The sequence below is a fragment of the Notamacropus eugenii genome, chromosome 7 (genome assembly GCF_028372415.1).
Source record: "Notamacropus eugenii isolate mMacEug1 chromosome 7, mMacEug1.pri_v2, whole genome shotgun sequence".
In the NCBI taxonomy this organism is placed as follows: Eukaryota; Metazoa; Chordata; class Mammalia; order Diprotodontia; family Macropodidae; genus Notamacropus; species Notamacropus eugenii.
The window spans coordinates 119706181-119994538 of record NC_092878.1 but is presented as its reverse complement, the minus strand read 5'-3'; the positions used below and the strand labels follow the sequence as shown (position 1 = coordinate 119994538).

Sequence of the window (288358 nt, the reverse complement as noted above, 5' to 3'; positions counted from 1 at the left end):
TAATTTCTAATGAGGCATTGGTTCACAAGGGTCATGATGCCCTTCAGCTCTGTAAAGCGTATATATACTCTGAGGTGAGGTTTTGCTTTGGGGTTCAAATCATTGGAAGAGTGTTTGTGTGATTAGGTCATATGAGACTCTGGGTAGTCATTAAGGAGCCCCTCATCTTGGAAACTCAGATGTTGGTGCTTCTCTCTCTGGTAATTATGTATGTATTGTCTACGGTCAGACAATTGGATCTGTGATGTGTGTATATATTGCTTATGGTCAGACAGTTGGAAGCCCTGTCTGTTGGTCTTTATTTCCTCTGCTTGTACTTTCTCTATTGGTGAATGTAATTAAAGAAGATTGTTGACCACTCACAAGTTGCTTTTCCTTTAGAAAAGCAGATCTAAGAACCTGTGCAGTAGGCCCTTCTGTATATGCTGAGGTACTTATAATAAATTGTTCTCATCTGACTGTTCTTAGACACCTCTCTAACTCACTCAAGGTTTTGAGACCCCTCATCTGCCTTCAACAAAGTTAGCCCACCTGCCAGCCAAGGCAGTTTTACTGGTGTCTGTGGCTGTTGTGTATGTTAATACTTCTTGGAAACACAAGTGAGAGCTAGGTGAATTAGGTGAACACCAGAGGTGGAAAGCAGCCTTGAAAACGGCTTGGCAGCCCTTACATCAGAGGTAGTAGTGTTCCCTGAATAAACCCTATACACCTTAGCACAGTATTATAATGAACATGATAAGCACTTCATGAAGGCTCTTTCGTTCATTCCCTCTTTTGCATTCAAAAAGAGGTCTAATGGAAGACTCCAAGACTCCAGACTCCTGAGACTTCACATTCTGGCTTCAAATCTAACACTTGCAAATTTTTAAATCTTTATCAATCACAATACCATGTTAAGAAGCAGAATTACCAAAACTTTATGAACCCAAAGTTCTAGTTAGAATACTTCTGTAGCTGTTCAGCCATTACACTCATAGACACCAAATAAAATCAAACATCTCTGTAGAAATAGAAACAGAGAGAATTTAGGAAGATGTTACAAGTTCTTGGGAATGGGGCCAGAACCAAACTAGTGAGAAATGTATCTTTCTGGATGTCCAGGGACAGAAAAAGGAACTGAGATGGGTTATCCAATAAGGGATATTTAGAAGGAAGTGCAGCAACCAGCATCAAAAACTCAAGACACAAGGATGCATATATCAGATTGCCTATATCAGATTGCATGCCATCTTGCAGAGGTGGGAGGTAGGGAGACAGGGAAAAATTAAAGCTTATGAAAGTGAATGTTGAAAACTAGAAATAAGTAAATTAACTTAAAAAACAAAACAAAATAAACAAAAACTTCAAGACACAGAAGAGCTAGTCCTAGGAAGGAGGCAGACTTGGGTTCCCTGACAATCTATCATTCTAGTTGTTCCTGTGACCACATCTTGAGGTTGACCAGCAGTTCTTATACATAAATGATGACATCTCTGCTACTCAACATCCATGCACACACTCATGATAGCATCCATATATACTATGACCACATTTTATGAAAGAAGCAGCTTTAAGAGGAATGTTGAGGGAGTTTCTAAAATAAAAGATTGGAGGCCATTATTCTGTAAGCAATGGGTTCAGTCTAGTACAGGTTAAATTCCCATTATCAGCTGGATGCTTTGTTCTTATTACTTTTTTTTTTGGAGTGGGCAGGCAAGGCAAGGCAATTGGGGTTAAGTGACTTGTCCAAGGTCACACAGCTAGTTAGTGTCTAGTATCTGGATTTCAACTCAGGTCCTCCTGACTCCAGGGCTGGTACTCTATTTACTGCACCACCTAGAGGCCCCAGAATGCTTTGTTCTTAAAATATGAGCACCTGACAATCATGAAAGGATTTATTATTATTTGATTATTAGGCAGAATATTTTGAGGTCAGAACTAAATTGCATAGCTATGTATTCTTATAAATGTTTGACCGTTCCATAAATCTATGTTTATTATTATTTTTACAAGGAAATTGGTTTATATTTTTGATTTAAACGTGACTGGGTTTGAACAAACCCAGTTTTCTGATTGTTATATAAGCACGATAATAGACATTTTTATGATCCTAAAAAGTTTTCTATTATTTCATTTGGTATTCATAATAAGTACAATGGGCATCATTGTCCCCATTTTAATTTTTTACTTTCCTTTGGTCTGGACCTGTGATTTCATTGGATAAGCTTGCAAGGGAAGCTGTATGAAGTTCATGAGAGGCGGTGAAATGCAAAAGATAAAAGTGAAGGAGAACAGGAATAAACATTTATATCATCATACCTATTATATGCCAGATAGTATACTAAGTGCTTTTTACCAATATTATCTCATTTGATCTTCACAACACCCATGAGAGATAGGTGCTTTTATTATCCCCATTTTACAGGTAAGAAACTGGGCAAATGGCAATGAAGTCACTTGCCCAGGGTCACACAGCTAGTGAGTGCCTGAGGCTGGATTTGGACACTGGTCTTTCGCTTAGCACTTTGTTGGTCAGCATTTATTAAGTCATCATTAAGGACCAGGCACTGTGCTAAGTACTGAGGATACAAATAGAAGTTAAATATAGTCCATGCCCTCAAGAAACTCACAATCTAATGGGGGAGAGGACAAGCAAACAAATATCTATGAACATGCAATATACAAGAAAATAGGAAATAATTAACACTAGAATTAAGAGAGATCAAGAAAAATTTCCTGTTTATGGAAAGCTATATTTACTGTGTCACCTAGTTGCCTCTAGAGTAAATCTTAGAATGAAGATAGAGATACGTTCATATCTTGCCTGTAACAAATACTTGTGTAGATGTTGATGCTATGGTTCCTTCTCAGTCTCCTCCCTCTATAGGTAATGGGCACCACCCAACAACACTTGGACGCTTCCTGAAACCTCTGGTCGTCTAAGGTGAGACTCTCCATCCAGCCCCCCAACTGCTTCTCTCTGCATACTCATTGGTTGGGTCCATCAACATCCATGCCAGATGACTTCTCTTTTAGTGAAATGGAAAGATTCTCTGCAATGCACCCCAGCAAATAATAGCATCAAGGGGAGCTCTCAACTTTGGCCATCCTTCTCCTGCATTCTCACCAATATCCTCTTCCAAAAATCCTGTACAAAGCAAAACCAATGCAGCTATTATAAGAAGGGAAACAGTTAAATGGGGGAGAGGGGTAGAATTTGCAACACATTTCTCTTGTAAAGGTCTGTTTTCCAAGATATGTAAGGAACTGATGTATGTATGTAAGGGTAAGAACTGTTTCCCAGTTTCCAAGGGAGAAATCTATCAAGTCAGATGAAAAGTGGTCCGAGTCACTAATAATTAAATTAAAGCAACTCAAAGATTTTACCATGTATCTATCACATTGGCAGACATGAGGGGGAAAAAGGGAAATGGACAAGTTTTGGAGAGGCTATAGGAAAAACACTGAAATGCATTGTTGTTGGAGTTACGGTCTGCTCATTCTGGAAAGTAGTTTAGAACTATACTCCCACAGCCTCCAAAGAGCACATTTGATGCCAAAATTATACTTCTAGGCATATATACCTTTAAGAGTTGAAAGAGGACCTATGTGCACAAAAATACTTATAGCAGATCTTTCTGTTGTAGCAAAGACCTAGATATTAAGAGAGGGGGATACTCATCGATTGCAAAATAGCTGAACAAATTAGGCATATGTGGTACATAAGTGTAATGGAATATCATTTTCTAATAAATTGTGGAAGGGAAGGGATTTCACATGAAATTGATGCAGTGCTATTAGCAGAATCAAGAGAATAAATTTATACAATATAATTACATCGTAAAGACAAATAACTTCAAAAGACTGAAGAGTGCTGACCAATGCAATGATCACCCACAACTCCAGAAGACAAATGAGGAAGAATGTTACCTGCCTCCTAATAGAGAGATAAGGGGATCAAGAGGGCGTATGAAATGTTTGCATATCTGATATGGGAATTCAGTTTGTTATTCCAAGTCTGCTTTTTCTTTTTTTAAAAAAATATATGTGGAAAAAGTAAGTGGGAGAGAAAAATAAATGCTTGTTAGTTGTAATAAAATAAAATAAAAATTTTAGTCTTTTGAACAGTATCTTTACATCATATGCTTGCCCTGGAATAAAACTCTGCTCTTCCCTATGTGAAATGCCTATTGCAAATGTGTATGTGTCTCAAGAGGAGAGAGAGAAGAGTTAGAAGCAAGTCACTTCCACCAGCATAACTATTTGATCGAGGAAAAAATCATTGAACCTCTCAGTGCCTGAAGGCAACCATCTAAAACTAAAAGTAACAGAAGATTTTTGATATAAAATAATTTTTCTAAATTTTTCTAAAATAATTAACTAAACTGTTTCTAATTCTAGATAATGAAACTATGTTATTAAGCCAGAGGAAGGTGCTTGGCTTCCTTTAGGGCATGAATTAAACTTGCTACTGTGAATTCATTTATTTTTACAAAGTTTTAATTCTATTTCACTTTCCTAAAAAATTGTTACAAATTTTCTCCCTTCCTCTACCCTTCACCTCCCCTTTGAGAAGGCAAGGAATGCAATATTCCCTATACATAGTTATGCAAAACATCTTTTCACATTAGCAAAAGAAAGAAAGAAACCAAGAAACAAAAAAGAAACAAAGAAAAATACATTCTTCAATCAGCACTTTGAATCTATCAGTTCTCTCTATGGAGGTAGATCACATTTTTCATCATAAGTTCTTTGGAATTCTGGGGGATCATTGTATTCATCAGTGTTACTAAATCTTTCACGTTTGCAATATTGCTGTTACTGTGTAAATTCTCCTGATTCTGCTAACTTTACTTTGCAACAATTCATATCGATCAACGCATGTTCTCCAAAACTATGTCCTTCATAAATTTTTTTACAGGACAATAGTTTATCATCACATTCATATACCATAACTTGTTCAGCCATTCCACAGTTTATAGGCATTCCATAAGTGTCCAATTCTTTGTCTCCACAAATTATTCTCCAGAATCATTGGACTTTTCACACTCTATCAACTCTGCTCAAGTACTGAGCTATTGTAAAAGCAAGCATTCTGGCATATGCAGAAGGGCGTGCCATCACAGGTTCTTAGAACTGCTTTTCTAAAAGAAAAGGCAGCTTTTGAAAGTCGACAATCACTTTAAAGCACATATATCATTCACTTAGTTCAGGAGAAAAAGTCAGCACTCTGAACTTCAGAGAAAATACAAAGAAATCATAATCAACAGACAGAACTTCCAACTGTCTGACCATAAGCAATACATACATCACAGATCAAAGATAGATCTAGCAGTCTGACCATACATACGTAGTTACCAGAGAAAGAGAAGCACCAACATCTGGGTTTTCAAAGCTGGGGGGCTCCTTACCCTGAGACCCAGAGTCTCATCTGGTCAAACAAACACTTCCAACGAGTTCGCAAAATAAAACCTCACTTTAAAGTATTTATACATTTTTCAGAGCCAGAGGACGTCATAACCTTTGACAATCAGTACATTAGAAATTAACAAAAGGTGTGGGCTTTCCCCAATCAAGCTTTCCTTAATGGGCAGGCGCTAATGGATGGGGAATATCTTTATCTCTCTGATAAGCATTACAGCTATAAACTAAACTGATGGATTAAAACATAGCACCTTTTGTACTTTTTAGTACTAGATTTTCGTGTGTCTGGAAGAGTAATTTAATAACCGGACAGGAGAATTAGCTGCTTCCATGATGGATTAAAAAAAAGGAAAAGGGGTCAGGTGGAGAGAAGATTACAGAGAATGCAAACTATGTACCAGTGACATTTGATTTTAAAATGAATCATTAAAGGATGGTGCAAATGTCTGAAGAAGTATATGGAACAAATATAGGAAGAAAAGCAATGATTACAAAGATCCCTATCGAGAATAGAAAACACCAGACTAGTTTAATTTTCTTTTCTAACAAGATTACTGAACTAATAAGAGATGATGGAAAACTATGATTATAGTTTACCTAGATGTTAGCCAAATTTTTCATAAAGTTTCTCATATGCTTGTGGAGAAGATGATATGTGTGCATCATATGATAATATAATTACATAATATATATGATAATATAATATATGCTAATTAAATGAGATGGAATAATAACTGGACAGATTCAAAAAGTAGCTATTACTATGCCTAAATGGCAATCAAACTGTGCATAGCTTTTGATCCAGAAATACCATGACTAGGTCTGGGTCCCAAAGAGATCATAAAAAAAGGGAATAGGAACTACATGCACAACAATATTTATAGCAGTTCTTTTTGTGGTGGCAAAACATTGGAATTTGAGGGAGTGCCCATCATCTGGGATATGGCTGAACAAGTTGTGGTATATGAATATAATGGAATACTATTGTGCTATCAGAATGACAAGCAGGCAGATCTTAGAAAAACCTGGAAAGACTTACATGAACCAATGCAAAGTGAAGTGAGCAGAACCAGGAGGACATTGCACATAGTAATAGCAATGTTGTGTGATGATCAGCTATGAACGACTTAGCTCTTCTCAGCTATGGATCTCAATGATCCAAGACAATTTCAAAGGATTCATACAGAGAAAGAAATGATGAAGTCTGAGTGTAGACTGAAGTATGCTATTTCCATTTTCTTTATTGTGTGTGTGTGTGTGTGTGTGTTTCTCTTCACCTGTTTCTTCTTTCACAATATGACTAATATGGAAATATGCTTTATGTGATTGTACATATATAACACATAAAATTGCTTACAATTTTATAAAGGGAGGAGGAAAGGGAGGGAGGAAAGAAAATTTGGAACTCAAAATTTAAAAAAGTGAATATTAAAAGTTTTCTTTACATATAACTGCAAAAAGTAAGATACTTTTAAAAAGAGTAGTTATTAATGGTAAAGTATTAATGTGGCAGGGAATCTCTAGTTGGGTACCCTTGGATCAATGTTTAGCCCTGTGCTGCTTAACATTTTATCAATGACAGATAAAATCATAGATGAGATGCTAATCAGATTTGCAGATGACTAAAAGATGGAAGAGATAGCTAATATTCTGGGCAACAGAATCAGGATCCAAAAAGAACATATCAGGTTAGAGAACAGGGCTGAATCTTATTTAGATGGAATTCAGTGGAGATACATCCTCACAAACAAAATATGGAGAGATGGCAGTGACAATGAACAGTTGTTCTAAAAAAGATCTGAGGGTTTTTGTGGACTTCAAGTTCAATATGAGTCAGCAGTGTGGTATGGAAGCTCAAAAATTCAATAAAATCTTGAGTTGTATTAAAATAAGCATAACTTTCAGGAAGAGGGAGGTTACAGTCCTTCTCTACCAATCCGACATCGACTAGAATATTGTGTTCAGTTCTGGGAGTCACAATTAAAGAAAGCAAAAGAGTGTCTAGAGGACCACAAACAGGTGAAGGGTCTTGAGTTAATATTATATATATGAGAACTGGTTGGTGGAAGTGGGTATGTTTAGCCTAGAGAATAGAAGGCTTGAGGGAGGGAGTGATAGCAATCTTCAAGTATTTGAAAGATTGTACTGTGGGGGAGGAGGATTAGATTTGCTTTTTAATTTTAATCTTAGAGGAGCAGTGGGAGGAAGGTACAAAGAGGCTAATTTAAACTTGCTATTACGGTAAACTTTGTAACAATTAGAGCATTCTCAAAATGGAAGAGACTGCCTTCAGAGCTGGTGAGTCCTTTGTAGCTCTAAATCTGTGATTCTCAGATCAACCCTAACTTGATAAAGGAGTACAAAATAATATGTGTATGTGTTTAGATAGACGTATATATGTGCACATGTATGTGTATGTATACACATGCACATATGTTTGTATACTTGTACAAATAGGTTTATATACAAACACACATATACATACATGATATAAATAAAATAATTTTGTAAAGTAATTTTCTATTATGATTATCTAATCCTTGCCCTTTCTCATGGTGCTATTAGTACTAAAGATAACACTTGAGATGATAGAAAGTTTGCCCACAGAAAATAATGACTTTACATATGGGCATAGCTTGTTACACACAGTAGGAATTAAATACCTTTCTTTCCTTTATTTTTTCCTTCCTTCCTCCCTTCCTCCTTTCTTTCTTTTCTTCCTTCTTTCTTTTTCTTTCTGTTTCTTCCTTCCTTTTTTCTTTCTCTGCTTCTTTCTTTCTCTGATTATTTCTTCCTTTTTTCTTTTCTTCTTTCTTTTTGTTTTCTTCTCTGCTTCTTTCTTTCTCTTTTTCTTCTTTCCTTCCTGTTTCTTCTTTCCTTCCTTCTCCTTCATTCCTTCCTTCCTTCCTTCCTTCCTTCCTTCCTTCCTTCCTTCCTTCCTTCCTTCCTTCCTTCCTTCCTTCCTTCCTTCCTTCCTTCCTTCCTTTCTTTCTCTTCACTTTCCTAAAATATTTATTGGGTTCCTTTACTCCCTTCTTCTGTCAAATGTGATTGGTTTTATCAAAGCCATGTAATGCTTTTATTTTTCTCTCTGTGGGGTTAAGCTACATAGAACCCACTGAATAAAAGTAAATTATTTTTGTAAGCTGACCCTCCAGAAGTATTTTTACAAAGTGTTGAAAAACTTTGCTGACTCCAACGTCATTATTCTACAAGCAGCTTCCTAAATGTTTGTCAGAAGTTTTCAAGCTCTGAAGTGCAGGGGGATAGACATGTCCCATTTCTATGTACGTAAGCATTTTTGTACTTTGGACCATAAGATCATTTATATTTTCTTAAGCTGTTCTCCTAATTAGGTTGTTAGCTCCCCCTTCCTATAAAAGCTTGCTTGCAGAAGGTTAGCAAAGGGTCACTGGCTACTAACTAAGGAAACAGCTGTTGGGGAAAATAACTGCTCATCTAGGATGTTGCAGTGAAGGAAAAAAAAATCTGGAGTGAAAATGACTCAGTCATAAAAATTAATATGAAGGTCAAATTTAGATGCTTGAAAATTTCTCCAGCAACATTTCACTTCCCATGAAGATAGCTAATATTCTATAAAGTCGTTGTTAAGTATTTAAATTTATAACAATATTTTTATTCATTATTTTTGAACTCCAATTTATGTTACAAATGATAACATTCATTATTACCTTGGACTCATATCTTTTCTAAGTTAATCCTGACCATATTTGTACTTTTAGCTTCATGTGATTCTGACTCCTCTGAGGCATTCCTCTTTTAATTATACTCCTAGCTCCCTTGTTTTCATTCTTTTCCTGAACTAGTTCCTTTCTTGTGGCCTTCAAAAATTGATATTTTCCCTTCCTTGAAAAAAAAATCCACCTCACCCCTTACTCTAAACTACAATCTAATTTTTCTCCATTTCACTGCGAAACTTCTGGACCAAGTCCAGAATGTACAACTTTGTCTTCTTCAGCAAATACTGTCTCTTTAAGATACTGCAATATGACTTTCTCTCCCTCCATTCCACTCAAACAGATCATTTACAGGTCATCATCCTAAACCTCCAAATGGCATATCTAGAATTCCTTTCCTTCACAATTGTTCTTCTTCTTTGCTCCCTTTGCAGCGTTTCATATCTCTGGCTACTGCCTCACTCATGATGCTATTCTGCTGTCCACATTATTATATTATCTTGATTCTTCTCATATCCCTCTGAGAACACCTCTACTTCTTTTTCTGGCTTTTCTTGCTACCTCATTTGTCTTGGTTATTAACCCTGGGCTCTGCTCTGTAATCTTTGTCTACAAACAAACAAACAGACTATTCCTATTAACCATAGCAGGAGAAGGCTATTCAACATGCATGTACAGTGGTGCCACCTTGCATTGATTCAGATGAGGGATGCTCTCTCTTCTTTGAGTTTTCTATCATGGGTTTCCAAATAGAGAGTGGCTGAAGTTCCTTATGCACTTTGCTTAAATACCATGCTCCTTTAGTTCATAGGGGACCAAGAAGTGAGCCAATATTTTCCAGATTCAGAGTGAGCAAGTGTGCAGACAGACGGGCAGGGGATCACTGAATGCCATTAAGTGGTGTGTGACCCCAGTATTTTCTTTTCAGTGACCAGTGCACCTATGCTGGGGAAATGGCCTGGATAAAGTAGAATCAAAGAATCTTCAATGAGAGAATTAGAAGAGATCTTTGATCTTCTAATAATCATTATAATAAAAATAGCAATAATAATTGCATTTGTATAGCATTTAAAAGTTTGCAGACTCTCTCTCTGTCTCTCTCTCTGTCTCTTTGTCTCTCTCTCCGTGTGTGTGTGTGTATGTGTGTGTGTGTGTGTGTGTGTGTGTGTGTGTGTGTGTGTAAAATCTTATTTGGTCTTCACAACAACTTGGGAGCTATTGCTTTCACTATCCCTGTTTTAGAAGTCAGGAAAGTGAGCCTGAGAGCAGTTAGGTGGCTTATCCCAGGTTATGCACCTAATAAAGAATTTGAGCCAAGATTCAAACTAAAGTCTTTCTGACTCTAGGTTCACAGTTCCTGCCAGAGATCACTTAGCATCTTTTAGGCAATGTAGGGGTAGGAGAAAGAAACAACACAAGTGGAGCTTGGTAGCCAAATAACTGTGTCCAAGTCCAGGATTTGATATTTACTAGCTGTATCATCTTGGGCAAGATCCTTAATCGGATTTTTTTCTCTTCTGCTACTTCCTGATGATTAGGAAAGTGATTGGCAAACCATGAAGTACTTAAAAAAAATTAAGTTATAAAGCTGCAATTTAGTCCAACACTTTCAATTTGCAATTGGGGGAACTGTGACCCACAGAACTTAATTGACTTGCCCAAGATCACAAAAGAATTAGCTAAGAATTACCAAACCTCAGCCTCTGATTCCAACTGTAGAACCTTTTCCATTGCATCCATCAGGTTATAAGAATAAGATTATAATAAGAATAGCTTGCAGCTATTGTTGTACTCTAAGATTTGCAAAATACTTTGCAAATATGATCTCATTTCATCCTTTCAGCAACCGTAGGAGGTAGATGCTATGACTATCCCCATTTCACAAATGAGGAAACTGAGGTAGGCAGACTTGGACAGAACCACCACACAGCTAAAATTGCTGGTGGACATATTTGAACTCAAGTCCTCTTAATTCCAGGTAGAGTACTCTTATCTACTTCACAACTTGATTATTTTAGCTGGTTGAGTTAAGCTATATTTTATTTTTTTTTATTGAATTTAACTGAATTAAAAACCCATTTTCCACTCCATGTACCTTCTTTATGAGCCATCCCTGAAAACAGGAGTTGAAAATGATCTCTTCTTTTTCCAAACTTGCTGTCACCAGTCATGACAGATGTCTGTCATTTATTGGCTGATATTATTAAGGTGTGTGTGTGTGTGTGTGTGTGTGTGTGTGTGTGTGTATGTGTGTGTGTGTAAAGCTAATCTTAACTCAATAATAAGCTTTTAGATGGCAGGTAATGACTATGTTTTATATTTCTTTGTGCTTTGCACAGTGCTTGCGTATGGTAGGAACATAATATTAATGTAAAAATACTGCTCTGTCAGAGCCAAGGTTGATAGTATTGGTTCCTTTTTTTTTTTTTTAAAGTTGCTTTTCTAAAAGAAAAGTGATCAGATTATCATAGAGAGCTGATGTAAATTTTGTCTTTCTCATTTCAGGGCTTATTTTAATTTTATAACATTTATTGCTTTGTTGTCATTATAGTTAAGGCATCATAATCACTGATTTTGCCATACCTTCTTTCCCTAAACCCATTCATATATTCTGAAAATTCATGTTGTTTCCACAACACCAAGAAAAATATTTATGGTTACATTTAAATGCATCACTACTACCCAAAATTGCACTTTCAAAATGTGTCTATTCTACTATATTGAGTTAATGGGAATATATGTGATGGACAATACAGTGACCAAAAAGAAGACCAGAAACTTCAAATAAATACCTCCATAGCTCAGTTGAATTTTGCTTTTATATACTTACATATGTGCATATGTACATATGTAAACATATACACATGTTTTTATGTGAATATGTATATGAATATGTGTAGGAGGTTAGTTAGCTAGCTTTGGACAAATTGATTTCCTCCCCAGGACAGCTCATATATTTTTCTTTTTTAAAAAATTTATTTATTTTAGTTTTCAACATTCATTTCCATAAGATTTTGAGTTCCAAATTTTCTCCCAATCTCTCCCTTCCCCCCAACCAAGATACCATGTATTCTGAATACCCTTTTCCCCAATCCACCATCCCTTCTGTCATACCCCTCCCTTCCCTTATCCCCATTTTCTCTCTTTTCTTGTAGGGCAAGATAGATTTCTATACTCTATTACTTGTATTTCTTATTTCCCAGTTGCATGCAAAAACAATTCTCGACATTCATTCCTAAAACTTTGAGTTCCAACTTCTCTCCCTTCCTCCCTCCCCACACATCCCCACTTTGAAGGTAAGCAATTCAATATAAGCTATACATCTGTAGTTTTCAAAAGACTTCCATAATAATCATGTTGTGAAAGACTAACTATATCTCCCTCATTCTATCCTGCCCCCCATTTATTCTATTTTCTCTTTGGACCTTGTCTCTCCCAAAAGTGTTTACTTCTAATTACTCTCTCCTCTCATTTGCCCTCCCTTCTATCATCTCCACTATACTCCACTTATCTTCTTCTCTCCTACTTTCCTGTGGTGTAACATAGATTTCATATCAAATTGATGAGACTGTGTGTGTTATTCCCTCCTTAAGCCAAATGCATTGAGAGCAAACTTCACTTTTTCACTCTCACCTCCCCCTTTTTCCCCTCCGTTGTAAAAGCTTTTTCTTGCCTCTTTTATGAGAGATAGTTTGCCCCATTCCATTTCTTCTCCCAATATATTCCCCTCACTCCTTAATTTTATTTTTTTAGATATCATCCCTTCCTATTCAACTCACCCTATACCTTCTATCTACAGGTATATAATCCCTCCAACTACCCAAATACTGAGAAAAGTCTCCGGAGTTACAAATATTATCTTTCCATGTAGGAATGGAAACAGTTCAACTTTAGTAAGTCCTTTATGATTTCTCTTTCCTGTTTATCTTTTCATGCTTCTCTTGATTCTTGTGTTTGAAAGTCAAATTTTCTATTCAGCTCTGGTCTTTTCATCAAAAATGCTTGAAAGTCCTCTATTTCATTGAATGACCATTTTTTCCCCTGAAGTATTATACTCATTTTTGCTGGGCAGATAATTCTTGGTTTTAATCCTAGTTCCTTTGACTTCTGGAATGTCATATTCCAAGCCCTTCGGTCCCTTAAAGTAGAAGTTGCTAGATCTTGTGTTATCCTGATTGTATTTCCACAATATTTGAATTGTTTCTTTCTGATTGCTTGCAATATTTTCTCCTTGACCTAAGAATTCTGGAATCTGGCCACAATATTCCTAGGAGTTTTTGTTTTTGGATCACTTTCAGGAGATGATCAGTGGATTCTTTCAATATTTATTTTATCCTCTGGTTCTAGAATATCAGGGCAGTTTTCTTTGATAATTTCATGAAAGATGATGTCTAGGTGCTTTTTTTCCATCATGGCTTTCAGGTAGCCCCATAATTTTTAAATTGTCTCTCCTGGATCTATTTTCCAGATCAGTTGTTTTTCCACTGAGATATTTCACATTGTCTTCCATCTTTTCATTCTTATGGTTTTGTTTTGTAATTTCTTAGTTTCTCATAAAGTCATTAGCTTCCATCTGCTCTATTCTAATTTTTAAAGAACTAGTTTCTACAGTGTGCTTTTGAACCACCTTTTCCTTTTGGCTAATTCTGCTTTTTCAAGCATTTTTCTCCTCATTAGCTTTTTGGACCTCTTTTACCATTTGGGTTAGTCTATTTTTAAAGGTGTTATTTTCTTCAGCATTTTTTGGGGGGTCTCCTTTAGCAAGCTGCTGACTTGTTTTTTATAATTTTCTTGCATCTCTCTCATTTCTCTTCCCAATTTTTCCTCCACCTCCCTTACTTGATTTTCAAAATCCTTTTTGAGATCCTCCATGGCCTGAGACCATTGCAAATTTATTTTGGAGGTTTTGGATGAAGAAGCCTTGACTTTGATGGCTTCCTCTACTGGCATGCATTGTTCTTCCTCATCTAAAAGGATGGAGAAAAATACCTGTTCACTAAGAAAGTGACCTTCTATAGTCTTATTTCCCCCCCACCCCCACCCCCTTTCTGGGCATTTTTCCAGCCAGTTACTTAACTTTTGAGCCCTTTGTCAAATGGAGGGTATACTCTAGGGACCTGTAAGTTCTCAGTTCTTCCAAGGTGGCACAATCAAGGGAGAGGAATTTGTTCTTCTCCTGGCCTACACTCTCGTCTAGGAGCAACCACAGACTTTTCTGCACAGGATCTGGAAGTAAGTTTCCCTCTCCACAACTGCCTCTGTTTCCACCATGCCAGTGTTCCTCCTTACCCCAGAACTGCCACTCAGGGATGAGATTCAGATCAGCTGCTCAATTCCCCCAGGGTCTTTAGGCTAAGGGCTCCAAAAATGGCTGTTGCCAATACAGTGGCTGCTGCCTGTGGGGCCAGACTGTGATCCCTTCATTCTCTCCTCACCCAAGTGAAGAGCTTTCTCAATGACCTTTGAAGCTGTTTTTGGTGTTTGTGGGGTAAGAAATCTTGGAACTGCAGCTACTGCCTGAATATTCTGCCTGCTCCAGTCTTGCCCCCCCAGGACAGCTCATATAGTCCCTGAAAGTAAACAATGGATCCATAAAGACACATTTGACTGTAAAAATATGGCCAAGGCTTTTAGTAATATAATAAAGTTAAAACAAACTTCTGGGCTGAATTAGAAAAGAAACCTGGACATTGGGTGAGAGAAAATAAATGGCCAGCCCCTTGGAGACCTTTAAATAGCTAAGTACATGAGGCTTGGAATCAATCATTACACAGTAAGCCCTGGCCTGCCCAGTCTTGAAGCCACTTTGTAGGCTGCTATTTTTGTCACTATTTCAGAAGATGGGGCTTGGGGAGAATAGTTGAGCTGGGAAAGGGAGACTGGAAGAGAAATCCAATTCAAAAGAGGGAGGGAGGGAGGGAGGGAGGGAGAGAGAGAGAGAGAGAGAGAGAGAGAGAGAGAGAGAGAGATACACACACAGAGACACAGAGAGAGACACACACAGAGAAAGAGACAGAAAGACATACACTCACATATGCAGAAAGAGAGGAGGGGGGAGAGAGACAGAGAGAGAGAGATACACACACAGAGACACAGAGAGAGACACACACAGAAAAAGAGACAGAAAGACATACACTCACATATGCAGAAAGAGAGGAGGGGGGAGAGAGAGAGAGAGAGAGAGAGAGAGAGAGAGAGAGAGAAGAGAGAGAGAGAGAGAGAGAGAGAGAGAGAGAGAGAGAGAGAGAGAGGAGAGACAGAGAGACACACAGAGAGAGACAGAGACACAGAAAGAGACAAAGGGTTAGTCTGAGGCATAGTTGAGATTCTTCCAGCAGGAAATAGAAGTGTGCCCCTGGGCACAGGGTGACAGCAAGGAGAAAGCTTCAAGGAGAGTGACCCTGACAGCACATAAGAGAATCAGGAGTTCAGCTACAGACGAGATTGAGCATATTCAGGGTGGCATGGCTGTAGAGAGAAGGGGAAACAGATACTGGGAGCAATGCTGTGATGCCTGCGGTAATGTTAATTACAGTTAAAGATCTTTCCTGCCCATTAATAGGCCGCAGATACCTTTTGTTCATTTCGAATGAGACATTGGGTCATGAGGGTTGTGCCTTCCAGCTCTGAAAAGTCCATATAAACTCTGAGATGCGGTTTTGCTTTGGGGCTTACCCCTGAGAAGAAGGTTCATGTGCCAGATGAGACTGCGGGTAGCTGTTAAGGAGCACCCCAGCTTTAAAAACCCAGATGTTGGTACTTTCTCTGGTGACTATGTATGTATATGATGGTGAGACAGCTGGATCTGTCTGTTGATCTGTGATGTATGTATTGCTTATGATGAGACAGTTAAAAGCCTTGTCTGTTGGTCTTTATTTCTCTACTTGTATTTTCTCTGTTGATATGTGATTAAAACAGATTGTTGACCCCTCAAAAGTTGCTTTCCTTTTAGAAAAGCAGATCTAAGAGCCCGTGCTAGCCGGCCCTCCTATGTATGCCAAGGTGTTTGCTGCTATACCCACCCAACAGAGAGCTTGTTTAACATTTGCAGAACAAGAGAAAACTTTTCTTTTTTCCTGAGAAGGTTAATTTTTCTTTAGTGTACATTACAGCTAAATCAAAGTAGTGTGAACAATGAATTCTCTGATGTAGTCACATTATTCAGATTTGTACTGCATATTTCCACTGGGCTGGATTCAGCTACTATATCTTACATAATTATATTTTCATATGGTACAAATTCAAATATGTGAGAGTATTTATAAGAATTCATTATTTGCACTGATTGAGACCTAGCTGCTGTATTCTTTCTCTACTCTGTGATCCAACCAAACTGGCGTTCTTCCTGTTGCTCAAATGGATCGTTGCTCTCCCATTTCTAGGCCTTTCCACTGGCTGCCTCCTATGTCTGGAATACACCTCCCCCTCTTAGAATACCTTCTCTTCGTCAAGACTGAGCTCAGCTGCCACCTTCTTCACGGAGGATTTCCTTATTTCCATGGCACCTAGTACTCTCCCTCCCAACATTATTTTTATTTATTTTGCACTTAGTTTGTATATATTTCTTTGATGGGCAAGGTTTGTTTCCTAGAGATTCCTTGAGTCTCTAATGCTTGCAAAGCACAGTGTTTGGCATTTGTGCTTAACAAATCCTTGCTGACTAGTTGATTTTTGTCACCCTCTTGATGGGAAAGCCCTGCTATAGTTCTTCATCTGTAAATGAAAATTTGTCATGTACATACTTGCCTCTCAAAGAGGTTCTAATTTGCCAGCTCTGCAACCCAGACATCATGTGTTCTCCAAAAAGGACAAAATTAGTTCACAATACAGTGGAAGGAATGAACTGGAAAAGGGGGGAAAATGATGGAGTTGGGACATTACTGAGCATCTACCCATAAGGATCTTCAAGAAGAAAACAGACAATTGTTTCTCTGGATGATCTAGTACCAAATGTTTTTAAGCTTTCTTTTTGTGCCACATAGCCTGATAAAGCCCCTGGACCCCTTCTCTGACTGATGTTTTTAAGTGCATATTATACAATATGTGATATGACAAAGGAAACCAATTATTTTGAAATAGAGTTATCAAATAATTTTTTAAAAAAAGTTCATCGACTTGAGAATCCTTGGAGATATCTACTTGCCTGAAGTCAGAGGGCCAGACCAGGTCATCAAGGTACTTTCGGGATCACTATTATACATGATACATCATTTTTATTTGGAGCAATAACAATAAAGATATTATCTAATAGCTTAGAGAAAGCCTTGAAAACATCATTCTCAGCATAAACCTCTTATCTAAATCTAAGAGCAATTTTTTTTAACAGCTGTGAGTTGTAAAGTTCCATTTAAAGAGATAGATAGACCCAGTGCTCTTGAAATATATTTTTATTCACATTTTTTCCATTAAAGTTATTTCTGTTTTCTGCTTGAATTGAGCTATTCAGCTCCATAAAAAACTGAAGGAACAATGTTTTTTTGGGTCTTTTATATTGCAAAGAAGGAAGAGTGAGGCATCTTACTGTGTTCCAGAACTGGTCATACAAATACAAAGACAATCTATAAAGGGAACTGAAAAGCAGAAGAGAGGAGATTGAAATCCAGGAAATCAGAATCCAGGGCTATAGACAAATGATTAATTGTCCTGGGCTCTTCCCCAAAGTGGAAGCCCCTGGGAAGTCACCAGGGGGAGAAAGGAAAAAATGTAGCAAAGAGATGTTCCAGGGTGAGGAGACCCCAGACTCTGAGGGAAGTTCCAAAATGAGACCGCAGCAGATGTATAGTGCTGATGTCCAAAAAATCCAAAGTACAGCCAGGAGAAGAATGAGGGGTGGTAAGTGTGGGCTCCTCTCCAAAATGGAGGTCCCAGGAGCAACTTGGCAGGAGTGAAATATATATGATGATGACAGGAAGGGAAGCTATGTTGGTCAAGAGCAAGGGAAGATAGGTGAGTGGCCACGGTCATTAGTCATTAGAAGTCAAGGAAGGTCTCTAGCACATTGGATGGACCCAATGTGGTGAATTTTGGGGGAAGATGTCGACAAGAGACACACAGAATTGGTAAGCATAGATGGACTGAGATCTGTATCATCAGAGGGAACTCCCAAATCAATATGATCAAAGATCTATTTAAGTATATTTAATATAGTGTTCAGCTGACTTCAACAACAATTTATTCAGCACTGTTTGTATACAAGGCACTGCAGTAGGGACTAAGGATACAAAGGTGAAAAATACTCCCTTTCCTGCTTTCAGAGAAATTATAATGTAACGGGGGTGGGTGAGGGGAAAAAGGCAATGAATCATTTAAATAAATAACTCAAAGACAAGGGATTGAACTGTTATTAAAAATGATGAACTATATTAGTGAGGTCAACCAGTAGATTGAGAGATTATGGAGGAGGAGACTGGATTTTTGGCAAAATTTCCCATTGCAGCGATCACTTCTTCTAAGCTTTGTTCTGGTGTAAGACATTGCTAAAATCTATTTAGCTTTACTACTTACCATCAGAATCTGCCATACTGCAGGACTGGACTAGAAGGAAGCACTTGGACCTAGAGAGGACACAAGAGGGCATGCTGGAGAGCATTCTATCCCAGCTTGAAGGCTACCTTGTCTCACTTCTCACTAATTCTCAGCAGAACAGATACTTCTTCAAGTAGATGCTGCCTTCTATATCATTCCCAGAGTAGGATGGTTATCCACCAATATCAATCAATTAGTAAACATTTATTAAGTGCCTACCTACTACATGCCAAACATTGTGCTAAGTACTGGGGATACAAAAAGAACAAAAGACATTCCAAGTCTTTAAGGAGTTTCCATGCTAATTGTTATCAAATGATCTGGAGGTTGAACCTTTACACTTTGAGTATACAGACCCTGTTCTTGCCAACTTCTAGAGAGGAATGTTATAACAAGAAGAACTTTGGACCGAGATTTAGGAGAATTGAGTTTCACTCAGAGACATGGTCTAACTAGATATTTGGCCTTAGGCAACTCACTTAATCTCTCTGAGTCTTAATTTCCTAATTTGTAAAATGAGAGGCTTGGTCCAAATTAGGGTGTTACCTTTTCCACAGCATGTGATTCTCTGACAGTTTGGTCTCCTTATGGACTATGGATTCTTTTTTAGCATAATTGTTTGTTATTTATGCTCATTATTGAAAACAAAATGCTGAATTTCAGTGAGAGCTTATTGAAAATTAAGATGTAATTTTTTTCCCCAGTTAAGTTCAGGGACAGTCTAAAATATATCTACAAAGCATATGGGGGAGTTTATGAACCCCAGATGAAGAATTCCTGGGCTGGATGATCTGTAAAGTCCTATCTGGTTCTAAAATTGTCTTAAAGTGATCTCCTTTGGAAGCTATATTAAGCCTGGCATCATTTGAAGTCCTGGTGGCTTTAAGTGTTCTCTGCCTGTCAACTACAATATTTTATGCTCTGGAAGAAACTGGTTCTTCTCTCTCTCTCTCTCTCTCTCTCTCTCTCTCTCTCTCTCTCTCTCTCTCTCTCTCTCTCTCTCTCTCCCCCCCCACCCCCTTCTTCAGTCAGGAAGTCCTTTAAAAATGTCTCTTAGTTAATAAATATCTACTTATGATCCACCATCATAATGGCACAGTTGCCATTTATTTGACTTCTGCTTTTTTCTGACAGGTCTATCACTAGTCAGCACAGGATGTGTACTTATGGATAGTAATAAATAAACCTTTGGATCTGGAACACAAGGCATGAGTTATAACTTACTGAGTGACCTGAATGTCCTCAACTGTCAGTGTGGGACATAAGCAAGTGTTTTCTGGACTCAGCTAATTGTGGCAGGCAGCTAGGGAGATAGGCGAGCAGAAACAGGGACAAGTATATCTTAGGATAGCTTTTTTCTTTTAAATCATGGCTGATTATCTAAAGTTTTAAAATTGTAAGTAGAGAAGTAGCCAAGGAGGCCTGGGATATAAATTGAAGAAAACTAATCATGAAAGAAAAACCTTGCCATTAGGTCTTTGTTTAGTGTAGTTTCATTAAGATCTCAACTGTATTAAAAGCACTGTTTTCCCAGCAATAAATAGGTTCACAAAGAGGGCTGGGACTTGTGATTTCATTATTAGGCAAAGAGGATAGGAAAAAATATCTCTGAAACACCTACTGCGTGTCAGGCATTGTGCTAAGTCCTTTACAAATATCATCTCATTCGAGTCTCACAACAACCCTGGGAGATAAGTACTATTATCATCCTTCATTTTACAATTGAGGAAGCTGAGGCAGATTGTCTCAGACAGAGTCTTGTCCAGGGTTATACAGCTAGTAAGTGTTGGATTTGAACTCAGATCTTCCAGATTCCAAAAAGCCTTCAAGTTTACCTTAAAATGATAAGTAATAGCTATCTAAAATCATCAATAAGTATTATCTATAAGAGGGATAAGCTAGAAGCCTTTCCAATACAATCAGAGGTGAAGCAAGGATGCTCACTATCACCTATTTTATTCAATATTGTGGAATGCTAGCTATAGTAGTAAGAGAAGAAAAAGAAATTGGAGAAATTACAACAGGAAATGAGTAAACAAAACTATCAAAAACTAGTGGAAATAATTAATGACTATACAAAGTTGCAGAATACAAAATAAACCTATATAAATCATTAGCATTTCTAGATATTACCAATGATGTCTAGTGGAAAGAAATAGAAAGAGAAATTCTGCTTAAAATAGCTGCAAACAATATAAAATACTTGGGAGTCTACTTGACAAGAAAAACTCAGGAACTATATAAATACAATTACAAAACACTTTTACCAGAAATAAAATCAGATCTAAACAATTAGGAAAATAATCATTGTTCACTAGTAGGCTGAGCCAATATAATAAAAATAACAATTCTACTTAATCCACTCACTCAGTCCCATACCAATCAAACTAACAAAAATATTTTTAAAAACTAGAAAAAAATAATAGGAACATTCATCTGGAAGAACAAAATGTCAAGGATATCAAAGGAATCAATGAAAGAATAATGTGAAGGAAGGTCATCTAGCAGTACTAGATAGCAAACTATATTATAAAGTGGCAAAAATCAAAATAATCTGGTACTGGCTAAGCAGTAAAGTGGTAGCTCAGTGAAATAAATTAGGTACACAACACATTATAGTAAATGATCATAGTAATCTAGCAGATGATAAACCCAAAGATCCAAGCTTTGGGTGATAAAACCTCATTATTTGACAAAAATTGCTGGGAAAACTGGAAAACAGTATAGCAGAAACTAGGTATAAACAAACAACTCAAACCATATACCAAGATAAGGTCAAAATAGGTACACGATTTACACATAATGGGTAATACCATAAACAAATTAGAAGAGCATGGAATGATTTACCTATTAGATCTATGGATAATGGAAGAATTTAAGACCAAGCAAGATATAGAGAGCATTATGAAATATAAAATAGATAATGTTGATTAAATAAAATTTAAAAGTTCTCTTGCAAACAAAACCAGTACAGCAAAAAGCTGGGAAATTTTTTTCTTTGCAATAAGTATCTCTGATAAAGGTCTCATTTCTCAAATATATAGAGAACTGAGTCAAATTTATAAGAACACAAGTCATTTCCTAGTTGATCAAAGGGTATGAACAGGCAGTTTTTCAGTCAAAGAAATCAAAGCTGTCTATAGTCATATAAAAAATCTGCTAAATCATTATTGTTTAGAGAAATACAAATTTAAACAACTCTAAGCTACCACCTCTCACTCATCGTATTGATTAATATTACAAAAAAATGATACATGTGGGAAAACTGGGACAGTAATGCACTGTTGGTGGAATTGTGAATTGATCCAAGTATTTTGGAGAGCAATTTGGAACTATGCCCAAAGGACTATAAAAACTGTCTAATCCGATCTCTAATCAGTAAAACTAATCCCTTTGATCTAGTATTACCACTGCTAGATCTGAATCCAAAGAGATCCAAAAAAGGCGAGGGGGGAGTGATGTGGGGAGGGAGAGGTGGGAAGGACCTATTTATACAAAAATATTTATAGCAGTTCTCTTAGTAGTGGCTAAGAATTGGAAATTGACGGGCTGTCCATCAATTGGGGAATGGCTCAAGAAGCTATGGTATATGATTGTGATGGAATATTACTGTTATAAGAAATGATAAGCAAGATGATTTCAGAAAAGCCAGAAAAGACTTACATGAACTGATGCTGAGTAAAGTGAGCAGAACTAGGAGAACATTGTACATAGTAGCAGCAATGCTGTACAATGAAGAACCATGAATGACTTAGCTATTCTCCGCAGTACAGTGATCCAAGACAGTCTCAAAGGACTCATGATGAAACATGCTATCTGCCTGGAGAGAAAAACTGATATTGTCAGAATACAGACTGAAGCAAACTGTTTTCCCTTCCTTCCTTCCTTCCTTCCTTCCTTCCTTCCTTCCTTCCTTCCTTCCTTCCTTCCTTCCTTCCTTCCTTCCTTCCTTCCTTCCTTCCTTCCTTTCTTCCCTCCCTCCCTGCTTCCTGCCTTCCTGTTTTATTCCAGTCTTCTTATACTAAATGACTAATATGGAAATGTTTTACATGATTGCATATACATAACCTATATTGGGTTGCTTACCATATCAGGGAGAGGGGAGGATAGAATTTGGAACTCAGAATTTGAAAGAAAAAACGTAAAATTGTTTTAACATGTAATTGAGAGAAAAGTATTAAAAATAATATTTAAAAAGTAGAAGAAGATGAATGGTACACGATTGCAAAGAGCAACATGACTGCAAAGAAGCAGTAAGATAACATACCTCCCTCTGTGCTGTTGTAGGAATGGGAGGCCCAATGGTGCAGAAAATGGCATATGTTTTCAGACTTTTTAATGTATTGATTAGTTTTGGTGATTTTTTTCTCTTGCTATTTTTTCTTCTTGTTTTTTTAAATAAGCTGTTTCATGGGATGGTTCTCTAGAAGGGAAGGGAGGGAGAATTTCTGGAAGAAATTGAGGTGAAATAAACCCAAAAGATGTCAATAAAATTTTTCCTAAAAAGAAAGATACATATAGAATTCTACAGAGGAATCTCAGGAGACAGGTCTAAAATGAACACATAAAAGATCCTAAAGGTAAAGAAGGAGTCATTAATGGTACCTCATGAAAAGTTAAATATATATAAAAAAAACCCTGTAAATGCAGTGGACCCCGGTTGTTTTCTTCCTGTAATGCAACCCTAAATGAAATGTAAATGGAAGCACAGGAAAATGGATGTGACCAAAGCATTTCTGAGGAGCTACATGAAGCTCTCCAGTTAGTACGGAACAAAATGTGCTTTAATATTTGACTAAAGCTATTTAGAAAGACACGAGAGAATGGCAATTTCTTTTCTCTGCGTGTATTCCAAAAAATAATCACAGTAGTTCACAGATGTCAACAGAATCCTATACAAACATAGTTTTTGAAATCAAAGGGACCTTTGGAATTATATAGTCCAATCCCCCCATTATACAGATGAAGAAACTGAGGTTCAAAGAGGTTAATTTATTTGTCCAAGGTACACAGACAGTAGGTAACAGACTGGAATTTTAACCTATGTTATAGGATCATACATTTATTGCTTGAAGGGATCTTAGAGTTTCTCTAGTTTAACTCTTTTCCTTTTGTTGTTCTTGTTCAGTCATATCTGACTCTGTGACCCCATTTGGGGTTTTCTTGGCAGAGCTACCAGAGTGGTCATTTCCTTCTCTAGCTCATCTTACAGATGGGGAAACTGAGGCAAACAGAGTTAAATGACTTGCCCAGGGTCACATAGCTGGTAAGTATCTGAGGATTTGAACTCAGGAAGTTGAGTCTTCCTGACTTCAGGCCTGGCACTCTAACCACGTCTTTACCTAGCCGACTCCCTTTCCATTTAGGAAGAATAGGAAGATAGGAAGAATCAGAGAGGGGATTTGAACTCACATCTTCTAATTTCAAATACAGTGCTGCTTCTACTTTATCGTGCTGGCTCTGAGAGAAAGCTCCACGATTATTGGTGATTTGTGACTCTTTACTCAGAGTAAACAAAGAAGCTATACATTAAATAGTAGAGAAGTCTGCTATCGTCCTAAGGCATACAGTATCATGTGACTGGAAATGCCTGAGACTTATAAAATATGATGATCACTACCTACTCCTGGTGAATTACATGGGAACAAATGATTGTCCAAGAAAGAATGCAGAAAGTGTTGCTAAGGAAAGTTGATTGAGATTCTGCAAGAGACTTAAGACCTGAGGTGCATGCACAGGTGGCATATCTATCAAAGAGGTTGTTTCAAAATAAAGTCTTCAGAGGAGAGAGACAAATTTGGAATAAGAACCCAATCAATCAACAAAACCTACCAAGTACCAGGTATTATGTTAAGCACTGGGGACACAAGTACAAAGAATGAAGTGATTCCTGACTGCAAGATAATTGATATATTGAACTTAATAAACAAAAATGATGTGCTTGACCATGCTTATTCAGTAACCACAATCAAGTAGAAAATTCTCTGTTTGGCTTCTAAAAACCCTTCCTAACCTGTCTTCTTTCTACCTTGCCAGTCTTCTTACACCTTACCGCCTTCACATACTCTGCTTGCTTTTCCTCGAACATGCTCCTCCTTTGTTCCCTCCTGGCTTCTTTGATACCCTTCAAATTTCACCTTCAGTTGTGCTTTCTGTAAGAAGCCTTTTCCCTGATTACCGCAATGCTAGTGCCTTCTGTCTGACCACACCTCCACGTTCTTCTCTCTGTGTCTTGTTTGTGCATAGTTGGTTTTTGGTTTTCCTTATGAGATTTCTTTATATCCCTGGGACTCGGCATAGTGCTCAGTAAATGATAACGGGTCAGTCAGTATACCTATCAGCCTCAGTTTCCTTATTTGTAAAATGTATAATGTATAATTATAAATGTATGGTGATAATAACAGTAATAATCCCTTTCTCACAGGGTTGTGAGGACCAAGTAAGATAATACAAATGAAGTGCTTTGCAAACCTTGAAGTGCTATATAAATGTTAGCTGTCAATAATATTCAAATGATCATGAATTTAAAATTATTTTCCAACTAATTATATTCTTAAACCATAGTTAAAAAAAAAACAAACATTTTTTTCATATGAAAACAGCCTGCCTTTCACCTTAGCATTTTAAAAATTTTCTTTCCCACTAAATACTTAATATCTGAGTGGATCTATGATCTACAGTCTTGAATCAGGTCTATGTGATCTACAGTCTTAATGCAGGTATTCCCTACACAGCCCTCCCTCAATCAAAACAAAGTCAAGCGCAAGTCATGTCATCATTTCTCTGATGGCATGGTCTTCTTCAGCAACGAAGGACGAACACAATTCCCAACATCGGGACTAAGCCACACCACTCACTTTTTTCTTATTCTGTGGGATTGTTGCCCACGAGATGTGACACAGAGGAGCTAGTCAGTGTCAACGTGTTGCATACCTTCTGCTACGTCTTTTCATAGTTTGTGGGTAATTATGCACAAGAATTTGTCAATTGACTGACAGCACTCAGGTTGTCTGTTATCGCTTAGCTTTGTCACTTCCTTTCCCACTCATACCTTTCCTCAATACATTTCTTTCCCTTATGTCTTTTCCTTAGGCCACTTCCTGTTTTTAGGTAATAACTGAAAATAAGATATAGCCCAGAATTATCAAACACCAAGTCCCCCTGCCACAGAAATGTACTACACTATATGTAATGTTAATTTGTGGTTTTCTAAGTCAGTATGGGGCCACGGAGATCTGTGCCTAACATGTATAGGCTAGTCATGCTTACTGTGAATATTTCCACTGATCTTTGGGTAACTACATAGTGTTTCTGGGAAAACATCTGTACTGAAAAGATGGATCTTCCTTTCAAGGAGCAGTTTAGAATTCTTAAAATCACATCTTTAATAATCCCTCTAAATTCTAGTACTTTCCTCCTGTTGATTATTTACTATTTATCCTGCATATAACTTGTCTAGGTAGCTGAGTGGTGCAGTGGTTTGAGCCCTGGGCCTGAAGTCAGGAAGACCTGATTCAAATTTGGCTTTAGACACTTACTAGCTATGTGGCCCTGGACAAGTCATTTATCTCTGTTTGCTTCAGTTTTCTCATGTATAAAATGAGCCGGAGAAGGAAATGGCAAACCATTTCAGTATCTTTGCCAAGAAGACCCCAGAAGGGGTCATAAAAAGTTGGACATGACTGAAATGACTAAATAAATTAATGACCAAACTAAAATGACTGAACAAAACACCTACTTTTCAGGGTTATTATAGAAATTAAATGAGATAATATTTGTAAGCACATAATATGTGCTTGACAGATGTTTGTTTTTTTCCTACTTAAACATTTTGCCTGATGATAAAGGCCAAAATAGTTTGCTTGAGTAGACCAGTGTTTTAAGGCAAATATAATGAACATAATTGTATTTTGAGTTTTTTTCATACTTCTCTTAGGTATATCTCATTGAGTGAGATACCCTACAGAACAAGTTTGACTTTGGGAAACTGTTTTCCTTTTCATAAGCAAAGTAAGGGGCCATTTGGTGAATGCCAATTCTTGCTTCAGAAGCCATAGTCTGAATTAATTTATATATTTTGAGTATTTTACCAAACTCATAAGCTCTCACAGTACTAAGAGCTACCAGCATTCAGAACTAGAGACCTTGTTTGATCCAAATTCAAATGAATAAACCATCAGGTTTGTAGCACAATACAGATATGTAAAAAGTCTGATGAACTATGAAATAATGATGGAATATTTGCTTTCTCAAACACAAATTATTTTAAACATTCTTTCAAAATGATGCTTAGTTTGTGGTAATAAGTGCTAGTTAGGTGATAAATGTTAAAGAAAGAGAAGGATTTGAATTCATTAACTTTTTTCTCAGAGACCTTATTCTCTTCAAAGACCAGAATGTTTACATGTGTGACAATTCAAATAAGGGTCTAATGTATGGTGAAAATTATAACTGCAAATAGATTTTAAACTCACTGAGTCATATTATATTTTAGTTTTCCAGAATAAAACACACATCAGAAATAGCTTATTCCTTCAAGGCTAATGTGGGAAAATCCCAACAAGACAACAGATTTGTTGACATTGCCCTCCCTACCACATCCCTCTCCCCCACTGAGAATACATAGTTCTAGAATTTACTATCAAAGGGCACCAGGACAAAAAAAATGAAGGAAGAGGACTAGCTGGTGGGGCTTATAATCTCAGATTGTAATGAGAAAAACTGGGAATTCCAGAAAGAATTTGCCCCTAAAAGAAGCATCCTTCAGTTTGTACTGAGCCCCACATGCATAGGAAATTAGTGTTCTCCTTGCTCTCTCTGTGCCATATTTCTTTTTATGTAAAAGTAAATTCGTGTTTTGGAGCTGTATGTTTTTAAGTCCTAATGTTATACATGGCTTTACATTATACTTAACAACTTCACTGTACATTAGAATCTTACTGAAATTACAACTACTCAGGTGTGAGCTTGTCATGTGTCAGAAGTATCTCTGACATGATAAGGTTTCTGCAAAGATTCAAATCCAATAACTTTTTAACTCATGGAATCTGAGAGTAGGTGTTCTGGTTTCCAGAGCAAGTTGGCTCTTGAACAAGTCTGCAATTCCTTTGATTCTCTGTTTCACAGGAAGCTACTATAATGCATTTTTCTATGTTGACAAGGCTCTGGTAGAGAGTTTGAACACAGAAAGGACTGACAGATTGATAGCTCTTTATTGAGCTATCAGATTGCCTGGGGATAGGAATTTGAGGAGTTGAAAAAAGATTTACATATTCATTGCAATAATTTTACATTAAAGTTCCTTGATGCAGTTTAAAAAAAGATTATGAATGGTGGGACTTAAATTGCATGGTGTGGAATCTCCCTGTATGGTAGATACTGTACTATTACTTGTATTAATTTTTTAAATGTAATAATGGCAGCTAATACCTATATAATATTTTAAGGTTTGCAAAGCACTTTGCATTTATAATGTGATCCTCATAATAATTCCATGAGGTTGTTGTGTTCAATCAGTCAGTCATGTCCTACTCTTTGTGATCCCATAGACCAATTGCTTATGGGGTTTTCTTGATGGAGATATTGGAGTGGTTTGCCATTTCATTCTCTCATGGATTCTTTTTTTTCAGGCCATAAGTGACTTGCCCAGGGTCACACAGCTAGAAAGTATAGGAGGCTTGATTTGAATTTAGTTCTTCCTGACTCCAGACTCAGTTCTCTATCCATTGAACTACTAGTTGCCATAATTCCATGAGGTAGAAACTATTATTATACCCATTTTACAGTTAGGAAAATAAGCTAAGAGATGTTAAATGATGCCTGTGATCACATGGATAGTAAGTATATGAAGCTGAATTCAAACTTATAATTAAAGGGAAATCCTTATCTAGGGTGCCTGCTGAGTGACATGCACCTATATATTGGAAAGGCATAGAAACTCCTGACTGATCTCCAGAACACTGATTGGACACAATGAGTCAGAAGGACAACTCCAATTGGTCTGCAAAGCCTGCTTTCATTCATTTATTCATGTAAATAAAGACATGGAAACTTTTTCATTTTTATACTGTAAATTCGATTCACTTTCAGCACACTTTTCCCCCTTACTTGCATTGTGTAAGGCAACATACTAAACATCAAAGATACGAAGAAGAAAAATAATACAGTCTCTTCTCTCAAGGAGATTATAGTCTCCTTAAAGTGGAAGGGAGGGATGTGCGTAGGACATGTCGTATACATAAAAGACTTTAGTGCTAGAGGCAAAAGAGAGAGCATGACACAGGGCGCTATGAATATTTGAGGAGAGGAACACTTTCAGCAGGTGGTGAGATCGTGAGAGATTTCACAGGGAAGGCTGTACCTCAATTGAGACTTTAAAGAAGAGATAGATTTTTAGGAAATTGTTGACCTGAGCTGAGTTGGGACTCTCGAAGGAATAATAAATTCACCATCACCATAAGGTCCCTTCTTAAGGAAAGTGAACTTGGCTGTAGCCCCACCCACTGAAGCCTGTTTCCTAGAAAATAACTTACCTAAGAGAACCAATTCATCTGGGAGCAACCTCAGTGCCTGAGATTCAATGAAGAGTTACCTTTGTCCCCATTTTTGAGTCCATTGGCGGGTCTATATTCTGTATTCTCTATCATTCCTTATCAAATACCCCAAAGGCCTTTGCCCACACTTAGCAAGTTGAAATCATCTAGGGAACTCCCTTGATTAAAAAAGAGTCAAGGACACCTCTAAGGTTTCAAGCTCACGTGACTAAGAAGACAGGGTGTCTGAGCACCTGAGAGAAATAGAGACTCAGGAGTGGGAGGGCACTGAATATAAAGGGAAAAGATGATTAATTTAGTTTGGCGCATTTTGAGTTTCAAGTATTAGGGGGACATGTAGGGGCACAAAATTACCAGAGTGAAACCAGAGCTTAGAGGGAATATTTCCTGCCTTACCCTAAACTTCCTGTCATGCTTTCACCAATGTAAGAAAATTTGAGTGAAGAAACTTTTCTCTACCAATTCACATCAGCAAATTTTCTGCAGCTTTTTGACTTAGAGAGTTTTCTAGAGTGCTAAGAGGTTGCCCAGGGTCACACAATCAGTGTGAGTCAGAGGGAGGCCTGGAACCTGGGTCTTTCTGACTCCAAGAGCAGCTTTCTACAGACTATGACTGCCTCATGGCAGGCAATTTCTAAATGCATGCTGAATTAATTCTCTCAAGATCTGAAATTTGTGGATGATTGATAGATTCATATTTTTTTCTTCTTCCTGTTTAGAAAGGCTTCTGTGTAAAAAAAAAAGACCTCTGTTCTTGGGGAGATAGCTGCAGAAAGAGCCCTCTAGCTTGGGAGTCAGAGAATATGAGGTTTGAATCCTGCTTCTGATCTACCTGTATGACCTTAGATAAGTGGTTTAATCTCACTGGATGTCATTTTCCTCAGTTGTAAAATGAAGGGGTTTTGCTAGAAGGTCTCTGAGCTGCCTTTTAGCTGTACATCTAGGATCCTTGTCCGTGGAGAATCCTAGCTTCCATTCCATGAGACCTCTAGCATCTTCAAGATGGAAAATGTATTATTTTTTTAAACATCTCTATTTTTCATTAACATTTCCCAATGACATTGAAAATTTTTAAAACTCATTTTTAAAAATGTTGAGTTATAAATTCTCTCCCGCCTGCCCCTCATCCTCCACTTGATGAAGCAAGTAATATGATATCAATTATACATACGACACCATGCAAAATAAAATTCCATATAGGCATGTTGGCAAAGAAAACACAGACACACAAAAACCCTCAAGGAAAATAAAAGAAGTGAAAAAAAAGTTATTTTTTAATCTGTACTTAAGAGTTTCTCAGTTCTGTCTCTGGAGGTGCATAGCATTTTTCTTCATTCATCCTTTGGAATTATCTTAGTTAAGGTTCTGATCAGAGTAGCTAAGTCAGAAATTGTATTCTTTAAGACAATATATCAAAATAGAAATGAAGAGGAATATATTTTTAATCAGCAAATAATAAATCTATCAATATGTGTTAGGCATTGTTGGGGATCTAAAGAAGCCCAAGATAGAGTCCTTGCCTGTACTAGTAGTACTTATGATCTAGGTAGGGAAACACAACAAATAGAAAGTTGAATATCGATTTTTCTAGAATGGTATTTTAAAAGATGAGTTTTTGTTTGGGGGATCAACTTGGAATAATCAAGCATGCAGCCCAGTGGCCCATATGCCATATAGCCCAGTAATTTCTTTCTATCCAATTTTGGTCCCAGCTTATCGTTTATCTGAAGTATTTTACCAAGTTATATATACTGATGGACTAGTTCCATGGGCTGTCCATGTAGCCTCAACCCAGAACAAATTCATAATTTTTCAGCCATCTTCATGCCATCCACCACATGTGCATACCTCCTTCCTCTTTTCTACTTCAACTTTGAGAATCGAAATCACATTAACTCTCCAAAAACATTCATCCTTGACAATCACTATGCTATATGCCTTCCCCTATCAGGAGCTAAGCTTCTTGAAGGTGGGGGCTATCTTGCTTCCTTATATTTGTACCCCCAGTATTTAGCACAGTGTGGCACATAACAACTAGTCGATAAAGTCTATTCCGTCTCATATATCATATTCTAGATAACAAGAATTCATTATCCACTTGGTTTTTCCTCCATGTATTATTGCATTGTTAGATAAAACTCAACTCTTGTATGGTTGTGAATCTCCTTTAGAAGTATCTGTAGTGTTTTGGCGCTTGGTGCAATTAGTCCAGTATCACAATATAAGACAACCATAGAAATGTCACAAGCTCTCACATGATCAGTCTCCACATAGGTGGTATAAGCCACAAGTGCTATGAATTCCGAGGGGGTGAAATCAGTGGAGGCTGGCGTCGAATGAGAAAGCTTCTTGAAAGAAATGGAACTCCAATTACACTATGAAAGACGCGTAGGATTTTTGTGGAGTGGATTTTTGAGCTGTTTCCTTTTATCCAAAAGAACTTCACTGCATACTTACTTCTCAAGGACAGAAATTTCTTTTCACAAAACTCTCTTCAGAGGTAAGGCATGTTTTTGTGTTTGTTTGTTTTTACCAAATTATATATAACAATTTTCTTTAGTGCTTCCATGCCCCTATAATAACTACAAGCAACCACAACACTAGAAATAGCACAATACTGAAAGTGATGAGTCTATAAATACACCATCAGGTTGTTCTTTTTTAAAGGAGATCCCTTTCTTATACGCCTCAGCTTCTCAAGTGGGATTCTTGTCCAGCGTTTTTTCCAGATTCTCCATAGAAGTTTTACCAATGTTCTGGAGAATTCCCTCTGATTCTTTGAATATTTTTTGGTTATAATTCAGGGTGTTTGCCCATCATCCTTCGTTCTTGTATAACCAGTCCACTTCCTTTTCTAGTCATATGTGTTCATGATTGTGTCCTTAAAGCCACTTCTTATGTGTGAGTCATCACTGCTAACATTACTGAAAGCTGTCTATACCCATCATGTGTCTTTCCATAGGTTTTCAAGTCACCTGATTCTTCTGAAAGGGGAAGGACAAAGAGGAAAGAAGCATTTAGTAAGCATCTACTATGTGTAGGGACTGTGCTAAGAGCTCTATAAATATTGTCTCATTTGATACATTTTTTAATTTTGGAAATCGAGGTGTTCCTTGGTTTACAGCATGCAGCAGCCCTGAGACAATATCCATATTATGGCACACTGGAAAAACAAAGTAGGTTAAAAATATACGTTGCCCAGATTCTGATATTGAGTTGGATATATGTATCAATAGTGCTAGAAATTCTCTGGGATCTTATACATGGGATCTCTGGGATCACATACATCTTATACATGGATTTCATACGTGAAACTTAATAATGATCCAGACAAGGATCAACTCTACGTTTGGTTTATAAGGATGTCCTTTCTTGGTTGTCCATGGTCAGTCAGTTTCAGTAGACTATTTGTAAACTAGCTGAGAGTAGCTGCCAACAGAAACTAAATGAAAAGAATACAAGAGAGCTGATCTAATATAGTTAGTCAGTACAGATAGATGTATAGGCTTCCAAAGCCTTTTTCTTTTATAGCTGGAATGTAGATCTGAATGATCTGGAAAGCCATTGAAACTCTACACTTTTCACGTCACTCTTCATACCTGTTTGAGGTATCAGTTTCTAAAAAGTTTCTGAATATAGACTTGGCTGTACAGAGTGAGTTAGGATGGTATAGGAGCAAGAGAGAGAGCTGAAAGTAGCACTGGCCATATATATAAATCTGAGCAAAAAAAAAATGTTCTCTTTTAACTAAAGAATTATTCATATGTCTGTGAAATTCAGCTTTGCTTAAAAGGTTAGATGTTTTTGTCCTACCAAAAGCAAAGGAAAACAAGAGTGCTGAACATATCAAGGAAAATTTGTTTTAATAATAGTTTTTAAAAGTGAGGTGACCAAAAAAGGATCATTAAAGGATATGAAAAAGTAAGAAGAATAATTTTTCTCTTTCCAAACGAAAGACAGAGATTGCAGTTATACGCATTTCTAAAATAATAGGTGACCTTGAAACTGATTAGGGTATTCTAGATGGAAGTAGTGAAATGACAGGAATCAAAAGGGGGTTACTCTTGGAAGCTGAGTGACCAAAATAGATGAAGTTTGTCTATTCCTCTCCTTCTTCTCCATCTCATAGAATCCTGAAGTTTCCTTCAAAGCTCAGCTCAGATGCCACTTCCTGATTACTCAGCTGATAGTGCCTCCTCTATCCCCCCAAATTTTGCTTTATTTATTTGTGATGTATTTATTTTTGGTATACACTTTTTGTGAACTTGCCTCTTTGAATAGAATGTAACTTCTTTGAGGGCAGGGACTGGTTTGGTTTGGTTTTGAAATTCTAGTACATATCACAATGCCTGGCATGAAGTAGCTACTAAATAAATTCTTGTTTGATTAGTTGACGAATTGGCACATTGTTTTCTCTAGAGAAGATTCTGCCTTGACCTTAGCCCTCTTCTACATAATTATTCTCTTTTGTGGTGACCAGTGGGGAGACATGGTTTGGTAAGGCTGTCTGAAAAAAGATTAGGTCTTACAATCTTGATATGAGTCAGCACTGAGATGAGGCTCCGAATGAGCTCATGTGACCTTTGACTGCACTAACAAAGGCAGTGTTTCTTGGAATTAGGAACAAAATGATTGCAATGTATGTTGCCCTGGTCAGAATTCATCTGAAGTTTGTGCTTAGTTCTGGGTACCACAGTGAACCAGGATAGTTAAAGAGACTTAGTAAGCTCAGGTCATATGAACGCTAGTTCTAGGACTTAGTGATGTTTCATCCAGAGGAGAGAAGGCTCAGAGGAGGCACGATCATGGTGTTCAAATATCTGAAAGGCTTTTACATGGAAGAACTGAATTTGTTCTGCTTGGTTCCAAAGAGCACAACCATCAGTCATGTATAGAAGCTACAGAGATGTTTGGTCTCAGGAAAAGTATCCTCATAGTTTGAGCTTTCCCAGAGTAGAATGAATGGGACATTCATTCGGAGATAGTGGGTTTCCCCTCTTTTGAGCTCTTCAAGCAGAGCAAATCTGGCCTCAGGCACTTACTAGCTGTGTTGCCCTGGGCAAGTCACATAACCCTGTTTGCCTCAGTTTCTTCAGCTGTAAAATGATCTGGAGAAGGAAATGGTAAACCCCTCCAGAATCTTTGCCAAGAAAACCCCAAATGGGGTCATGAAGAGTAAGACATGACTAAATAACAACAACAAATACCAGAAAGAAAAAAGATGGTTCTTACAAGAGGCTTGCATATCCAGATGAGAGTACTGAATGATGTTCTTTACAGACAGCAGACATGTTAGAAGCCATGAATGGAGTGGTTGCCAGTAGGGGGACAGAGGGAGGGGACATGCAATTCTTCTACTCCTTATCTGTAGTTCTACACTATCAAATAGGGCAGGTGCCTATGATCTCAGATCAATTCATGGGGGGAGGGGGGAGGACAGCACCAAAAATGTTGCTCCAACTTTCCCATTTATATGTATTTATCCACACCTCTGATGTTTATAAAATAGTGTTTCCTCAATTTCCTAGTTCCTAGAGATTCTAGGACTATGATTAGTGGGGAAGTAAGGAACTATTATCTCTGTTCCCAGATACATGCTTTGGGCATTTTAATTCATCAAGAGAGAAAATGAGGAAGTAAAATAGAGTGAAGGGATAGAGGTGGTGAGGGAGAATTTGACTCACATGTCATACTTGGAAAATGTATTGTGTCTACCTTCACTAGAGGTTAAGAAACTTTCCAGAGCAGTAGAGCTCACTCCTTCATGTGAATAACTATAGATCTTTGGGAATTTGGATGAGGGATTTTATGGTTCAGGAAAAGCAAGATTAACAAAAATCATTAGAAAAAAAAAAGCAAATTTAAACAAAATGAGCACAAAAATAAAAAAGCGAAAGATGACATCATTTTCCGAGGCCTTAATTTCTAACTTAACTCAACTCTCCTAAGCATGGATTTCATCTTCTAAAGTATTCTGTCAATACTTAAGGTTAAATTTATTCAGGAAATTTGCGTCATTTTTCGTATATTAGAGTGTCCTGTGTCTCTGAGATGGACCAACAAATGTGTATAATTGGATAAAAAAAAGACCACTATCATGCAACAACTCTGATAGAAGGGGCTGTATTTCTCGTGATTATCCAGTCTTCAAAGATGGTTCTCAGATTCTCAGAACTGAAATTTATACATAACTCACCATCAAGTCGCCCTTGCATACAAAGGTATAACATATGTACTTGCTATACTTTAGCATTCTCAAGGCTCATTGTTTTGTTGTTTGTTCTTAATTTTGGAAGATTGATGTCTGATGACCTCACAAGGTGATATGCTGATTCTAGCATGAAGTGGATGTAAGTGAGGCAGTGTTGCATAAAGTTGTTGGCATCACTCTCTCTTCCAGAATCACTGAAGTCCAGTGGCAAGACAAAAAGTTAGAATGACTGGTGATGGCCTAGGATGCAGTGGAGGACCTTGGCTTCTTTGATGGCTAACCAAGCTCTAAGTTCTCCACAATACCTGCTTCAGTTGCCTTCGTGGTCATTGGAACATACTGTTTTCGTCTACCCATTCTACCAGGGGAAGTCTTCACATGCCTGGTGTAGACATCCCCCTAACTCACTAACAGGTCTGAGGCCCATCAGTTACCCTTATCCTGGTTTAACCCACCTGCAGAGACAGTTTTACCAGGATGAGGCCTCTGTGAGTGCTACTGCTTCTTGGAGTCGTAGGTGAGAGTTTAGTACAAGGTGAATACCAAAGGTGGATGAGCAGCCCTGAAAGAGCTCAGCAGACCTCACACCAGAGGTACTAGTGTTCCTTGAACACCTTGTATCTAGGTACTTTATGAATGAATCTATAAATGGGAGATTGGCCAATCCTTAGAACAGCCTCAGATTTGTCCTTCCTGGGGGGTTATATAGAACATGCTCAATATTACCTTTCCAGTTCCAGTCTGGCTCATGGAGTCTTGGGGAGCCTATCTCTTGCCATGGATAACTAAGGAGTTGTTTCTAAGTGTTGATGTAATGTCTTCTAGTTGGCTAAAGAACCACAAAGATTTATAATTTAGATAAGGACACGCCAGAACACATTGTGCTTATAAAAGGTTCTAACAAATAATCTCTTATTCTCTCTCCCTTGGTGGCTTTTGAGAAAAAAAAGAGGACTGTGGTAGTCAGTCAATAAACTCAATAAACTTCATTAATGTTTATTAACTGACTGACTTATGTGCTGTTGGTGGGGGAAGAAAAGTCTCTCACCTGGCGTCCATGTGTCTGTGATCATATCACCTTTGTTTCTTTCCTGGGTTGAGGTGACAGCATATGCTGAGATGGGAATGCTCAAGCTATTGATGAGACTAGAAGAACTGTTGGAGACATCCCACACTAGCAATTGGAGCTGACTAGAAACTGCCTCCCTTTCCAGCTTCCTTTTGTGTCTTGTCTTCTGCCATTATACTGTAAGCTCTTTGGGGGTAGAAACCATCTTTCTTTTTTCTAGTTTGTAACCTCAGTGCTTAATACAGCACCTGGCATATGATAGACACTTAACAAATGTTTATTGGATTGAACTGAGTAATATTGGTCACCACAATCTCTATAGTAAGAACAGAGCTTTCCAAGAGCAAAGAGATGAGGAACAGTTGTCACTGGAGAGAAGACAGTCACTGATGATGGTTTGCTCTAGGAGGAGCTCATGCATTTGAGAGAGGATACAATTTATCCATTATCAATGCCATTCTCAAAAGCAAATTTCTTGGGAACTCTTCTGGATCCAGTAGTAGGAAGACACCATTCAACCACATGGGTTCTCTGAATATGTCCGTCCCTCTTATGGTACCTTCAATTTCTAACCACTCTTCCCAGAAACTATGGTGTGTGTGCATGTGTGTGTGTGTGTGTATGTGTGTGCATGTGTGTGCGTGTGTGTACAAGAGAAGAGTGTGCCCACTAGATGCGGGGATGAATAATTTGTAAGTACTACTTTTTTTTTTTTTTGCTATACATTTCCAATAACTACTTACCTTTTCTAGAAGCTAATAGAGTTCTGCTAGTTGGTTGATATTGGGGGTACACTCTGGATGGGGACTCATAAGCAACCATATTAGAAGCCACAATCCATAGTAGTAACCATTGGAAACCTGAAGGGAGGAGTAGTATTCTCCACCCTTAGAAAGTGACATGGGAGGAGGATACTAAAGATGAATGAATGAAAAAGCATTTATGAAGGGCTTACAATTGTATAGTATAGTACCCACTTCTAGGAGCTTATATTCTAATGAGGAAAGATAATATAAATGGGAGAGTGGTGACTAAGGAGGGGAATTAGAGTCAGGAATAGCAAAGACATATTAAGTTATTGACATAAAGCTTTTTCCAGAAAGAGTAGTGTGGATTTAATTAGTATCTCAGACCTTAAGGTATAAATGTATATATGGTGGGGGGCGGGGGGGGGGGGAGGTAGTGAAAAGAATGGAAGAGAGAGAGAAGAAAGACAGGCAATTGAGAGATAGCTGGAGAACAACAAGATGAGTCTGGGTCAGACTAGTTTGGTGAGTGCTCACCAATCAGAAGCCCAGGATGGCACTGGCCAGATTTGGAGGTGGAAACTAGAGCACATGGCATAGCATTAAAATGGCATTACCATGACTACTTATGTTTAAAGGCTATACATTTTCCTAAGTGCTTAAATACATGTCATTTCTTCTTTGCCTAACTGCAGCAGAGCTCAATGGTCTTTGATGATTTTTTCTTTTATCTTTCATAGTTATCAACTTCAGCTTATAAATATAGATGACTTTAATCATCTCTGTTGAACTCAGCTTCTTATACACCTCCATACTTTTTCTGTTGTCAGCTCCCATAATTCCACTTTACTCTTCTTAATACCATTGTTGATCCAAGGTCAATTCCACTGAAGCTCACCTTGATACATATTAGATTCGTAGTGCCTGCTCCTTTTGAACTACCTTAGGTCTGCAATGCATTCAAATACTCAACAAATATAGTCATGTAAACTCCAAATATGAGCTCTATTAGAGATGATTCATAAAATCAGGTATTCTCAAGGAACAAATAATGGTGATCCAGACATGCTAGATCTCAAACTGTATTATAAAGTGGCAATTATCAAAACAATCTGATACTGGCTAAGAAACAGAGTGGTGGATCAGTGGAATAGATTAGGTATATAATACATGTAGTAAATGACCATGGTAAGCTAATGTTTGACACTCACAAAGATCTCAAGCTTTTGGGACAAAACCTTATTATTTGACAAAAACTTCTGGGAAAACTGGAAAATAGTATGTCAGAAGCTAGGTATAGAACATCTCACACTGTATACCAAGATAAGGTCAAAATGGGTATGTGACTTACACATAACAGGAGATATAGATACTGTAAGTAAAATAGCAGAGCATGAAATAGTTTAGCTGTCAGATTAAAGGATAAGGGAAGAATTTAGGACCAAACAAAATGTAATGAGCATTTTGAAATGTAAAATGGATAATTTTAATTATATAAAATTTAAAAGTTTTTGCACAAACAATGCAACCCAAATTAAAAGGAAAGCAGAAAACTGGGGGAAATTTTGCAATAAGTATCTCTGATAAAGTCCTCATTTCTCAGATATATAGACAACAGAGTCAAATTCATAAGACTACAAGTCATTCCCCAGTTGATAGTCAAACCATACGAACAGGCAGTTTTCAGACAAAGAAGTCAAAGCTACCTATATTCACATGAAAAAATGTTCTAAATCACTCTTGATCAGAAAAATGCAGATCAAAACAACTCTGAGTTACCACCAGTCTGAGTCACTCTAGTCTTACTCAGGGGTGGAAGAGTAGTGCCAGAACTGCTTGTCTCAATTGACCATTTATGATTAAAATGCATTGTAAAAACTTCAGGAGGAAAGGAATGTTTTTATAGACCATTTGCTTCTTGTCAGTTTTAATTTATTAGCTTTGAAAATCAGTAATTTTTAAACGGAAATAGCTTGACTAAAAATCCATCACAGAATTTTTGAGAGCATTAAAACAGTTTAAGGCATCTTTTTTTTCCCAATTGGGAAATTTATTTAGACTGATCAAATAAAACATGTGCCTCCTTGTCTTTGCACTTAGAAGAAAGTGTTGGGTCCAGTTGCTGTACTCTCTGTGCATGTTGTGGAACTCCTGGAATCATACCACAGTCAGATGCCAAAGTTTTTCACCCTAAAAGAGAACTTTTCAAACATCTCTCTGCAGTATACAATTTGTCCAGAAGACTTCTTCATCTTTTTCAGCTGGAAAATGAATAACTAGAATTGGGACTTTGCTACAACACAATTGGGAGCCACAATCTGTATCCAATAAAGAGGTGACTCTGGGCTTACATGCACTCTCTCGGGGTGCCCAAAACCTTCATGGTGCTGCCACCTATCAGATTGTATTGTATTGTTTGTCCTTCATTCTTGAAGAGGACCATTACATCTGCGAGGTGATGCCATGACATGCAAATGAATTGTATTGAAGTGAGGGAGGACTGTGAAAAGTCACCAGCCTCACTTTCTCCTCCAGAGTCACCTGGATCCAGTGACCAGATGTGGATCAGGACAACTGGAGATGGCCCAGGACGCAGTGGGAGACCTTGGCCTTTTAAAGCTAAGGTCTTTAACATGTTTCAGTTTGACTGAGGCAAGGCCCATTCAGTAATTAAGGCCAGGTAAGAAATGAGGCAGAGAATGGCCTCTTAAACCTAGTAAAAAAAAAATCATTTTGGGAGGGGAAGACCCTCAAGGTTCCTGTCCAAAAATAGATTGGTTAATATGGCAAAAAAAAGGAAAGGGATAAATGTTGGAGGGCCCTGTCATTGGGATGTGTTGAGAGCTCTTTAACCTCTTTCACTCTCCGGGGAAAGCTGGCTAGAGTCAGGATGATAACAGACTATGCTGGGGCAGCTGGGGCTTCTTAGCTCTGGAGGCTGTACTCTGGAGCTTGGGGATTCCCCTCAGATTATGCAAGAAGTACCACCATCAGATTTCATTGTATGGGAATGATCTATGAAAATATCAACCATGCCACTATATATTATACCAGCCAGGTGTATCATGCAAGGGAATATGGAGCAAATTGCATATATGTTGAACAGATTGGTGTACTAGGTTAAAAAAAAATTTCAAATCAGTTGTTCAGAAAATGTGGGATCAAGAAAAGTCTCATTTGAAAAAATTTAATGAGTTGATAATTATATTTAGAGTCTGACCAACTATTCTGATGCCCTTTAGGAATGTAGTGGGATTTGTATTGGGAAGGAAGGGGCAATGGCTTACTCTGTGGCTCCAGAAGTCAATAGCACACCATTATAATAAGCAGATTAAGACATTAATGGAAAGAAGAGCAATAAAAGCATGAAGAACTTTAGATAACTAAAAAATTTTGGAATGAGGAGATAGAATACTATGACACTTGACCATGATATAGAATTGGTACCAGCATATGCAATCTTGAAAGGTGCTATTCAGATTGGATGCAGAGCTGCAATGTATTTATCAGAAGGAATTTAAAAGAATTCTTTAAGACATTATATAAAAGATGATAGTAACTGGAGTTATATTTGCAATATGAATTTTATAATTATTGTGAATTTTATTAATAAATTGAATAATTCTAGAAAACCCTGGAAAATGGGGACACTAATGCCTTGGTGGTGGAGTTGTGAATTGATTCCACCATTCTGGAGAACAATTTGGAAGTATGACCAAAGGACTATAAAATCATGCAGACCTTTTCATCCAGCAATATCACTGCTAGGTTTGTATCCCAAAGAGATAACAAATACAAAATAAGGAGAAAGAACTTATTTGTACCAAAATATTTATAGCTGCTTTTGTTTTAGTGGTGGCTAAGAATTGGAAACTGATGGGACACCCATCAATTGGAGAATGATTGAACAAGTTGTATTATATGAATGTAATGGAATGTTATTGTAGTATAATAAATGACAAGCAGGATGATTTCAGAAAAACCTGGAAAGACTTACATGAACTGATACAAAATGAAGTGAATAGAACCAGGAGAACACTTCACACAGTAATAACAATATTGTATGATGAACTATGAATGACTTAGCTATTCTCAGCTATATTATGATCCAAGCCAATCCTAAATGATTCATGATGAAACATGCTATCTGCCAGAGAAAGAACTGATATTATCTGAATACAAACTGAAACATACCATTTTTCACTCTTTCCTTCCTTCCTTCCTTCCTTCCTTCCTTCCTTCCTTCCTTCCTTCCTTCCTTCCTTCCTTCCTTCCTTCCTTCCTTCCTCCCTTCCTCCCTCCCTCCCTCCTTCCCTCTCTCTCTCTGTCTCTCACTGTCCCTGTCTCTCTCTCTTGACTCGTCTTGTACAGAATGACTAATATGGAAATGTTTTACATGACTGAACCTCTATCAGATTGCTTACCATCTCAGAATCGGGGGAGGCAAGGGAAGAGGAAGGGATAGAATTTAGAACTCAAAACTTTTTTTTTAAAAGCAACAAATATAATTTTTTTTAACAATTAACTATGGGAAATAACCTAAAAATTACTAATTCAATGTGTAACATTTTAAGAAATGAAATTTATCTGCTGAAGTCTGATTCTAATGGCTCATCATGGCATGGAAGTGACGTTGGCACCGTGGAGGTCGTACCAGCAGAGATAAACACTAGTAAATCCTATCAAACTAGAGTGGTTAGCAGGCAATAGGTCATGCAGATTGACCACCAAGGTGATGGTATTTTCTGGTTGCAGCTATTCTCAAAGACCATCAGCCAAGTGGTAGAGTTGATATCATCTTTACTGCAAGAAGGATGCACACCAATAAAAATTCAAGTATTAAAGCATGACATGAAATTGGTTATCCTATAAAGACCAAAAGACCCTTAGGTTCTTGGAAATTGTTAGCACCAAAGCATTCACCTTGTAACTTCCCTTTTTAATGTTTAAAAACAATATTATTTATTGTATTCTTAAGAAATCAAACTAGCATTTCTATAGTAGAATAAAAAAAGATGATTGCACATGCACCTGCAATTGTATCATATAACTTCCAATAGAATTCCTTTGGTTAACTCTGTTCTACCTGTTACCTCCAGTTTTTTTTTCTGCCTGAAACAACTTCCTGATGACTTCCTGTCTTATCAGTTCCACCCCTTCTCCCAAGAAGTACATTTTTTTCCAGTGGCATTTTCCTTAGGAGAGAGACCTTCAGGTTATTTTTCTATGTAGCAGTGCTAAATTGTTACTTTTGTGGTTTTCCTACCGTTAAAATGTTTTAAATCAAATTACATTGGAAAAACAGGTGTTGGTGATTAAGGCAAGTAAATGATTATTTATTTCCTAATCATTCCCCTCTTTCTTCGAAGATCTGCTAAAGAACTCATTGCATATGAAGTTACATTAGAACTGGAACTATGTCATTCTAGTATGAATTTTAGAAGAGAATTTCTATTTGCTTTTAATAAGACTTGAAGTTACAGCTCACTGAGACATCTGTGATGACAAGGTACCATATTGCTTTGGGTGGCATAAGGCCTTGTATGTGGCTAAGTTCTTCAAGACATAAACAGATTCATCTTAGAAATTACAAAACATGATTAATTTCCACTTCAAATCCACACCAAATTCCATGGTTCCCAAAGACTTTTAAATTACTTGTTGCCCAAGAAAGGGACATTCTTTTTACATCATATTTGGGACCTTATTGGGATGCAAAGTTCCTGGTGAGGAACTTTTTGCCCAATGAAGATAGGCACTTTCTTATTATGGTCTTTGAGAGTAGCCTGGAACGCTGAATTTTTAAGTACTTGCCCAGGGTCACACAACAAACGAGTACAACTTGAATCCAGATCTTCCTTCCTCCAAGTCTAGCTCTCTGTTCTTTCTGCCATACTGTCACTCAAATTTAAGAAACTTGAAGGTCATCTATGTGGTGTTTAAAAATTTAGGAGACATAATCTCTGAGTAATTAGTCATTTTATAACTAATGCTAGCCTTTTTAAGAAGAGGTACATGACATTCTTGAATGCCAAAGACCCTCATGGTGGTCTTTGTACCCTTGGAAGAAGGGTGTTCCTGAGAGTGGCAATCATCTCTGATTGGTTAACAATTAATGAGAGGTGGATTTTATAAAGGAGAAGGGAACTTACTCCACTGAGGGGCTGAGAGTGACATCATGTCACTCTGAGCCAGAGAGACTATCCCTGTATCCAGATAACTTTCCGCCTTGGGCAATCCAGACAAGTCTACATCCCCTGCCTAAGCCTGAGCTAGTTGGATGGAGGAGCAATATCCAGAATGGAGAGGTTAATCCTATCTTCCATTAGCCCTGTCAGAGATTAAATAAAGAAACAGGACAGGCAAAAAACTGGGGTCTCCCCATTTTTAATAATTGTCTGTTAATATGAGAGAGAAATAATCATTTCTCTCATCTAGACCATCTTTCTAATTTTCCAGATAAAAGAACTGAGAGCTTAAACAAGTTAAGTGATGTACTAAATTCATACAAATAGGGAATGGCAGAGTTAAAATTTTGATCCCAAGCCTTCTCGTTCCAAATCCAGTGCTCTTTCTACCTAGAACTAACAAAAGAGAGTGTGATTTTTCTCACATGTAGTGGGAAGAGTACTGATCATGGAGTAAGGAGACCTGGGTTCTAATCCTATCTGTGCCTAGTCATGCTTGTTTTGGAAAATCATTTCTTCTCTCAGGATTCTGTTTTTTCCATCTAGATGACAGGCTTGAAGTACCTGATGGAATCTTATGGATTGACTCAAACCCGTTAGTTTACGGATGAGAACTCCAATGTTCAAAGAAATTAAGGACTTTGCCAAGTAACACTGTTTCTCCCGGGTCAGTGCTCTCTCCATAATATTTGAGATTTAAATGCAGATCTCTTGCCTACAACATAGTAAACACTTAAAAGAAATGTCTGTTGATTGACCTACTGATTCATTCCAATTCAACACTCACCTTACTGTTCTTCACTGTAAGAGAAATTCCGGATTTAGATTAAATAATCTCTAAGGTCTCTTCTCTCTCTAACATTCTGTAAAGTAGAGACTGTTTTTTCTTTTTTTTAAGTTAATATTTTATTTTCTCCAAAATTACATGTAAAAACAGTTTTTAATATTCATTTAAAATTTTTTTTGGAGTTCCAAATTATCTCCTACCCTCCATTCCCTCCTCCCCAATTGAGAAAGCAATCAATTTGATATAGATTATACAAGTGCAGCCATGTAAAACATATTTCCAAGTTAGTCATTGTGAAAGAAAATTCAGACCAAAAAAACACCAAGAAAAATAAAGAAAACATATGCTTTGATCTGCTTTGAGACTCTGTCAATTCTTTCTCTGAAGATGGAAAGCATTTTTTATCATAAATCCTTCAGAACTGTCTCGGATTATTGTATTGCTGAGAATAGCTAAGTCATTCACAATTGATCATCATACAATATTGCAGTTGCTGTATATAGTGTTCTCCTGGTTCTGCTTATTTCATTTTCTCATCAGTTCGTGTAAGTTTTTCCAAGATTTTCTTAGGACATCTAGTTCATCATTTCTTATAGGACCATAGTATTCCATCACAATCAGATACCACAACTTGTTCAGCCATTCCCCAATTGATGGACATCTCCGGAATTTCCAATTCTCCACTTTCACTAAAAAAGTTTCTATAAATATTTTTATAACATATAGATCCTTTTGGGGGTACAGATCTAGTAGTGATATTACTTGGCCAAAGGCTATATACACATGGTTTTATAGTCCTTTGGGCATCGTTCCAAATATTCTCCAGAATGGTTGGATCAGTTCACAACTTCACCTGATGGGGCTGGAAATGGGGATGGGATGGATGAAATTCTGAAATCCTCCAAAGACCAGAGTATAGGGGCAGGTTATGGGCTGCCTGGAATGAATTTGCAGACTCAAGTATTCTTGAAGTCAAGGTAAAGAGCTATTATGCTTTTTAGCAGGTTCTTAGGGAAACTGCAACCTTAGAGGGGTACAAGTAAAGTTTATATAGAATGTTCTACAGCAAGACATGTGTCAAATATGCTGCCTAGGTGATTCAGGGCAGGATTAGAGAGTGTTTAAGGATAGTTCTGGCTCAGATTCAATCCAACTCAGACTCTGTCTAGCTGAGATTCTATCTGGCCCGCTTGTGAATACAAGCGTTACAAATGCTTAGGCTCTTTAAGAGTCAACCCAATATGGCAAATCTTTAATAAACTTTGTTTTCCTTTAGCAAAAAAAACAACAAAAACAAAGGAGTGGTTAGTTCTTAAAGGAATATGCAGTTTTGGTATCTACTGTGCAGCTATTTTACCCAATTCATTGGGAAAGAGCCTGAGGTGGGGCTACCTGGAGGTGTGGTTTTAGGCCATCACTAAGTCAACCCATGGTCATGGCTGACTAAGTAATAACAGGCTGCTCTCATCAATGTCTTGTTAGACAAGATAAATGCAAGGGAGTATATACATGTTTTAGGTCTAGGATACATATGATTGATCAGTGAGTAACAAATGTCATTATGACCCAGTACACAGCTAATTCAGACTAATAAATTGTATAGGTGCAGCTGGCTAATGTATCAGGAAGAGATACAGAAGTTTTTCTAGGGCAGGCTGCCCTCAGACTGGGGAGAAAGTGTTTTGATGCTAGGAAGAAATGTGATTTTGAGAGACAAATGTGATTTTAGAATTGGGGTCCAAGCACAGGCACTCAAGCATCCCATCACACCAAGGCAGCGTTAGTATCTCAATTTTCCCACATCCCTTCCAACATTTGTCATTTTCCTTTTCTGTCATATTAGCCAATCTGACAAAGTTGTTTTAATTTGCATTTTTCTAATCAAGGGTGATTTAGAGAATTTTTTCACGACTATAAATAGCTTTGATTACTTTGTCTGAAAACTGACTGTTCATACCCTTTGACCATTTAAAAATTTGACTTAGTTCTCTATATATTTGATAAATTAAATCATTATCAGAGAAAATTGCTGTAAATTTTTTTTCAGTTATGATTACTATGTATTTCCCTCCATCCCCTTTGCCCCTTGTTTATCCTACTCTCTTTCATCCCATCTGTTCTCAAAAGTGTTTTGCTTCTGACTTTTACATCCCCCAATCTGTCCTCTCTTCCATCAGTAGCCCACCCCCCTCCTCTTATCCCCTTCCCTTCCTATTTTCCTGTGTGGTATATCCAGCTGAGTATGTATGTTATTCCCTCTTTGAGCCAATTCCAATCAGCATAAGGTTCACATGCTCATTCCCTGCCCCCCCCCATCTTCCCCTCCACATTAAAAGCTCTTTCATGCCTCTTTTATGTCAGACAATTGATTGTGACCAGGGTCCCAGCTCCCCTGCAGCTGCAACCTCTTGTGTGCTGGTACTCTTCCTTACCCTTGGACTGAGACCCAGGAATGTGACCCAGATCCAAGTATGGGTAATTCAGTGGAGTCCTGATCCTGATGCCAAAAAAAAGGCCCCTGTGATCTCCTTCTGACCAGTCGTCTGACCCTGTTACATCTGTGGGCTGAGAGGTCTGGCAACTGCTGGTACTGCCTCTGATTCAGTCACCTTCAATGCCTACTGTTTGTTTTCTGGGGCATGGCCAAAGCTAGATCGCAGGCCACTCTCATTCTGATGCAACAGACCTTTCCTGCCAACCTTCACTTCACTCTGTCTTTTTGTGGGTTCTATCACTCCAGAATTTTTTTGGAGGCATTATTTAAAGTTGTTCCTGCCTTTTTTCTGTCATCTCAGCTTCACCTCCTAATTATTTTTTATTTTTTATGTCAATTTCCATTCAGGTACTAGTTTAAAAATTGCTTTCTCTATAAATACCCATTTATTTATTTTATAATTATGTACTGTAATTATTTAAAAATAATACTGTGAATTACAATGCTGAGCAACCTGCCTGCGTCTGATTAGGGCACAGTGCTCACGACAGCATGATCCCCATCTGGACACATCAGCCTTGCCTGACTCCACGATCACAGACTAACCCTTCACTCCAGTCAGCAGCCTCACAGATGCTGTTGAGAAGAGGGTCAGGGGAGAGAGCCTGGGTGACTCTCTGTGCTTTTGCTCACAACTTGTGCCCTCTGCCTGCTGTAAACTTGCTCTGTCTTGCAAAGCTTTAATGATCTTTCAGACAAGCTCCCCAAACCTCTGCTTCAAGAAGTCTTCCAGACCCTTTCCCTAGTTGAAAATACTAATATTTTCTGCAGGTTAATATAGTGCCTGTCCAAGATATGCATGAGTACAAACTCATATGACTCCTTGAATTTTTTGTGTGTCTATTTTATTTCCCTCACTAGATTGTGAACTCCTGGAGGAAGGGAGAAAAGTGTTAAATATGTGACAGGCACTGTGTGAAACACTTTATAAATATGATCTCATTTTAGCTGCATAACAATACTGGGAGGCAGGATGAAAAAACTGAGGGAGAGAGGTAAGAGACTTGCCCAGAGTCATACAACTTATAACTATCTGAGGCTAGATTTGAATTCAGGTCTTCCTGACCTGAGGCTCAGCACTCTATCTACTGCAATCTGCCTATCTGCCTAGGAGATAGAGACTTCAGAAACACATTAATATTTTATTTCCCTGACTAGACTGTATCTGAGTTTAGATTTGAACTCTGGTCCTCCTGACTCCAGGGATGGCACTCTCTCCATTTTGATACCTAGCTGCCCAAGTAGGCTCTTAATAAATGTTTATTGAATGAATAAGTAAATAGATCCATGCATTCATGAAGTGGGCATCTGTCAGCACCACTGGTATAAACGTCTCAATGCACGTGCTCTTTTCATCTTTTCATATAAAGCCAGGATGGAGATTCATTGATTTGTGTGAGTCTGTCTTCTAGCAGAGAAAAGGTAGGTAATTAAGAAACTTCTTATGGATTGAGGAGGAGAAAAGTGGTGTAGGATTTTTGTTTCTTTTCTTGTTTGTGGGACTAGAAAGTCCACAGATAGCTTAAGGATGAGGAAGAAGAAAATCTGGGAGGAAGTATAAAGAAAAGCATATCTCCTCTCAGTGTTTTATCATTCGTTATGTTTGCCCTCCATTTTCAGGTGTGCCCTGGATAGATTGCCTAACCATTATTGAGCAGTTATAGAGAATCAGCTAGGAAGACCTGGGGCCTTTTACACATACTGTTGATATAGCTCAATGCTTGAGGCTGCTTTCCAAGACTCTAAGTGGCAGATAATATATCCCCCTGCATTGGGAGAGGAAATTCTCTATACCAATGAAACATCAGGTCTATTCCTCAGCCCTAGCCCTTTCCCTATTGAGTACAAGAGACCAAGCACTGTGTGATACCTAAAACAAGTGGCATTTGTGTTCCCACAGTGAACAACACAGGTTTTGAAATCTATGTTCTCACTGGCATGAATAATCCCTCCCTTAGTGCAGATTGCACTCCATTCATATTATCTTGGCTTCCGGGATTTTCGTCCACATCTTTCCATTGCCCCTCCCCCCTGGCCAGAGGATGATATCCAATTCCCTAGAGGCTTTCCTCTGGTTCTTTTTATATATCAAAGACACCCAAACAGATCTCTGGTCCTTGTCTTGTCCTTCATTTTTGGCATATGGCCAGCCTATTTTTAATTCATATTGAGGTCCTTGACCATGTCTTTCACTTGGAATCCCACATACTCACAGTCAAGTCATGTAGCAGCCTACTCACATCTGACTGAATATCTTTGCATTATTCTTTGAGTTATGTTTATCTGGATGCTTGTGGGGTTGTGATGCTCCATGATTCATAGGCATACAGCAGCACAGGGAAAATATTGAGTTACTGAGAAAATAGACTTTTGTGGGAGTAAGCAGTTTGGGATATGGAAAATGTAACACATTTTCCCAAACGTAATCCAGCTGGATCTTTTCCTCCTATTAAATTCTGGGCCCACTTCATCATCCATCTGCAGTGCCTGTCCAAGATATACATATAGATGAACTAAGGCAGCACGTACTCATCAAACGACATGTCATAATCTGGGAAACGTGCATTCTTAATTCCTTTTTTGTTTTTCCATTTTGTTGACTATTTCAGTCTATTTTGAGTGAATGTGGATGTGGTTAAGGAGGTCTCATAGTCTTCCTACGCTTGGTACAATCAGCATGGCATCATGCATATCCAGGAACATTTGAAAAGCTTTTTCATTCATAAGATACCTTTTCTATTTGGAACTTGGTGCAGAATATTCTTTGTGATACCAGTGACTTTTGGGATGCATTTACCCTCTGAATTAGGAAGGAAAAACTGCCAAATGTAGCAAACATTCCTAAAATTTCATCCAGATGTATAAATATGACCTTGTGTTTAATTAAATATGAATTTCAGAAGCAGAAAATACTTGAAAATAGGAAACATTTTAAAACTGTAGACTATGTATATCCTTCTAAATGTCAAATATTTGCACTGGTTTAGTGCTAGACCCTTGGCTATTGAAGGGATCACAGGGTCATAGATTTAGAACTTCACTGCATCTAAGAAGACATCTAATACAAACCTTTCATGTTATCAATATGGAAGTGAAGAGTTAAAAAATAATGAGGAACATAGATCTAGAGTTGGACAGGACCCCAAAAGTCATCTAATCTAACCTCTTTATAGATGAGAACGTGACCCAGGTCACACAAGTAATAAGTGGCAAGTTGAGGAGTTGAACACAGATCTGGTGAACCCAAATCTAACATTCTTATTCAGATAGTAATTATGAGAGTTGGAAATTTGAGCGCAGCTCCTTTGCCTTCTAACGTAGTGCTATTTCTGAGAAATTACAACGTCATATCTTTATTCTGTGCACTAAAACTTAAGAGAAAACTGATACCAAGACCTAGGGAAGATTTATGTGTAGAAAGGCTTCCTCAGCAAAAATGCAAAATGGAGTCAAAGATCTAAAAGAGAATTTATTGGAAGTTATTTTTTTAAACTTGTGGTCACGTTGAGAGGGCAGGCTTTGTTTTTTTAAAAAGCAAATAAAGGAACAAGAGATTTTCAAAAACTTAAAGACTTGCTGAAAAGAGATCTCATTATTTTTGTCTTTCATTTTTGTTTCTCTTTTCTCTTCCAAAGAGAATACCCTTTGGGACTTAAGACCTTCCATTATTCCAGAAGACAGATGAAAAAGTCTGCTACTTTTCTATTGACAGAGAGGGGATAAATTCAAGATGGAGAATGAGATAAATTTTTGGACATGCTCAAATTCAGTTGGTCAATTACTGAGAATTTATTATGGATCTACTATTTACCAGACACTTTACTAAGTGCTAAGGATACAAAGAAAGTCAAGACTAGTACCTGCTCTCCAAGAGCTCTCAGTCTAATGGAAGAGACAACAATGCAAACAGCTATGTATACACAGGCTATATAGAGGATGAAGAGGAGATCACCACATGGGGAAGGCTCTAGACTGAAGGGGGATCAGGAAAGGCTTCTCAAACGAGGTGCGATTTTAGATGGAACTTGAAAGAAGCTAAGGAGGTCAGTAGATAGGGAATGCAATTTGTTTTGCCTGGCTGGGCTTATGAAATACAAATGATTTCCTTTTCTTTGTAAATGGGGAGAGAAAACAAATACTTGTTTACTGAAAAAAGCAATATAGGTGTGTGTGCATGTGAAGAAAAGAATGGTCTTTGGACTGGAAAGGACAGAATAGAAACCTTAAATAGGAAGCTGATTTCCAAGATAATCGAGGGTATGAGATAAGGATAAGAGTAAGAGAGTGCTTAGATGACTTCAGAGTTCTAGTCACCATTTCTTGGTCACCACAAAAAGAGCTATGATAAATATTTTTGTTCATGTAGGTCCCTTTCCCATTTTTATGATCTCTTTGGTATACAGCCCTAGATGCAGTATTGTTGGGTTAAAGGGTATGCACATTTTTATTGCCCTTTGGGCATAGTTCTAAATTTCTTTCCAAAACGATTGGATCAGCTCCTGTCTCCACCAAAAATGAATTAATAATGTTCCAACTCTCCCACATCTTCTCCAACATTTATCACTTTCCTGTTTTGTCATGTTAGCCAATCTGATGAATGTGATGTGGTACCTCAAAGTTGCTTTGATTTGCACCTGTCTAATTAATAGTGATTTAGAGTATTTTTAACTTGTTCCTTTTCAAACAGGGTTTATTAAGCTGGCAAATTAAGGGAATGTTATAGTTCCAGTTTCACTTGGTTTTAGTGAAGCATTTAGGAGATTGTCTCTAGATATATTTCTATAAAATATGGAAAAATGTAGACTGTTAATAATTAACATTAATAGTGTAAATACACTATTAAATGTATTCAGAATAGATTGAAGAACCACCTATATCAAAACCGTTAATGATACAATAAATGAAAATAAGAGCTCTCTTTCTTGTATAAAAGAGACAAACTTTTAATGGAGAGAACGCTCAAATTATATTCTTCCCCCCAAGTTAGAGAAAGATGAATCCCAATGAATGGAGAAGAAGAAAAACTATTTTAAAGCATTATATGTTATCAATATTAAGCATTTAAAAGAAATGCAAAGAAACTATATTTCAACTCTATCACACATGTAAAGAGCAATGCTACAGAAACTGATTATAATACTTGAGAAAGAAGATACCTTTGTAAAATCATCCCACAAGATAAATATGATCCTATTACCAAATCTGAAAGAAATAAGTCAGAGAAATAAAATTATAGAATACTTACTAATGAATATTAATACTAAAGTGCCAAATGAAATATTAGCAAAGAGGTTATTATAATATACTGAAAAATATGTCCAAAAGTTATTCCTTATTGCCAAGTCGAATGTATACCAGGAATGCAAGAATGTTTCAATATTAGAACTACAAATATGATAAATCATTTTAATGACAAAAATAATTAAAACCACAAAAAATGCTCTTGACAAAATGCTGTAATCATTTATATTAAAACACTAAAAATCTAATTACCTTTACATAATATTACCAAAATTATCTATCCACATGGTCAAAAGCATTACTGTAGTCAATGAAGCAGAAGTTTTTCTGGAATGCCATATCCATAGTCCAGCCAATGTTGGCACTTTGGGAGTCAGGAAGACCTGAGTTTAAATCCAGTCTTAAACACTTACTAGCTGTGTGTCCCTGGGCAAGTCACTTAATTCTGTTTGCCTCAGTTTCCTCATCTATAAAATGATCTGGAGAAAGAAATGGCCAAACCACTCCAGTATCTTTGACAAGAAAACCTGAAATGAGGTCACAAAGAGTAGGATATGACTGAACAAACAACACAATAACAACTTAAGCTTTAGGGATCAACGAAATAATTTTTTGACCATAGGAGTGACTTAGACAGATTTGTGCCTTAAGAAAGATTATTTTGACCTCTTTTGAATGAAGTCACTCCTCTCATTAAAAATATTTAATAGCTCCCTATTTAAGACTGACACAAAAAGTAGTCTTCTTCACCCCTTTCTTAGGCCATGTGTCCCCAAGAAATTGTACCTTTGGGTACAGGCCTCCCAGAGAGCAGTGCCCAGTGGAAACAGGCTCAAGAAAATGTCACCAGAAGATATTAGTGTCTCTGTAGCATTGGAGTGTGAATCATCCCTATTCCCTGGCTATGAAGGCATTCTCTATGCATGCCCCTACACATGTGTATTCTGTTCACATGTATTACTCACATGTGTGCTTCTTTCTGTATGTGCTTGGGTATGTGTCTCCTTTCATGTGTATATACTGACTACATATTTGCTACATGTGTTGTTAACAGGAATGATATTTATGTATGTCCCTTCTCACTGACAGTATGTACATCTGTGGGAGAGTATCTTCTAGCTTACGTGAGAAATATTCCAATGCTGCTTTTCTTACTTTGCTCTTTATTTTTGGATATTGAATACCATCTTTAAAAGATGAAGTGTGTATCCTTGCTGACTTAAGAGAGTAGAAAACCTGATGCATGAATGTTAGCTATGGATTTGAGTGACTATGAACCCAAAGAGTATCTTGAACCTGAAGCAATGTTTTGGGTTAGGGCCACATGGAAATAAGGGTGCTCTCGGAAACTGTAATCACGTCATCATGTACCAATACTACACCAACTGGTACCAATGATTCAACAAGGATTGAGAGAATATACTTATATTGGTATTTTACAATACCATCATTCATTTCAATGACTCAATTGTATTTTTTTCAGCATCCTAGAAACTTAATTTATTTCCAGGGACAAAGAGACCAGAATTCTATTCTGCTGTATCATCTATTCAACAACAGAAAGCATGCAGAAGCATTGAAAAATTACTCCATACACATGGTTCCGACCCTAAAAATAGGGACTTTACATAACAATAGAACTTGAGTTGTAAGGAAAATATTAAAATAGACTTTCTAGTTAAAATAAAATAGGTAATATTTGCACAAAATAGATGATATTTATGCGGTACTTTTAGGTTTCCAAAGTGATCTTACAAAATCTCATTTGACTCAAAGCAAGCTGAGGTAGGTATAACATTATTCTCCCTATTTCACAGATGAGAAAATTGAGGATGAGAAATATTGTGATGGATATAAGTGACTGATACAAGGCTACATGACTAATGTGTTAAAGGCAGAATTCAAACTCACATCTTTTTAATTCAGCTTACCATTGCTGAGTTTTTCATCAGCTCATGTCTAATTCATTTAAAGCATGCCCCTTATACGCAACTGGAAAAAATAAAAATGAAAATGTATGCCTTTTCTCTCATTTCTTTGCTTATGTTAGAAAGTTAAGGTGAAAATAATTTCTGTTCACCAAGCATCACCTTAACAATGGGCTAAGGCATGATAGATCTGCTAAAAGAATCCTTTCCTCATTCCCTTTAATGCTATTGCCTTCCTTTTGAGACTACTCCCCATTAATTATGCATGTAACTTGTGTGTAAATAGTTGCTCATCTTGTCTCCCCCATTAGACTGTAGGAACCTTGAAATCAGGCCCTATATTTGACTTTCTTTGTATCTTCAGTCCTTAAGACAGTGCCTAGCATATAGTAGGCACTTAATAAATGTTTGTTGAGTTTACTTGTAATGCCAGATTAAACTTTCAAAATGCTGGACAGAAAATATACAAAACTGGTAGTCCCTAGGTACTGAACTCTTCTTTCAGTCATTTTCATACATAGCGTCAGAGTTAACTTCTCCAAGCTCATTCTGCCAAGAATCTTTTCTTTGGGGCTTGAAAAACATAAAAGAAAAAGAAATAACTTTCATTCTCTCTCAGTCCTTGACCTCCCTTCCAAGACTCCCCAAAAGAGTACCTTATGATGCTTATTTTGTGACATTGATGTTGATTCACTAGGGATTAGGATCTCTGTCTTATGCCCTATATCCTCTCTGGCTGCCTTTTAAAAAGCTCATGGTAGATCTCCCTTTCGCTCAGACTTCTTCCATCTCCAATTTCAGATCACTGCCAAGATCTATTCCAGACCTGACATTTTCTGAACCATATTACTCAATACTTGTTTTTCTTTATTGCTTCCTAGGGATTAGAGCTCCTTCTAATCTATAGTCTTGACTTGTGAGGTGCTCTGAATAGTTTTGGGGGGCAGCCATGAATTCCATTGTCTTTGTGATATCCTACCAATGACCTCCTTGACTGAACAGTCTATCAATCAGTAAGGATTTATCAAGTACTTACTATGTGCCAGACACTTTGTTAAGCACCAAGGGTATATAAAAAAGCATTAAACAAAAATCCCCACAGCCACGTCTTTAAGGAAGTCATATTCTAATAGGCAAGACAACATGTACAAAACTAGTTATGTACAAGATTAATACAGAGTAGATAGAAGGTAACTTAAAAGAGGAAGATCGTTCAGTTATAGTTTGTCCTTCATTCTTGAAGAGGACCATGACATCAGGAAGGTGATGTCATGACTTGCAAGTGAATTGGATTTAACTGAGACAGGGTGGTGCAACATCACCAGCCTCACATTCTCTTCCAGAGCCATCTGAGTCCAGTGGCAAGATACTTATGATCAGTATTGACAGCAAAAATAATGGAGTCAAAGTCAAATTTACCAAAAAAAATGGCAAAAGACACTGACAAATCATTCCAATAGCATTTAAGGATGAAATTGAAAGACTGAGAAGAATAATAACCTAACCAAATTGAAAAAGATCTATAAAAACTATTTTAAAAAATGATTCTCTCCCTTGGAGTGTCTTGGTTACACAGGATAAAGTGCTGAGTCTGAAGTCAGGAAGGTTTATCTTCCTGAATTCAAATCTGGCCTCAGACACTTACTAGCTCTGGGTCATTTAAACCTGTTTGCTTCAGTTCCCTCATCTGTAAAATGAACTGGAGAAGGAAATGGCAAACCAATCTGATATCTCTGCCAAGATAAACCCATATAGGGTCACAAAGAATCAGATGTGACTAAAAAACAAATGAACAAGAAAAAACAGTTCTCTCCATAGGTGATGATTTATTTTAATGATCTAATATAACAGATTTTGACATGCTGTGTGAGGAAATAGAAAATATATTCTCAATTGAAAAAGCTTTCTTTGCTCTAAGATGACTTTATTTTTAAAATAATTTTATTTTAAAAATTATATTTTTCTCCAATTATGTGTTAAAACCCTTTTTAACATCTTAAAAAAAGTTTTGATTTTCATATGCTATCCCTTCCTCCCCTCCTCCCTCTCCGAGATGGTGAACAATCTGATACAGGTCATACATATTTAATCATGTAAAACATTTCCATATTACTCATTTTGTATAACAAGATTCAAACAAACAAAAAAAGAGAAAGAATGAAAGAGCAAAGAATTAATGAAGAAAAGTAAAAAATAGTATGCTTTAGTTTGTATTTAAACAGTGTCAATTCTGTCTCTGGTGGCAGATAGCATGCCTCATCATGTCCTTTGGGATTGTCTTGGATTGCTGCATTACTGAGAAGAACTAAGTCATTCATGACTTATCATATAATATTTGGTTACTGTGCCTAACATTCTCCTGATTCTGCCCATTTTTCCATCAGCTTATGTAAGTCATGTCAAGTTTTTTCTGAAATCTTCCTGCTTGCCATTTCTTATAGCACAATAATATTCTATCACAATCATATACTGCAACTTGTTTGGTCACTCCCCAATTGATGGGCACCCCTCAGTTTTCAATTCTTAACCACCACTAAAAGAGTTGCTATAAATATTTTTGTACAAATAGGTTCTTTTGCCTTTTAAAAAATCTCTTTGGGATACAGACCTAGCACTGGTATTGATGGATCAAAAGATAAACATAGTTTTATTGTCCATTGGGCATAGTTCCAAATTGCTCTCCAGAATAGTTGGATCCTTTCACAACTCCACCAACAGTGCATTAGTGTCCCAGTTTTCCCATATCCCCTTCAATATTTATAATCATCATTTATTGTCATATTAGTCAATCCAATAGGTATGAGTTGGTAGCCCAGTTGTTCTAATTTGCATTTCTCTAATCAACAGTGATTTAGAGCATTTTTTCCCTTTAACTATTGATAATGTTTAATATAAAGTTTTGGAATAATCTCTTTGTTCTCTCTGAAGCAAACTCAGGGAGTGCCTCTTCCTATGTCTGCGGAGGCCAGCCAAGGCTGACTCTGCATTCCTTGGGAGACCTTTGACCTGGGACGCTGTCTTGAGTGATGGGACTTTCCTTTGTGTCTTGTTATGTATAGGCACATACTGTGTTATGGCATATTGATGGTAAAGAAAATATAGACATCTTGGGTCATAGTTTCTATTGAACTTTGTTTACCCTTTCCTATGTCAGTTATCTGTTTAGGGCCGGAAGCCTGCCACTCACTAGTGGGGGGATTTCCTTCCTTATCACCGAGACATATATTTACCCAGCCTGGAGTCCTGGGGCTTGACTGACTTTGCTTTGTTGGTTGTCCTGTCTTGCTGGATTTGTGATTTGCTCAATTAGGAGTTTCCTTCTCATGGCAAAATATACTTAAGACAGATGATTTCTGTACTAAGTAGTCAGAGTCACCTCTGACTCCATAGCAATATGTAACTGTTTTCTTTATGGGGAATTGATTAATTAATTAAATCATAAAATGTATGCATTTAGCCTGTTGCCTTTTTTTTAACCAAGTTTTCAGGTCAACACTATACAGATATCTTTGATTTCTTTGTCTGAAAACTGCCATTCATATGCTTTGACCATTTATCAATTGGAGAATGACTTGTATTCTTATAAATTTGACTCAGTTCTCTATATATTTGTGAAATGAGGCCTTTATCAGAAATACTTATTGCAAAAAATTTCCTCCAGTTTGTTGTTGGTTGCATTGGTTTTGTTTGTGCCAAAACTTTTTAATTTCATGTAATTTAAATTATCTGCTTTACATTTCATAATGTTCTCTATCTGTTTGGTTTTAACTTCTTCCCTTATTCATAGATTTGACAGCTAAACTATTCCATACTCTCCTAATTTTCTTATGGTATCACCTGTTACATTTAAATCATATTCTCATTTTAACCTTTATATATGACGTGTTAGCCTACACCTAGTTTTTACTATACTGTTCTCCAAGTTTTCCCAGAAGTTTTTTGTCAAATAATGAGTTTTTGTCTCCAAAGCAGATGGCCTGCATCCCTACACAGCTGGGTGATGAAGTGAAGAAGAAAGACATGGAAGGTGGAAGAAGAAAGACCAACTCTGTTTATTGATCTGATGGTCCGGGTATTTATAGACAGAAACTGTAAGCCTAGGTGACATTCTACTAGTCTCCTGCCCTAGTGATTTAATCAGTCTTATCTTAAAGACTGTGAGCCTAGAGGGCATCTATTTTACATATCCTTTGTTTTCTGTAATTCTCTTGTTTGTCTCACTAAGGCAGCAACATCTGGGGGGCATGGAGAGCCATTCCGGGTGATAATGAGCACAGTCTCAAAGAACAGTTTCCCCAAAGGTCTATCCTGATCTTGTCAACTGCACTCCACCCTGGCCTTCAACAATTCCCTCTTTCTTTTGTTGTAACCCGAGATAAGGTACTTGGGTTTGAAAAGCTTACCCCAGAGAGAGAAGGCACCCATGAATAAGTGGCTATACAGAGAAACAAAGGGATAGAGGTAATATAGATATGAGCCAATAGAACAGGGATGCAAAGGGATTTGTATTAGCAACATAATCCCAAATCGTGCTTGCAGCTTCCTGGGCGTCAAGATTTCCCTTGGAGGCCTGATCTATAAATCATGTATGGTGGTATTATAACGGACAGGAGTAACACAAATAGAAATGAACCTATGATCACATCTTATGAACAATCTTGTTTCAAAAACATCAACTTTGTTTCCCACCACCACAATTGTTTCCCTTAAAGTATCCATTAAATTGTATGTACGGATAAACCAATTGACACAAAGGAAGCCAATGCTGCCACAAAGCTTATAATGCCTAAAATAATGCAACTTATACATCTTTTCTGTCTTACTATCAACATTAACTGATTAAAAGTTTGATCAGATAAAGACAGATACCAGCCTTCACTTTTGACAGGCGTTAAAGCAGACCTAGGACACATGATTACAGATATAATGCTAGTGTTAGCTGTATGAAAACCAATGTATTCAGTGATAGTACAATTAAAGCATGCTATTTCCCAATCATTCTATCTATATCAATTTGTTTCCCAAAAACCTTAAACCCATGTGCTATCATAATTACCTCCTCTATTTTCCCCATTTCACCACCCGTAACCCAAGGCACGGATTATGAACAACAAGTCCATCTATCTTCCTCTCAATCGGTTCCTTCTGCTGTAGTCATCAGCTGGAGGGTGCCCAGAAGCAGAACAAGTGTCTTCATAGTCCTGTCAGTCCAACGACCGGTTCATTGTAGTCTTGGCTTTTTTTTCTTTCCTCTTTTCCTCAGTCCTTATCTTCTCCAATGCATGGCAGAGGTCAGATGTTTCTTTCTGGATTCCAGATAGTTTCTTTACCATTTCCTGTGGAAATACAAGCATACCCTTGCCCCCACGTTAACCCAGGGCCTGTCTTTGTGTTGTTCTGTTTCACTTTCACTTTTTTCCAATCAGTGAGGTGTGTTTTGCCTTTTTGAAATTTTTGAGCAGGCATAAGCCCCTCTCTATCTGGTGTCAGGTACACAGCACCATGTCAACTCTTCTCCTTATTCTTTTGCCTTCTTCTCCCCCTTTCTTTTGTTTTTGGAGGAGAGTTTTTATGTCATGATTGAGACATTCTACAATGGCCTGACCAGTAGGATTATATGGGATGCCAGTTCTATGCTGTATTCTGCATGACAGACAGAACTTAGTAAAGGCTTGACTAATTTAGGCTGGACCATTATCTGTTTTTATAATTTATGGAATACCTAGAGTTGCAAAACACCTAAACAGATGATCGATAACAAATTTTGTTGATTCCCCAGTCAGGGGGTGGCAATAGTATGACCTGAATATGTGTCTAGTCACATGAAGGTATTTATTCCTTCCAAATTCTGGGATGTGTGTGACATCCATTTGCCATATTTCAAGAGGATTGCATCCTCTAAGATTGATGGAGGTATTTGATGGAGCTGGCAAAAACGGAATGCAGTGTGGACAAGACATTACTACAATGCTTCTTGCTTGCTCTCTAGTAATATGACATTGCCTGCGAAGCATGGAAGCTGACTGATGAAATTGGTTGTGGGAATGCTGTGCTTCTAAAACTGTCAGTGTGAGCAAGCTGTCTGCTTGTCCATTTCCTTCTGAAATAGGCCCTGGCAGTTGTGTATGGGATGGGACCCAAGATCTTTTGGGGTAAGGGATGAAGGTCTCAGCTTCTGAAATAGATTCCTGCTGAGATTGGATGTAGAGCTGTCCCTGCCTTGATAGGTCTTATTCAAGGGATACATAGCCTGAGTAGTTATCTGGAAGTTGCTGGCTTGCACTCTGGAAAAGACAAACCTGGCATGGAGGTTAGACAAAGACCAAACAGGCACAAAAGGAATATAAATAAAGGACCATTTCCCTGGCATAACAGACAAAGGAAGGCCAGGCTAGGCCAAGGGCAACAGATTTGAATACGAAAGGCCAAATAAGGGAAGATTCAGGAAGACCTGGCTACAAATGTTGAGTATGAAAAGCCAAGTTAGTGGCAAGATTACCATACACAAGATAGCTCACAAGTTATCATTCTTCACTAGCATAACTGTATTGTCTTAAACAAAAGAGATTTCAGACTTGAACCTTACAACTGAATAGATGTACATCATTGTTTCACAGGCTAGTTTCTCCTTCTTTGATTACATTTACTCTGGAAGAAAAACTTTTAAAAATTAAGTTGTTAATAAGTTCAAACACTAATTTTAACTTTTGCTTAGGCCATGGAATGACTACAAATTCAGATGAAAAGAGAAAGATCTTTTCTGCTTTATACATCATTACGTATTAATTTATCAATACATTGCCTTGAAAATGAGAATTTAGTAGGCTTTACAAGAGATTGTTTTAAAAATATCTCTTCTAAAAGTGTTTTGTTTCAAAACAGTTTAAAATTTGTCCTGATGTTAACAGTCACTATACTTTTATAAAGCAAATAGTTGAAAACCTTTAAAATGATAGTTCTCTTTTTACTTTGAAACAAAAATAAACCTTTAAAATTAAAATCCATTAAAGCTTAGTTGGTATGAAAATGTCCTTAAGTGATATGAATGCCCAAAGTATAAGAACAAACCAAATTCTTAATTATCACAGAATGCCTAGATAACAAAATGCTCTAGTCAGAAAGGTGCAATATATACTCTCACATTGATAACAGTAAGAGACTGATTACACAAAAACACTACTGCTTAAAAAATTCTTTTAAAGAATGGGGACATCTTAGGTAAGTTTACTTAGATTGCTGAACATGTTCTAATTTCAGATAAAAATAATATTAGATTCCCTAGTAAAATTACACAAAAGGGGCTCACATGTTTTGTTGGTCACTTGTCATTGATCATAGAAATTTGCTATAGAAAACAGGAACATGTGACATAGCAAATATGACAGAATAAGACATCCTTGACTTTGTTTGAATTCAGATAAGAGTAAAATTCTCCAATTATGTACTATCTGTTTCATAGCCAGACTCAGGAATAGTCAAAAATATTCCCTTTGAGTAGCTTGTGGTATTTCTTTCAGATATTGATTTAATGCAAACAACTATACTCAAATTCAAACTTAAAACAAAAATATTTATGGTCTCAAATGTCTTTTGCCTTAAACAGCAAAATTCACTCATCAGCTCAGAGCCAGATAGTCATTCCTATTCTCATGGAGTTACAGTAAGCAATAAAGATTTACCAGGACTCATATGCATAAGGGAATTCCATTAAGATCTTTCCTTTTCAAGTTTAAAACTTGTCCAGATGTAAAAACCAATTGCCAAAATCCTCCCAACTTCTGTGCCTATTCATATCCTTTGACCATTTATCAATTGGAGAATGACTTGTATTCTTATAAATTTGACTCAGTTCTCTATATATTTGTGAAATGAGGCCTTTATCAGAAATACTTATTGCAAAAAATTTCCTCCAGTTTGTTGTTGGTTGCATTGGTTTTGTTTGTGCCAAAACTTTTTAATTTCATGTAATTTAAATTATCTGCTTTACATTTCATAATGTTCTCTGTTTGGTTTTAACTTCTTCCCTTATTCATAGATTTGACAGCTAAACTATTCCATACTCTCCTAATTTTCTTATGGTATCACCTGTTACATTTAAATCATATGCCCATTTTAATCTTTACATATGACGTTTTAGTCTATACTTAGTTTTTATTATACTGTTCTCCAAGTTTTCCCAGAAGTTTTTGTCAAATAATGAGTTTTTGTCTCCAAAACTTGGATTTTTGGGTTTATCAAACACTAGGTCACCATGAAAATGTACCGCAATGTATTGTGTATCTAATCTATTCCACTGATCCACTAAGCTATTTCTTAGCCAGTACCAGCTTATTTTGATAATTTCTTCTTCATTTTATAGTTTGAGATCTGGTATTGTTAGGTTACCTCCCTCCACATTTTTTCCACTGAATCCCTTGATATTCCTAACCTTTTGTTCTTCCAGATGAATTTTGTTATTATTTTTTCTAGCTCCATAAAATAATTTTTTCGGTAGTTTGATTGGAATAGCACTGAATAAATAGATTAATTTAGGTAGGATTGTCATTTTTACCATGTTGATTTGGTCTACACATGAGCATACAATCCATAACATTTATCCAATTGTGTAGATCTGACTTTATTTACGTGAAAAATATTTTGTAATCATTCTCATATAGTTCCTAAGTCTGAATTGGCAGGTAGACTCCCAAATATTTTATATTGTCTACAGTTATTTTAAATGGAATTTCTCCTTCTATCACTTGCTGCTGGACTTTAACAACATCTTTTTTAAGAAAACAAAAATTGTAAGAGCAGCTGGACAAACTCAAGTATGTGTAGAGAAAATCAATGTTGGAAACAAGATAATTTTGAGAATATTGATGGATCAAATCTCAAGACATCTGAAATACCAGAGAATGCCAAATACTTGTGGGGAAAAAGCAGCCAAAAAAAGCAGTCAAGAGAATGTCAATGACTCCCAACTCCTAGGTTACTATTCCCTTCTTTTTGAGAACAAGCTATGCCTATTATAAGTGTAAACATGATAGTGAGCTTTCACAAATGACACAGTCTACACTAGATCACATCTTTATAGTTTACCTAATTCACTGAAGGGCAAAGAGAACACAGAACCCCATTACTCTTATTGATTATTGGCTATATAAAAAAAGGAATTTATTTGGCAGAGCAAAAATGCCACCTCCCAAAATGTCACCCCAATGTATACGTTAAAATAATATGAGATTCTTTAGAGAAGCAATAACATACAACTGGGTTCAATGATTCTCTGTCAGTTATAAGTGAGGCATAAGACAGAATTTAGTGTATTTCCACCCAAGATGGACTCAGTAGCCTCAGAATGATGTTGCTTCTAGCACTGACTCTTTCTATGCATATCAAATCGGCTCCCTCTGTTCTTTCTTCCCATTTTATTTGTTTTTCAATGAACTATTTAATTTTTTAAAAAAATTCAAATTTTCCCAATTCTTTATTCTCTCTCCCACCTCTTTCTCCCTTACTCACTGAGAAAGAAAGAAAAACAAAACCCATTACACATATGTACAGTCAAACAAAACAAATTATTTCATGTAAAAATTGCTTCAATTAAACATTTATTTTCCATTTCTTCTCATAGCATGTTAGTGCCTTTTATAAAAGAGATTCATAATCATTCAAAAGACTTGAATCTTCATCTACAAATTTCAGTTTCTGTAATTCCCTACTTCCAATCTTCTCACATGAATCAGTGTTGCTTAGGTAGAACCTAGTTATGCTTGTCTGTATCCTGGGAGCAATTCCCCATTTCTGGGATCTCTGAGATCTCTGGGACAACACTGACTTTGGATGACAGCGATGTCATCCATGTTTATCCCTGTCCTTTCAGAAGAAACTTGGGAGCTGACTTTAGTTGATCACATTAGGAAGGGAATCTGTCATTGATCAACAATAACCCTGGATTAGGCTAGTTTGCTTGTAATGTATGCATGTAGCCTTTTCTAGCTATAATTACACCTCTCAGGGAAGAAGTAGTCTTACACTGATTTCTGGGAAGTCATTTTTCATATTAGCTCCCCTGCACACATGCTAACTTTCAGTCAAACTGACCTGCTCATTTTTCCCTTTAGTAGCCACTCTATTCCCTAGGTCTGTGCCTAGGAGGCACTCTCTTCTCATCTCTCCTTTGTAGAGTTCCATTTTCCTTCAAGCTTTCAGCTTAGGTGCCTTTTTTTTAAGGAAGCTTGTCTTGATTCCCTTAGTTATTAATGCTCTCTCCCTCCTTCCTGCATTATCATGTATAGATAGCCTTGTTTGCATGTTGTAACCATGTCTAGAAGTATCTGGGTGGCACAGTGGATAAAAGTGTTGGACATTGAGTCAGGAAGACCTGCATTTGAATCCTACCTCAGACACCTATCAATTGGGCAAGCCACCTAACATCTCTTTGCCTCAGTTTCCTCACCTGTCAAATGGAGACGATAACATCACCCATCTCTCAGGGTTGTTGTGAGCTTCAAGTGAGGTAACACATGCTTGGCACTTTGCCAATCTTGAAGTACTACATATGAGTTATTTATCATCATCATCATCATCATCCCAGGAGAAGGTAATCTTCTTCAAGCAATGGATTATTGTTTGTTTTGGTTTTACATTCCCCGATATTTAGGGTGGGGCTTTGAATGTAGTCAGTATTTAATAAATGCTCACTGGATTGAATTGGATTGTCCTGGACTTGATTGAATTGGCTTGAATTAGTCTGGCCTGGATTGGATTCAATTGGATGGGACTGGTTGCTATACTTCCTAAATCGTACATCAGTGACCCAGTTTCTAGATCTTCATAGCTCCTGCTTTTAAAACCCTTCTTGTGTTGATGATCCCTTGCCTTTCAACAAATTCTCTATCTTTACCACAATCACTTTTTTTTTAGGTGTGTGAATGTGAGGTATTTTTCTATCTGGAAAAGCTGGAGAAGGAAATGATATGAAGGACAGCTAGGGAGGACTAAATGTGCTGCACAGTTATGGTCAACATGGTGTAGAGCTAGTGTTCTTGAGAAGATCGAGAAATTTAGGAAGAAAAGATCCTGTTGTAAGTTTAGACTCTGGCAGCAGGAGTCATCTGATTCATAACATAAAATTATCAAGAGGCTTAGTCAAATTGGTGAAGTGAAACCCTTTACTAGATTCCAGGTCCCAAAGCAGGTCTTAAGAGAAGCATTTTAGGAATAGGCATTTGTCCTCTTAGGCACAGACATGAAAGGTCCTATGAGCTAAGAGTTGTTGTATTTGTCCTTCGTTTTCGAAGAGGACCATGACATCAGAGAAATGATGGCATGAGTTGCACCTGACTTTGTTTTGAGTGAGGGAGGGCTGGGTAAGGTCATCAGCCTCCCTTTCTCCTCCTGAGTCATTTGGATCCAGAGACCAGATATTCATCAGGAAGACTGGAGACAGCCCAGGGTGCCATGGGAGACCTTGGTCTTAGGTTAAGGCCTTTTCAGGTACTCACTTACAGAGAGGTAATGCCCATTCAGTGAATAGGTCTCTTTAAGAAGTAGTCAGGGGATGGCCCCTTTAATTACAAAAGAAAAAATTTAAATCATGCTGGGAGGAGCAGGAGACTCAGCACCCTCAGAGTTGTTGTTTCAAAGAGAAACAGTTACTATTGACATTTACTCTAAGCTAGGAGGGTCCAAAAAATCATTCAAGGAGTGGAGCTTGGGCAGGTGCCCATTGTTGTTCAATCTATGCACTTCAGAATGCACTAGGTTTTAGGAAAGACAAGAAATGAAAGAATTAATTGTATACCCTTCCAAAGTGAGCTCTGATTGTTGAATAATACAAGTCCCATGACAGAGATGAGTATTTAAAACAAAGATATTAAATACATAGAAAGTTCCCTGACATATATGTTCATTGATGAACACATCATAAATGAAGTGACCCAAGTTTCAGAAAATGGGAAAAAAAACCAACTCCATCTTTTCCAGAAATAGCCTCATGCTGCTTAGAGTTATACTATTTATCAACTATAAACCGATTAAAATTATGGTCTTTAAATCAGAAATAAATGCAAAACTTGAAGTGGTAAATGTAGGGAATGGCTCTGTTGAAAGCATGAGGAGTCATTTCATATCTGAGATCACTGAAGAAATCATGTAGCATAGAGGTGTTGCCATGGATTGTCTAGTGGGGTAATAATTCTGGGTAATAATAGTTTTATATATATCTATGCTCTAAAGAATACAACTAGGGTCCTTAACTGCACACTCAGAGAAACGCAACTGGGTAGAAAAGAAGGAATATCATCACCTCAACCATCACTGCCAACACCACCACCACCACCACCACCATAATCATCATCGTCGTCTTCTTCATCACCATCATCGTCTTCTTCATCATCATTAGAAACTAAAGCTGAGAGAGGTTAAGTGATTTGCTCAAGGTCACATAACTAGAGTTTGGGGTCAAATTTGACTTCAGATCTTCATGGCTCTGATGGGTTTCAGACTCTGGGAGCCTCCTTAAATTCCCCTTGAATCTTCCCACTTAATCTGGCCTTTCTTACTCAAATCTAATCTTCCCATTTGTTCCGGCAGTCTCTGGAAGCCCATGGGTTTTTCATTACCCTTGATCCCAGCAAAACCTCATGCCCCAGGCTGCCAACCATTCCCATCAAGATCTGTATCCATTTCCATACTGCCCCTATCAAGATCTCTGGATTGCCCCACTTGCTTCCCACCTAGGCGCCCCCTAGTCTGCCTCCTAGTCTGTCTTGTGATAGCCTCCAGGTGTTTCCAGCCTTTGACCCTCCTTAGACTTATCCTCAAGACCCTTCGTAAACCCCTCCTCCCATCACCCAGGACTACCAGACCCCCCCCCCCCCCCCCCCCCCCCAGATCCCTCCTATACTCTTTTCTGTATTTAAGTTCCATCTTGCCTCCATGTAGGTGCTCAGATTCAATCCAGCTCAGACTCTGTCTGGCCTGCTTGTGAATACAAGCATCACAAATGCTTAGGCTCCTTAAGAGGCAACCCAATTAGGTGAATCCTTAATGAACTTTGTTTTCTTTGGCTTTAAGAAGGCTTGAGTAGAATTCATTCAAGCACGACCCAGACTGTCGGTATTTTGGGGTCCCCGATCACCCCTCAACCTCACCAACTCCAGGGTCAGAACTTTATCTTTTGTACCATCTAGATGCCTTTCATTTTCCTACAGGGTTAGGATTCTATTTTTCCTCATTTCACAGATTCTGTCCTTTTGCTGAATTTGTAAATGTCATTGAGAAAGAAGTAGGGCATAGTGGATAAGAAGGCAGCCTGGGTACCCGAAAGACCTGTGACATCATGAGGTATCATCTGACACATACTAGTTGAACAACCCTTGATAATTGCTCCATGCTCCAACCCTCTAAGGCAAGAAGGTGGGGAGGAAGGGAGGAAGAAGTACTCCACTGAGACAACGCAAAGGAAAAAAACAATACCCAGTAACACAGAAATGTGAAAGACCACAAGCAGGAAACCCAATTGAGTGAAAGATTTGGTACATTTTAATACAGTCAAAAACTACATGCTTCTAAGAAACACAGATCCAAGACAACTTAATTTATTATAGTAAATGTAATAAAGGAAAATTAAACCAAATAGATTGAACTCACAAATTGCAATTAGGGAAATCTAAGCCATTTCTTTAAAAGAACTGATCATTTCAGAATATTAATGGCCTGAGGTGGTGACAAGGCTTGTCATAAATTCTATGGGTAATGAAATTCAAAACCACAATACTCTGATAAATTCCATATGCACTGTGTGGAGGAAAAGTGCATCAAGGTTTAATATTTTCCCCAGTTATCCCTTCAGACAAAACAGAATAGGAAGTTAGAAGTACATATTACTAAGAATCCTGAGGATATCAAGTAAATTATTTCAATGACTTCATCCAACAAACCCTCATTAAGCACTTTTGTAAAGTTATTTTTATTTTCTCAGTATACAAATACATGATTTAGTGCTAGAAATGAATTTAGAAAAAAAAAGTTAGAATACATTATAATTATTCATTTTCCATTCTTTTTAGCAATGTAAAACTTCTAGTTCATAAATTGTTCTTTAAGGGAACTTAGTATAGAGGTAGGGGAAAAATAACTTGTAAAAAAAAAGAAAAATTAATCCTTTGTTATTTTCTCTTTTGTGATTTTTTTCTATAGCCTAAGACCCCAAGAGTGGGTTTGCATTTATATTCTTGAATGGTTTCACTTCATTTTAATTCCCAAGTCTTACAAGTGTGGGTCTAGCACCCCAGTCCACATGGCCCTGCATAGGTGACCCCAATTGTTCTGGGGTCTACTCAAGCAACTTCTATCAAAGACATCTGGGGTAAAGGCAGCGATTTTGCCCAGCAGCCATAAGCTAATAGTACAGGAAGGTAATGCTGGTGGTCACCCCCTGTGTCCCAGCAAAACTCTCAAGTATTGTCAAATTGTCCAGAAAAGGAGTAAAAAGTTAGTGAAATCCCGCGTTTCATTTTGGCTTCATTGATTTTCATTGTTCATTGAGCCATCCTTGGGTGTTTGAGTCATTTCAGGGGGGTAGAGGTGGAGGGAGGGGTGTTCTCCGTGGTGCTGATCATTTCAGCCTGATCATATCTACCATACTACCTTGGTCCCCAGAGACCAGGAAATTTAGTTACTTATCCTGTCTCTATGGCATCTAGCTCTGTTGACATTGGGCAGATCACTTTACTTCTCTGGGATTAATTTTCTTTTTCATTGAAATAAGATGGTTGAACTGGATTCATTTCAACAAACATGCATTAACCACTGTGCTAGGTGTTATGGGAGCTGTGGAGTTTTGATAAGATACAGTTCCTGTCTTTATGGAGATTACAGTCTAAAAAAGGCATATGACACAATGACAATTGTAAAACATAGAAATACACAATACACATGTAAAAGAGGTACAAAACTAAGCACTGTGCGAAGTCCAAGGATATATACACTGCTATTAACAAGGGGGATCAAAGATGGATTCAAGAACTAAGTGGTATCTGAATTGGACTTTAAAGGATGGGAGAAACCACATGGGTGGAGAAGGGGAGAAAGAACATTCCTGACATAGGAAAGAATGTGAGTGGAAGGCTTTGGGGTGGGGAAACATAGGGTGTGGGAAGGGGAAAGATAACAGTCCAGTTCATAATAGGAGATAAGGGTTAATAAGATAGATTGGATTACAGAGTCTTAATAATGCCAGGTAAGGGAGTTTGAACTTTATTGGGTAGGCAATAGGGAACCGTTGAAGATCTTTGAACAGATAAGGGACATCACTAGACCTTAGTGGGAAGGACAGTAGTCTGGCAATGGTGTAAAATATGAATTGAACAGGAGAAGATTTGTTAAAAAACAAAAAAAAAAGAAAAAGCAATTGCAATAGCCTAGGCACCTGGTAGATAGCTAGGTGGCTCAGTGGATAGGCACATTGGGCCGGGAGTGAGGAAGGTTTAAATCCAGTCTTAGATACTTACTAGCTCTGTGACCCTGGGCAAATCACTTAACCTCTGCCTTAGAAGTCGACTGGAGAAGGAAATGGAAAACCACTCCAATATCTTTGCCAAGAAAACTCCATGGACTGAACAACAAGGTACAAAGTAGTGAGGTTCTGGAATAGAGTAGTGGCAGTGGAAATCAGAGAGGTATCAGAGATATAGTGGGGGTATAATCAACAAGTCTTCAAAATGGTAGTGAGAGAAAAAGAGAAGTAGATTTGGGGATCATAGCAACATATATATATACATCTATATATATATCTATATGCAAATGTATATATGACTTACTTAAGGTCACACAGGTAGTGATATCTGCAGTAAGGTCAGGATTTTTGAATTTTGTCCTCTGATTCCACAAATCCAACTCCCTTTGCATTGTCTCTATGACATTTTTCTGCTAGAGATCTTTAAGATTTCTGTAAATCTTTTAATTCCTTTCAGAGTGTCACATAGAGCAAAGACCTATTTCTATTTTTCTGGCTTCTTTCTCCCTTTCCCTCTCTTCTTTTTCTTTCCATTTCCCTTTCCCTATGTCCCGCACTCAGGGATCTGGCCTTTCCCCTTGATATCTCTCATTGATCCTGTTTTGACTGATCTGAAATATGATTATGACAGTCAACAAACATTTATTAAAAGGGCCTACTATGTATAATTGCTGGGGAAAGACAAAAGTACAGTCCCTACTCTCAAGGAACTTATAGTCTAAGGCTTAGGTTGGTAAGGTAAGTCATAGGTATAAGTTGGTGATACCACCCCCTCGGGGTGCTGGAATGATGGGGGTGGTAGAAACCCCAGGTGCAATTGGGGGGTGGAGTCGAATAAAAATATGGATTTGGTGGAAGCATAAGGAAAGAAGAAAAGATAAGAAAATTTTGAAAAGCCATTCATACACATTTAGAACTGTGTAACAGGGTTAAAGTCATAGCAATTACATTATTTTCCAAATAAACACGCAGCATGCAAGTTATAACTGATCAGTGGTCAAGTCCAATACCAGGTCTTAACAAGTAAGTGTGGGCAGGTGAGCGCGAGGCTCATTGTGGGCAAGTACAGCATGCATCAGCAGGAATATGTGCATATAATGACTTGTTTACAATATGATACTATGCAGTTGTATACCACAGCGCTGCATCATCAAAATTTCAAGAGGACATAACCCACAAACTTACAATAAATCATTTACATTTAAGACATGTCATTTAAAAATTACATTTTTTAAAATGATGCACATTTCAAAAAAACATTAAAGGGTTAAAGAAAGTAGATTAGGGGAGGGACTGAGTAATTTTTTTTTTTGAAAAGGGGGTTGTAAGCCAAATAAGTTTGGCACCTCTGGTCTAAGGCGTGAGGGGAAGTCAACATTCAGACAACTCTGTACAAACAAGCTGTAGACAGAATAAATTTCAGGGGGGAAAAGTCAACAGGCTAAGGCAGAAATAAGAAGACTGAGTTGTTATTACCTGGAAGGTCTTGTGGACAGAAACAGTTAATAAATCTCCCCAAGGCAAATGATTTCCGACAAGTAACTTGCAAGATCCTAGAATCATCGCTCTAGAACTGGAAGGGATCTTAGAGGCTACTCATATTATGGGTGAGGAAACTAAGGTCACATAGATAGTAATCATGGGATGTTAGAACCCTAGCTATAGACCTGGGAAGGACCACAGAACCCCAGGCCAACCCCACATTTTACAGATAAGAGGCCTAAGAAATTAAGTGACTTGTCTAATGTCACACAAGGGTCAAGGTGGAATTTGGATCCAAGTCCTTTGAGTTCCGCAATATTTCCACAATATGATTGTCAGCAGAATATGAGTGATTCTATGATATGAAAAAAAAAAGGAAACTATTGTTTTCCTTTCAAAGCTTTTGGAAAAAAAATGCTATTTGTTCCACTTTCTGAAATACGCATTTAAGAGAATTTTTCCTGATGAAAAGCAAAACAGGGGGAAAATGGAATACTTTTAGAGGAACAAGTTGAATTTTTCTAAGGCACTTTTTTGTAGGAACTCTCTCTCTTTCTTTCCCCCTCCTCCCTCTGCTTCTCTCTGTCTCTGCTTCTTTTTTGTGCTTCCATCTTTCTGTCTTTGTTTGTTCTTTCTGTTTCTCTCTCTTTTCCTCTCTGTTTCTCTGTCTCTGTTTTTCTGTCTTTGTCTCTCTCTGCTTCTTTCTCTTCTGTATCTCTCTGTCTCTGCTTCTCTCTATATCTTTCTATTTCTCTCTCTTTTCTTTCTCTTTTGCTCTGTTTTTTTCTCCTCTCTCTCTCTGTCTTTCTCTCTCCCCCCTCCCTTTTTCTCTGAGTTTCTGACAGTCTTGGCAGGCAACTATCCTCCAGTTTCTGATAAGTCCAGCGTGGGTTTAACTTTAACTCACTCCACGGCAGTGGCAAGCATGCAGATCTGCTTTTTCTAAGGGCAGTCCTAACAATAGTTTTCTTTCTCAGACTTTAATGTCTTCCTCCACCAACTGAGTGCCTCTTTTTCAATCACTTTTTTCCACTGGTTTACGAGCTCGTCTCTCTTGGGGGGTGTGTTTGCCTACATGTTATTATTCATTAACTGAGTGGCCAATAGCAACGTGAGGGGAGAGGAAAATGGGCGGGACAAAAAAGAGGTGTGGGAATAGAAAATAGAGACTGTAGGTCTGGAGTTCCTTTCCAGATTTGAAAAAAAAAAAGAAAGTCTGCTGCAAGTCGCGACATCTGGTATCCTTTTCATGGTTCACACTTATCCTTGGAAACCAAGATGAATTCTTTGGAGTATGAGACTCCTAAGAGGTACTGTATAAGAAAAACACATGTGGCCATTATCTGTGCAGTGGTGGTTGCTGTGGGATTAATAGTGGGACTTTCAGTGGGACTGACCAGATCTTGTCCTAACACATCTGAGGATTCTGGACAAACCCCCACAACTCGACCTTCAGTTCTCCCGCCACAGGAGGCCAGTACTTGCCCTGCCAGTACTGATGACAGCGGTCAGTGGAAGAGTTTTCGACTCCCCACATATATCAACCCTGTGCACTACGACCTGGAGCTGAAGCCTGTGATGGAAGAGGATACTTACACAGGCACGGTAACCATCCACATCAATGTGACACAACCCACCAAACACCTGTGGCTGCATCTCCGGGAGACGTGGATCACTGAGCCCTTTCCAACGCTGAAGAAATCCACAGGCGAGGAGATCCCAGTGACGCGGTGCTTTGAGTACAAGCCACAGGAGTATGTGGTGATCGAGGCTGAGGGAGAGTTGCCTCCAAATGATGGGGAGAGCACCTATCTCCTGACCATGAACTTCAAAGGCTGGCTGAATGGCTCTCTTGTTGGGTTCTATCGGACCACCTACAAAGAGAATGACGTAATCAAGTAAATGCTCATTTTAACTCTTCCTACCTAACTCTTCCTACCCACTCCAGCTTACTCCCCCTTCTCTTTCTTTGGCTTTCTGCGCTGCTTGCTGCTGATATTTTCTCACACTTGGTTGTAATTTTGCCCATTTATATAGGACACAAAAGCTTTCACACCGTCTATCCTAACAAAAACATTCCAGAGCTCTGGGAAGGCTGCACCAAGGGAGAAATGAGGGAGAACCTTTTGTTGTATTTAGGGAAAAACGTAAGAGACGAAATTTTGTTCTCAGCATTATTCCAAACTGCCTGGAGTTTGGCAGTTATTCTACATAATTGCCTAGGATGGTAATGATGCTACTTTCTAGGATGGATGAGAATGGCTTAGATTTGAAAATTTCCAAATGCTTTTTGAAACCGGGTCTTGCTAAATTTGAGAATACTTTGAGAAGTGGGGAGAAACTGAGAAATAGGTGGGTTAAATGACATCCTAGGAAGGGTCACTGTCACCATCAGGGTTACATATCAGTAGCTGAGTCATGAAGAGATGAATGACTGAATATTATACTTCATTGGATAGTGATATTAAGACCAGGGCTCTGAATCTTACCCAGCTTCTCTCCCCAACATGGGGGGAATAAAAGACATATTATAGTAGTATTATAATGAAGTCCCAAAAAAACTTCCCCACCATCCTTCTGTTAGGGGCAGAGTCGGGCTGTGGCTTTGGAGTAGGAATAGAATGAGTTTTCTTGTGCTGTGCTGGAACCTCTTGAGTTCATCCTTTCTTCCCTATCTCTTCCCCAATCCTCCTCACCAATATGTGACCTTTTAAAAATAAGACCACACTTGTGAGTCTCCACAGTTCCATTCCTTACTGCAGTTCTATAGCAACCTCTAAAGTACTGGCTCCCAAACAGATATTATTTTCCCTTTTTTAGAATTAAATTTTTTTCAATTAGCAAAATCAGTTTCTCCTCTCACATCCCTCCCCATTGATGGAAAAAAGAAAAGAAAGAATAGCAAAATCCTTTTCAAAAAATATATAGTCAAGTAAAACAGCTCCTATATCACTCATGTCTAAAAAATATCTCATTCAGCATTCTGGGTCCATCACCCCATATTCACGTATTCTTCCTTAGTCCTCTAGGAGACTAGTTGGTCATAGCTCTGATCAGAGTCAAGAACTCTTAAGAATCTTTAAAGTTGTTTGTTTTTACACTATTGTAGTTATCATATAAATTGTTCCTTTCCTGCTCACGTTATTGCATCAGTTTATATGTATCTTCTGAGCTTTCACTGAAGCTGTTGCTTTTGTCATGTCTTATAGATCAATATTATCCCATTATGCTCATTTACCATTTGCCTCTGAATAGATGGATGCTACCTTAGTTTCCAGTTCCTAGGTACTATAACAAGATCCATCAAACAGATTTATTTGCAGTAAAGAAGCACTCTAGGTGGCCCAGAGGATACAGCATGGGGCTTGGAATCGAGAAGACTCATCTTGAGTTCAAATCTGGCCTTAGGCAGAGGCTGTTCAGTTGTGTGCAACTCTTAGTCACTCCATGGGGAACAGGGTGTTTTCTTGGCAAAAGTATTAGACTGGTCTGCCATTTCCTTCTCCAGCTCATTTTACAGATGAACAACTGAAGCAAGCACTTTAAGTGACTTGCCCAGGGTTACACAGCTAGTAAGTATCTGAAGGCAGACTTGAACTCAGGAAGAGGAGTCTTACTCCAGGCAGGACATTGTCTCCACTATGCCATCTAGCTGTCTTTTTTAACGTTTAGCTTAATGGAAGACAGCTGAATTCTCATATCTTTTTCTGCATTCAAGGTGTTGTGATATATTGTTTTATTTGAAGGATATGAAAAAAAAATCAAATCTCACCCAGATATGTAGTTGAAAAGGTGAGCAGAATTTTAATAGTCGTGTCTTAATATTATTATGAAAATCATTTTAACCTCACAGAGAACTGCTGCTGTCCAGTAAGTAAATAATTAGATAGTTATCATATTACAGTGGACTTTGTTTTATTTTTTTTAAATATTTCTTTATTATATATTTTAAATAGTCTTTGCTTTTCAAATTAGAAAATATTTTACATTTTATTTATTTACATTTTAAAATTTGCATTAAAATATTTTATACACAGTACATTTTACTGAAGCAAACAGGTTAAGTGACTTGCCCAGGGTCACATAATTAATGAGTGTCTGAGGACAGATTTGAACTCAAGACCTACTGATCCAAGTGCTGGCACTGTATCCACAGTCCACCTAACTGCCCTGTAACTCACTAGCATTGGTCAAATCACTTGTGCTCTCTGAAATAGTTTCTTAATCTGAAAAATGAGGATAATAATATTCACTCTGACCATCTCAGAGAGTTACTGGAAGGATCAAATGAAATAATTCATATAAAGCATGCAATGAATCATGAAGTTCAATTCAAATGTCCCATCTTCATCATCATTATCAAAATACATCCATACTTAAGCATCTGTGTTCTCATCAATGAGGTACTCTTTTGAATATAGATGACAAACCCTTCTATCCCTTGAGAGATGACCTTCACGAATGGTCGTGGTTAAAAACAAATTATCATCTTAGAGACAACATTCTCGAGATAAGTTTCCCCAGACTTAGCTAGACTAGGCCTTCTGTGACATATAGACAACCAATTATATCAAATTCATGTTCAAAGCCATTCCAGCTTGGTGGTATGCTCCAGAGTTTGTACTTCCTCGGCATAGATTTTGAGAACCCGATATCCTCTCCATAGCATAAGGTATGAGACTCATTGGAAAAATTATCAACATAGTAATTAAAGAATCAGGAAACAATGCATAGACCCAAGCAGATTCCCTGATAGTCTATTTTTTATTATTATTTACAATGATTTTCACACTTTTTTTTCCCTCAAGATGTGAACCCAATAAATGTCTCATCGTGATGAAATCATTATAGCTTATTACAGAAACAGTGCCCTGCAGGAAGGGGAGTCAAATATAGCAAGTTCTATGGCTGACTTTACACCAGGTACTCCTGTCTGGAAGTAGACTAAAATCTATATCATTATAGCTATTTTAATTCCTTATGCTGTACTTGTTATTAAGTTGAAGTAAGTCGTCGTTCAGTTGCGTCCAATTCTTCATGACCCCATTTGGAGTTTTCTTGGCAAAGATACTGGTGTGCTTTGCCATTTCTTTCTCTAATAATTTTATAGATAAAGAAGCTGAGGCAAACAGGGTTAAGTGACTTGCTCAGGGTCACACAGCTAGAGTGTCTGAGGCCAGATTTGAACTTAGATCTTCCTGGCTTTAAGCCGGGTGCCCTATTCACTATGCCACCTAGCTGCTCTGACCTCTGAACCAGCCTTAGAAACTTACTTTGATTTTGGGAAAGTCACTTCACCTCTCTGTTTCAGTTTCATTAACTGTAAAATGAGGACAATACTAACAACTCTTTCCAAGATTACTATAAGGTATTTGATATTTGTAAAGTGCTTGGTACAAATATTAACGCATAGTAAGTAGGTTCTTAATAAATGCTTGTTTCCTTCCTCATTATTTTTTTTGTGCTGGAGAAAAACAAGGCTAGACCAAAACTCAGTTTTGCTTAATGGTGAATCTGTAAATATAAGGCACAATGGGAAGAAAGGGATTTGTAAGGAAGATGACCTAAGCTTTCTCAGGTTCCATTAAGACAGATTCCAAAGTTTACCACAGGTTTAATCAGTCATCAGGTTTAATCATTTCTCACATTACATGGTACATTGCCAGTGCTTTCCAGTACATGTAGTTTTGCAAATATCCTGGAACAAATTGTAAAACCTTCCTTGGACTGACCAGTCTTTTTTTTTTTCTTGTGGGGATTGTAAGCCCTGAGAGAGAGTGTAGATTGATTTATAAGCTTCAATAATTTCCATCTGGTGTTTGGATTGTAGGGACAAGAAAGGGGAGGAAGTACATGGGGTATGTGGAAGTAATGAGTACAGTTAGAATAAATACAATTAGAGCAGTATAATTATTTCATATAACAGAGCAGGTTTCGTTATTTACGACAGTCATAAAAGTTAAAGGTCTTACTCTCATCTTCGGATTATCATCTCTGTAGTGTAATTTCAAAGTAGAGTAGAAATTAACATGAACTCAACATAATTCTGTTTTAGGATGAGTTGATCTACAGGGATGGGTACTAATATTGGACATGCTAGACCTTGCTGTTAGATTATCAACCTGTTGGTATTAGATCTGTTTGGCCAATTGGCACTCTCTCCCACCCCAACCCTCTTTCCTTCTTTTCTCTCTCTGTCTCTCACTCCTCTTCTCTCTCTCTTGGTCTCTCTCCTCTTTCTCTCTTTGTCCCTCTCTTTGTCTCTCTTCTTCATTTCTCTCTTTCCTTCTCTCTCTCTTTTCTCTTTTTCTTTCTCTCTCCTATCTCTCTTTCTCTCTATACCCATCTCTGTTTCTGTCTGTCTGTCTTTCTCTGATTCTCTTTCTTTTGTGTCTCGGATTCTCTGTCTTTGTCTTTCTCTAGGAAAGATATTTTGCTTCTTATTGATGTATCCTATTATGGCTGTTTTTTAAAAATTTTTATTTTGAAAGTCCTATTTGCTATCCATATACTATTTGCCTCTTTCAGTAGGAAGCATGCAGGGTATAGCTACAAGTCACAGAAAAAATCTATGTGACATTCATACATGTTAAAACCATAGCATTAGCAATCACATTACCCTGAGTTTCTGCTTAAGTGTCACAAAGTTAGGGCTGACAAAATTGGACGCATTCTTCAGAAAGCCCAGCCTCTTTGACAGTGGGCCACTCAAAGCTTGAGGAGCACAAGGGAAAGGGTGACTCATGGAGGGAATGAAAGGAGCTCTCTATGTCCCAACAGAAGGGACAATTTCCCTTCCCTTTTGCTGAGCCTAGATTCAGCCTGGGGCTTGTGGAAATAATCCAAAACTATCACTTTTTCTGGGCTGCCATAGGATTACAGAATCAGATTTGGGAAGGGACCTCAGAAAATATCTAGCCCCTGTCTTCTTCATTTTACAACTGAAGAACTGATGCTCTAGAACATGCTTGGGTCACATTGATTGTATCAAAGTTGTGATTCCAGCACAGATCTTTTGATACCAAATTTACCATTCTTTCCATGGCACTCTAGTTCCCTGGGTCTATCATCAACCCTCCAAATTTCATCTCTGGAAGTCTAACCCCAAAAGATGTTATAAAATACTCTACCCCATTAGGATTCTTTACTATTGCCTGTCAGAGTTTAGAATCTCCCTTCTCCCCCACCGTCCCCCCAACTACATATACACTGATCACTTTTACAGCTGGGTAGAAAAGTGGGTAAAATATTTAACTTGAAGTCAGGAAAAATTGAGCTCAACCTTACCGTAGATATTCACTGACTGTGACTGTGGGCAAGTCTCTTAATTTCTCTCTGCCTCAGTTTCTTCATTTAAAAAAGTGAGTATAATAAGAGCACCTACTTCACTGAGTTGTTATGGGGATCAAGTGAGCTAATATATGTAAATCACCTTGTGCAAACCATAAAACATTTCATTAATGTTAGTTATTGCTATCATTGTTATTATTTCACACAATATATTCTGCTGTCTAGCTAGCCCAGAAGTGGAAATCTCTTGCCCTCAGGGTATAGTCTCCATCCTTCTTCCAGTTCAGCATCTGTAACTCTCAACTCTACCTCCCTCTCTCCTCAGGATTGAAAGCTTTTCTTTGTTTCATCCTCCTGTAGAACTCTAAAGTCTTTTCCTTTCCTTGTCAGTCTTGATTCACAATCTCCCTCCATCATATTTGGAACCCCACACCTCTCAGCTATTTCTCAAAATCTAATTACCTGAGTCTGACACTTTAATGTTTGGGAATCACACAAAGAGTATCCTCTTTGATATTTATAGTAATTTTATTACCTACCCCCAACATGTTCATTAATTTGAAAAATAGTTTCAGAGGACTTACTATGTACAAGGCACTATGGGAAAAAACAGTGATGTAAAAGTTATAATATCTGCCAATAGGATCTTAGAGGTAGTCTGCTTATTATAGTGGAATTTTTGAAGTTCTGGAACCTGAGTTCTGCCACTTATTCATTGTGGAACTATGGGTAAATTAATCAACTTGTCTGAACCCCAGGTTTCTTACATGTAATATGGGAGTTTGGAGTAGGTGACCTCTGAAGTTCCTACCAGCTCTAGAAACAAATACAATCATAAAATTCTCCTGGATCCATGATCTCATGGAATTGAACATTCCTTCAGTGATGCATCTTGCAACTAATCCATATCTTTCTGCTCTTTGTGATGTCTTATCCGTGTTTACCCATGAGTTTGCCACAGGTGATGCCTGAAACATGCTAAAGACCTTCCTCAGCCTCCCCTTTTAAAAGATCTCCCTTGATTTGTCCTGACCCACAAAGGTACAAGTGGAGTTCTCTGGCTGGTAACCTGTTGTCCCTCACCCTTGCCATGCACCTGGCCCAGATTTTGCTCTGATTCCCCATTTCACAGATGACATCTTTTACTTCTGCTTTCTTGACGATATGTTGCAGCCCACTCTGATATACCACATATCTTCCCCATTGCATTTTATAGGGTTTAAATTTTTTATTTTATTTTCATTTTTAATTCTTCAGAGATAGTTGTAGTATATGCCTCAATGCTTCACAATGACACTGGTAGAATATTGGCATTTAAAAGAGAGGTCTTGTTTCCATGAGAAACTTGAGGTCATTAAAAGAACTTGGCAATTTCCCCAAAGCAATCCAGTCTGCTTTCCTTCATTTGTCCAATTAGCTGTCCATCTTCACAATACCTATTGATGTTTGGGTTTTACGGCAAATGACTGTCCCAATCTGGATGAAGAACGTCTGTTTCCCTTAGTCTTTGCTGCGTGGATGGTCAGGTCAAATCCTTCTGAGTGATTACGGATCTCTTCCAGGAGGCTCTGTAATATTCTGTTGTTCAGGTGTTTTCAGTCATGTCTGACACTTCATGACTCCATTTAGGGTTTTCTTGGCAAAAATAATGGTTTGCCATTTCCTTCTCTAGCTCAAGGAACTGGAGCAAATAGGGTTAAGTGACTTGTCCAGAGTCACAACAGGTAGTAAGTAAGTGTCTGAAGCCAGATTTGAACTCAGGAAGATGAGTTTTTCTGACTCCAGGCCCTACACTCTAACCACTGTATCACCTACCTGCCTATCTAGATGCAATATCATCCATAAACAGAAACATTTTAAAGACCTCATCATTCACAGGAATCCCTATTTAACTGGGAATTAGTGCTGGCTTTCCTTTATCATGAGGTCAAACACCTTTGGTGAGCATACAGTTTCCTGTTTTATCTGCTGTCTGATTGGTGATGATTTACGTATTATTGCAAAGTCTTGTTTCTATTGTTGTATGTTGCAAAGAATCTTGAATAATTTTAATGTTTGAATGGTATAGACCTGTATATTACAGGCAATGAATGCTACAGGACTAGGGCTTCTAGGTGGTGAGTGCCAGGACTTTCTGAATTCAAGTCCAGCCTCAGACACTTACTACCTATGTGACTGGGGGCAAGTCAGTTAAGCCTGCTTGCTTCAATAACCTCATCTGTAAAATGAGCTTGGGAAGGAAATGGCAAACCCCTCCAAGTATCTTTGCCAAGAAAATCCTGAATGAGGTGATGAAGAGTTGGCTAGGATTGAAATGACTCAATAATAACAGTACTAGAGAAATTTAGAAAAAGGCAATTCCAGTTTGATTTTCTGTGATCTTGGAATAAGTGAGATTTGATGAGTTGCATTTTGATGGTGGAGAAAGGTAGAAAGACTTTGTTAGGGGAAAGGTATGAACAAAAACTGGGATATTGAAGAAAAGTACAATCTTTGTTTAGGGCACAACAGATAGATCAGTTTGAAGAGGGTTTAAATACATGAAACTGAGATTACTGGGCTGGAAAAGAAATATGAGAGGGACATTGTGAAGGACTTTGAGTGCAGGCTAAGATATGGCTTCATTCTTTGGGCTGTTGGGAGCACTGAAGTTTTTTAATCAAGGGTATGACATGATAGAAGTGGTGTAGTGGAAGATTAATCTTCCTAATGTATAAAATGATTTGTCATTGGGAGAAAATTAGAAATAAGAAGACAAGTCAGAAGGCATTTGCAATAGGACAGTTGTGAGACAATTAAGACCTGACTTAGAGAGAAGGCAATGAGAATTGGGAGGAAGTGATGGATTCCTAAAACGTAAATGGAGATTGACTGGGGCTGATGACTAATTGGATATGGGGATCAGGGGAGATGGCTTTGAAGTTTCAGGCCTAGGTGACTGACAGAATATCATGTTAGACATAAGTAAGATAAGAAGAGCCAGCTAGAAGGGAGCAGGGAGAGAACAGAAGATTTTTTTAGATTGTACAGAAAGACAGGCAGTGTGGTGAAGTGGATAGAGAGAAGACCTTAGAGCCAGGAGGAGCTGTGTTCAAGTTCTACCTTTTACACCTCTTGACTGTGTGACTCTAAAACAAGCCACTTCTCAATCCTCCAGGCAATTTTCTGATGTTACAGAAAGATGCTAGCCTGATTTAGCAGAGGGAGTTTTCCTTTTCCTATACTAGTAAAATCACAGGTCCAGTCCTTAACTGCCTTGTCAGCAAAATTCATGCTGAAAATAGTGGCTGTACCACACAAGTACGGTCTTCCTTTCTATTAACAACCACTAAAGTTAAAAAAAAAAATAGAATGCGAAATATATTGTCAGTTGTAATCATGTAATTTTTGGTTGCTGTTGTTTAACTATTTGGGGATAATATTTTGTCTGGTGGTATGATGTGTAGGTGGGGTTGATTGGACAAAACAATACACGTAAGTATGTAAAAGTAGAGTAATATTGTTAGAAAAAAATGATGACTTTTAAGGTAATTGAAAAATGTCCACATGCAATTCCAAAGGACTCATGTAATAGATATCACCACATTACATATATACATATAATGCATAATGTATAAAATTAAAGGTATATGTACATGTGTATATAGTGTGGACCATGGAAACAATCATAATATTTTCTAAAAGTTGTTCAACTACATAATGAGGATTGTATCATTGTACATATGCATGTATATGTATGTGTTCAAATATGTATGTATATCATATTCCAAGATGTCTCACTAGATCCTCAAACAAAATGAGTCTTCAACTGAACTCTTAATTCCTTCTCTCTTTTTGCTCCTCCTCCCAATGTCCTTATTTTTGTTGCCAAAATTGCTATACTTCTCAATCATCCTGGAAACAAACTATTTATCCATCTGTCTATCTATTTATCTATCTATCTATCATCTACCTATCTCTGTGTTCATGTATATATACATGTATTAACATACATATATACACACGAATGTAATTATATTCACATGTGCTTATGTATATGTAACCACACATGTATATACACATACAGACACACATGTGTATATAGAAGTGAATTCTTTTTAGTTGCAGAGTTTCACAAAACCTGTCTAAGAGGAAAAGGGTTTATGATTTGTGTCAATAGAGTAAATATCCATGCTGAGAAAATCACAAGTTCCTGAATAATTGAAGAATTATTAGTTTGGGGCTTGGTGCAGAAATAGGAACTTAGGAAATAGGAACTTAGAAAATTTTTCAAAAACTGAAAAGGAAAGGAAAGAACAGGATTGCTGTCAGAGTCAGCGAGCTGCCTGGGGTAGTCATGAAGAGGAGCACATTACCAGCTGGTCCCAGCTTTGACAGAGGAAGAGGACATGATTCAATTGTGATCCTGCTATCTGTGTGATCTGTGTGGGCACATCACTTAAGCTGTCTAGTCCTCAGTTTCCTCATCTGGAAAATAAGGAATTTTGTACTGGAACCTTTTCTGGCTTAAATCCTGGGTCTGATAAGTCATCCAAGTTGGAGGCCACCAAGGGAATCTTTCCAGCCTCCAAAAAGGGGGGACAGAAAAAGAACAATTTGATAAAAAGATGAGGGAAGGATATTGTTGAATGTGTGGTCTCTGATAACAAAAAGAATCATGATTATAACTCACATTTTATATAGTATTTTTAGAGGTACACAGTACTTTCCCTTCAGAAATTCCATGAGGTTAATAATATAAATAATTGAACTCAAACTTACAGAGCTTAAGTGATTTTGTTAGAGTCACACATGAAAGTACTTTACATTTTGAAAGATTCTACATGGGTGGTTACCCTGCTACCTTTCAAGTATTGAAGCAAGAACAATTGGAAATAATTAGAAGAATCCATTTAGGGAAAAAAGAGGGCTAGTTCCAGAAATGGCTGAAGAAACAGAGTCTGGGTTGAGCCCAAAGTTCCCCTGACTACAATCAATCACCAAAGGACGAGTCAGGAGAATTCAGCCCAGTGTGTCCTGGCAAGTCTTATCTGGTCCTTATCAGCAGTGGTGAGATGAGTTTGATCTCATGTTCCCATGCAAGACAGCTCTTAGATTTATGATGGAGGCGTCAAGTTAGATGGATCCTAGCTGGCTACAAGAAACACCATTTTTGGTGGGATCAAAGGTGTAGAACTAGAGTCTTGATAAAAAGAAAAATAATGCTCCCTTAGAGATCAAGGAAGCTAAGAGAAAGCCATGGCTTGGCTTGGGGGTAGAAATTAAGCTGTATCCTCAATGGCAGAGTCATTTAAGATTAATAATATTTTAAAGTATATACATACATACAGATACACAGACATATGTATATACACATGTGTGTATATACGTATGTGTATATGTGTGCATACATATACACATACACAGATACACACACATACATGAATGGTTATCTCATTTGATTCTCAGAATAGCTCTATGAGGTGCGTACTATTCTTATTCCTGTTTGGCACATACTATCTCATTTCATCACCAAGTGAACTAGGTGCTATTATTATCCCCGTTTTACAGATGGTGAAACTGACACTGAGAAAATTTACCTGACTTGTCCAGGTTCACATAGTTAGTAAATGTTTGAGGCAGGATTTGAACTCAAGTCTTACTGACTGCCTCAGATAATAGGTGGCACAGTATGTCAGAGCTGGAGTCATTTAACATCTTGGAGTCTCATTGCCTTCATTAATAAAGTGAGAATAACAATAGCACCACCTTACAGGCTGTTTGAGGATCTAATATGATAATATGTAATGCCTTTGTAAATTTTAAAGTGCTAGATGAATTTTTTCAAGTCATTTTTCAATTGTGTCCAACTCTTTGTGACCCCATTTGGGATTTTCTTGACAAAGAAAATTTGTCAAGACTACTGGACTAGTTTGCCATTTCTTTCCCCAGTTCATTTTACAGATGAGGAAACTGAGGCAAATAGAATTAAATGCCTTGCTCAGTATCACACAGGTAGTGTCTGAAGTCAGATCTAAATTCAAGAAGATGCATCTTTCTGACCCCAGTCCTACACTGTCTTCACTGTGCCACCTAGCAACCCCTTTATCATTATTATTATTTGAGAATATGAGAAAGAAATAGACATGAGAATTAGAGGGGTAGGTAGATAACAGTGACTGAGTGAGGATTCTGTTAAAGTTCATATCCTGAACTATACACTGTACAAAAGTTCTTTAAAGAGCTGACATGGTAAGTATTTATGGAGTCACAGAAGAAGGAAAGTGAAAAGTCCATGACCCTGAGGGCAGTATTCAGCAAGAAATCATTGACTATTCTGTTGAATGGCATTGTGAAATGCTCCTCTTCCTTTGGAGGGAATTATGTATACCACTGAATGTACATTAAAAGCATTCACTGTATTATCAACTATAATGGTAGAATTCTGGAACACCCTACTCCCATAGCTGGAGCATTCTGAGGGATGAATCATCAAAAAACACTTTGGGAAAGGAACAGCTATGGTAATGGGAAATGACTTGGAGTTTCAATGGGTTTAGGGTCTGCTGGTCGCTTCTCCCCTTTAAATGGACCAAGAGTTGGTCCTTTAGACAGAAAAAGGGAATCTACTAGGCTAGCAAAATGGAGCCCCTATGGCCATTGGGAAGACTGAGCCAAGAAGTAGCTAGGTGTCATGGTGGATGAAATGCAGGACTTAGAGTCAGAAAAACCCGAATTATAGTCCTGCCTCAGGCACTTACTAGCTGTGTGACCCTGGGTAAGTCCCTTTGCCTTTGTTTACCTCAGTTTCCTCATCTATAAAATCAGAGTAATAATAGCACCCACCCTCCAAGGTTGTGAGGATCAAATGAGATAAAATTTGTAAAGTGCTTAGCGTGGTGGCTGGAATATGATAAGTGCTATAAAAATGTTAGCTATGGTTGTTTATTACTGTTATTTATTTATAATTACTATCTATGTGATAGTGGGCAAGTAATACACTTTCCTCACTGGTAAAGTGAGAGAGATGGATGAAAATGGCTCTGAAATCTTTTGTTTCTCTAGATCTATGATGGTTAGTAGTAATGGTTATTATAAATGACCATTTAGTTAGTTACTATGAAATAATAGTTATAATATAATAATAGTTTTTTTATAAATAATAATAATGGTTGTTATAAATAATAAAAATGGTAAGTAGTAAATATAATTCATACAAAGTAAATAAAAGGAGAAATGAATCATGAGTGGAAGCAGGTCTTTCAGGTCCCAGGGCATTAAAGACTTCCATGCTTAGTGAAAGAGAAAGCTGAAAGGTCAGTGGAGATAAGAATTTGCTTCCCTCATGCAGTAAATAGGGAAGGACTTACAAAGACCTACACAGCAGAAGTCCAGAATGGTCTGTATCAAATGAATATGATCTGGGGGGAAATCATACCGAGAGATAAGACTCCATCAGGCATTTAATTGACTCTTAGGTTAGCCCTTTTTCTCCTTCTCAGGCTAAACTGCTTCATTCACTGTTCTCCTATAGCCCCTCAGTCCTTTGGTATCAAACCTTGACTTCTCCCCCTAAGCCAAATCAGGGTTCATTTTAAGCATCCTGAGAAAGGGTACTCGTTTCTTGACAGTGGATACCAACTCAATTGGACTTCAGGTCTTGACTGCCTTAGTTTAGTACTGAGATGAAGTCAGAAAAATAAACTCCAGTAAAGATTTTCTTTGTTTCAAACTCTACCCATTTTGCATTTCTGTATCATTTGTGAGGGAGCACTCTGTCCTTGACAGGTTGAAATGAAGTCCTGAGAGAAGAGAGAGAAAGAAAGAGAGAGGAATTGAGAGAGACAGAGTGAGACAGAGCATGGAAACCTACGAAAGACTGGAATGAAGCTATCTGTGGAAGCTTGGCCCTTTCTGCCTCCCAAGTGGTAGAACAGTAAGTCACTCAGAGCTGAAAATGATGAAGGTGTTTTCACTTAATTAATCAATCAATTAACAAGCATTTATTAAGCACCTACTGAAAAAGGGCCAGGCCCTGGGGATACAAAGACAAAAAACATTGACTTGAATTCTACTCTGAGGACTATGATGAGGACTAAATAACTTCAAAGGATCTCAAAGGTCATCTAGCCTAACCCTTTCATTTTACAGATGAGAAACTGAGGTCCAGAAAGAATAAGTGAGTCAGTTAAAGTTGCAAGTAAGTGGTGGAGACAGGATTTGAACCTAGGTCCTGAAACTATAACTTCACATTGGATTGTGAGCTCCTCGAGGGTGGGACTGTTTTTTGTTTCTTTCTGCATTCCTAGAACTTAACCCAGTGCTTGGTACCTAGTAGGTACTTAATAAATGTTTACTTGGAGTTCTAACTCCAAGTTGGGTTCTAACTCTTCCCCCTGTACCATGCCTTTCTGAGCCTCAGTTTCCTCATATGTAAAATGAGGGTGGTACTAGATGGTATCTGAGATCCCTGAAGGCTCTGATATTGTTATACAGTCTATGTGTCTGAGAGTACTATGTTATTAGTAAAGCAAGGAAAGTAGTATGGCAGAGATGTAGAGACAGGAAGTGGAGGAGGGGAGGGGAAAAGAAAGGGAATAAGCATTTATATTCATACCTACTGAGTGTTGGATATGTTTATAAATATTATTTCATATGAAACTCACAACAACCCTGTAAGGGAAGATGCTATTATTATCAGGAACTGAGACCAACTAAGTGCACTAAGTGACCTCTCCAGGGTCACACAGCTAGTAAGTGTCTGAGGTCAGATTTGAACTCACTTCTTCTTAGCTCCAGGGCCCAGCACTCTAACCACTGCACCACTTAGTTACCTAAAGGTATCAACTGATGCTGATAGCCTCAAGGAGTACACTAGCTTCTCCAACACTGAGGCTATCCGCAGCCAGCACATCAAAGAACTTCCATTTCATTTAAAAAATAACTTTCCTCCGGAACCTTTTAAAAAATACTTCGAGGAAGGAGAGAAAAAGAAACAGGTAAGACCCTGGCATGGTGAAATCTTGTAGCTGTCTTCAGTTGTTGAGTATTCAACAAGGGTGGAGGGTGAGTTTTTATTCAGTTGGGGCTGACCATTGGACTTAGGCCCGGAGAACAATAAAGAGATTTGCTTATAATAAATCTGTCTGAAAGTCAAGATTAATGAAGGCTGTATTATTTGTGTACTTTGTGCCTCATTCCCTTGGGCATGTCTGGAGGATCCTGATAGCCAGAATCCCTGGGATCCTGGCATTTGGGCTCATTTTATCACAGGATCTCACAGAGTGACCACAAAAAGAACTTCCCTGGGACATAGGAAAGATCTCTCCTGAGATAAAATCTACTGAATCCCTCCTGTCAGCTTTCAAATACACAACAATGTGTCCTCTGAAGAGACAGAAAAAAAGGGAAAGAAGAGGAAAAAAAATGAAAAATTTATCTCATAATTTTTATCCGTATCTTCTGTGTTTATATCACTGTCATATCCAGATATATCTTCCTCTCCTTTCCCTTTCCCAGTATCATCTCTTGTAATATAGATTTTTTTTAAAAAAAGTATTTCAATCTAGTGATCAAAGAAAATTCCAGAAGACTCATGATAGAAAAATGCTACCCATATTCAGAGAAAGAACTATGGAGTCTGAATGCAGATTGTAGTATTCTATTTTCTTTTTTCTCTTTCTCAGTGGTTTCTCTCATTTGCTCTGATTCTTCTTTCACAACATGACTAATGTGAAAATATGTTTAATATGATTGTACATGTATAGCCTATATCAGATTGTGTGCTTGCTGGGGAAGGGGGGAGGTGAGGTAAGGGGAAAAATTTAGAACTCAAAATCTTATAAAAGTGAATGCTGAAAAACAAAAATTAAATAAATAGATACATTTTCTTAAAAATGAAAAAAAAGAAAAAATCAAGCCAAAATAATTTTTTTATAAAAAAGCATTTCATCAAAACTAACACAATGAATAAGTCATATTGTATATACATAGTTCTACATTCATAATCCCTTGAGTCTGCAAATAGAGGTGATAAGTTTCCTTTTTTTCTCAAAATTTTCTTGGGTTTTCTTCTGGGTCAGACTAGGTTGTAATAATTACATGACATCGTATTGGTTTTCTTTTATTCTTTTCTACTTAACATTTTTATAGTCAATGGATGCATTATTTTCCTAGTTATGTTTTTTTCACTCAATTCATGTGAACCTTCTCTTGCTTATCTGTTTCTAATATTTATGTTTTACAGAGATATAATGTATCTATCATTGCATTTTTATTTCTTGATTTATTTAGACATTCTTCAATCAATGAACATCGGCATAGTTTCAGATGATTTGCTACTACAAAAAGTTCTGCTTTAAGCATTTTTATGGATATAGTACCTTCCTTTCTATCTTTAAATTACTTGAAGCACATTCTTAGCAGTGGGAACTCTGTATCAATGGATATAGATATTTTTGTCATTTTTTAGCTTATTTCCCAACTTTTAGACCATTTCCCAGATCTCCCAATAGTATATTAGAATGACTATGTTTTCATATTCCCTCTAATGTTGACCATTTTCATCTTTTTTGTCTTTACCCTTCTATTTGGAGTAAGGAGAAACCTCGTGTGATTCAATTTTGATATGTTAAAATTCTAATTGTCAGCATTAGCTTATTCACTTGTTCTTCCAAAAGATCTATTGAACTAATAATAATAAATCTGTTCTTACTAAAGAGGAATGGATTGTCTTTGTGCTTTCTTGTCACAGTAGGATTCTCTATCTTTTATCATTTCTTTTATCTTAAAAACAAGGAAAGCAATAGAAAAAAAAGAGTAGGTTTATCTGTTATCATATGCCCAGAATCTAAAGCTATATCTACAGGGAAAAAAGTGACCTGGAAACTAAGTTGAGACAGTTAATGGCTCATTGAAACCATGATAGCAAAATAAAACAAAACAAAAATTGCTGTAGATTTTTGATCTGGACAATCGAGATTGCTCAAAGATCATGGAATCCATCCCATACTTGAAAAAAATCCCTAATACAATATAGTAAGTTTAAAGACCTCTAATGAAGGAAAATGCATTACCTTCAAAAGTAGCCCATCCAACTCTTGAATTAACTCTAATTGATAGGAAGGATTTCCCCACCCTTCAGTCAAATCTAAATCTGTTTCTTCACGACTTTCACTAGTTGTTCCTACTTCTACCCCTGGGGCCAAGCAGAAAAAGCCAGATCCTAAGCATCAAAGTGACTAAGCTGTACAGGCTAACTTCCAAGTTGTCTGGCACTTCTGCAATCCTATGTCCTGTGTCCTGTACTCTTTCCCATGGTTCTTGCAGCTGAAGAGGAAGCTCTTGTTATGATGGCTTCCTTTGCCTCCTGCTGCTATTCAGCTGGCCGGATTATTGACGTCCCTCTCTGGCTGACCACAGCATGAGCCTCCTTACTGAAAACAGTGTATAAGATAATTTGCAAGATATGCTAACATTTATTTATTTTATTTTTAACAAGCTTGGACTAAGTAGCTTTGATTTGCTTCATTGGCATCTTCTCCTTTATAATACTCTCTAAAATAATTTTGTTCTGACATATTTTAGAGCAGTTAGGAGGGGTGTTTTCTCTCCTTAGCAAACTAATAAATTGCACAGGCTTGGTAAGAATCAGTGGGTTGAGAAAATGACTTATTAACATAGGGTAGAGTGACTCCTCTGCCATAGTCTGTCACCTCAGAAAATCTAGGTGGCATCAGAATTATTCAAGGCACATCTAGGAATAGGACCTAAGCACGTTGTGTTCTTAAAGGGCTATTTTCCATGACTTTGCCTTACAATGATCTGAAAATATACTTGTAAATGAGTTTTAAATCAAACAAGGCGTTTTTGAGTTTGTTTCCTGGGGGGCTATCCATTTTCATATACCACACAGCCTTGAGAGATCCTCAGTCCTGTTTCCACGGAATTCTGAATCCTCCTTCCAGAAGTTACATTAGTATTTTTGCTTTGTGATCCTGAACAATTCATCTGGCCTCTCTGTGCCTTAGATTTTTTTTCATCAAATAAAAAATTCCATCAAATAGAAAGGTATTTGGGAGTTATTGCATGAAAACTTTCACAGCAGATGATTGCCCTTGCCTAGATTTTGTACAACACTAAAATGTATCAAGTTGCATCTTTTACTCCACTTGTGGCTTACTCTTGATTTCTTAAAGGAGAGTGGTGGCCAGTATGTTTTCAAAGTGGCCATATCTTTGATAATTTCTACCTTTTTACAATGAAATCTGATATCTAATGATTACAGTTTCAGAAAGATTATGTATCAATTTACTTTCTTAAACATAAAGGTAGGCTTGTATGAAGTAAATTAAGCAGAAATAGGGGAATGAATTAAACAACGAGCACAAGAAAAGAATGTTGAATAACAACTTCGGAATTCTGTTCAATTCAGTGTCAAAATGCATTTCCAAAGGACAGAGGGTGAAGTTTGCCTTCTAGATCTCACAACAGCCGTTGTGGATTATAGGTGCAAGGAGATAAAGGCTGCCAGACATGACCAATGGTTGTTTTTTTAAGTTAATGATATCTGTTTTTTTTTTACATGACTTTCATTTCCCAATATAGTTAGTCCTCTTTCCTCTTTATATCAAAGAACATTCTCTTCTAATAAAGAATGAAAAAAGAGTTTATTAACCAGTTCTGGCATTGTATTCAGTGTTCAATACCCATAATTCCCATCTCTGCAAAGGAGCAAGGCAGATCCATTCATATTTCTCTTCCTCAAGTCCAAACTTGGTTATGACAATTCCACAGAATGCAGTTTGAATTTATTGCCTGTTGCTCATTCTGTTACACTGTAGTAAGCACAACGTAGATTGTTTTCCCTTTCTGCTTTACTCTGCTACAGTTACAATGTTGCAACCTCTCTGTTTTCTGTAGAGTTTTCATTTCTTTCAGAACAGTGATATTCCATCATATTCAGGTACTACAATTATGTCACTCATAAGTTTTTATTAAATATTCATAATATAATTAATATAATCAAAACAATAGATTATATGAAACATATAAGTATTAATAAATGTCATGCATTATAAGTATTAAGTATTAGTAATATAGGTATTGATTATTATATGTAGCATATAAGTATCAATAAATGTCATTCATAAATATTTATTATTAGTACTATAAGTATTAATAATATATAATAAATTCATAAGCATTTATGAGTATTAATGATATACTATATCTAACATATTATATATATTATATAAATAATATGTCATCCATAAATGTTTAATATTGTTAGTAACGTAAGTATTAATAATACATTATATGTAGCACATAATATATATTCTACATATGTAAGTATTAATAAATAAGTCACTCATAATTTATTTGTTGTGTCTATTCCAGGGGTGGGGAACCTATGTTCTCAAGACCACATGTGGCCTTCTAGGTCCTAGGGTGAAGCCTTTTGACTTGAGTCCAAGTTTTACAGAACAAATTCTTTTCTTAAGGGGATTTGTTCTGTGAAGTTTGGATTCAATCAAAGGACTGCACTTGAGGACCTAAAGGGCCACATGTGGCCTTGAGGCTGCAGGTTCCCCTCCCCCTGGTCTACTCTGTGCTAGGATGGGGATTAAGGTAAGTGCTGGAGAATACAAAGAAAGACAAAAGGAGGACCTCAAGTTGTAATGGGAGAGACAATAAGCAAAAAATTTTGTACAAATAAGACATATGCGAGATAAATTGGCAATAATCACAGAGGAAAAGCACTAGGGACTGGAAAATGCTTCTCGCAGTAGGAGAGAGTTTGGCTGAAATCAAAGGAAGCCAAGGGAGCCAGGAGATGCCGATGAATTGGAAGAAGAGATCCAAGCATGGGGCACAGCCAGTGAAAATGCTCATCATTTGGAGATGATGGAGTATTGTGCATGAGGAATCTAGCCAGGAGACCAGTCAGTGGGCATCTAGTTCTTTGGAACCATAGAGTACCACTATGAATGCTGCTGTCTTAGAGGTCTTCCCTCTCTCCCTCCCTTCCTTCCTTCCTTCCTTCCTTCCTTCCTTCCTTCCTTCCTTCCTTCCTTCCCTCCCTCCCTCCCTCCCTCCCTCCCTCCCTCCCTCCCTCCTTCCTTCCTTCCTTCCTTCCTTCCTTCCTTCCTTCCTTCCTTCCTTCCTTCCTTCCTTCCTTCCTTCCTTCCTTCCTTCCTTCCTTCCTTTCTCTCTCTCTCTCTTTCTTTCATCTTTGACCTCCTTGGGGTATATGCCTAGTAGTGGGTCAATGTATTGATTTGTTTTGTTTTACTATCCTTACTAGTGAGTGGTTTGGAAAGTTCCAAAATATAAAACAAAAAAGAGGCTACTAGGTGGCACAGTAGATCGAGCACTGGGCTTGAAATTAGGAAAACTCATCTTTCTGAGTTCAAATCTGGCCTGTGATACTTACTAGCTATGTGGTTCTGGGCAAGTCATTTAACTCAGTTACCTCATCTGTTTGTTTTGTTGGAAGACTAATGACATCACAAGGGTGATGTCTTGACTTGTGCATGAATTGGAATCATCTGTAAAATGATATCATATTCCAAGTCCTCCAGTTCCTTAATGTACAAACTGCTAAATCCTGTGTTATCTTGCTTGTGTTTCCAAAATACTTAAATCATTTCTTTCTGCCTGCTTATCATATTTTCTCCTTGACCTGGGAACTCTGCAATTTGGCTACAATACTCTTTGGAGTTTTCCTTTTGCAATATCTTTCAGGAGATGATTGGTGAATTTTTTCCGTTTCTGTTTTATCCTCTGGTTCTAGAATATCTGAGCAGTTTTCCTTGACAATTTCTTGAAAGATGATGTCTAGGCTCTTGTTTTGATCATGCCTTTCAGGTAGTCCAATACTAAGTTATCTCTCCTGGATCTATTTTCTAGGTCAGTTGTTTTTCTAGTGAGATACTTCATATGGTCTTCTATTTTTTCATTATTTTGGCTTTGTTTGATAATTTCTTGATTTCTCATAAAGTCATTAGCTTGCATTTGCTCCATTCTAATTTTTAAGAAATTATTTTCTTTAGCGATCTCTTGGACCTCTTTTTCCATCTGGTCTATTCTTCTTTTTAAGGCATTCTTCTCCTCAGTGACTTTTTGGATCTCTTTTTGACATTTGGGTTAGTCTAATTTTAAAGTTGTTATTTTCTTCATTATTATCTTGAGTTTCCTTTAACAAACTGTTGGCTTATTTTTCACCATTTTCTTGCATCACTCTCATTTGTCTTCCCAATTTTTCCTCTACTTTTCTTAGTTGATTTTCAAAATTCTTTTTGAGCTCTTCCATGACCTGAGACCAATTCATATTTTTCTTGGAGGCTTTGGCAGGAGCTTTGACTTTGTTGTCTTCTTCTGGTTGTATGTTTTGATCTTCCTTATCATCAATGATGAAAGAAAATACCTGTGAAGTTGTCTTTGGTTTTTGTGGGTTGAGAAGTCTGGAAACTACAGCCACTGCCAGCATTTCAGTCCCCTAAGGCCTGCTCCAGTTCTGTCTGTGACCAGCATGCTCCACACTGACCTGCATTCTGCTCCCAACCCAGTGCAATAGAACCTTCCTGTTGATCTTCCAGATTGTCTTGGGTTGGAAATTTGCTTGTCTGTCCTTTTATGACTTCTGTACTCTAGAATTTGTTGAGTCATTTTTTACAGTTTTTTTGAGAGGTTTTGGGGGAGAATTCTAGCAGGTCCCTGCTTCTATACCACGATCTTGGCTCCACCCCTGATTTGCCAGAATTACTACTTTTAAATCAAAGTAATCATACAAGATGAAGGGAGTTTTGACAAAATTAGAAGGGCTGTATTTTTCCCTTTGAGTCAGAGGAAAAAACTCTTATAAACACACATAGGGATGGCCTCTGGGACTAGATAACCTCCAGGTTCTTCTGCAGTTTGGAATCTATTTTCTGCATTAAAAATCTGGAGGCAGCCACTCTGCTGCTACATATGTGTAACCTGAGATATATAGGCTTCCTTGGGGCATCATAGGACAAGGTGTGGGCAGGATGGACTGATCATTCACATTGTCAAGCATTCTTGCTATCAGACCCTAAGGGAAAGGAATAAACACTTATCTATGTGCCAGACATTGTGTGCTAAGCACTTTACAAGTATTCTTATCTGATAATGAGATATTATCATTTGTGATATATATATAATTTCACAACATCTCTGTGAGATAGATAACGTCATTTTCTCCACTTTACAGTTGAGGAAGCTGAGACAAGAAAGAGATTGATAACTTTCCCAGGCACATACCTTGAACAAGTGCCTGAGGATAAATTTGAACTCAGATCTTCCTAACTCCAGCACACCTAGTGCCCTATTCACTGTGCCACCTTCCCTGCCTGTCAGCATCTTTCTTCTACCTCTTTCAGAGGAGAATGAAAGTAATTCTCTTCTTGAATCTATCAAGATTTCAGCTTGGAGAGTGAATGTGAGGAAGGATTGAGAATAATTCTCTTGGCTTGAGGAAAGCATATTCAGTAGCAGGTTGGAGTGTTGGTAGTGGTAGTGATTTTGGTCTGGAACTGTGTCATTAGTATTCTGGGGAGAAAACTCCCTCTACAAATACATATTGATATCTGTTCTGTGATTTATCTCTGGAAAGGGTTGCTGGGCCACTAAGATGTTCAGGGACTTACCCAAGGTAAAAGGATCCCAAATCTTTCTGATTCTTACTCTAACCCACTATGCCTGCTTCTTTTTCAGGACAGAGCTGAGAATAATTTAAGAATATCGATAACTTCTTTTCATCAGCAACCACTGTTTTGGTTTTTTAATTTTTTTTTTAATGAACAAAATTTCATTTATTTTCCTTCCCACTCTCTCCCCATTGCCAGAAAAAAAAAACAAACAACAAAATCTTTATATCAGATCTGCATAGTCAAGCAAAAGGAATTCCTCCATTGTCCATTGCCTTAACCTAGAGCCTTTTACATTCTTGTGTCTGCTTGCCCTTGGCAGCAATCTGCAGATAGTCACCTCCATTCAGGTTGCCATCACCTTCAGCCCACTAGCAGAACTGTTAGAAGTCACAAAAGAATCGGCAGATGCTGTGTCTGAAGGACAGGTCACAAAGGGACAGACAGTCCACATTTTATGAATATGCTTGTTATTTCTGGGGCACAGCTGAGAAAAGACTCTAAAACACTATTTTTATTATTGTTCAGACTTATGAATTCCTTGGCGAGGGGAGCTCTCAGTAAGGAGTCTCACTACTGATACAGAACAATGCCTGATTGGCAATTTATAGTCTTAGAGACAGGAACAGCTACATGGCGCAATAGTGCATAGAGTGCCAGGCATGTAGTCAAGACTCATCTTCCTGAGTTCAAATTCAGTCCTGGATACTTATTAACTGTGTGATCCAGGGCAAGTCACTTAATTCTAGATGCCTCAATTTCCTCATGTGTAAAAAATGAGTTAACCACTCCAGTGTCTGCCAAGAAAACGCCAAATGGGGTTGTGAAGAGTCAGACATGATTAAAAAAAAAAAGTCTTAGACAGCAGGTTCACAAACTATGTATGTGTCTGTATGTGTATATATACATACATATGTGAACATAGCAACATGTAGACCATATATACAACATATATGCTATATATCTAAGTAGACATCATATCTTCTACAAAAAGTTATAGCCTATTTGCTCATTGTCTATATTTATTTCTTCATTTTTTCTTGTCTTATTGCTATAGATATCATTTTTATATAATATTGAATAACAAAAGGGTTATTGTGCTATATTCACAAATGTGTGCATATGTACACAACATACACGTACATGTGTGTACATACATGTACACACATACTTATTATGTATGTATATCTTCCTGACTCTGAGATGGGATCATACTATAACTATATCATCCAGTCATAAACATTTATTAACAAGTACTTTGTGCTAGGAAGCATACTAAGAAAATGGGGATAAAAACAGAAGCCAAAGACAGTCCCTAGTCTCAAAGAACTCAGAATTGATCAGGGGCTGGAAATTGTTCCTGCAGAAGATGGGATTTTAGTTGGAGCGAAAGAAAGCTGGAGAAGCCAGTAGGTGGAGATGAAGAGGAAGAGCATTCCAGGCATGTAGAATACATATGTTGATATGCCACCATAACTGAATTTATCAATAGAAATAGATTTTTTTGCAGTGTAAATGTTTACTGTTCAATTCAACATGATTTTATTAAGTTTCTACTGGGCTTCCAGTGCTAATAAATGCCTTACTCTAACGTATAAGGAAATATATGGCATAACCTTTGCCCTCTAAGAATTGATTTGAAAGTTGGGAGCATTTTCTTGCTGTATGTTCCTTAGTCCTTAAGAAGGGGCTAAGTTTTCTATAAAAACAAATCATCAATATAGAGAACAGTAGCCCTTATTTCCTTTTGTTCTTCTGGTTTTTTTAAATACTCCATTTTGTTTCCCTTACATGGTGCACCATTTTGAACATTTAGTCAAGGGAAAAATACAAGATTCTTTTGTTACCATTCTATTTTGTGTGTGGTGTGGTGTGTGTGCATGTGTGTATATGTTTGGGGTGCATGTTCATGTGCATGCGTGCATGCATGCATGTGTGTGTGTGTGTGTGTGTGTGTGTCTGTATGTGTGTGTGTGTATTTTGGATTGGATCTGGGGTCTCATTAGTGTAGGCAGCTCCTGACTGGGAAATTCCCTCTGCCAAAGCAAGTGAATCAGTGCCTGCTCTGTAATGTATGATGATTCTTCAAAGACGCAGAGTTTAAGTGATTTACCCAGTGTCACTCAGCTTGAAACATTAAATACTATACTTTAATATTAATATGCCAAAGGAGGCCAAAAAAAAAAAATCTGGCATCATAATTCCGGCTTAAAAAAAAAGAAAATGGCTAACGTCCAAGCAGGACAGCTCCAAATGCTGCCTTCTTGATAGGATGGCCTCTGGTTTTTCTCCCCAGCACCATGTAAAATGGAATGTGGCATTTGGGAGAGGGATTGAGACAATGGAATGTACTCCCGCATGATGACAGCACACAGCTGGCCTGTCCAGTCCTCCTAAGGAATGTTCGAGACGGCCTCTCCTGCTTAGGCTTCTTTGTGATTCTTGTTTTTCAACCAGGTGGCATCAATTGCTGGTTTATCTTCTCATAGATTTAGAAACAGAAAGGATTTCCTGAATCAGCCAGTCTAATTCTCTCATTTAAAAGTAAGGTAAAGAACAAGGATTTTTCATTTAATTTCAGGTCTGTGAAGTTTAAAAAAAATGATCGTTGTATTTCAATATATTTTATTTTCTTTTGTTACTTTTGTATTTTATTTTATTCCCTTAAAAATGTTCTGAGAAGGGGTTCATGGGTTTCACCAGACTTTTAAAAGGGCCTTGTCCTGAACCCCTACTCTAGTCTAGAGAATACAAGGTTTGCCCAAAGTCAGAGATTTATAAATATCTGAAATGGAATTCAATCTCAGGTCTGTTAAGTCCAAATCTAATGTTCTTTCCACTAAAAAGAATTATGCTTCTCCCTTCATTCTTCTCCTACATCTTAGGATTTCCGAGTTGAAAGGCACTATAGATATCATCTCAAAGAGCCTCTTAATTTTAACAATAAGATAACTGAGGTTTAGAGAAATTATGTGATTTGCCCAATGTCACAGAAGCAAATGAAGTTGAAATTTGATGTCAAAGTGAGTGACTATAATTCCAGCGCTCCCTGCATTCGACTTTCAAAAAGCTCTTCCCAATTCACTCTTGGCAGCTGATTGGGTGTGAAACTATGTAACAAAAAAATGAGGGGTTTGATCCTGACTGACCAGGAGAATGGGAGTGCCATTAACTGAAACAGGAAAGTCAAGAGGAGAATCTATTCTGGGGGGAGGGGGATGGAGATGACAAATTCAGCTTCGACCATGTTGATTTTAGGTATCAGTAGGACATTTGAGTGGAGATGTATGTAGGCTATTAGGAGTGTGGAACTGGAATTTAGGAGAAAGTTCGGGGCTGAAAGTTTGGTAGTTCTCTGATGGGCATTTGGGCAGGATTAAGGGCACAATGATGTGGATCTTTGGTTTTATTATTGTGGGAAAGTCCCTTTCCATGGCCACATATTTACTGTGTATAAGCTATGATTCCTGACTTCCAGGCTCATCCTCTATCTAGTACACCAAGTCACCTAAGAAGAAAGCTTATGTCAGTTGTCTTCTCTAAGGAGGTGAACCATGGGGTCTTGAGATAAGTCAACATGTTTTGTTTGTTTGTTTGTTTCTTAGGAGCATAGCAGCTACAGATCATGAGCCAACAGATGCACGGAAATCATTTCCTTGTTTTGATGAGCCCAACAAAAAAGCAACTTATACAATATCTATCGTCCATCCAACAGAATATAGTGCACTTTCAAATATGCCAGTAGAGGTGAGTATGCAAACAACAAAATCAAAAACTACTGATGAAGACTGTCTGGATACAAACCAAGAGGGTTCTGTGCCCTAGGGCTTTAAAATTCTTCAACATTTCATTGTATCCATAGACTCACAAATAATCCCTCGATTAACTTAGGGAACTTATTAATGAACAAAAAGATATTTATTAAGTTCTGTTATTTGCCCAATACTCTACTAAGTGCTGGGGATGCAAATACAAAAGTGAATCCCCTGACCTCCAAAAGATTATATTCTAGTAGATGGACATGACATATACAGGGACATTTCAATGAGCATGTTTTGGTTTGGAAATTTACAGAAATGATGAGTGGAATCATAGTACAGGAGACTGACACAGTCTTTGTAGAACCAGCAGCAGTAATGATTTGATTATAATTTCAGAATCTTCAAAATTTAATATTAAAATCATTAGAATTAAATTAATTAAAATAGCAATATTTTACAAATGACAAAACATTAAAGGAATTCTTGATCTGATAGTATGATTTCAATCTGTTCTTACCAGGGTTTTAGCTTTCCTCTAGCCACAATTTTTCTGTTTTTCCTCTATGTTGGGGAGGTTTTTTGGAACCAACAGAATCTACTAAATCAATGAGTTTTTTGCTGATCTGAAAAGATGCTTTTTTACCAGCTTAACAGAAAGTTAACTGACAATTAATTATGTTGTCTGTAGAAAAAAAATAAAATCAATAACCCAGTATTCTTGTTCTAAAAGCAAATGACAATTGATGGACCTTTTAAAAAAATTACAGATTCACATGTTATACATATAGTATATTATATACACACATATATGAATTAACTCCTCATTAAATGTATAAATACATAAGATTTAGTACTGAAAGGAACCTTAAAGCTCATCTAGCATTTATGAACAATCAGCATTTATTAAAGTTTATTAAGTGCTAAGCACCATGTTAAGAACTGGAAATACAAAACAAGAAGAAAGACAGTCTCCCCCATCAAGGACCTTTCTTTCTAATATTGATTTAGTTTAGTAATATCTAGCACCCCCTGCATTTTTCACGCAGGGACACTGGGCTTTGTCCCTAGCAGGCAAGTGATTGCCTCAAGGACTGGGAAATCTGCCCAAAGGTGGGAGTCATAAAGCACCATTGACAGGGATTTTCTTCCCATAAGGCAGTGGTCTCCAAATATTTTTAATCAGAAAAAAAAAAGTGTGAGCATGCACTCCCAACATAGCCACGTTTATTTACAAATTGTGCCCACATACTTCTGTGTTGTTGACTGTCCACCACCACCACCACAAAAATGTGTAAGGGTAGGGATGGTGGTGGTGGTTTTATTCTTCATTTGTACCATCTGAGGGGCACGTATCCCAGTAATCTGGGGAGAAGGTAATTGGTAGGATAGGGGTAGCAGATCACCTGGGAAATGACTTATAAAATACTTTTTTTAGATCTAGGAATTTCATCACCTCTTAGCATTCCTTACCCCGAAATAAGGATTTGAAGGATGGACACTTTGAAAGGGGCAAAACTAGGGAAAGAGATAGGCCTAAACCACAGTTTGAGAACCATGTTTTCCTAGGAATATCTCTGCCTTCTCCTATCTCTGGGGTTTTTTGCCCCTGGAAACTTTGTCCTCCCAAGTTGCTTAAAATTTCCCTGAGTCAAAGGTAGGGTGAGTCTGGAGCCAAGGTGCACCTAGAAGGGTGGGGTGCACTCTTATTCCTGCTTAGTACTTCTCTGAAGTCATGATACCAGGATCTCCACCTCTGGAAGAGTCTCCTCAGTATTTGTGGAGTCCAAATTTCAACAGCATGGCTGAGAAAGGTCTACACTAGAAATAAGAATATACCACTCAGAACTATGGTCCTTGCTTGCTCTGACTGTAAACCCTAGTCTCTATTTCCTCCTCTGTAAATGAAGACGGTTAGACAAAGCTGTCTTCAAGTCTGGCCTTAGACACTTGCTAGTCGTGTGACCCTGGACAAGTCATTTAGCCCTATTTGCCCCAGGTCTTCATCTATGAAACGAACTGGAGAAGAAAATGCAAACTACTCCAGTATCTTTGCCAAGAATACCTAAATGGGGTCATGAAGAGTTGGACATGACCAGCTGACTAAACAACAGACAAGGCTATCTCTAAAGCTCATTGCAGCAGTAAAAGTCTGTGAATATCTGGGATTTGGATTCCATTTGACTATATACCTTAGTATCTGTAAGAGCTGAATGAGCCTTCCTTAGTAATCTTGAGCAAGTAATTTCTTTTCCTCCAGGGTCTCTATTGAAACCAAGAAGCTAATCTAAATGATCCTTAAGGGCTCTTCCAGGGCTAATGTTATACTTTCATGGATTGAGATTGAGGAATTGGTTTCAATTCTTCTGTTAGGGACAGGACTAATGCCAGCACCTGTTAGTTCAAGTTCTATGTTGGGATGAAATCAGACACTCAAAAGTTATTGAAAAGTTTGAAAAAAGGAGGTTTAATTTGCCCTACCAAATGCAGCAAGGTTATGCAATGATAAATATTTAGTGATTAGTAATTTCTATAGCCTTGGACCCCTACCCTCCTTCATCTTCATATGAAAATGAGTCTGATCAGTAGGGTAGAGTATTGTGATAGGATGGTCTTCAGACATCCATCCAGTCAACTGACTCCATGTAGGTGGGACCTTTTTATTTCCTTATATGACAAGGAAGCTTTGAGTTTAACAAGTCTGAGGATAGCTTTGCTGCTTTTTAGAGAAAACTAATCTCTTTTGAGGGAAATAAGGAACACTAACCCAATCACAAACCTTCTTTCGCTCACTCCTGTCTCCCAAAAATATCTGTTTGCAGTAGGAATGTCCCATATGCTCTAACTTCCCAGTAACGAGACTGAGGATGTCACATGTCAAAGAAATAGCTGACTTAAGTGCCTAATTTACCAAAACAAAGTAGTTTTTGAATCAAAATTAAATATTGTTAGATTATAATGACCAAAGTTGGCCCTGAATGAAACCTATGAGAATGTATCTTTGCAGAGGTGGATGACTATGGATATAGAACTCTGAATATACTTTCAGGATTAGACTGATATGTTGGTTTGTTTTACTGAATTTATTTTTCTCATTAAAAAAGGACTTTGTTACAATGGATGACTCTCTGAGAGGTGGAGGGGGGGAAATGCATTAGGAAATGAAGATAATTTAAAAACAAAAAACATCACCAACTTTTAAAGAAAGAATAATTAGTTTAATCAGGAAGTCATCCAGTACTTAAAGGTAGATAGTCTGCACCCCACCCCATCATTAGCCTCCTGGGGTCTCTATTTCCCTCTACAGTCTGATGTCCCTCCCAGTGGTCTCTCATGCCACTTGCCTTGGGTGTGATTTGTAGTATTTGCCCCAGGTAAAAAGTTTCTAGTTACATTTCTGTTAGGCAATGGTGTTTTCTCTCTGGCTCCAAAGAATCAGACAATTCTGATGACCATATCCCCAAAGGTAAGATGCTTCTCATATTCAGGAAAATGATTATTGATTACCCTTCTACTAAAATCCAGTTGAATTCACAAATATGTATCCAGGAGCTAATTTGTGTAAACCACAAGAGGAGGCATAGTCTCGCTTTTGTAGCATGGTCCTTTCTGTCTCTGTCAGTTTGTGAGTGTGTGTGTGTGTGTGGGGGGGGGGGGGGCGGGTGGGGGGTGGCATAGAAGCAGGAGTGGATCTGTAATTCCAATGACATCAGAAGCTCACAGATAAGGAAATTTTATCTACCAATGCAAGTGGTCACCTGCTCTTAGAGTCTTAGTTATTTAGTGCACAGAGAGAGAGAGATTTATAATGTCACAGTGCAAATATGGCCAGAGACAAGATTTGAATTCAGATCTTCCTAACTCCAAGGCCAACTCCCTGCACCTTATGTCATACTATCTTTCTATGGAAAGACAATGAAACATTTGACCCATTTACATTTCAGTGTTCCTCAGGAAACCATTGTCTTGGAGTAGTACAACCCTTTGGTATCAGTACTGTTCATTCTTTATATGACAAATTAAAAAAAAAAAACTTTTTCCCTAATATTTTATTTATTACATGTGTTCTTTCCTTAAACTTGGATAAAGAATTTATCACTAGAAATATAGTAAATGAGCAAACATTGGTCTGATTTAGGCATAAATGATAATGATGCTAGCAAATAAACAATGATTTTTCATTTCCCAAAGAGAGAAGAGCAAGTAGATGACAAATGGGTCAGAACCATTTTCATGAAGTCTGTCCCAATGAGCACATACTTGGTGTGCTTTGCCGTACATCAATTTACAAGTGTGGAAAGAACTTCAGCTAGAGGAATTCCCGTAAGTTATATTTTAATTTATACCATAAATTATATTTTAATATCACATGCTTGGGGGTGGAGCAGAATTTTCTAATTTTTTCCTCTTTTTCGTTCCTTTCTTTCCTTGAGAAGTGGCTTTGCATAGAGAGCCAGAAAATCTAGTCACTCATTAGTGTCTATGAGGTTGATGTCATGACAAATATGCTTCAGAGTTTAAGCCCAAGGGGCACACAGTCCATGATTCCTAAGTGTTACATGTAAATCATCAAGCCAAGCTAACAATCATTTATTAAGTGTTTACTATGCACCAGGCACTGTGATAAGTGTGGCAATACAAATACAAGCAGAGAGGAAGACAATCTCTGCACTCAAAGAGCTTATATTCTATTGGCAGAAGAAAACATCTAAAAGGATGCTGAAAAGTGGAATTGTATTGGGAGTTGGAGGATAAGAGAATCTTAGAGAAAGTCTACAGATTCAAGAGTGGAGCTGAAAGAGGAATAAAGATATGGCTGGCCTGGATGCTTTCCCTAAAATGGAGAGGATTGAAAAGAAACAGACAATCAGAGGAAGGTTCCCCCAGAGGCAGAGTACAGTACACTTTTCAGTATGAGAAGTCCAGAAATAGAATGACCATAGCACAACAACCAATAATCAGTCAATCATCAAACATTTATTACAGACTATATGTACTAGCCATTGTTCTAGTTACTGGTGACATAAGACAAAAAAGAAACAAACATAGTCATTTAGAAATGTATAGATATAGGTCATGACAGACAAACATATAATTAGAACAGATAATAGTGTTAAAAAAATCATTGAAAATCAGATATAAGCTCCAAAATACCACAGAGTTCAAATAAAATGATGCCTTTATATGAATCATTAAAATCCTTTTCCTTATTCCTCTAAAATTTTATCATACCATTTGTGCACATCTCTTTATCAGGTTCTGCTTTGCATGAGTGAAAAATTAGTTATTACATGTTTGTTATGGTTAAGGCACTGTACCACAGTTATCTGTGTACTTCCCTGATTAGATTCAAAGTTTCTCAAAGGAAGAAATTATCTTAGTATATTTCCCCAGAACCTGGTACCATGACTCATATATAAGAAATGCTTAATAAAAATGTTTGTTGAATAAGGCAGTGAGTCCTAGAGCATTTTGAAATTTGGACACAAGACAAGAGTATCTCTTGCTATCACGGTGGGGAAACAAAGAGTATTTCTCAGCTCCTTGTGAATCTGACTTAAATAGAAAACTAAGACACATAGCCATGTTATAGTTATACAAATTTCCTTAAATTTTGCCATGTGCTCCTTACTGTTTGTATTTGGAACCCACTGTAGAGGGATCTATCCACTGTCCCCATAGCATGCACTAAGCACAGTCCAATGAGGGTATTAGCCATGAGCCACTGACCCTGCTCAGGTTGCTGTTCAGTCATGTCTGACTTTTTGTGACCCAATGGACTACACTGTCCATGAAATATTCTCAGCTAAGATACTGGAGTGATTTGCCATTTCCTTCTTCAGTGGATTAAAGCAAACAGTGGTTAAGTTACTTGCCCAGGGTCACACAGCTAGTCTGTATTTGTTGTTGCTTTTCTGACTCTTTTTTTGACCCTATTTAGGGTTTTCTTGGCAAAGAGACCAGATCTGCTTGCCGTTTCCTTCTGTAGCTCATTTACAGATGAGGGAACTGAGGTAAACAGGGTCACACAGCTCGTAAGTGTCTGAGGACAGTTTTGAACTCAGGAAGGTGAGTCTTCTTGAATTCATGCCCAGCTCTCTATGCACTATGGCAACACCAGCTGGTGAGGCTGGATTTAAATTCAGGTCTTGCCAATCAAACTACCAAGAAACATTTTGTGGAGCTAGAAGAAATGATAACATAAATCATCTGGAAGAACAAAAGTTCCAGAATATCAAGAGAATTAATGAAAAGAAATGCAAGGGAAGGTGACCTAGCCACACCAGACCTTAAATTGATTATAGAGTAGCAATCATCAAAACTACTTGACTGAGAAATAGAGCAGTGGATCAGTGCAATAGGTTAGGTACACAAGACACAATAGTCAATGACTATAGTAATCTACTGTTTGATAAACCCAGAGACTCCAGCTTCTGGGATAAGAATTCTCTATTTAACACAAATTTCTGGGAAAACTGGAAAATGGTATGCAGAAACTAGGCATAGACAACATCTTACACTGTATACCAAGATAAAGTCAAAATGGACACACAGTTTAGACATAAAGATTGATACTGTAAGCAAACTAGGAGAGCAAAGAATAGTCTACCTGTCAGATGTATGAAGAAAGGAAGAATTTATGACCAAACGAGATAGAGAACATTATGAAATGCAAAATGGATGATTTTTGACTATATTAAATAGAAAAGTTTTTGCACAAAGTCAATGCAACCATGATTAGAAGGGAAGGAGAAAGTTGGGAAACAATTTTTATAGCCAGTATCTCTGATGAAGACCTCGTTTCTAAAATACATAGAGAATTGATTCCAGTTTAAAAGAAAACAAGTCATTCAACTGATAATTGGTCAAAGGATATGAACAGGCAGTTTTCAGATGAAGACCTTAAAGTTATCTATTGTCATATGAAAAAATGCTCTAAATCACTATTGATTAGAGAAATGCAAATCTAAACAACTCCGAGGTACCACATCACATCAATCAGATTGGCTAACACGACAAAACAGGAAGATGATAAATATTGGAGAAGATGTGGGAAAGCTGAGACACTAAGGCACTGTTGGTATAGTTGTGAGCTGATCCAACTATTCTGAAGAGTAATTTGGAACCATGCTCAAAGGGCTATAAAAATGTGCATATCCTTTGATGCACCAAAACCACTTCTAGGTCTGTTATGTCAAAGAGATCATACAAAAAGGAAAAGTATAAAAATATTTATAACAACTCTTTTTGTGGTGGCCAAAAACTGGAAATTGTAGGGATGCCTATCAATTGGGGAATGACTAAACAAGTAGTGACATATGAATGTAAGAGAATACTATTGTGCTATAAGAAATGATGAGCAAGCGGGTGGACTTCAGAAAAACCTGGAAAGACTTATATGAACTAATGCTGAGTGAAGTGAGTAGAACCAGGAGGACTGTGTACACAGTAAGAGCCACATTTTGTGATGACTAACTTTGATAGACTTAGCTCTTCTCAGCAATGCAAGGATCTAAGACAACTTATGATGGAAAATGCTGTCCACATCTAGGGAAAGAACTTTGGAGTCTGAATGCAGATTGAAACATACTATTTGCTCTCTCCTTTTTGTTGTTGTTGCTTTGATTCCTCTTTCTCATGGTCCTTCTCATTGGTTCTAATTTTTCTTTACAACATGACTAATGTAAAAATATGTTTAATATGAATGCATATGTAGCACCTATATCAGATTGCATGCTGTCTTCGAGGAGGGGGAGGGGAGGAAAGGGGAGAAAATTTAAAACTCAAAATCTTGTAGAAGTGAATGTCAAAAACTAAAAATAAGTAAATAAGTAAGTAAGCAAATAAACAAACAAACAAATAAATAAAATCAGGTCTTTCTGACTCCAGGCCCAGGGCTCTATCCACTGAGCCACCTAGCTGCCTTCTTCAGAGTTGGTTTTCCTACACGCATATTTCCCATGAGCAAATGTCCCCACTCAAGTTACAGTATTTATTCTGGTGGTAAGTGCTACTTTGATATGACCTCCAGCCCCAGTAAAGGGCACTTCTAGTAAATATCAATGTGAGGTGTGAAAATGAAACACCACAGGGAAAAGCAAGAGCTTTTCTACCTTGCGTGGGTCATGCAGATTATTGCCAATGACCTTTTCCTTGCTTAATATAGCAACAAGAACTTTATTTAAGATTGTTCTTGGCTTTCATTACACAACAGATGTGTATTCTTTGCTAGCTAGAGCTCTTTTTCTTCTCTAATTCCATTGCATCTACCTCCATTACCCTATTGGATTTATGGTGAAATGGACTCTTTATAAATTGCTTTCAGTTTGCCATTGAAGACTTTCCTTATTTTGGGAATCTAGGCAAAATTAAATAGAAGGTTTAGAAATCATAAGAAATAATTATGGTGATATATACCATATGAGAGGGCAATTAGGTGACAACAGCGATTAGATAACCAGGCTTGAAATCAGGAAGACCAGAGTTCAAATCCAACCTCAGACACTTCCCAGTTACATGATCCTGGGTAAATCACATGACCCCTGCCAGCATAAAACTGGAGAAAGAAATGTTAAACCACTCAAGTACTTTTGCCAAGAAAACCCCATGGATAATATGTTTCACGGAGTTGAACTGAGCCACAACAAATATCATATGAAAATCACATTCCAAATACCTGCTATGAACAAAGAAAAGAATGTTACCAACATGAATGTTTATAATAGGAACAAATATGGTTTAAGGGTGATGGTGGAAGTTATAAATCAAAATGGATGGATATTAGGTGAAATTACATCTCCTCACTTAATATCAATCATGGGTATTTTTTAAAAAATTAAATTATTTTTTTGTTTCATTTCAAGTTCTAAATTATCTCCCTCCCTCTTTTTCCCACCCTGCACTAGAGAAAGCCACCATTTGATACACACACACACACACACACACACACACACACTCACACACACATATACATGTAAAACCATACTATACACACTTCTATTTATCACTTCTTTCTCTGGAGGAAGATAATATCTTCCTTCATAGGTCCTTTGTAGTTCAATTGAATATTTGTAATACTCAGAATAACTTAGTTGCTTACAGTTATTCCCTGACCAGCATCACTATTATTGTATAAAACATTCTCTTGGTTCTGTCAATTTCATTCTTCCTTATTTCTTGTGGGTCATGGGGAAATATTCTTTGTTTTCTGATAGTGGTTCATGAGTTGATGTTGATTCATCCTGGCTTTCTCACCTGGTGACCTACAATAGATGCCTCCTCATTCTCTCCTCTCACTATCTTATGAACCCTTACAATCCTGTTTCTGACCTCATCATTCCACCAGAATTGCTCCCTCCAAAGTTATCAGAGTTCTCTTAGCTGCCAAATCCAATGGCCTCTTTCAATCTTCATTCTCCTTGACCTCTCTACATTGTAGATCACCCTCTCCTCCTCAATGGTCTATTCCCTCTAGGTTTTTAGGATGCCATTCTCTCTTGGTTCTTCTCCCGTCTATCTGACCATTCCTTCTAGCCTTCTTGATTAGATTATCATCCAGATCATGTGTTCTCACCATAGATGTCCTGCAGGGTTCTCTCTTGTGCTTTTTTCTCTTCTCCCTAACTCATCAGTTCCCATGGATTTAATTATTGTTTCTATGATTCTCAGATCTATCTATCTTGCCCTACTCTCTGCTGACCTCCATTCTTGCATCTCTAAGAATCTTTCAGACATCTGAAATTGGATTTCAGTAGATATCTTAAACAACACATTCAAAGTCAAACTCATTATCATTATCTTTCTTTATTACTATTATATTTCTCTATTACTGAAGAGGGCAACACGATACTCCCAGTCCTTTAGGCTCACTTTACTCCTCACTATCTCTCACTCCCATATCCACTCTGTTGCCAAGACCTCTCAATTTCATCTCTGTGACATCTTTCAAATTCACCCCCTTCTCTCTTCTGACACTGCCCCCCACACCAGTCCAGGCTGTCATCATCTCATGCCTGAATTATTGCAAGAGTCTGCTGGTGGGTCTGCCTACCTCAAGTCTATCCCCATACCAATTCATTCTCTATCCAGACAAAGTGATTTTCCTAAAGTGAAAGTCTAGTTCCCTACTCAATAAAATGATGTCACTCTCCTACTCTATAAACTCCAGTGACTCCCTATTGCCTCCAGCATCAAATACAAAATCCTTTGGCACTCAAAGACCTATATAACCCAGTGTTGTCCTGCTTTTCTAGTCTTCTTAAACCTTACTCCTCACTACAGACTTGGAAAATGGAGAAATTGAGAGGAGAAATTCATCTTGGGGCAAATATAAAGAGTTTTGACATATTGAGTTTTGAGGTAACAATAGGCTACCCAAGTGAAGATACCCAGCAGGAAAATGGGATATATTATAGAAGGGGGTAAAATTGTGGAAAAAGCATAGATGTATGCGCACAATTGTAAAGTAGGATCAGTTCACTAAAGAAGGGGGAGAGAGAAAGAGAAAGAGGGAGGGAGGGAGGGATGGGAAGGAGGAGAAGGAGGAGAAGGAGGAGCAGGAGGGAAGGAGAGAAGAGGAGAGGGGGGGAGAGAAAAGAAAGATGCATTGTCCAAATGGAACTGGTCGATTGCATCCCCAGTAGGGCAGCCCATACTACTCACACATTGTTGTTTGTCCTTTATTCTTAAAGAGGAACATGGCGTCAGGAAGGTGATATCTTGACTTGCAATAGAATTGGTTTAAGTGAGGTAGGGCTGTGCAAAGTCACCAGCCTCACTTTCTCCTTAGGAGCCATCTGGGTCCCATGGCAAGATATAAATCATGACAACTAGAGATGACCCCATTAATGAAGGGTATAAAAAGAGAAAAGAGGATGTCCAAGACCTGAACTTAGAGAAATTACTAAAGCTACTGCAGGATGTAAGAGGAAGAGGAGGAGTCAAAAATATTTACTAACATGGTAAATAGGAGGAACACAAAAAACAATCACAAAAATTCTTTGTCACTCAAGCCAAGACAGTAGTAATTTTGAGAAAGATATGTTCTAACCTGTCCCAAATAGCTCAGGGGAAAAGGTAGCTGTAGATGATATAGTGTTTTAGAGACACATCAAGACAAGTGAGCAGGTTTTCAGGGGAATATTTTCAAGTAGAAAGTAAAGGAGGTGGTGAAGCCAAGATGATGGACAAGAGGAAGGGACTCACCTGAACTCTCCCCAAATCCCCTCTGAACACCTTTAGGTAAGGCCTAAGACCAATTCTGGAGTAACAGAACCCACAAAAGGATGGGGTGAAACAGTTTTCCAACTTGTAAAGTTGGCAGCAAAGGTCTGTTGTACCAGGGTAAGAGTAAAGCACAGTACAGTGAAGGCTGTGCCAGTGTAGCCTGGGCCTGAGCAAAGCAGGAGCAGGCCTTGGGAGTAACTGAATCAACAGTGGTAGTGTTGCTTCCAGAGCTCTCAGACCACAAAAGATAACAACTAGTCAGAAGGAGACTACATGGGTCTCTTTGCTGGCACTGGGGGCAGGACTCTGTTGCTTTGCCCATATTCAGATATGGTTCACAGTCCTGGGTGGAAGTCCCAGGGCAAGGAGGAGCGCTAGCTTAGCAGAGCTTGCAGCCAAAGGGAAGTGGGAATCCTCATCCTAGTTCCAAGACAAGAAAGAGTGCTTGTGGTTGCTCACAGACCATAGCACAAGCCACAAGAGTAGTAAACACACCTCTCCCTAGATCATACCACTTTGGAAGAACTGAAAATACCTCAAAGTATCTCTGAAAACAACTGCAAACCCCTCAAGCTTGGGATAGTGAGCCCTTCATCCTGGAAATGGGGCCCCACTTTTGCAAAGAATTAAAAGTTAAGAAATAGGCTAGAAAATGAAAAAAAAAACAGAAAAAATTATGATTACAGAAAATTACTCTGGTGACAAGGAAGATCAAAGCATAAACTCAAAAGAAGACAATAGAGTCAAAACTCCTACAATCCAAAACCTCAAAGAAAAATATGAATTGGTCTCAGACCATGGAGGAGCTCAAAAAAGATTTTAAAAATCAAGTAAGAGAGATGGAGGAAAAATTGGGAAAAGAAATGAGAGCAATGCAAGACAATCATGACAAAAAGAGTCAATAGCTTGGTAGAGGAGGCACCAAAAAAAAAATATTGAAGAAAATAGCATCTTAAAAAACAGAATAAGCCAAATGGTAAAAAGAGGTACAAAAATTCAGTGAGGAGAAGAATGCCTTGAAAAGCAGAGGTGGCTAAATGAATAAAAGATATACAAACATTCATTGAAGAGAACTCCTCTAAAAGCAGAACTGGTCAAATGGAAAAAGAGGCACAAAACTTAACTGAAAAAGAGAATACTTTAAAAAGTAGAATTGGTCAAATGGGAAAAGGTGTAAAAGTTCACTGAAGATCATAATTGCTCAAATATTAGAATTGAAGAAGTGTAAGTTAATGATCCCATGAAGCATCAAGAAACAATAAAAACAAAACAAGAAACAAAAAAGATAGAACACAATGTGAAATAGCTCATTGGAAAAAAAAACTGACCTGGAAAATAGGTTCAGAAAAGTTAACTTAAGAATTATTGGACTTCCAAAAGCCATGATAAAAAAGAGCCTAGTTATTATATTTCAAGACATTATCAAGGAAAACTGCCTTGATGTTCTAGAACCAGAGGGTAAGAAAGAAATTGAAAGTATCTACTGATCACCTCCTGAAAGAGATTTCAAAATCAAAACTCCCGGGAATATTTTTTTTAATTTTTTTAATTAATTTATTTAACTTTTAACATTCATTTTCACAAAATTTTGGGTTCCAAATTTTCTCCCCATTTGTCCCCTACCCCTACCCCAAAACAATGAGCATTCTAATTGCCCCATTACCAATCTGCCCTCTCTTCTATCATCCCTCCCTTCCCTTGTCCCCATCTATTCTTTTGTCCTGTAGGGCCAGATAACTTTCTCTACCCCATTACCTGTATTTATTTCCTAGTAGCAAGAACAGTATTTGACAGTTGTTCCTAAAACTTTGAGATCCAACTTCTCTTCATTCCTCCCTCCCCACCCATTCCCTTTGGGAAGGCAAGCAATTCAATATAGGCCATATCTGTGTAGTCTTGCAAATGACTTCCATAATAGTCATGTTGTGTAAGACTAACTGTATTTCCCTCCATCCTATCCTGCCCCCCCCCCATTGCTTCTATTCTCTCTTTTGATGCTGTCCCTCCCCAAGAGTGTTGACTTCAAATCGCTCCCTCCTCCCATTGCCCTCCCTTCCATCCTCCTCCCCACCCTGCTTATCCCCTTGTTCCCCACTTTCCTGTATTGTAAGGTAGGTTTTCATACCAAAATGAGTGTGCATTTTATTCCTTCTTTTAGTGGAATGTGATGAGTGAACCTCATACTTTTCTCTCACCTCCCCTCTTTTTCCCTCCGTTAAAAAGTCTTTTGCCTGCCTCTTTTATGAGAGATAATTTGCCCCATTCCATTTCTCCCTTTCTCCTCCCAATATATTTCTCTCTTACCGCTTAATTTCATTTTTTTAGGATATGATCCCATCCTATTCAATTCACTCTGTGCTCTCTGTCTCTGTGTGTGCGTGTGTGTGTGTGTGTGTGTGTGTAATCCCACCCACTACCCAGATACTGAAAAGTTTCAAGAGTTACAAATATTGTCTTTCCATGTACGAATGTAAACAGTTCAACTTTAGTAAGTCCCTTATGACTTCTCTTTGCTGTTTACCTTTTCATGCTTCTCTTCATTCTTGTGTTTGAAAGTCAAATTTTCTTTTCAGCTCTGGTCTTTTCATCAAGAATGCTTGAAAGTCCTCTATTCCATTGAAAGACCAATTTTTCCTCTGAAGTATTATACTCAGTTTTGCTGGGTAGGTGATTCTTGGTTTTAGTCCTAGTTCCTTTGACTTCTGGAATATCCTATTCCACGCCCTTCAATCCCTTAATGTAGAAGCTGCTAGATCTTGTGTTATCCTGATTGTGTTTCCACAGTACTTGAATTGTTTCTTTCTAGCTGCTTGCAATATTTTCTCCTTGACCAAGGAACTCTGGAATTTGGCCACAATGTTCCTAGGAGTTTCTCTTTTTGGATCTCTTTCAGGTGTTGATCAGTGCATTCCTTGAATACTTCTTTTGCCATCTGGTTTGAAAATCTCAGGGCAGTTTTCCTTGATAATTTCATGAAAGATGATGTCTAGGCTCTGTTTTTGATCATGGCTTTCAGGTAGTCCCATAATTTTTAAATTGTCTCTCTTAGATCTATTTTCCAGGTCAGTTGTTTTTCCAATGAGATATTTCACATTCTCTTCCATTTTTTCATTCTTTTGGTTTTGTTTTGTGATTTCTTGGTTTCTCATAAAGTCATTAGGCTCCATCTGTTCCATTCTAATTTTGAAAGAACTATTTTCTTCAGTGAGCTTTTGAATCTCCTTTTCCATTTGTCTAACTCTGCTTTTGAAAGCATTCTTCTCCTCATTGGCTTTTTGAACCTCTTTTGCCAATTGAGTTAGCCTATTTTTCAAGGTGTTATTTTCTTCAGCATTTTTTTGGGTCTCCTTTAGCAGGGTATTTACCTGCTTTTCATGCTTTTCTTGCATCTCTCTCATTTCTCTTCCCAGTTTTTCCTTCACCTCTCTAACTTGATTTTAAAAATCCTTTTTGAGCTCTTCCATGGCCTTAGCCCATTGAATATTAATTATGGATGTTTGGGATACAGAAGCCTTGGCGTTTATGTCTTTTCCCTGATAGTAAACATTGTTCTTCCTCGTCAAAAAGGATGGGAGGAGCTATCTGTTCACCAAGAAAGTAGCCTTCTATGGTCTTATTTCCCCCCCTTTTCTTGGCATTTTCCCAGTCAATTACTTGACTTCTGAGTGTCCTCTCCATACCCACCTCACTTCCAGATCCACCCAGCTAGCGCTTAGGGGCTGATTCAAATGCTGCTTCCCAGCCTCAGGGCTTTCGGTGGGGTCAGGGCTGTTATTCAGTGTGAGATTAAGTTCAAGTGCTCAGGTAGGGGCAGGGCCACCACACGGGGGGGGGGGGGGGGGGGGGGGGGGGGCGGGGGGGGGGCGGGGCTCAGTTCCCTCGGGATTTATGCAGAAGCCTTCAACAATGGATCCTGCTTTGGGAGCCCCTGTCTGCTGCTGCCTCGGCTGTTGCCTCCCGAGGGGACCTGAGTTATGGGGACACCCCACTCCCTCTCCCCAAGCCAAAAAGACTCTCTCACTGACCTTTGGTTCCTGTGGGTGGAGGGACCTGCATGCCCACTGGAGAGTCTGTCCCTGAAGCCTGCTCTGATCTGCTCCCCTCGGTGCTGCAGCCAAGGCAGGGCTGGGCTCTGCTCCAGGTCTGGGGCATGACAGACCTTTCGCATCAGTTTTTCAGGTCTCTCTGGAACAGAAATCTCCTTCTTTCCATTATTCTGTGGCTTCTGCTGCTCCAGAATTTGTTGGAAATTGAAGGGATGCCCATAAACTGGGGAATGACTGAACAAATTGAAGTATATGATCATGATGGAATACTATTATCGTATAAGAAATGATGAGCTAGATGCTCTAAGAAAAATCTGGAACAACTTAAATGAATTGATGCAAAGTGAAATGAGTAGAGCCAGGAGAACATTGTATGCAGCAGCAATATTATGAGATGATCAGCTATGAATGACTTAGCTATTCTTAGCAGTACAATGATCTAAGTCAACTTTGAAGGACTTATGAAGAAAAATGCGTTCCATCCCCAGAGAAAGAAATTATGAAGTCTGAATACAGATCAAAGCATACTTTTGAAAACTGTTTATTTTTCTTGGGTGTTTATTTTGGTCTATGTTTTCTTTTAAAACATGCTTTGCATGACTACACATTTATAACCTATATCAAATTGCTTGCCTTCTCAATGAGGGTGGCCCTTAGAGAGGAAAAGAATTTGGAACTCAGTTTTAAAAATGAATGTTGAAAATTGTTTTTGCCTGTAATTTGGGAAAAATAAAATGTTAAATTAAAAAAAAGTAATCAGAGCAAATCCTGATTTGCCAAGACTAAGACACAGGCAGAAGCTGAGACTGTTTTATTCCAAACATCATTAGCTGTGTAACCTTGAAGAAATCCACTCCCCTCTCTGAGCCTAGATTTTCTCAATGGTAAAATGATAAGTTTGGACTAGTCACCAGATGATCTGCTCTATACATTCTTCTCTTCACTGGATTTTTGTGTCCCTTTTACCATTTGGCCCATTCTGTTTTTTTAATGTATTACATTTTTCAGTATTTTTTGTGCCTCCTTTACCAAGTTGTCGACTTTTTTTGTGATTTTCTTGCATCACTCTCATTTCTCTTTCCATTTTTTCTTTTACCTCTCTTACTTGATTTTTAAAATCCTTTTTGAGCTCTTCTGTGGCCTGAGACAAATTCCTATTTTTCTTTGAGGCTTTGAATGTAGGAATTTTGTCTTTGTTGTGTTCTTCTGGTTGTGTTTTTTGATCTTTCTAGTCACAATAATAACTTTCTACAGTCATATTTTCTCCTGTTGTTTGCTTATTTTCCAGCCTACTTCTAGGGTCCAGGGCACACTATCTCAAGAAGGTGGGTTTATGGAGAAAGATTACAAATTCCATGTTGAGTTTGAGTACCTCTGGGAATACAGGTAGAGCTGTCCAACAGGCATTGGGGATGAAGACAGTACATGTAGTATTTCTATGTGATAAGGCTTGACAGCTGAGACAGTTGCAGGTAATGGAGGATCTTAGTTGTTGATCTATTTAAATGTTATTGAGTAGATAGCAGGGAATCTCTGGAGGTCATGAAAGGAAATGAGTTAGATCTTAAAAGATGAGAAATAGGAATCCCAGCACATCATAGAAGAGAAGTTGAACAGAAGTCTATCCAGAAGTCTAGCACATCATGTCTAGGAGGTTTGCCCAGACAAAGGACATTATAATTTAAGTCAATCGGTATAAACATGAATACATTTGTTCTCTGGTATTTTAATGTTGAAAGCTTGGGATTCCAAATGTTCTATAGCTAAATGAATATAGGCAGAACATGGATTCCCAAATGAAAGATATTGTGATGAATATTTGGCTGCTAAAAAGTATGCAGATAGCCAGTAGTATACAAAGATATGGCTTGGCTAGAGATATTATATATTTAATAGGTTGTAATCACATAGCCTGCGGGAGGTTGGCTCAACCAAATTACAGCGATGGTCAATAAAATCAATCAGAAGGTGGTCCATAATGCAGGGGAAGAATGGGCTTGTGTCTGGAGAAAGCTCCAAGTCAAAAGAGAGTAAAACATGAGATGGGAGATAATTTTACTCTGAGTGGATCTGCTGATAGTAACTCACCAGTTATCCTATGAATACTGCCATAATACAGTGTTACTGCTATATAATGATAATCATAGCTAGCATGGATATAGCACTTGAAGGTTTGTAAAGTGCCTTGCAAATATTTTTTTCAGTTGATCCTCACAACAACTCCAGGATATAGAGGATATTATTATCCCCATTTTACAGATGAGGAAACTAAAGCAGGCAGCAGTTGCACAACTGATAAGCATCTGAGGAAGGATTTAAAGTCTTCCTGACTCCAGGCTCAGTGCTCTATCCACTGTATCACTTAACTGCCTAAGAAATGAAATGACTAAATCCCACCATCCTGAGAAGAGACTGGCATAAAAAGGACCACTTGCATCCAAGGGGAGAGAGAAAATAGTAGTAAGAAAGGCAGTAGGAGTAAGGCTGGTAGAAGTCTACTTTTGATAGTAGCAACACAATGATAATAAAAGCTAGCATTCCTATGACACTTCAAGGTTTGCAAAGAGCTTTACATGCATTTTCTTTGTTCTTTACAATGAAACTCCAGCTCCAGTTAGTTACCAACTGATATTGACATACTTTCTTTATTTTGACCCCACTGCCACTCTGACTCTGTTTTATATTTCCCATATCATTAAAACAAATAGCCTCTCCCTTGGCTACTTTGTATCCTCCTACAAATCCTACCCATTCAGTCACAAGCCTTTCAAAGCAAAGATGTGAAATGTTTATCTGAGCTGGACCTTTAAGAGAACTTCCAGGAGGATTATAAAGAAAATGAGAGGAAGAAAACGGATGAGGTGGTCTGCACCCATGCAAGTGGTCTATTGGTGGAAAAAATTAGCATGCCTGTTTCGCATATGAGGTCATGGAAGTAAACCCCTATAGTGCAGTTATCTTTGCTTTTTTCGCAAAACACAAAGTGCTGCTCTAATTCTGCCAAGTCATTGGGACATCTCATGCCCTCATTCACAAGGAGACCTGAGTGAGAGAGCATGTAGGGATCAGCAGAAAGCTGTATCACCACTATGGGAAAAATAACTCACAGAATGATGCTCTGATGATGTCTACAGTGTTCTCTTTAAATATGAAGAACATTCCCCAGTTGATAAATGGTCAAAGGATATGAACAGGCAATTTTCAGAAGAAGAAATTAAAGATATCTATAATCATATGAAAAAATGCTCTAAATCACTTTTGATTAGAGAGATGCAAATCAAAACAACTCTGAGGTACCACATCACACCTATAAGATTGGCAAACATGACAGAACAAGAAAATGATAAATGCTGGATAGGATGTGGGAGAGTTGGAACACTAATTCATTGTTGGTGGAGCTGTGAGCTCATCCAACCATTCTGGAGAGCAATTTGGAACTATGCCCAAAGGGCTACAAAAATGTGCATACCCTTTGACCCAGCAATATCACTACTAGGACTGTATCCCCAAGAGATCATAAAAATGGGAAAGGGTCCCACATGTACAAAAATATTTATAGCAGCACTCTTTGTAGTTGCCAAAAACTGGAAGTCAAGGGGATGCCCATCAATTGGGGAATGGCTGAATAAATTATGGTATATGAATGTAATGGAGTACTATTGTGCCATAAGAAATAATGAAGAAGAAGGCTTCAGAGAGGCCTGGAAGGACTTATATGATCTGATGCTGAGTGAAAGGAGCAGAACCAGGAGAACTTTGGGCACAGCAAAGACCACAGTATGTGAGAGTTTTTTCTGGTAGACTTGGAATTTTGTAATAATGCAAGAACTTATTAAAAAAAAAAACCCCAGTGGTGGATTTCTAAGGCAAAATGCCTTCCACACTCAGAGAAAGAAATATGGAAGTCATTCGCAGAATGTAGCAGATCATGCTTGTGTGTGTGTGTGTGTTTGTGTATCATGTTTTGATTTGTTATATGATTTCTTCCATTTATTTTAGTTCGACTACATAGCATGACTATAGTGAAAATGTACTCAATAGGAAAGTATATGTAGAACCTATACAGAATTGTATGCGGTCATGGGGGGGGAGGGGAGTAGTGGGGGGTAGGTGTGGGGGAGATAAAATCTTAATTTTATAGCAGTGATTGTAAAATATTAAAAATAATAATAAAAAATTAGCACAGGCAAAAAAAACCAAAAAAAATAAAAAAAATAAAAATGAAGAACAGTAAATTTTCACACACACAGTTAAGGAAGAATGGAGAAAAATATTCAGTTTCCTGGCGGTTTAGGAATGGAAAACCAATTAAGATAATTTAAGGGGAGCTATTTTTAGCAGTGCTAAAAAGTTAATGGAGCATCCCAGGATACTTCACTTATTTCCAGAAAGGGTGATGCTGAGGGAAAGCAGCTTAGGATACATACCTAGTATGACAACTAAATTTAACAATGCACACTTGTGAGCAAAATAAGGAAAATTCCCTGGTTTAATAAGTGTGATGTCAAAGGCCTGACTATGACCACTGTTTGAAGAATGACTAAGAAATTTGTGGTACATGAATTATTATAATATTACTATGCTCTGAGAAATAAAGGATATAATGAATGTCGTGAATCACAGGAAGATCTACGTGAATGGATGAAGAGTGAAAGAATTAGGTCAAGGAAAATAATATATGAGATGACCAGACCCATATAAACAAAAACAGCAGTGATGATGAAAACAACAGCAAAACCCAAACAAAATTTAATGCTGTATAATTATAATAACCAATGTTGGTCCCAAGGAGGAGAAATGAGAAGGAACTTCTCATTGCTTTGGAGAGATGGAGGACTCTGGGTGTGGAAATCTGTATATATTATCAGGCATTTTCTATGTTTTGATTTGTTTCAATGAATTATCTTTTGTTCTCACTTGTTTTTTCCTTTATTATAAGGATGGGAATGGGGGAAGAATAATGGGGAAAATGCAGGTGATGTACAAATGGGATAGCTATAAAACATGCTGTAAGGTCTGCTTCCTTAGCCAATGCAAAGCAAAATATACTTTTTTTTTTCTATTTTTTGCCTGATTTGTGTGAGCCAGTTATCTAAATGGACTTTTAACCAACAGATCACTGTATAGTCTTCTTGGATCATAGATCTGGAAGCAATGCTATATTTTCTAAGATTTTCAAAATGCTTTATATAAGGATATCATAACATACCTGTGAGGTAGAGGCTATTATTACCCTCATTTTACAGATGAGGGAACTGAGGCAGGTAGAAGTTAAATGACTTGCTCAGGATCACACAATTTTTAAGTGTCGAGGCTGGATTTGAACTCAGGTCTTCTGATTCTGAACAGGGCTCTGTGTACTATATCACTTTAGAGCTGGCAAGGGACCTTAGAAGACATCTTGTCCATCCTACTCATTTTACAGATGAGGAAGCTGAAGCTCATGGAGATGAAACAACTTGTCTAACATGATATTGCCAGTGTATGGCCAAGGCAGGCTCTTAACCTATATCCTCATTCCAAATCTGGCACTATGCTGTTAATGGAAATTGAAGCATTATGATGTTCATGGCATGTAGATTTTAATGCTACCAAATTAGTAAATTGAGTTACTTTCAGCTGTCTACCACGTTATCCACCAAATGGAAGACAGGTTACTTGAAGGGTTTTATTCTTATATTTGCATACTCTGTAACATCTAAATCCCCTGTGAGATGCTATGTTCCCGGAGTGCCTACATGCAGCCTATTCAGCTTGGGTTCCAATAGAATCCAATAGGGCGCTTTGGCAAAGTGTGTGGCTTCATCCTTTGGATGAAGGAGTAGTCTGAAGGGTGTGGTCTAAAGTGTGAATAATTAAGGGTGCCATTTAGTTAATCAGGGTCATAAGTACTACCTCATAAGGCTTACTCCCAAAGAGAAATTATTGTTGCTCAGTCATATCCAACTATTCATGACCCCATTTGGGATTTTCTTGACAAAGATACTGGAGTGGTTTGCCATTTCCTTTTCCAGCTAATTTTACTGATGAAGAAACTGTGGCAAACAGGGGTAAGTGACTTGCCCAAGGTCGCACAGCCAGTATATGTCTGAGGCCAGATTTTTAACTCAGGAAGTTGAGTCTTCCTGACTCCAGGTCCAGCACTCTATCCATTGTGCAACCTAGCTTCCCTACTACTCCACCTAGGAATTAGAACTAGGCCCTGGGAAAACCTGGTTCATTGCCTTACTCATTTTGAGAATGTACTAATTAAATATATTATCAATATATTATATTTGGATAGGACAGTATTCACTAAAACTGCCAAAGGCCATCACCTGGAGAGCTGAAAATAAAACAGCATAAAAAAATAGTGATCATGAGACTATGCAACTCTCTCGTTTTTCACCATCACCATCACTAATATCATCACCTCTATCACTGTCACCATCACAGTTATATGTGTGTTGTGCCTTTCAGAACAGAAAAAAAGGGAAACCTATCATTCTCATAATTTCAAAATAAATCATGTGATGATACATGATTACATGCATGGTTTAAGAACACCCAAGAGAATAGAAAAATCATGAGGAATCTGAAAGGCCCCTTAAAGATTATCTCATCCAGGTCCTTCATTTTATAAATAGGAAAACTTCATATGTACTTCTTTTATGTTTTGTTTTTTCAATAATAACCTTAATATATTCATTTTTTTATTAGCTCAAAATCTATGTCCAGCCACTTGAAAGTCATACTGCTGAATATGCTGCAAACATCACCAAAATTATATTTGACTATTATGAAGAATATTTTGCAATGAATTATTCCCTTCCAAAATTAGGTGAGTTCAATTTCATATTTCCTTGTTTTAAAAGTTTCCTATCATTGAAAATTAACTTCCTTTAATTAGTATAATCATTAATCATCAATTAACTGACTATCAAGCATTTGTTCTAGGCGCTGGGATATTTTACTAATGGATGATGGTCTTATCCAGAACATATTGTGTCTCTACATAATTCTTACATCGCTCTGCTTTTCTTTTCTTTTTCCTTAACAGTATTTTATTCCCCCCCCATTGCATCTAAAGATAATTTTCAACATTCATTTTTGTAAAATTTTGAGTTCCAAAGTTTCTTTCTCCCTTCTTTCCCTCCCTCTTCTCCAAGACAGCAAGCAATCTGACATCGGTTATACATGTACAATCACATTAAACATTTATCCATATTAGTAATGTTGTAAAAGAAGAATAGAACACGAAAGAAAAATCACCAAAAAACTCCCAAATAAACAAAATATGAAAATAGCATGCTTCAATTTGCGTTCAGATTCCATAGTTCTTTCTCTGGATCATGACTTTTTTGGAATTGTCTTAGAATATTGTATTGCTGAGAAGAGCTGTTTATAAAAGTTGATCACTGCCAAATATTACTGTTACTGTGTACAACGTTCTCCTAGTTCTGCTGATTTCACTCAGCATCAGTTCATGTAAGTCTTTTCAGGTTTTTCTGAAATCTACTTGCTCGTCATTTCTTATAGCACAATACTACTCCATTACATTCATATACCACAACTTGTTCAAGCCATTCCCTAAGTGATGGGCCTCCCCTCAAAGATAATTTCTTTAAGTATTAGAGTAGATAACCTACAAGGCCCCTTTCCAGCTCTAAATCCATGATTATATGATCTCATGGTAGAGAGAGTGTGATGCAATAAGAAAAAAGACACATTTAAAGTCATTTGACCTCTTAGGTCCTCAGTTTCCTCTTCTGTAAAATGGATGAGGTGACCTCTGAGGTCTCTTCTCTCTCAAAATCAATGATGTTCTTAATTTCTTTCTATCACTAATGAGGACTAAATTCTAGTTACTCCAAATCTGAAGTCAAAATATCATTGTTTCCACAAATATTTTATCCATGCTCCTCAGCATTACACAAGCCGAGCCATGTGAACCCAAGAAAGTGCTATGGGAGAATGAGACCCGAATGATATTTAGGAAAAGCCTGAGATCCCCAGCATCGACACAGATGTCTAAAATAAGGACAGCAAGAAAAAACAACAGCTTTCTGTTTTTACACTTACAGTAATAGATTCCCTCTGTAGAGTCAAACTCGGTGCAGGTGAGCCACACCTGGCTCAATCTGGCTTCCAAGTGCCAAGTTTCTCTTTGCCAGTGACATTTCTAGGTTGACTAGCAGTTGTTGTGAGAGGAAGAAGGAACAGACACAGCTGTCACCAGAATCTGTAAACGATTAAGCCAAACTGTGACAGAACAACTTTCCAGTCTCACTTTTGCCCCAGTATCCAATTTTCACTCCCCAGTAAAACCTTACAAATGAAAAGTCTGCATGGACTTCTCTGTTGTTTCGTTGTTTCCGTCACATCTGACTCTCTGTGACCCTTTTTGGAGTCTTCTTGGCAAAGAGACTAGAATGCTTTGACATTTTCTTCTTCAGCTCATTTTACAGATGAGGAAACTGATAGTTACAGATGAGGTTTAAGGGAGTTGCCCAGGGTCACACAGCTAGAAAGTGTCTGAGGCCAAATATGAACTCGGGTCTTCCTGACTCCAAGCTGGAGCTCTGTCCACTGCACCATCTATGTACCCTAACAGTGGACCTTATTTTAAGGTAAATACCATTTCTCTCTATCCTCTGGACAAGCATCTAGGAGAGACTATAATAGAAACAATCTTTGAGAAGAAATTGTGTGTTTATCACACTCTAAAAATAAAGATGTTGGAAATAATTATGATAATAAACACAAGAGATCTGAAGTTAGAGGAAGAGAGGAAATAAGCAGAGTTAGGTGGTGCAGTGAATAGAATGACAGGCCTGGGGTCAGGAAGCCCTGTCGAATCTGGCCTCAGATACTTACAACTGTGTGACCTTGGGCAAATCACGTAACACTTTGCCTCAGTTTCCTCCTCTGTAAAATAAGCAGATGAAGCAAGTGGCAAGTCACTTGAGTACCTGTGCCAAGAAAACCCCAGTCAAACATAACTGACAACGACTAAACTACATACACCAGGCACTATGCTATGTTCTTTACAAATATTATGTCATTGGATCCTCCTAAGAATCTTGGGAGGTAGGTACTATTATCTCCCTCCTTTTACAGTTAAAGAAACTGAGGCAAACAGAGGTTAAGTGACTTGCTCAGGGTCACACAGCTAGTAAGTGTCTGAGGCCAGATTTGAACTCAAGTCTCTTCCTGACTCCAGACCCAGAACTCTATCCACTGCACCACCATGCTAAAGATCATATATGAAATGAGATTTAAAGGCATTATATACCATAGCGGTCACTTAGGGCTTTCTCCTTTCTAGAGGCAGCATGGTATGGTGGATAAGTCCTGGGTTCAAGTCCTGACTCTGCCACATACTGGCTGTGTGACCCTGGGTAAGTTGCTCTAGGCACCTCTTGAAAGACTAGACCTTGCCCTAAAGGTGTTGACTTGCTATGGGAGAGGGAGTATTTAACTTAAAGCAAAGTCCATTTGCAGGGTTCCTACAGGACACAGTGAATAGAGCTCTAGGCTTGAATTTCGATGAAATTAATGACCTAGGCCCTTTGCTAATACACATATTTGTCACTAATTGTAAGCATAAAGAAAACAAGAAAAGGAAATTTCCTGCAATCTGGGAGATTTGTTAGAGACAATTGACTTTTATTTATTTTTAACCCCTTTGCTTCTTTGTTTTAACCGGAAGGAAAATTAGGCTATGACTCACAGGGAATGAAAATTCATTAGATTCCATGCATCTTCTTTGAGCAGCAAACTGACTAAAGACAAAGAAATGAGTTCATTAAATGGGAAAGCTGCCCTGGGTCAACTAATCTTTGTCTCAGAGCTTTCATGGATGGCAGAGGTAGAGATAAAAGTCAGTCAGAGATGAGCCTTCACTCTGACCACTGAATAACCTTGTCTCCCATTGACCAATTTAATCAACAAGGGTTTAGTGTGGAGAAAAGATTGAAATTAGAATTACAGAAGGTTAAAACTAGCACTCATCTGAGTGATCTTCTGATCCAACTCCTTATTTTTCTAAAGATATTGGCAATCTATTGAGAGGAAGTGTTCCATCCTGGATAAAAGACTTCCTCTATAATCAGGAAAAGCCCTGCATCTATTCTATAGCAGGTGTATGACACTGGGGAAGTCACAACCCTTTCATGCTTTAGGTAACTCTCCATAAACGTAAATTAAAGATTTTTCTCAAAATGAAGGGCAAACCTATTGGTAGAACTGTGGAGTAGAGCCATTCTGGAGGACTGTTTGCAACTATCCCCACAAAGCTATAAAACTGTGCACGCCCTTGGACTCAGCAATACCTGTATTGGATCTCTACCCCAATAAGATTAAAGAAAAGGAAAAAGGAGTCATATGTGCAAAAATGTTTATAACAGCACTTTTTGTGGTGGGAAAGAGTTGGAAATTGAGGGGATACCCAATGGTTGAACAAGTTATGGTATATAAATGTGGTGCAATATTATTGTGCTATAAGAAATGAACAAGGGAGTGATTTTTGAAAAACATTGGAAGACTCATATGAACCAATCCAAAGTGAAATGAGCAGAACCAGGAGAAAAATTTACAAAGTAACAACAATATTGTAAAATCAACTGTGAAAGATTTAGTTACCTGGTTGATACAACAATCCACCACAACATTAAAGGATGCATGATGTAAAATGCTGTCCACATCTAAAGACAGGACTGATTGTCTCATAGTGCATAATGAAGCATATTAACTTTCTTTTCTTTTCCTTGCTTTAATTTTTATATCATATGGAAATATATCTTGCATGATGTCATATGTATAATGAGTATCATATTTCTTGCATATGTACAATGGGGTATCATATTTCTTGCCTTCTCAATGGGTGAGGGAGGGGTGGTGGGAAAGAGAAAATTGAATATGAAAATAAAAATAAAATTTTAAATGGAGGGCAGAAAAACACCAAAACAAAACCATTCTGTTCCAGAGATTTTTAACTGCCCACTGTCTATGGCATTCCTCTCAAACATGCATTAATATCTCTGTAGCCAGTGTGAAGAATCCTATGGAAATCTTGAATGTAAGGAAACTGAGATGATTGAGAATTATTGGAGGGACAGATGAATTTTGTCCCACAAATTTAGGAGAATAATTTTATAATTTTCTCTAAGGTTAATCAGAGAAGAAATACTATGCCCAGTCAAAAAGAATATGCTTTTCATGTGAAAACAAAACAAAACAAAACATTATGTTCTTTTTTTTTTTTTTACATCCTAGATAAAATAGCCATTCCAGATTTTGGCACTGGTGCTATGGAAAACTGGGGTCTTATCACATACAGAGAAACCAATTTACTTTATGATCCTGAGGAGTCAGCCTCTTCAAACAAACAGAGGGTGGCTGCTGTGATCGCTCATGAACTTGTTCATCAGGTAATGAATCCCCAAAATGGGCAGTAGAGAGATGGAAGTGGTTAAAAATCCTAGGGACAATGGGAATAAATAATAAATAACACAACAAATCTTGTCTTCAGATTTTTTTTCTGTGCTCTACAAAAATCTCATCAATGTTAAAGAAGATTTTTTTTTAATCAATCCTATGATTTAATGAGTAGAAAGAACTACTGGTAAGGATCTCCCTCTACCAATCAAGGCAAATACAATCTTTGCAATTTATAATCTCAGCAAGTTGTCTGAGAGTAAGTGACTTGCCTGAGGTCCCAGAGCCAGAAGGTATCAGAAGCTGGACTTGAATCCAGGTCTCCTTTACCATAAAACTAACTCTTTGTCTGCTATGTACACCATCTCTGATAAAGAGAGTAAGATGAGTTGTCACTGCAAAGACAAAAGTTCAGGACTTGAAGCCAGGAAGGCCCAACTTCAATCCTGCCTCAGACACTTAATAGCTGCGTGACCCTGGGCAAGTCACTAAACCTCTCTCAGTCTGAGTTTTCTTATGGTAATAATAGTAACTACTACTTTACAGGATTGTTGTGAAGATCCAATTGGATAATATGTGTAACGTATTCTCTAATCAGTAAAGTGCTAAATAAATTATTTATATAAATAATAAAAAATGACTTTATTACTATTGTAAGAAATTTGCTTTACCTAGATCTTCAAGGATGCTCACCTGTAGTTTTAGGAACTCACTTATTGTATGAATAAAGGCTTTAAAAAGAGGGGTCTTTGAGGCAATTACAAAATTAAGACAAAAACAGAATACCCATGAAATATTTGTAATTGAAGTTCTGGTCACCTCCTCAGTGTTTTGGATGGTAAAAAATCGTATCTGATTTGACAGAATTATGTAGAAACGTATAAAAATTTGCTAACCTATAGTATGATTTTTACCACTATCCTGAGATCTTTTCTCTTCTTCCTCATCATGTCAGTGGTTTGGCAATATTGTGACCATGGATTGGTGGGATGACTTGTGGCTAAATGAAGGATTTGCCTCTTTCTTTGAGTTCCTGGGAGTAAATCATGCAGAACAAGATTGGCAAATGGTAAGTGTCTTTCCGTGCTCTAATCTATCCTGGTGGTTGAGAAGTGAAACCCAATTCTAGTGGTCGTATGCAACCCATGTATGGCTGAGTGTCTGAAAGTTCATTTAGAACTCAACATTGAATGTTTCTGAAGCACTTTTTTCATTTCAATTTAATTCACATACACATTCATATTTATATGGTGCCTTTGGCCACACTCACAGAAAGCAGAGAGACTTGGGGGAGGGGACTGAGCTGCCAGACAGTTTACTTAGATTTCCAGATTTCAGGGTCTGCCTTGACTTTGATATTTGAAGGGGCTTGTGGGAAGGAAAAGATGGAACCATGAAAGAGAAAGATGCCCTAGTCTCTTTGTTCCCTATAAAGATGGCCAAAACCAGGTTATATTGATCAAGAACCTACTCTGTGCTAACCACTAGGGATTTGTTGTTATTCTTGGGTTATTCCAGTCATGTCTGACTCTCTGTAACCCTGTTTGGGGTTTTCTTGGCAAAGACACTGGAATGGTTTGCATTTTGTTCACCAGCTCATTTTACAGATGAGGAAACTGAGGCAAAGAGGTTTAACTGACTTGCTGAGGGTCACACAGCTACTAAGTGTCTGATGCCAGATTTGAACTCAGGTCCTCTCCACTCAGGGCTTTTGCTCTGTTCACCACACCACCTAATCGCCCTTTGCCACTAGGGATACAGAGACAACAATGAAACAGTCCCTATCATCAAGGGACTTAGGGCATGTTCACTTTACTCATTCATTTAGCAAACATCAGTTGTCTCCTATGTGCAAAGGAATGCCCTAGGCACTGGGATGCAAACTGGTACAAGACAAGGACATTTTTTTCTTAAAGTGTACAAATATGTACAACAACATACAATTGGGAAAATCACTCAGATGGTGGAATAGGCAGTAGGTTACTCATCAGAACTAGACTGGAGGCAAGAAGACCAATTATTCTCCAGCAAGACTTCAGATAACTCTCGAGCTAACCATCTGAAAATAAAGAGAAATCAGAGAAGGACTTTTCACAGCAATCCTGTGGAATAGTTAGTGGACTATTACCCCTATTTTACAGATGAGGAAATTGAAGGTCAGTGATATGAACTGACTTTTCTATGGTCCCAGAGCCAATACAGATTGAAATCCAGGTCTCTTGACTTCAAGTCAATTCTGCCTTATTTTCCATTCTGCCGCAATCTATTGTGCTCCAGTACCTCATGGGCAATGATTAGGTAACGTGGAAAATGCCATGAGTTTGAGAGAAGGAAAAAAAGAGTGAAAAGAGATCGGAAGTAGTAAAGGAAAGATGGGGAAAATGAGAGGAAGCTTTAGTCTTGAATGTTCCCCCTAAATATATATTTTTGATTCAAAGAAACTTTGACTCTATATCCCAGAAAAGGAATCTGGAAAAGGAAATCGAGAACTAGCTATTAAGGGTTATTTTGTGGGTGACCCTATCATCAAATTACATTAGATATGGTATTTGACAGGTTTTTTTTTTTTTCCCCTAGGGCTGAGAGGCAGGAAGGGAGTATATGAGAAGCTGTGGTTTTTCTATTCCAAATATCATTAGTTGAGTAACACTGAAAAAATCTACTCCCCGATCTAAGCCTAGATTTTCTCAAACGTAAAATGACGATGTTGGACCAGTTATTAGATGTTACAGTCCCTGCTAGCTCTGAAGTCCAGGATTCTTCACATTTCTCATTAGTGTCGATTAAGACAACAGTAATAGTAATAATAAACAATAACTGTAAAACATTCTGTGTCCCTATTTATATGTAATATGAGCAGTAGCAAAAGGAAAAAGGGAGGGCAACCATGGAGAATTGCCGTAGTTTGTGTAACTAACTTTGTGAACCATTGCCCTCTAATGGACAAAACCCAACGATGAATTGAGCTGGGAAATTTCTCCTAGTGTTTAGAGTTTCTGTAATCTATTATTTTTCAAGGGTTAAAAAAAAAGGTTTGGGAAAGAAGGTACATTGTTGGTAAAAATAAAATCCTTTACCAAATATTGATCCACATTCAAACATTTCCAGTAAAACATAAGTAAGATGGGTAAACTTCATGTGAAAAATTACTTGGCCCTTTATTCCTTTGCTGGCTAATAAGAGTTTTAAAAAGTATTAATATCCCCCAAGATAAAGGAATATCCCACTTATACCAAGAGTAATCCACTTCCAGCAACCAAAACATAATGCCCATTAACACTACTTCTACATATTGGGGTGTAGAGTGAGGAACTCAGATTATATTCTCTTATGTATAACATTTAGAATTCCTTTTGGAATTGTTCTTTTTAAAAAAAATTAGGAACATAACAGTCATTAGCAAATACAAAAATTCTAATGGAAAAAGAAAAAGAGGATGGTCTATAAAACTGAACTTTTTTTGCATGTTTTTTTTATTAATAAAGGTATACTAAGGTAGTGACAAAATTGTCCTTATTGTGTCTTTCTGGACTTTCTTTTTCAGTGTATGTTTAAAAAGTTTTATTAATGCCATTTTCTTCCTTTCTTTTTTTATCTGGTGTGTTTTATCATTTCCCACTTATTCCCATCCACTTCCTCAAGCCCTGTCTTATAAGAAATTAAGCATAGTCAATCAACACAATTTAATATAGTGGCCTTGTCAGAAAATGAGTGGTTCTTTTTGCATCTTTAATCCATTACCTTTCTTCCAAGAAGCGGGTATACATCATCATTGGTCTTCTGAAGCCATGCTAGAACTCAATATATTTGCTGTTGGTAAATTCTTGTGTCTCCTAATCTAGTCATATGGGGTAAAGCAGAAGACACATATAGCTAAGAAGGAAGGATTAATTGACTTATTAATGTATGAGGCAAATTTTTCATCTAAATGAAATTAACTTGTGGGCCTAAATTTTGCCCTTCCCTCCCCCTAAAGAAAGAGTTATTTGAAAGGATGAAAAAGATGTGATTTTGTTTATATGTATAATTTAGATGTGTATGATGAGTATGTATATCATGCCTCAAGTTTTGTAGACATGAATCTTAAAGTATGAATTTTAAATGTTAAATGACTCCCAAATTTTCTGTTCCATGAAGTCAGCATTCAATCTCCTTCCTTTATACCTTTGGATAGGCCATTCTGCTTGCCTGAAATACCCTCCTTCCTTCCTTCCACCTCCTAGAACCCTAGCTTCCATCAAGGCTTGACTCAGGTGTCACCTTTGATGAGATAGCTTTCCCGATTCCCCTAAATGTTCATGTTGTCCGCTTCTCTAAATGAAGTTTTATTTATCTGTTTAATGGTGCATCTCCATCTAGTAGCTTCCTTTTGTAGGCTCACAAGATTCTGGTTTTAGAGGTAAAAGAGATCTCAGAGGTCATCCGGTCCATTTTACAGATGAGGAAACTGAGGCCCAGGGAAGTTAAAACATTTGTTCAGAGTCATATAGATAGGAAGAAGCAGTCGCAGGATCTGACCTTCAGTAGCAGACCCTCAGTTCATTACTCTTTCCACTGCTGGAGGATGGAGACTGTATCTCTTGTGCCTAGAATAGTGTCTTGGACATCTCACGTTAGGAAATTCTTGTTTTAGGAACTGACTCTACCCAGGCAGATCCTAAATAATTGAGCTCTGACTTAAAGAGAAGTCCTAAGGAGTTGCCTAAAGTATGTATGTGCCTTAAATGACTTTTCCAAGGTCACACAGCTTGATGATTGCATCCACCCTCCTAGCATCTTGTTTAATAAATAACAGGTGCTTGGTAAATGCTTGATGAATTAACTGATTGTAAAAACAATGATATCACATTTGCTTTATTTTGCTTTCCAGATTGACCAGATGTTACTTGATGATGTTTTGCCAGTGCAAGAAGATGACTCCTTGATATCTTCTCATCCAATTGTGGTCAATGTGACAACCCCTGCTGAAATAACATCTGTATTTGATGGGATATCCTATAGTAAGGTATAAGAAACATCATATGTCTTTGAAGCATTCTCTGTTTGGTTACTTGACATTGTCTAGTTAGTGATCTAGTGATGCAGTTAGTGAACTGTGTAAAAAACACGACATGCTCATCTCACTGGACTTGGGATCAAAGGTTATTTTTTTTTTTAATTTTGGTAAATGCCATTCATTGTTTTTTGTTAGATTCAGATATTACTGAGTATATCTATGTACATATAGATGTATGGATATCTATAGATACACTCATATATCTATAGATATAGATATACACACATATATAATGCACAAATATAAATATAGATAGGTTAGCCTCAAATAAGAATTATCTCTGCTATATTGCAAAGCTTATTTTTAAAAAAATGTTTTGTTTTTACTTTTCCTGATTTTTGATTCTATGGGTTTAAAAGTGTTTTCTCTGATTTGTTTAAAGGTAGAAAACAATTGCCTTCTCTGGCGTATGGCCAATAACAAACCGTGAATGGGGATGGATCTCATCAATGGGTGCTTCCAATTGGCCTTTAAACCTCTTGTAACTAGAAAGAACAGACGCAGAATTGTTAGGGAAACTGAGGGATCAGTGTCTATCATTGCCATACGCGTTCCATAGATGGGGAAATTTTTCATCCTTTTTAAGTCCATGTGGGAAATGCTCAATCATTCAGAGCTCCATTTTTTCTCTCCTATTTCAGCACCGTCAGCGTGTGACATGATTAGGAGCTTCATTTCCTTCTGTCTTAGCCACTGGCTGATTCAGTTGTTACATTGACGTATGATGGACTCTTTCAAAAACTGAGGCTAACACAAATGTTCCCACATGGCTGAGCCCAGTGATTTTATTTGGGTCTAAAATATGATTTTTGTGTAAAGGAAAAGCTTTCCTTATAGTACAGAATTAGAAATACGTAGATCTGACTTTACTCATTCTCTCTGTTTTCATCTAGTGAGCCAATCTCCACGTTTTAAAGGTTCTCGTTTGTCTTTGCTATCAAACGTTTTCTACTCCTAGCCTTTCACTTATGGCAAATGTAATATCCTGGAAAAGAAAGGCTGACCTAGGTACTCCATGCTTGTGAAACACTAAGTCATAATCTAATTCCACCTGTAATAAGGATCATGCTGTAGTGCAGTCATATCTCACTCTTCATGACCCCCATTTGGGGTTTTCTTGGCAGAGATACTGGACCAGTTTGCCATTTCCTTCTCCAGATCATTTTACACATGAGGAAACTGAGGCGATCAGGGCTAAGTGACTTGCCTAGGGTTACATATCTATTAAGTGTCTGAGGTCATAATTAAACTTAGGAAGATAATTCTTCCTGACTCCAGGTCTGATACTATCCACTGAGCCACCTGGCTGCCCCTGTAAATGTTAGCTCTCACTATAATTAAACACCAATTCAGCACTCATTACAAAAAAAGAGAAGGAAAATAGAGCCACTAATTACATAATTTAAACAAAATAATGATCTAAAAGGAATTGCCAGTGAGGAGCAAAGGAGTTTGGGTTTGAATTCTCCAAAATGGCTAGCTACAAATTACATTTGTCAGAGAATTCCTTAGCTTTCTACTTACTTATCATCAACATAGTCTTTTTATAGTGATAAAAAAAAAATGTTTATTTGTTGACCAGTGTTGACTTGGATCTACTTTATTTTATTATACATAATAGAAATGGTAGTCCTAAACACACACACACACACACACACACACACTCACACACACACACAGTCACACACTCACACACACACACACACACACACACACACACACGCATGCCAATCCATTTTTTTTTCCATTAAGAGGGCTCCATCTTCTGGTTTGTTGGAAGAAATGCATTAACTTTCTATGTAAAGTACCCAAAAAGTCTAAAAGCAGCAATTTCAGCAATTTGTTTATGGCATTGATCAAACAACTTCTGTTTGTTCTTGAAATTTCCATGCAAGTTGTGTTAAGTAAGTAATCCACAATTGTGTTCAGTAACTAATGCACGAATAAGAGTGTTTTGTGAGCTGCTACTTGGTGAACTTATTTCCTGACATCTTGGAAGCAACAAATGTCCCTTAAAAGAAACAAAATCTCTAAGTTTTGGTCACAACAAATCGTCTTTTATTTTTTGCTCTAATACTATATAATATTAAACTGTAGTTGTTCCTTCACATAGTGACTTTTCTTTCTCCCTTTTTTTCCCCCTTAGGGTGCCTCCATTCTTAGAATGCTTGAAGACTGGATAACCCCAGAGAAATTTCAACTTGGATGTCAAGTATGACTTGTTATTTCTTAACAGTATAAGCACTGATGTGAGACTGATCATGAATGGGGGCAAATTTCAATGGAGTAGAAAAAGACCTTATAAGTCATGGAATTGAAGCTTTGCCTAATAATGCATGAAGCTTTTCTCCTACATTTCTGACATGATGAGATCATTGAGTTTCTATCTGGCTGACTGTTTAGTGGAGGGAAGTTTAGTGCTCCCATGAAGCCATGTATTTTATTTTCAAATATCTTTTGTTGTTAGGCAAGTTCTATCCTATATTGAGTAAAAGTCTGTCTCCCTATTTATTTGTACCAGTTAGTAGGAGATCTTCCCTCTGTAATCAAATATAATAAATTAAACAGTTTCCCAAATAATCTTGCAGGTCTGACCACATTTCTGCCTCATTCACTAACCTTCTATAGCTTCCTAGTATCTTGAGGACAGGATTTCTCAACCTGAGGAGTATGAACTTCTTTTTAAAAAATGGTTTGAAAATAATATATCAACATAATTGGTTTCCTTTGCAATCCTGTATGTTTTATGTATACAAAAGTATTATTCTGAGAAAGGGTCCATAACCTTCACCAGAATGCCAAAATGATCCATGATACAAAAAAGGTTAAGAAATTCTGCCTAAGATAAAATGTGGACTCCTCAGTGTGACATTTAAAGTCTTTCACACTTTGTTTCAGTTTCATTTCACATTATTCCCTTTCATAAATTTCATGTTCTATTCAGGCCATATTAGTCAGACCATTCCACTGAACTTCATATTCTATTTCCTTCCTGTATTCATTCCCAAAGACAATCCCCCCAAACCCAGAATATACCCCATCTTCATTTCAGTATGTTGAAATACTTCTCTTCTTTCTCAGATTCATTTCCCCAAACTGAAAATGACTTCTTTCTTTGAGTTTTCCTAAAGCATTTTTGTCTCTTTTCCTTTGCCCCAAATACTCTTTTTTTCTTATTTGTGTATGCACCAATTCAATGCAACTCAACAAATATTTATTTGTTGTTGTTTAGTCATTTTTTATTTGGATCAACTCTTTGTGATACATGATGAGGGGGTCTGAATGATCAGAATCTGTGATTTGACTGGTATAGGTAGTTTCCTATGTCCCAATGCAGATGGACACTTCCACAGTCTTAGAGAATTACCTGGGAGCCTGGAAACATTAAATGACGTGCCTAAGGTTTCACAGACAATATGCTCCAGCGGCAGGATTTCAAGCAGTCCTCAAGATTGGGAGGGCAGCTAAAATCCACTAATGGGATACAAATACAAAAGCAAGACAGTGTTTGCCCTGAGGGACAGAGGTTAAGGGAAAGATAAGTACATACAGTCAGATAAAGAACATACAAAGTATATAGCAAGTAGGTCAAAATAATTTCAAGAAGGAAAGAGTATTGGGGATTAGATCCTCTTGTAGGAGATGGTACCTCAACTGGGCTTGAAAGAAAGCAAGGAATTCTACAAGAGGAGACAGGAATGAGGGAAGGAGGAAGATGGGTACTTTAAACTTGGGAGACATACCTGTTCAAAGGCAGCAACGCAGGAGGTGGAACATCAGGCACAGGAACAGCTAATGGGTCAGTTCTTTTTTTTTTTTTTGAATAGACAAATGTGTGATGGAGAACCATATAAAATGAATGAGAAGGTAAATAAGTAACTAGACTGGAAGACTTTAACTGATGAGATGATCATTTTGTACTTAATTCTAAAGGCTTAAGGAGTTACTCAAGATTTTTTTTTTTTATGTTGGGAAATGGTCACATCTGTCTTTTGAGAACATCCATTTAGCAGCTATGTAGAGAGTGGATGAAAGAAGAAAGAGACTGAAAGCTGGGAGACCCATTAGAAGGCTATTTTAGTAATCAAGTTAAGAGACAAGGCTAAAGACCTAAACTGGTGTAGAGGCTATGTAAGAGGAGAGAAGGGATATAGGCGAGAGGTGGTGTCAAGGTGGAATGGAAAGGCACTGGAAATGTATTAGCTATGTGGTAGAAGGGAAGAGAAATGGGAAAGGGGAAAAGATAACTGAGGTTGGGAAGCTATGAGACTGTAGACACTTCATTCTCCTCCCTGCAACTTTGTGATAAGTGATAATGTCCTTCATGGAAGGATTTTTGTCATTTTTCACCTTTTTCTTCAATGGTTTGAACATAGTACATAATATATATTTGTGTATTAGACTGAATTCCACATGCCAGTTCTTTGAATATTTTAAGACTTTAGGTCTTATTTTTTGAGTCCTATTTATAGAAGGGTAATCTCTTTTTTCTTTCTTATTTTGGGACAGATAATCAAGAGAACCAGGAGGAAGGATCCTCTACTAATTAGTATCAACATGCATTATGTTTCTCCATTAATATTGCAGTGTCCTGTTATACAAAATCCTAGGATCATAGATTTTGACCTCAAATCAATCAATCAACATGCACAGTAATAAATTTATTGTCATTCTAAGTGGTGGAGAACCTTAGAAGTCACCTCATTTAGCCACTGAGGTGACTCAGAGTGACTTGTCGAAGAATACACAGTGGTCAAGTCAAAATTCAAACCCAGGCCCTCTGACATAATCCATTCATTTTTTACTGTAGCATACATCCTCCCTCGCAAAATAATATAGTCCATAGGCCCTACTCTTTTGTTATTACTGATGACATTTATAATTTAACAATGTTTGCTATCCAATTAATGAATGCAAAATTTATTAAATACTTAACTTTATGCCAAATACTGCACCAAATCTGGGGTACAGATATAAAGGGAAAGCAGTTTCTACCTTTAGGGATCTTACATTCTAACAAGGAAGGACTTCTTGCTCTGGGTACATGGATAGTTTTAGGTAGTTCATGAACAAAAATGGGGGAAAAAATACATTTCACTGACTGCAAAATGAAATGTACATTTCCTTCAATTATGGATTTAAGCAACAAGTAATATTTTGAAAATGAATTTTATTAGACAGCCAAAGGAGTCCTTGAAAAGATCCACAAAGAAGGGTTGGAATCCCTGGAAATAGCATCTATAAGGGAGTAATGGGCAGGGGAAAGTGGGTCCAGGTCTTGGTCTCAGATATCTATCTATCTATCTATCTATCTATCTATCTATCTATCTATCTATCTATCTATCTATCTATTTATCTATCTATGTATCTATCTATATCTGTATCATCTACATTTATATCTATTTCCATCTACATATAGATATAGATAGATACATAGATAGATAGATAGATAGATAGATATAGCGAGTGAAATCATAGGGGAGTTGATTGATGTGTCCATTCTGGTTAAAGCTGCATTATTGATTGTATTGCAAATTTCTAAGCAAGATGCAGAAAGGGTGGAGAATGAGCTGCCAAGAGAGCAGGGGCAGATGACACGATAATGGCCCAGGTGGAATGTTAAACGTGGCTGAGGGTCTCTCCTAATGTTGAATCCAAGAATCCTTTCTGTCATTATAGACTTAAACTATTTGTGAAGCGATTAGGATACATACGTAGCATAAGGGAAGCAGAGAATAAACGAGGCCTGCTTCCTTTCTGAGCAGACACGACTGGAAACTCTGAAAAGAAATTTAGCACACACAGATTCTGCCTAATGGGTGTCTCAGGTTCTCTTGCTGGCCCCAGGCCAAGTGTCTTAGGGCCTTCCATTTGCCGTGTATCCTACAAAGTGTCTGTACAGCTCCCCAACCTGCAGGCTGGCCTCATTCCAACTGTAAATGGAATATTCCTCTTCTCTCCCTTCTACCCTAGACTTCCTAATTGTGATACCCCAGGTATCTAAGACAGAACTCTTCTGATGGCATTTTAGCCCATAGGGTATGAAACATGTCCCAGCATTCCCCTACTCTCCCACCCAGTCATGTAGGATTTTTTTTTGATATGATTCTCCAAGGGCACTGCATGCCAGCACTGGAATGTACGTGTTGCTGCTGCCAGCATTTTGATCCCTGTCTAACTGTCCTTTTCTCTGTCCTCTGAGCCACAGTTAGCACTGGTGACATTTTTAATATTTTTAGCAATGTCCTTTCTCCTTCTACTTTACGCTAAGATTGGATGGTGGTGGATGGCAAATGGGGCTAGCTCTCACCTTTCTGTAACTTTATGTGAGGATGGTTTCATCAGTGTCACAGGAAAAAGTTCTGTGGATCTCTGTGTGATATGTGAAAACATAAATTTTAGGTAATATTTAAGAGGTTTTCCATATACCTTCTCATTACTCAACATCAAAGTAAAAACGAATCTTGCTTTGTAGTAAGTCAAACGTACCTTTGTCTATGTCATGGATTGTCAGGTTTTTAATGGTTGGAACCTCAGAAGCTAATACTCTCCATACTTGACTACAGGTACACTCTACATCTTTTTCAGTAAGTGATCACCCAGTCTTCCTGGAAGGACTCAAATGAGGGAAGATCTACCTTGTGTGATAACTCATTCCATTCTCAGGCAGGTCTAGTTGGTAGGAAATGTCTCATATTACGCCCAAATCTTCCTCTTTTCAACTTCTAGTTATAGCTTCTATTTTTTCTTACATGACAATTTACTATCTCAATGGTAAAGTTTGTTCCACATTCTACTGACTAGCAATGTCACTTGAGGTATGACCCAGGAAAACAGGCTATTTGGTGGTATTAAAAAGGATAGCCTGCACAGAGTCTAGGTAGAATGTAGCTGCATTATATTTTTCAGTTGTTTTCAGTCATGTGACCCCATTTGGAGTTTTCTTGGAAAAGATACTGGAGCTATTTGCTATTTTCTTCTCTAGCTCATTTTATAGATGAGGAAACTGAGACATGCAAGGTTAAGTGACTTGCCCAGAGTCATGCAGCTAGCAAGTTTATTCAAAGCAAATTTGCTTAAACCAAATACATGTTTTGTAACTTTCTCTTGCATTTAGATTCATGGAGGAAAAAAACTATCTATCCCTTGCATGAGCTTGTAATGAGCAGCTCACTATTGTTGCCAAAACTTCTTTTACATCTCTTACTATATAGTTCAGGACCTTTAATAGTAGAGTCTTCTGAGGAAACAGACCCTCTGTGGAAATAGGTGTTTTATTCCCAAATGGACTAGTTGGTTTGGCTGTGTTTCTTCCTTTCATTCTGTTCTGCTAACAATCCTAATGCCAGTCAGCACACCAACAGATGAATACTTTTTGTCCCAAAAGGGACAGAGTAAGAGCATTCAGATGAACCATGAGCACTCCTGAGAAAGTATTTTAAAAGCATCTGTGAGTTAGTATTGTCACGTTCACTTACAAGGGGCCATATGTTACTATTAGAAGGTATAATACTTTATTTTTTCCTCTTAGGTTGTATGTATATGTGTGTTAGACAGAGGCATCCATATAATAATGATGATAAGAATAACCTTATATTTGTGTTTTAGGATTTACAAAATGATGTCTCCGAAATACCCTGAGTTAGAAAGTGAAAATATTGTTCTTCCAATTTTAGAGATGAGCAAAATAGCCTCAAAAAGATTAGACCACTTGGCTAAAGGTCATGCAGATAGCAAGTGTTCTCCTGGTTCTGCTCACTTCACTCTAGCTTCAGTTCATACAAATCTTCCCTGGTTTCCCTGAATCCATACGTTTCCTTATTTCTTTTAGCACAATAGTATTTCATCATTTTTGTTCAATCCTTCTCTAATTGATAGGTGGGTGCCCCTTAGTTTCCAATTCTTTGCCCCAATAAAAAGACCTCTTCTGAATATTTTTCTACGTATGTGTCCAAACAGGACATTACTAACTCTAAGTGCTTTAATTGTGACCAAGACAAACTGTTCTATTTTTTAAATTGTCTTCTCCCTTCCTTTGCCTGCCCTCTGGTGGTACTGCTAAGAAGTAAACTGGAAAAAAGAAGTCTGGAGGGAGGATGGTAGGAGATCTGACAGTCCCGGATGTTCCTTCCAGTCTGTATTAAACACCTTCTACTTTTTTATTTCTCAGTCCCCAGAAAGAACAGGGAGCAAGGCTATTTTGTGACCTGGGAAGGGGCACTTGAAAGTATAGCAGGTTAGGGAAAGAGTCTATCTAAAGGTAAACACATAGCTCAGTTTTTTTGAGACTACCTGATTTGATTTGGCTTTAATCCAGGGATTCTTAATCTGGGGTCCATGGATCCCTAAGGTATGGAACTTGGATGTAGAAAAAAAAACTGCATTTTTATTTTAATAGAATTAGTTTTCCTTCATGTTTGTTTCCTACATATTTTATGCATTTCATAACAGTATTCTAGCAAAAGGTCCATAGGTTTTACCAGACTGCCAAAGGGGTCCATGACACATAAAAAGTGTAAGAACCCTTACCTGTACCTAAGGAGATGATCACATTGTATCTTGGGCTACTGTGGATAGCAAAGGATATGCAATTAGTGATGTAGATGGTCTCCATGGAAACTGGCAGGATCTTGATGATAAAGGAGTGGGTTTAGAGTTAGAAAAATGCCTGTAATTTTCTGTAGAGGTGATTTTCATTTTCTATAATTGACATGTTCCAGAAAAAGATGTACACAAACAGAAGTTTGTAAATAGGATTATATTTTAAATCTACCGAGAGGACCTGCTATTTAAAAGAATTACAAGGTAAATCCTTTTGTATAGGGAAAAATCTTTTTATAATTATCATCTCCACCAGTGTTGTAATTTTTCTAACTACTTTTAAATATTCAGTTTGGTTAAGGTCCATTACTTTCATTTTATTTGTGTAAACCACAACCCTGTTTAACCTGCCCTGCTGATGTGTGGCCTGGCATTTCAAACAGAAAAGCACATGGGTTAATAAAGAAAAAAGAGAGGAAGCCATGGGGTAGAGATGACTGCCAATCTGTAAAAATCAGAGACTCACAACACCCCATTCAGAGCTCTTCAGTTAACAATCCTTTATTGGCCACTCACTATATCCTGAGCCTCTGCTGTCTGTAAAGAATGCGTACTCTAGTTTTCAAAGCTACCAGTACTTAGAAAATCTTCAGATATCTCTCTCTTTTGGTCACAGTTCCACAAGACTCATATAACCACCAAATAAAGAACAAGAAGAGATTTTTTAAAAAAATAACTATTTCTTGTGGTTTAGAACTATCTGTTTTAGGTAAAATGCATGTTGACCTACTTAAGTATTCCTTTAAAATGAAAGATGAGGGATGGTTCAGAGGAACAAGACCTGAGGCTCTCTGGATAGATTTCAGATGATATGACTAGGTAAGTGATACAGTGGATAGAGTGCCAGGCCTGAAGTCAGGAAGACTAATCTTCATGAGTTCATGAGTTCAAATTTGGCCTTAGGCGATTACTAACTGTATGACCCTAGGCAAATCACTTAACCCACTTGCCTCAGTTTCCTTATGGGTAAAATGATCTGGAGAAGGAAATGGCAAACCATTCCAGTATCTTTGCCAAGAAAATCCTAAATGGGGTCACAAGGAATCGAACATGACTGAAATGACTCAACAACAACAATGAAGTTGGATAGAAAAAAATTATATCTTTATTTTTGCTAACCTCCAATTGAAAGTTATCCTTTCCTTCAACTATTTAAAAACATGATTCTGAGAAGGAGTCCACTGGCTTTGCCAAAGAGAGGTCCATTAGAGAAAAAGATAATAATGATCACTGTGGAGCTATGATTCTAAAACCTTTTTTTCATACTAAAATGAGTGTGCATTTTATTCCTTCCTTTAGTTGAATGTGATGAGAGTAAACTTCATGTTTTTCTCTCATCTCCCCTCTTTTTCCCTCCACTAAAAAGTCTTTTGCTTGCCTCTTTTATGAGAGATAATTTGCCCCATTCCATTTCTCCCTTTCTTCTCCCAATATATTTCTCTCTCACCCCTTAATTTCATTTTTTTAAGATATGATCCCATCCTATTCAATTCACTCTGTGCTCTGTGTGTGTGTGTGTGTGTGTGTGTGTGTATGTGTGTGTGTAATCCCACCTACTACCCAGATACTGAAAAGTTTCAAGAGTTACAAATATTGTCTTTCCATGTAGGAATGTAAACAGTTCAACTTTAGTAAGTCCCTTATGACTTCTCTTTGCTGTTTACCTTTTCATGCTTCTCTTCATTCTTGTGTTTGAAAGTCAAATTTTCTTTTCAGCTCTGGTCTTTTCATCAAGAATGCTTGAAAGTCCTTGATTTCATTGAAAGACCATTTTTTCCCCTGAAGTATTATACTCAGTTTTGCTGAGTAGGTGATTCTTGGTTTTAGTCCTAGTTCCTTTGACTTCTGGAATATCACATTCCATGCCCTTCTATCCCTTAATGTAGAAGCTGCTAGATCTTGTGTTATCCTGATTGTATTTCCACAGTACTTGAATTGTTTCTTTCTAGCTGCTTGCAATATTTTCTCCTTCACCTGGGAATTCTGGAATTTGGCCACAATGTTCCTAGGAGTTTCTCTTTTTGGATCTCTTTCAGGCGGTGTTCTTTGGATTCCTTGAATATTTATTTTGCCCTCTGGTTCTAGAATCTCAGGGCAGTTTTCCTTGATAATTTCATGAAAGATGATGTCTAGGCTCTGTTTTTGATCATGGCTTTCAGGTAGTCCCATAATTTTTAAATTTTCTCTCCTGGATCTGTTTTCCAGGTCAGTTGTTTTTCCAATGAGATATTTCACATTCTCTTCCATTTTTTCATTCTTTTGGTTTTGTTTTGTGATTTCTTGGTTTCTCATAAAGTCACTAGGCTCCATCTGTTCCATTCTAATTTTGAAAGAACTATTTTCTTCAGTGAGCTTTTGAATCTCCTTTTCCATTTGTCTAACTCTGCTTTTGAAAGCATTCTTCTCCTCATTGGCTTTTTGAACCTCTTTTGCCAATTGAGTTAGCCTATTTTTCAAGGTGTTATTTTCTTCAGCATTTTTTTGGGTCTCCTTTAGCAAGGTGTTGACCTGCTTTTGATCCTTTTCTTGCGTCTCTCTCATTTCTCTTCCCAGTTTTTCCTTCACCTCTCTAACTTGATTTTCAAAATCCTTTTTGAGCTCTTCCATGGCCTGAACCCATTGAATATTTATTCTGGATGTTTGGGATACAGAAACCTTGACTTCTGTGTCTTTCCCTGATGGTAAGCTTTGTTCTTCTTCCTCCGAAAAGGAAGGGAGGAGATATCTGTTCACCAAGAAAGTAGCCTTCTGTGGTCTTATTTTTTTTCCCTTTTCTGAGCATTTTTCCAGCCAGTGACCTGACTTCTGAGTGTCCTCTCCACACCCACCTCGCCTCCAGATCCTGATTCTAAAACCTTTAAAGTCCTCTACTCTAAATCTTTGCATAAGACCACCTAGAGAAGAGAAAAGAAGAATGTTTTTTTAAATAATTCTTCTCTTTTATACACAGCAATACTTGAAGAAATATCATTTCAAAAATGCAAGAACAGATGATTTTTGGAAAGCCCTGGAAGAGGTATGAAAAAGAATGGCCTATCCAGTTGTTAACTACTTTTCTTTAGCATTTCTTTGGCTCTAAGTATTTGTTAAAAAAAAAAAGAATCAAATTTTTTTTGGTTAATCTTTACTTTTCATCTTTAGGCAAGTAATCAACCAGTGAAAAAAGTCATGGACACATGGACCAGGCAGATGGGATACCCTGTTTTGAATGTACACGGTAATAAGCACGTGGAACAGAGTCGTTTCCTCTTGGACCCCAACGCAGATCCTTCACAGCCAGCTTCTGTTTTTGGGTAAGCATGATCATACAGGATGAGAGTCACTCGGATGATATTAGGCTCACTCAAGAAATTCATAGTTTGCTGTCTGTGACAGCCAGATCACAAAGTGATGATGAGTTAATGCCTATTTTGGACCCATGCTTTATGGTACTTTATGGGGATGACATAAAAGTCAGGTATTACTTTTATGGAACATGTAATTTCAGAATGTATCACTCAATTCAATAAATCTTCAACACTTTCTGTAGGCAGAGATCTGTGCTAGGCAATATAGCATTTCTACTGGGAATTATAAGAGGAGTCAGAAGATTTGTCTTTTGGAACATATTAAGTTGAGAATCTCTGAGGTGGGGAACAATTACATAAACTTTTATGAGCCTTTGTAAATAATGACATTTGTAACCATTGAATTCCATAGGAATGAATTGGACAAGTCCATCAGGAGAGTTTATTAACATGCATTGTCATAGCTAGTGGTGCAGGGGCAACCTGGAGGTCCAGAGCGTCCTGGAGTCAGAAAGACCCGAGTTCAAATTTGCTCTCAGATATGTACTAGCTGTGTGATTCTGAGCAAGTCATTTAGCATTGCTTGCCTCAGTTTCCTCATCTGTAAAATGAGCTCAAGAAGGAAATGGCAAACCACGTCAGTATCTTTGAAATGAAAACCCCCAAGTGAAGTAGATATAACTGAACAACAAACTATTACTTTGGGAAATGGCCCAGTGGGGAACCCCACGACTCATGGATATATTTTATTAGGGAAGCCTGAGCAGGACTGTCTCAAAGATCAACCCTTTGGGGGGCTACTCACAATATTAGTTCCCCTACTACGTCCCTGGCTAGCTGGGACCTCAAAGCTCAGAATCTTTGCTCTGTCTTTAAACATTTATGTAGGAGCCCAGAAACAAAAAGGAATGTTATTGACTGAACAAGGTTTTAGTGCCAAAATTAAAGACATCGTCAGCTCCAAAATAAGATTTCTAGTTTTGTCTAAAAAGTCCACATGTATTCTGTTTGCATCGAGGAAGAACAAGAAATTGGCAGCGTCTCCATTTCTTTGATGTTTGCTTACTCTCCTGAGCAGTCAACAAGCTAAGTAAGATTATAGATTTAGAGCAGGAAGCAATCTTAGAATGCATCTAGTTCAGCTCACTTATTTTAACAGCTGAGGAAACTGAGGCCAGGTGAAGTTAAGTGAGTAGCTCACATTTATGCAGAAAAGTGGCAAAGTCATATTTGATCTTATGTCCTCCAAATCCAGAACTATTCTTTAGATGTTTAAAGAAAAGCGTCTGGATTCCTCAGAAAAGTTGATGAAATAAACTGAAGTCCTTTCAAAACAAATACATTAGTATTACAGAAAAGTCATTGGACTTCTAAAATTTCATAGACCTTCTTGCTTACATAAGCTTAACTAAATCCTGCTGGGGTGGTGAGAGTGTGAAGGGGAGCTGAAGCCCTGTAATTTCACAGCATAACATAGTTCTGATGAAATACATAGTTTAGTTTTTCCATTCATGTTAAAGAAAGGGAAAAGAAAAATAACTTAGATGGCAATAAACAGAATTATCTGATCTTCTTCAAACCCACATAAATAGGAAGTTATTTCAGTGATGTTGCATTTTGTCAAGTTTTCTTGATTTAATGTTTGCTAGTCTTTGGCTTCGTCCATCTTCAGAATCAGCACAAAGTATTTGGATGACAGCCTCGTGCATGTGATGATTACTTAATCATGTCCACTCGACTCATATTTTTCACGGATTATTATTGTGTCCTAATAGTCAACTGGAGCATAAACAATTCCTAGGGAATTTGAAGAGACAGAATCCTAGAGAATAATTTCACTTGAAAAATTCTCAGTCTGACTGGAAGAGAGGCACCGACAGTTCCTCTTTCCAAAAATCTCAAGTTTCTTTATGGGGATTATTAAGATGCCTAAAATGGGAGAGGGAGGAGAAAAGTAAAGTCATCATATTTCCAATGTCCAATTGATTGTTCTAGAGATTAAATCACATGAGCAGTGGAGAACCCAACTACAGTGTATTGAAACCATAATTATTAGCATGGTTCATGGCTCTGTAGTTTTAAGATGGCAAGAAAAACAAATGCAGTATTATGAAATACACTATTCCCAGAGGCATCCAATCAGTATCTTTCTATGGGACTGGAATTACTAGATATTAGCTCTTTGAGGGCACAGTTTTATTTGCATCTGCAGTTGCTAGCACATAGTAGACATTTCATAAAAACTTGACTAGAGCCAATTGGGCTCGTTAGTGTGGTAATGGACTGGCTGCTTAACCCCCACTCTCCACTCCATCCCAGTAATGGGAGATGGTGTGGTGTCTCCAGTTAGAGGGTTAGACTCACAGCCAGGATGACCTAGATTCAAGTCCTGCTTCTGACATATGCTGTGTGACCCTGGGCAAATCACTTAACTTCTCTGAGCCTCAGGTTCCTTCTCTGTAAAATGATGAGGTTGGACAAGACTGGCTAAAGATTCCTCATTTTGCTTTAAATCTACGATCATACAATGCAGGAAAATCGCATACTAACAACTTGCCGAAGTGCAACTGACACAGTATTATTTTACCCTTCAATTTTAGAAAATTGGCAGTTCACTCTAATATAATGAAGGGAACATATAACTCAAGGGCTACTAATGTATAATTATGCCCAATCTTATTTTTTTCCCCTGTTGGGAAAGGGTGGGTGAGGCAGGAAAGTTACTTTTTTTCCCCTTCTATTCATACATACACTGTAACATTAACATGGATCTGACTTGTTTTTAAGTGATAATTCTACTTTCTATTCACATATCTATCAACAGTAAAATCAGCATAACTATGTCAGTGATTTATATGATTCCCCTGTCAACAGCATAGTTTAGACCTATTTATAATTCCCGTTTCATGCTCACTCAAATTAGCTTGGCCATATTATGGATTTGGGATCGTTAGTTCCTAGCAACATTTTCCTTTTTTTTTCTCCTCACAAGTCATCATCATAGGACCAAAGTTTTTTGTTATTTTTCATTGCTTCCATTTCATTAATGTTAAACCTTTTCCTAATCTGGATGTAATACAGAGATCATTCAGTCCTTTAGCCAGCATTATTCTCCTTCTAAAAATATAAAAGCTGGAAAGGACTTTTGATAATAAATAACAAATAATAATACCACCATTAATAGCAAAAATATCGATGATGATAAAATATCTATTACTCCCAGAGGAATCTAATTGGTGCCTTTTGATTGGATAATAATGATGACAGCATTTGTGTAGTGCCCCAAGGTTTGGAAAGTGCTTACAAACATTATCTCATTTGATCCTTACAATAATCATGGGAAGTGTTACTATTACCCGAGAAAACTGAGGCAGACAGTGGCTAAGTGACCTGTCCAAGATCACTCAGCTTACTTAATGTCTGAGGCAGGATCTGAATTCTGGTCCTCCTAATTCCAGTTCTAGTGCTCTATGTATCAGGCTGTCTATTTGCCTCCTTTGAAATCATCTGCTTAAATTTCTTCATATGGCAGATGAGGAAACTAAGATTCAGAGAAGTTACCTGGTTTGCTTTTGTCCAAGATCACAGAACCGGTTATTAGCCTGGTCTGGACTTTCCTACTGGAGCAATTCACGTTTTAATCACAGCTACTTTCCCCCTTCTGCCTTTCCCTGGTCCTAGATAGTCCCGGAACCAGAACTAGCGACTACATTCAGTTCTCTCCCTCTTCCCCCAACCTGAATCCCAAGGACTCACACACACTCACACAGAAGGGGAGTCCATGCACATTCCATGGATATCTACTTGCTTCTGAGTTCTGAATTTTCATTATTCGCTGAATTCAATTTTATACCATCACATCTATAACTAATCTTTCCTTCAAAGGACTCTCTAATCAATTTTTGTTTTATCAAGGCTTAGGATATGGAACCATGTCAACATTTACATTTTTCTCTAACATCTGCCTTTAATTGCTAACATTCATACACTGTTTTCATTTTCTTTAGACTGTTTCAGGGGCGTATGTCACTTCAATCAGCACTTATCGGCAAAGTCAATACTTGCCATGCCTACAAGTCTGATGAGAAACATCACCACTATTTTCCAGTCCAATTTTCTCACTGGAGAATACATTAGCATTGGTTTCCAACCAAAATCAGCAAGATCCCTCATAGTTTAGGAAGTTAAGCTTTTCAGCATGTCCATTTTCCTCCATTCGGAAGGTCAATTGCAGACCTTCAACAAAGGGTTCTTTCCTTTCCTAATTTCATCAAATACACTAGAGCAATTGGTGCTTGTCTGTTTCATTACATATACTTCACTACAACAAAAAGTCCTCTTGTTATCCTTGTCTTTCAGCTCTAGAATGATTTTTGTGTAGTACTTTTGAGCAAGGATGTTATATATGGAAAGTTCTTTCAAGATTATCTTTTTGTAAAAAGAGAAAGTGAGGTTGCATGGCTTACCTTAACAGTTATTAACTTTAAAAATTATGATATAGACATTATTTGATGAAAATAAATGACATTTGAATGGATAAATGGTTCTCATTGAATATAAGTTCTTTAAGAACTTTTTTTAAAAAATGTCTTTATTCTCAGGGCCTAGCACAGTGCTTGGCACAGAATAGGCACTTAATAAATACTTATTGATCGATTGAATGACATTTAAACTTCCACTAAAGTGATATTCCTATACTTATGCATGACATTTCCCCTCCCTGCTAACTTAGTAGTATTTTATTTTTTTCCAATTATATGTAAAGGTAGTATCCTTTGGATTTATACCTTTGATAAAGTTTTTTTTCTTTAAAAGTTCATTTATGTGGTCAAAAGATATGAACAGGCAGTTTTCAGATGAAGAAATCAAAGCTGTCTATAGTCATACGAAAAAACACTACAAATCACTACTGATTAGAGAAATGCAAATTAAAAGAACTCTGGGGTTCCACCACATACCTGTCAGATCAGCTAATATGACAAAAAAGAAAAATTATTAATGTTGGAGAAAATGTGGGAAAATTGGAACACCAACATTGTTGGTGGAATTGTGAACTGATCCAACCATTCTGGAGAGGAATGTGGAACTATGCTCAAAGGATTATGAGATTGTTCATATCCTTTGATCCAGTAATACCACCACTAAATCTGTATCCCAAAGAGATCATAAAAAAAGGGAAAGGACCCACATGTACTATAATATTTATAGTGACCCTGTATTCTTAAAGGTCATCCCAATGAAATGAAAATTCTGAATGGCCCTACCACGCTGGAAAAAGCTTTGAGCATCCTATAATAGACTGAATGTTGTCTGGGGACCATACTAGGAAGTTCAAAGAGTTAGGCATGGGGAGTTGAATTTTTCAGTCACAGCAATTTCCAAAGGCCATCTACTAAGTTATACAACAGAGAGACTCCAAAAGACACACATAGAGACCATACAGGGAAGCTACAAATTACAGATCCTGTGAACCAGTGAAGTGTAGTGTGAAAAGATCTTAACTTTGATTATGCATTTTAGTTAGTGGTTCCATAAAAAAGGACAAAAAGATTGCTGTGTCAGTGAGATCTATGGACATTCATAGTGGATAATGAACAACACTGATCAACAAATTAATATATTATGTCTGTGTTGACATTTTGGCCTTAATCTAACAGTTTAACTGATGACTTCTGTCCATCAGAAGTTACTAGTATACTCATAGGTGGTGGAACCTAGAAAAGTGATCAGCTATGTTCTAGTTTTGGGCGCTAGGTAGCGCCATAGTGGATAGAGTGCTGGGCCTGGAGTCAGTCAGGGAAGACTGACTCATCTTCTTGAGTTCAATCTGGCCTTTGACACTTATTGGCTGTGTCACTCTGGGCAAGTCACTTAATCCTGTTTGCCTTAGTTTCCTCATCTGTAAAATGATCTTGAGAAGAAAATGGCAAATCACTCCTGTGTGGTCCCATATGGGGTTATGGAGAGTTGGGCAAGACTGAAATAACTTAACAGCAACATGTTCAAATTTGTTCCCTGTTGAGTTGTTTTCATATATTCTCAATGAAATATCTGCTTATTTAATTGTCATCACTGATATAGTATTAGCAAAGAAACATATGTGACATAAACATAACAAATAAATGGTAACGTAATAAACCCATTAATAAATCCATAATAAATCCATTAATTATTTTTTGTTAACACTTCATAGAAGCAGGTTAATTGTGTTTGTAAAGGTCATCATTCTAACAATAGACAGTTTTATGCGTTCCAATTTGTGATTTCATTGGCAAGAAACTCCAGGTGAGGAAACTCCTTTCCCAAATGCTCTGCAACACAGATTTATTGATTTGAAGCTGTAAGGAATCTTGGAGACTTCCTTCAAGACTCAGCTAAAATTTCACCTTCTATAGGAAGCCTTTCCTGAGTCCTCTTAAATCTTATTCCTACTCTCTGTTCATTATTTTCTATTTGACCAGGATATAGTTTGTTTGTACATAATTGATCTCATGTTATCTCCTCCATTAGTTATATTGTGAGCTCCTTGAGAGCCGGGACTGTCTTTGGCCTGTCTTTGTATCCCCAGCATTTAGGACAGTGTCTGATACATAGTAGATATGTAATATATTCTTCTTGAATGACTGACCATCAGGTCCAATCATCTTATTTTATAGAAACTCAGGCTGAGAGAGATTTTCCTAGAGTCACCCAGTTAATACACAGGTGTCTCAGGCAGGATTTAAATTCACTTATTCATCCATCCACTGGGTCACATAGCTACCTCTTATGCTTTTAGAGATAGTTACCTGAGACCATGAGAGATTAAAGTAGCCTGGCTACTATGGAGAGAGCAGGTCTTGGAGACAGGAAGACCTCAGTTCAAATCCACTCTCTGACATGTAGAGGCTATGTTACCCTAGACAAATATCTTACCCTCTCAATGTTCTAAGCCCCGCTCTAAGGTAATAATTCACAGGGAAGCTGCTGATTTGCATTGGTGAAGGGAGCTTCCTCAATCAGCAGTCTCTTAACGTTGATGAAGTCACAGCCTTGGGGCAGAATCCTTTTGACCATATCTCAAAACCAGAATATACAAGTAGATAGCTATTGCTGTAGATTTTGGTTGCACACACTGGCACAATCAATACTTTTATAGCATGTTATCATTTAAATTTTGCCAATGGAAATCCATGAATGTACCTCATTGTTCCCCCCCCTCCCGTATTGAGAATATTTACCAACATTTATCCATACTACATTAATGCATACATATATTCATTTTGCAGTTGTTAGGGGAAAAGAAAAACCATTATACCAAAAGTCACAAATCTTTTCCCACCTTGTGCTCGTCATTAAGCTCCTGCATTGATTTCTAGTGCCTTCTCTTTGAGTTTAGATTGTAAGTATCTTGAGGACAGAAACTATATTTTGACTCTCTTTGTTTCCCCAGTGCTTAGCACAGTGCCTGGCACATAGCAGGTACTTAATAAATGTTATTTGATTGACTAATTGAGATTACTTCTCTTTAACACTGTATGTAGCTATTTGAGTGTTATTTCCCCCACTAGAATGTAAGTCCTCTAAGGGCTCTGACAATGTTCTTGCTTTTCATTGTATCCCATCTACTTAGCACGGTGCTTCTCTTGTAGTAAAGGCTTAATAGATGTTTGTTAATTGACTGATCTGTGCGTAATTTTTTTTTTTCAAATAGAGCCACCATGTATACTTTTCTGATATGTGAAGAGTAGTCTTCCATCTATGGCTCCCATCACTAATTAATCTATTCGATCTAGTGTAATCCTAGATAACAGAGAGAAAGTGTTCAAACATGGGGCTGACTCAAGAAGTGTGAATGAGCAGACAAGAGAGCACTTCATCACACCTATCTTGCCCCCCTTCTTGAGAATGCCAAGAATTTCTGCTGCAATTTTGGAAACCCTAGCCATTTTAGGAGTGATCCAGCCAATTCTTATGTGGAGCACTGGTGATCAAATAAGCTATCTACCCTGTTGTATTGGGAGGAAGGATTTTTTTCCATGAAAGGAACTATGTGAATGTTTAGGTAATGCTTGTTCACCCATGGAGCCAGAAAAGCAGCGGGCCAAGTTTATGCTCCAGAATTTTGTCCCCTCTCCCAAAATCCCCTCCCCAACACCAGGAAAGATAATTATCTTGGAAATGTGTTTGTGTTTCAACTAGATAGCAGATTATACAATCACAGAAAGATTGTTTGAAATTTTCTTTTAAATTTACATCATTTTTCTCAATGTCAACATTAAAAAGAAATCAAATGATTATATTTACATTATGGGACCAGTTCTCATGCTATGACTGTCAGAAACAAGGGGAAAAAAAGGAAATATCTAATCTTTCTACTCAAAAAGGGTAAAACCCATTTCTCCTATTTCCAAAAATGAAATGGAGGATCATAGGTTTAGGGCTGGAAGTTACCTTAGTCTAAGACTCTCATTTCAGCAAGAAAGAAGCTGAGGCTGGGAAGTTTTGATTTGCCCATAGTTACGCAAGCTTATAAATGTGAGGAATAAAACTTGAATCCAGAGCTTCCAGACTCCAAGTCCAGCACTCCATCTATGATTCTAGTAATGGGCGCTTAGCAGCTTCATAGTTCTCAGTTGGGAAAGTCACACACACCACTAAAGCATACATCAAGCCTTTATCAAGCACCTACTATGTGTAAAGCATTGTGCTGGGCACTGAGGATACAAATACAAAAGTGAGTCAGCCCATGTTATTAAGGAGTTTATATCCAGCGGTGCCTGTGCCATTCAATTAACCCAGAAGATAATGTCTGTCTTTTCCTTTATATTACTCAGCTTGCCCAATTAATGTCTACAGTTCTGAAGATATAAAACTGAATGAAACACCTCTTAGATAATTTTAGCCTCATCATCTTCCTAAAAGCCACGAGGCAATGTAATAGAGAAAAAAGAAGAGTCGTGGCTCTGAATCCAGCCTCCGCCACTTACTAGCTACATGACAATGGGCAAGTTATTTAATGTTTCTGAGCATCATCCGTTCATAATCAGTTTAATAATGCTTGCTCACAAAACGTTTTTGAAGATCTAATGATTTTGATACTGCGGACAAAGCACTTTGCAGTCTTTTGTTTTTCAGTTGTTTCTGACTCTTTGGGACCCCATTTGAGGTTTTCCTGCAAAAGGTACTGAATTGGTTTGCCATTTTCTTCTCATTTTACAGATTAGGAAACTAAGGCAAACAGGATTAAGTGATTTACCAAAGGTCACACAGTTAATAAGTGTCTGAGGCTGGATTTGAACATGTGAAGATGAGTTCCTGATTCCAAACCCAGTGCTCTATCCATTGCACCAATCTACCTGCCCCCTTTGTAGTCTTTAAGGTACCATAAAAAGTTAGTTATTATGCAATTGCTAGCAGTTGGTGTTATCGTGACCTTTGGATTTAATACACAGATGGCTCCTTCTTTAAGACTCAATGTTGTTCCACAGACTGTTATCGTAAAGCAGCTTTTCCTAAAGAGAACTGACTGTAGATGTCCTAGAGCCAGAAGTCACTAAAGGAGTTGGTGATAACTGTTGGTACTAACTCAGTACTTCAGTTCCAGCCACATTAACATAACATCAAGTGGATAGGAGCAGTGGAAAGGCTAAATTCAAGGCTAAAAGATGGTTAAAAAGTCATTATTGGCTTTCGCTGGAGAAATTGAAAGGGGAATAAAAGACCTAACTGTGAATTGGTTGTGTGGGATTTCTGGTCCATCAATAAGTTCTCCAAAAGAATCTTAGAATCTGGGGAGGGAGGAAGGGAGAAAATTTGGAAATCAAAGTTTTAAAAATGAATGTTAAAAATTACATTAACTGGGAAAATAAAATACTAAATAAATTTTAAAAAGAATTGTAGAATCTCAAAGAGGGGTATATGGTGGCGATTTAGGATAAGATTATCACCCCTAGAAATGACATCCGTGATCAGTATAGATTATATAAAGAAATTTCAGAAATCATGTAATACTTTAACAGGTTATAAAAAATTTAAGTAGCAAGTCATGTCTTGGTATATGAAGGTAGAAGTATATGTCAGAAGCTATCTCTCTTTGTTGGATGATGTGAGAAATACACATACTAGTCAGTATCTTTAGACTTCAGAGTATGTCAGACAACTCAGCCAAGAGAATCTGTTGGTACTAGATGATTAGTATAGACTGAGAAACTGATCATAGCATCCAGATACAAAACTAATCCATAAAAATTTAAGGGTGGATGGAGAGAACAAGTATTTTGAACATTTTTTTAATTTTAATATTTTATTTTTTCCAATTACATGTAAAATTTTTTTTGTTTTTTTACCATTTTGAGTTTCACATTCTTTATCAACCTCCCTTCCCTCATCCATTATTGAGAGAGCAAACATTTTTAAGCACCTACTATATGCCAGGTATTGTGCTAAGTGATTTCCAAATATCATTTCATCTGCCTCTTGCAGCATCCTTAGGAGGTAAGTGATATTTAACAGTTGATAAAACTGAGGCAGATTTGCCCAGGCTCCCACAGTGAGTAGCATTTAAAACCTGATTCAAACTCAGGTCTTCCTGATTCCAGGTCCAATGTTATCCACTGCTGTACCTAGTTGTCCTTTAGAGGAGCATTTTTAATAGATGGTCCTATACCAAATCTCCAAGCTATATTGGATAAAAAGATTTCAAAACGTGGACCCTAATAGAGATCAGAATCACATGGGAACAGAATGAGATACCTGCCCTTCCAGTTATCCTGTCTGCAATTGAAATTTGCTGAGGATGCTCTCAGTGAAAATACTAAAGATGAGCTCCAAGGACCAAAAAAGCAGCAAAAGCAAGTGAACCCAGGGTTAAGAAAATCTGAGTCCAAATCCAACCTCGGACACTTTACCAGCTGCGTGACCCTGGACAAGTCACTTAACCTCTGTCTGATTCAGTTTCCTCATCTGTAAAATGAAGATAATAACAGCATCCGCCTCATGGAATTGTTGGAAGGATGAGATGAGGTATTTGCAGAGTGCTTAGCATAGTACTCCACACCTAGTAGTTAGTCTCCATACATATGTTCATTCCTTCCCCCTCAGTCCACAGTTTGAATATATATTGAAGCATCATTTCTTCACTTCCTTAGTTTGTCTTGTTTTTTTGTCTGCAATAGTATGGAAATATATTTTGCAAGATTTCACATGTATCATTGATTTCACATTTCTTGCCTTCTTAAAGGGTAAGGAAGGGGTGGGCAGGAGGGAGACAATTTGGAACTCAAAAATTTTTAAAAAGTGAATGTTATACAGAAGTAATAAATTTATTTTAAGAAAATAAACACAAATAATGGCAAGATCCCAATCAAGGCCATTTTTATTTGAATTCTACCAAATAAGGGAATAATTTTCTTTAATTAATACAACAATAACCAAAACTATGTTGACCAGTTAAATGATTGGCTAAATTAAGAACTGTTTACAGAAATGGAAGGGTTCATAAGAGCAATATAGGGTCATGTCCTTGCTACCAGAAACTATAGAAAATCCATTTTTAAAGAACCTAGATGTAACAATTAATGCGAACTTGTCAAGGAAATATTGAAAACATGCAACATATCACTGAAAGGTTGCAGAAATTCAGCATACCTAGAGTGACACAATCAAGCAGTAAGATTAATACACTAGAAGATTGTTTTCCCCCCTAGATTAATGATAGGATAAATCTCTGTGCCACAAATGCAAACCTCAAAAGATCCTTGAGAATTCAACAAAAAAGTTGTAGCAGAACTGAAACATTGCCACAGATAAAAATGATTGTTCATCATCCCTGGGACAGAGAGCTTCCAAAAACGTATGAATAAATGAATGCTGTCACACTGTACTCTTATAACATTCAGGCATGGGTAATAAAAAGCTTTAAAAATATGGACAAAATAAAAAAATTCCAAGTTATATGGGACCAGAAAAGTGCATCTCATCCCCTTTTCCTCTCTGCTACTGGGGCCATACTGATGAGATTTTCAGTGAATGTGAAAGATTCAGAAGATGAGCCTGTTCCCCCAATACATAAATCAATCATTTTATGCATCTGCACAGTCGTTCACTGAACACTATTCATAAAAGAAGAGTGTTCATAGAAGAATCGTCCAGGGAACTTTTTCATTGAATTTCTACCAAATGTAAAGATGGGGAGAGTGATATAAGATGAAAATGACAATCAGAATGATGGTAACTGACATAAGGCATGTTTATAATTATAAAGTGCTTCATGTTCATTGGGCTAATAAAAACTGCCCATAGATAAATCCTTTGGAAATGTCTTCACAAATTAAAAAAAAAGATGGCTTTCTAACAGAAGATAGCAAAATGGCATTGCTCCCTTAATTGACGAATTTTTTTAATGCTTGGATTTTCCTGCTAGCTAAGTAAGAATGAAAGTGAATGCCACTCCCTACTCTTTTAGAAAGTGCACTAAAATTATATATTTCAAAAACACAAATAGAAAACAAAGTCAGATTTTGGTTAAAGTTTAACCAGTCTAAGAATCCTTCTTGAATAGTTATTTTTGACTTTGTTTCAGAAATGCAGAGAATGAGGGAAACTGGTAGCACCAAATGGTAAATACCTTAAAATAGACAATTTTATACTCTCTAAAATGACCTCATTAATTCATTAGACAAGTAAATGACACAGTGGATAGAGCTCGAGGCACAGAATCAGGAAGATCTGAATTCATATCCAGATACTCAGTTACTAGCCATATGATTCTGGGCAAATCACTTAACTTGTCTGCCTCAGTTTCCTTAAAACTGTGAAATGGATGCAATAATAGCACCTATCTGCTAGGGTTGTTGTTAGGATCAAATGAGATAATATTTATAAAGAACAAATTTCATGATGAAGAGACAGGAAATGTCATGGATTGAGCATCTCAGACTTTTCATTTTTATTTTTTCAAATATAAAATATATATAAGATAAAAATATATATAAGCTGTTTTTTTTTTTAAAATAAACTCTATCTAATGAGAGCTTCAGTCTATTCACTCAGGCTAAGTAAGGCAAGCTGGGATGATTGTAATTTCACTAAAAACAAGCAAATAATTGCACAGTTCATGGTACATAGTACTCACTTAATAAACATTTGTTCTCTCATTATTTTTTTAAATTTCTGTTCCATGCACTAGTTTCACATGATTTGTAATCACAAGATATATTTTAAAATTATGTTTGTCTATTGGAAAATTTTTCTTTTCTAACATGAACTTTTAGTCATCAATGAACAAACATTTCAATATGAAAGGGAAAAAAGTTGATTATATATGAAAATATGACCTGATCATGTATACTTGAAGTTTTTGAAGTGTATATTAAATTTAATAAGCTAGTCACAAAATTGCTCAGTCTGTGTCTCCCTTTAAACTTCTTTTTTGTTTTTCTTCTGTGTATTTTTGGTTGTCTTATTGTTAGTTTCTTCTTTGCCTATTTCCTGGAGTGTGAAATTTGAGGCTTTAATATCGGTGTTTGTAGAATGTTTTCATTTCCTCACAGGATACCACAAGGGCAACGTATAGATTTTTCTAAAGCATCTTGAACTCCTTGAATGATGTAGTAACTTTAAAGAAATGTGTGTTTGTATGTAAACATATCTAGTTAATCTAAAAGAGTACCCTTCTCTCCAAAGTACAAAGTATTTTCTTGATAACATCTTTGTAATCTTCACTTCCATTTTTTGTTTTCTGTGGGAATTACTATTCTCTCCTTCTAGATGGAGATAATGAAACAATGAAATGACTTGTTCTCAGTCAGATATCACATACAACAAAACAGAATGAAATATATAATTTTGTATTCAGGCTTTATGATCTATCTTTTCCAAAGATATTAACTATGAGGCAAATAAGCTCTGAATGTTGATTTTTTTTAAAAAAGTTTTTCATCTTAATTTCTAAAACTTCTAATTCTTTGAAATGACAACTCAAGATTTTTTTCCCCAATGTTTAGTTACAAATGGAATATCCCAGTTAAATGGCATGAAGGAGACGACAGTAATGTTACAATCTACAATATGTCGGAAAGTGGAGGTAAATGTTATCTAATTTCATTGTATGAAAGTGGGAAGAATATGGATAAATGAATTAATTATTTCTGGTGCTTTAAGCAAATATGTATAATGACCCTATGTGATTTGGTGATTGTTTTAAATATTTGCTTGAATAAAAGGAAGGTTTTCATCTTTGGATCCTCCATTCTGACATTGTAATAAACACTGTCAGCCAAATGTGTTGACCCACAGACAGTAGAGCAATAAATCCAAAGCATTTTCTGAATAAACTTCCTTAGTTGTCATTTCTGATAACAAACAACTAAAATAATTTAATGTCACATAATAGCTATTGGTGGATTTTTTTGTCACTAAGGTAGACAGATATTAATTGCTTTTTGTCTAAATTTGTAAATTGCATCTTGTTCCAAGTTTTATAATCTATGCAGCAGGAAGAAATGAGTTCTAAAATCTTTGATTAATATTTGAAATTATCACCAAATCATATAACCCAGATGAAATGTATTAGTGCTATTTGTTAGTAGCTGAAATTTTCATCTTTTGATCCAGAGTATACCTATGAAAAACTTGCAATTATCCAAGGCTTCTCATCCAAGCACCTTGTTTTTCTTTCTTCTTCATAGAAATATAGAAATTGCCCTACTGGGGTTAGATCCTTTCCTGGTTCTTCCAGTCCAATGTTCTGCTGCCCACATGACATCCATATACGTACCACTTCAGGGTGTAATTGTTCTCTCTGATATGAACTTTAAAGACCAGATATATACCAGTTTCCCTAAGTAGTCATTTGGGTCTGTACCATTTATAAATTTGTGGAAGTGTTTTAGGAATCTCTTTATATTTCAGACTATAATCATGCTTTGGAGTAATTCATTCTTTAAGTGATAAAGTAAAATAATGTTTCTTCTAAGTCCTACATGTAAAATTGTGTAATCCTAGAACTACAAAGGCCTTTAGAGACCACTGACCTTATACCCTATTCAATGCATGAATCTCTCCCACAATCCCTTAAAAAACTGGTCCTCCCTTCTTTACTTCATGCCTTTCAGAGATGCTTCCCCCAAGTATATATTTATTCCCTTAACTGATCTTGACTGAGTTGAGAAATAGAGAGGGATTAAAGTTAGGGGATTAAATCCAAGTGCGTTTTTTTTAATAAAAAATAAGGGTGAGGAACTCTGAAGGATATAAAAATGGGCATATTTATAGTGTACAAGTTACAGAGAATTGGTCTGGATACTAAATGAAATCACTCAAACTTACAGAGATGATTTGAGTTGGGACTGCTTGTAAGACTCATAAATCTGTCATCTATTCAAGATTCTTCTTTGTACTCCAGGGATTCCTAACCTGGGGTTCACAGATCCTCAAGGAATCTATGGATAGATTTGAGGAGACCAAGCAATGTGAGCAGGGAAAAGATTGCATTTTTATTTTGACTAATAACTAAAATTTATCATTTCCTCCAATTGTTCAAAACCATGGTTCTGAAAAGACAAGGAAAGAGAGTAAGGACTGATGTGATATCTACTACATCCCAGGCAATGTGTTCAGTGCTATAGTGATAGGATCTCATTGATCCTCATAACAACCTCCCATAAGGTTTATGCTATTATTATTACTATTTCCATTTTATATTTGAGGAAACTGAGGCAAACAGAAGTCAAGTCCCTTGCCCTCCATCTAATTTATTGTCTACACAAATCTAAATGCTTGGGGGTGTCAAATAACCAGGCTCTTTACACCACTGGGATTTTTTTTAAACATACAATTTGAAAGTCAGGGACTCTGGGTGAAGGTCTGTGGATGTCTTTAAATCTCTCTTTTATATAATATAGTTTCTTGTGGTAGTTATTTTCCTTAACTCTCACAGTGCTTTTTGCTCTTACTCCTGAGTTTGAGACTATGCTACAGATGGGGATTTGACTACCAGATAAGCAGGTTTCTACTTTATTGGGTATTAGAACAATTGATGCAGTTGATAGGGAACTGGGTTTAGAGTCAGGAAGATGAAGTCTGGCTTCAGATATTTACTAGCTCTGTGGCCCTTAATCACTTAATTCTGTTGGCCTTCATTTCCTCATCTGTTAAATGAGCTGGAGAAGGAAATGGCAAACCACTCGAGTCTCTTTGCCAAGAAAACCCCAAAGGGGGGAGGGGGTCATGAAGAGTCAGACATAACTGAACAACAAAATTTTTTACTAGACTGATGATTTCAATGGTGTTGGTTCCTGAGTGAAGAACTCTTTCTACCACTACGCTACTAGTATACAACTTTTAGTCTTGGAGCATTGCCTAGGGGCACTGAGAGGTTACGTCAGTCATTCACTAAGCATTTATTAAGGATCTCCTGTATATCAGGAGCTATGTTAAGGCTTAAGATACAAAGAAAGGTAAAAGACAGTCCCTGTCCTCAAGGAGTTCAGAATCGAACGGAGGAGACAGCCACTCTGTACAAATAAGTTATGTACAAGATAAATAGAAAGCAATCCAAAAAGGAATGGGTTAGAATTAAGAAGGATTGGAAAAGGCTTCCTGTGGAAGGTGGGATTTTAGCTGGGAATTGAAGGAAGCTAGCAGAGCCAGGAGGTAGAGAATTCCAGGTATGGGATATAGGCAGAGAAAATGACTGGAACAGGGAGATAGAGTATTTTGTTCAAGGAACAGTGAAGAGGCCAATGTCATTGGATCATAGAGCATGATAAGGGGTTGGGGTGGTGGTGTAAAAGCCTGGAAAGGAAGAGGGAAGGTTTAGGTTTTGAATAGCTTTGACAGCTAAATAAAGGACCTTCTCTCCTTGTCCCTCTACACCTTTTCTCTTGATGATCTCATATACTCCTCATTATCATGACTATGTAGGTGACTCCCACATTAACGTATCCCTCTGCTCCAATTGCCTACTAGAAATCTCTGCCTGGATGTCCCATAGGCATCTCAAACTCACCCTCTCTAGAATGAAACATATTACTTACCTAACCATGAAACTTCTCCTCATCCTCTTAACTTTCTTATTTTTTTGTGGAAGGCACCACGATTCTATTGGCTACTTATTGGAAGGACAAATACTAAAGCTGAAGCTTTAATACTTTGGACACATAATGAGAAGACAGGACTCATTGGAAAAGACCCTGATGTTGGGAATGACTGAAAGCAAAGGGAAAAGGGGATGACCGAGGAGAAGACAGATAGTGTCATAGAATATGAGCTTGGACAGACTTTAGGAGACAGTGGAGGATAGAAGGACCTGGCATGCTGTGGTCCATAGGGTCATGAAGAGTTGGACAAAACTGAACAACAACAAAAACAGTTTTTTAAGTCTTATGACCAAAAATATGCTACAATCAGCTCATACAAACTCATAAGAACTGCTTGATAAATTTTCAGTGTAAGCATTTACAGCTCTGAAATCAGCACATGCTACAAATGAATTATTATCTTGTTGATTGTTTAGACTTAAGAAAGTGATGGAAACAATGTTCATAATGGAGGTTAAAGTTAAAGAGTTTCATAAGCACATTTATTTGTTCTAGAGAGTTGATTATTGAACATTTAGCAGAATGCCTGTGCTGATAGCTACAGTTCTTCCACAGATTTACAACCTGGAGGTCATCATCAATAATTAACTCTCATTCATTCCTTCATATCTAATCAGTTGCCAAATCTTAGTCATTCACCCTCCTCAACATCCACTGCCTTCACTCTACTCCTACCTCAGCCCCTCTAGTGAGGGGTGTCCTGGAGCTAGGCAACTGTTAAAGTTTTGGTGTGAGCATTTGCCCCTTGAAAGCTGCACAGATCAGGGCTTGATTTATCATTCTGTCAATTTCCTAGATTTCAAAAAGTAATGGAGAAAATGTTAATAAGGCAGATTAAACTTCAAAGTGTGTCATGAAAGCATTTGTACCTGATTGTTAAACATTTACCAGTACACTCCTGTCCCTTGTTCAGGTCTGCATTATATCTCAGACTATTGCAAAAGCCTCCTAATTTGTTTCCTAGCATCCAATCTTTTCCCCCATCCAATCTATCTCCCACCTGATTGGCAAATTAATGCTCCTAAAATACAATTTTGACCATGTCACTCCCCTACTCAAGAAACTTCAATGAGTACCTATTACCATTAAGATGAAATCTAAACCTCTCTGCTTGGGATTGAAAATCTTTTATTTCTGACTCCATTCTATTACACACTCTATGATAAATGTACAAGTTGTTGACAGGAAACCAGTCCATTTTCAGTTTCATAATCTGAATCTGGCATTAGCAGAGGTGTTTTTTTTCTTACAAATTATGTTTGGCTAAAGGTAGCCATGTTACCTTTTCTGGAAAAAAGCCATATAATTAACAGTATTTCGGAGTTACCTGATAGTCCACTGAAACAATAGTATATTGTATTATAAACTCTAATAGTATGATATTCCAGGGTGCTCTATACTTATTGAATTAAGCCCTGCTAAGGTTACTATTGAGGGCAGCTAGGTAGTGCAGTGGATAGGGCACCAGTGTAGGAGTCAGGAGGACCTGTGTTCAAATCTCACCTCAGACACTTGATACTCACTAACTGTGTGACATTGGGCAAGTTACTTATCCCCAATTGACTCATCCTGGGTCATCTCCAGTCATCCTGATGAATATCTGGTCATTGGATTGAAATGGCTCTGGAGGAAAAGTGCGGCTGAAAAGTCAAGTGCAAGTCATGTCATTATTTCTCTGATGGCATGGTCTTCTTCGGCAACAAAGGACGAACACACATGCTAAGGTTACTGTAGTTTTTCTCATTTTATAGATGAAGTCAGGAAATCAATAGTTAAAGCCTTACTACCTGTTCTTACTAACTTTCAACATGGTTGTCTATGATAGAATGCTTTAAGTAGTTTAGCAAAATCATGTAACAAAGGATTTACATATCCTTAGCAAAAACTCAAGATGATCTTAAATTCCTTCCTCCTCCAAGTTTTTCTTGTTATGATAGAAAAATACATAACAGTTCAAGACTTGGAACCCTTTACGATGGTGCCCCTCATTTTTAGGTGTCATTATTTTCATTTTGTTTCCTAACTTAGACATAGAAATAGTGAAATGTTCTATTGTCAACTGGAGGTAGTTCTATAACCTCCCTTTTTTTTTCTCCTGAAAGATGTAAATTTAACTGGGAAATCCCTGAAAAGAATCTAAAATTTTCACTTGGAAAAGGTGCTGATAGGGCAAAGGCACTGATAAGCAAAAGAGCAGGGAGGTAATTTGTGAATAGCGTTAGAATCTCATGGATACAGATCAAGCCCTCACAAAGTCTGATCAAGGTTATTTTTAATAATGCCAAAGCATGAACCATTTTCTTTTATTTAGGCCAAATCTTGTATTTCTAAATTGTGTATATTAGAAAAACTGGAACACTCAAGAATGAAACCTAATTTGGTAATTTAATAAAGAAATTCTATAGTATTGCCAACTGAAGTTAAAAACTTATTTTTAAGGAATTTAATGCAATAAACAAATAAACATGAATTACTCAAATCAGAATCACTGTATGTATTTGTATGTGAGTATGGTTTCAGGCCTCCTTGAGAAATTTTAGATGTAATACTAATTCTCAAATACTTATTCTCCCTGATAGAAACTCCTTTCCATTAATCTGAAAGTTGATTTTAATAAATGCAATATTCTTTTAAGTTTTTACATGTCTACTCTCTCTAAACTGTTCCAGTAAATATTTTTTATTTGGCTAATCCACTATAACTAGAACTAGGTGGATTGCTCCCAGAAGGCATAGGCTCCACCCTCACCTCCCTTTAAAAGCATTATCAACTGCTAGCATGAGGTTGAAGTCATATATTACAGAGCACCTATGCACATTAAGTATTTCTTTTTTGACTTACACACTCTAATGGCATTCTCCAGTTAGGCAACTAAATAAGAATTAGGCTTTGGAGCTTTGGATGAAAACCAGAATTGACTCCTTGATTTAAAGTTAGTTTGTATACTCACTTCTTTTTTCTTCTCCTCCTTCCTTGTCTCCTTCCTTCCATCTCATTGTTCTTTTTCTTATATTTTCCCTGTCTACTTCCTTCCTTCCTTCCTTCCTTCCTTCCTTCCTTCCTTCCTTCCTTCCTTCCTTCCTTCCTTCCTTCCTTCCTTCCTTCCTTCCTTCCTTCCTTCCTTCCTTCCTTTCTTCCCCTCTGCACTAGATCTAGGTGTTTACAATATATGCGAACATTTTCCTCATTAGTTTTTATTTACTATTCCAGGAATCTCTCTGAACTCTAATTCTGGTGGAAATACTTTTCTGAAAATAAACCCAGATCATATTGGATTTTATCGTGTAAATTATGAAGCGTCAACTTGGGACACGATAACCACACGGCTTCTCCAAAACCACACGGTGAGATATAGAAGTCAATGAACCGTTTTAGCTTTGTGCGGAGAGCACGGGCACTTCTCATTCTTCGTTTAGGCGCGCGCACTTACTTTTTCTTCTTTTCCTCCCAGGAATTTTCTTCTGCTGATCGGGCAAGTTTTATTGATGATGCCTTTGCTCTGTCAAGGTAGGCTTGGTTATTTAAAAAAAACCCAAACATCTAGATGATTTAAGGTATTTCATAATAGTGATCATTTTTTCCAATGATTTCCGTGAAAGGACCTAAAAATACTATGTAGTAGTTACTCAATAAATTCCATCTATTTTAGCTTAAATCAACCAAAGCCTGATTGTAATTTATTATTTTCCCCCCAAACTCCAAATTCCTTGCCTTCTCTGAGTTCATATGACTATAATGATCTGTGCAGGTTCATTTCAAATAATTTAGAACTGGAGCAGACCTTCAAGGTCGTCTCATCTAATTCCTTCATTGCATAGATAAAAAGGTTTTTTACCTGTGGTCTACTCCAATGTCCCCACAATCTAATGAAGTAAGCATGTTATAGTAGGGTCAAAAGCCTAAAGTAAAGGATAAATACCTGCACAATGTCTTATTTGGGACTTCTCACCTCTTACCTTGGTGGGTGTGAAACACTTCACGACTGTCTATATTTTGCTTACTCTTGCATCCTGTTCTCACACTAGCAGGGCTAAGCTCCTAGCAACAGATGGCCATTGCATGCTTACATACAAATTTTCCCAGAATCCCAAGGGTAAGCCTATCAAGAGGAAATATGCTTTACCTTCCCTCCACAATACTTTTTGAGCCCCCATCAGATATATAGCATGTCCCAAAGATCTTGAAAAGATCTTAAGCTATTAAACCATAAACACGTGCTAAGACCTTTGGGATACCTTTTATCTTTCTATCCACCCAGTTACTCATAATAAAGACCCTTTTAGATCTTAAATATTACCATTCTTATAATAAGGCAAAAAAATGATAGATACAAATATATTAAAGCAAATACGTAAGTAATAAACTATATCACAACATGCGTAGAGAACTCTAGATCACTATTCCAACACTCAATAGCAATGCACCCGATAGCAATGGTGAAGAGTGGGCATATATTTATAGGAACGTGAGGAAGGAAAACTTGTGCATTTGGGGCAACTCAGCTCTAAATTCAGGCTTCAACATTACTCTCCCATTCAGAAATGTTTGTACCACATGAACTACTTCTCTTGATTGTTGCTTCTCACCGCTGTGAAAATTATCTTCCCTTTTCTATGCAAGAGAATTGTAAAGAGCATTTACAGTCTCTTTCAGTTAACTATCACCTTTAAAAGGACATATAGAAAATATTAATTCTTAACGTAGAGAGCAAGTCTACTTAAGTCAAACAACAGCCAACCTCAACAAATGACATCAGGCTGGATCTACACAACACCCCAGGCAATCCTTCACACACCCTGGATATTGTGCTGTTGTTTCATCAGAACAGAGCTCACGGCAGCACAGTTCCATTCATTAAAGCATCAAGGAAGCAGCAAAGCCCTTCTGCCTGTCCTCCTCAAGCCACAGGTTGAAGCAGAGTAATACGCCCTTATGAGAAGCTCTGCCTTTCCTCCAGCTCTAGATGGTGCTGATGAACCACAGCTGTCAAGGGAGAGCTTAGCTAATGATGCCAATTCTCTCTGTCTAATCAGAAATCACTGATCTGAAGCCATCTTTCCTCTGACTGCTTCTAATGCTACAGCTCCAATGGATCAGTTTTTCAGTCCCCTTTCTGTGTCTCCCTTTCTTTTTTGGTTCACTTTCCACTGCTTGTCTCTTTGAACTATCACTTCAGTGTTTGATGGTTTTCATGAAAACCTCCTGAGTTTCAGTGACTTACCTTGTACGTAAAAAATCATAACTTCTTACCTTTCTCCTATCAAATCAATAATCTTGTTTCAATCATATCTTGGTCTCCAAATGTTTATATGATTTCTCATTTTCTTATTTTTAATCCCTCTAGTCATAAAACATGTATATACAAATAAGGGGAGGTGCCGTTCATTCTTCCTCTTATATCCCTCCAAGGCATCCTGTCTCTTTGGTGCCCTTGAAATGATGTTTTTTTACATTGACATTTCTCTAGATTTTAATAAATAAAAGATTTCAAAAATTTCTTTACAATCTTAAACTATTTCCACATAAGTGAGGGTTCCTTCCATATGCTTAACAAAGAAATCAGCCCTCAAAATTTTTCCACAAATTTATTTCTTCTCCAAAGTTGCTCAAAATTCCATCTAAAGATGTTTCTTTATACACATATGTTAACAGTTTATATTAAAACACAATTCTTTTCCTGCTCACATTAGGTATCAAAATATTCTCTTTGAATATGTAGTGAATATTGTCACTACATAATAGTGACAATAATTTTTATCCTTTAACAATTAATCTAAATCTCTTACTTTACAGAAAAACATTTCTCAGTCCTTTTCAACATTAACTGCTCTACATGAAAAGGACCTTAAAGAAACAGTGTACCTAATACTTTCATGTGTGGTATGGAGCAACTCATATGCAGAGAGATAAAGTCCAAGGTATTATAGTTAGCTAATGACAGAACCAGAACCGTAACACAGATCTCCTGATTTCTGCTTTATTCCATGTTCTTTTTGTAATACTAACTTTGCAAGGTATTATGAATGTTTCCTACCCCACTGATTTTGAATGAAGCCTAAGAGATCCAAATCAAAAATTCATATTAAAAAATTAAGAGTGACATGTATCAGAGCTCTCATTTCAAATCCAAAACTTGCTGGTGATTAGAGCAGTCACTACACCTTAAGAAAATTTTTTTCCCCCCAAAATATCTTTTTTCCTTAGATCCAAATCCACATTCAAATGAGAACATAATCTAGAGGCTAGGATGGGTCAGGAACAAGAGTTTCTTGAGACTGTCAAAGTTCAAGGGGTAAAGAAAAGATAGGGAGCTGGAATTAAAGGCAAGAGTTTCCAGCCAGTTAGATCTGTAGGAAAATCAGATGGCATGCAACCAAGGGTGTTGACCAAATGATTGTCTGACACATCGGGCCTCCCTGAGGCTTCTGTTTAAGGCAGTGCCATGAATTTCTTGCCCCCACCTTGCTTTGACACGTTGTGGCAGTTGTGGACCAGCAGATGTTGGTGTGTTCCCTCTTGACTCCCAGGCATGCAGTTGAGACCTTTGGCAGCAATAGTACAAAAATGAGCATCTTAATAGTTTAATAAAATGGGAATGCAATGAATTTCATTCCTATTCTTATTGTGTTCAGGCAGTACTTAAGTCTTCCAACTTCCTTCATTCAATGGATGGGAGAACTGGCTCCTTGGTGGGGCAGCTAACCAACTTGAGCTACCTTAGAGATTAAGGCATTTTCTTCATCATCTATATTGTAATCTTCATTCCTTTTCATAATTAGAGGGGAACATGAGTGACCTGTTACCCCTTGGCAATTTTGTCTAGGGATATAACATCATGATGATATAACCTAACTTTAGAATTCTGAATGTGAACTGTTAGTCTCAGGACACTTCTTAGTGCAACTTGCTCAAGATTACTTCCCAAATAACATTTCCTTATGGTAACTTCCTGTCTGGTCCAAGTCTCTTCCAAAGATTTCTGGCTTATGGCTTATAGTCAATCTAGCAAATGACTTCCAAACACTTATTAAGCATGCCATATATACCAGATTCTGTGCTGGGAGTGGAGATGCTAAGACAAAAAGTGAAGTAGTTTCTGCCTTATCGAACATATTCTATTAGGGGAGGGAGCATAGACAAATAGGACTATTTTTAAAAATTTTATAGAAAATAAATACAAGGTAATTTAAGGGAGGAGGCATGGTATGGTATGGTGGGGGAAATGGATCAAGAAAGGTAGAGGTGTGGAGCTTGAACTCCAGGAAACTAGGGACTGTAAGAGGTAGAGATGAGGAATGACTTCATTCCAGTCAGAGGAGGGTCATGTGTGAGGACCAACTAGGAATAAGACACACTGATATGGTAATATGGAAGGGCCTGTGTTATGATCATAGACTTGGGAAATAATTATCCAGTTTCACTGGGCAACTAATAGTGCTGTGAATAGCGTGCCTGTCCTGGAGTCAGGAAAACTCATTTTTCTGAGTTCAAATCTAGCCTTAGACACTTCCTAGCTGTGTGACTCTGGGCAAGTCACCTAAGCTGTTTGCCTCAGTTTCCTCCTCCATAAAATGAGTTGGGAGAAAAAAATGGCAAGCTGCTCTAGTATCTCTGTCAAGAAAACCCCAAAAAGTGGTTATGGAGAGTCAGACAAGACTTAAATGACTGAACAACTTGTATATCCAGTACTGAGATAGAGTTCTATTTAGAAAAGTTCTTTTGACTGATTTAGATCCAGCAGATAGTTAATGGGAAAACTCCTCTGCATCTTTCATCCTTCAGCACATATTTTAAGCATGCAGTAAAACCTCTTCAGAACTTTCTTTGGAAAGCATCCCCTGGGTTTCCATGATAACCTTTTTGAAAGTTTGTTATCTTGGCTGTTTGAAATTACAAGATACTATAATAACCTCAGCACTTTAATTCCCATTTATAACACATTTCAGACAACTCTTTTTGCTTCAGGATGAAACTGAAGGGCCCTTGTGAATCTCTCAGTAAGTTACTATGTATAAAAAAGATGACTCAGACAACTGGAAAGACTTCCCTTCCATTTATGCAGTTTCTTGGCAGTAGTCTCATGAATGCTGAGAAGTTGGGGAGGTAAAGGGAATTCAGCAAAACTGATAAAACATAGAATCACTGAAATGTGGAACTTATAGAAACCATAGGCATTATGTAGTCTAAACCGTTCATGTTACTGATGAGGGAACAGGTTTACAGGAGTTCAGTGACTTGCTCAAGGTCATATAGAAAGTGAAAATAATAAACAGAACTAGGGTCCTCAACTGTCCTGCTTTTCAGACCAGCATCCTTTCTTCTACACTATTCTAAATTCAGAGATTAAAGATGGCGCCAGATTAAAAATGTATCCATAAGATACAATGGAAAACAATACCCTGTAATAATAACTCTGATATCTAATTCATAAAGCTGTTGTAAGCATCAAAGAGATAATGGAGGGAAAGCAAACTTTGTAAATGTTATATAAATAGTCATTATTTATTAATTCCTCCAAACTTGTCAGTCCAGTTGACCTCCAGTCTGCTGTTTAAGCTGTTCTGACGTGTGCAGTCTCCACACTACCAGTCACTCTTAACAGTTCATCAGAGACGTAAAGCTTATGAAATAGTATCTTTGATTTTATTTTTTTTTTAATAAATGTAGCCTGTGTTTCATGATACTGAACTGCTGAGCAGGCAAGTAGACCTATTTAAAGTCTACTTTGTTTCATTGGCCATAGTTTTTCTTTTTAATGTAGTATTTGAGGGAATGTAGTAATAGGGAATAGATGGGGAGTGTTTAAAAAAAACTTGTTACATATGGTAGAGTGAGATTTCTGGCTGGAGGCTCATAGGCAAAGGAGAAAGTTATTGATTTATTTTAAATTTCCAGAAGAAAGAGAATAAATTTGTTTGGGTTGCTTTGAATATGACAATGACTTGAGAACACAGTGGGCAACTAACTTGCTGGCACTGTCAGAAATTCATTTTTATCCATCCTGGTTCAAAAGAAAACAGTTTCCTCAAGAGGAGGGGGATGAGGAGCTGCCTAGAGTGAGAAAGTCCAGCCTGATGGGACCAATAACTTTGACTCCACACAGATGGGAAGGGGATATAATAGGGAAAGTAATAAGCATTGCAAATTTTATCTCATTTAACCTTCACAACAAACGTGTAAGACAGATACCATTATTTTACTCAGTTTTAGGAAAATTAGGCAGACAGAGGTTAAATGACTTGGCTGGGGTCACATAGCTAGTGTCCGAGGGAAGATTTGAACTGAGGAAGATGAGTTTTCCTTGCTCCAAGTCTAAGACTATACACTGTACCCCTCAAAAGGGTCGTGAAGAGTCAGACAAGACAGAAATGACTGAACAATTTGTATATCCAGCCTATCCCATCTCGATACTGAGACAGAGTCCTATTTAGAAAAGTTCTTCTGGCTCTGATTTAGATCCAGCAGATAGGTAATGGGAAAACTCCTCTTTATTTTTCATCCTCCAGCACATATTTTAAGCATACAGTAAAACCCCTTCAGATTTTTTTTGGGGAAGGAGTTCTGCCCTTCTATCCTTTGTAACACGTAGCTGCCTCTGAGAGAAAAGAACCACAAGGTTACCTTCTTATTCAATCTGTCAAAATAGCCTGATCCATGAGACAAATAAGGCTTATATTCACTACTACAAAATGCTGTCCCACAATTTCCTCTTACATCCAGATGTAGGTGCACCCTACCTAGGATGCAGATGTGTGAAACTTGCTTTGGAAACTTGGAGGCAGAATTGAAGGCAAATGTTGCTTTGATAGATAATGTAAATATTAAGGTCACTTTAAGTCTGAACCAGCTTTTGGATAGTAGACTGAGTAAATGGGCACAGACCATGCCCCAGTCTCATTGTTGCCTTCCTTGTTACCACAGTTAGTCATTTTCATGTTAGTAAGATTCTGCGATAGACCTGTGATCCATCAAAATATGGACCCCTCCCTGACTCTGCCACGGCTTGAAGTTTTACTATGACTTCTTAATCTTTGCGGTTTTTGAATATGTTCTTTCAGAAATTCATAATGGTGAATAAATAAAACTAGCCAGTTACTCAATAAGCATAGTCCCTGCTATTTGCCAGATACTGTACTAAGTGTTGAGAATACAAATATGAGAAAGAAAACTCAGTTAAGACAAGATAAACTATTAGCTAATTTGATTAAAAAGAAAATTAAGTTACCAGTATAAATTTTAAAGGAAAATTCATAATAAATGAAGAAGAAATAAAGCTATTATTGAAAACATTTTATCCAATTATATGCCAGTAAAATTGACATATTAAAAAAAGATGAATATTTACAAAAGTATAAAATGTTGAAATGAACAGAACACAAAATAGAGAATTTAACCTAGTTTCAGAGGAAGAAATTGAACAAGCCACAAATGAACTTTCTTTTTTTTCTTTTAAATAGTACTTTATTTTTTCCAGTTACACTTAAAGAAAATTTTTAATATTAATTTTTCAAATAAAGTTTTGAGTTCCAAATTTTCTCCTTCCCTCTCTCTTCCTCTTTTTCAAAATGGCCAACAATTTAAGAGGTTATATATGTGCAAATCATAGAATACATATTTCCATATTAGTCATGTTATATAAGAAGAAACAGAGCAAAAAGAAAAAAAGAAAGCAAAAATTAGTATGCTTCAATATGCAATGAGACAATTCAGTTCTTTCTCTGGATGTGGATAGTATTTTCCATTACAAGTCTTGGAATTGTCTTGGATCATTGTATTGCTGAGAAGAACTCAATCATAGTTGATCTTTGCACAATGTTGCTGTTACTGTATACAATATTCTTCTGGCTTTGCTCACTTCACTTTGCATCAGTTCGTGTGTTTCCAGGTTTTTCATGAAATCTGCCTGTTCATCATTTCTTATAGCACAATAGTATTCCATTATATTCGTATACCACAGCTTATTCAAATCATTTCCCAACTGATAGGCATCCACTCAATTTCCAATTCTTTGTCACCACAAAAGCAACTGCTGCAAATATTTTTGTACACATCAGTCCTTTTCCCTTTTTTATGATCTCTTTGAGATATAAGCCTAATAGTGGTATTGCAGGATCAAATAATATGCACAGTTTGATTGCCCTTTGGGCATAGTGCCAAGTTACTCTCCAGAATGGCTGAATCAGTTTATGACATCACCAACTATACATTAATGTTCCAAGTTTTCCACATCTTCTCCACTATTTATCATTTTCCTTTTCTGTCATGTTAGCTAATCTGACAGGTGTAAGAGAGTACCTCAGAATTGTTTTAATTTGCATTTCTTTAATTAAAAATGATGTATAGACTTTTTTGACTATATGACTACAGATAGCTTTGATTTCTTCATCTGAAAACTGCCTGTTTTTATCCTTTGACTACCTAAGTGAAATTTCAAAGGAAAATAAAACTTTATTAAAGATATGAATCCAAAGGATTCCTAAGTTAATTCCACAAAATATTCAAAGAAAACTAATCCCAATACTACATAAACTGTAAAAATAGCAAAAGAGATCCTATTAAGTTTTTATGACAAAGATATGTTCTTGATACACAAACCAGGGAGAATCAAAACAGAGAAAGTAAACTGTAGACTAATGTGCTGAGTGAATATGAATGCAAAAATTTTAAATAGAATATTAGCAAACAACATATAACAAAGATTATATGCTATGATCAGGCTGGATTTATACCAAAAATGCAGAGCTGGTTTAATATTAAAACTATAAACTTAAGGACATTAATGACAAAGTTTTAAAAATCATACAATTATGACAGTAGGTTCAGAAAAAGACAACACCAATGCAATACAACACCAATTTCTTTAAAAACAAAGAACACTAGAAAACATAGATACATTAACCTTACCTTAAAATAATAAATAGCATATGTCTAAAACAAAGGGGTACCATTATATATAATAGAGATAAGCTAGAATCCTTTCCAATAAAATCATGGATAAAATGAATAAATTCATTTTCACCACTTTTATTTGACGTATTACTAGAAATACTGGCTTTAGTTATAAGACAAGAAAAATAAATTGAGGGAATACATCTAGGTAAAGAAGAATCATAATGATCATTTTTATAGATGAGGTAGTATATGTGAATAGCCACAGTCAAATAAAAGTTCATTGAAACAGTTACTTCAGCAAGATTACAAGATACAAGATAAATCCACATGAATCATGAATATTTCTGTTAATACCACTAAAACCCAAGAGTAGGGGACAGAAAGGAAAATTCTCTTTAAAAAAGCTACAGAATACATAAAAAACTTGAGTTTCTGGTTAACTACCAAGATACACATTAGAACTACATTAATATAGTTATAAAACACTGTTTATAGAAATAAGGACAGATCTAAATAAATGGAGAAACATTAATTATACAAGGGCAGGATGAACTGACATAATAAAAATGGAAATACTGCTTAATCAATCAATAGCATACAGATCAAGGCACCAGAGGATTACTTTATCAAAGTAGAAAAAAAAAGAAAATGTATACAGAGACACAGAAGGTGAAGTATCCCAAGGGAAATATATATATATATGTATGTATACACATATACATATACATATATATATATTTTAAATGTCAATGAATGGTGTGTAGCTGTACCAGATCTCAAGCTATAATTCAAAGTGATAATTTTCAAAACAATGTGGTATTGTTCAAAAAATAGAAAACTCATCAAAGGTACAGATTTGGTATATAACATATATCACCAAGACCCCATCTATTGGGATAAAAAATAATGATTGAACAAAAACTATTAGGAAAATTAGACAACTATGAAAGAAATTACATGTAGACCAATACCTCACATCTTATATAAAGATAAACTCTAAATGAATGTAAGCTCTAAATGGACATGGGATAAAAGGTCACATCATAAATTAGAAAAACATGAAGTTATGGACATATGAAGACACTGACATCCGGAGAAAGAACTGTTAAATATAAATATGTATAGAATAATTTTACTTAAATACACACACATATATCTGTGTATATTTGTGTCTAATGGTAGCCATGGGGGGGCCGGTAAGAGAAAAAATTTACATGACATTTTTGTTGATTTTTTAATGGAATAGCAAATTGTGCATAGTTGATTTGCAGTTCCACATACAATCTTTTTTTTTATTGTATTATATTATGGAAATGCTTGTTTTATTTGACAAATTAAAAAGAAAAGAAAAAAACAGAAAAAATACCTATCAGGTCTGTGGACAGGAGAAAAATCCATGACCAAACAAGGGATAGAGAGGCTCACAGAAGAGAAAATGCATAATTTTAATTAATAGAAAAAGTTTTGGACTTAAAATAAGGAGAGGCATGGGATCAAATCCCTCCTTTGACACTTACTAGCTGTACAAATATTGGCAAGTCCTTTAATTCTCTGGGACTCAGTTTCTTCACTTGTAAAATGAGGACATTAATACCTCTAGGATCATGGTATGGTGGAAACAAGATTGGGTGTGGAGTTAGAGGAGCTTTATTCATATTCTTCCAGTATGACCTCCATGAATCAATCACCAACCAATAAGCATACATTAAGTATATGCCAGCTTGGCACTAGGACTTAATGTTCCTGGGGCCTCTGTTTCCTCCCCTGTAAAGTAAGACACTAACACTAGATGGCTTTTTAAACTCTTTCTAGCTCTACACCTATGACCATGTGAGCTAACACTTTGGGACACTTTATAAATCTTAAAGCTCTTGTTACAATGTCAATTATTATTATTAAAATGCTGTTTTAGCTCGAGAGAGTTATATGTCATGGCTAGAAAACAAGATCGTTGATGCTATTAGTATAACCAAAGGTAAATCAAGATCAAATAGCCCCCAGTGACCCAATCTATGAATTTTCCCAATTGCCTCTTTATCTTATTATTTGCTTTACCTAGTGTCTTTAAAGTAGTCTCCTTCCTACAAGCTGGTTCTGTTTGACCATGATAAGGAGCAACCATAACAAAAATACCAGCTGCTGTGTTTGAATTGGCATCCTAAAGTCATGTGGGTCACCTGCTAACTGAGCAGTCAGTGTACAGATAAAGACTGGGGAGTGCTACCTACAGGAGGGAGCTTGTCCCAGTTTATATTGAATTGAGGATTTTTCTTCATTAAAGTCTTCTATAATTATAATTATAATTATAACTATATATAATTATAAGTATAATTTGAAAAATCCAATTCAGAAAATTACCTGTTAAAATATAGGCTCTCTAAATGAGTACATTTTATTCTTATGTACATTTAGTCTTAGAGCATCCCTTCCAAGAAATATTCAGCTTCAGTATCATTTACCTTTCATATGGAAATGAATTAAATTCAAAATTCCTGCGTTGCAAAATTTGTTCGCCAAAAATTAGGTTCTGTTGCTAGATATTTGTTGTTGACTTTAGAATCTAAAGTGGATATTTGACATCTATTCTATGAATCTGATCAATCAGCAGATGGATTGGCTATCGAAAGTCATAGAATTAGAGAATTAGGTTTCAGATGTCCATTTCAAGTAGCATATTGATTTCACTGGCATTACCTGTAAAGTGGATCCTCAGTTATATAATCAATAAGTCATTTTCTTTTTTAAAATAAATTGTATAGATGACTTTTGTTCTCAAGTGAATTTTTCCCTGTGTCCCTCTGTGTCCCTTTTCTAATTAATCAGTTTTAAAAAAAAAAGAGCAAGCACACACAAGAAAATCAGCAAAACTTATCAATATATAAAAAATCTGAAAATATGTGGAATGCTCCAAGCCCATACACTTCCTATCTCTGCAAAGAGGGAGAAGGTATATTCTCACACCTTTTCTTTGTAGCCATGCTAATTCTTTGTAATTTCCAACGTTTGTTTTTCGTTGTTTCCTAGCTCTTGTTCTTTCCATTTGCCTTGCTGTGGGTATTGTGTATATTGTTCTCTTGGCTCTGTTACTTCACTTTGGATTAGTTCATTTGTTTCCATGTTCTCTGTATTCATCATATTCTTAATGTCTTGTAGCACAGTAATATTGTGTTCCATTTGCATTCTTCCATTTGTTTAGTCATTCCCTAATTGATGAACATTTGCTTTGTTTCCAACTCTTTATTATCACAAAAAAGTGTTGCTATAAATATTATGATACATATAAGGACTTTCTTCTTAATAACATTCTTAGGGCATATGTTCAGTCCACCAAACATTTTCAGGTCTTAAGTGGTTTAGTCACTAAAATGACTCAGTAGATTTCAAGTGATACACCTTCAAGTTCACACATATATATTACATGTATACTTATATTTTTAAAAATTTTTGAAAGTATATTTCATTTTCATCTAGAATTCTTTGAAAAATTGTCTAAAATTTAGATTGTTCCTGGTTGAAGAGGAGGAGGGGAGAACGAAGAAACATCCAAAAAAATTTTTCAGTCATTTACCAGGGACAATCATTATTGTTTCCCAAGGTTCCATATTCTGGAAGTACCTAAACAATATCCAGAGGAAATTTTTGTTTTAAATCCAAGAAGATCATTGGGAAATGTACAGATAGAGCAAATTTCCATAGGAGAAAGCTTAAGAAAGATAAGTTGGCAGAATAGTGTAAGTGGTTTTCCATTCAATATTTATTGAACACATAGAAAACAAAGGACTTGAAGTCATTAATGTTTCCCCTTTAAAAAAATACAAATGAAAGCTATTTCAATAAACTATTTTTATGGCAGATTCATTGTCACTATAGCAGCAATGTTATGTCTAATTCTGAACATATTTTAATTTTTATGTTCTTCGGTGCTAAACATACAACATGGTGATTTCTGTTTATTTGTCTTTAATTTTGGCTCTAGGGTCTTTTAAAATGCATATACTGCTGTTACTGTCTTGTTCCTTATTGCTGACTCCATGATCAGGCTAATGGATCATTGCTAACATAAAAGCTCTTGACAGGTTCCCAACCTGCTAGGCAGAAGGTTTCCAAATGTTCTCAATTAGTACATTTTTCTAAACAATTTCATGGAAACATTATTGATGAAAAAGAAGCCTAATGGGTGTTGAATGGTATGTTGCTTTCCATTAGTGCTTTCAGACAAAAGAGAACTGAAATTTGAATTAAGTATTGAATTTCCTTTCTTAGGGCCCATCTCCTGCATTATAGTGTCGCTCTGAACCTGACTTTGTATCTGAAAAATGAAGGTGATTACTTAACATGGCAGAGAGTTGTATCAGCACTATCTTATATAACCAGTATGCTTGAAGATGACACAGAATTGTATCCTCTGCTTAAGGTAATGCTGATAATATAATTGGGGAAATAATATAACTATTGGTGGAGTAAGCTGTCAGTGACAGAACAGAAGCCCACATCTCCACTGCTAAAATGAAGTGGAGATGAACGTGTAATAAGAATAACTCTTGTAAACAAACTATTTCTTTTCTAGTTATGACCTGCAGAAAAAACTTGCAGATTAGCAGTTATGATATCAGAAGGAGGATTCATTAAGGAAAAGAAACAGCAGCAACTATATAGTCTGTTAAGGCAAATTCTAGGAACTTAAGGTCTCATAGTAAGGATTAAGTAGTTAGTAATATTGAGATGTTCCTAGTCTCAGTTTCCTCTTCTTAAGAAATGGTAATAATGATAGCATGGTAATTTTAAGGATGAAATAAGGTAATAAAGGTAAAGCAATTTGAAAACCTTAAAGTGTGTGCCTTAAAAAAAGGAAGAAAACCATAATGTATCCATTGAATGGGCTTATTGATATTCAAGCACAATTTCACAAAGATTCTATCAGTATCAAAATCTAACGATCATCTGTCTTTAGTTATTCTCACGATTACCCATTTCACTCTAATAATGAATGATGTCTTAAGAGATGTATCTTCAATTGTTGTCTTACACCAAGAAGAATTCCATTATGAATGTAGCAGTTTTCTCATGAGGAATATAATGTGTATAGACCAATTGCATCGGTGGTTACATCATATTTATATGGGCCAAACTAGGTGCTAACTATTATTCCCATTTTTAAAAAAGAGGAAATTATAACCAGGAACATCACAATACACCTAAATATGAGGAACAGGATAATATACAGAGAGGAACATTGATGTACCCACTATATAACAAGAGGTTAGTGGCAAAACAAGGCTGGGTCAAGATGGATCCAAATTTATAGTGTTAATGATGCCAGATCTATTCTCTAAGCAAAAGTTTGGGATCTCAGAGGTTAACAGAAAAGAGTCTTAGTTCAGTGGTATTCACTAGATCCTCTGATTTCTGTAGGCTATTCATGAAATGAGTGAGACTTGACCAAACAGTGAAGGATACTCATTTTTTAATGGTTCTTTCATTTTAGGAATACTTCCGCAGTCAGGTGAAGCCTCTGGCAGATGATCTGAGCTGGAAAGATGAAGGAGGACATATTAAAAAGTTATTCATTATTTATCTTTTAATGACATGAACATTTGCTGATTTAATTTTTTGTAAACTAGTTACAACAGTTAAACAATGACGTTTGGTTTTTTCTCTTCTTTTCAAAGGTTACTTCGTGCCTCTGTTCTAGGGTTAGCATGCCAAATGGGAGATACAGATGCACTCAACAATGCTACTGATTTATTTAAGAAGTGGCAAGAAGGACAGAGGTGACTATTTATAATGTTTAATTTGCCTTATCTGTTGCTTCATTTTACATGAATAAATCACCTACTGCATCCAATGGATGTATTGTGCATTGGAGTAGATAAAAAGACATAGTTAATGACCTTAAGAAGCAGCTGACATGTTTGCACAGTGGTAAAGATTATGGAGCTGGGAGCCAGAAAGACTTGAGTTCAAATCTGGCCTCAGACACTTACTAGGTATGTCTGGGAGGGTATTACTGGGAAGTGATATGCTAAATGGAGGTAATAACAGCGCCTTCCTCCCAGGGTTGTTGTAAGGATCAAATAAGGGAATAATCACAAAGTGCTTATTATAGTTCCTGGCACCTAGTAGGAGCTACATAAATGTTAGCTATTATTATTACAGTCTAATGGGGGAGATGAAGCATGTGCAAGAATAAATGTAGTGCAAATCAATTAATTTATCAAGCAATAAGAATTTATTAAGCCCCTGTTATAACTAAGCACCATGATAGATAGACACAGAGTATACAGAGAAAAAACTGAAATAACTATTGTTTTTGAGGACTTTGGAATCTGTAAGTTGGAATACAATTGCAGAAAAATATAGATTAGGGAAAAATCATTTTTATCTGTGGAAATCAAAGAGGGCTTCATGGAAGGGGTGCTGTCTGAGCTGGGCCTTAAGGGAGAGGTAGAGCACAGGAGATGCTGAGAGAGACTACCTCAGGCATAGGGAACAGAATGAGCAAAGGCATGGGCGTGGGAGATGGCAGGATAAGAACTGATAGAGAAGGTAGTGATCAGTCCAGTTTGGCCAAAACAAGGTATACAAAGAAGACTTGAGGTGAATCTGGGGAGCCTAAAGTGTCAGACTAAGGAGCCTGGTGTTTATTTAGTGAGCAGTGGTAAGTCATTGATGATTTGGTGAGGAAGATGGGTCTTCAATGGTGGAAGTGGAATGAAAAGAGAAGAACTAGAAGTGGGAAGAATTGTTATGAGGCTACTATGGTAAAAATGGTAAATTGGAAGCTGGGATTAAATGGCTTGCCCAGGGTCACACAAGTAATAAATGTCTGAGGTAGGATTTGAGTTTAGATTCCCTGAATCCCAGCCCAGCACTCTATGTAGTGCATCCATTGACTAATAGATAGATAGATGTGCTAAAAGAGAGGAAAGAGCCAGAGATGTTGCTGAGGTTATAAGCATGAATAACTAGAATGGGTATGATGACATTTATATGGTGCTTACTATACCTCAGGGTTTGTATTCATGCTTTACAAATATCTCATATGATGCTCTCTCTGGGAGGTAAGTACTACTATCATCTTCATTTTACAGTTGAGAAAACTGAGGCAATCAGAAGTACTTGTTCAGGATCACATCCCAGTAAGTGTATGAAACCCAATTTGAACTTGGGTCTTCTTGAGTCCAGGTCCAGCTCTCTATACACTGTGCCACCTAACTGCCTTTAGAAAGAAGTCAGTTTTTAAAAAAGGTTAAAAAAATAGCACTCTTCATGGAATAAAATGAACTCATTCATTTTACAAATGTTGAGTATAAGGTGTGTATTAACAGACCATCCAAGTGGAAATTTCCAATACATCACTGGAAATGGTAGGCTGCCATTCAAGAAAGAGCTCACGACTAGAGAAGTAGATTGGAGAGTCATTTTTATTGGGATGACAGTCATGAAATTGAATGAGATGATCAAAGGGAAAGGTGAAAAGGCACAGAGAAAGAGAAAGAAAGAGACAGAGAGAGCAGACACTTTGGAAACAGCTATGATTAAAAAATGAGAGAAACCAGTGAAGGAGACTTTGTAAGAGTAGTTAGAGATTTTAGGAGGAGAACCAAGAGAATGCAATGAAGTCTTATGATGAAGAAAAAACCCAACCAAACAAAAAGAAACTGTACAAATGAAATACTGTGTCTCTTCTAGTCAGCCTGTGAATCTCCGACTTCTGGTGTATCGATATGGAATGCAGAACTCAGGTGACGAAGCCTCATGGAACCACATGTTCTCAGAGTACCAGAGAACCACTCTAGCTCAAGAAAAAGAAAAATTACTTTATGGATTAGCATCTGTGAACAATGTTGATCTTTTATCAAGGTTATTTATGACTCTTTCTTAATTTCCTAAAAGGATTATTTCTTTCTTAATTAAGATATATACTTAATTTTTTTTTACTGGAAACATATGATTTACGTGTTATATTTTCCACAGAAACCAAATAATACTATGTAGCTAGTATCAACAGGACATGGATAATTTAATGACTTTCCCAGTGGTGGTGGGGGGAAATGTCCCATTCTGTCCACATTCTCTTGCCGGCATTTCCTCCCACCCACCCTGCCTTGTGACCAACATGCATTCCTGAGATGGTTAGCTAGGATCATTGGGGTTATAGTCTGTGACCATGAAAGAGAGTAAATTTAATTGGTTCTTGGGGATACTCAGTTCAAGACATTGGACTCATTTTTACTCCCACAGACAAATGAGCTAAACAATGTTGCATTAGCATATTATTAAGTGCAATCCAGAAATAAATCAAATGCATTTAACTGTAAATCTGCATGAGATAATATGAATATTCCTTTCATTCCTTCTCCAGAAAATATTGGCTTCATAGCTGGTTTTTTTATAGAATCCTGTCCAATTGATGAGGGCAGGAAAACATGAGTAGGTGTTGTTAAAAGCCATTTCCAAACAAACAAAAACTCCTGACAATGTGCATTGAGCTCCAAGGTTCATATCTTATAAACAAAGTATAATTTATTGTTTATTTCATGTCTCTGAATAACCTCAAAAAGGAATTCTCAAAGCTTTTGATAGCTTAATTTTTGGGGTTTTTTTTAGAATCATTGATTGACTTTTTATAGTAGTATAAGAGACAAAAGAATTAAACATGTTTTTCATTATTTGTCCCATCCAATTAATTATGTTACTTGGTGCCCCAATAATTGGATTGCTGGTATATTACTGGGTTTAATTAAATAATTTAAATAAATATTTTAAATAATTTAAATAAAGGTGAACCTTAAAAGTTCCTTTTGTGCTGTTTTTGCTTTTGACTTCTCTTAGGTATCTGGACCTTCTCAAGAACACCAGCCTTATTAAATCCCAAGATGTGTTTACTATTATACGATATATTTCATATAATACCTATGGCAAGTACATGGCCTGGGACTGGATACGACTCAACTGGGAATATTTAATCGACAGGTGTGTTGTTTCTTTTTTTTAATTTTGTTTTCTTTGCTTATGATTACCTAGGGACATTTTATTCCTGAGGTAACTATATCTAGTTTCAATAATTGCCATTAGTTCAAGGGGTAGTGATCAAGGAAAATGCAATTTTCCATTAAAGGAAAAAGACAAGGCGACTTCATGTCACCTCTTTTTGAAAGAATTACTTCTAAAAGATTGGTGGCAAATTTTAGTCTGAAAGGACAATGATGCCTGTTGTGATTAAGTATGAGTACATATAAACATATACATAATTGTTTATAATACGTAATAACATGTGTCCTTATCCATTGGGATGTTTGAATTCCTAGAATTAACTTCAAAATGCAATGAAAATATTGGGGTGATAAAGTCCTAATTTTGGAGTGATAATATTGGGGTGATAAGGTTCTAATTTTGGGGGGGATGTTGTTCAGCCATTTCAGTTGTGTCCAATTCTTTAGATCTCATTTGGGATTTTCTTGGCAAAGATACTGGAGTGGCTTTCCAGTTCCTTCTCTAGCTCATTTTGCAAATGAGGAAACCGAGGCAAACAGTTAAGTGATTTGCCCAGGTTACACAGCTAGTAAATGTCAGAGTGCCATACTGAGATCAGGTCTTGACTCAGGATTTGACTCCAGGCTTGGTGGTCCATCCACTAAAAACACCTAACTACCCTAGGTTTCAAATTAGAAGGGACCTTAGAGGTCACTAAGTCAATGCCTTCATTTTACAGATGAGGAAACTGAGAGCCAGAGAAATTAAGTGTTTGCTGCTGTTTGAAGGAATTAAACAAGATGATACTTGTAAAGTACTTAACACAGTGCCTGGCATACAATAGGCACTTAATAAGTGTTTGATACTTCTCCCTTCCTTTGCCAAGGATCACAAAGCTAGTAAGTATCTGAGGCAGACTTTGAACCTAGATCTTCCAAACCCCAGTTCTAGTGCTCTCTTCACTACACCAGGCTATTCAAATCTCAGGTCTGTAATTCACTCCTTATGTAAATGGACCTCAGGTTCCTCATCTCTGAAATAAGGTGTAAAACCAGGCAGCAACTACAGTGCTTTGCAATTCTACATCTGCGATCTCTGATCTCCCTGGGACTCATTTGTAAAGTAATGGGTTGGACTAGAGAGCAGCAAGAGTCTTTTTCAATTCTATCCATGATTCAAGTGGTCCTATGACTAATCTCTCTGAACTTCAGTTTCCTCAGATGTAAAATGATCAATTGGACTAAATGGCTTCTAAGATCCTTTCCAGATCTAAATGCTAATTTCATGGTATTGGCACTCAATCTTTTCCTTTACTAATATGAGCCACATCTCTCTGTACTCCATTTTGACCTAATAATAGAAGCAGTAGTAGCAGCAGCAGTAGTAGTAGCGGCAGCAGTAGTAACAGTAGCAGTCGAAGCGGTAGTAGCCATAGTAGTAATAGTAGTAGTAGCAGTAATAGCAGTAGTAGTTGCAGTAGTAGTAATATTCTTTTGACCTCATAATTATTTTCTGTTTGGACAGTACATGACAAACGAGTTGTGTATCCTATTCTATAACACTTTTTATAAAGAAGGAAACATTGAAGCAGAAAGGCTTAGTAAGAAAGAAAAAAGAAAGGCTTTTTTTAGCCTTCCTTTCTTTTACTTCTCCTACATGTAGAAGAACCATTCCCTTACCCTTGAGCTAAGACTTTTATAATTTTAGGCTTATTCAACAAAAGCATAGAAGTTGGTTATGAGTATCAATATCTATCTATCTATCTGTCTGTCTGTCTGTCTGTCTGTCTATCTACCTATCTATATATCTGTCTTGTCTATTTGTCTGTCTCTCTGTCTATCTGTCTTTCTGTCTGTGTATCTTTATCTATCTATCTATCTATCTATCTATCTATCTATCTATCTGTCTGTCTGTCTGTCTATCTACCTATCTATATATCTGTCTTGTCTATTTGTCTGTCTGTCTGTCTATCTGTCTTTCTGTCTGTGTATCTTTATCTATCTATCTATCTATCTATCTATCTATCTATCTATCTATCTGTCTGTCTGTCTATCTCCATCTATTTGTCTGTCTATTTTGTCTGTATGTCTATCTCCATCTGTCTGTCTGTCTATCTGCCTTTCTGTATATCTATCTCCATCTGTCTTTCTGTCTATCTATCTGTCTGTCTGTCTGTCTATCTACCTATCTATATATCTGTCTTGTCTATTTGTCTGTCTGTCTGTCTATCTGTCTTTCTGTCTGTGTATCTTTATCTATCTATCTATCTATCTATCTATCTATCTATCTATCTATCTGTCTGTCTGTCTATCTCCATCTATTTGTCTGTCTATTTTGTCTGTATATCTATCTCCATCTGTCTTTCTGTCTATCTATCTGTCTGTCTGTCTCTCTCTCTATCTCCTGTCTATCTATCTATCTCCATCTATTTGTCTATCTATCTGTTTGTATGTCTATCTATCTATCTCCATCTGTCTGTCCAATTATCTATCTCTCTATCTCCATCTGTCTATCTGCCTTTCTGTATGTCTGTCTATCTGTCTGTCTGTCTCTCTATCTATCTCCATCGGTTTGTCTGTCTATCGATCTGTCTTTCTGACTATCTATCTCTGTCATCTATCTATTTATTTATCAAAATTGCTCTTCCATCCTCAACTTGAGAAATCAGCTTGGCTTCATGGGGAAAACACAAGACTGGGAACTGGGAGGCCTAGATTAAAATGTAACTGCTACTATGGCTGAGCAGGTCACTTAAATTTTCTGGGCCTCAGTTTTTCTCATCTGTATTTTGGAGGTGATAACTAGTTGTATTGCCCATTTCCTGTTGTAAGGAAAGTATTTTGTAAACATTGAAGTTTAATACCATTGAGAGTGATTGTGATAGACAACATCAAAGGCATTTACTTCTATCACTACCTCCATTTCCCAGCACCCTAGCTAAACGACAGTTAATAATACCAGTAATACAAGGAACATAGACCACGCCAGTGATATGTTATTTTTTCCCTTTCTTTTTTCTACCTTTCAGTTCATCAGGGCAAAATTCTTTATCACTTTTTCCCCCATGACCCAAATTATGTTTCTAACTTGACCATATTGGCCCAGGGCTTTTAACATTTCTTCACAGTCTAACAGCCTAATTTTCTTGTGATATTTGAAATGGTCCAATATGTGAAATTATATGACAGCCATATGTCCATTACAAAAAACAAATGAACAAAAAAAAAGCCCAGAAGGGGAAAGCAACCTAATTTCAACTAGCTTGAATTAATATTAATTTCTCCATGAGAATTGAAATAGGCTTGAATAAAAATTGAGCCAGGCTTCATCCAAACTTTTTTCCTCAGGCCTCTGTGCTTTTTCTCAGACTTCAAAATGGCTATTTTTAGCAGCTTCTATCTAGACACAAGTTATCATCTGCTTCTTTGGCTTTTGTGATGCACCCTGAAATAAATCTGATGATCATGTTAGCAACATCCTTGCTAGCTTGAGACTCAGCCATAGAAACCCAGATTGCTAGAGGATTATTACTTCCTTTTTGTTTTTCCCATTAAAATTCTGGGATGAAACTGAGGTTTCAGCGAACTCACTGATAACAACAGTACAAAGGGATAAAACCTGATGTTTCCCTTTTAATTTTATTTTATGAGTCTGAATAAGAAACTCATTCAAAGAGGCATAAACTAAAACAATTTTAACAGTGTCTTCTAAGACAACAACAGCCTTTACACTCTACTCCTAGAAACTTTTTTCTTGGCATAGTCTTTGTAATATTGTAATGGTAAGGACCTTGGAGAACTACTATCTTCACCTTTAAAAATGCCTACAGTATGTGTAAAATAATAGTAACCTTATCCAGCACATATAGTTCTTTAAGACTGACAAAATGCTTTACAAATATTATTGTGTTTTATCCTAACTACACCCCTGAGTGGTAGGTGCTACTTTTATCCCATTTTACTGTTACTGTTCAGTTGTCCTGTCCAACTCTTCATGACCCCATTTGAAATTTTCTTGGTAAAGATGCTACAGTGGGTTTGCCATTTTCTTCTCCAGCTCACTTTATAGATGAGGAAACTGAAATAAACAAGAGTTAAGTGACTTGCCCAAGGTCACAGAGCTGGTAAGTGTCTGAGGCTGAATTTGAACTCAGGTTCTCCTAACTCCATGACTAGCCCTCTATCCACTATACCACCTGGCTTCCCCACCCCCATTTTACACATGAGGAAACACAGAGGTTAAATGACTTCCCCATTGTCACATAGCTGGTGTATGAGGTTGGATTGGAAGCCAGATCTTCTAGACCCTGGGTCTAGAACTCTATCCAACTCTAGCAGTCTCAGAAGTAAAGATAAAAGACTCCATGACAAAATCTCTTTTATAATCTTTAAGATCTCATTGTGTCCCCCTGTTAAACTTTATAAATGATAATGATAATGATGAGGAGGAGCAGAAGGAGGAGGAAATTATATCTTGTTCTCTACTATTCCTGCCAATGAAGATCCAGTCCAGCATCATACCCTTTTTGATGTTAATGCTGCACATTTTAAAAAATTTCTCCTTCACTTTTTGGTTCTAAGTGATTGGAATTTTCCTTCCGTCTTATTGGTAAGCATGAAGACTGTTGTTTTAGTTTAGCCATGTTAGTTCATAGAACGCTGACTTAATCTTGCCCCTAAGGTTAGGCACAGGAAAGAAAAATTCAGCTTAAAGTCACAGGTAGCCATGAAAGAGAATTTGAAATTAGCCAACATTCCTTCAATTTTTTTTTTAAAAATGAGAAATTTAGACTTTAAAACTAATCTCTTCCTCCCATCCCACCCCAACTCTATTGCTTACTAAGGCTCAGGATGCTTTTGTCACTGTTTAACAAATATTGAGCTGTATGTTGTACCAAAGATGGGATCTTCACTCCCCAAGAGTGACTGAGGCCAAAAAACTCATCAACCGGTAGCCAGTCTGATTGAAGTATTCCTCTTTTTGCTAGGCTTTGCCACTGACTTTGTGATCTTGGGCAAGCCTTGGTTTTCCCTACTGTAAAATCAGAGCGTTGGATTATGTGGCCTCTAAGGTCCTTTCCAACTCTCAACTAGCATCCCATGTCTGCATGTGATCTCCACTGACATCTCCCTCTACTGCCTCATTAAGGCATGGAGATGACCCTTGTTTTCCCAAAGTCTGTGTTACAGCAACAGTATCCCTTTGACAGTATGATGAACCCTTTCTCAGTATGTTTTTAAATGCATAAAATAAATAGGATAACAAAGGAAATTAATTATTATTGAAATATGGTAATAAGAAAGTTCATAGATTACAATTTAAGAATACCTGTTTTAGAAGGAAAAATCAGATGGGGTACCTTTCTGCCTGTCATCATAGAAACTGGCCTGGTTTACCTTGGAAAAGGCATTCCCTAAGTGCAGTATTCTTTTTCTCATAGTAATTCTTGGTGTAAAAATGTCTTATTCCCATAACTGCTCCCTGACTCCATCCTGCCCAGTGGAATATAAGTTCCTTGAGGGAAAGGAAGATTTCATTTTTATCTTTGTTCCTGACACATGGTAGAAGCTTAATCCACATGAAACTGAATTGCATGAAAGTAGACATGAGGCATGTTATAAGCATTCAGTAATTGTAGGCTGAATGGACTGCTTACAATAAAGTTTTTCCCAAGTTGGAGAATGTTCTTGGAGAGCTTTTTGGAAATTTTATCATCCTTCCCGTTCCCAGCTCTCTGATCTATAAAAGAATTGTCACAACTGGCTTGAATTTTCCCCTAGGAAAGAGGAATTATCAAATGACACAAAAGAAGTATAACTTTTTAATAATTTCCCTAACTTTTTCCTGAGGTCACTGGATTGAGAGTCAGGAGTCCCAGGTTTTCATCCTTGCTCTGCCAACAATTAAATATGCTATCTTAGGCTTTGTAGGACTTTTTCTTCACTGTGTAATAAGGAGCATGCAACCAGTAGAATGGAAGTGTCTTCCTCAGCTAAGAGGACCTAGAGTCAGGAAGACCTGAATTCAAATCCAGCTTCAGACACTTATTAGCTATGTGACCCTGGACAAGTCACTTCAGCTTGATTTGTTCCTTTTTTCTCAACTGCAAAATGAGGTTAATATAGCACTTAGCTCATAGAATTGTTGGGAAGATTTAAGGAGATAATATATGTAAAATGCTTAGCACAGTCTGGGTACATGGTCGTTTGTTTCTTAGGTGTGTCTGACTCTTTGTGACCCTGTTTAGGTTTTCTTGGCAAAGATATTGGAGTGGTTTTCCATTTCCTTCTCCAGCTCATTTTACAGATGAGGAAACTGAGGCAGATTGGGTTAAGTTACTTGCTCAGGGTCACACAGCTAGTGTCTGAAGCCAGATCTGAACTCAGGAAGATGAGTTCCTGACTTCAGGCTGGCACTTTCTCCAGTACACCGCCTAGCTATTTCTAGTAGGTCCTTCATAAATGCATTTCCCTTCCCTCCCCTTGGAGGGCAGGACTATTTTCACATAGTACGGGGCCTTGCACATAGTAGGCACTCAATAAATACTTGTTGGATTGGACTAGATTATACTAGTTGGTTTCTAAAGCCCTATATGGTTCTAATTAGCATCTGCTTTCCAGGGTTGTAGGGAGGATTAAATGAGATAAGAATTGTAAAGTGTTTAGCAGTGGCATTAGAGATAGCTTAGAGAGCTGTCTCCAAGACAGGATGATTTTATGACTTCCTAGGAATCTGACAATTACTTTAAGAACAAACTCTATCCTTCCCCAATGGTGGGAATACCTTCTGAATCTAAATAAATAATTCAGAATTCAATGCCCTTAATGCTACCTTTTGTTCTCACAAATTTCCTTTCAGGTTCACTCTCAATGACCGAAACTTTGGCCGAATTGTGACAATAGCAGAGCCGTTTAACACCGAATTCCGGCTCTGGCAGGTATGAATCTAAAATAATTAATCCAACATTCCTCTTTTTTCCAAAGATAGCCTGGACTATTCTTCTACTGAATTTCCTTCATGCAATGCCATAGAGTTAGATATGGTTAGGGCAAGAGATAGTGAGATCTAAGAAAATATAGATTTTTTTATTTCTATTTGGAAATACCACAAGGCAATAATACCACACAGTATTTGGCAAACCATAAGGCAAAAATCTAGGGTCTCAGGGACCTGAAGGCAACTCAATGGGACTATTTAGGTTGCTAAGAAACCAAGGTTACTCCTTTTGCTCTGGGAGATATGACCCTTTTGCTCTGGGGTGATTTGCCTAAGATTAGATTTCATTCAGACTTCATGTGTTTAGTATTTCAAAAACCAAAGGTCTAAATCTCTTTATTCCTCATAGCTAAAGATTCTCTCCTTCCCTCCCTCCGTCTCTGTCTTCTCTCTCTCTGTGTCTGTCTCCATCTGTCTCTATCTCTCTCTCTCTCTGATAGAAGGGAGAAGACTTTGGTACCTATTTACTCTGAGAAACAAAATTTGGAAGTTTTATATAATTATTGGAATTAGAATCATATGTTTTATTATTGGGTTGAGGAATATAGTCACTGTGGTTCCAGGGATAAACTCTCTGTGTGTTTGGGGAACAAATAAGACATGCCTAAAAGAGGTTTATGGTTTTGGAATCCTTGAAAGATCATTTTAAAAATGATCTTAGCCCCTGAAGTAAGAAATCCTCAAAACAGAGAGTTAAGCACTGGACAGTGACATAATAGAAAGAACATTGACTATGAAATTAAAGGCTCTAGGTTCAAATCCTGCCTCTGATAGTTACTATTTTAGTGACCTTAGGCAGGTCAGTTAACATCAGTGGATCTCACCTTCCCCATCTGTAAAATGTGTGAGTGTGTGTGGGTATGTGAGGTGTTGCATGACCCTGAAAGTCTTAACCATGTAAGATGACCATAAAAGTAGATGAACATGAAGGTCTCTTTGCATCTATGATCCTTTGAAATCTAAACCCCATTTTTTTATGACCTGGTTTTGAATTATGAATGCTACTTACTATTTTTGTGATTTGGGAACAAGTCATTTAATCTCCACGGAGCTCATTTTCCCTATGTAAAATGCAGGGATGGACTAAATGGTTTCTGACATTTCATCCAATTCTAGATTTATGTACTATCCTAGAGATAAAATTTTTCAGGAAAACTACACTATGGAGAAGTTGCCTTAGGATAGAAGTGAAGGACATGATACAGTCAAATTTCAGCAGCCAATAGAAACCAGAGAAGGGTATGTTGACCTGTGAGGTGCAAGGTGCCATCATGCATACCATAGAGTTGTTCAGTGGTCAAAGACTTGGAAAGTATTGCCTTAAAAGGATGAATCTCAACTGGGAAACTGGACTAGGAGGTCTATATATGGTGGGACTAGATTCTAGGGCAAAAGGGATCCAGAGTCACCATCTCTTGATGGTCATTGAAAAGCTAGAAAATTAATTAGAAGTCTCAGGATGAGTCTTTGATTTAAAAAAAAATTTCCTCTCACTTTTCCAGATAAAGAGCTTTTTTGATAAATACCCTGAATCTGGAGCAGGAGCAGCTTCTCGAGAGATTGTTCTGGAGACAGTGAAGAATAACATTGAATGGTTAAAACTTCATAGAGAAGACATCAAAAACTGGCTGAATTATGCTACCTCTAGAGATGGCTATGGAATTTAAAATACATTTTAATCTTAAGAATTCACTTTTTCTTCCATTAAGCTCTTACTTAGAAGGTTGATTTCAGGAACAGTATGAATATAGACTAAAAGTGCAAATACTACCACTTGCTAGAAGAGGGTGTGTGTGTGTGTGTGTGTGTGTGTGTGTGTGTGTGTGTGTGTGTGTGTGTGTGTGTGTGTGTGTGTTTCTTTTGCAAAAATTTTTTAAAATCTCCCTTTGTTTATGAGGAAGACGCTAGCAGAGTATTGTATAAACTCAGGGATTCCTTCTGAGTGTACTTTAAAAGAGATCCTTTACACACTGAAGAGAATTTAATAGCCGTTTAAAGTCTTTAAGGATCATTCTTTACATCTTAAACCTGTGGGGGAAAAGGAACATTTTAGTCTTAGCTTTTACATTCTTAGGACCAAAGAAACATCACTTAATCTTCTCTCCTGATAGATTTTTTAAAGTTTAAATACCGGCACTTGAGGGACCAATATCACCGTCTTAATCTTTATTTTATTATTCAGAATCCTACAGACCTAATTTCATTTTATTCACATTTGTCTTACTACTTTAAATCCTGTCAAAGTAACTAGAGCTTAAGTCAGATTCCACGAGTGCATGAATTAGCCAGAGCTGTAAGATGACAGTTGCCTTCACTTTTTGCAAAATCAACAAGAGAACTCTACCTTCCTTTTTCAAATAAAGATGAAAATTTACCTAGAAAAACTTACTATTTTCAAATGTCATTTTTATTCTTGGCCATTTAGATGGTTGTTCAGACATCTACAAATTTAGCACATGGAAAATAGACTGCAAAGTCAAAGACTACCCCTTTCACAAACAAGAAAACGTTTCATTCACTTAGTGAACATAGATAAAGAGTTGGAAGGAGAACTCCAAATCCAAGGTCTTGTGCTTCAACCTCTTTATTTTACAGTTAAACCACTGTAAGGCCTTACCCAAGATCATTCAGGTAGTGAAGAAATCAGTATCTGAACCCAGATTCCCTGGCTCCAGAATGAATGTTCTCCCTGAACTCTCCTTTAGGAATAATGTGAAGTTAAAAGGAATTTTACAATGTCTTGCAATGAGTAACTCGATAGTAAGGTCCTATCGCAAATCTGCTTCTCAAAACTTCAGATGGTATTTGTTCGTGCCTTCATAAAATTGTTGTTATTATTTATTCTTTTTTTCCAGTCATGTCTGACTCCTCATGATCCCATTTGGGGTTTTCTTGGCAAAGACACTGTAGTGGTTTGCCATTTCCTACTCCAGCTTATTTCACAGATGAGGAAATGGAGGCGAGCAGGGCTATAAGTGACTTGTCCAGGGTCACACAACTGTAGTGTTTGAGGTGGTATTTGAAATTAGGTCCTACTAACTCCAGGCATTATGCTCTATCCACCGTCATCTAGCTGTTATAAAACTGCACATATACAATTTCATTTGAATCTCACAACCCAGTGAGGGAAGTGAGATAGATATTATTTTCACTTTAAAGATGAGAAAAATGAGAGGGTAAGTGATTTGTCTATTCTCATATAGCCAATAAGCAGTAGAGGCAGAATATGAATCCAGATTTTCCTATCCTAAAGTCCTGGTTCATCACACCCCCTTTCTAGGAATATGTGATGAAAAAGAACCAGGCATGTTTCTATCATTTAAATAGGTTTCAATATCAAGAATGCATTTGAAATGGCCTCTGACTGATGGGATCACATTTCAAAATCAGCACAAAGGAAAGCAGAATCACAGTATAGCGTTGCAGTCCCAAAGTACTGCAGATGGACTGCAAAGTTAACCCATGCAACCACCATCCAAAGCACAAGCTCCCTCTGCCACATACCTATCAAATACATACATGGTTATCTAGTTTCTGCTTGAATACCTTCCATGACAAGGAGCTCACTACCTACTGAGGCAACCTATTTCACATTTGGACAGTTCTAGTTGCATTCTACGATCAGCCAGGTGGTACACTGGATAAAGCACTGGGTCTGGAGTCAGGAAGACCTGAGTTCAAATTTGCTCTCAGACACTTACTGTGTGACCCTGGGCAAGTCACTTAATCTCTGTGAATCAGTTTCTTCATTTGTAAAATAGGGCTAATAAAAGCAAATACCTCCCAGGGTTGTGGGGAAGATCACATAAGAAACATATAAAGCGCTTTGCAAACCTTAAGGTAAAAGCTAAATAAATGCTATTCTATTATCATTAATAACTATTGGTATTGATGAAAGGTAATAATCACATTGTAGGCACTTTCCTTAGGCATACCCCAGTTAAGCAATATCTTCCTTAAAATGTGGTGTGTGATGCCTAAGGCTGTCTAGCACTGGTCTCCTGGGGTTTCTCCTTCCCCTCCTCATTCTCCTTATATGCCCTAGGATCATATATTCTATATCATTGCCCTCTTGCAAACTCCATTTCCTAACAGAGATGACTTGACTCAAAGACAGGCAAAATACCAAAAATATTTTCAGCTTGTATTTTAAATCAAGACTAGAGAAAGAATGAAAAACAGGCAAATTTGGCAGAAGAATTTTTAATTTTTTAAAATTATTCTTAATTGTTTTTTTAAAAAGAAAACTCGTGAGGAATCATAAAATGCTAGCTGATGTACAGAGTTAGCAGACTGAGCCTGACCATTAATGAGGATTAGAGCCCAACTTCAGATCTAAACCACAAGAGAACCAGCACTACACGTTCTTATTTGGACAAATAAAGAAGTACGATGGTTTATCGTAGCTTTTTATCATGCGGTGGAGGGAGAGGAAAGGGAAGGCAGAAGCAGTGAGCCTTCCTAAAATGAAATGGGAGGAAACTTTGTCTCAGTCCTCTTCAGGGCATACTGAAACTGAAAAAGCATTCTTTGGGGTCACTGTGGTCCTCGTTAATCAGCATGACAAAAAACTGTGCATACTTTGACAGAAATCAACTGCCACTCCCTGGGTGAGCAGAATCTACTAAGAAAAAAAACATTGTGAGGGACCAGTAGCCAGAGCTATGGCCAGCACATGCATTAGAAGCTCTGGTTTTGTGATGATTCTCAGGGAAAAAAATACCCTGCAATGTTTCATTTCCAAAAGCAATAAATTTATTCACAAATTAAAACTATGAACTTCCAAGATTAAAATGGATGGAGATCTCAGTGACATAATGAATGGGTTGCCTTTCAAAATGGAGTCTATGTTCTTGTAGCAAGAAAGTTCTCCCTCCTTCCAGAGAATTAACTCCAGAATTCCAAATCACTGCCATGATGTCAAGCTGACATTGAGCAGGGGGTGTGAAGTAAACAAAATAGAGCCTTAGAGACAGGAGCAGATGTCATGAATATAATGGAGTGCATGCATGCAGCATCTGGGGTACCCCTTCTCACATGTAGCATCCCTCAGAAAAATTGTCTTAACTTCAAAATATTACGTAGATCTGCATTTGCTCAAAACCACAGCTCATAAGCCCCCATGGAAGCATTTACTTATACTAATCAGACAAAGGACACAATGAGTTCAAAACAAGACATTTAATAATACTGTATAAGGAGCAGGAAAACAGCATTTTGCCCTTGAGTCAGGGTTATATTCTTCCAGTATAGCCCCCAGTAGTACAAACGGACATACCTTGAGAATCTCCCTGGTGGGGCACATACGTAGGGAACATCTATAGTCAGGTAGGTCCTATGCATGAAGGGCCAACTCGATGTCTTTGAATTATTCAATTGCTCTACTTCTACTGGGCCTGCTCTCTGGTGGTCCTACATGGCTTATCTTCACTGCCAGGCAGGTAGTCCCAACCAGGAATGACTCAGCTGGTCTCTGCTATTCATTTCTAAAGGGTGATCTCATGATTATTGCTTAGGTAATCCATTAGTCACATAGTTATAGTTCTGCTATCTCCTTCCAGCTTCTGACTTCAGTTAGAGAGTTGGTTTTCTTTTGTTTTAGGCTGCCACTTTTTCCTCATAGGGTGAGGAATGATCTCTACCATTTCTCTTTACCTTAGAGTCCAGAGACTTAAACTTCATCTTTTTTTTTTTTAGGATGAAAGCAGAATGCATCATGCACAGACATTGTCAGACTAGGGAAAAATTCTTAGCTGCTTTTATCCCCATATGGAGGGTGTGTCACTTCCCAGAGTCCTAGCCATCTGGGACATTTCTCTGTAGAAGGAGAATTTCTACCTCTAAGAGCCAAGTTCTTTTGAAATACTCAACTTGTCATTCATTCATTCCCAGGTATTTATTAAGCATTATCTTTGTACAAGATACTGTACTAGTCACTAGAAACAGACAAAAATAAAAGATTCCTTGTCCTCATGGAACTAATATTCAGTAAAACAACTGGGGGAGAGGACAAGCAGTCCTAGGTGAGGGGAAGATCATGATAGGAGATAAAGAAATTATCTGGATGAGTCATGAAGGAAGTCAGAGACTCTTAGAGGCAGAGGCGAAGAAGGAGTATATACTTGGCATTAGGTAACAGCCTGTACAAAGACAAGAAAGTGGGAAATGGAATATCATGTATAAAGAAAAAGGGAACCATTTTGGTTGCAACTGGGATTGTCAGCTAGCTAGAGTCCATGAGCATTTATTTGTTTGTTTCTTAATTCCTTATGTCTTGGCTGAATCTCCATCCTTTGTGTCAGACAAACATCTGACTTATGGCTAGATATTCCCAAGAACCTTTGGTTTCCCAGGAAAATGAAAAGGGGAGGGAAGTAGCAAGAACAAAAGTCCCTTAGGTGGATCTGTACCAAAACATTATTCTTCACATGATAAAACACTAGCTATGTTGCAGTACTGTGTTAAGTGCTTTACAAATATCTCATTTGAGTCTTACAACCACCATGGGAGGTAGATCTATTATTATCCCCATTTTATAATTGAGAAAACTGAGGAAAATAAAGATTACATGACTTGCTTGGAGCCACACAAAATATTTGAGACTGGATTTGAACTCAGGTCTTCTTAATTCTGGACCTATCGTAAAGGCTCAAAAATAATTAGGCAGCCTTTGATACAGATACTCCACAGTGACCATATTTTAGCACTAGGTGGTGCTTCTAGCAATAACCTGATCTTATTCAACAGAAAGAATCAGCAAATAGTCTTATAATTCACTTACCCTGCAGATTACAACTATGTGCCTTGCTGAAGGGGATGTTGGAAAAGTATAAACTTCTTTACGGTTTTCCAAGGGTATAAAGTTCTTTATTGCTCAGCTCCATTTCTATCTAGGTGACCACTGTTTCACTTTTTCCTTTGTATTCCTGAGCATTTTACATACTGCATACCAAATAGCAGGTATTTAATGTATGGTTCTTGTCTGATTAATTGATTGATTTGCCCCCATTATCTTCTTTACTCCAAGGCTAGGCACCTGGCCATTATTCTATGTTGTCATCTCTTACCCTGATAAAAATTAGAGGGATTTGAAATGCCACTTTGACTCACCAAGAAATAAATTGTCAATTGGCTAAAAGGTTGTTTGATTAATTTAAAGAAAAACATATATTGTATTTATTAGTTTATAACATACAGCCACCCCAAGTTGTACGTAAGCTTCCTTTTTCCATTGCCCCAGAAAGAGAGTGATAACATGTGTAATGACCTTAAAGAAAACAGGTAGGTAACAAGGGAATATCTTAGACCATGGGGGAAGGGGGAACCTGGGGTCTTAAGGTCACATAGCTCCTGACAACTCTTCTCATCAATGCAACGAACTAGACAATTTCCAAAGGACTCATGATGAAAAATGCTATCCACTTGCATAGAAAAAACTGATGGAGTCTGTATGCAGATCAAAGCATTTTTTTCCATGGTTTAATTTTCTCCATTGGATCTGTGTCTTCTTTCACAATATGACTAACATAATACTATGTTTTGCATGATTGAACATGTATAATGTACAACAAATTGCTTACTGTCTGGGGTAGGAGGGAAGGAGAGAGAAAATTTGGAACTCAAAAATTTTTTTAAATGAATGTTTAAAATTGCCTTTACATGTAACTGGGGGGAAAATAAAAATATTATTTTTTAAGAAGACCTGCATTCAAGTCTTTCCTCTAAACCTAATCTCAAAAATTAGGGTAATGATGCCTTTTCACTATTTTACCTCACAACAGTAGCATAAGGAAAGTACTTTGTAAATTGTAAAGGACTTTATAAATGTGAGCTAATGATTATTCTTTTACTGCAGCATCCCAACTCAAAAATATTCAGTGGTTTCCTGATGCCTACTGAATAAAATCCAGGCTAGTATTTGTGACCTCAGTTTTTATTTCCACCGTTTCCCTTCCTGTGAAAACAAGTCTTGTCTCAATTGTGTGGAAGTTAGTAGATGAAGTTGGGGTTTGAGATAATGAGTTCTGCATCAGACATGTTTAGTCTGAGATGTCTAATAGGTGGTAGAGATGTGATACTGGAGGTCAACATAAAGGTAAGAGCCAAAAAACAAATCTGAGAGTCATCAGTATAGAGGAGATAATTAAATCTGTAGAAACTAATGAAATCACCAGGAGAAGCAGTATAAAGGGACAAGAGAAGAGAGCTCAGGACAGAGCCTTGGGAAACATCCACAGTTAGTGAGTATGACCTGGATGAAAACTCAACAAAAAGAGTGAGGGGTGGTCAAACAGGAAAGACAACCAGGAAGAGAGTGTCCAAGGCTGCTGAGAGGTCAAGGATTGAGAAAAAGCCATTTGATTTATCAATTTAAGAGATCATTGGCAACTTTGGAGAGAGCAGTTTCAGTTGAATGATGAAGTCAGAAGTCAGACTGCAAATGCTTTGGAAAGGAGTGAAGACAGGAAATGGAATTACCATTTGGAGATGGCTTTCTCATGGAATTTAGTCATGAAATGGAGGAGAAATATAAGATAATCACTAACAGGGATAGATAGATCAAGAAATAGTGTTTTAAGGATGCAGTACATATGGGTATGTTTGTAGGCATTATCTATCTCAAAAAAAAAACCCCTACAAACAAACCCAAAAACCTGTCCCTCTTTTGAACTTCCCTGTTATTGTCAAATGGGCAGTTAGGTGGCCCAGTGGACAGAGTGCTGGGCCTAAAGTCAGGAAGACCTGAGTTCAAATCAGGCCTCAGATACTTAACTAGCTATGTGACCTTGGGCAAGTCACTTAACCCTGTTTGCCTCAGTTTTCTTATCTGTGAAATGAGTTTGAGAAGGAAATGGCAAACCTCTCCAGTATCTTTATCAAGAAAACCCCAAACAGGGTCATGAATAGTTGGACAAGACTGAAATAACAACAACACCAAATTATTGTCCAGGGCATGACTTATTCAGTCACTCTCAGCATCAGTGTCGTGCTCAACTCCTCATTTGTACTTGGCCCCCATATAGAATCTATTATTACCAAGTCTGATGATTTCCCCTTTCACAGTATCTCTCATATACATCCTCTTCTTTTTGGCTCACATAGTTACCACCCTGATGCAGGCTTTCATCACCTTATTCCTGGACTATTGCAATGCCTTCTGGTCTCAAGTTTCTCCACAGTCCAGTCCATCTGTCAGAAAAGGAACCAATGGACAAGGAGAGACTGAAAATTAGTGAGACAATGGGGATAATAAAGGAAGAGTCTCCTGGAGAAGAAGGGATGGGACTACGTTTTGTCATGAAAAAGGTCTACTTCTTCATGTGAGATAGGGGTGAAGGAGTAAGCAGTAGTGTAGGGCATTTGAATGATGTGAAATAAGGAAAAGAGAAGAGAGGGTTCTTGATAAATGGCCTTAGTTTCTTTTGCTGAGGTAAAAGCAAGATCTTCAGCTGGGAGGGTGTTTGAGAGAAAAAGTTTGGAGTAGCTATTGTAGTGAATGAATTAGAGAGATGTAGAAGAATAGCCTTGCAATGGGGAGGGCCCAACTGAGATTGTTATGGACTCAATCAGCATGGTCTTTTGATACAGTGGCAAAGTGAATTTCTTAGCAATCTAGGAGAAGTTATGTAGAAGCTAGAATTTTATACCATATTCAAAGGTAAGCTCAAAATGAATATATGACAGATTTAAAAAATAGAATTACAAACAAATTAAAGAAGTAAGGAAGAAAATACTTTTTGTACCAACGGATAGGCAAAGAGTTTATTTTCAAGGAAAAGGATAAAAGGGTTTATAAAATATGAAATGCATGATTCTAATTATATAAAATTAAAAAAGGCTTTGCACAAAAAATTCCAGTGCCACTAAATTAGAAGGGAAAGAGTTAAGTGGAAAAAATCTTTGCAGAGTTTCTCTGATAAATTTCTAACATTCAAGATTCATAAGGAGCAAGTAAAAATTTATAAGAACAAGAAATACCTTCCCAATAGAAAATGGCCAACTGATATCAATAGAGAGTTTTCAAAGGAAGAAATCCAAGTTATAGTCCTATAAAAAATGCTCTAAATCATGAATAGATGAATGCAAATTGAAACAGTTCTGAAGTTCCCCCTCACACACCAGATCAGCAATGAGGAGAAAAAAGGGAAAAAATGACAATTGTTAAAGTTGCTATAGGATGTAAACAGTATGAACAGATTGGAAAAGGTGTGAATTGCCCCAGTCATTCTGAAAAGCAGTTGGAACTATACCCCCAAGGTCATTAAACTATGTGAGCCTTTTAACCTAGCAAAGCCTGTTTAGGCTTGTATCTCAAAAAAGAGAAAAGAAAGAAAAAAGAGACCTATACATACAATATATGTATTTGGAGACTACTATTCTGGAATAATCAAAGATTGCCTATATCCAATTCTAAAAGAAAAATTGGACACAAACATCTCCTGAAATATTCCCAAAATTTAAAAAATGCTATAAATAGATGCAAGAAAAATACCATTCAATGTTCCAAAATTCTTTTGGATACCAGTAGATTATGTCAGATATTGTCATTTTATACTGTTGGACTTGGAGTTAGGAAGACCTGCATTTAAATCTGGCCTCAGACACTTATTAAGTATGTGACCCTGGAAAAGACACTTAATCCCTGTCTGCCTCAGTTTCTTCATTTGTAAAATTGGCATAATAATAGCACCTACCTTCTGGGGTTTTTGCAAGGATAAAAAGCAATTATATTTGTAAAATATGTTGCAAATCTTAAAACACCATATAAATACTAACATTAATTTATATAGCTTCCTCGTCTTATTTATAATCAAGCTCTGGTATAAATCTACTTGCTATTTTTCCCATCCTACTTGTAAAGGCTTAAATATAATATTATTTTCATATCACAAGTAAGAAGAGCTATAAGAATGGCAATGCTCACAATGATAGAGGTCATAGGAATGGCCACAGTAAGCATTTTTTAAAATTACAATTGACTGTAACTCCCTTTATATTCCCTAATAGAAGATGTGTATATAGTTTTGGTGAATCATACTTGGTCCTATTGTATTAAAGCAGTCAGTACAGTTTGCTTTGGTCTTTCTCAAAGCTCTGAAGGTCAAGTAGTAAAACCAGTGTTTCTAGTTCCATTGTGTTAACTCTTGACGTAACAATGAGTCAACCATGTTTTTCAGTTCTGGCCAGCTTTCTCTGGTCAAAAAGAACCAGAAATACTCTAAAGCAACATTGCTGTGGACATGCACTACCAAACACCAACAGGAAAGAGGAAATAGATGAGGAGTTCGGGAAACAAAAAGATCTAAGAATCATTAAGATAAAAAAGTCAGAAGCCTAACATTAAGTCATGATATAGATAGAATACAGGACTTCAGTTATTTAGTTATTTGTTGGATCTGCTTCTCACCTCTGCCAAAAGCAGATAAGCTTCTAAAGTATTAATTTCTCTTGGTGATCAATTCTTTGTCATCAATGGAGGGGCTCGAAGGATGAACTAACTCAAATCAGATGACTATTATAGACACAAATGAAAAGTCTGACACGGGTTCTAAATGTCAATTGCATAAGCACAGGGTGGGGGAAGGATGATTAGATAACTCATGTGCAAAATGATCCTGAGGCTTTAATGGAGTAGTATCAAAATAGACATCAACTATGACCTGAGAGCCAAGAAAGGCTGGCGAGGATCTTAGGCTTATCTAAAAGCAGCACAATAAATTGCAAAATAAAACAACTCTGAGTTTCTACCTCATGCCCTTCACGTTAGCAAACAGGACATAAAAGGGGAAAATTACCTTTTTGAAGGGCTTTCAGGAAAATAGGTATACTAATAAACTGCTCATGGGGCTGTGAATTGGTCTAGTCTTTCTAGAAATCAATTTTGAGAACTATATACCAAAGGTCATTAAACTGTGCAGGCTTTTAAACTCAATGATACCATTGCTAGCATTATTCTCTCAGAAGATTAAAGAAATAAGAGAGACAAAATGTAAAAAACTATTTACAGCAGCAGAGAACTGAAAACTCACTAGATGGAACTCAAAGGGACACCCATCTCTTGAGAGAATGAATAAGAAATGCTAAATAAATGTAATTACTGCATCATAAAAAAATGCTGAAATGTAGGGTTTCTGAGAAGCCTGGAAAGATTTCTATGAATTGATGCAGATTGAAATGACCAGAAAGAACCAAGAGAAAAAATTATACAATAACATTATAAAGAAAAACAACTTTGAAAGACTTCAGAACTTGAATCAGCTATGCTTCTAGAGGATTCACAATGAAGTATGCTACTAACTTCTTTATAGGGAATATGTTGAATAAAAAATGTCATTTGGAATGTTTTTCTTGACTGCACATACTTGTTAAAAGAGTTTTATTTTGTTTTCCTTTTTTCTTTTGCAAAGGAGAGGGGGAGAGGAGAAGAGGATAGTGTGATTCAGAAAAAGGAAAAAAAAAAGAAAAGAAAAAAAGAAAGGAAAGGAAAGGGAAAGGAAAGAAAAAAGCATAGGGTAAATGAGGAATTGATTTTGGAAGTTGCTTTCCAACTTTCTGTGAACACAAGCACATAAAATATTTAGAAATACCTCAGACACTTTGTTTCCAGGTAAAATCTTTAGTGTGTGTGTGTGTGTGTGTGTGTGTGTGTGTGTGTGTGTGTGTGCATGTGTGAAGATTTTAAGTAATATCCCACAAAATGCTTCATGTCAAAGTCTGGATTTTCAAAAGATGGCATCTTGAACAGAAGCAGGTTCAGATTTGGGAGACCAAACATAAGGCTTAGGGAAATTTGTTTAACTGAGCAGCATCATGCATAACACATTATTATAATATAGTTACTTGACCTTTGAGTACAAATTTTGTTGTCCAAAATTTTTTTTCCTTTATTTAACATCTATGTATAACCTTATCATGTTGCACACAATCTTGTCACTAAATTCTATCTTTATACTTATTGCTTTCATAGCATGCTCCCTCCTTACCTCTTAGAATTCCCTTAGAATTGGCTATTATCATTCTTTCAAAATTCTGCTCATGCTCTATCTTCTACAGATCCCCCTGGCTTCTAGTTCTCTCTTGCCTACCTCACAAATGCATATTTTGCTATTTCAAATATATTTCGTATATACTTATTATGTGGTTATTACCTCTGCCAATATCATGCATGCTTCTTGAAGCCAGATATATTTCATTTTTGTCAATGTCTTCCAGCACAACACCACTTAATAAATGTTACTTAATTGGTTTTTATCCATAACATTGCAGATTACAAATAGACAATATTTTTAAATGCTTATTTAACATGTGGATATGGAATATTGATAGTCCTATGCATCAAAAGTCTCCATAGGTTCTTTTGAAACTTGCTATCAATTACTTTTCAGACTTATGAAGTTTTCTAAATGCAATGGTTACACATGGTACCATGGTTCCATAGTACAATGATAAATCATCCTACCTACCTCCTGACAGAGAAGCAATGAATTCAAGATGGATTCAAGATGACACATACATTTCAGATACAGTCAATGAATGGATTTATTTTGCTGGACCATGCATATTTGTAACTAGAGTTTTCTTTTCTTTTCCTTATTTTTTTCAATTTAATTTCAATTGAATTCAATTGAATTGAATTTTTCCATTCAATTTTTTGTAGAACAGAAAAAAGGAGGACCAGGTGTTTTCACACCCCCCTCCCCAAAAGAGAAGAAGTAAAAAAATGTCATTGAAGTATGTTTTTGAAATGCACAGAAGAAAGGCCAGAAGGAAACACAGATAAGTAAGAAAGCTTTGAAAGTCACAGGTTGAATTCATTAGGTACCTAAAAGAAAAAATGAGCTATATGTAATAGAGATATACAATTTTGTGTATAATGTTGTTTTCTATACTACTTTGTAAATAGAAATGCTTGTTTTATATCATGTTTGGTAAGTTCAGGATAAAAACAAATCAAAAAATAATTTAAAATAGTTAAAAACTTTTGAACATCTGATATACCTGTATCCCAATGTTTCAGCATGAGGCTCCATGGAAAACAAAGTTGAAACTGAATGAAGAGCCTCTAAAAAACAGCTCTAAATAGTGTTAATGGTTAGAAATGTTACTTAGTATTATGTATGGAGGTCTGGCAATGGAGCTAGGTGGTGCCATCCATAAAGTACGAACATGGAGTCAGGAAGACCTTACTTACTAGCTGTATGACTAGGCAAGTCAATGTGTCTGCTTCACTTTCCTCATCTGTAAAATGGGACAATGATAACCCCTAGCTCCTAGGTTTTTATAAGGACAAAATGAGATAATGTTTACAAAGAGTTTTATAGACTTTAAAAAGCTATATACATCCTAGCTATTACTTTTTATTAGCATTGTTACTATTCTATCTCTTGTAGGGATTTCTTTTGTTATTTCTGATAAATCACTTAATATTATTGTTATTCAGCTATCTACTCAAAGTAAAATGGTCTCTATCCACCGTACCATTAATAATTTATATGTAATCTTTTCATGATTGAACTCCTTGTATTCCACTTTTCTAACCTTTCCAAATCATTTAAGAAAAAAAAATTATCTCAAAAGGCTAAAAATTATTCTTTTCAAAGTAATTTGATGTGCATTTGGGTTGAACTTGGAGATCTTTAGATAATATATAGTTAGAAATAAGGAAATAGGGATTAAACCAGTGATTTTGGCAATTTAGGGAATTCCCAGATGAGGAAACTGCCACTACTAATATTAATTGGTAATATTTTCCCTCTGAATTAATGGGAAGCTGTCATTACTGTGTTGTGTAGATTATTTGCTTCCATTGTTGTAATGGGATACCAAGTCAAAAAACCAGTGATACATGGTCAAGGTTTTATTTATCTTCCCCAAAATGATGGTACATTCCTGTAATTTCTACTAGTGAGGAAGCTAAGACTGGTAGATCACTTGAGTTTAGGAGTTCTGAAAGGCAGAAAGGGTAAAATCAATTAGGTGTCCAACAAAGTCTGGAGCCAATATAGTGGGCCCTGAGGAGCAAGGGACAACCAGGTCGCCTAAGAAAGAACAAACCAACCCATGTCAGAAGGAGAGCAAACTAAAGCTTCTGCACTGATGAGCATTGAATTTGGGCCATGAGTAGCTGCTGCATTTCCAGATACGAAGATCTAGTCTCTGTCTCTCTGTCTCTGTCTCTGTCTCTCTCTCTCTCTCTCACACACACACACACACACATATAAATGTTTGTGTATGTATGTATGTATATATATACATATATGTATATACATACCCATCTATATCTATATATGTATATATACACACATACATGTGATATATCTTATATTTCTTTTGATAACCTTGAAATGCTAAATGATTGAGGATATCCTGCCTAATATTTTTTTAGCGTATACACTGAATATAAAACTATTTAGATTTCCTTTTCTGAATATGTATTTAGTATTGTGACAAGTGCCATGTGCCTACTCAGATGTGACAGTGAGTCAGACATAGGTGAAAGACACTGCTCTGCAAATATTCGTTTTGTTGACTAAATTTGGGTACATATAACAGGATTCTTGCCTTAACCATATGTGTATATAAGTATTGGCATATGTTTATGTGTTTTTTCTGGTGGTATACATAGCAGTTATTATAGCAGAAAGTTTACTAGCTAAGAATTAGTGGGTAGGAAGCATGGGGAGAAACATTTCAATTCAGTTTACTGCTAAAATAAATTCAGGGACACAATATAAGTAATATTAAATTTATGTAATTCAGCTTGATTCTCCCACACAGCCAGGAGAGTAATAGGTAAATGACTTCCTGATCCAAAAGGAAGAAGACTTCTCTGCCAAATAGTGGAGAGAGGTTCTGTAATTCAGATCATGGGTTCAATGAAAACCTGGGTTCAAATCCCACCACAATCACTTACTACCATTGTGGTCTTGGTCAAATCGCTTAAACTCTTTTAAGCTTCAATTGTAAATGTTCATATGAACTATTTGTGCCCAATCCGTGGTAGAGCCTTTTGAGCTCATATGGATCTGATCAGCCACAACTGGACGCACTGCACGTTGACCCCAACATAGTGATGTCATTATGGTTCTCTTCTAGAATGAAGGACATCAACCACCAGGTTCAAATCCCACCACGATCACTTACTTACCAATGTGGTCTTGGCAAATCACTTGAACTCTTTAAACCTCAATTTCTTCATTTACAAAAGGAGGGGGTTGGACTAAATGACTTCAGCAGTCCTTTCTAGCCGTAGATTCATAATCCTGTGATATTAAGTATAGGTTACATTACAGCTGCCAAATTAAATTGGAAGCAGAGCCAGCTATGCACAGTTTGAGCATGCACACTTCAAAGCTCTCAATACGAGAGGTGAGGGTACCCTGTAGATTTCTTTTAGAGGCTTACTCTCTGGTTCTGCTCCAGTGTCAAGGACAATGCCTAGTGCATAGTAGGTGTTTAAGAAACATCTGCTAAATTGAATTGGCTTTCTCTTTCCCAAACACACCCTAAATGACATGACTTTCCAAGTTGCCCTGAAGGTGCTATGGATACAATAGGTTAGTCATCTCATGGCACTGAGTCTGTGAGTCATATACACTTGAATTTGCTCTTCCTTCTGCAAGAAAGAGAAATATAGTAGAAAAAAAATACTCTACTGTTTGTAGTAAAAAAAATACTGTTTTATAGCAACCTGACCTAAGTAATCATTATCTATTTTATCAACACTGAGCATGATTTATCCTTCTCCTCAGGCAAGAAGGGATTATTTGAACAGCTATAACACTGACCACCCTGACCACCACTGCTTGAAGGTTAGCTAGATTACATTTTACCCCAACATCAGCATTCTCCAGTACCTGTGAGGGGGTCTGTGGTATCTACGCTCTCTGCACATGGCTCAAGCCCCAAATGATGATACTCCCCTGTACTCCACTTCCATTTGATCATTGAGTTGGATTAGCTTTTGTGAAGAAATATTTAATTCAAAAGGTATAATCACAAACTTATTCCCCAACATATGAGAAGCATAATGTTCCTTACTCTTTGTACCACTCCAGGTTCTGGGGAGGGAATGGGATTGGGTTCATAGCTTAACTCTTATAGAGCATAACTGTCCCAGATCCAAGTCAAACACTCAACTAGATCTCAAGTTCTAGACACTGGCTTCTCAAGGCTTCCTACCCGGCTGGCTGGCTAAAACATCCTGCTTTCAATCTTGCCTCCAATGTCATCATGGTTTGAACTCGTGGATCTGGTGGAAGATCACCGCCACCTAAAACTGAGAAAGATAAATGAAACAGAACAAAAACAAAGACTCTCAGGCCAATTTTTCAGAAGTAAAGTGAAAGAGGGGGAAAGAAGGTATCTCCTGTCCTGGATCAGTTCATGACAACAATGTATGGTTGAACGGTGTACTTCACCCTTAGGACACAGCAGGACAGAGCTTGTAGTAAAAGGAAACTCTTAGTCTGGCCAGCTTTAAAGTAAAAATCTATTCCTTCTATGTAGCCAATGAAAGGAGGCTATACTTACCCATGATAGGGAAACAGAGGATGCAGGGTGCCTCCATGTTAGGCAATCTGGGCATGCCTTTACACCAAAATCAATATTTTAAAATGCTTCTGCAGCTTGACCCCCACAAAAGAAACCAATATAAAAGAGCCCCCTTTCTTTTTAGAAATAAAAATTAGTAATTATATTCAGATCACATAGTTTGATAATCAAGTTATTCATTAACATTTTTCTATATCATAGGCTAAACAAATCTATGTCTCTACGATAGATGAAGACAACGGAGACCAAAGATGGTTAATGAGCCCCCTTTCATGGATGCAAAACGTGATCACACTTGAATGATATTTTGATTTGTTTTGCTGAACTTTTTTTGTAGTTATTATCAAGGATGGCTTTCTGAGTGAGAAAGGGGGAAGAGTTATGCTGGGAAATGAAGTAATATGGAAACAAAATACATGGACTTAAAAACATTTATAAGGGAGGGAAAAACAAAATGAAAGAAAAAATGAGTATTTGTTACTTGTGCATTCTTCAGGAGGTCAGAAACTCTCTCTCTCTCTCTTCCCTCTGTCTCTCTGTCTGTCTCTCTGTCTCTCTCTTTTTCCTGCCATTCCTCCCCATGTGGAGTAGGTCTATAGAACCTTAAAACTGGTATGTCAGGAGTCTGCCCAGGTAAGGATGACATTTTGACATCTAAAAAAATTTCAATTTTGGAACCCAAGGAAGATTCATCTGTTTCTGTACCACCTGTTGGGTGCTATAGAAAATGAACTTTTAGGAAAGGTAGGAGGTTTTAGGTGTGGAACAGTGCTTATACTGTCCAACTCAATGTGTCAGACAGTTTTTCTGAATTTCTTTTTTCCTTTCTTTTTGAAATTTTCTTAAATAGAATGAATCACTGGGTTTGAGTAGGAAAGAGAAAAATTTAGAAATGAAAGCATTCTATAAACAAAACATGCAAAGAAAAGTACAAAAAGAAGAAACATAACTGCTAGAAAGGTTGAAGTGGGACAAGGAGGACATATTTTGTTACTATGAGATCAGCCCTGAGTGTCAAAAGAGAAAATAGTTCTCACTATCCAATTCATTTTTTACCACATTCTTATGGGTAAAGCAAAAGACATACCATTGCATCTCCATTCGCAATAGGAAAACAAGAGTGGGGGTAAAAATTAATAATTATATTCAGGTCGCACAGTTTGATAATCAAGTTATTCATTAACATTTTTCTATATTACAGGCTAAACAAATCTATATCTCTACAATAGATGAAGACAATGGAGACCAAGGATGGTTAACTAACTTGTGTAACATGATACAGGTTGTATGAGAAGTGGGATTTGAACCCAGGTCTCCTGATGCAGGGCCAAAACTCTTTCCAGTGCAAAACAATGCCATCCCTAGAAAGTGAAGTCAACTCTCATCATTTGGGAAACGGCTCAGTAAGCTGTGGAAATAATAAAGAGGAGAGTAAACGTGAAATTACTTGACTGAACAGATATAAAGAGAACCAGGAAAACAATTTTTATAAGTAACAACAATATGGTAAAGACAAAGAGCTTTGAAAAATTTAGAAACTCTGATTAACACAATGACTAATCACAACTCCAAAAGACCCAGGATGAAACTTGTTATGTCCCTCCTGAAAGGGAAGTGATAGATTCAGAGGGTTGATTGAGATATTTTTTTAAATGTGGTCAATGTAGGAATTTATTTTGCTTGACCATACAAGTTAGTAACAGAAATTTAGTTTTGCTTTTTTTTTCTCAGTTGAATGAAAAAGATAGGAAAGAAAGATGGCATGTTTTCATTTACTGGAAAAAAATGTTTAAAACAGAAAATAGGTTCAACTAATTAATGTAACTTTTGAGATGGCTTAGTTTTATACATACATACATACATACATATATATAACTTAAATACAAAATAAAGGGAAAAAAACTTTGCCATGTATACAACAGACCATAAGAGAGGATTTAATATAAAACAAATTTCCTTTTCAACAAAATCTATATAATTTTAAATACTAGACATTGCTTTCAAAGCTGTTGCACTTTTCTTTGTTTCCTTGTTCGTTTTCTTTTGTTCTCTGCTGTGCACTTTTTATGTTATTTTTCCCCCTCTTCTCCCCTCCCACCTTGAAGAAGGATACCACTAAGTGTGGATGTCTATACATGGATATCTATAAATACACACATATACACTCATACACATATATGTAAGACTGTATTATGCTTATTTCTTCCTCCTATCTGCTTCTCTGAAGGTAGAGAGCATCTTCCTTCATAAGTCCAAGTCTTTCCATATTTTTCTAACTCAACCAGCTCATCATTTCCTACACCACAGCAACATTTCAACACAATTATATCCTATTTGCGACATTGTCCATGAAAAATCCCTTCCCCCCAAATTTTCTGCATTCCTTCTACTCTTGGCTACGTAGGTTTTATTTATACAAGAAAATTTTAATTTAAAATAATGAAAATTATCCTTTTTAATACTTCAATAATGTTCTTATCTCATAGTTTAAGACCTTATATTGCTGAATCTACTTCCTTTACATCTTTTTTCCCTTTGAAGTTTCCTTTTCCCATCTTTTTTCTTTGAAGTCTCTGACCTCTTGTTCTTCCAAATAAACTTTATATTTTTTCTAACTCAGCAAAATAATTTGTTAGTGATTAATTGGGATGACATTGAATAAATAGATTAGTTAGGTAAAATTATCTTAAAATCATATTGACTTTACCTACACGAGTGATAAATATTACCTCCGTTATTAATATCTGAGTTAATTTGTATTTATGTTCATATAGTTCTTATGTCTGTTTCGGCAGGTATACATTCAATTATTTTATGCTGTCTAGGTATTTTAAATAGTTTGAAACAATATTGAATAACATTGCTGGCACATAGTGTTGTTTCTCTATTTTTCACTTTTGAGTAAATATATTTTAACATTAACATTATCTGAGATCATAATTACTATCCTTGCTCTTTTTATGTACCAAATTGTACTCCTGTCCTTTATTTTATCTTTGTGTATATTTCTCATTTCTATAATGTTTCCTGAGAGTAAATTCAAAATTTTAATCTGCTATTCATTTCCATTTTATAGGTTAATTCATCCCATTCACATCTTAAGCTACATTTACTTGTGTATTTTCCTCCTTTCTATTTTTCCTCACTACCCTTCTCATTCTTTTTACCCTATCCCTCCTTACTCCTCTGCTACCTTGCCCTCCTATTCCTTAACCTATCCATTACTCTGAGTATCTCAAGATTTCTTTGTTATATATGAAGTTTATAACACTTCACAAGTTAAAATTGACACAAAGTTAGAAAATGTAACAATATTTTTTCCATGATTCTTTTCCACCCTATCCCCTTGCTGTCTTATTTCTCTCTGGATTTAGAAGACTTTTATGCCTTTCTAGATAATACATTTTTCCCTCTTTAACCCATTCCTGTTGACAGTAAGTTTCCAGCCTTATCTGCCTTCCCCCGCTAGCTTCTTCTGCTTCAGATTTTCCTTTTATGTCTCATTTGTATGAGATAATTACTCTTTTTCTTCTTCCTACACAGTTTTATGTTTTTTAGAATCACCCCATCAATACTCAGTTCAGCCCAAGTCTTTTTTCCAAACCACCCAAATAATGATGACAATCATAAGAGTATTGCTAATATTTTCACATATATGAAGTAAACAATTTGACTTTATTGAGCCCCTTCTAATTGGTTTTTAATGTTTACTTTATATTCCTACTGGATGTGATCTGTTGAGATGGCTTATTTTAAAACAAACAAAAAAAGATCCCTTAAAGCAAGTGGTCTAGGAATGGGTGTGGAGAGGGAAAGCTGAGATATATAAAAGGAAAAAGAGAACAGGTAATGAACATAGCCTAAAGGAAATTGGTTTGATCATTTAGCCATGTGTCATATTAAATTATGTATCAAGAAAATGTATATGCCTAAGGTGGATTTTAATTTATATGACAAGTGCTTTTTGCATTTATGATACTTCATTTTTCTTTGAGAACCAAAATACTTGTGAGCTGCAAAGTCTGGCACTCTATCCTCGCCCTTTCCTGGAATGTACATTCTGGACTAGGTAAGAGAACAGACTAATACAATATTCCAAGAGAGGAACTAGTAAGGGATAGAAAGGGATCGATATGAACTTTATGGAAATCTGTTACATAGCTTTCTTGTTTTGTTTACCTGAACCTCGAAAACCTGGTGTACCACCCAACAGAAGAGTATTCAAAATTTGAACTTAGTTTCCCAGTAGCACATTCCATGCTTTTACTCAGTTTAACAGAAAAGAGAACTATATAAAGAAATTTTGATTTTGACAAAAATTTTCCATCTCTTCACCTAATTGAAGTTTCATTCTATTTCTGTATTACATCTGTAATTAGTATAAGGGAATGCCGATCAAGATTTCTTTGTTGTATATGAAGTTTATAACACTTCACATATTAAAATTGACATGAAATTAGAAAATGTAACAATATTTTTTCCATGATTCTTTTCAGAGTTGAGTGATGCTCTGATCATGAATAATTAAATAGATTCTAATGACTTCTTTTGTTTGTACACTGCCTAGATTTTCTCATTGTCCTTTCCCTATCCTCTTCCCAGAGTGCAATCCCTTATAACAAAAATTTTAAAAAAAAATAGGAGAAGAGAAATTGAGCAAACATTGAAAAAAATCTGACATTACATGCAACGTTCCATACCTGTGGCTAATGGGGTAGGGGGAATGGGAGGTATGTTCTCATATTTTTTTCTTTAGGGTCATGTTTGTTCTTTATAATTTCACAATATTGACTTTCATTTTTGTTTTTGTTGTTTCCACTTACATTACTGGAGTCATTGTGTACAGTGTTTTGGGCTCTGCTTACTTTTTTTTGCATCAGTTCATATAAATTATCCCATGCTTCTCTGTATCCATTATATTTGTTGTTTCTTATAGAACAATAAAATGTCCTTATATTCAAGTACCACAATTTGTTCAGCCATTCCCCAAATGATAGAAATTTACTTTGTTTCAAGTTCTTTGCTACCACAAAAAGTAATAGCACAGATGTTTTTGTATATATGGAACCTTCCTTTTTGATCAGTGAAATCCTTGGAGCACATGCTTAGCAATGGAATCTCTGGGCCAAAGCATATAGACATTTTAGTCATTTTATTTACATAATTCCAAATTATTCTCTAGAAAGGTTTGACTAATTCATAGCTCCACCAACAATGCTTTAGTATAACTGTCTTTGTAACTATGAATATTAATGACATTTTCTGACAGCCATAGATTTGGTTTTCTTGTTTTTCATGGATTTATCATTAAAATGTTAATTCCATGGAACAATTATTTTTCAATATAAATGGTAGATGTCAAAAATTATGACTCAGCAGGGGCTGAGTACTTCATTAGGATGTAAATCATAGAAATCTGTTATAGAAAAACTTACTTTACAACAGAGTCCTCTTGGTATGACAGCAAATTAACAAATCTGATGACTGACCATTCTATGAGCAATTTTGCTCTATAATAAACAGTCAATTTCCAATGTCTAGTTCTCAAGGCTCCTTTTTATATCTGACTCACTCATAAAAATTGTCTCCTTCACAAAAGAAATTTAATGTCACTTAAAATTTGATAAAATACAAAAAGATGAATCTGATGTTTCCCTTATAGAGGATTAAGATACCATATTCATACAATGAGTTGATGACTTAGGTTAACATATGCTATAGAAAATTCGTTTTTATTCATTATACTAGGCAATAATTAATTTAATGGTTGTAGATAGGAAATTGCTTATTTAAAATCACAGAGCAGTTCAAGCTACAAATATATTACAGACAGTTATTATACATTATTCAAAGCAATTGGATAGTCAGAGACTTTCTCATAACTGTAAAACAAATAAACAAATTCAAATAGTGTGTATCTACCCATACAAAAATGAAGAATGTGACACCTTTGTATGTACATTCCCAATTTTTGTATCTACCCATACAAAAATGAAGAATGTGACACCTTTGTATGTACATTCCCAAATTTTAATCTCTCTCTGAACATTAGGATTAATAAGCATTTTAAATATTTAACTCAAAAGTAGTATCCAGACACCAAGCAAACTGGAAAATTAAATCAATTATCCATTGTATTCGGGGGTTATATGTTATGCAAAATATCTACATAATCTTTTGCAATACTAGGATTTTGATAGGATTTTTACATTATTATTACACATTATTATTGGTAGGATCATTACACTTGAGTAATATTGGCATTTGCCTCAATTCTCCACTTTATTTGCATGCCTAAAACAAAATTTCAATTGTAGAAAGAAATAAATAGATTAGAGGATATGAATTTTTGAGTCATTTTTCAGTTTTGTCTGACTCTTTATGACTATATTTGGGATTTTCTTGGCAAAGATACTGGAGTAGTTTGCCATTCCTTCTCCAGCTCATTTTGCAGATGAGGAAACTGAGGCAAATAGGATTAAGTGACCTGTCCAAGGTCACACAGCTAGTATGTGTCTGAGGTCAGATTTAAATTCAAAAAGATGAGTTTTTCTGACTCCAGTTCCAGTAGGCTATCCACTGTACCACCTAGCTGCCCCTGACAAAATGAATGATTAATAACCAATTGATATTTCAAAAGAAGGGGTCTTAGATGCCATGTAGTTCAATCCTCTCTTTTTGGAGATGAGGAACTGAGGCTCACCTAGTTTAAATTATTTGCTTGTGATCATTTAATTGTCCAGGGTGATATTTGAACTTTGTTTTAAATTTTAACTCTAAAGTCGTCATTCCACCTACTACACCATCCATTTTGTTATGAATTTAAGGATTCTATTCAGAAATATCAGTACTTCCATCCCCTATCCTTGCCCCTATCTGTGATTACTACATAACTGTTTCATTTGTGTGTCTTGTCTCCTAGTTATCTCTCATATCCTTAGCCTCCTTAAATCCTATGACCCACTCCTTCATTCCACCTCCACCCTATTTAGGGATGGTCATACACAGCATCTCACCACAACCCATATGTTGCAGTTTCCTAATTAGAATATCTGACATTCTCTCATCTATCTATAACCCAGCTCCCAACTAAGTAGCCAAATAATCTTGCATATAGGCATGCCTATCTTACGTGCTCATAATCTCCTATCATTCCGTCTCTCCCCCACCCCCAACTCTCTCCTTTTTCTTATGAAGACCTGCAACTCCTCCACCTCTCAGAATTTTCTCAGAGCCCTGCTCTAATTTTACTTTCTTCCCTCTTCAACCTTGACCTTGTTGTCTACCAATTAAATTCTGTATTGTCCTCTATCCTCAAATTTCTTGCCCTCTTGTCCTATCTTCCCTCATCCTTTAACAAAATTTAGTCTTAGATCGCTCCAACCATCTATCTCCTTTACTATAACTCATCTGCTATGAGTAGAATTAGAAGAAGTCATACAGTCATGCTGATTGGAAACATTACAAATTCATATTATCCAATATCAACTGGACCCTTAAAGCGACAGAGCAATCCTTATATTTCTCCCTAATTAATTCTCTATCTCATTCCTCCCCAAAGCTTTGCCAAATCCTTTTAACTCTTCAAACCTCCCACACTTCCCTCTTCTTCCTCTCTCAAAGCTGAGGAACTCCTCTCTTGCTTTACTGAGAAAACTGAGGCCTTTTTATACAAGGTCCTTTTTTCTTCCTCTTTATTTGATAATACTTTGACATCATCCTTTACTCTCTTTTCTTTTCCTCTAATCTCTGACAATTTGGCAAGTCTTTTCTTGTCAAGGCCAACTTCTTTACATGGGCCCTTACTGTCTTTTCTCCCAGATTAAATCCTTTATCATCCCCTGTCTCTTCTCTCTAAGCTTCTGCATCTCCCTGCTTTGATAATCCAATTTGTTGCCTTATATTGCTGCTGCGCAGGCATCCACACAACTTCCTACAGTTTCTCCCCCTGACTGTGAACAAGTATTATCCTTCTTCTCTACTAGAATGGTAATCTCCTTGAGGGGAGGGTGTATCTTGTTTTCTAATATTTATATCCCCAACACAATGCCTGGCACATAGTAATCACTAAATAAATTCTCTCTCATCTCTCTCTCTCTCTCTTAATTCCTTCCCTATTGACTTCAAACATGTCCAAGACTTCCCATCCTTAAGTTAAAAAAAACCCTTCCACAGATCTTACCATTCCATCAGTATATTGACCTAATATGTCTTCTCCTTCCCTCAAACTTTTGCTTCACTTACCGTGGGCAGCTAGGTGGTGCAGTGGATAAAGAACCAGTGCAGGAGCCAGGAGGACCTGAGTTCAAATCTCACCTCAGACACTTGATGCTCACTAGCTGTGTGACCTTGAGCAAGTCACAACTCCAGCTGGGTCATCTCCTGTCATCCTGATATCTGGTCACTGGATTCAGATGGCTTTGGAGGAGAAGTGAGACTGGTGACCTGTTCAGCCCTCCCTCACTCAAAACAAAGTCAAGTGCAAGTCATGTCATTATTTCTCTGATGGCATGGTCTTCTTTGGCAATGAAGGACAAACACACACATTTCACTTACTAACTCATGCTTTCTCTCCCCTCACTCATTCTTCAAACCTTTGTATTCCTATTGCTCAACTGGAACTGCTCCCTTGGCAGTTCCCAGTGATCACTTAATTGCCTAATTAAATGGTCTTTTTTCCGACTTCATCCTTCTCAAACTCTCTGATGTATTTGATACTGTTAGCTAGTCTTTCCTCCTAGTTATTGTCTCCTCTCGGGACTATTGTGACTCTACAGTCTTCTGATCCTGGTCCTACTCCCTGCCTAACAGTTCCTTTTCTGTCTCATTTGCTGGCTCATCATCCATATCATGCCCAAGGCTCTGTCTGGGGTCCCTTACTTTTCTTTCTCATGATGTTTCTCATCATCTCTAATGAACCCATTATCATGTCTGTGCAAATGATTCACAGTTCCACATATCCACCACTAGTTTGTTTGCTGACCTTCAGTTCCACAATTGCCTATTGGATATTTTAAGTTGGCTATCCAAGAGATGTTTTCAACTCAATATGACCAAAACAAAATTCATCTTTCCCCCCAAACCCATCCTGTTGTGAGAATTTGCCATTTCTTTAGAAGCCACAATCTTTCTTCCCAGACTTTCAGTTTCCTACCTGGAGTTATCCTTAACTCCTCATTCTCTTTTACCCCAATATCCAATCAGATGCCAAATCTTGCTGTTTCTTCCTCCACAGCATCTCTTGTATATAACCTCTACTTTTTGTTCACAGGGGAAAACAAGAGAACAAGCATTTATTAAGCACTTACTAAATGAGAAGCACTGTGCTAAGATATTAAGCTATTAGCAATGACATTATTATTACAGATTATTATCTCGTTTGAACTTTACAACAACCCTGGGAGGTAGGTGATATTATTATCATTCTAACAGTTAAAAACTGAGGCAGATAGAGGTTAAGTGATTTTACTAGGGTAACACAGATTGTAAGGATCTGAAGCTGGATTTGAACTCAAGTCTTCCTGATTCCAGGTCCAGTGCTACCACCATACTATCACAGCCTCCCCACCTCTAACGTAGATCATTGCAACAGCCTGCTAACTGGTCTCCCTGCTCCAACTTTATCCCCATACCAGTCCATCCTCCAGTTACCAAAGTGATTTTCTTTAATCAAAGATTTGAACAAGTCATTCCTCTACTCAACTCCAGTTGTTCTCTTCCCTCTAAAATCACAATTAAGCTTCTCTGTTTAACTTGTAAAGGCCTTCAGGACTGTGCCCCAGCCTATCCTCATTTCATTGAACATTGATTAGGGGCCATTTCCAATCATCCTGATCTATAGTTTGCCACTGGACCCAGGTGACTCTGGAGGAAAAAGTGAAGCTGGTGATATTGCACAGCGCTGCCTCACTTAAATCCAATTCATCATCCTCTTCAAGAATGAAGGACAAACAACAACTGCTTATCCTCCTAAACTGGGAAATTCAACTGAACTGGTTTAGAAAGATACAAAACATTCCACCTCCAGTCTCAGTGTCACTCTGGTTGTGCCCTGTGCCAAGAATGCCCTTCCTCATTACCTCTACCTAAAAGAATCCTCTCTTCCTTCAAGACACAACTCAAGCAACATTTTTTGCCATGAAGCCTTTCCTGATTCCTGTAAATATTTAGCACCATCCCTCCCTGTCTTGTAATTACTTTACATTTATTTGTGTTTATTCTCTTTATTTTTGTTCTGTTTATACTTATATATGCATTTCACTCATTAAAACGTAGACTCCTTGTGAGCAGGAATTGTTTCATTCATTGTATTTCTATCTCTCCTACCTAGCCCAGTACCCAGTACACAGTAAATGCTTAATAAATACTTATTGATTAATTATGACATCAATTTCATGAGGGGAAGGATTCCATATCCATTGCTTTTGATATACGCTGATGTACTGTGCTATGTGCACAACAGAATTGATAAATGAGTTGAATGATTATCTGCATGAATGAGATGTCCCACTGATACTTCCAGATGTCTGTAAAAATATTTAAAACACAAGATTCCTAAATTTGTGATACTTTTCATAAGTTTAAAGTGGGTTTTACTTAATATATTTTCCTATATACTGTATTCCTTTACAGAGGCAAACTTAAGTTTATTTTGGGGTGGCAGAGATTCGGCCAACATGATTGATTATCTGCCAAAAGTGAATGAAAAAATATTGGCTGGAGTTCTAGAATTTCACAGTATGTAAACTGTGAATATCTCTGAAACACTTCTGCTTTTTAGTCAGATGTGATTATGTCTGACTCTTCATGACCCCATTTGGTTGTTTTGGTTTTTTTTGGCAAGGATGCTGGAGTAGTTTACCATTTCTGTCTCCAGTTCATTGTGCAGATGAGGATACTGAGGCTAATAAGGTTAAATGACTTGCCCAGGGTCACACAGCTAGTGTCTGAAGCTAGATTTGAACTCAGGAGGATGAATCTTCCTGACTTCAGGCCTGACTCTTTATCCACTTTGCCACCTAGGTGCCTCTGCACTTTACAGATTTGAAAATGGAGAATACAAAGAATGTAAACCGCTTGTTTAAGGTTACATGAAGTGACAGTCTTTCGAAAAAAGTATTTTTTAACATAGAAAGGAAATAGCCATCAGACAGATAAATCTTATTGTTCTTAAATCATAGGCAGCACTGAAAAATCTTTGGGTTCTTCTGACAATACAATGTTGAATTGTGGTTATAGAGGACGGATGATAAAGAATGTTACACACCTCTCATCAAAAAGGGTGAACAATCATTTTGAATATGGCCAATTCAGGAATTGATTTTACTTATTATTATCATTATTATATCATATAATATATTATTAATAAATATAACAAGAACAACAGCAAGGGTTTTATTTTTCTTTTTTCCATTGAGGGAAAGAAGAAGGGGAATATTTTTGTTAATTGAAAAAAATTTTTTAAAAATCTACTTGTTCATTAAGTTACCCTAAATGATACAGTGTGTGTAAAAGCATACACATATGAGGATCATTCTGAAGGTAAGAGAAACTTTATTTTCAATTAAGATATTCACAAAGGTCATACAATACTAATATCTCATACTTTGATGTATTGGAGTGTTTACTGGTATGGTTACTGCACCAACAGGTGTGTATCCAGTGCATTCACATACTTTCTCACCTTCTGAGATTCTTGTCCAAGAATCTTCTGTAAGGGATCTACCTAAAAACACCAAAGACTTTCTCCTGGCTCTTTTCATATTTTATAATACCAGAATAGCATTCAGGTCCTCTTTTACCTAAGAATGAAAAGAATCCACGAGAGGAGAGATATCAAAACGTGTCATCCACCAAAATCCAAACTGTTTTTTGTAAACCTGACAATTGTGGTTGGACCCATCGTTAGGGGTGACAAGAGACTGGCTTTTTTTTTTTTTTTTTTTTTTTAACTTGGGTTGGTAAAATATGTCAAGAGCAGCCTCTAGTGGCAGGTCAAAGCCTTTACATGACACTGCAGGGTCAATTTGAGAAGCAAGCAGACAAAGTCTTCATTTGTCCTGTGCTCTGAACTAAAACTGCTTTTTTCAGTGTATACTTCATACTCTAAAAAGATGTCCTAGTAAACTGAGAATGACTTCTCTGAATCCTGGAATTATTTTATTTTAATATGGAAACCTGAAGCTTCTATTTAACATTAATTTTAAGTCCCCATTAAGCACTTTTGACAAAAAGTAAATAGAGTTTTAGAGCGAAATCTAAAAGCATTCCTTCCATTTGAGAAACAAAGAACATGCCTAAAAGCCCAACCCAAGCTTTCACCAAGGTAAAAAAGGAAGTGTGAACTAACAGAAGGTACTGTGATTTCGGAGGTCTACTTCTTGGTATACTGTATAGTTTTAATTTTCCTCCCTGCCAGAATATTCAGATGTAATGTGAAAACAATTATGTTGCATATGGTAAGAACTTGTTCATAGACCATAATTTCAGAGCTGGGAGGAAGCTCAGGGTCATCTAGACTAGAAGTGAGGAACTTGCAGCCTCAAGGCCACTGTGGTCCTCTAGGTCCTCAAGTATAGATAGCGCATTGACTGAATCCAAAGCTGCAGGTTTCCTATCCCTGATCCAGGCATCTCCACCCGTTTTGCATGAATAAACCGAAGTCCAGAGTGTGTAAGTGATTTTCCTAAGGTCATAAGTAGAAGAGTTAGAATTTGAACTCTAGTCTGCTTATTAAATGGGTGGATTAAATAAAGCATTTGGTCACTCAGTAGTCTGGTTTAGTGGAAAGAACACTGATTTTGGAGTGAACAGAAACTGTTCAAATGTTGGCCAACACAATTGTTACTTAAGTGATCATAATATACCTTCTCTGAGTTTCAGCCGTTCATGTGTAAAATAAGGGAGTTAAAGTACTCTGATGTCCTTTCCAGTTTTAAATGTATGATTCCATGAGCCCCCTGTTCCCAGCACAATGCCCTGCACTTCGTGGGTGCTCAATTAATATTTCTTAAATTGAATATAACTTAGGAAGAGAGTGAACATATATCTCCTCCTATATGCCAGTCATTACACTACAGGTTTTTACAAATATCTTATTTAGTCTTACAATATCTTACAGTTACAATAACTCACAATCTTAAAGTGCCCCCAAATCCTTGTTATCTTGTTATGTTCTTAGGATCATCATAAGGACACTACAAGGTAAGTGCTATTATTATCCTCATTTTATAGTTAAGAAATGCAGGCAAATACATTTAAGTGGAGGGTCACCAAGCTATTAAACTGTGGATGAGAAAATATTATGTGTCCAAGGCTACATTTGAACACAGGTCTTCTTGATTTCAGGCCTACTCATTGTGCACCCAGCTCCCTCTAAAGGAAAAGGGGAATCCCATAATACACTTGCCACACAGCTGTTTTCCCAATGGAGGTAAGCCTTTCTAAATGATCTTGAGTTATAAGGATGTTCTGCCTAGGTGGCCCAACCATGATAGCACCACACACATACCACTTAGTCTATAGGAGCTTCACAAGAGACTGAAAAGTTATCTTTGGCCCCTGGAAAACTGGCATAGATCCGTGGAGCAAATCCAGGACACAGGCTCTCTCCCACTCTCCACTCTCTCCACTCTCTCTCCCATTCACTCTCCCAGAGGAAACAGGCCTACCCTACTCGGCCTTGACAACCGTCTGCTTTTTCATTTAACCTTATGCCCAGTAGCTTTCTTATTACCAGGAAAAAGTAAAGAATTTCCCAAAATCCTGCAGATTGTCGGTGCAGACTGCATCAAGCCACCCTTTTCTAGACAGATCTCTGGGAATTCTTCTTTGTCCCCATTTTAGCATAACCTTCTTTCTTAGCAGCAGCCCGACAGGTGCAGGCTGAAGCCTGGGAGGGGGTAGTGGAGAGGAAAGAGGTGACCGCTGCCTCCCAGCTGCAAGCAAGCAAGGGTTCGAATAGCCCCTTCCCAGAGCTAGCATCAGCAGGGCCACCGCCAAGGCACATCTGGACGCGCCGACTACGGGCGTTCCCGAGAGCAGGACAATTCAGGGGCAAAGGCCAGTGTGAGCTCAAGTAGCTGCAGAGCAGAGGGCTCCGGGGAAAGGACAGGTGGCCTCCAGGCCCAGACCGAGCGTCTGTCCGTGGCCTCCTTCCCACTCCGTGATAACCTGGGTCAGTCTCCCTGGGAGAGAAGGGCCTTAGCTTACCCGGGCGCCCAGGGCTCAGAGAACCTGCACCGCGGATGCAGGCCAGACCCCTGAAGCTTCTCCACCCGTGACCCTCGGCCGTCTCATCTTGCCACGCCGCGCCCTGTCCAGTCCTGAATCCCCGTAGCTCAGCTGCGCCCGCCGGGCAGCCCTGGCTTTCCTTCGCGTACTCAATCCCTCGATCCCTCAGTCCTTCCCCGGACTTCGCTCACGCATTGTTCCTTGTCTGTACTACTTCTCTGAGCCTTACCTCTCCTCTTAGTGGCCCCCCTGGAATTGCCTTCTTATTCTCCAAGGGCTTCTTCTCCAGCCCCGGGAGAAGGGCAGTGGCGGGAGGAAGTTCCCAAAGTGGGGAATGCTTTGGAGTTACACGGAATGATGGATTATTAATTGGAGATGGTGGGGAAGGGCATTTTGGTGGAGGTAGAAACCAACTGCAGCAAACACAGAGGACACAATTGGGCCATGCTGACGTCGACCTCGGAGCGCTCTGCCTTTGACCATAGTTCCTTGTTCAAGGATGTTCTTCTCCCTTAGAGGAGCAGGGAGTCACTCCCAGGCGGCTTCCTTGTCAGTAACGTGGAAGACTTGGCTCAAGTCTTTCTTCAAGCCAGGGTGACATTCACTGCAGTCCCAGAGGCATTTGGGGCCCCTTTGCTGCTAGTGCTCGTCTAGGGAAGGAAAAGGCGGATCGCGGATGTTCTGGGGCTAGGACTGTGCCTCGCAAGAACTGTCTTACATCTTGTGAAAAAAGAAGAGTTTAAACACACACGCACACAAACACGCACACACACGAGTTTGGCAGGTTTTTAAATTGGAGAGCTCCTGGGCTTTTCCATACTGGAGGTTTTACTTCAAAGGAAAATGAAACCATAAAAATGATATTCGCTTCTTTCCTATAATTAATAAAATCATTTAATTTTTTTTATTATTTCTCTCTGTGTCTTCCTCCTGTGCTTTCAAGTAAATTATTCAAGATTAGATTTTTTTATTATATTTTATTTGTTAATAATGCCTGCCTCCTCGCAGGGTTGTTTCAAGGATGAATTAATATTTGCAAAGCAATTGGAAGATGAAAATCTTATATAAGACTTAATGGAATTACTATTACTATTATTATTATCGTTAGAAAGGAAACAATAAATGAATGGAGTCCTTACTCTCACTGCCATCTGCTCTGTTAACAGCAACTTTGGAAAACAAAACAAAGAGACTGCAGAGCATGGAGGATTTCAACCGAGTTGAAAAGGGTCTTATTCACCATCTAATCCACCCCCCTCGCGTTACAAATAAGGAAACTGAGGCCAAGAGGGGCTAATTGGTTTGTCCAACCTCTCAATTAGCTAATTAGATAGGATTTGAACCCAAATCTCCTGAATCCTACTATCTGAGGTGAATAGCTGTAACAATTCATCATAGAATTCTTATTCTCACTAAAAGGACATTCTACTTTAAAAGAAAGCTGGAGGGCAAGAGGAAGCACAAACTATCTTAATAGATATGGAGTTGGCCCCATCTCAACAGTTTGTTATTATGAGAGCTGCCTAGAGCACTGAGAAGTTTACAGATGTGGAAACTGACTTAACCAACATCAAACAACTGGCACATGTCAGAGGTGCCTTGAGCTCACTTGTCCCTCGGTTCCTAGATCAGCTCTTTAATACTAGGCTGTCTCTCCTTAACTAAATTTTATGGAAAATGACTTCATTTTCATTGTACATTTACAGAGCCTTGAATGACTTCTAAGAGTAGTTTTTCCTTTTCCAGAAACCCCGTTGTTTAATTTGAATAGCTAGGTAATTGATGTTTTAAACAGAATTTTTCTCCCCCAAAACCAAAAACAAAATATACCCCCTTCACAGTAGCTTTGAAAAGTAAAAAGAGATAAGTATGCTTATACCTACTTTACAGATGAATTTTACCATAGCCTTCACTCTGTGCTTCAAAATAAAATTTCTGGAAGTTTGTGAGTCAAGCTACCCAAGATTTTTTTTTTTCCATAATGAAGCTCTTACCTTTACTAATCTCAATAGTGCAGAGAGAAAATTGCAATAATTTTAATAAAATTTCTCTGTTATGAGGCACAGAAAGAGTTTAATATGCCACAAATGATATCATGAAATGAGACCACACTATTATTTAAAAAATACAACTCCTTAGTATATAGATCTGCCAAGGCATTCAAGTTCAAATCCTCTAGGTGACAATACTACTCTGACTTCACTAGGGGGCACAATTCATTTTGAAATATTAGTATTACTTTAAAAATTAGAGGTTTAGGTAGCCCAGCAATAGGACTGGGAATCTAATAAAAGTTAGATGTAAAAATATACACAATACAAAAGAAAGGTCTAAATTAAAATTTATCACTAGATGATTTGAAAGTTAGCATTTTGAATAGAAAAAAAGCTACAAAATGCAGGCTATTTCTAAATACAAAGTCATTCTCCTCTAAGTGAACATCAAAAAAAGTATTCCATTATAAGCTTTCATTTTCATGTTCCTTACTGTTAGGAAGTAATTACTGCCCACTGAAATTTGCCGCAGAAACCAATCTCCTAAATCTCCAACACCAACCAGGGTAACAACAACTAGTTTCTGATTGTCTATCAAAAATGTAAATAAATGCCAACATATCACTATAATAAACACTGTCCTTGGTAACAGACTCCCAGGCTTGTCTGTCAGCTTTTCCACTGTAAATGTTGATTTTTCAGCTGTTCATCAATCAACTTTGAATATGCATTCATTTCACCTTACATATCTTGTATAACTATGCTTCAGAATTTTAGAACAAATGGTGCTTCATTTTTCACAAATGAAAATCCTTCTAAGAGTGAGTAAATTAAAATTTTGTGTGCTTATTTTTAAAAAATTTTCTGAGCTCTGAGTATTCAAAAGTTTTTTCCATTATAGTTTAAAGCAGATACTTTATCCCTAAAAATAATGGAAAGTTTGAGTCATTAATACATAATGTTCTTTGACCTATTAACCCAAACCATGATTACAGATAATGCTAAACAGAAATGATTATTTTTATTACATTTTTAATATAGCAGAAAATGCATAGCCATTAGAATAATTTCAAGGGGTTTACAATAGCTCTCTTTAAAATGTGATGCATTTAAACCCTTTTTATTACTAGGATACCATGAGATAAGGGCTCTGAGAAACAAATTTCAGGGAGATGTTTCAGTCTTCTAGTGTCGAAAAAGGAATGGATTTTTTTTTATTCTGGCAGCTCAACTATTATTCAAGTATGTCCTACCATTATGTGACTCATATACTCATAGGCCAGAAGATTCCCAAAAATACTTGCTAACCCCATTTATACCAAGCTCATCAAACTCCAAGTGCCTACTTTTTTTTACATACTTTACCTGCAAAACTATGAACAGTGTGTGGCTCATCATTTGTATCATCACTTTACACTGAGGGAACTGAGGGAGACATGACACATCCAAGAGTTTCACAGGAGCCAAACTCAAAGGTGCACTTTAAAGTTTCCCACACAATCCATTAACCCATTCTTCTCTCTGTAATTCAGGGCATTTAGCCTAAACCATAGACCTTGTTCTAGAGTTGATAATAACACCAAGTAACTTCGAGATTTCATGAGTAACTAGGTATGACTTCACAGATCACAAGTTAGTGTGGTATAGTGAAAATGGTGTTGGTTTTAGAATCTGGAAACATGGGTTCATATCCATGTTTATGTCATTGTTGTTGTTTCTGCTGTTCAGTCATTTCAGTCTCTTCATGACCCTATTTGGAGTTTTTTTGGTAAGGGTTCTGGAGTGGTTGCCATTTCCTTCTCCACATCATTTTGCAGATGAGGAAACTGAGGCAAATGTAATTAAGTGACTTGCCCAGGGTGACACAGCTAATAGGTGTCTGAAGCTAGATTTGATCTCATGAAGGTAAGTCTTCCTGACTCCAGGTCCGGTACTCTATTCACCAAGTTACCTAGCTGCGCTTGGTTTTGTCATATTTGACATTTATTATGTAACTTCAGACAACTCATTTAACCTCTTTGTTTCTTCCTTGGTAAAAAAACAAAAAAACAAAAAAGCACCAGGAGTCTAGATTATATGGTCTTCAAAAGTTCCTTCTGCTTCTAAATCTATGCCATTTCAGAAATTTGGGGTGTTTGGCTTTTTGTCTTCTAGCTCTATCATTATACAAACATATCTTTGATTACCCATACCATTAGCAATTAAAATGGAAGTAAGTGTCTAAGCCAAAATGAGAAAATAGAGCTGATTAGCAGAGGGCTAATTAGACACTGGGGGGAGGAAATGTTTAACTTAGTTGTACAAAGTTGTTTAATTAAGCTTAATATATGAAAATTCCACTTTAGCTATTTGACCTAGGGAGGAAGAGAAGTTGGACTTTTACCTTTCACTGTTATATGTGCCTATGTACCAGTGGAAAGAGTTCTTGCAGAACTATTCTTTGAATTTGCAGAAAATCAGTCAAGCAAACTGCATAATTTAATATTTACTTCCCCTTAAAAGTTTTAGAGTTAGTTTCTACAATGCAAAGTTTATAATTACATAAAAATCAAGAACTACCTTCCGTATTTAAAGAACACAGGGGATGATGGTGTTTCCTACATTTTGATTTAGCCCTAAGTAGTTCTATTTCACCCCCTAAAAGCTGAATGTAGCCCTCAAATTGATCCATTCAACAGAGGATTTTTTTTAAAAAAACCTTTTATTTAAAAAAATTAAATTTTTTTTTTAAACCTTGCCCTGCCTAGAGAGTAGGTTGAAATTTGCTTCATTCATTTCTTTTTTCAATACTTTGGAAAATTTGATGCTCTGCATAAGACACCCAGTGAAAAAAACTGAACAAAGAATCATCTAATCAGAAACAAATAGGTATTTATCAAATATTTATTAAGGATATACTTTCCTTCAAACCTTTCAGATTCCAATCTCAAACCAACTTTGTTGAATTACTTGAAGCATATGTTAAGCTTGAGTACTAGCTCCTCTTTTGGGTAAACATTAAGGAAAGGGAGGAAGGAAGAAGGTAGGGAAGAATGGAAGGAAAGAAAGAAAGAAAGAAGGAAAGAAAGAAAAAAGAAAGGAAGGGAGGAAGGAGAGAAGGGAGGGAGGGAAGGAGGAAGGGAATGAGGGAGGGAGGGAGGGAGGAAGGGAGGAAGGAGGAAAAGAAGGAAGAAAAAGAAAGGAAAGAAAGAATCTATACCTGATTTGAAAGCCCTTGGCCCTTGGCTCTTGGTGTGTTTGCAGTTTACAAATGTTAATCCTAGTCGATCCCAGAGACTGGGGAAAGAACCACAGCCCAGGAATATGTTTTCCAAGGAGTTCAGGAACAGACATTCCTCTTCAGTTATAAAGCAAAGAGCTTAAGAATTTTGTTTGAACAACTGTCTAAAATCTTTGCATGCTGCCTACGTTTTGCTCATGTTAATATGCTGAAGTCCTTCTAAATACATCCTCATATATCCTTCTATTTAACCAGTACTGGCAATAGCAAATGCGCACAATAACAAGAGAAAACAACATATTAGAATGGCTAAAAAGATAATGGAAACAAGCAAAGATTCTGAATATATATGCATATATATATACACATATATTTTCTCAGGTAGAAATGATAGAATGATCTTTTATATGACTATATTGGCTTGGAAAGGTGCTTAGTAAATTTAGAACATTAATATTGTGTGAAAATGAATATTTGTTCTTCTGAAACAGAATTTTTTTAAAAAAAATATATTTTGCTCCTAATGGGAGAAAAAAAGATGAATACATATTAACAATTGTAAAAAATAAACATGTGTTTTCTTCAGTGTGCTCACATCTCCACATTTTTTTATTTTCAAAACTTACCATACAAATATGAATTTGTTGCTTGCTGTAACATTCTTCTGTGAGCTAGAAAAAATATTAATTGTTTACAGATAGGGAACCTGAGAAAGGATAGCTTACTTAATCTTAAAAGAAAATGTGGTAAAATATTGTGACTTTATCTTTTACATCTCTTACACTTATGTTTCAAAGTCAGTTTTGTCATTGTAAATGTGATCTTAGGGGTCATTCATAAATTTGAATATTTGTTATAGAAAGCTTAGAGATAATTTAGTCTTTTGAAATTACATTATGAAGGAAAATTTACTAGACATCTCCTAAAACAGCCTGAAACTGTGACTGTTGTATTCGAGAAAGAGTCATTAGGCTTCAGTTTGGTGCTTGGTTCTGCCAGGAATCCATGGTATGACCTTGGTTCAATCATTTAATTTCTATATATTGCAGCAAAATTGCATAATGGCAATGAGGTGTGTGTGTGCGTGTGTGTGTGCATGTGTGTGTGTGTGTGTGTGTGTGTGTGTGTGTGTGGTGGGCGGAAAGCCTTCAGAACTTGGACATATGGCTTTTAATGGATTTTTAAGACAAACTTCACAAGCAGATACTAAGAAGATGCCCTGCACAGAACTGTTTGTGACACCAGAGAAAATGATTTACACACCTCTACTTTGTACTTTGTGGTATGCATAGTTAATTTTAAACCTTATAAATCATACTGATCCACTTTCCTTCAGACTTTAAAAGGAAACTCCATTTGTAGATCTTAGCTTTAGAAAAGAAATATCAACCCTCCCAGAGAGGCCATTTCGAACCTTAAACCAAATAAGAGGTTCAGTGGTGCTGAAAAGGAAAGTGTTCTAAAAAGCATCATTGATGGTGCAATCTCAAATACTAGTGCAACTAAAAACAAAAACAAAAATTGCTTGTAACAGCGAAGAATTCCAACAAATCTATTAGTATACCAAGGTGGCCTTCTTTTCCCAGAAAAGAAAGACACCAAGCTTGCTATGAACATAGTAAATCTTAAATGGGCACATGAGGACAGAGAGCTCAGAGATATCAGAAGACCTAAATTCAAGTCCCACCTCAGGCACATACTCACTGTGTGAACCTGGGCAAGTCACTTAACTTCTCTTTGTCCCTAGGCAGCTCTCTAGAATACTAAGTAGTCAATTATGTGCCAGTAGCTGGAGGAACTTCCCTATTGGGTATCTATCATAACAAAAGCATGCATATTTGTATATAAATACACATATATGTATAGAATGTATGATGTACATAAATAATGAGTGTAAAAAGTAATTGACATACATTTGATGAGCCTACTTCTAGGACTGAGCCCTCACTGGCTAATCTCCCATTGCAGATGGGGAACACACATATATTTAACTCATGCCAAATGCCAGATGTTGGACCATACAGTGTAGTGCATAGAGAACTCTTCAGGAAGACCTGGTCTCAAGAATCACCTTTGACCCATATTGACTGTGTGACCCTGGGCTAAGTTATGTCAAGTCCCAGTTCTCTTTTCACTATAAGCTATGGAGAAGATACCGAAGTAAAGGGATTTTCAGGTTCAATCAATCCCTGTTTGTAATACAAATATAATCCACTACCAATCCGTTGTGAGTCCATGTTTTGTTGTTAGCATGGGGGCACCTGTACTTTCCCACAGGAAATTACAGTATTCTGTAAGCTTTAATTGATCTACCCAATACTCTTGCAGAACCACTAATAAAGATTTTAAAATTGTCTTCATTTTTTTACTTGGGAACTTAAAAGAATATCCTAATCAGAATTGGAATTATAGTGGAATATAAACCCTTTGAGGGGAGAGATTATTTTTGCTTTTCTTTGTATCTCTAGCAATTAGTCCAGAATCTAGCATATACTAAACTCTTGATAATGCTTGTTAATTGCCTGATGAAAAACTTGCTTGCCAAGATAGCACATAGAACCAGGCCTGGGTAAGATTGGAAAGCAGATAAAACTTGTCTTTGCTGCTGTCTTCCCTCCCTTTTCAGTTTCTCTCAACCTTGTAAACTTGAGAGTAGAGGCTTATCTTCTGTGTCACTGTTTTTTCTCTACACAGCTCTATGTACCTACCAAGCACTCGATAAGTATTTGTTGCCTGATTGACTAATAATAACAGCAGCTAACATTTATATAGCACTTACTATGTGCCAGGCATTGTACTAAGTGCTGTCTAATGATCATCTCTTTTGACCTTGACATTGACCCTGGGATGCTGGCCTTATTGTTATCTGATTTTACAGATAAGGAAACTGAGGCACAATAGAGGTTAAGTGACTTCCCATGGTCATACAACTAGAAAGTGTCTAAGATCAGATTTGAACTCAGGTCATTCTGACTTTAGGACCAGCCCTCTAGTCTCTCATGTCTCTTAGGTTCCCAATGCCCTCATGCTATCCCACTCCCCACCATTTTTCTTTCCAGGACCCTATACTATGAAATCATACCTTTGTTTGCTCATCCAAAACAGCTTCCCATTCTTTGCTTAATTCTCTGAGCCCTCTCATGAAGAGGCAGTATAGTATGTATATGTGTGTATTATTAGGTGATAGATAATATAAAGGAATCAAGGAAATTTATATATATAATATGTACACACACACGTATGTATATGTAGAGAGGCAGTAGAACCAGAGAGATAGAGGCAGAGAGAGTGAGAGAGAGAGAGAGAGAGAGAGAAAGAAAGAGAGAGAGAGCACTTGTCCATCTAAATACAAATCTGTACCCAAAGTCTTCTGTGAGATATGAAAGCTTTTTATTTCTGAAGGAGTGTCTTCCTAAAGAAAACTCTAGAACCCACTTTTGGGTTCCCCTCAAAAGGTTACTAGCCACTTTAACTATAGTCAAGCATGTTAATAGTAGAATTTCAAAATAGTAACATAGACTCCCCGATTATAAGACTCATGGACCACATGTCTAATGTGACTGATGTTCACAATGCTCTTAGATCATCATCTCATATATCCAGTAAAATGAAAGATGAGAGAGAGAGAGAGAGAGAGAGAGAGAGAGAGAGAGAGAGAGAGAGAGAGAGAGAGAGAAAGAAAGAGAGAGAGGGAGAGAGGGGGAGAGAGAAAGAGAGAGAGAGAAAGAGAGAGAGAGAGAGGATAACAAGATCAGGCACCTTTCACAAATACGATGACCAAGGGAAGAAATCTTAATGAAATAAGAGGTAGAGAAGATTATAAAAGGCAAAATTGAACATTCTGACTATGCAAAAATTTTAAATCTTTTCTACAAAAAGAAGACAGCATTAGAAAAGAAATGGAAAATGTTTAATTATTTGCCCTAAACCCCACCAATAGAAATATAACATTCAAAATTTGGAGGTAATTAATATAAACATAAAATTAATAACTATTTCCCAGATTATGAAAAAAAGTTTTCTAAAGCTTTGTGAACTAAGAATCACCACAGAAAAATATGCTCCAAATAATTAATATTTTAAAAATTGCAAATGAAACCAGCTTCAAGGTTTTATATGACTGTGCAAAAATTGGCAAAGATGAAAAAAGATAGGGTAAACAATGTTGGAAAAGTTGTGGTAAGGTAGAAACACATATGTCCTAGTGGTGGAGCTATGACGTAATCCCACAGTTCTCACTACAAATCTGAAATTTAGCATGTGTAACAGAATGCCAGAGACCATTGCCCCCTAGTATATAGAAAATCCCCAGTTCTCTCTCTTTGACATGCTGAAGGGGGATGCCATGACAATGTGATTGTCCAAGATCAGACTTTGACGAACTCTATCTCCTTTCCCAATGGAGAGAAAGGGCAGCTCTGAGAGAGCCTATGGACAAAAATGAAATCAAGAAATAACCACAGAGAAGGTATCCTGGTAAGGAGCCCAAGAAGCAGAGTAGTAGCACATCAGAAGAGTAAAAGTGACATATGTTAATGGGTATAGAAGCAGGAGTAAAACTGAAACAATGAGGTTGCTAGCACAGGATACTCTGACCACAAGGGGTATTTTGGTGGATCCTATTTTGTTGAACTCATTCATAGAGCCAGACCAAGGCTACTGATTTCTCCTTTCTCTTCTTAGAATAGTGTATGTGTGCTCTAGAAACCTATTACTGTTTCTTTAAAGTTTATTTTGCTTTCCTATTCACCTTGCCTTTAAAGTCTTTTTTTTAAAGGAAAAGTGTGGTTAACCATTACATTTCTGATCTATGCGTTTCATTACTCGAATGTAACTGAGAGAGAAAATAAATGGTTGAGGAATGCCTAGGAGAAAGAAAAAGAAATAGATTGTATTCAGCTGTGATACATCATCACTGGGACAAATTTTCCTGCTGGGGGCTCAGAGCTACACATGATAGAATTATTGATTCATTTTTACTACTCTCCAGGACAAAGAAAGGACACTAAATCTTGGATATTACTAGACAAACAAGTCAGCGGCTTCAGTTAGGAAGGCTCTTATGATCTGGTACATGTAGTTGGGGCCCTGGTGATTTTATCTTCCCCTTGTTTATTTCCATTGGCTAACTTGCAAGGAAACTAAGTCATGTCAGAGGGGTGGCACTAAGAGAGTGACTATAGAAAAAAGTCATGTCTAGTAAGGAAAAGCACTGGTCACAAAAGGTGAGGCCAAGAAGGAGAACAACAATCCCTGTTTACATCATAGCACCACACTGCCAACCATAGATTACTAAAATGCTGCTAAATTTTCCATATCTATTGACCCAGAAATTTCATCACTGAGCATATCATTCAGGGAAGTCAAACACAGAAAGAAAGATCTATTAAGTACTTAAATATTCATAGTATAGAAGTATTCTTTGTGGTGGCAAAGTTGGAGAATGGCTGAAAAAAACAACATCCTATTGGCATATGGAGGTAATGTAATGTTCATGCATAATAAAAATGATGAATATGAGTAATTTTCAGAAGTATGGGGAAATACTTATGAAATTGGTAACAGTACAACAGACAGAACCAAGAGAAAAATATAACAAAAAGATATAAATCAAAAAAATCACTTTTAAAAAGTTGAATTTTGAGTAATAGTAAAACCAGTAGAGATCCTGGAAAAGAGTTTAATAAAGCACAGCTCCTTCCTCACAGCCAAGAACTGAGGGACTACTAAAATAAAATATTTTGTTTTTAATTCATTGTTTTTCCTTGTCATAAGGGAGGATCCTCTCCAGAGGGTAATAGGAAATATGATTACAAACAAAGCTATTGTTAATAAAACACATTTTTAAAATAAAGAAATATGTCATGTTTTTGTATTTCCCAATCTGACTCTCCCAAATATAGACTTTCCTATCATTGTAGATGACAACAAGTTCTCCCTTTATTTAAGATCAAAACCTTGGGATGACATTCAGCTTTTCTCCCTTCTTTACCCTTCACGAAGTCCAACTGTATCTGACTTTAAATTCTTTTGAATCTATCATTCCCTTTCCATTTCCATTGTCAATATTCTAGGTCATGCATCTCCCTCTCACCTGAAGAACCTCCTAATTGCATTCCTAGTTTCCAATCACACACTACTACAATCCACTTCATATGCTGCCAGATTTATCTTCTTAAAGCGCAACTCTGATAGCAATGATATCTGACCTTTGTATTGCGATGTGTTTTACAGTTACAGAGTGCTTTACATATGCTGTGTAAGCCCCAGCATATTAAGTGAATTCTTTATGGAAGTTCTATGGGAGGATATGGACAAGAAAAACTCATAATGAGAAAGCATGAATAAATGGTGATTTGTATCCCTGGAGAGAGTACCAACATACTATTTCCATTTTGCAGATGATTAAACTGATACTCAGGGAATTGAAATACGTTAACTACAGTAACAGCATTTAGTAAATAGCAAAACCACGGCTGAAATTAAGGTCTTCTAAGTCTTCTACTTCTACTTTTTCATTTCTACTGCATTATGCTATTGCCTCAAATGCATTGTTCTCTGTTTTTAAGACCTTCCGTGACTGCTCAGTGCCTAAAGAATAAAGTCTAAACTTTTTTCCTGACAATTTAGGCAGCTGGTTACATAGTGATTAGAATGTTAGACTTAGAATCAGGAAGATCTGAGTTCAAATCCTGCCTGAGACACTTACCAGATGAATTAACCCTGTGCAAGTCATTCAGTATCTCTCAGCCTTAGCTGCTTCATTTTCAAAATGGATGGCAATAAAGCACTTCAGAAATCTTATTATGGAAATACTTCTTCTCCTCCTTCTCCCCTCCCCCTCCTTGTTCTCCCTTTCTTCCCCCCCACCCCTTTTCCTTTCTCCTTCTTCTTCTCCTTCTCCCTCTGCAATCTGGCCCCAACCTATCTGTTCAGTCTTGACTCCTCTTACTGTCCTCTTCTCCTTTCCTTGTCCTTAGTGGAACAGATCAAATACCTTTTACATTTCAATGCCTTTTATTCCCTCTGTCTGGAATACTTCTATTTTTACCTATGGAAATTCTACTCATTTTTCTAGGTCATGCTCAAATGCCATCTCTTCTATTTTTTTCTCCAATAGTACCTTGTTCTTCCTTTATGGAGCTGATTATATTTTGCCCTGTATCTAATTGTTCACATCTCATTACTTTTCTTTTCTACTACATTTTAAGTTCTTCAAAGACAAGGACAGCATTATTCCTTTAATTTTTGTCCTCCACAGCACATACAATGCTATATTACACTGGTATATGCTCAGTAAATAGTAAAGGAAATAAATGAATGTGCACAAAACCAACTTCTAAAGTACATTTTAAATGTTTATGTAGATTTAGAAATTAAGAGTGTAGCAAGGATTGGGGATAAAAGGAAGAAAAAAAAGACTAAATAATGAGAGGTCAAGGAAAGTAGAATTGCTAATAATATAGTCAATAAAAAATTAGGATTTTTTTCACATAAATAGAAAAAAGTTCAAATTTTAATCTGTAGAGTTTTCTGGGAATTCCTTCAAATTTTCTAATAGGAGAACTGTAAAGATACTTATTGTTAAATATGAGTCTATATTTCCCCTGAATACATCTTAAATTACACATAAGAAAATCTTTTAAACACTTCAGCTTAAGGGAGGCCCAGGCAGGCTCTATAACCTCATCCACTGGGGAATTCTGTGCTGGACCACCCACTGGGAAAGTAAAAAGTTGGTACCTATACTACAGCAAAACTTTTTTTATCCTTTTTCAGAGAAGAACTCCCAATAACTATAACTGTTCCCCACCCAGGAAGACCCAAAGCCATGTGAAAATCAGTGGCCAACATATTTTGACCAAGTGTTGAAATATAAATCGGTTCTTAACACCCCCACTTTATTCTGTTTACATTCATGTGGACTGACTGTCTAGTTTCATTTATGCTTTTCTGGGGGACACAGTCATTAAATTGACACGAATAAATCTAGAATTTCAAGGCAAGTCATGCTATTCATCTACAGTTTCACATAATGAGGGAACGATTCTGTTTACATAGCATGTGTCTCAAAGTTTGATTAAATATATATGCATATATGTATCTTCAGTAAGGTATGTTGAAAAAGCATTTAAACTGGAAAGCTTTCTGTTATGCCATTTTAAACAAGATTTTATTTTTGAGGTGAAAATTAAAGAAAAAATTGCTCAAAGGCTAAGGGGGACACAAGGGTAAGTGGATGTGTGTGGGAAAACTTCTAATCAAAGTGCAATCATAATGATTGGTCTTGGTTGCAGTGAACAGGCAATAAAATATATCTCCTTCTCCATAGAGAAGTGGGGGGCTATGGGTAAGGATTGCCAGATATGATGTCAGGGAAAGTTATTTTGTTCAATTTTACTCAACAGTTTCTTTGTGATAAAGGAGACTTCAGTGGTGAGGGAGGAAATGTGGGAATGAATGTGGTGTAAAAATGGAAGATATCAATATATTTTTTTCAAAGCTCTTGAAGAATGCCCACACAAGGACTGCTATCGTAATTTTCTTATATTTTGTAAAATTACAATTTTTAGTATATGGAAAGAGAGTTGTTTCCAGAATCAAAGGCCCTGGCTTCAAATTTCTCCTCTGATACTACATGTGTGATCTTAAGTAATCTCTTCAAGTCTCAGTTTCCTCATCTGTAAAATGAGGTTTTAATTGGACTAGTTGACTGTGAGATTCCTTCTACATCTGGAGTTATGATCTTATAATTATTTATCTAAATTATTGATTCCTAATAACAGCTAGTATTTATATAGAATTTTACATATATTCACTCATTTTCTCCTCACTACAACCCTGTGATGGAGGTGCTATCAGTACCCCCATTTTACAGATGAGGAGACTGCATCAGAGAGAGATTAAGTGATTTGTTCAAGGTTACACAGCTAGGGAATGTCTGAGGCATGGTTTAAACTCTTCCTGGTTTCAAGTCCCATACTTTATTTATTCACTGTAACAGCTAGCTGCCTGGAGTAACTGGGCCAGTCCTAGGGTCCCAGACAAGAAGCGTATAGGGGAGGTGTGATAAGTGAATGTTCAGAGATTTCAAGCCTCCTCCTTTCCCTCCTAGTAGTCCTCTATCAGTGTTGCCATATGATTAGTAGGCCAGATTCTCCCCTCACTACTGTGTGCCTCAGAGACACCAAATGGACATCTCATGTTGTGCTCATCATACTGGTTACCTGGGGCGAGGTGTCTCTCTCTCTCAATGGGCTAAGTTTAATGTTCTTAAGGAGACAGTGCTACTGCATTGTGAGGACTTTCTTTGCTAATGCCTACCTGATTCAGGACAAGTCACTCCATGTCTATTGCTCCAGACACCTCCCTAAAACTGATCTACTGAGGCATAAAATAGTTTCCATTTGTACTGGTACTGAGAGTTCCTACACTCTCATATTGGTTAATAATGCTATAGGCCAAAAAGAAAACAGGAAATAAGATGTCCTATGTGTGAAATACAAGAATGTTTCATCTATTTGTTATTCTCTGAAAGACGTGGAGTCATGGGCTATTAAATCTAGAAGGGACTTTAAAAGAGCATTGAGTCTAACTTCTTGTTTCTAGAAATAAAGTCTTCAAGGCAATTAACTTCTGAGTCTTTTTTCTTCCTCTCTGACATACTTTTCCCATTCTGCTGATCTTTAGGCTAACTTCACCCACGAAAAATTCCCTCCCGCTCCAATAAACACATTCCCTGCCCCGAATCACTCCATTTAATCCAACATCTCAATCAATCAATCAATCAATAAGCATTTATAAAGCACTGACTATGAGCCAAGCATTGTGTGGGGCTCTGAGGATACAAAGACAAGAAAAGGAAAAAATGCCTATTGTCAAGGAATTTACAGTTTAGAAAATTTCTATTCTGTATCATTTTTTTAATAAAAATACTCTCCTTAATACAGCAATCTTCAACATTTTCCCTGCTGTGAAATTACCATATCTAACAGATAGTAAGATCTTAGCCACTAATCTTCCTTTTATGGGGTCCAAGATGGATTAGCCATTTAATGAATTCTTCTCATTAGCAAACAATGTTAAGGTAAGGGCTTTTTGGGGGGAGGGGGAATTATACATCTGTAGGAAAGGATTGGCCAATAAAGGTTCAGTCCTTAGAGTATGCACAAATATTTTTTTCTCAGTAACAACTCATGTGGCAGCTTAATGAACCTACTTCTAGTCATTCAAAAGTCCCTTTCCTCTATCAGAGGATATGCAGGTATTCTCAGAGTTTGAGGTAACGAAAAAAGCCTTTTCATTTGCTGCTGAGCCGTATAAATAAGGGTCAACCAAATGAAAGAACTCTCTTTCCCTGGTAGCCTTGCAAGAAACATGAAAAAAATACTGTGGACCTCTAGACTAGGAGAGAGGCAACAGCAAAAGCAATGACAGCCATTGTCACAGCTACCTTTTCTTCCTACAAGGGACCATCCTATGGCCACAAATTCATCTTTCTTAAGTCTCATCTTTCTTAATCTTAGATGAGTGAATATGAGAGACAGATCAGATGGTCACTTTGCAATGAATAGTAGCTTAAAACAATACTGTTGGAATACTAGTAAATAAACAAAAGAGAAAATAACCAAATTGAAAAATGATATTTAAAAAATTTATTTTCAATCCTGTTCTTTATGGAAAGGTGAATTTAATTAGAGAATGAAGAAGCAGATGAACACTTGTGGAAATTCTGAAGGGAACTCTTGGGCACTTTCAAGAACTGTGGAAATTGATGGAACTAGTTCTTGTTAATGATCAAATGAGTGCTTTTCCATTCTCTTGAAATACTCTATATCATTAACACTTTATATATTAGCTATGATAAAAATAATATTTTAGGGGAAAAATTTACTAAAGAGATGGAACAAGAAAAAGGAAGACAGACAAAGAGAAAAGAAAAAGATAAGAAGAAAGATTGTGTTGAGTTAATTAAGAAATATATGAGTGAGAATGAAGAAGAAATAAAATAAAAAATAAAAGAAATGTGTATATATGAGAAAGGACACTCAAGAGTTGAGTTAATTTTGAAATGTCATACAAAGAGAAAGGAAGAGACTATTATAAGAGAAAAATATTTCTGCTTTGCAGACAGTAGTTGTCTAATTTTTGTTTACTTAATTCAATTGCATTGTCTGATGGGAAAAAAAAGAGATGTCAGAGAAGTGATTTTTTGACCAGACAGTACCTCTTGTCAAACAATAGGTGACACAAGACCAAAATGCCCACCCTCTCCCTTTTTGTCTTTTGAATTCCTACCCAGTCTTTAAAGATCAAATCAAAAGCATCCTCCCAACACACATAAATCATGCAACCTACACACACACACACACACACACACACACACATTTACACACACAAATCACAAAGTCTTAGAGATGAAAAGCACTTCAGAATTCAACAACCTGTAACTGAATAGGAGTCCTCTATATGACATTACCAGTAAATATTCATCATACCTTTATCCAAAGACCTTTTCTGAAGAGTGGTATAGCTTCTCCTGAGGCAGGTCATTCTCCTTTGCATGGCTTTAATTCTTAGAAAATTTTTTCCTTACGTTGAGCCCAAATCTTCCTTTCTGTAGCTTTTGTCCATTATCCATTGTTCTATTTTCCTGGACTAAACAGAAATCCATTTCCACTTCTACAAGACAATTCTTCAAATGCTTGGAGACAATCTTCATTCCTTTTCTTTTACAGGTTAAACTATCAGTTCCTTCAACCAATCCTTATATATAGTATTGTGGGCAGCCAGGTGGTGCAATGAGTGGATAGAGCACCAGTGCAGGAGTCAGGAGGACCTGAGTTCAAATCTCACTTCAGACACTTGACACTCACTAGCTGTGTGACCTTAGGCAAGTCACTTAACCCCAGTTGCCTCATCCTGGGTCATCTCTAGTCATCCTGATGAATATCTCGTCACTGGATTCAGATAACTCTGGAGGAGAAGTGAGGCTGGTGACCTGCACAACCCTCCCTCTCTCAAAACAAAGTCAAATGCAAGTTATGTCATTATTTCTCTGATGGCGTGGTCTTCTTCAGCAATGAAGGATGAACACACACATATATAGCATTGTATCCCATCCCTTTAACTACTGCAGCTATCTTTTCCTCCAAATTGTGAACATCCAGAGCTGAATATACTATTCCAGATATGTTTTAATCAGGAAAAAGTAGATCAGGATAAGCATCTATTTCGTTCTAGACATAATACCTCTCAATAAAGGCTAAAACCTTATTAGCTTTTTGAATTGACAAGTCCCATTACAGGTCTTACCTGACCAACATTTCAAATGTGGCTTCTTCCAAAGCCCACACCATATTGAATTTGTAGTCCACTAAGACTCCAAGATATTGCTTTTTTTTTTTTTTTACTGAGTGTTATGTAGTCATGCCTTCCCCATCCTGTACTTATATAGCTTATTTTTTAAGCCAAATATACAGTAGGTCACTGCATTTGTCCCTATTAAGCTTCATCTTATTAGACATGATCCATAATTCTAGCTTGGAAAGGTCCTATTCAGTCTGGACTTTATCATGTAAAATAGTCCTTAGCCTGCCCAGCTTTGTACCAGCTGCTTGTCTGAAAAGCATACTATCTAGGGCTTCATTAGTGCTGAAGAGCAAAGGGTCTAGGAGAGATCCTAGAGGTATTTCAGTAGAAGTTTCCTTATTTGTTTATATCAGTACACCGATGATGGGATTCTGAACAAGTTGTTTAACCTCTCAGTAACCCAGGAAATTCTCTAAGACTATAAATTATGAAAGCAGGGAGGGGAAGAAACAAGCATTTATTACGCATGTAAGATACACCAGATACTTTAATAATATATCATTTAGTCCTTACAACAACCTTGTGGGAGATGCTATTACTACCTTAATTCTGCAGATGAGGAAACTGAAGCAGAAAAAGGTTAAGCAACTTGTCCAGGGTCCTAAAACTAGTGGGTGTTGAATGAGAGGCTAGATTTAAATTTAGGTCTTTCTGAAGGTACTGTTCTGCAATGACAGATGAAGTCCTTTACAGGGAGCTTCCTATGTCAATGTTAAATCACAGGTCTTGTCAAAACAAACAAACAAAACCAATAAAACAAAAACAAAAAACCCATCAGTAGCTTTGCTTTGGGTCCGGGTATTAAATCACAACAGAATCCACCTAACTGGACTATCCTCCAGCCTACATGTTTCTATCTTCTCCACTGGAATATTGACAAATACTTTGCTGAAATTCAGGTAAATCATACCTACATCATTTCCCTAATCTAGTTGTTTAGTGACTCTGCCAAGAAAAGGCATGGAGATTAGCTTGGCATGACCTGTTTTGGGTGAAACCATGCTCATTCATTATGAGCAAAATTTTCCTTGCAAACCATCACTTTTAAAATACATTATGAATTCCTGCCCCTCTCCCCTCCAGGAATGGAAGTAAAATTCAATTACCTGTTGATTACAGACTCTGAACTCTTCTTCTTTTTGAAAACCAAGACATTTACCCATATGCAGTCTTGTAAAATCTCCTCCATTCTCCACTGCTTTTTTCCTAATTTGGGGGGCAAGATAGAGTTTGGGATATATATGTCTTGGGATATAGTTTGCCTGATAAACTCAACTCATTAGGGGCAGATAGGTCTTTTATAATTTCACTTATCTTGTTTTCAAATCTTTCTTAGAGATTTTTTTGTTCTATCCTTTCAATTACAAGTGTTTTTCTCCTAGGTAGAAAAAATACTGAAGCAAAATAAAAATTAAATAGCTTTCATCCATTTAGAATAATCACACTGATTCTGAATCCAGATTCTCTCCCTTCTTTTATCTTCCATTGCCCTAAACACAGTTTTGTACAAAAGTGTTTTGGTTGTTGTTTTATTAGAATTAACTACTAACTTCATTTTTTTCTGAGCTTTAATGCTTTATACTGGGCAGCTAGGTAGTGAAGTAAATACACTGCTGCCGTGAGGTTAGGAAAACTCATCTTCCTAAGTTCAAATCTGTCTTCACATCTTACTAGCTGTGTGACCCTGGACAAGTCACTTAACCCCATTTGCCTTAGTTTGCTCAACTGTAAAATAAAATAATTCAGGAAATTTGTACCCATATACCTTGGACAAATAATTTAATCTCCTTGAACCTCAGTTTTCTCATCCACAAAGTGAAGGACTTGAATTAGATACTTATAAGGGCACTTCCAGTTTTATATCTATAATTCTTTTAAAGATTAAATTGGTTGATAAATTATTTGCACACCCCTGTCAATTTTTTTAGATAGCTCTCACTTTCATCATCATAGGCATAATTTGTTCTTGTGGCTTGAAATTCAGTATTAAAAACTATCTTCCTTGGGCTAATTTTCTATAGAGAATTTTAGGCCATGAGATACTACTGATCCTTGTTTCATACTCTTCTACATTCCATATCCCTTAATCATGGATTAGAGTATTCCCAACTTTTCTACTCTATCATGAGTTCTAACATGGAGTGGTTACTTCTTTCAAAGAGTCTCAATAATTTGTACTTCAATCAACTCAAAGATAGCAGGTAAGAATTTAATTGTTATCCTGCTTTTGTCAGAGAGAGAGAGAACACTTGCTCAAGGCTAGGTAATTGAGCTCCCACATCACTAACATATTGGGTGCTAAGTTTGTGTTCTCCTTTCCCAACTTCTCATCTCTTTCTCTCACTTCTGTCCCAATGGTCTATAGTACGATGTTAATTATTGTTTTTCCTCTACTGATCCTTACTCACACGTACCCTTCCCTTTTTCCCAAGGCATGTGAACAATCATCTTTCTGGCACTTTAGGTAGAATTTTGTTTTGTCATATTCTACTTCAGTTGCTGTACAATATTGCATATTATAGTTACTTCTATTTTTTCCCTTGGCGGCTAGGTGGTGCAGTGGTCAGAGCACCAGGCTTGGAATCAGGAAGACTCATCTTCCTCAGTTCAGATCTCACCTCGGACACTTACTAGCTTGGTATCCCCAAGCAAGTCACTTTACTCTGCCTCAGTTTCCTCATCTGTAAAGTGATCTGGAGAAGGAAATGTCAAAGCACTCTAGTATCTTTGCAACGAAAACCCCAAATGGGGTCATGAAGAGTCAGACACAATTGAACAACAATTTTTTACAGCCTTCCTAGACCTGAAGCTCTAAGATAGCAAAGACAGTATATTATCTGATTGTTAAAACTCTCCCAATTCCTATCAGAGTGCATGCAAACACATACTCACTGTTTACTGTTTAATAATAATAAACATTGTTTCACTGCTTAATAATGTTAATTTATTTTATAGCTAATTTTAATTAAATACCAGCAGAGAACAGTTTGCTATTTTGAGAAGTGGGACCAGCTAGGAAGGAGAGAGGAGGAGATAGTGCACAATAACTGATCATTTGAGTTTATGGGATATTCATATGCAGTGTTTTGCAAAAGTCTTAGAGATATTTGAAGCTATTAAAGCTTAATTTATTTAAAGAGGCTTTGAAGTGTTGGAGGGTTTGATGCATGCAGTCCTATGGCATCAACAACTAGAAACAATTTGAAGGAAGAAAAGAAGCACGCTCTTTTTATTAGATCTTATATGATCAAATTGTCCATGGAGACAAAACTGAGTTTAAGGTCTTGTCTTGTTTTTCTCTCTTTTTTTGTAATTAAATTTATTTATTTTTAGTTTTCAACATTCACTTCCATAAGTTTTAAATTTTCTCCACCTCTCTCTCTCCACCCCCCCTCCCCCCCCCCCCGCCAAGATGGCATGCAACCTGATATAGGCTCTACATATACATTCTTACAAAACATATTTTCACATTAGTCATGTTGTACAGAAGAATTGTTGCCTTGTTTTTCTCAAGCACAAATTTCAATGAGAAAGAAGGGAAATAAGTATTTATTAAGTACCTACTCTGTGCTGAGTCCTATATACAAATATCATTTCATTTAACAAGAAAAAACTCCCTGTCAATTTGAAGATTGTACTAATCTATGTATCTTTCCCCCCCACCCTCCCCCGCCACTGTTGTTTTATGTGTAGCATCTTCTGACTGGAGAAACATAAAATAAGAGTTCAGCATTTCTTTAGCAGAAGCATCACAGCAATCTGCCCTTCCAACCTCCTACTTTCCTAATTGTCTAGAATTTCCATTAATGAAATCACTCTATAATCCAGCTGTCGTAATATCTACAAAGAAGTCCTGCCTAAACCAATGGGATGAACTGGTGCAATGTTTTTCAAAGTGTAACCTTTTGACCACTAAGTATCATCTCAGTGGATGCCCTTCAGAGTTGTCTCATCAAAAGCAGGGCTATTTTCCCCCTCCTTCCTATCCATTTTGATGCAGTGTTTATGGTGTGAGAAGACAAATGGAAGAATATAGGGTAGGTGGCTTATAAGGACTTTATACTGCAACTCAGTGTTCTTTGGACCAGAAAAGTCTGATAACTATTGAATTAGAGCAGTTGGTAAAAGAGTAAGTAATTGGGGAAATGTTAGAATATTTTAAATGAATGGATGGATAAATTATTTATTAAGCACTTAGTATGAGTAAAACACTGTGCCTTTAAGTGCTAAGGATACAAGTAGAAAAGTAGGCCTCTGGTCTCAAAGAGCTCAAACTCTAATGGTGAGATAACACATTTGCAAGGTTTCAGTTGAAAGACAAATGGAAAGGTCCCATGTGCATATAAAAGCAGATGTCAATGTCTCTTCTTTAATGTCATTTCCAGTGATAAAACTGTATCAGGTTACATGTAGACCAATTTTTGATACTGGTCTAGAAGCATTGTTACTCCTAAGATTCTTGGGTTCGTGACTATCTCCATCAGGGATGATGATCAAAGTAGGAGTTGGACCTGCCTGAGATACACTGCATTCTACACGTCTCTCCTTCAGGATGCCTTGCAGCTTCAGGTAGGCTGGCTTGTCTGCCCTGGGGGTGGAAGTTAGTGGAGATGACTAGCCCCTAGGTCCATAGTAGTTTCTTTCTTCAACAACAGCTGTGAGAGTCAATGGTTTGGGGAGAGCTGTGAACCCCCAAGGATCCTCTACTTTTCCTCTCATTGGTGGCATTTGAGAACATGCCTACATGATGGTAGATAAATTACTGATGCACGTAAAGTTCAAATTTTGGTAAATTATACTTGAAGGGAGTAATAATTATAAACTTAAGGCAAGATGGATTTTATTTTTCTAAAAAGTAAATAGGCAAAATTTCTTTATTTGATAATGCCACCAAAGTGGTTTAGTTTCCTACTATGCTTAATAATGTTTCTGTAAAATCTTGTCATAATTACATAATTATTAAAGTACACTTTAATGCATGTAGATTTTCAATGTATTTCACAAAGAATAAAATTAGAAGTTTTAAATAAAAATGAAAACTGTACTTAAAACCTGACATTTTTTTTACTAATCCTAGACGCTGAGAATTATAGAACTGGAATGTTTAATTAAACTCATTCAGTTATTCTCATGCTTTAAACCTATCCCAGAAAGATAATTTTCTTCCATTTATAGATTATTTCTTTCTAAAGAAAGAGTGGTACCATATTTGATGCCTTACAATGTTGCTGAATGTCCCAGTAACGCCTTGGTGGTGGTCAAGGTGATAAGGAAGAGGAAGGAGGAGGAGGAAAGGAAAATGAGCAGGAGCAACTTGGTATTTCCATTTGATTTCTGGTTTTTCTCTTTATGTATTCAGAAGCAGGGGAAAGAGAGAAAAAAAGGAAGAAAGGAAGGAGGGCAAGAAGGAAGGAAAGAAAAAAGAAAAAATTCTGGTGAGGAAGGGATCAACAACAGAAATTGGGCAGATAGAAATTCTGTCCTTAAACCAACTTCTTTTAGAAATATTTCATTTTTTTCCAGTTACATGTAGAGAAATTTTTCATTTATTAAAATTTTTTTGAGTTCCAATTTTTCTCCCTTCCTCTCCTTCCCCTTCCTAAAAAGATAAGAATTTCAAATAGGTTATGTGTATATATATATATATATATATATATATATATATATATATATATATATATATAATATATATATATGCACAATCATGTAAAGCATATTTCCATATTAGCTATGTTGTGTAAGAAGAAACAGACCAAAAAGGAAAAAAAAACACCAAAAAAGAGCGAGAAAGTGAAAATAATATGCTTCATTCATTCTGCATTCAGACCCTATCAGTTCTTTCTCTGGTTCTGGATAGCATTTTACTTCATTAGTCTTTTGGAATTGTCTTGGATCATTGTATTGCTGAGAAGAACTAAGTCATTGACAAGTGGTCATCGAACAATGTTGCTGTTACTGGTGTTCTACTTGTTCTGCTCACTTCACTTTGCATCAGTTGATGTAAGTCTGTCCAGCTTAAATCAAGTTCAACTCAGAACTGTGACTAATAGGACTTTCCAAAAGATCAAGAGAGTTGAAAGTGAAGGAATGCAGGAAACATGTCCTATAAAGGACTTTTCTTGACTATATTTTCCTTGAAATATATCAGGGAAAAATATTCATAGATCCAAGGTCTTGGAAAGGTAGGAGGAACTAGTGAGTTGCATAAAACTTCAGTTGGAATGTGATACCTTGAAATAAATGTATTACCTCTGTCCTTTGAAATTGATGTGATCAATAAATTTTGCGTTCCACCTTCAATCTTTTGTCTCAGAACTTAGCATAAGTTTGTTTCTTAGACAACAGACATCCATTACAAGGTCAATACTTAGAAGCTTCTCCAAATTGATAAGAGCAGTCAAAACTTGTATTCTGCTGACATAACTTTAGAGCAGGAGTTCTTCACCTTTTTGTGTCATGGATCTCTCTGGTAGTCTGGTGAAGCCTACAGACTTTTTCTTAGAGTAATTTTTTAAGTGCATAAAATAAAATGCATAAGATTACAAAGGAGAGCAATTATACTGAAATATAATTTTCAAAATATTTTAAAAAGTATTACAAACCCTAAGTTGAGAATTTCCTACTTTAAAGAAATTGGGGTCATCTATATAACAGGAAGAGGTTTCTGGTGAGTACTTTCAGGGAACACTCCATTAAAGTGCTTTCCACTAGGTATACTCATTTGTTCTAACCTCTTTATAATGAATGACTGAGCTCCATCCATAGATAAGATTAATTTTCCTATGTAGCTTTCTCTAAGTATTGGAATTGACATGACATCTGTTTTTAATACCAACTGAATAATTAAAGTATGAATGATTCACAGGTAACTAACCTTTGCCTCCTGAATGGATGACAAAGACACCATGTATGGAAAATTACATGCATAAAATGAATCTGAGATCTTAATTCTCAAGGAAGATTAAAAATCAGGGAGATGTTGGGTTAAGACTTTTAAAAGAGGATAAAAGCATACACTGGGGCAAAGTGTTGAAGAAGGAAATAAGCAAGATGGAAAGAAATTTAAAAAAAAAATGAAACGGGAAAAATAGAGAAAGGAAGTGGAGATGTAAAGAGACAGTTGTTACAGTCCATGAAGCTATATTTACATCTAATCTCAGTACCCAGATCTTTTGAATTGGAAGTTGAGTGGATGGCACAGTGTTTGGTGCAAATTCTGGAGAAATCTGGGGCCCCTGAGAGCCTTCCACAGTAAGGCTATGCCAGCTGGCTCCCCCTCCCACTCTTTGAGCCCTGATAGCACCCACCCAGATTCCTTTCTTGTCAAACTTGTTTCCAGTCACCAGAGGACTCCTGAGCTCTTGAGTCTGTGACCTCTTTGTTGAATTGTCAGTTACCCTGGACACAAATAGATGGAGGGTGTTGGATAACATGGTAATTTGCCTGAAAGAGGACTTCTTAAGTCAACTCTGTTGTACCACCCCCTGCCCCCAACACCCACTCTACCCCTTGTAGCCCATGCCCTTTATTCTTCAAAATTTCACTGGCCCAATTATGGAACTGGAGGGATATAGTCTGGGTGAGTCACACCTCCTGCTTATCTCTCTGTTCTGATGTTCGAATTATCCCTCTGGAGCCAGACTGCTATAATGATATTTGAGTGAATTCACTTTGGGGGGAGGAGGGTTAATACGGGAGGTAGGAGTGGAGAATATCCTTTCCATACTTAAAGGAGCTTCAGAAAGAATCTCTCTGTCTCTCTCTGTCTCTGTCTCTGTCTCTCTCTCTCTCTCTCTCTCTCTCTCTCTCTCTCTCTCTCTCTCCCACCTTGTGTGCTGAACTCATAATCAAAGAATTAAGAAGTTAGAATATTGATGTCAGATGAAGCAGTGCTCACCAAGAAACCCTATCTTAAAATCAAAACCATTTTCTATTGAGAGTGGTGACCAAATCTATTTCTGTTACTTACCACACACTTAAGAATTCTCCAAAATGCAGTACTTAGTTGGTGCCTCTCTCTTGCTCACCCCCAGTCTGCCCCCCACTATGTCCTGTAAACTATGAAGGCAAGGATACACAATACATGGGCATATTGCCTCAGAAACAGATGCCTGTTGGGAAATCTCAAGTCATTTAACTATCTTGAAAAATGATCTTCACCATTTATGGATAGTATAGACAAATATGGAGTTGTAGACATAGGGCAGATCCAAGATCAGGCCAGAGCACACACCCAAGAAAGAGATAGTAGCATACTTATGCCTATTACACACAAAACTACAGACTCAAAGTTCTGGTTCCTAATCCCTCTGGCCCCTATCTCTTGGACACTGTCAGTCAACAATCATTTATTAAGTGTTTAACATGCCAAGCATTGTGCTAAGTATTGAGGATATAAAGAAAGGTAATAATATAGTTCCTTCCCTCAAGGAGCTCAATTCTAATAGTTTCTACCTGTTTCTGATAATGAGAGACTGATCAGTCCATAATGGTCAAATCTTTGGAGAGAGGAGTGATAGTTCTTAAATATAAAACTTTTATCAGCAGAACCAAAATTCTGCTCTCTAATGGAAGCACCTTGACTCAGTCAGAGGACCTGAGTTCAGATCCTATCTCTCACACTTCCTTGGGGAAGTCACTTACCCTCTCTGAGATCTAATTTCCTTATTGGTGAAATTAAGGGGCTGGGCTATATGGTTTCTGAGGCTCCTACCAGTTCCAAACTATTGATCCTATGCTTGAAGGTGGGTTTGCTGTGTCTGGATGCTGGATGAACTTGTTGGAGATCTAATGGCAAACACTGCTTTCTGGGTCTTAGTACCCTCATTTCTCAAATGAAGATGTTGAACCAGATGACCTCTAAGACCCCTTTCAGCTCCAGTGTGTATGAGATGTAAAAATGAAGTACTATGGAGAGACACATCTTTGGCATGTACCCACAGCATCTCCACAAAATTAACTTGAAAAGAAAAAGGAGACCTCACCTTCAAGGGAAGATATTTTTATTAGCTTCAGAAAGAAATGGATCAAAATGAGAGGTATGCTTTTCTTTAACAAGACATCCAGAGTTTATTCCAGAAAGTTCTGTCTTTCTTAATTTTAATCCAAAAGATAAAGTGTCTTGCATTTTCTCTTTTCTGTTCTTTCATGTATACATGGTTGTGTATGCTCTTGATGACATACACATTAAAGCAGAATTATCCCCACTCCGTTTCCTTTTTAAAAATTATTATTTCTTGTTAAAGAACAATAAGTTTTTTAATTCTCTGATAACAAATCAGAGTTCAAATGTTAAAACCAGAGAACTGCTCAGGTTTGAGGGACCTATATTAATAAAGGCCTTGGCACAAAACTTTGGAACCCAAAATGGGGTGGTCAAAAACCAGATGTGGAATTAACTCTGTTCCCACCCTAGGAAAAATGATTTTCCTTGGTCAAACCCACTGACTTCCCAAAGTCTCACCAAGACTGATACAACACAACTCTCATCTCATCTCATCTCATCTCATCTCATCTCATCTCATCTCATCTCATCTCATCTCATCTCATCTCATCTCATCTCATCTCATCTCATCTCATCTCATCTCATCTCATCTCATCTCATCTCATCTCATCTCATCTCTCTCTCTCTCTCTCTCTCTCTCTCTCTCTCTCTCTCTCTCTCTCTCTCTCTCTCTCTCTCTCTCTCTCTCTCTCTCTCTCCCCCTCTCTCTCCCCCTTCCCCAAAAGGCATTTCACACACACACACACACACACACACACACACACACACACACACACACACTTTTGTTCTCTATCTCAGTCTCAGCAGTTGCTTCTTTCCTAGATATCTCGCATCTGCGATGCCCTTCTCCTTTTATTCTGTCTCTGATTCCCAGGAGGGACAGCTCACCAATGTGTCTTCATCTCCCTGCTTTTCCCTGTCTGGTTACTGTTGCAAGTATGATTCCTGTTGCAAGCCTGCACTTTCTTCTGGTTTTCTCATTTTCAGTCCTTCAAAGAATGTCTTCTAATAACACTTACCCCCTCCAACACACATATACAAAGACACAGAAACATAGAAACACACACACGCACACACACACACACACACACATTCTTCTGCTCTCACTGTCCTTTCCTCCTCTCCTCCTCCACCCCCTATCAAGTGAAAGGCAGTTACAAGTTCACTACTCAGAAGATCCTTCAAATCAAACCCTCACAGAGAAGAAACTTCAGAATCGAGTGATTGGTTACTTGATCCTACGTCTCTTTAGGGTCCTTAACTTTTATTTGCTAAAGGGACAAGAGATTAATAGCCACATGTTGGGGGTGGGGGTGTAAAATTAGGTGGACCTGGGTTCAGAACATCCCTACATTATAGATCCATTTCACAAGATTCTGATAGATGATTCATTTTTATATGTAACGTTTTACCCTACACTATAGCTCTGAGAGGTTAATGTTCAACAGAGCGGACGCTTGGGAGCAAGGCAGGCAGAGGAGGCTGAGGGGAGTGACATTCAAGGTATATGCATTTATGTGTGTCGGCAGGGCGGCCGTGGGGGGAGGGAGAAGGCAGGAGGGTGAATGAAGATAAATGGGGACACAATTGCCCCGTGAAACAGATTTGAAGATCGTCTCCAGCGTTTCTCTTTGATCCTCTGGGACACTCTTCTGCCTTTTCTGACCCGGGCTGGACTTGCCAGGAACCAGAGGGAAGGAAGAGCTCTGTTAGAGTGCGGCTGGTGCGTTCAGGACTTCGAGGTTGGAAGCTCCCGCTGGAGCCGCGCAGCGCGCTCAGGAAGCGGGAGACTGCGGAGCAGCAGCCCCGGGAACCCGAGGCCAAGCTCTCCCGGGGCCCTGAAAGGCGGCTGTGGCGGCCGCAGCAGCCGCGGCGCATCCGGAGGAGGAGGAGCGCAGACCGCCCACGAAGCGCCAAGCCTCTCTGCGCGGGCAAGCGACCGTGCTCCGCGGCCAGAGCCAGCCAGGCAAGCGGGGCTAGCCTCTGCCCAGTGGCCCGGGGTCAGGGAGCCCAGCACGTGCACTCAGGGCAGAAGGCGTGGCTGGGAAAGCGAGTGCGAGGAGGGCGCTTTGCCCAAGGGGACGCCAAAAACCTGCTCAAGGGCAAGCTGGGAGGTGATGAGAGGCAGGACTGCCAGGCTGTGCACTAAGGCTTGGGGGAAAGGAGAAGAAGCGGGGGAGGCAAGACAGTGGCTCAGAGGTGTCCCCCTCCGTATCATATTGCATTTTCCCCTATATCAATACACATATCAATAAGTGGGCGGACACAGGATTTTTCTGGGCTCTAGTTCTTAAAAACATAGACACTGGGCTCTAGGGGCTCCTTTCTGGTTCTTCCATTGAAAGTACAGTCTGGGGAAAAGGACTCTCGGGTTCAGCCCCACCCTCCCTCGACAACACAACTAATTACTCCTCTAGAAAAGGTGGACGGGAGAGAAAGTCCTATACAAGGAAAATCGGGCTCAGGCTTCCTTGTCTTTGTGGAGAGGACACTGGATTTGGAGTCAGGACAACCTGAATTCAAATCCTACCTCATGCACTTACTCGCCGCGTGACTGTGGGCAAGTTCCCTAACTTGGTCTATGCACCAATTTCTTCAGCTATATGAAGAGGGGGCTAGATTCCATGTCCTCCAAGGTCCCTTCCAGCTCCAACGGTTAGCAGTGAAATGAGATGTTTGGGCTGGTTGTCAGGTAAAAAAGCCTTCTGCTTGTGGACTTTTAACGCTGCGGGATCTGAGTCCGAAGCGTTTCTAGTTCCCTGTTCACTCCTTCCCCGAAAAGAAGCCGGGGGTTGGGTATGGAGAGGGAGCTCCCTGACTCAGAGAGTCAGGCCAAACATTTACAAGGGGTTTGTTTCTGGAGAAGTAGATAAACCAGACTCTGCCTTATCAGATCAAAGCGTCTCTCTTGATTTAACTCTGATGCTACTCATCTCCCAGCCTCCTCCCCAGTTCTAGTCCGCTCCTGACTCCCCCCACCCCACCACTCCCGCGACTTTCCCAAGTCAGCAGCTAAAAATATTTAGGGTAGTCTACACTGCGAGCGACCGTACATAAAGAGCCAAGAGACTGGAGTCGGGCTCTATTGAAGGAGTCAACCTTTCCACGAAGGAGGTCGTTTTTCTGGGAGGGAATGGAAGTTTGAAACTATGAAAAACCAGTGTCGAAAGGACAGGCCCGAGACTTGGGGATTCAAATGCCAGGACAACATAAAGAAAACATTAGGGATAAATTTAAAAAAGATCTTGCTCCCTTTCTCCTCTGTGTGACTAATTTGGAGAGCTCTGAAAAGAGTCCAGTCCTGGTTGTGGACAGAGAATGAGCAGTGCATTGAGGAGACACATGCTTTATTTAAGTAGGACCACAATATCTGGGAGATCGGCAGGCCCTTCTTTTCAGTTTCCCAGAGCTAGGTGGAAATAGAAGGATTTTATTCTAAGGAGTTTTGAGGAGGGAAAAACAACAGAGTGGAGTATAATGGAAAGGATTAGGAACCTCTACTGCTCTTTACTACCTCTGTGACCTTAGAAAAATCACTTAAACTCTCTGCTTCTTGGCTATCCTGTTGGAGAAAGAGCTGTGGGAGAGTAGTTGTACTTTACTTTCCCTGGGCCTCAGTTTCCTTTTCTATAAGATGATGGATTGGACCAAACAACTTCTGGCTTCTCTTCTAGCCTCAAATTTTTTGAACCTCTGTCTAGGAAATCGTCCTTTCATGATGAAAATCCTACATATTTATGATCCTCACCCCACCCCCCCAAATTGATCAGCATTAATGTATGTCCATTACATGTTTAAAAGAGCACACAAAACTTCTTTTGGACTCTACCATAAAGAGCTGCAACATCAGTTAACCCTTCTTTAACTACAGCTGCCATTTTGTAAGGCCAGATGCCCAAACAAATTATCATGGCAGGAGTCACAGTGTAGGGATAAACAACGACAAAAAACCACAACAAAGAAGTAATAGACAACTATCTCCTCCCACAGAAGACTTCTTTCTTCCTTGCTTTCTGAAATCTTCTAACTGGATCTAAAATAAATATTTAAATAAAACACGTAATATACTCAGAACAAAGGTGACTTGAAGTTAGGCATCTCAAACACAATACCTTCTGAATTCTATCTTATAGAGATTGGAGGCCAACAATGAGTGAACTGTGTTTATTTGGGGGAGGGCATTTAAAAGAAGGTGGGGGAGGATAAATAAACCTTTACGATTTTCAGATACTTTCTTACCGAAGTCACTGGATACTTGCCCTACTCTCCACCCCCATCTTTTAATCTGAAAAAGGTAAATTCATTATGTGCTTACAAACGTGTTTCTACTTAAACTGCTCTTTAAAATCCCATCTTGAATTACGGTTTAGTCTACTTAAGTTAAACTATAATTGCCAGACCTGAAATTGTGGGGGAAAACAGAATTTTAAAAAAGATTTCATACGGAACCACTACTAGAAATCTTCCCCCCCTCCCCCAATCTATCCTATTGTCAACCTCTTACAGTTGTGTATTTAGATTAGATGAAGCTTCTTGGTTTTTTGTTTTTTTTTAAGAAGCCAGTCAATAGGACCTTATATTCATAAAGCCTCTGATGTAATTACAGGCATAATTTTTCTGATCCCCTAAAAAAAAAATCTGAATGCTCCAGAAAGCCTGAGCAATCCTACCTGCAACTGCATAGTGAATCCCCAGATCTCCTCTCCCGGAGAGAGAGCAGGGGGACTGCCAAGGTGCCTGTGGATTGGGATGTGTATTGGCAGCCAGACACCAGTGTTTATTCGCACTCTGGGGACCCTTTGGGGCCAGTCACTGAGATTGCATTGTTTTCAATAGACCCACCTCAAAAAAGGGTCAGCCGAACTTCAGGGCGTTAAATTGATGAGGGTTTTGTTAAGAACTGAGACTTAAAACACTTTCTTTTTCACCATTAGCTTTTTCTTCACCCCTACCCTTTCATACTTCTTGAAGGGTTCCCAGATTTAACTGCGAGGCTGAGCTGGAGGAGGGGGTGAGTGGCTGAAGGCTAGAGAGACTGAATCAGTGGATTAGACTCGTAATCTAAAAGCATCTTGGATCCAGAGGCTCTTTAAAAAAAACACAACAACAACAAAACGTGACCTAGCAGGCTTTCTAACGTGGGTTTCACTTCTCTACCCCCACGTCGGGGGTGGAGGGGGGGGGGGGTTTAATCAGCCCACAAGCAAGCTGAGTTCTGTACTATTTTGGGAAGCAATTCAGTCACAAAAGTGGGTAATATTCCACCTCTAATTTGGTGTATTCAACTAAAGTAAATTTAAGGGATTTTGTTTTGTTTGTGTTTTAAAGCAAAAGACGACAAAGACCTGGACCAAAGACATCTCGGGGAAACGTGATCCTTTGACAGGTGAGAAGAGACTGAGCACCACTCTCTTCTTTTCGAAAAGTTGTAAAGAGAAGGGACTGTCCAGCCTACAGAGTAGAGGTGGAGAGGGTTGGAAAGGCCAGGGTGAATAAGAACTTAGCTATCTGGTGCGTGGACTTTCCTGCCATCTTTGAACCCAGGTAGAGGAGGCTGACTTTCATGCTATAGATCATTTAAGCACTTTAATACACAACTAGCTCAGAAATCATTAAGAGACCTAGAGAAGGAGAGAAAATACCCTTACACTCACCGGTAATAAGTGTTGACATGCAGCAAAAAATCGATTGAGTGGAACCGAGATGGTGGCAGTGGTGATGGCTGGAGAGAGGACCAGAGGTGTGTGGAAGGGGGTGAGGGAGGGTGGTGGGGAGAGGGAGAAGAAACCGGAACCCCACAACACCGGAACCCAACTTTTTTTTGGTCTTTCTCTCCTCGGGTCACAGAAGTGGACTTGAGGGCAGGGAAGGAGGAGAGGATAGGGGCTTTCTCAGGGTCGCGATAAAAAAAGAGTACTGATGTGAGGAAAGGAGATTCCAAGCTTCAGATAGTCCCCACCCTCAAGCCACGCCACTCTAGGCGAGGACCTTACAACTTTCCATCAGCTCCATTTTCCATTGTATATGATCATCTTGTAGATCGGTGGCTGTGTGTTTGTTAAATAAGCAAGTGAAACGTGAACTCCTCTGATGAAACTACCATATTCCATTCTCTTACCTTCTTTCCAAGTTACTAAGACTAGCTTCCGCTCCTTCAGCCCCACGCGCCCCCCAGTAATTACTTCCCATCCCTTTAACACGCCTTCCCCTTCGAACTATTCCCTGCCATCAAAAAGGTATAGAGATCTCCCTGGTCTCTTTACCATTTCTGTTTCATTTCCTTTTCTCTCTCCCTCCCTCCCTCCCCTCCCCTCCCCCTCCCCTCCCCCCTTGACCATTGATACCAAAGCAGTCTCTCTCAGGGAGGCCCAGATGGATAGGCTAGAGGCCGTAGATGCCAAAGTCCGCCCGTGTGGACCCTTTTCCTCTCCACTGCTCTCAAGAGAACAACAAGGAGGGAGGTGACCCCTTGTCCAAAGGGCCTCTACCTGCCCCCACCACCGCGTGATCCCGGCTGTAGATTGGCAGCAGCTCCGAGAGAGAGAGAGAGAGAGAGAGAGAGAGAGAGAGAGAGAGAGAGAGAGAGAGAGAGAGAGAGAGAGAGAGAGAGAGAGAGAGAGAGAGAGTTAATGTGCATCGAGCGCCGATCTCTAAACAGGGACATTTATCTGTGACCTTTTTCTTTAAGTGGCAGCGAGATTCGACGCAGAACAAAGCCTCAGTGTCAGCCATCTAAGGAGCCAATAGGTACTTTCAACAGATAAAAAGCAATTCAAGTACAAAAAACACAGATTTTCCCTGATACAGAAAAACAGGCAGCAACTGGGACTTTTTTTTGCCTCACTTCCCAGCCATAGTATTGATCTTCAAACTACTTACTCCTTTGGAGGAGAGAAGGTAACAAGAAAAACAAAAACCCAGCGGAGCTTCTCCCCCTCTCCCCTGCCCCCTGCAACCTCTCCCACCCCCCAAATCAGGATGACCTTCAGTGGACCAATGACGAATTCTTCGAGATGAATAGTATTTGTTGCGAAATTACACTTCACACTGGGGGCAAAAAGCGCCTGAGTTCCTTCTAAATTCTTTGAAACATCAGGCCGACCTCATTCCTCTGTTCAGATGTCAGAAGATGGGAGGGCCGCGGCTGTAATTCATCTTGATTTGCCTCATTGTCTTGGAGCTTGCAAACTATAATCCTGTATAATTTCACGAACAAGCAGGTTTAGAATTAATGGGTCAATATTATTTAAAACAAAACACAGGGAGCGTGACCTTTCTCTCGACGACATATTGCTCTACAAGACTCAGGAAACTTCAATCTAACCTCTCAACCTCCTGGCTCTTTGAGACACTGAAGGGCTGCGGTTATTTGAAATGGTCTTTGTTTCTTTTAATGTCTCCAAAGGATTTGGAAATCGTAATGCAATATTACATGAAGGATCTCTCTACTTAAGCCTGAAACATAAACTTAGGGAACTAAATATTTTGAACAGGAGGTGTTTCTTTGTAAATGTGTTTCATATAATATATCTATACACACATATATAAAGTCAAGAAGGATATACATATTATATATATATATATACACACACACTATCTATATATTGTATATATGTATACACACAATATTTCTCCAGAGAATTTTTCCCTTCTTACAATTTTTTTCCTTAAGAATTGAACATGGTAGTCACACAGAATTACATCTGGCTCCTTCCTTCTTCCCTTCCCTCTCTCCCTCCCTCCTTCCTTCCTTCCCTTCTTCCTTCCTTTCTTCTTCTATCACTTTACCTTCTTTCATTTTCCTTCAACATTTATTATAAATAATGAGATTCTATGGGTCTAAACCAAAGCAGAATGGAGAGGGCTCAAGAGAAGACTGAGGTAATTGGTTTGTTCACTGTGTCACTGATGCTTAGATTTCTCTTTTTCCCTTCTTAGGTAAATAATCAAGATTTGTTTGTATCCTGTCAAGAAAAGAAAATACTGCGGTCTCTATGGAACCAAGCAAAGGGACGAAATTAGTTAGAAGTCATTCTCTGTGAAGCACTTGCCGATGTGAAGATTAACAGAAAAATAATCCAGACAAATATGTATGCGTTATATTTTACTCCCATGAAATAAAACACATTTTTCATGTTTGCTGAAAAGTAAAACAATAATATAGTACGAAATGTTATACACAGGGCAGGTTTTACATCGCAATTTTCAGAAACATCATTGCATCCACCAGAGGAACTATTCTAAAACTGATATTCACACAATGTTTTTTTATAATAATAATATGTTAGAAACAATACAGTGTCGCATTTAGTATATACATTCCCTTGCTCGCAAGCGAAAATCCTAATCGCTTCTGTATAACATGCTTTATTTTAAAGCCTAACCTTTAAAAACACTGTTTTGATATTACTAACAACTGTTTTTATAAAATTAATTTGACATTTCCATATATATACATCCTTTCAGTCATATTTAATGTTAACAATGCTAAACTTAAAAAATAACAAGCTTATAGTAACATTAAAATGTCATATCCAGTCAAACATTTGTCCATATATATTTATATATATATGTCCTTGTTACTGTTGGAAATACTTTTAGTGAAAGATGTCAGAAACTGAGGAAATTCCTTTGAAAACAAAAGAGCGTTCTTTATTTCAGTGGTTTCCTTCTCTCTCTTTCTCTTTCGCTCCCTCTTTCTTTCGTGCCCATTACTTACTAGTAGAATTCTCAGTCTTTCCAGGAAGGGATTTTCCCATTCGGTATTTAAAAATCGGTTCCCCCCCCGCCCGCCCTCCCGCTTTCTGAATTGGCGCTGTGGAGGCCCGGGGATTCACACTGGTCGGTCGACCGCGTACTGGCAGGCGCTAAGATTGGACGCCGGGTTCTGCACGCTGGCGTACCCGAAGCTGGAGTGTTGCTTCGCTTTCAGTCTCAGACTGGCCAGGCTAGAGTTACACGTGTCCCTGTAAACGTACGGAGGGGTCGGCGGCGCATAAGGGCAAGCGGGCGTCGGCACCGCCGAGTTCAGCGAGGGACTGCTCAGGTTGTTCAAGTTATTCAGACTGTTGAGGCTGGAGCCCGGGACGCCAGTCACCGCCGAGGGCACCATGCTGGACGACATGCTCATGGATGAGATGGAGTTGGGCGGGGAGAACATGCTCTGCGAGGAAAGGGGGTTGACGTTCATCGAGTTGAAGAAGGGGAAGCTCTTAGTAGAGAGGGAGGCCGAGGTGAGGCCCTTGGCAGCCCAGTTGTTGTAGGAATAGCCTGGGTACATGTCGTCGTAGGGCTGCATGAGGCCGTTGAACTGGGGCCCGAAACCGTTCTTGCATAGCTCGGCCTGCTGATTCCGCTCCCGCTTTCTCCACTTGGCCCGGCGATTTTTGAACCAAACCTGAAAGGGAATGGGGTGGGAAGCAGAATGGAGAGAGGAGAGAGACAAGGGTGCAGATTAGTAAGGCTCCTGAAAGCACAGTCGACCGAAAGCAGGTCGTTTTTTCTGTCTCTCCTCGCCTGTCACTAGCCCCCGGCTGTCTTTACTTAGCAGCTACCTCCCTACCCTCCACCCCAACTGTAGACCGCCTCTGCAAAGCGCTCTCCTTTCTCTCTCTCTCTCTCTCTCTCTCTCTCTCTCTCTCTCTCTCTCTCTCTCTCTCTCTCTCTCTCTCTCTCTCTCTCCCTCTTTCTCTCCCCCCTCCCCCCCTCGGCACCCTTCTTTCCCCCCCCCTCACCCCCCCGTTGGAGGGTGCACTGGAGGAGCAAAAATCCTTGCCGGGAGGTCGGCCAGGCTACAGACAATTCTAAGGCTAAATTTCCTGCAATCTAGGACCCTAATTCAGCCCTTCTTCTGACTGTAGAAACACTGACTAAATAAATGCATGGGCAGCTGTCTTTCTAGAGCTTCCTCTCCCCACCCCCCCGTACTTTGAAAACTCAATCTTCTTTAGCTACTAAGAATCTCTCTCTCTCTCTCTCTCTCTCTCTCTCTCTCTCTCTCTCTCTCTCTCTCTCTCTCTCTCTCTCTCTCTCTCTCTCTCTCCCCGTACTCTCCAGGTTCCCTATTCCTCTCCCTTTCCCATTCAAGAGCCAAGAAAAAAGGGGAGGGGTACAAAGCTCAAGGAGTGCTTGTCTTCCTCTTCACCCTAACTCTCCACTCACTCTCCGAGCACTCCCTAACCCGGAGGCAGGAGCTCAACCTGGTTCAGTAGCAGCTTAAGCAATACAGGTCACCTTAAGCAGACCCACAAAACAAGCATATAAAAGGCCAAGGCCCGCTGCTGCGACAGCTCGTTAAATTCCGAGATCTTTGAACGCAGATATTCTGTAACCCAGAACGCGTAGCTCCTCAACACACTCCCCCACCCCCGCCCTCCGCCTTTTCCCCCTTTTCAGCTCTTTCTCCACCCCTCCCCCCTTCTCACAACAGACGCTATCCTAATTCTGGGATTCAAACTCCCGACCCTCCACAGCCTAGTTGCGTTGGCACTCGGGCAGACAAGGGGCCCTCGCAGACGGCGCCCCCCACCCATGGCCCCGGCACAACCCCGCTCCCAATCCACATCTGGCTAGCCAGTCCACCAGCCACCCGCCAGCCACTTTTGTGTATTGCAGGCCTAGTCCCTGGGAACTCATTCCTGACACCAGTGATGTTTTACATTACAGATCTCCACTGGGCTAGCCACTTAATCCTCTTTTTCTTTCTTTCTTTCTTTCTTTCTTTCTTTCTAGTATCCTCGGTTTTCTTTTCATTCCCTTTCCTCTTTGCTCCCGACTGCTATAAAAAGCTCTTTCTGCTCTCTCTAGGCTCAGCGAAAAGCTGGCCTGGGGAAGCAGGGAGGTATTTGCAGAAGGCGTTGCAGAAGACAGCCAGGGACTCCAGACTAATGCAGGCACGAGTTTGTACTCATACCCGAAGGATGCCGAGATGGGGGTGGAGGAAACAAAAGATAAAAAGTTTTTAGAATTTCACTGAAACCCCAAGGCCGCATTAGACTTTCCCACTCCAGGCCGCCTAAACTTTGCCCAGGCAGAGAAGTGCTAGTCAGATGGCTCTTTGCAAACGCGGGCTAATGAAAGACTGACCTTCCTCGAAACAATGGGGCAATAACTAGAGTTCTCGGCTCCGCACAGTTAAACTACAACAGTTTTCAACCTCATCCAGGCTATTTCACTGAGAAACACATACACGCATATTTAAGCAGGAACACAACGCATAGAGATCGAGTCTTATTTTCCAGCTGGGGGTTCTGGGTTGTTGGGTCATTCCCGCTCACCTCCTTTGTACAGCTATTAATAGTTCAATTCCTATTAATAGCTAATGGTTCATCTTTTCTTCAATTTACTGGAGCCTATATTGCATACATTTTTTAAAAAAATTTTCAGCTCTTTGTAGGTCCGTGTACATGTTTTAATATTTATTTTGGACACTTTTTTTCTGATCAGTTTAAAAATGAACTTTTCGGATTGGAAACGTGTGTTTGAATTCACTCTTTTTAAGTCCTTAAAAGGCTGGTCCTGCTACACATTTAAGGTAAGTCCTATAATTTATAATAATTATTACTTTGGGAGGGTTTAGGATTATATTCCAAAAGGCGCCTCCTATTTAAAGAAAATTAAATAAATCAAAGTCTAAAAAATTGGCAGGACGTTTCTTCTCTGACTTTTAAAAAAGAGAACAAGCAGGATGTAATTGTGTATTTAAATTTTGTTAGCAGAAATCATTAAACACAGGGAGTGGAAATGGAGAGAGGCTTGAGCGGCTGTTAAAAAAACCCCTCAAGTGAGAGGAGAACCGAGGAAAGAAAAAAGGGGAAGTGTTTGAGAGGGAGAGAGAAAAATTGAGCAAGACAGGAGAAAGAAAAAGGAGAGAGAGAATAATACAGGGTAGGGCAGCAGCGAATGCTTCCGAAGGAGTACATGTTCTTGTGTATTTTACAGCTTTTTCTAGTTAAAGGCAGCACAGGTTTGAGCCTGTTCTGAACTCTTTTCCTGGTTATAGTGCTTTTATTAGCGTTAACATTTCGTTTCACGTCAGAGAAACACAATGTAAAGCGGAAAAAAGAAATGGGGACGCAGCCCTCCCATAAAGCAGGGGAAGGGTACTAACTGCGTGTGTTGCACACGCTCATACACGCTGAAGTTAAAGGGGAAAAGGCAAAGCACGAAAGTTTCCCGAGTTTCCCTCCATATCCTTTTGTACGGTTCCATCTCCTAGACCCATGCCTACCCCATTCCCCTTCTCTCCATTCCTACCCTCAGTCTCTCTCAAACTAATGGTTGTGCCTACCCGCACTCTGGCTTCCGTGAGGTTGGTCCACACGGCGATCTCTTCTCGGGTGGACATGTCCGGGTAGCGGTTCCTCTGGAAGGTGGCCTCCAGCTCCTGCAGCTGTTGGCTGGTGAAGTGGGTCCGCTGCCTCCGCTGCCGCTTCTTTTTGGATGGGTCCTCAGCCCCGGCGTCCTCATTCTTACTCTGCTGGCTTTTATCTTTTTCTGAAAAGACAAGGTAGAAAGGAAGCCTGTCATGGTCACCCTTAACTACCTAAAAGAGCAACCATAAATCCCCAACCGAGAAATTTCGCTTCTGTGGAAGCTGGCGTGGAAGAAGGAGCTGGACTATTCTTCTGGGAGGCTGTTCTCTGAAGATGACTGTAGCTTCTCTCTGTGTGTGTATGCGTGTGCGCGCGAGTGTGTGTGTTTCTCTCCTTCCCCTCCCCCCTCGTAAGGCGCGCTATTTACATGTTTGTCCTAGTTCATTTTTTAGAGCACGTGCCTGCATATTTATATGTTTACACACCAAAGTCACACACATACATGCCTGGAAACAAACATGGGTCGTTCAGACCCCCGGATGAAAAAAGAAAGAAAACAGGTTTCAACAAGTTTCCCGTAGGTACGCAGGGCTAGACAAATCTGGGCTTTCGCTTGCACTGAAGTCCCCTGGCCCCAGAGCTAATCCTGTCACCTTTCCAAGGAGTTTTGAGGAGAGGTGAGGAACTGCCTGACTGCCTTTCTACCCACAACCCCTCGAGCTTCTGGAGGGCTGAAATCGGAAGGAGAGGACACAGGAAGCTCAGGGCAAACGCCTTCATCGCCCTTTGCTAAACTGCAGGGTGGGATTTTGCACCCCAGGATTCAGAAGGGGAAACAAGAGTTTAGGCACGGGCCGGTAGCAATTTAATAAGCTCTCTAAAGTAGGCAGAGGGCAACAGAGCTACTTCCCCATACCAAACCAGCCAGTTCTATTCGGGGGAAGAAGGAAGAGGAGGTAGGGAACAGGGCCGGGGCAGATAGGAAAGCGTCCCGGGACAGGTTGGAAGGAGTCCCTGGGACTAGCTGCAGGAATCCCTGATCAAGGGTCCTGATGCAAGGCAGATAGACTTCCCTGGAAGCTATAGGGGGCGACGTAGGACTGGGCCTTGGGGGAGCTGGGCAGAGGCAGGGCTGTTTCATTCCCTTACCTGCGGCTTCGGGACTGGAAGTGTCTGAGATCGTGTGCACCTCCAGCCGGTGCTTGGAGGAGTCCAGCGAGCGTGGCTGCCCTGGAGCCAGAACCGAAGCCATGGCCAGTGGTGGTTGGTGATGGTGACAGAAGGAGGAAGAGGAGGAAGAGGAGAAGGAGGAAGACAGCTTAGTCCCTGCGGCTCGATGCTCCAAGTGGAACGGGGTTTTCATGCAGTTCATTGACCAAAGGAAGCGCAACGCCAAGCGTCTTGCTGCAAATCTTCGGAAAGCTCCCTTACGCCCCCCACCCCCCACCCCCCAAGTCCAGTGACCGCAGCCGCTAGCTCCGAACTGCCCTCCAGGCTCGCCGTCCCGGGCCACCGCCGCTGCCGCCGCTGCCTGCCAAGCGCTCGGAAACCCAAACAGCAGAGGCAGTGACAAGAGCCTGGTCCAAGAAACCACTAGTCAGTTACCCTGTCTACCGAGAACTCTTCTGAATGTCTCAGTGGGAGAACTCTGCCAGACCCAGAAGGCGTCCCAGTCCCAAAGAAAAGAGAGGCATGGGCTTGGAGGGGCGTGGGGGTGGGGTGGGGTGGGGAGTAGAGCACAGCTTAGCGGGATCCTTCTGGAGACTGCACCCCAAAGGAAGAGAGTAGGGGGAGAAAAGGAGCTCTCGGAGGAGTAAGCCTAACAATAATATCACCCGAAAAAGCACGACTTCTGCCCGCCCTCTTTGCCAGCAGCACTGACAGAGAAATGTCAAGAGTGACAGGGACAGGTAGATGAAATCATATCCAAAGAGGCGGCGGCGGCGACAGCAGCAGTGGAGAGAATCCTCCCCCCAAAACACACGGGCACGCGCGCGCACACACGCACACACACTCACAGACAAGCGCACTTACACACACACAAGTCCATACAATCCCCTTTCTCTAGCCCTGCCTCACACCCAGGTTCGCTCACAGCACCCAAGCAGGCAGCGGACCCGAGCAGCGGCTCAGCCCCTTCCCTGTTGGCCTAACATCTTAAAACCAGAGGCGGTCTTCCTTGGGTACAAACGTCATTCTGCCCCTTCCCTCCTCAGCCCTCCTTCTCCTCCCCAGATCCTCCTCTCACGGCAGGAATGACGTCGCTGCCCACCAATCAGGGAGCTCCGATGTTGAGGAAGGGAGACTATTAAGACCAGCACCTATCAGGGGAGTCGGGCTGGGCTAAATAATTCACTTTTTAGATCAGATCTGTTAGGGACCCTGTCCGGTGAAAATGCCTCTGTCTTGTTCTATCCGAACGTCAGGAGATTTACCTTCTAGGAAGGGAGGGCATATGGGAACCTCAGAAGGCAGCGGGAGCGGGGAGAGGGGAGGTCGATGAACACAGGAGACAGGCTTGGTACATTTCATTTTCCTTTTTCTATGCCTCTCCAAAATCAGTGACAATCTAGACAATTTGCTTTATTAAAGGGTGACTCGTTGCTTCCCACCAGAAAAAAAAATCTCTTCCCCCATCTTAAAATTTCCTATTCCAAATTTCAACTCTTAGGCAAACACTACCCTAATCTTCATACGCTTTACTTTAATTTCAAGAAAGACAAAACCCCAAGAAGACTACTAAGTCACTGTCATAAAACGACAATTATCTTGCCCAGAAATGAAAAAATATTATTCGCACTAGATTTTTTAGTGAAATATGCCATCGGATCACTTTCTCAGAAAGTATTCCCTTTAGACATTCCCCCACCCCCCCCGCAAATCTTACAATAGGATGGAAAGTCCAAACTAGCGCTTGCCAAATGACGGAAGGCTTATCCTTTCTACTTAACATTGATTAAGATACATATCCTAGATCTTTTAAATTCCTTGTACGCTGTATTAAGCTTGTCCTCACTGAAACCCTGCTTTAAATCTGACTCGCTTGTTTACTTTATTATCAATCAGTTTCAAGCCCACAAAACCCAAAGAATCAACAACGTTGGGCTAATTACATATGAGATATACTTTAATGAAGCTTCCACAACTAAAAAACACTCCCAAGTTTCTTATTTCAATGTCAATTTAAAAACTCTTAATTATATTTTCTGGTTATAATTCGCCCCATTTTTCTCTCTTTTTAATCCTGTGAACTGCTATCTATAAGCCTCAAAATCCAGGGGGTAAGGGGTATCATGGAGGGTGGAAAGTTTGGAGTAAGATCTGAGCTAGGTAATGTAAAACCTTACAGATTTATAAAGCCAAGAGGAAACAAAACCCTTTGGGACACAGAACATTCACAGCGCTACTGCTCTAAGTCAATAACCTATCCCATTTATAAATATATATTTTTTTTCTAAAGGGAATCCAAGTAATTGATTAGAAAAAGAATAAAACAGAAAACAACTTTGTCCTTTCGTAGGTCACTCAGAGATCGCAAACTAATCTCTCCTCGGGTTTCTGCATTTGTGATTGTTTTATTGTGGAGTTAGTGTTATCATCACCGAATGTGTATTTGTTTGACGTTACTGTCAATGATTTGCAGCATCAATACTGGATATCTTCAGAAATTCTACCTCTTTGGCCTTGTTTGCATCATTTGGAAACTTATTTCAACCTGGAAAAGGCCAGAACTATCAGACTGCAAATATATTTGAAATCTGTGTCTTTCCTTTGTACTGCCGAAAACAAGTTCTTTCTACCTCCTCCCCATCCCCCACTTTTAAACAACCCTGAAGGAATTAGTCTAGAAAAGCAAATGAATGTTTTTCTTTCCCACAATTATATTCAAACTTTTTTATATTCAAATGAGAATTTAGGTGCTTTAGGGGCTTTCTTTATACTTGACACATCATAAGCTAAAATATATTTTCTCATTTGAGTTGTCTTCTTCTCCACTGGCTATACCCCATATCCTCCTCACATCACACACCTGATAGGATCCACTATGCTCTTTCTTAAGATAGGACCCCATTAGCTGATACTCATACAAGCCTCTATATTATGTCTTGCAGTCTTATCACTAAATTATACATATTACGTCGGCAGCCTGTTGGTAAAGAAGGTTAAATTAATTTACATTTTCCTCATTATCTGGTGCTTAAATGACGTGTTTTATCCCTCAGATTTGGAAAAGAATCTCCTTCTCAGACCCCACAGCGTTTTCATGAAGACAATGCTCTTACATTTGTAGTGGTTTTTAATCTGATAAGACTCTAATTTGCTTAAGTCTTTTAAATAAGGGTTTTAAATGATTCTGGACGTTTTCTTATTGAATTTCCTCTAATTCCCCCAAGATCATAAAGTATATGTGTAAAGTAAATATTTCCTCCCATTGCACCGCCAGCCGATGACCTATAACTAAGTCAATATGAATCCAGCTCCATTCTGCACAATGTATTTACTAATCATATTCCCATCTCTTTAAACCTCTGCATAACTGCGGTCCCCCCAAACCTCACTTCCCCCAAAGCTCTCTTTAAGGAATGGATTCCATCAAGGGATGAAAAAATATACTGCCCCAGTTGCCTCCTTTCCCTTCTTCTTTAAGGCTGAAACCCCAGGGCTGTCAAGTTTGCTTTGGTTAGGGATAAGGAGTAAGGGGAGGCATAAGAAAGAAATGTATTAAGTTGGAAAGTTAAGACCCTCAACTGTTTCCTTTAGGTCACAGAGCAACCCTCAACCTCAAGCCCCCATTAAAGAGGAGAATTGGTTTACCTATCGGCAGTAGGTCTATATGGACAATAGCTTTTTCATCAAGATAAATAGAGGCCTGATATGATTAGCTGCTTCATCTTTAAAATGTCTGTATTGGGCTGGAGAAGATCGCTAGTTTTTCTTTTAAGCTCCAGCATTCTATAGTGATTCTACGTAATCTTCTCAGGCAGAAGGAAGGGAAGAGGAAAAAAAATGGAAAGGCGCGAAAATTTTAGTTTATTATGGAAGAAGTCAATTCATTTAGAATGATTCAATTCAATTGAAAGATAAATAGCATATTGATTTATTTCATAGTTAATGCCAGAAGTAGTGATAGACTGGCAATACAAAAACAAAAGCCGTAAACAATACCTACCCTCAAGAAACTTAGGCTGGACAGTCCTTTGATTAAAACAGGGCAAAGGGAAATCGAGTTTACCTATTTCTCTACTACCTAAAAAAAGGAGAAAGCTTTCAAATTGTTCTACACACGCAGAAATATATAGGGAAAGAGGTACAAATGATCAGGAGGCTACGGATTAGAAGACAATTCCCTGAATTATCCAGATAACTGAGGCTAGATATGTACTTTCTTTGCATTACGTTTCTTTTACATTATTTAGGCAATCGCTTCCATTCTCACTTTCCATCCAGATACTTCTACTTTACTGAACATTACTAACGGATTCAACAGTACAGACATGGCTACTGAATTTCCACTTGGAGGAAGACACTTAGAAAAGTAGATCCAGGATGGTGATAAAAAGCCTTCCTCATTAAAAAAAAAGCTGGGACGAGGGAAGGAGGAAGAAGTTATTAATTTCGAACTGCCATCTGTGACTGTTTCTGGGTCCTCAAATTTAAAATTCAGGAAGGGCCTAGAAACAGAGGTATGCTTGTGTGTGTGTGTGTGTGCGCGCGCGCGTGAGTGTGTGTGTGTGTGTGTGTGTGTGTGTGTGTGTGAGAGAGAGAGAGAGAGAGAGAGAGAGAGAGAGAGAGAGAGAGAGAGAGAGAGAGAGAGAGAGAGAGAGAGAGAGTTCTAGTCCTAGGGACAACAGAAAGTCGTCTCTGTTGGGTTTCTCTTAATTCTTCCAAAGAAATACTGTTAGAGAGGTGGAATATCTGACATGAGGTCAGGCATGTTTTGAGCTTGTATTTGACTAACGATGATTAGTCCTGAAGTCTTATTTAATTTCTCACTAGTTAATATCTGTTGCTCCTACCCTACCCTTGCGTTGTCAGTAATGAGCTCAGATAGGCAGGGTACAAACGTTGATTAAAAGCTGTCAAGAGGTGAGCTTTGCTCTCCCAAACTCCAGACTTCATGGAGTTCTCTGAATCCTGTGGTAGAATAGGAAATGGGACAGACAGACTCATAGGGCTAGCGGAACGAAGAGTGGTCCTCACTCTAGATGAAGATACCTGTCAACTGTTCGACTTTGGGGCACCTTCCCTGAGAGTTTATGAGGTTTAGAGATGGCAGGATGGAATCTTAAAGGGGAAATATCAGATTTATATTTTGGACGTCGAGAATTTCTGGATTTTGGACCCCACAGTCATGTGGCCCAGAGGGAATGTCGAGATTGTGTAAAGCACCAAGAGGTCATACTTAGTGCTTGCTCGCTCTCTCTTTGCCTAAGCTTTGGCAGCTTCATCGCTTTGCTAGGGTGCGAACAAGGTCGCAGAGCAGAGTGAAAAGTATCGGGTCCTGGAGAAGGAATTTCTATTGCGATCACAGTCAGCCTAGCCTCTAGATATGCACTGAAGTGACTTTTCTCTCCTACATGAACAGTAAAGGCCGAGCAATATGTGTGTGTACGTGAGTCTTTCTTTCCTAAAACACCGAAAAAGTAGGAGCGTGACAATTATTACCTACCATGTTTAAAAAAAGAAGAAAAAAAATCAAGGGATGTATTGTACAATGTATCTTAGGAAGTACATTTAGGGGGACCTTTCAGATGCGTAGGTCCGTTTTTGCCTAACAGTCAAAGAGTTTTATTGCACCCTTCCAAAACAAGCTAGGGAGACTACATATTTCGGGAAATCCTCTTGCTTCCCACCAAAAGCGTCTCAGAAAGAGGCAGAAGAAAGAGGCAGAAGACAAAATCCGAGGGAACCGAAACATATTTAGTAAATATGTTAGAAATGCGTTACATTCTCTCCCGATCAGGTCAGATTAGGCTCCTTGTTCAGGTAGGGGTTAAGTCCTCCAAATGGGGGACAGAGAAGAAGGGGGGGAGAGAGAGAGAAAGAGAGAGAGAGAGAGAGAGAGAGAGAGAGAGAGAGAGAGAGAGAGAGAGAGAGAGAGAGAGAGGCAGGGAGGGAGGGAAGGAGGGAGGGAGAGAGAAGGAGAGGGAGAGAGGGAGAAGGAGAGGGAGAGGGAGAGGGAAGGAGGGAGAGAGAGAGAGAGAGAGATATCTTTTAAAAAGAGAAATTTGCACTCAGGGATAGGGAGATAAAACATATTTATTTACAACACTGATTAATACTCCTCTATGTCTGTTTTCCTCTTTTCTTCCACCTCTCCCTCTTTCTTCCTTACCCTTATCATTTGTTGACTCTCTTTTTCTCTTTTTCTCCCTCTTTCCCTGTGCCAGACATGAGGATAGCTAACATTCAGCATTAGTTGTCATGGTGACCATAAATCACATAAATCCAAAAATACCCACCTATAATCTGAGATGAAGCTTTTATTTCCCTAGTGAAATAATATTTTAAAAGCTGTCAGCTGACAAAAAAGCAACCTCATTGTAGTAACCCAAGTAATATATTACTTCTAAGGTTTAAATTAAAATGTCAACGTGTTAAAAAAAAAAAAAACCATGCTGGTAGAATCTCTGGCACTCTAGGGTTTAGATCCTCACAATAAAGTTACTCCATTACTGCTGATCTCTCTTTAACACACACACACACACACACACACAAACACACACACACACACACACACACACACACACGCTTGAGCAGTAGCACACATATGTAATTTGTATTTTTACCTTCCCCTCAACAATGGACTTAGAATACAGTGTTTATGGGTATACTAGGTTGGCAAAGAAAATCACCTTTCTTGTAAATTACACCCCACACTCTAGGTTATTTGGCAGATAGTTTTATGAGGAAATGGTCTTGGTTTAGTGGGGTTGTTGGCCCTGGTAACCTCCTTCTTAGGCTAAGGAACCTCAAGTTGATGCTTTGTAGCAAAAATGTTGATTATATATCCCCACACTTGAAAGATTAACAATTTCCTTGGTGTGGGTTCTCCTTCCCAAAAAAGCAGGTTGCAACCTTTCCAAGTTCTCATGAATTGCTTAGGGCAAAAAAAAAAAAAAAAAAAAAAAATCATCACCTGGTGGCCAACGTTTTGGTTTTGATGAACCTTTACATTTAGCTTGATTGATCCTCAAACAACAGATGCATAGTAGGCCACACTGTTCTTCACCCAAAGCCCTTTTAGCTTGGCAGGTCTTCTGCCAAAGATTTATGATTGGTAGAAGAACTTTTGAGAACCCAGGGTCACCCATATCGCAAAACTGAGATGTCAGAAGAAGGTCTATAGTAAAGATGTATCACTAAAGTACTATCAGAGAAGAAAAGGGAGAAAATGAATGAAGAAGGAAGGTATACAAGAAGAGAGGAGAGAGAGAGAGAGAGAGAGAGAGAGAGAGAGAGAGAGAGAGAGAGAGAGAGAGAGAGAGAGAGAGAGAGAGAAATTCTACAGCTGACTTGTTTGGCCAGGTACTGCTGTAGAAATGTAGGTATGCAGTTTCCCACTTTTGACTTTATCTACTATAACATCATTGTTTCCAGGCATAATACTTTCCTAAACGGATAAATTGGTGCTTATGTGAAGCTAGTCCTGTTGTCTTTTACCTTTGCCTTGTTTTCTTTCGCCTATCTTGGATTACCGGGTATTCTCCTAGATGAAGAGCCATTAATTACCCATTCAGTCAATATTAGGAAGAAGACAAAGCTTTTTACATAGGATTAAGAAGACATCAGATTGTTCCATTAGTATATTCCTGCTCACGAATAAGCTTTCGTTATACATTTAGTTTTCCCTGGAGTCAGTCTGACAACTCCTGAATATATTAACAGTAGGTTACACAAAATAATAACCCAACAATAAGAAACTTTTAATTTGCATCCTTTTTCTCCGTTGATGGAAAAACAACATTTGGAATGGTGGTCCTCTTAATCATTTAGTATTGTTAGAGACAACCTACAATTGCACCAGTCAGTAAAAAAACCATTGAATTGCACAGAATTCCAATAAAACAAAGATTTTCTGAAAAAGGAAAAACAAAATCTCTTTTGCCTCTACAACCACATAAATTAATTAGTCTGGTCCCAGGTACCCATTTCCCCTCCATCTCTTTTTCTTCCTTTTCTCCCTATGTATCTTTCTTTTAGACACTCCTCTCCTGTCTTCTCTTCTCTTGGTAGGGATAAAAACCTTTTCATTCTATAGGCCCTCTCCTGCCATTCACAGTTTTCCCAGTCTCCACATTAGCAAGACTCAGGGTAGTTTTTTTCAGGCTTAGATAAGAAAAGCATCTATGTTCAGTTTCCACTTATTTTTATCATTAGAATTTTCTTAATAGTTAGAAACCTGAAACTATGAAAAATGGCTAAATAATTACCAACTTCAATGATGGAAATTAAAATATTTTCACATTTTTGAGACTAAGGGATATTAAAGAGACTTAGATCATGGATCTGAACTTAAAAATGAAAGGGGAGGACATCAAATATATTTTGAAAACTTTGGTGGAAGGTCACTTTCTGTTTAAAGTTTATAGAAATTGATAGAACTATATGGGAGGTCTCTTTGCTAATGGATTCAGTGATTCCTTAAGGTGCAACAGGGAGAGAAGAGAGGAGAAAAGATGCTGAGTTGAAAGTTCAGAATACATTGTTGGTTAGATCTTATTTCAAAATGAACTATGAGTGATAACACTTTTTGGGCTACCAATAAACAGACGACTTTTTTTGTTTGTTTTTTGGTGGATTCTGGCGGTGATATTGCTGCTGCTCAAGTCTACTGTACTAATTTCCTGGATAAATCACTGCTCCCAGGCTAGATAAAGGCCCAAAGGCATGAGAAGACTATTGGCCTTGGAGTTTAAAAGGTAGGATGCCTAAACAGTTCTCTGGTTTTCTCAGGAGTCCCCAGGGCCATTCAGGGTTGTTAGAAAATTTGATTCTAGCTGAAGTCCATGCTAGTGGTACTTTGTCTGGTGATGATGAATGAGGGTTGGAATTTTGCACTGGAAATATTTTAAAGTCATAGAGTCTTAAAGATGGAAGGGATGACAGAGATGATCAAGTCCATGAGTTTATTTTAAAAATGAGCAAACAGAAGTGATGTGATTTGCCCAAGGTCACTCAGGTGGAAGAGCTAGGATAGGAGAAATCAGTACACCTGATCTAAATTTCCAGTGCTCTTTCCACAACCTTACATGCTTTTTTCAACTCTCCCTTTGAATCTTACTGCTTCCTTTTCTTTAGTAACCTCTCAAAAAGGACATTCTAGGCTATGTGATTTTATAACCACACTCATATAACTCCTGTTTTCTGTAAAAATTTTGGATAGATGGATATAGACAACAGAAGCAGTTCATTCATACCTTCATAATGTCTCAATATTTTACTGAGCCTGAAAATAAGAGAGAGAGAGAGAGAGAGAAAGAGAGAGAGTTTTAATTTTGACCTGTCCTTCAGCACAAATTACGGAGGGAGGTAATTACTCTGTGTGGAGTAATCAGGATATTTGACAATATGCTGACTTTGAATTTTTGATGCTTAGTTGCCTGAGGACAATTTTCAAAAACCCCTAATAGAAGTACAAACTTTGTTAAAAAGTGGAACATTTCATTTCATTACAAGCTCTAGCAAATGAGCTAAAGTGAGCTAATGATTTCTGTTCCTTTTCTTTTAAAAATAAGGAGTACGAACCCATGAAGACACTTGAAAGTTATTTATTCTCAATAAAGAGCCTGTGGGAAAATTCTTTCAGGGATACTATAGTTGAAACTATGGCATTTAGTCAGTCAATAAACATTTATTAAGCACCTACTATGTGGCAGGCATTCTGTTAACTGCTGAAGATACAAAGAAATAATCTTCCAGAAACCAATTTAAAAAGAAACAGTTCAAGGTTTTCAGATGCTTCCAATAATATGCCTTTTAAAATTAGTGATATTAAGTAAGTTTGGTTAACAATTTCCCACCTCCAGAGTGAGACCTAAACTTGTCATATATATTATAATATCCTAGCCTCTTAATTAATGGCTACCTTCCACTCCCATTTGTTTCTTTACAAGGAAAGTAAACGTCAGCGTGTCAGGTGTTATGTATGGGTATTAATTTTATGAATCCCTACCAGAATACTTTAGGTTTGGAAGAGCTCACAAAATGTGTCCTGGGGAGGGGTGGGTCTCACTTAGCAGGGTTCCTATTTTCTCTAGGCTCTGATGAAGCCCACCTGTTCTTAGAAACCATTTGGCTAAAATTGGAAGGTGGTGATAGCAGGGAGAGGGAGAATTTGTTGCCCTCTAATCACAAAGAGAGGGAGAAATGTAATTCAGTATCCCCTCTCCCAATATTCCTAGGGTAATTTTTTTTTTTGTAGGTGTTTCCCTCTACAAACGCGTTACTGAAAACACAGTCGGAGCTGTGACACTCTTCTTATCGGGTAGGAACTGAAGCAGTTCAACCTAGAAACACAAGCACACAAACGCGCGCATACACACACACACACACACACACACACACACACTTTCATGGAGAGTGATCTCTGCTCTTGATTTTTAACCATATCCCAAACACACTCTGGTCTAATAATTTATTTTTATGACCGATTATCAAACAGAGGAAGAATTTAACACAATCTTAATGACAGAAATCACTCAGTGTTATCTTTGCATTGGCCCTATCTAAACCTATAGGGTTAATCCTATACACTTTACAAGTCAGTGTTTAACTGGTCGAGTGGAGATACCTGCTACATTGTTTCAGCTTAAAGCCCCTTCTCCTTCATTCCATGAGGTTCCCTCTTGCTTATAATGAGCAGTATTTTAAAATTAAACTTGCCCTGGATCAAATGGAACGCTGGAAAATGTGACGTTTGCTTTCTTTGGAAGAACATTGTTTATTTTCACTATTTATTCCCCACCCCCTAGAATATTCATAGATTTAAACTTCAATCCGGAAAAAGGGAATTAGGGGAACCGAGGCCGTACGGCTGGTATCTCCCCACACTATCGAAGCAGCACAGTTTCATGTTTTAAATTTAGGGTGGCGCCTGGAAAATCCAAAGACTAGAACACAACTAACTAGGTTTGGATTTTTAACCTTCACGTCGAAGGAGAGGATTTTCCTTCCCTCAGGACAAATTTCAATTTAGAAAATGCTTGTTTGATGGGTGGAGACGGTTTTCTTTTTCTTTTGCACACACGCCTGACTGTTCTTCAAGTGAAATACACCTTCGACCCCCCAGAATACAGGCGGGGGAGAGATTCCACCCAGCCTCTACGAAAAAAGTACTAAGCACTTGTAGGATTGGCCAAATCACACACATAGTTTTTTTCTGCTTCCCAGGATGGGATTCCACACTAAGACCTGGTAACAGCATTCGCCGCCTTTCTAGCTAGAGCGCACGCATCATCGACGTCGCTATCATTCTAAGGACCGGAAAAATAGTGACGCATTTTAAGCATGCAGCCTTAGTATATTCGACCACCATAAAAATCAGACGAAAGTTCACAACTGACTCGGCCTTCCAGGCTTTTACAGAGCTGCCTGTTCGGGCTCTTGTGGATGGGTTGATGTAGTGAAGTCTAGTGAGCAGCAGAGGTCGCTATTGGATCACTTTTCACCCCCTTGCTCTTCAAGGTAACCAAGAAAGGTGGGGATGTTCACGGTCAAGAGAGAAAATAGGGGGAAGAGGGTGAAGAAAAGAGAGGAAGGAGAGAGAGCGAGAACAAGAGCGAGAGCGAGAGAGGGAGGGAGGGAGGGAGGGAGAGAGAGAGAGAGAGAGAGAGAGATGAGAGAGAGAGAGAGAGGAGAGAGAGAGAGAAGAGAGAGAGAGGAGAGAGAAAGATTAGAGGAAAAATCCCCCCCCTCCCCCATGTAACCGTATATCGGTTAATCTAAAGTTTAACAAAGAAAGCGAAGCGTTTTGTCTAACACGTTCTGGGACACGGGAATCGAGTGGCCCGTGCTGCATCCTCGCCTAGTCTCCTGGTCTTGGAGGCGGACGCCCCCGGCGATGGGCAGATGGGGAGGGCGCGCAGGAGGCCTGGCCAGCCCTGGCTTTGCCTGCTCCCAGGGCTTACCGTTGCACTGGGATGCTGCCTGGCGAAGAGCTTGCTGGTTGCCACCTCTTTTCGACTCTCGGGGGAATCACTTGAACTCGACCTTTTTGATTTTCTGAGTCTTTGGAGAAAAGGCATTCAACGGCTGACGGCTGCACGCCCTGGGGGCACACACACACGTACGAGTGGGGACACACACACGAGTAGGGGCACACACACAAGGACGCATGGAAATGCAGGACAAACAGGGCAGTAGGGAAGGAAGAGGCAAGGTGAAATGAGTAGAGAGGATAGAGACAGGGACAGAAAGCAGAGATCTAGTTAGAGAAGGCAGCCGCCAGCACCTTGCTTTCTTCAGGGTGAGGGAGAAACTTAGACCCTCGAGCTGCTGTGGCGCAATCCCTATTTCCTTATCCAAGACGTTATACATCCATTTCTAGGCCCATTCATCCCATATCGAGGGCCATGGTATTCTGAAAAGAGACAAGACGTTCCTCCTATTCTTGCCCATGGTATTCTGAAAAGAGACAAGACGTTCCTCCTATTCTTGCCTCCCCATTCAACCCCTTGAAAGGAGGCAGAGGGAGATCACCAAGTTTCTCATTGCCCTTTGCTGCTCTCTAGAAAGTGAAACTCGAAGAGGGTCCTCCTTTAATCACTTTTCAACTCCTTTCCCCACTGTCCCCCGCATTTCAGATCTAGTGACCCCCTCTTACCTAATTGCACACAAGCCGAAACAAGCTTACGGCAGTTGGTCTCCATCACCCGTTATCTGAAAACAAGAATAAAAGGAAAGGTGATGAGTGGTCTGCGACCCAGATCTGCCAAAGAAGAGACAACTAAGGAGATTCGAGGCCTAGCTCCTACAGAAGAGCTGGCGTCGAACAGGCTTCTCGCTTTCGGGAGATCGGGTTAAGCTCTTTGGAGTTCAAGGTCCCACAACTTCCTTGGGGACTCAGTAGGCACAATCGTCCTCCCTCCTAATAGGGACTCCCACCATCCAGGTGAGCAGAATGAAAGGCCTACGAACTCAGGGTCACTGCAAGGGCTGACTACCGTCTAAAAATGGTCACTCATTTGCGGGAACAAGCTAACCATACAGCCCGAAAAAAGTCACCCTAAGGGGACCGGCTGAGAGACGAGTAAGAGGTCTAGCCTACCCCGGAAAGGGACATTTATTTACAAAAATGAAAAACATGGAGGGGCTTGATTTTCAGTTTCCTCTGAACAGTCTCCTCCTTCCCCTCTTCCTTCCATTTCTTTACACATAAAGAAATCCTGGTAGTAACACCAAGAGCTTTGGATGCTCAAGTAACTTGGGCTCTGGCTTCTTAATCCATCGGTATTAACTTTTCCATATTTAGCCATGCCTTACTTAGAAGATATTCACCCGGTCATTCATTTACCTTATAGCATAATTTAAGAGCTTAGAGGAGGGAGAAGGCGGCTCGAGATGGGAGTGGAGTGAAAGAGCGGCGCTTGGAGCTGGAGTAAATTTCTTGGGCGTGTTTACTGCTTTCGAAGTACTTGAAAAGAACCTCCTTAGAGATCCTCCTTCTACTCCCCCCACCCCACCCCCCAGCCGGAAATTCAGGTCGTCCCTAAATCTCCAGCCACCCTGTAGAGCCACCAGAAAACTGACCGCGGCCCTTGGCGGGCCTTTTGACACAAGAAACGGGAAAAGTGGAGAGGCCGCGAGCTCCAGAGCTCAGGTACTGGGGGGTTAGAGGAGACTTTCTGTTTTTGTTAAAAAGGGAAAGTAAGAAGAGGAGAAGAATAAAACAACATGTTTCTTGGGCTCTTTGGGTCTCTAAGGAGAGAGAGAAAGAGAGAGAGAGAGAGAGAGAGAGAGAGAGAGAGAGAGAGAGAGAGAGAGAGAGAGAGAGAGAGAGAGAGAGAGAGAGAGAGATCCTGGATCCGATGTTTTATTTTGTTTCATTTTATTTCTCTTCTGTAGTGGGGAGATAAGCCGGTGGTACCTGAGGGTTCGAGTGCCGGCTGGGGTAAAGAGGGATAACTCAGAACCGGGAAACAAGGCAACACATCAGCTACAAAACTGACTGCAGCCTCGGTTTATTAACACATAAGTCCTAACCCTCCTCTTCCTCCTTTCCCACTGTTAACTCTTATTCCGCCTGCCTTCTCACTAAAAACCTAGTGTTCAGTCAGCAGTGGGGTCCCGTGGCTGATTTTACTGCCCAGAGGAACCTAGTTGAGTGTGTGTGTGTGTGTGTGTGTGTGTGTGTGTGTGTGTGTGTGTGTGTGTGTGTGTGCTGGGGTCGGGGATGGGTTAAGCAGGTCACCAGCCTAATGGGAAAGTTGGTTACTCCCTCGGTAGGCAAAGGTTAGGGAGGGAGGCGGGAAGCCAGGCAGGCTTGCAGGCAGGGGAACTGTTTTCCTTTGCTTTGCCCGGGGTGCCCGGGAGTAGAAGTTTGGCGCCTCCAGATTTAGTGATTCTGGAGTAAAATCACAGGATTAGTCCCTGATTGAGATGTCTGTTCGTGAGATATTACAAAATTCATTATCACAGCTCTCTACTAACTCGATATGAAGTAACACAGATGGGATTTTATTAGTCCAGACTTCAAATGTTTACTTATGATAATTTCAGAGGAAATTTGCATGTCATCATCATTTCGGTAATCTTTTTTTTTTTTTAAATGTCTGAACTGGCTGCATTATTAGCCGGTGGCCAAAGTACTGAGGGTTACAACTGGAGATAGTCGTCAGATGTTATAGCTTTTAAACATTAAAAGTATATGCAAAACAAATTTGAGCAGTGGAAGTCAGCAAGAAGCACATTTTTCCAAAAGCGCCCCAGTGCTTAAAACAAAAACAAATCAAAAAAAAAAAAACCCAACCCAAAACAAAGAGGCTGCAACCAAACCTACAGTTCCAAACAGGCTCAGCTCTGGGTACTAAAAAAGTCAAGGCGTATTTCTTAGCCCACCACTTAGATAGCTTTTTTGTGGCCCGGGGATTTATTTTCGAGTCATATCGAAACCCTGGGATCTACATTTTAAGCTCCATTTAATAACAGGGCCTAGTAGTTGAGCTGTGACTAAACAATTTGGGGGGATGTAATTTTTTTTAAAGGTATCCCCAGATCTTACTTCTACCGACCCTGAAACCTTTCCTGTCAAGGTGAATCTTGAATAACAAATTCACTCATTCTACTTCACTGGTAGCCCAGGTGACTAAATTATCTAACAAATTGAGATGGACCACTTTGTTTTTGGAAGAGAAGTTGTTCTTCACCTCCAAAATTTATGCCATGATTTGCACCCTCTCAGAAAAGACAATATTTTTGTTTTCTTTTGTGTCCTTCTATGGTTATTCAGCAAAATCTTAGTTTTGTATATTTCAGTTTTAGGTTTCAGCAGTCCCTTGAAATATGTTATATTGTTTTCTCCATCATGATCATGATCATATTAGCTAATAGAGAAACACATGCCAAAAGAAACAAGTTGGTAGTCAAGAAGCCACAGAAATGATTTCTGTTAATTGCCAAAAGAATGGCACAGCAGAAAGAAAATTAATTGAAATATAAATGAACGCCGGCACTACTTTCTTAAGAACTGTGTTACCTATGAGCAAGGTTACAAAGAAAGATTTTTAGTACTAGGAATCTGGAATAGGAGTTCCAAATATCAAATGAATGAGGAAAAGCCATCTGATTACTTAATGATGGATATTTATTTTGATAATAAAACTCTGATTATTAATACAACACTAACCTTTTTAAAAAAAACAAAAAGATTTTAAAGCCTATTCATATCATCTTCTTGTAAATGTTTTAAGACCAAGGCTCTGAACATGAAAAAAGAAAGGGCATCAGGAATAACTAAAAATTATTTTCTTGGAGGAAAAATATTCATTTTATAAATGAAGTTGTTTCATTATATTTAAAATTTTTTTATACTGAAAGATTGTTGTGTAATCAAATCAACACAAATCTTTACTCTCTTACATTTCCACCTTCCTTTATTTCCTCCTTACTATAATTACTTGAATTTTCTAGGAAATAATAATTTACTTGACCACATTTTAATTTCTGGTAAGTAATAAATATCCTTTGATGACAAGCAAATCTTTCGAAATTAGGTAAGCAGTACTAAGAAATTTTACAGGATTTTTCATTTTTGCTCTTTTTATTTCATTATTTTGACTCCTCTCTTTCTCTAACTCAGTATTTCAGTTTAGGAAGTCAAACAATACCTACAGAACAGAGAATGCAAAAATCACACTATATCACAATGGCTTGATTTAGAAATCATTTGGAAGGATTGAAAAAACATTGCGATGAAATGGAATGGAAACAGGGAAAGTATTTCTTTCCATATTGCACAATCAACAACTTTACTCATTGCGATTTAGGAGAAAAAAACACACCGCAATGATCGAAACTTTATTTACAGAAGAGCACGATCTTACTTGCAGAAGGGTCGGTAGAACAGAGATAATTTGTAACCCAAAGTAATCATACACTGCCTGGCAAAAGGGCCTGTCTCCCAGGTAATATTGTTAGGCCTGCTGTCTAAGTCACTAATTACTAATTAAGAGGAAATTTGTTTTTCAGAGTGCAGCAGCGGGATAGGTGGTCACTTTTTTTAAAAGCCAGAAACTTTCTGTCTATCCTTTTATCTCTAGAATGCTAATCCCCTGCCGCAGGATTTGTTAACTTCGAGGTGGTGTATAGATTTAAGGAAGATGCATCGGTTTAAATGCCATCCGTGACCTCCACGGCTGTTCTTCTCCAGAGTTCCTTGGAAAAGAGTAGTAATTCTTAACTTAGAGAAAAGGCTTTGCAAGATTTGTTTGGAGAGAGAGAGAGAGAGAGAGAGAGAGAGAGAGAGAGAGAGAGAGAGAGAGAGAGAGAGAGAGAGAGAGAGATGCTACAAATCACCTACAGTGGACGATCTCCAGTGGAACAAATTCGCGGACTCGCATTATCTCACATCCCTGCAGGAGGGATGGCCTCCACTTACCGGCTCCAAGTTGAGCTCCCTACCACGTCCTTTGCCGCACTGCTTGAGCAATCCGAGGTGCTGGCTTCCCTGTAAACTCCAGAAACCCAGGGTCAGGAGAAATAAAAGGATCCCAAATTGAATACAAAGTTCCGAGGGAGTTGGGATTTTTCTCTCTGAGACCCGGAGATCTCCCAGCTGCTGGCTCTTTCTTTCTGCTCCTCTCCAGCTTTCTCTCTTTCTCTCTCTCTCCCCTTCTCTTCCCCTTTCTCAGTCTCTGTATTGGGAACGACGTGACGTCAGCAGAGATTCCACCAAACTAAAACTCCACAGAGGAGCCGAGAGAGGCGAGCTGAGCCGAGGGGAGCAGAGAGAGCAGAGCAGAGAAGAGAGGGGGAGGAAGAGTTGGGGGGAGGGAAAGAGAAAAGAAAAGGGGGAGGGAGAAAGAGAAAGAGGTAGGAGAGATTGACAGAACTGAGGAAATAAAACAAGTAAAGGGAGAGTCAGACAGAAGTACACACGCCTACGCACACAGAGCAGAGAGAATACAGAGCGAGGGAAGAGAGGACCATGAAAAAAGAGGCGGGGGCACAGGGGTTGTGGGGAGGTGGGGGTTGGGATAAGTAAGATTAGAAAGCCCTGATAGACTATAGGAGAAATGACCAAAAGCAGCAGATAGAGCATCTGGTAGACAGGACTCACTCTCTCTCTCTCTCTCTCTCTCTCTCTCTCTCTCTCTCTCTCTCTCTCTCTCTCTCTTTTTGTCAGCTCAAGGGGGCAAAACCTACGGGCTAAACGAATAGAATAGGGGAAAATGAGAAGAGATAGAACAAAAGAAAGCTTGCGCGTGTGTTTGTTTGGCGTGGGTTGAGAAGAAGCGGGGAGGCGGGGTGGGGCAGTGAGATGTGAGACCTGCCTGTGAGTATTAGCCAGGAAGGGAAAACCAAGGCGGCGAGTTGAACTAAATGTGAAACCGAGGATGGTGGAGGGAGAGTTAGAGGAGAAGCAGACGGGAACAAGAGTGAAGAAGAAAAATGAGGTGTGACAGAGGAGAGAGAGAGAGAGAGAGAGAGAGAGAGAGAGAGAGAGAGAGAGAGAGAGAGAGAGAGAGAGAGAGAGAGAGAGAGAGAGAGAGAGAGAGAGAGAGAGAGAGAGAGAGATTGAGAAGCGGGGGAGGGCTGTGTCACTTTGCCCAGTTCAGGACTGTTCCCTGCTCACTAGTTCAAAGTCAACTAGGACTAGAATAGAAAATGTTTTTCACATCTCAGTGGGTAGCTTGTGTGCGTGCGTAAGTGTGCCCAGCTTGGGGGGTGGAGGCGAAGAGGGGTGGCCCTGACCACTTTTAATGAAGGGATTGCGATGGACAGGACTCAGAAGCTCATTTAAGTCTAGAATTTCCTTTGCTGTATGTACACCCAACAAGTTCACCCGGGGTCACTGTTATCTCATTTTTTAAAAATGACGAGGTTAAAGTGTCCACGAGAAAGAAGTGATATTAAATGGCAGCAGTGGGTTTCTCTCGAAACACATACTTGTTCCTAACAATAAAAAAATATAAAAAAGCTTTATAAAGACGGACATTCTCCTGGGTGGTGGGGTGGAAGGAGAAGGGGTTTGGTGATTTTTGCCCTTTTATTAAAAAAGTAAATGTATTCTTTCTCCACATCTATTCTGCAAGTCTAGAGCAAATCTAAATCTAAATGTGAAATCTTTACTCAGTCCTAGAATTAGTATCTTTCCAATCTTGAGAGAGTGGCGTTCATTTATATTTTGGGGGTGAGCCGAGAAAGAGTCCTGGGGAACGTTCAATTCCTCCAACAGGTGCTTTCTGGGCTCAACACCCCTACTCTCTGGATCCCCCCAAACAGAGGATGCTCTCCATTTTCAACCCGGCCCAACAGAATTCTCACCCTCTTACAATAGTTTAGTTCTCCCTCACCCCTATTAAAGAGTTCATATGTCCTTTGGAATAAAATTCGTCAGATTTATATGGTTTCGAACGGATATCCGGAATTGGGGTGTGTGTGTGTGTGTGTGTGTGTGTGTGTGTGTGTGTGTGCGTGCGTGTGCAAGTATTCTCTATTTTCAAACCTAGCGAAATTTGCGTGCAGCCAAATTCACTTTGCACTGGATTGAGGGACTGGATTCCTTCCTTTGACTTGGGGCTGTCTGAGAGAGATTAAACGTTTTCTGGAAATACCTTGTGTTTTAAATACATTTCAGTTAGCAGTAAAAACAGACAAACAAACTTGGTCAATTTGTTTTGAGCGCTAAATCCCTTTACTCTGAAATTACTAACAATCGACAGAAGGACTAATTTTATGGAAAGGGTTATCCTCTTCTGCCAGGAAGGCAACTGAAGTGAAATCTCAACTGCTAAGCTTTCGCTAACCCACATGTAACATCCATGAAAACGCAAACTTTCTTTCCTTCTATCTGGTAGAAAGTCAAGACAAATGCTAACTTTATTCAGGGAAGAGAAATGGGAAAAAAATGCCCAAATACCTCTTTAATTTTAATTTTCCTTTTTCTCCCTCTTGACTAGTACGGATTGTGATTCTTGGAAACTTGTGGATGCCCAGAAAATTAATTTCTCAACCCAACTCCACCACCAAGTCAGGTAGTCACAGAAGACCTGAAAGTTCATCACGTCTCAAGCGGAATCGTGTAGTCTGAAGTGGATATTTGGAACTCTACTTATGATTCTTAAAGTGAGATTTTCTCTGTCTTCTCTTCCCCCTTCCCAATACCTCGAGAAATCGGCTCACGCTTTTTCTACGACTTATCTTTCTCCCCCCCGCCCTTTTCTTTTCATTTTTATACAGATGAAAATACTCAGCAATGACGGGCCTCTCTATGAGCTTGTTGGAAGAATGTGGGAACCCTCTCTGGGAAAAAGGTAGGAGCAGAGACTTACTAAGATGTAGAGACAGAATAGGAGAGACAGAAATGGGGAGGAGAGAGTTGTTGGAGAGATCTACCGAAATGCTTGTGCAAATCCCTCACTTTTATGATTCAGTGGGTTGTAGACCCTATAGCCAGGGGCTGGAATGAAGAGGTTTATCGAAGCTCCCGTTGCCTTGGCTTTTCTCTTTTTTCTGTCTGGAGTCTGTCCAGTCAGGACGCTGGCTCGCCTCAATCAGGGTCTGGAGCAGGCGCCCGAGATGAGCCTGTGGGTGCTCCGCTGCCCCAGCACCCGAGCAGCTGAAGTGAGCAGCTGGTGGGAAATGCAAATGGCTCCTAGAGAAATATAAGATACAGAATGATTTTCATTCCCTCCTCGAGTGTGTGGAAGGAGCTGGACATACGCTTCACGCTCCTAATCCTTCTTTTACATTTTTAGTCATACTCCTATTAAACAACTAATTAATGCCCAGAATCACCAGGGAATACATTAGACGTGCTGCCGAGGAACAGGGGTTCTAGGGTGTCTGGAAACTATGGAGCTGATTTAATACGTGGATTTCATCCTTCTCTCCACCCCCCTCCCGCAGTAAATATTAGAGTGGGCCATGGCGATTGTATTTGGATTTTCATTTCTTCCTCCTCTTTCTCCTTTCCCCCTCCCCCCAGCTCAACAAACTCAATCAATCCACCACCGCCCTGTAAACAAGAGTTCAGCATCAAAGGTACCAGTTACACAGTGAGCAGATCTCATGGTCTGGGGTTCTGCGGTAAGACACTGACATAATCTAATCCTGAATTTCAAGGATGTTACACTTTTACATAAACAAGTTGGGCCCGGATTCCCTTGTAATCCAGGATGAGAGCCCCGACCCCACAGCATCGTAAAAAAAAGTGCGCAAACATATATACTTTTTGCTTTCCCAAGATTTGGAAATGTCCAATGTTAATCTTCTCCAATAAACCAGTGTGCTGGAAAGTTTTTTCCTCCTCCACTCTTACAGTTATCTGGGATAAACTTGAGTGTGTGTGTGTGTGTGTGTGTGTGTGTGTGTGTGTGTGTGTGAGTGAGTGAGTGACAAAGGGAGCGAAACATTGTAGTCCCAAAGTATATCCGTGGTCGCATGGGTGTTTTGCGTACGTTCATGTTGGCTAAGGGCATTTGGGACTTTGGGAATGGTTGTCGTTGCTGGACTTACTATCATTAACAACAACAAAAATCTTTTGAAATAAAGGAAGGAACTCTTTCGAACGAGAATTCAAATGCCTGAAGGACAAATAGAGATTCAATGCAGGACAACTCCCCGGACTAGGGTCTGGTGTCCAGTGCCACAGCCCCATTACCCAATGGCCAGGATCAGGAAAAGGTACAGTATTTTTTTTTTTTAAAGACAAGCGGGGGTCGGGGTCTCCACTACCATTTACTTTCTTCGTATCTGGATTATGATCTCAAACCTTGCAAGCAATTTCCCCAGCTCTGACAACAAGCGAGTATGTAAATATCAGTGGCTAGCGGTGTTTAAACGCTTCAAACAGTATTGATTTGTTGGCTGCTCTAAATTTGCCTTCCTGTCCAGATCTTGTTGCGGAATTGCCTATTCAGGCGTTTGATCCGTGCCTCCGACACTACAATACAATAATTGTTAACAACCAAAAAAAAGCAGCATCAAAAATGAACCGATTGATTTGCATATAAATTAAAATCACAGGGCGTCGCATATTCCAGTGTTTTATAATCATTTCGAAATTAGTACTTAACCACTTGAGCTAAAAGGATATATAAATGTCTGTATTGATTCACTAATGAATTACCTAATTAAAACGTCCCAGGAACGTTGGTCGCACGAAAGATTGTTAAATCAAGGCACATTAGGGTAGGGGGACAATCTGAATTCGAGTTGAGCAGTGGCTACTCAGCCCGAGGAATCTGAGTCACATTGCTATCCTTCTTTTTATTCTGGGGGTCCATTTAGCCCTTAGGTCTCTCCTATGGAAGCTCCAAATTCCCCCATCCCTTTCCCCCCCTTGGCATTTTCTTTCTTTCTTTCTTTCTTTTTTTTTGAAAATGGGAGAAAATGAAGCTCTGTTTTCCTCGCCCGATTTTCTGCTGTGTCTGGGCTTCTCAGAACCTGTGCGCTCTTTCCCCCAGACTTGCAACCATGACCACAGTAGATTAGCATCTGAGCTGGGATGGCCTGGGGTTGGCTGCCCAGCCGATGTTCCTCTTTCACCTTCCTGAGCAGAGCCCGCAGTCAGAGCGAGGAGCCCGGGAGTCTAGCGGAGCAGAGCAGAGTTGGGCTTCTGCAAGCTAGCACAGACCCGCACATTTAATAGATATGCTAACTGAGCACTTACCTTCGTCATGAGAATTGGAATAAAAGGTAGCCCTTCTTAAAAGAGGCACTGCAAAGGCATGATAGGAGTTCAGAAAAAGCCTGGCTGCGGGGAAATCTGTAGCCTGGGGGCTAGCCAGCATCCCCTTTCATTTCAAGTACTTATTGATTTGCTGTTGTCATAGTTGGCGACGCAGAAGGACACTTGAAAGAATTTCTGATGGGGCTCTGATCTGAGAAAGGAGGTGACCTGACCAGGCTCCCACCAAATTCTTAATTACCACATCAACTGCTTTTTAAAAAATTCTCCCCTTGCCCTCCTCCCTCTACTCCCCAGCCCTCCCCCCATGGCAACTGAGTTTGCTTATTCTTAACTTTTTAATTATTCAGCGACTCCCTTTCCTCTTAGTAGCTTTACTTTAGCAGCAGTTTTCTATTCAAATTCTTCTTTCTATCTGTAGGCCTGCTTATTGATCCCTCAGACCTTTGGTACACATACCCCCTCTTTTAGAAATCTTACAATCTTTTGATACTTAGGGATGGAAGGGGGCACCCTCTTGATTACCTTAATACAATAAGAAATATGAAGACATACTTTGCTCTCAAACCTAGACGACCTAACAAGTACCCCCTTTTCACTTTTTTCGTGGAAATCTTTGATGTCTGCCTGGCCTGAGCTACAAGATTCTCTCTTTCTTATGCCTTTCTCAAAAGAGTTTGAACTTACGTGAAAATGCACTCTCAACATCTCCAGTGCATTCCTTTCCAGACTATAAAGAGAATCAGGACAGGGATGTCATATATACTGTATCACAGTATTGGTGACCAGAACCTACAAGTGCAAGAGTCAATCAGCAGCTTGGATAAATAAATTCCAAGGTGGAGGGGAGGGAAGGAGGAAGGGAAGGAGTGAAGGAGGGTAAAAGGTACATTTGGTATAAAAAAAGAATCAAAATTCAAGGCATTATTAGTTAGGCCCACTAGAATACACATTTGACTTCTAGATGTAGAAATATTTCATTAGTAGAGAATTAAGCAGGAAGGACAACTGTCACCACAAGGTATTGGTGAAAGGGAGAAGTACCATGATATTACAAGTGACAGCTAAATAGGTCTTCACCTGCACAATTGTCTTTTTTGATGACATTAGATATTAATACAGCACCAGTTGCTTCATGTACTCTGTTTTTGGTGCCCAATCAGAGCATTCCTTGAAAGCAGCTGTAGGAGATTTCTTCAGAATCTCTTCTTCAGTTTATCTCTCTATAGCAGGCTCCAGAGACCCAGAGAAGAAGAAATGGATCACACCAAAGTCTTGGCGAAAAAGAAATTGGTTGTTTCTGGGTCCTAAGGAAAACCAGAAAACTGAATCTCTTGAGCTGGCACCTGATATAAGCTTTTGGCTTTGTGGTATTTTTCTTGTTAAGCTTCTAACTGCCACTCCTGGTTTATCTTTTGTAGTTGTGGGCACACTGTTAGGGCAAGACTACTCCTAGCTAAGTTGATATATTCCTATATCTTCAGCGGATTGATTACTCTGCTTCTTTTAGACAATATTCCTTTTTATTCACATAATACATTTTTGTAAATATGATAGAATGCCATAAACTGCATATTACAGCAACACATTGTAATCATCATTAGAACATGTATTTGTTTTCAAGGACTGACTGTATTCCTCTCTGCCCACTCCCTATCCCTTTGTCTTGTATTAGAAACACTAGATATAGTCCGGTCTTCATATCGTGTGCTTATTCAGTCCCTTTTTTCTGAACCTAAATTTCTTTATTTGACAAACAGGGGTAAATCATACATGTGCCACCAACCTCAGAGCACTGTTGTGAAAAATCATGTTGTAAATTTGTATATGATATATCAATGTGAATCATTATTACTCTTAATAGTTCAATAGAAAGAGAATAGGAGGACCCCTTTTCTTCCCTGTGATAATGGGTCAATCTCTTGACCTTTTGGATACTCAGTTTTTTCATACATAAAATATGATAATATTGCTTAAGACATCCATCTTCTGGGGTTCATAAAACTAAATGTCTGGGAGATAATGATGCTAGCTAATATGAGCATATATTTGAAAATTGGTTCAAAATTAATAAAGAAAAGAGTGCAAAGAATTGCATTTTTTTCAGACTTCTCACTACTGTATACCATAGGTATTTCAAGAAAAGAGTTGGGAAGTACTGAATGTAATGAATGTCAAATGATATCTCCAAAAATGAAATTGACAGTATCTTAATAACTAGCATACTTGTGGTAGCCATTTCAGAACTAGCTACTTGAAAGTATAGCATTAGCAGGTTAGGATGAAGGTCAAAATCAAAACCAAATCAGGGGAAAAAAAAGGTGAACATAAGAAAGACATAATTTGTGCTATTATCAGAGTGCCATAGTGCATAGAATGCTGGACCTAACATCATCTTTGTGAGTTCAAATCCAGCCTGTGAAACTTACTAGGTGTGTGACCCAAATCATTTAATCCTGTTTACCTCAGTTTCCTCATTTGTAAAATGAGCTGGAGAAGGAATGGAAACCACTCCAGTATCTTTGCCAAGAAAACCTCAAATAGGTCGTGAAGAATTGGACCTGACTGATAGGATTGAGCAACAACAGAAGATCTATTCCTTTCCTCTGAAAATACAGGAAATACATAAAAGTAAAGACATTGCCTGATCATCAACATTCATTTTTGAATATAAATTTTTATTGTAATAACAATTGTCAAACAGAATTATTCAATTTCAAGATGTCTTAAATTCTTAGTACAGTTTTAAGCTAAAGCCTGCTTATACCATTATAGAAGTTCATAATTTAAAACTGTAATGACTTTCACAACATTGTGTATATAGCAAACAACAGAAGAAACAATTTAAAAATCAACCAAATGGAAAAATGTGAATGATTGTCTATGTGCTTTCAAATTTCCATTCTTTACCAAATGTTAACCCAAACCCTAAAGATATGCTTTGACTTTCAGCATTATCCACAATATCCTTATTCATATTTTTTTTCCAGAGAACGTTAATAAAACAATCATCACACTTACCAAAAGAACAAAGAAACCATTCCAGTCTATCAACAGCTGATATTGTCAAGGAGAGAGAGATAGTAGATAAATTAATCTCAAGTTTAGTATTCAAGTTAATTTGTAAAACATTATGGTGGAAGATGGAAAACAAGCAATCCATCCAGGAAAAAATAATCCCAAGTGAATGAATAATTCAAATTGGCTAAACTATGACATACACTTGCATGGGCAGTTTATTGATTTAGTCCATTAATGCATTTATCAAATGATAGGTGTTATAAAATAAGCAATGAATTGAGCCTAGAATTGAATAGTCATTGGCAATAGTACTGGATCTCACTTGGGAAACTGTGGAATGTTTTCAGCATTCCTAGGTTGCCCTCTGATATAAGCTCCCTCTTTCTAAATATCAGTTTTCTTCTGGTGACACTATGTTGTTGTGAAACCATGGAAATGCATGCTTTCAGAAGCATCAGAATTACAGGTGACTCAGACTGGTAAGGATATACAGACTAAAGCATATGTTCAATAATAACTTGCTTGGAAATGGCATAAAGGACTTCACCAAGGAAGTATTTTTTGGTTTTGTTTTGGCTGGACCTGTGATTTCATCTGTGAAGGGAAGTACTGGTGAGCAATGTTCTCTCCCAACACAGATTGACATCCACTTGGCAACTCGTAGTCTTAGAGAGTTGCTGTAATGTTAACTCAAGGTTAATGGTGGGTTGGGGGAAGAGTTAAAGATCTTCGCTGCCCATTAATAGGCCTCAGATACCTTTTGTTAATTTCTAATGAGGCACTGGGTCTTGAGGGTCATGTCCTTTGGCTTTGAAAAGTGTATATATACTCTGAGGTGAGGTTTTATTTTGGGGCTTATTTTTTGGAAGAAGGTTCATGTGTCAGATGAAACTCTGGGTAGCTGCTAAGGAGAGCCCCTCCCTCCCTTTGAAAACCCAGATATTGATGCTTCTCTCTCTGGTAACGATGTATGTATTGTCTATGGTCAGACAGTTGGAAGCCCTGTCTGTTGGTCTTTATTTCTCTGTTTGTATTTTCTCTGAAGTTCAGGGAGCTGACTTTTCCCCCTGAACTAAGCAAATGATATATGTGCTTGATTAAAGTAGATTGTTGACCCCTCAAAAGTTGCTTTCCTTTTAGAAAAGCAGATCTGAGAACCTGTATAGCAGACCATCCTGTGTATGCCAGGGTCCTTGCTGTTGCAATTGTTTGGCTCATGGAGAGTTTAAGCAGCCTATCTAGGGTCACACTGCCAGAGGCAAGAATTGAAGTCCAGGTCTTCTGAAGTCTGAGACCAGCTCTTTAGTCACTAGATCATATTGCTGATGTATAGCCAGGCTGCAGGAGTGGGAAAGACCCAGTCACATAGTTAGAGTAAGGAATAAAGGATAGACAACCTGGATATTTTTTTATCATGAACATTAAAAGAATCAGAAGGTGATCCTCTTTGGAAGGATTCTGGAAGAATCACACGAATGTGAAAGTCTGGGTTGGTTGCAATTTGCCCTAAGAGAGGGAAAGTGATCATGGATCAATGATGGTATCCAGTGAAGGCCAGGAGAGGTGGCAGAGAGGTCTGGATTAGCAGAGATCAAGATGGGAAATAATCATGTTTTGTTTGGGAGAATGGAGACTAGAGAGGAGATAAAGAGACATTGAGGTAGTGATCAGGATGAGTTTTGGAAGATCCTTCAAGAAAGTATTTACTGATAAAAGGAAATATAGAAGCTTTAAATAAAAAGAAACAGTTCAAAAAGTATGAGAAAACTGGATAATCAGGAGAAGCAGAACAACAGCATGTATGGATACTGACAGACAAGAATGTCTTTAAGGTCAGATTGTAGGAGAGGTTTGAATGATCAAGAACAAAGAAGACTCTCTTGACCATTTATGTATCTCAGATAGTTCACATTATAAAAGGAAATGAAGAGCTCAGGGATATTTCTGCCAGTCAGGAGACCAGAGAGATATTAGAACTTTAAATCTTAGAAGCCTTCTTGGAGTTTAATCTAGCTGGAACTTTAGGCTAAGAGCCAGAGAACCTGGAAAGGAAAAAAAATCTTACTTCCTTTGGCATTCAGGTAAAGGAAAGGATCACTGGAAAGAATTTGGGAGAAAGTGGAAATTGTGACCTGGAATCAAGGGTAGAACTAAGTCATCAAGAAAGGGTTAAATCAGTGATTGAGCTTTAAAGGAATAGATCACATAGTCTTTGGAGGAGAAATGCTTCACTATTGCCCGGGTTGTGCCAGCATAAAACTAACTGTTGGTAGAACTCTGAACAGCCTTCTCTTTGTCCCTTACTTATCCCAACAGGTCAAGTACAATGTCTGGTGGACGTTGTTGGTGAACTCTGAGTGGCACAGAGTAATAGCTTCTTAAGAGCCTGGTAATTACTTTAAACTGTGTCAAACTAAAGTGAGTAATGCAGTTGAACTTGCAATGATGTATATGTATATTGTCTGGGATCTCCACCCATTGTATTAGAGTAATTTTGTATTTTTAACACCTGAGAGTGTGTTCGGCCTTAAAAAAGGATATGATGGGAAAGATGTCTGGAGGGAGAAGTGAAGAGCAAAGGTTATGATCCTAAGTACCTAATGAAATTGGAGCTAAAAGTTGTGGCAAAAGACCAAGAACAGTACCTTCTGGACATTGTTGGTGAACTCTTGAGTGGTACCAAAATGTGTCATATCCTATCAGCACAACTTTGGGAGTTCAATTTTTATTTCCTCTGAGGGGGTGTGTGTTTGTGTATGTGTGTGTGTGTGTGTGTGTGTGTGTGTGTGTGTGTGTGTGTGATAATAACCCACATAAAGGTGTTAATATTCAGTTTACTACGAAGACAGGAAGATAGAAAAACCCCCCACCATTTTCCTGCTATAACATGGTAAAATTAAAAGCATTGTGCCCTAGGGGCAATTAGGTTACATAGGACTTAAACTTACGAACATGATTCCATCTCAGGGTGGGACTCAGGTAGAGAAAGGATTGGGAATCCAGATGCTCACTTTAAGATGAACATCAGCGCTTGCCATGAAACCTGACAAAAGAAGCCTCAGCTTCTTTCAGATTTTTCTCATTCAGTAACACCTAGTCCTGGATGGAAATAAATATTCTGGGCATGTAGAATATCTCATCTGCCATCTGGATTCAGCAGAGCTCATAACTAGCTTTTTCCACAATGGTGAGAGGAGATTTTTCACACATTGGATCAAAGGGTTGAAAAGAACCAGGAGAGGTCATCAGGTCTAACCCCATGCCTATACTTAAATCACTCCAGAAAAATCACCATCTGCCCTTTTCAGAAAAGGAGAGTCCATAAGCTCCCTTGGTAATGCAATCTGATGCTTCATAAATGAACATATATAAAGTATATCTGTCTATTGATTCAGTTCCAATTGCTGAAGAAAATGATATTATGTTATATAGTTTATTTCAAGGTCAAAAGTGCAAATGATAACAATACAGTCCTATTCAATGTACTGGTCACTTTTATTTGAAGGATTTTAAAATCTTTCATCCTTCACCCTCAGGAAAAAATCTTTATAGGGACATTGTTATCCTCATTTTTTCAGATGGAAATTCAGGAGTAGATAGATGACACCCATCCTAGATCATCCAGCTTTATCATGACAAAGCTAGGTTTAGAATAGAGACAAATAATTCCCAGTCGACAGCGTCTCTAAGTAGTCAGGTGACTCCTCTCCACACTATTTTAAAAATGCCTCTTCATAGTTTAAACTTGTGTTTACTTATGCCTATGAAGGGCAATAGTGCATAGAGAGCTAAGTAAATGGAGAGTTGACCTTGGAGTCAGGAACAATTGAGTTCAAATTCTGTCCCCATTGTGCGACCCTGAGCAAGTCACTTAACCTCTCAACATCCTGAGACAATTGTCCAAGTAAAAATGGCCAAAGAGCTGCTATTTTGCGGTGGTAGAAGGAATACCTCACCAGGAGGTTCCTATGTGGGTGAAATTCACAGGCTACTCATCATCATCATCGTCATCATCATCATCATCATCATCATCATCGTCATCATCATCGTCATCATCATCATCATCATCATCATCATCATCGTCATCATCATCATCATCGTCATCATCATCATCATCATCATCGTCGTCGTCATCATCATCATCATCATCATCATCATCATCATCATCATCATCTCTGTCCATTCATCC

General features: G+C 38.0%; 2 protein-coding genes, 2 long non-coding RNA genes and 1 pseudogene across 5 annotated transcripts; 4 read left to right on the top strand and 1 right to left on the bottom strand.

Annotated features, from left to right (window-relative positions):
- The first annotated feature begins 40097 nt into the window (after positions 1–40097).
- LOC140513875 (5-demethoxyubiquinone hydroxylase, mitochondrial pseudogene) lies at positions 40098–40726 on the top strand (annotated as a pseudogene).
- Positions 40727–72006: 31280 nt separating this feature from the next.
- ENPEP (glutamyl aminopeptidase) lies at positions 72007–189494 on the top strand. The gene is made up of 20 exons (XM_072624419.1): positions 72007–72728; positions 98375–98516; positions 102719–102850; positions 120499–120619; positions 125056–125210; positions 126173–126286; positions 130088–130222; positions 132420–132485; positions 141825–141890; positions 142016–142167; positions 156147–156226; positions 162453–162586; positions 162694–162749; positions 175398–175548; positions 176620–176693; positions 176804–176905; positions 178827–178997; positions 179970–180110; positions 186969–187047; positions 188609–189494. Exons 1-20 carry the CDS (start codon positions 72109–72111, stop codon positions 188771–188773), a joined length of 2856 nt encoding a protein of 951 aa, XP_072480520.1. The 5' UTR covers positions 72007–72108; the 3' UTR covers positions 188774–189494.
- Positions 189495–250515: 61021 nt separating this feature from the next.
- Positions 250516–253618, top strand: LOC140515016 (uncharacterized). Its single transcript, XR_011970807.1, has 2 exons — positions 250516–250867; positions 253420–253618. It is a non-coding gene; the product is annotated as an uncharacterized lncRNA (long non-coding RNA).
- PITX2 (paired like homeodomain 2) lies at positions 253569–276197 on the bottom strand. Of its 2 annotated transcripts, XM_072625583.1 has the most exons (4): positions 275893–276197; positions 271621–271676; positions 257771–257976; positions 253569–254878 (listed from the first exon to the last, which is right to left on the bottom strand). In XM_072625583.1, the coding sequence occupies exons 2-4, from the start codon at positions 271664–271666 to the stop codon at positions 254315–254317; spliced, it is 816 nt and encodes a 271-aa protein (XP_072481684.1). In that variant the 5' UTR covers positions 271667–271676; positions 275893–276197; the 3' UTR covers positions 253569–254314. The 2 variants fall into 2 exon arrangements, with proteins under 2 accessions (XP_072481684.1, XP_072481683.1); XM_072625582.1 differs by lacking the exons at positions 271621–271676; positions 275893–276197 and adding an exon at positions 258945–259984.
- On the top strand, positions 272340–279754 carry LOC140515015 (uncharacterized). The gene is made up of 4 exons (XR_011970806.1): positions 272340–272616; positions 278417–278582; positions 278697–278770; positions 279445–279754. It is a non-coding gene; the product is annotated as an uncharacterized lncRNA (long non-coding RNA).
- The last annotated feature ends 8604 nt before the right edge of the window (positions 279755–288358 follow it).

Coding starts and splice junctions, on each gene's coding strand:
- PITX2 (XM_072625582.1), bottom strand. CDS start 259,167: ATGAACTGCATGAAAACCCCGTTCCACTTGGAGCATCGAGCCGCAGGG. Junction 257,977..258,944: donor TTCCAGTCCCGAAGCCGCAG/GTAAGGGAATGA, acceptor TTGTCTTTTCAG/AAAAAGATAAAAGCCAGCAG. Junction 254,879..257,770: donor TCACGGAAGCCAGAGTGCGG/GTAGGCACAACC, acceptor ATTCCCTTTCAG/GTTTGGTTCAAAAATCGCCG.
- ENPEP (XM_072624419.1), top strand. CDS start 72,109: ATGAATTCTTTGGAGTATGAGACTCCTAAGAGGTACTGTATAAGAAAA. Junction 180,111..186,968: donor TGGGAATATTTAATCGACAG/GTGTGTTGTTTC, acceptor ATTTCCTTTCAG/GTTCACTCTCAATGACCGAA. Junction 187,048..188,608: donor CCGAATTCCGGCTCTGGCAG/GTATGAATCTAA, acceptor TCACTTTTCCAG/ATAAAGAGCTTTTTTGATAA.